We start from the raw sequence: 274,921 nt of genomic DNA, 5'->3' as shown, positions 1-274,921 counted from the left end.
TTTTATTTTTATTTATATGTTTATCTATTTTTTGGAGGGGGGGGGGGTGTCGGTGAACAGGGGAGGGTTTAGGGAGGAGAGCTTAACAAGAATAGCTTCTCCTGGGGCTATGTTCATAATGTGGTGAGCATACATGAGAATGCTCAACAAAACACAAACCAAATTTGCTCCTAGCTGAGTATGGGAGTAGGAATGTGGCTGTTCATCAGGGGTGTACTTTCTGTCATTGTACCGATATCTGTTGGGCACAGGTACACTTTGTCTAATAATGGCACACTACAGATTGGGCATGGTTCACATTTTTGTCTTATTTCAAATTTGCCCTATGTCTCCCCATCTCCAAACTTCTCTGTGATCCCTGAAGTAACCTGTCACACGATACACTTGTGTGTGCAACCAGCCTATTGATAACCATGTGGTAGAAGTGAGTGATATGTGTACAGAAATTATTGAAGCTGAGTGCAGTAGTACATATATGTGTAACAACCCAGACATCCAGTGTTTTGATAACTGTAGATAAGAGGATTTTAGCCCTTAGAATGAAAAAAAATTATTGTTTTGTGCAGTATTTGATTTATGATTTGAATCAATGGTCAACTTTGTATGTTCCATATGCATCTAGCATGGAATGGCCAAGGCCTGACACATACTAGTAGTTCCGCTAAGATGTATTACGGTGATTTTCACATTGGTGTAATTGCTCAAAGAAAGTTCATTCATTGACGGCTCTTTTTATTGTCGATGCTGTCAAATAATGAACTACTCTTGTGCAAGACCACAAAGGAAAATTACCTCAGAAATACCCGTGGAATCTGCTTATTTGGTCCATTATATTTTTGAAGTACTACATATTGGTTGACAAGCTTTTGCTGCGCAAATGATGATGTATGATAGTGTTGCAAAGTTAAAAACTTCTAAGCATCTATTTTTGAATGAAGTATTGACCAGTCCAGGTCTTTGTATTTGATTAGATTTGATATAGAGTGCTTACACCCTTCCAGAAATGTCGTCAGCGTAGTTGCTACAGTGCTCGGTCAATGCCTGCCGAGAGATGGTGTGAAGTTATAAGTGACTCCAAATGGCATGTGAGGGCGCTTTATTTGAATGACAGCCTTCCTCATTGTTCGGGGCAATTATAATCAAGCCGGCACTGCATAAACAGGCATCAAGCAAACTCAACATAGAGTAGAAAGCTGAGGGGAAAAAAAAACTTTTTTTTTTCTTCATTTATGTTCCAAAAGCAGAAAGTACTACTTGAGTTCAAATGTTTTGCTTGTAGAATTTTTACAGCATCAAGCTGTTTAACATGGTCATGCAAGCTACTTTGTCATAATTGAATTTTTATTTTCTTTTGAAGGTGACGGAGGTTAGCTGGATCTAATCTCCCCGTCTTCTGTAGCAACCAAGAAGTGTTGATAAGAGGTTTATGTTGAAGCTGATGATGATGATGATGTTGATGTTGATGGTGATTACAATGATGTAAATATGCATGTACAAAGTTCAGAATCATTTTGATCCAAACTTCATATTTTTAAACAGAGTTGTATGAATTTTCTGTTTTTGAGGTTCGTTTGCGACTGGCACTTTTGCCTTCTTTTCCGTCATTCACTCGATATGTATTTTTGATGAAAAATATCTATATCTATAACTATATGATTATATCAATATATTCCTCTATGAGTTGTAAATGACATTATTGTGCTGAGGTGGTCAAACATTGATGATCACATTAGATGTTGTATTTTATAGTGTCACAAGGTGAATTTTGTATTTGTACAGTTTTTTGAAGCCATGTTGAAAGTGTTTGTAATACTAGCGTGTAGATGAAGAGAAGAAAAGTGAAAGTAAATGTTTCCCTTCGAACGTCCACACTTGGTATTCGGCATGAATCAGGCAACCCCTTATTGAGGTATGTGTTGGTGCAGGCTTGAATCATGTGGTAGCCCTGGCCTCAATTGAGTATGTGGCCTTTGAGTGTCCTGTAGGCAAGTTTGAAGACAAGTTAAAGCCAATGCCGCAATTCACTGCTTTTTGGGAATGCAGCTTACCTCTCCCCTCCCCCCCCCCCCACCATCTTAACTCTTTGTGTGTCCACAGTATAAACCCCTATATGCAGCATTATTTTGAGACTGCAGCGCATGAGCGTTTATGGAAACCATTCAGTTTTTTCAAAGCCATATAACTTTTTATAAAAGCATTTATGCTGGAAATGCAGTGCAGCAAAGGTGTGGAGAAAATTGCAAGCTTTACTGTGGTATGAATATTATGACAAAGCTATGGCTGTGACGCTTTCAGTATGCAGGGGCATATTGCGGTTGTGCATTTGAGCAAAAGATGCGAACTTGACAAGTCCTCGGCCAAGTTGGGTGTGCAAATGTGGCACATAAAGAGTTAATCACAATTTTTTTCATTCATGCCAAAGTTTTGTTAATTTTCCCATATAGTTCTGCAAGGGGCATCATTAGACGTTTTCACATCAGCCCGATGTTTTGAAATAGCGCGCTATTTTCTGACTTGGGAAATTAACCTGATCACGAAATAGCTTGCTATTTGATAATGTGAATACAAATTAGCACGCTAATTTTATCGCTCTGATCGAGAAAATTTGTCGAGTCCAACTCGGGAAATTTCCGAAATAGCTGGATAATTTGCGAACTAGCACGCTATTTGATAATGTGAAATCGCCTCAAGAAATTAGCGCGATGCATCCCATGATGCCTAGCGTGTGTGACCCGAAAGCGCGTGCTCTACTGGTATACCGACACTGTTTGTGCATGCTCAGCTGTCGAATTAGCTTGAAAAAATTTCGGGCTAATTCTCTTCGGGCTGATGTGAATAGGAAATGAAATAGCGTGCTAATTTGCGATTGCAAAAAATATCTCGAGCTTGGATTTTTATCGGGCTGATGTGAAAACGCCTATTGACTGTTTGATACTGACTCTGAGCAAGTAAGAATTACTGATTTGGTTTCAGATAATTACCATCAATAACATGTCCTAAATAATGACACTTTTTGATGTGGTGAGCCACTGGCTTTCTTACTTGGGCAAACATTTTACCCATTCAACTGTGATATTGTTTGTCGCTGAGGTCAGTATATGAACTGCAAACACACACAATCAGTGGATTGAGTGTATCCTTGATGAATGGGTGACAATCCAAATTTGATGAATTTAAGATTGAAATTAGGAAAGAATTTAATGTATGTCATCAATTCATTTATTAGCCCAGTACTCTTTTTTTTTTTTTTAAATCATGTAGCAAATATTTGGGAAAGAGATGAGACATAATAGCATGAATACCCCAATGCAAGGGGTAGTCAACGTATCATAGTTGAGAAAGGATAAAGAATATCTTTATTTGTTCTAACTTGTACAAACAAGTTTTCCATCTCTTGGTAGCAAAGATTGATATGAGTCACCTTGGCTCAAAGGTCAAGGGAAGGGTCGAAATGCACTGAACGCATCGTCCATCTTTGGAGTTCACCGCATTGGTATTACATTACATCTTCTGAACACATCCGGCGATGGGAGGGAAAATTTATTTGATCTAACCTTGTGTAGTTTTGTTGATTATTGCAGAGTATCCTACACATAATTATATGCATTTTCCCCATATTGAGAGGCTTGAATTTGTCTTTTTTTTTGGATAATGATGAACTGTAGAGTCAAAACCCTTAAGCCGTCCATTAGACTGACTAGTATAGTCATCTGTCTAAACTTCTTTTTGACTCTTAAAAGTGCTAAAAATCATCATTAGACATATTTTGCTGTATATTGGTTGTAAAAAAAAATCACAGTAGCAACACTACATTATTAAGATGTTTCCCATTAAATGAATGGGCCAACAACAGATGGTTCCCTTGCATTTGCAGTAGGACTCGATTTTCTAAACACGCTCCTCAATCAATTGTGCGCACAATGTGAAAAAGGAGACAAAAACATTTAGAGAAAATGTTCCAATTACAGCTCATTTTGCCATTCACTTCACATACTGATAATCTTTGAACAGTTTTATAGTCAATTTTGTAATACCAAAAATATATTTGTTCATCTGTATATGCATCGAAGTGCTACCATCCATGTTATACAATCATCCAATTTTGAACACCTGTTTGGTTGGTGAGTTTCTTATGAAGAGTTTTTTAAAGGGACATCACACATACAGACTCAACTCGGTGATTCTTTCATGTTCATGTTTGATAGCCATGTCAATTTTAGAAAGAAATGACCATCAAAAGATGGGTTTTTTCACATTTGGTTGGCCATGGCTACCACCTCTGTACAAACTTAATTGAACTTGTCACACTGATAGACCTTTTATACAATAATTGGAGATCATACCTAGTCAATATTAGTATTGGTCAAGTAAATGATAACACAGTTTTGTCATCAAGATGGAATATACACACACCAGAAAGAAGCTGTTTTACATCACATTTGCTACATGTTGTTTTTAGTAAATCTAAGGTTTGAAGCTATTTTGGTATCATGTATTGAACACACAAATGTATATATGGTCAATTGTGGAAAATACACATACAGTGTATATTTAAAAAGAAAAACAAGTGCAGTTGAATGCATTCAAGAAATGCATGTGATTGTGAATTCAAATGAGATATTTTGTAATGTTTTGAAGAAAAAAAAAATGACATTTTCCCCCATTTTAAGGGGTGTATGTTACAGTAGCCAGAGTTAAGAGAGGAAGGAGAGTTTTATTGTGTAAGATGGTGATTGTCCAGTCGTCCAAGTTGGCTCAGGTGGTTCAGGAGAGGTCATGAGGGACATGCATGATACACCAAGACCGAGTTGGCTAAAGGAGATGACCACTCTCCATCAAATGTACATACTGGTCAGTGTTGTACCACACAAACCAGCAACATGGGTTGTGATTGTGATGCCCTGTGAATGTTTTCCGTTTCCACTGTGAAATCTTATTGTCTTCTGTTTGAATTTTAGTGATCTGTAGGCAACGATGCCAACTGTCGTCCACCTGTCGAGTGACTTTAGTCCCACACATTGTTCTCCGTGTTCTGCTGCCTACTTGTTTCAAGCCGGTTTCCACTTCTGCACATCTTGGAAAGGGGCATTTGTGATCATGGCAATGCACAAGAGTCAGCTAAAAAGTTTTGGAGGAGTGTGGTGTCGGTCGAGTTTATCCATTTTTGAAGGCAGAACATTCATCCACTGTCACTCATGAGCTAGTTCCCTACATCTAAACGGTGATTCAGCTGGTATATGTATACCACTTTTATTGTGATCTCATCTCCAATTAAATGTTAGTTCCCCTAAGTTAAGTGACCAGAATGTAACACATTGATACCAGTTGCTACTTGTGGGCAAAGAAGTTTTGCCAATACCGGTAGATAGGAACATCATCTTGACAAGATTCTAGACGGGCATCATAACAAGTACCTGGTACATTTCATCCTATCCCTCATCACGGAAACAATAAGATTGTCTGTTCAGAAATTTAATATTCTTATATTGATTGTCATTGCCAGGTGATTTTAGAAAAGAAATTGGAGAGTATGCTCCTAACTGAAATGGGCTTACTTGTTCTGATATTGATTGAAAAGTCCAAAAGATGCTGTAGTTCTAATTACCAAACTCTCCTGGCCATTCCTACCAGCTGTTGTTACAATGATTACGTAATCATGATCGTCATATCGGCAGGCTGTGTGGGCGTGTAACGAATTGGTCATTGAAGATATGGCAAGGCATGCGTCTGAATAAACCTGCAGTCAGACATTCCATCCATGGAGCACACAAATCCATGGTGTGCTAATGACAGACATGTTGAATCTACTTGTATTCTCAATTAATGCCACTTTCCTGTGATATCCAATGAAAGTTGTGGTGTGGGAACGCCGGTCAAGCATGAAGCTCAAGTGTGACACTGTTCCCATTCCATGGTCCATCATAAAAGATGGACACCAAGCTGTCACAAGGGACCAGATATGTCTTAAAGGGGGAAATCAATGTAAATTGCATGACCCAACCCCAATTCTGAGAATTTTCCTGCTTGTATCTCTATTCCAAACTTTAGTGACGGCTGCCCAGAGCTGACTGCAATTCAGCACTCGTTGACCTCTGGTGACCTTTCGCTTTATTTCCAAGAATCCATTACCTCCCAGAACTAGTCCCTACCAATTGATTTTCAAGAGGCCAACGACTACTCATTTGTCATACTTAACGTGGGAGGAAAGGGATGAGCTTTTCTTTTTTCTTGCAAGCCTTTCTAGTTCTCAATAGAGTTTGCCCAAAGGCGACATTGATGCCGGAATAGCAGGTGTGAAACTAAAGCTCAGACTCCTGTGTTTTTGTCTGTAAATGTTGAATGAAGTCTTGTGTTGTTCACTCAAGTGCTGAAGGCGAGCACCAGTCTTATTCAGAGAGAGGCAAATGGCAGACATGAACAAAATGTTGATTCCCATTCATGAGGTGCCAGACGCATGCTTTGAAGCAAAGGAAAGCCCTTTCAGATTGTTGTGGAGAACACATGCGCGATAATGAAGAACAAGGTTGTACTGGTGGGCCAAATTGAACACCTTTTAGAAAGTCCAAACTGCTGCAATTAGCCAGATGGCAGAATTCGGTGGTGTGAGACATACAATGCTTGTAGATCTGCATGCATTGGTCAGGTATGCATTATCTGTTTTATGAATTTAGTCTCGTGGTATTCTGACTACACAAGTTATCTTTTTATTCAAAGCCACAAGTCTGCTGTCCACATGCCAATGTATTAACTACTTGTAAGACTTAGTGCCCCCATTGCCCAGTCCCCCCCCCCCCCACACACACACACCTTTTTCTTATATGACAAGTCAGTTGCCATTACTTTCAAAGTTTTCTGTAGCTGTCGCCAGAAAAGCAAGTACCACCAAATCACACCAAATACTCTGGCCAAAGATGTGTAAAACAGTTTCCAAGCGGCATTAAAGTGTTTCCATATTTTGAAGCATGCAGGTATGACAGTTAAAAATGGGTTTGAAAAGTTGACTTTTTTCCCGTCCTTACAGGTCCATCACCTTTTCTGTTATTTATCCCTTGGGGCCCCGGAAACTTGTGATAAATTTTGTATTCTGAAATTACTTTGAAGCCATCCAAAGAGACAGGTACAGAGCTGTTGAGCGAGTGATGTTTGGCATTATGAAGCCAGTGTAATTAGCTCCCGAGTACCGTACTGTGAACTGAATGTTATTCGTTCTTTAAAATTTGTATTCCATCCGCACAAGGAGGTTTTCAGTCAGTGATAATGTGAAGACAGTGACAATGCACCACTCTGGGTTTGTCGTCAGGAATCAGGATGGCATACACAAGAGCTGGCGTTGCAGTCCCTGGATCAAGTGGCGATAGTGGAATATCTGTGCAGTGGACAATTGGTGGCGCTGTGAATATGTGCACTTTATCCGTCCTCAAAGAGTGTGATGTATGTATAGAAAGAGCTGGGTGTTGTTATCTTTTGATTGGTGTTTTTATGCAAGCGATTCGCTTGGCATCGTGCCCAGTCTGTCCAAGTCTCTGTGGTTGTGAATTTACACTTTTAAAACCTTTAATACTTTTTTTTTCTGTTCTTCTCAAGATTCATCCAAATATAGCACAAGACTGAAGTTGTCATAAGTAGAGCTGTCGGTGTATGTAAATGTGAGGTTGATAGTTCAAATTGCACATTTACAACCGAGGCACAAAAAAGTTATGTTGTACTATGTTCAATATGTGACTCTTAATGATGATTGTACTTAAGTTCTTGTTTCATAGGAGTTGATGTTGCAATCTTATTTATTTCCTGTGCAGTTGTTCAGTTGTGTAATTCAATGGATCTTTTTCTTGTTTTGTTGCATTCAGCAATGTGTGAACTCCCCACTTGTGTACTTACGTGACCATAACTCTTATTTGGCCGAACCAAAAGTGAAACAAAGCTTGAAGTCATCGTGACAAGTACTCGGAAGAATGAAGAGAGACACAAACCACATTCATTGCATGTGACCGTTCATAATGCACTGTGCTTCATGGCATGAAAGGTGTTTTCTTTTTAATTGAGACTGGAGTAAAAGTGGAGCCATGTTTGGACTGTGTACCAACACTTAATACATCTTGTCCTCTTGTCCTGTTTTCTGTCTTATGAGTTTGCTTTGGGTGAATGAGTGATCTACATTTGATGCCCTTCAGAGGATACTGTGTGTGAAAGTAACAGACTTGTATGTGTTTGTGTGTATGTGTGTGTGTGTCTGTCTGTCTGTGTCTGTGTTTCTGAGCATGTTTGGAGATGGGCCTACAACCAATACAGGAAATACCTATGGGAGTGTTTTGCATCAATCAAAATGAGTCTACACACTTTTGGAACCTAATCACTGCGCAATCAAGGAAACTTCTTCGGTGGGAAACAAATAGCATGTAAAGATTTGCACACTCATTCAAAAGGCAAGGGCTGTAGCTTTACTTACACCAACAATCATACTTAACAGAGATAAGTAATGTTTTTAACTTAATTTGTCACTTGAGTTTGATGGTTAGCTCAAGAGGATACTCGCATTTCATGAAGATACACACATAAGGGGGGGGGGGGATGGCTCAAACACCCAACATTTCCTTCAACACAAACAATTACCATCCATTAATTCATACAAAGTGTGATGCACATCCTCCAGTTCACATCAAGCATTTCCAGTTTTCCTGTTATGCCTAGAGTGATATGCCACAGCATGTTCAGGTCAACTTTATATGAGTGAAACCAAAAAGATGGTTAAAGTTTTATTGAAATCATACCAAAAGTAGGAAATTTAAGAAATATTATGATTTCTCATGAAACAGAAATATTGAGTGATGCCTCATATGCAAATGCAATCAACCTTGCCGAAGTCAAATCTATTTGGACTGAAGAAATAGCTTTGACGCGGAGAAAATTTGACTTATGAGGGATTAAAATCAACAGAATATAAAGAGGACTTGAAAAGACCTTTGACTTAGGCGATTATTCAACTTAAGTGAGGACAACTTAAGCAAGGTAGACTGTATGACGAGCCCATGATATCAACAAATCGCAACACTCCTATTGGTTGGTACATTAAATGGTTTGATCAAAGTCCACCTCAAAGTCATCATTACATTGTTATTACAGCTCTGTGGTGATTTAATGGAGGATATGTAGATATTACACAAGATATCTCCAGTTTGCCTGGATTACCACATAAAAACAGTTCTCAAAAGGGCTCAAAATTCATCTTTCACAATATTGAATGTGCTTGCAATACATCGAAAGGGTCCACCAAGAAACTTGCCTCGCTGACCTGTTTTGCCATGATGATGAGTTGCTTTGGAGTATTTTGAAATCAAAAGCGTAGAACAATAACGATTGTAGTTCACAACTTTTATTCCACAAGGACCCTCCCTGTTCAGCAATGCCAAAGCAATCATATTTCCCAACAAGCTTCATGCAATTCACTCTAGCGTGGGAGATCGAAGAGTACCCCTGTTCCCTGATTTGTCAATAATCAGTAATTCATTACAAAAAATTGCGTAGCAACCACAATCAGGTGTGCTCTTGGACTGTCATACCTCCAGTGAATCTTTGAGGTTAATATTTCACATTTTCATCATTACCCAACTGAAATTGTGTTATTACAGTGCTATTCCAAACATTGCTTATGAATATGTGTATATTTTAGAGCAAAAAATAACAGTTCTGTAAGCATATGAGAACTAAGTTTTCACTTTAAGCAACAGACTCATTCCTTGGACTGGCACATTCCCATCAATTCTTCTTGTTTGGCAGTAAGTTGTATTTGTCCATGGCAAGCATGAAAGTTAGTTTGTGGCACCTTGGTTAGAATTCTTTCTTTTCTAATTCTATTTCATTTTGAAAATGGATGTTTCACCAAAGATTTCTGTGTAGGTAGAAACAATGATACCACACGTGGATGTGACTAATAACACTGCTCTGTGCAGCTGTGATGAACATTACATAACTTTTACATTCTATGTCCAATTCCAATGAAAATTCTGTCATTCCATGTGTTAAGATTTCCCTCTGTGATCATCAGTCAACATGACCAAAGAGTAGAGTTTCACATTCGTATCTCAGACACAGCCACATCTCCAAAATACAATTATGGACATACTGAAATGAGCTGCTTAACCCATTGTGCGCATTGAGTTCTGATTGGCTCAGAAAACCCATAGTGTTGTATACATGGTCCAATGTCCCTGGCACTAAAAGAGTTAATACATATTGATTAGAGTAGGCCTAACCTTGGACAAGGAGTAGTTTTGTTTCAAGATCTTAGACACCATCATCTTCATGACATGAGTAAGGAGAATGGATATTTTGAGGTTGGCAGCTAAATTCATGTGTCTTTACACTGACGGCCACACACTATTCATACAATATTGTAGCTTTTATGCACTCCCATTCCTATCCATATGCTCATGAATACTTATCAGCCGGTCAGAGTGATAACCAACACTGACGGCAAATGGCAACCTCAAAATGAGTTGCAAACTTCAGCAAGCCAATTACTAAAGTCTGGTGGATATGTTTGCACCTATTACAATCCTAAATTATATATATTTTTTGATGAAACTGTCACAATTCATATTAATACTATCCAATGGCACTGTTAAACATGTCCTACAGTATCCATAATTTGGGTAGCACAGTGGATCCCCATTTTCAAAGAGTACATTTATTCAAGTCCTCAGTTCACCATGTGAGTGCATATTGTGCCAAAATTGATCACGCCGACATGCTGTGTTGAGCGGCAATTTCACAAAATCTTCCTATGCACCATCATGTCATGTTACACATTATACTTGCAATAATCATACAATTATCTTCATACCCAGTTTAATGTGTACATGAACCTGTTCCTTTCTTTGGGCCGACTAACAATGGCAGAAAAAAAGAAACCTTATGTAGGTTAATGATCAATAGGGTATCTCTCATATCAAAGAAAGAAAGAAAAAAAACACCTGCTCACATAATTCTAGCCCTATCTGTAATCTGCAGCCTAGCCATAATCTTGATCCTAACCTGGCAAATTATCAGGGTGCCATCCAACCAAAGATACCAGTATCCTACCCATCGTATCTTTGTGTAGAGTTACATCGCCTTAGCATTTTCCACTGCACACTATCAACTCGTGATATCAACTACATTTCAACTTCGAAGAGAAAATCCAATTTTCGCTGATCATTTTACCTCTCTGCTGGTGTAGCTTTCCAGTCTTTAAAACCCTAATTGAGTTGTGCGATCTTATAAGCTACTTATCCATAATACTGCTCAGAATTTGTGCACTATGACTGATTACAAAAATACATGTCAAAACAAAAATAAACCATAGCTTTATAATGTGGTATGTTCTGCATTTCACTTCAAAGGGGGAAATCTATCCTGGATTTCAATGCAAGCAACAAACTAAACTTAGCCCCATTTTACAAAATTGTCTCATTGTGATTGTGAAAGCAATAAAATATTTTAATTTAGTCTTTAGATGCCACAATCATTTCACCAGATGAAGAGACAGCAATCTACTGTATACGCTATAATTTTCGCGTACATAAATTTTCACGAATTGCCGCTCTCACACATTTTCACGAGTGGTTAAATTCGCGATTGGGGGACCAGAGAAAATATGAAGTGGCAAGGAAAGTGTGAATTTTCAACTAACTAGCAAATAAGAATGATACTAGTTATACACTGCGTGAAAAAAAAACTTACTAAACTCTGCCAACTTGTATCACTACTAGTAAGTTTGTAATAGAATTCAACATTAATTTTTGAAGTGGTTAAGTCCATCGCGCTAGATTTCTGACGAGTGGTCCCCTTGCGATAATGGATTGGCTCTCTACAGTATTCGTAAGTAGACATGGACGTATGTACGTAAACAAGCTTAGCCAGTATGGTCTGTTCGGTAAGCCATGACATGGTATACTAGTACTGAAATGTTCGTATCATCAAGGCAAGGGATTCATTTTGGAAGGTGATATTTTCGCGTGTTGTTAATTTCACGAATAGCTCCCGACTCGCGAAATTCGCGAAAATAAAACCCTCGCGAAATATATAGCGTATACAGTAAATGATCTAAACACAAGTCTGAAGAAATTCTTATCAGTGTCATTTTACAGAATTTTGTCATATTTTGCCTCAAATGGGTGAAATGGTTGCTAGCTATGATTGGAAGTCGCAGACTATGCACTAAGTTTTCATTAGCATTATTTCAGACTGTGTACAGGTTACATTAACATATTTTTAGAGGCAGGCCATTTCAGACTTTGTGCTGGCTTACAGCAGCATGAAGGAAGACCATTTAAGACTGTTTACCAGCCAGGTCACATCACCATAAAACAAGATTGATTGTATGTTACTCTCTTCTTGCATCAGGTTCATCTTGGTCAGCAGAAATTGGGTGATTGAGAATAAAAATAGATCCATCCAATATGAGATGACATTATGGGGGTCTGTAAGGAACATTTCATCTGTATGGTTTCACTTCCTCTGCATGTCCTATTGTTTGAACTGTAAGGATACAGCCGAGTCAAGAGGGATGGATCAAATGATCCTGCTATTTGGCTGTTTTGTTGCTTCTTCAGTCTGTGTGGTATCTCCATTGGCAGAGTCTTCGTCGTAAAGTTTCCGGATATGCCTTTTTAGCGTCCCAATGTTTGTCTTGTAGTGGGCAGATATGGCAATCATGGGCAGGGATGTTGCCTCGTGGAACTTGGTAAGGTTGGCCTCCGCGACGTCGAGGTCCAGCTTGTTGCCAACGATGGCGTGCGGCCTGCGTGAGAGTCCCGTCTGGTACTGCTCCAGCTCAAACTGCAGGTCTGACAGCTGGGTCCAGGGCTCGGCCACGGACAGGTCTATGACGTAGAGAAGGCAGCGGCAGCGCTCAATGTGCCGCAGGAAGGAGTGACCCAAGCCGCGGTTCTCATGGGCACCACGTATCAAGCCTGGTATATCGGCCACTGGGAAGAACACAGCAGTGGACCAAAACAAAAAGTGAGAAAGAAAACAAAAAAATTACTCGTGTCCATTTCCTGCAATTACAGTGAAACGAGGAATGTTCGCATGCATTTTAATTTCGCGAATTTCGCAAGCGCCAAGATTCGTGAAATTAAAATGCACGAGAAAGTTCTCGTCTACACTATATGCATTGAACGCCAGTGGCAATTCGCAAAAATTTCATGCCACGAATATATCATGTTTTACAATTATACCGTGTGTTTCTCTTATCAAAACAAGGAATATCGCACAGTCACATTCCCATCTTACCAATGATAAAGTTGAAAGCATCTATCATGCGCATCATGTTCAGAATGACAGCATCCGATCAATGGGTGGACAAAAATAACAATAAAAAAATGAATTACCACTTTCAGAAGTCAATAGTTCACACAGCTCAATATCACCACTCTTTATCAATTGTCTTTAATTTTTCAAATTGCAGTATGATCCCAGCAAACCAAAATTTACATGATCCTGTTGTTCTCTCTCAAGCTTGAAATGTGCAAACTTCTGAGGGTATATGGTACACAGTTCCTTAGTGATGCTGGCGGTCAGAGTTTATCAACCAAGTCTTCAAGCATCTGGGCAATGTAAACAAACAAACCTTGATCTGAGCTGATCAGTGCTTGGAAGAGAATTTCATATTGTACCACATTTCCTCAAACATGTGTGATCCTCATTCAAAGTAGAAGAAAAGATGGGCAACAGGTCATAGCTCTAAACTTTCTGGTTACAAGTTGACACACCTGCGACTTGTTCCATGTCGTCATAGATGACCATTCCTACGTGGGGGTTGAGGGTGGTGAAAGGATAGGCCGCTACGGCAGGTCTAGCCCTAGACAGCGCCCTCAACAGGGTAGACTTGCCAGCATTGGGGAAGCCAATCTGCATTACAAAAAGGTTTTGATGCAGGTGAAAAGAATGATTCAAAGCTATTTATAAATCTACTGTGACTTCACAAAGAAAAGAGCATTTCTTTACGCAAGATTGACAAAAGAATGATATGCGAAATAAACTTAAATTTCTCAAGCAGCAGATTACCCAGAAGGTAAGATCCAGGGATAGATATTCTATATGAAACTATGGTGTTCTCTGATTAAATACATGTAGCAGAATTACAAGACAATTGCAAGCATGTATAAAGCTAAGACAATAGGTACATTAATGTATCATATGCCATGTTTTCCCATATGCTGTTACACAGAGCTTGACATAGGTGAATGCTTGGTGGCTGAGGGCTACTAAAAATTGATGTTGGGCCACCAAATTTCCAAATAGGTCATCCTTTGTTGGCCCGATCAGGCACAAAGGTTCAAAATGGATTGTTATGGGTCTGTTTATTTTGGGCCATTTTATTTCCTTTTCAGTCCACTAAAATTTAAGATTTAAAGATAAAAAAGACAGAAAAAAAAGATGATGATGATGATGATGATGATGAAGTCTTGTATAGCGCCGGTATCCGCCAAGTCAGGCGCTCATGGCACTTGCTCCAAAATAAATACATAATTCAGCTTAAATTTCATGGGTGCACCGCTTGTGATATGACTTATGATATGTGATATGAGATGTCGAATCCTGTGTTACATATCACAATTTTTATCACATGACTGTGACATTTTGTGTTTATTCATGAATAAATTATTAGTTTTCTCAAATTTTCATACACGTAACTTATTTCCTCTGTTTTGGAATTCACATATATCTAAAGCATGCGCATAGGAGGATATAATGCAGAGAACTACTGCAGAAGCGATTCAACAATCAACAATCACATTAATGCCATTCACATTTTGGAACACTTAGAGACACAATTTTCAATAACTCACATTTGTTTGATCCAAGCATTCACTTATAGTAGATGATGTGAGAGCTCATTACTTGATCATCACAGAAAAACATCTATCATTCAAATGCATCAATATCTGGCCTATTTATTGGGAAAATCTTGCAGTCTCTTGTCTCAAATTTTCCTCCCAAACTCACCAGTCCCACGTGTGCCATTGTCCTAAGCTCCAAGCTCAGAATTCTCTCTGCACCCTGGGTACCACGAGTGGCCATCATTGGTGTCTGGTTCCGGGCGCTGACAAAGGACCGGTTACCCCGTCCTCCTACCCCACCAGTGGCTGCTGCAAACTTGAACAAACAAATCAGTAGAAAAAGATGAGATTATATTGTACATCTTAAAACCCCATCCGATTTGCTTCAGTGGTCAAAGAGAAATGAGGATTTTTGTCGAGCATGTCAGGTATCCCTTCCCTCCAAGTTCGGTCCATTGTGTTTACACATTAATATGCAGTTTCAAGAGCATCCAAGTGGTAGACTTGGAAGAAACAGACCTATGACATGCTTTACAACAGTCCATATTTCTCTGTGACCACTTAACCAAATTGAATAGGGTTTCCTGCAAAATATAGCTAAGATGTTATATTTTGAGGCCCTGAAATAGCATTCAGACAGTTTAATCATATTGGAAGTCATAAAAGCAAAAATCTGATTGTAATTTTTTTGGGGACATACTGTAGACTCTTTGTATCAGAGAATGCTTTATACTGAACACATTCATACAAGCAATCAATATTTCCTCAATTGAAAATGAGATGACATGACCACAAGAATAACGTAAATATGAAACAAATGTAAAGAATATGATACTGCAATTTTCACTGACTAATCAAGTAAAGGTATTGTCCAAACAAATATGTCAGATAGTATTTCTTTTACTACTCTGTCAGAGAGAATGAAACTTAATAATTCTCTTGGTATCAATAACCAAAGGGGGCAAAGGATATTGCTTTAATTTGGGGAGGTGGTATGATATGCCTCCTATACCATACTGCCGGATGTAAGGGTCAAACATTTATCTGCTGACACAAACTTACCTGACTTTTATCCATCTCCAAATCTTGTATGATCACACCCTCCTCCTTGAACAAGGTTCCCAATGGAACCTGACGAAGAAGCAAACAGCACATTAAAGGAAAGAGAGTTCAATATGATTAATGAATTATGACATCATCAATAAATTGTAATCAAACAAATTACACCAAATAAGCAACTTTCATTACAGATCAAATACTTTTATATAGACTCTAAGTTTACAAAACAATTACATGTATCCCTCAATCATAAAAGAAACTTTTATATAAAGTGTATGAAGAGCTTATCTCAAAACAAATATTATTTCCAAACCACTCCTGGCTTAAGACAGTTGATGAAGAGTTTTGCATATGCCATAAAAATTTTTATGAGAATAATATTTTGGGCATTGGGACTTGTGAGGCAATTTTGCAAGTGGTTTGATTCCCAATCGAGAAACATATTGGTGTGGGAGGTATTAATATTATGTGTTGTTGATTTTGCAAATATAGGTTGACTCACAAATTCCTCAAAAATAAAGACACAACAAAATAAACCACATGTACAATATTACACTGTGACTGTGATTGATTAAATAGATCTTTTCTCTGTTTTCTAGTCCCTCCCTATGCTTAAGTAAAACTTAAAGAAACAAAAGACAAAGAACTATGATTTTGTTATACATCCTAAAACAAACTCATACCATAGTGATATTATAAGGTAATTATTTGTAACAAGATCATGAAATACATGCATGTATCACACACACACAGGGACTTAGCCTTGTTACCTTGACAACGGTGTGCTTGCCATTTTTACCATGGCACTCCTGTCCCTGCCCCTTACCCCCTGCCTCACCCCGGTAGAGTGGTAGCACCCTCTCCAAGGATTTCACTCTACTGTCCCCTGGCAAGAATCAAGATCAGATAGAGTGAGATATCAGTATCATCAAAGTATAGCTCAGCTCTGTAAAGGTCATGATTATTGCTTGACAAGGGAAACAGGGGTTACAGCTGTGATAAATCTAGCAAAAGTTATCTTACCCATCAAATAGTGACAGTGATAATGGTAGCATAATCCTAATCGCTGACCACTTCAACTGTGGTATAAAGGCAGTAGGTGGTCATATGCATTTCATTGTTGGTGATAGGGAAAACATTGACACTAAAGACAGACCTCTGCATGGGTAGACAACTTATAACTATTTTTTTTTCAAGAACCATTACCCTTTAGAGAGTAAGATGCTTGTCATTATGTGCCAAAGATCAATTCAACGACTGAACAAATAAACTTTGTACAATACAATCAGAACTGTTAAAAATGAACCTCTAATACCAACAATTTTGAATGTCCAATGGCACCAAAAGGTGCATGGGGTTTCATGACTAAAAAAAAAAAAAATTTCAAGCTTACAGCATAACCAAAATCAGTAATTTTTGTTCATATTACACATACACACTCTTTGTTAAAATTCATGCCACTGTGAATCCTAAAATCTGCCTAAAGCTTGTATGGGGACCAAACCATCATCTGTGCTTGCTCAAGATCATCAGCAGGACATCCCAAATAAATCAAAACAGCTTTAAGTGGTGAACACCCGGCAGCAAGCACGTGTCACATATACTCCTATTATGGAACTTGTGTCCTTTAAGTTATATTTCCTCTCAGCAGGAGCGAGGGCAACAACAATGACTGACAAAATAATGTCAATTGCCCAATTGAGCTAGTCGGGAACAAGGTTAAAGACCGGTATTTGGGGTATTCATGGGCAGCCTGATTCATTCGCTGCCCAACGGGGTATATTTGAAAACCCCTGAATTGCACCAGTCACCACAATTGTGCATCGATAACAGTCAACTCCAGTTGAGATTCTTTGGTTGCGTGTGTAACTTGAACACAGAGATCAGTAATAAAGCTGTACACAGTTTGTTACAGGGATTCTCAAATATATCTGAGCTGGGCCAGCCTCCCCACTCCACAGTAACCCTATGCTTACCAGGTCTTTGACTTTGAGCACTAGATACCAGTGAGCCCTCCCAAAACTCATCTCGACAGGTCTCTTACCCTCAAATATGACGTGGCCCCCGTTTCCACCATCCCCGCCGTCAGGCCCACCAAACTCCTTACGAGGCTCTCGTCGCAGGGAGATGCACCCATCACCCCCATCGCCCCCGACGACACGCACCCGCCTCCAGTCTACAAAGTGCTTGGACTGCAACAATGAAGATCAAAGGTACCAGTATATTATAACATGCATGTAGACATGTATCACAGGGTAAACACATTTCTCATGTGAATACTTCATTTCAATGTCAAATAGTATCTACGCCTGTGAATGACACGGTTCAAGATTACAAAAGGTCCCCATGCAATATATGTCAAAAGCATAAAAACAAACTGGAGTTGGTATCCCCATTGTCAAAACTTTGCACATACATTTTTGAATTTGAAGTGCCTTCTCAATAATGTCACTTTCAATTGGGACAAAGCTATTGGAGATGTACATTATATGGAAATTTACTGTAAGCTGATTATATAATATGAACAAATCATTCATTCCAAGCCTCCCAAGAAATCATTGTTCAGGTTATGATCCTATCCCACAAGCAATTGAGATCTTTGTGCTTACAGGGATCGTATAGTTTTGGTTAAGACCTAAGTTCAGGTTTCTCTCATTTGTGTGTGTGTGTGTGTGTGTGTGTGTGTGTGTGTGTGTGTGTGTGTGTGTGTGTGTGTGTGTGTGTGTGTGAGATGATGAGAAACCCCATATAAAAGATGAAAGAGCATGTAATTCCAAGAGGAATTAAATGTGAATTAGACAAAACATGGTTTTGAAATGGCTAAGCTATCCAGAAAGGGCGATACAAATAAAAGATGGGAAGAACCTTTTATTATGATCACTCTGTTTTACTTTGTTTTTGGATGTTTCAGCCATTCCAAAACTGATTTCCATCAAATAAACTTTCAAATCCTCTTGGAATGGTATGTTCTATACTATTTCGTAAGTGGTTTCTTGGTATCTCACAAAAAGTTAAAAGCCCAGTCCTCATCTCCACCAATACTATATACCATCCCTTTTTAAACAGAAATAATATAAGTACAATTTTTCAAGAATTTGTCAGCTGCCCAGTAGAAGGGGCCAACCAAGTTTACAGCGTGCAAGCCTTAGGGTCCTACCATAGCAAGTTTTAGAGCATGCAAGCCTTAGAGCCATTCTGCCGGGCAGGCAACAAATTACCCTCTGAGATTCAACACACTGCATAGCTCTACCCCAAGTTGTATCTGTAATAAATCATCAGGGAATAACAAGACATTGTTAATTTATCCAGTTAAGAAATAGACATACCTTGGTACCTAGATGAATTATATATCAAATAAGTAAAAAAGCTGTTCTTAAAGTGTAGTATTCTGGTAATTGTCTTGGCAGCTCTTACTAGATTTTTCTCACTCAGGCGTCTTTTCATCTTTGATGGCTTTGAAGACATCATCCTTGTGATGTTCAGGAGTTTAGCTGAGCACTGGCGTAGCTGAAGACGTAGACAGGCCTGGAGACTCAGTTCCATGTTTGCAGCTAAGGATTCTATTACCTGGAAAGAAATGTTATTAAAAAGATTTAGGTATGAGTGAAATAGAGGTGACAGTAGCATTGCCCCAGAGTGGCTTATTTCATAGCAACAATAGAACAATTTAAAAGACATGTTTACCAATAATGAATGCAGCAAAATTAGCAGAACACATCAGTGAAGCTTCAAGGAAAATCGGACAATTCTTTCAATGTTAGATATGAATGTTTATAGTTTCAATGCTGCCACTGTTTGATGAGAAGACTACAACAGCTTGTGATGTCACCTGCATAGAACAATATAAAGAAAATATAAGGAAAGTTCAACATATTTTCACTTTTCTCCCATGATAAAGGTCAGGAGTCCTTGACTTGCCTCTTTCAGAAGGCAAGGGAAATGATATTACCCTTAACACACGTCAGTAACAAGTCGAGGGAGTGTGTAGGATCCTACAGGAAAAAAAAGACATTTTGTGGAATTCTCTTTATATTTTCCCTTTATTGTTCTACACATGTGACATCATACACTGTAGTAGTGTTATCTAGCAGTGACTGCGCAGAAACTTTTGAATGGATCGTCTGATTTTCCTCAAACGTTCACTGATGTGTTCTGCTGATATTGCCGCATTCACTCACTCCACAAATATACCATTTGAAGAGAACTTGTCCTTTAAAAGCTCCACTGAGCAGCATTTCATCATTAGAGATTTTTTACAACTTGAGACATCATCCTACGGTGTACTGCCTCCTAATATTGCATACCTTAATTCTTTCCTTTTTGTGCAGTAGTCGATCAGTTTATCCTCAAAACACACAACATTAGAGATTGAAAGGATAAAACACCACTAAAGTGACCACTTTGACTTTGTTGATTTAGCATTAGCAATCTCTATTTTCTGACAACTCAACATGGCCTTGCATGATAATACATAGAAGCCTATACAATCACTCTAAAAATGTCCTATCTAATCTAGCCTGGAGTAGACTGGTTAACCCGTTCCTTACGAGAACCTGGTTTACCAGGTTCCCGTTGGAGCAACTGATATACGGGAACCTGGTTTACCAGGTTCCCAAAATGAAGACAAGGGTGCCTGCTTCAGTGGCCTAAATTCATGTTTCTTTGTGTTAAAATGCTCAGAAAAGTGGGTTTGATAAAAAGATCAGAGTTTATTCTATCAGGATTTGTTCTCCTGCTGTTTAAAAAAAAAAGAATTTTACAGTATTATGTACCTTTTCCTGATTTAGTTTTTTTGCTTGTTCTGCTGTAAACTCGTACGAACATGTACATAATGATCAACGCTGAGATCAGTTAGAAATGCGGGTTCGCTGACCCCAGTCACCTCATTCAGGTACCTGGTTTTGTGTAGAACAAAAGATTCTGAGAGCTCATCAGCGCACGCTCTATTCATACCTCGCACCCGATCGATATTTCCATTGTTCACGGGCACATGTAGTTGACCGTAAAAAGGGGGACACAATGAACCGCTTGACTGCCTTCACACAGCTGGATTACCAACCAGTGTGCCTCTCTGTCGACGGGCGAAAAGAATCTCGTTTGGGGGCATTAAAGGCACTCAGAGAATTGCGGAAGGAACGGGTTAAGAGATTCTAAGTGGTTACAATTCACATTCTAATAAATAGTCTACATGTGCCAGATACAAGCAGTCAAGTCTCTTCCCACCTCCCTGCTGGTCTCATACACTGTATTACTGATTCATATTAGTAGAGAGCATATCACAGACACGCGTATATGGATGGTCGATGACGATGGATACATGGACACGTATGGCCACACAAAAGAATCTGTTCACAGTGCAGTGCCAATAAATGTGGAAATGTTTATCCACATACAATAATTTGGATTCTTGTTTGTCCAATTGTTAGAAGTGTTACCTTTTGTTCATATAGCAAGCAAGCACAAGTTTTGCAGTTGAAACAAGCAAGATAATGAACCAGTAGAAGAAGGAGGAGAAGGAGAAGGAGAAGAAGAAGAAAAAGAAGAAGAAGAAGAGGGCAAAGGATGATTTTGAACACCTTGACCTTGAATTAGTACTCTCCCAAAAGCGAAGACGCTGTCCTGGAGAGAACACATCACATCCACCCTCACGACTTCCTCACAAAGTGGCCAATACTAAACGATAGCCCCATAGGAAACACTAATGTTTCACCACACTCACTCTTGGATCTTACTGCAACTCTGATATCTCCCTCCCTCCGACTGGAGAAACCACTGCACTGTTTCATAATCTATAATATCTCTGCTCTGTAGCTAGAGCTGAGCTGAGCTGAGCTGAGCTTTCTTCTTGACATCTAATTTGATAATTTACATAACAAACATACAGATTTACAATTGTGTAACCATCGTTGTATTCCTGTGACTGTGTCTACTATTCGTAAAAAAAAAACAAAACAAAACAAAGAAAAATTCACCTTTTAGTCTTTAGAATGCTCTGTAACTTTGGCAATTCTGACTGGAGGAATTCAAGCAAAGAAGTTATAACATACATCAATTTAAGTGCATGGGACCACACAGCTCATTCATTGGACAAATTACTAGACTAGTCGATAGTCACCATGCACCATCGCACCAAGCTGACAATCTTCTTAGAGTCCTTGGTGTCATTTGTAAAGTCGCAAAGAACCAAATAATTATCGACAACCAGCAATCAGCAGCAGCCTACCAGAGTATAATTTCTTAGTCCGTTTAGCTTGTTGGTCCGGTCGCCGTATGTGCACAGAAGAGAATGAGTGTACGGTACTCAGTACGGTACTCTCCAGCTCAGTGGATTGCACGGCCACGGCCCCGGGATCGGCGGGCTATGTTGGTCGTGGGGTTCCGTTATATTTCCATTCATTCCGTGTAGTCGCGTGGCATGCGCATGGCCGTGATGGAGCAACGAACATATTTTTATGAACGAGTTGGAGATAAAAGCTCTTTGGTTGGAGATGACCAACACAGATGACTTATATATTGATAGAAATAATGCATGTACTCTCAACTTTGATTTAAAAGGTGATCAAAAGTAATCAAAAAAGGAAGTTTCCGATCAAAATGATATACAAGCAGACGACAAGCAGACACTCGTGAACGAAGCGCTATCATATAACAAACTGTGCAAAGCAGTAGCGGATCCAGAGTGGGCGCACCGGGCGCCCCCCTTTTTTTTTCGTTAAAAAATATATCATCATATATTTTATGACTGTCCTCTAGTTTATCGAATATGGAACAAGGTAGGAAATAAACTAAAATTTTCTCAGTTTATTAATATAAATTGGCTGGATGTTTTGCTCGGATTCAGGGAAAATATCAAACTCAGTGCCTTGTTGAATCATGTGTTAATTCTTGATTTATACTAATCGTAAAATTGGAAGAGTTCCAACCTGTGAAGAAATATGTAGGGCAATCGCCACCTCAAAACAGTCTGAATATGAAAAAGCAACATTAAAGGATAAATTGACATTACATTCGATTACGCGAAATGGGAAAATTATACTTCATGAAGTACCGGGTTTAACTATTGCATCTTGTTAAGATATATCTTTTGTATTTACCTCAGTCAATCTATTTAGAATGATTTGAATACCCTGTGGTTTCAGCTTTGCCCGCTCCACTTGTTTATTTTCTCGGATCCTCATATCATTAAAACTTAATCAAATATTATCTGGCTATGAATCTCCACTTGTATAAGACCCAGAGAGATATTAGTCATTATGATGTTCATAACTGGTGAATAGAATACATTTTAATTTGAAAGTCCATCACCTCTCACGTTTTCTTGTATTTGTTTTAGACAAAATCTTTATTCAGACTGGTGACTGAATCATGTCAAATGCGTACAATTTATGTACGTTTTATCTATACTACTTTGCACACAACATTTTGTTGTCCTTTAAACAGTGTATTATAGTTATATTTTGTGTCATTACAATGTAACAATTTCATTTGATTGGTCTGAATAAAGGCAAAAAAAGCGTCAAAAAAAGTCAAAAACAAAAGAAATAAAAAGAAAAAATGAAATAAAAACCGGAAGTGGCACCAGAAATATTTGTCCCCTGCCCCCCCCCTTTACAGAATTCCTGGATCCGCCCCTGTATAGGGAGCAAAACAATGTTGAGTGATGGCTATAAAGTTGTGATCTTTACATACTTTTGTCTGGAAGTTTCTGAGCATTGCACGTGCCAACCTCTCCAAACAAAAAACCTGATAAATGAAGCGATGTTACAGTTGTTGGCTATTTTCGGGGACTTTAGTCGATCGAAAGTGGTTTGGCCTTTAAGCTCCAGGAGGGGATGCTGAAAAATATTACGATCGATGCATAAGCAAGCATATAGTCTCAGTAACAGCTAGGTTTAAAAAAAAAAAATCATGAAAGAAAACATTTTGCTGAAATAATTTTTTGTCTTAATACATATACCGTTGCACTATCTTTGTATCACTATCACACACCAGATAAAGAAAAAAAAAGAACCCAATTATTCTGATAAATATAAAATACAATATTTCATTTCATTTTATTTTGTCTATTAGGTTTCCACACAATTCATAGTGTTGTGTTTACAACATCCATCAATGACAACGTACTCTCTAAAAAAAAAAATCGAGTGAAAATATTCACTCCTAAAAGAGTGAATACAAAAAAGAGTGAATTTAGAGTGAAATTGGAGTGAACTTTGAGTGAAAACGTTCATTTTCACTCGTTTTAGAGTGACCTCAGGGATCACTCCAAAATCTTCGAGTGATCCCTGAGGTCACTCCAAAATGAGTGAAAATGAACATTTTCACTCAAAATTCACTCCAATTTCACTCTAAATTCACTCTTTTTTGTATTCACTCTTTTAAGAGTGAATATTTTCACTCGATTATTTTTTAGAGAGTAAAGTGACGCATAATATATAAGTTATAAGTTCAGTATATACAAAAAGCATTTACATAGCACAAAATCAATTGAAATTTATTCTCAAGAATATTACATTAAACAATCATGACGGATAAATAAAATTGTGTGTGGAGGGAACCTACATATAAGCAGATGTTTGTAGGAGTATGGGTTCCCCGAAAGAAAATCAACACAGACCGTTACACTCTCACACTCACTCTGCAACAATTAAGGAGCAGATAATGAGAATGAGAAAGAGGAAGAGGAGAAATCATCAACTAGACCGTCATAAAACATAGAGACAGCTTAAATGACGGTACCTGCGGCTGCCAAAGGAAAGAATAATGAAAGAAAAGAATCAAATATAAATATGGATAAGATGAATAAATCAATTGGTACTGTCACAGCAATTTGAGGATAGAATTCCATGCGAAGGATGGTGACAACTTCTCATCAGCGACTTTCTCTTTTCTTAAGAAAATCGAATTTCAATAATGGAACATATCAAACTCAGCTTTTAGTGTTCAACATTAATTGTTTCCCATGGTCAAAGGGAACACCTTTTTCTCTCTCTCCCTCCCCCTCTCTCCTTTCCGCAGCGAGTCTCCCACTCTTTTTTCTCCCTTCCCCCCCCCCTCTCTCTCTCTCCTTTATTCCGTTCCAGCCAAGAAATGTTCAGAATTTAAATGTTTGAAAATAATAATTAAAAAGGAAACAGAAGTTCGTTTTGTCTTATACCGTGTGTATATTGACATATAGGAAAAACGGTGATGCTCGTTATACTAAGTGTGATACGTGTCATGTATTTCCAGTTTGTCAAGGGCAAACAGCCCCCCCCCCCCAAGAAAAAAAAAATATATATATATATATATATAATATAGCTGTTCCAACTACAAATATAAATTTGTTGCAGTTAAAGTGTAATATTCAGATTGTATTTATCCTGAATAGGCTTAAAATGGTTCGAATCACTTCCTGATAAACTTGCTTAGATGAATTACTTACAAGATGATAACCTTATCAAGTTAAAAGACAAACGACTAATAGATTTCTTCATTACTTTCAAAATCGGAGGTAAAGTAACTGCATGAATGACAATTTCCATATGTCTGTGTATAGTCATGGGGAGAGTCAGTGCTCCATGGTATAGCTGCATGCTGCGACAGTATGGCGCTTCTTTGCCGATGGGTAAGTTTCACGACAATTGAACTAATGAAAAGTACACGGGTAATGTCACACAATATACCATCCTTAAAGTTTGTGCAATACAATACAGTGTATATAAAATATATTGTCCAAGTTTGACAGAGCCTATTAAAAGTCTCAGTAGGGATGAGAAACAAATTGTATGTTTTTGTTTTCATATAGAGTTGTTTTGTTCATTTGTGTGTTTGTTTGTTTGTTTGGTTGGTTTTTTTGCATGGACTATACTATGACTACTGCTCTCACAACTCGTTAGTATTATTTCCCGAACAATTTTGAGACTCAAAACGCACATAAGTAATGTTCCTGAGATATATCACTGATTGGCCCGGCTTAAAGTACATAAATTATTACAGTATGGGCCTGTCAGTAGGCCCCAAAGTGAGTGTTATTAATGGTTTTGTTCAGTTATTTTCCCCGGATCAAAAAGTTATAACCTTGATGTCTTGATGGCGTAACATTAATTTCATTCTTCCCCCCAGGCCACCGTATCCTGGTCTTAATCTTGAGTCACGCCATAAATGATAATGATACAAGGCCAAATAGACAGAAAACACTTCTGTCCGGAGAAGTTTTATAACTTTTTTAACTTTTACTATAGCTGTTCTCCGTCGGAGGGACTCCGTGAAGCTAGATGTATAGTCTCCGCAGCCACTGTACTTTGTATATCTCCGACGATCCCATATAGGCCTTTCACAGACTGATCTCTCGGTCAAATACAATGCTTACTCATATTGATAAACCATTTGTAATGATATGTTTTGATTGTCTTTGATCTGATAAGTTGAACTACGGGAATGAGTCTTCTGTTTTATGCCAAAAAATGATAAATAAATAAATAAATAAATAAATAAATAAATAAATAAATATGAAGATGATACATGTAAGCCTATATTGTTGTGATATCTCATCAATGAAAACAGGGAGGTGTGACCACCTCCCTGATGAAAACATACAGAAAATCTTGCCATATATTATGCCTGTGAACATCAACATGTGGACCCTGGTCGCATCTTTCCATCTCTGGTGTGTCATCATTTCTGCTGATCCTCCGTTGATCCCTCTCTCCACCCCCCCCCCCCACCCCCAATTCTTGTTGAATATGTTGGCAGTTCTCCAAAGGCTGCTGTAAATAGCAAGAAATTTGCTAGAGTTTCCACGAGTAAATTTCATTGGCGATTCGAAGGCTTGGACAAAAATGTCTGATTATTAACCCCTAACCTGAAACTTGATCTCAATTCATGTATCGGTGGTGCATGTGCATCCAACTAGCTTGGTCTGCTGTAGGGGTGCTGCCTTCCGATCGTTGATAGGTAGAGGTTGTGTCACTGTCTTACAGCTACAATTCTACCAATTCGTTTTAGTATTCTGACCGGCAAGCCAATTGTACGGCCCAAGCATGAAACTTCCTCTCAATGTGTAGTGTAGGCCTGTGACACATCAAATTTATCACTAATATCAGCTGATTAAAACTGCCCTTTGGAGCGATGCAACGACTGCATCACCGATCAGCAGCCAGAATTTATATGCGGAGTTTATATTTTTCGCTGCACCTCCCTCTTTTCATCGCTGGTGATATGCCCGGCATTCAAATCTGTGAGGAGCACTCATACGTGGCTATGCCACGTATCCATATCTTGCAGTATTCTGCGGCTTCACCTCACATGCTAGATGCATTGGGTAGGATATACAGTAGCAGCGAAACATGTGTAAACTCGTTCTCTTGAAGCACTGACGCTAGGGGAGGCCTGGCGACTGCAAATCAGTAACCCCAAAATCTGTCCAAATCTTCCGATATCGGGGGTTTAGCACCTTAAAACACCAAGATGAGGATTCTTTCAAGATTTATCCTTTTGCTCTTGCTTGTTTTGCCCTCTACTCTGATGCTGACAACCAATGGTAAGGAATACTTTTTATGAATGGAAACGAATTTCATTTGGTCGAACCGATCCATATTGCGATCCCCGTGTGTGTTGAAAGCTTTGTTTTGAGCCTCAGTGATTGGAAACTTTATGCACTTAGAACCTACATTGTGGAACCCTAAATTATGTTTTTTCAATAAATTTCACTCGTTTTCCTTTTTGCAAATTCTACTGTATGTTTGCCCATAGTCATATGTGACAAATGACAATGGCAGTGCTTGATGTGTTTCTTTGTGATAACTGCTTTTCGGCCTTCCGGAAGAGAAGACTTCAAAATCACAAATGTCTGTAATTTATATGAGTGTAACGTTAACAGTTATAATTCTAAGTAAGGTTACAGTGTCAGTGGAATGTCCAAATCGTAGTTGTAGCTGTTAGCTGTTGTAAGGAGATAGACGTGTGAATGTACTGTAATGCTGATGGACAGCAAGCAGCAAGCTTTGTAGCTAGTATCTGTGAAGACTGAAAAAAACTCAGATCAAAATTTTGCATTTTGAATGTCTGAAGATGTCGGTCCGGGAAACCCGCTCACGCACTACGGTTTGGCTTCCATAGGCCATGTAAAGCAAGTGGCCCAATGTTTGCATAAATAGCGTGCATGATCCGAATGCTTGCGCTGCGACCATCGTTTGGCCCCCTTTATGCACTTGTCAATGTAATGACTCACCCCACTACCCCCGGACATGGGTGCGTCATTTCCTCGTTTGGTCCGTCAAATTTGTGACCCAGGTGTTCGTCATTTTACCAGCTATGTCCGTCAAATTGTTGACCGAGGGGTGCGTCAAAATCCCATCAATGTCGGTCAAAATTTTGACCGAGGGGTGCGTCATGGTACGTCACTTGGCTATGGAAAATAACACGCATTATTTTGAACCGAGGGGTGCGTCATGGTACGTTACTTGGCTATGGAAAACTGCACGCATTTTTGCACGCTACCGGTCCTGGATACACGTACCGCGAGTGAAATTACAGTGAGCGCTTTCCCGCGGGTGAAAATCAAAGTCGGGAAGCGTTTTGGAATAAGAGGAAAAAATGCTTGCCAGAATCTGGCAAGCAAAGAATTTAAAAGCCACCCTTTCTCCTTACATTTTCCCTCCAACAAACCCATGAAATCATGCATACTCAATCTCAAACCAGGGACTGTTCAGCGATGTAACAACTTAGTTCAATCTTTCCTGTCGAAACGGCAGCAGAAGAACTGCCTGCCGCATGCTATTTTCTGCTCGCGGGATAGCCCGACCAGCTGGCCAGACGCGCGCGCGCGCGACGCTGTTAGCTGTGCGAATAAGATCTCTACGTACCGCGACTAGGCTGTAGTTACGCAGTACTCGAGCGGGAATATGAATGCCGTGGCGTGGTACTACCTGCGCTGCAGCAGTATGCATCCACCGCACTAGCAATGGCCGCGCACAGACAGCGCATTCTGCACACATGGGAACATGTGATTGTCATGTATGGATTGCATGAACAGAATACATACTACTGTTCGGAATATCGTAGCAGCAGCGTGATGTACGGTGAATGACAGTGCGGTGCTTACATGGTAAGGGAAACTTGCCGAAACTTTTACAAATTATGTGTACGAACCAAAAGAAAATGAAATTGCTTGAATAAAACGTATGCAAAAATCGTTTCAGTATTTACGGGGGTGCGTCAAATGTACCGAGGATGTCCGTCACAAAAGTGACCGAGGTGTGCGTCACTTTCAACGTGTTGTCCGTCAAAAAAGTGACTGTGGTGTTCGTCACTTGCAGCGTTATGTCCGTCAAAAAAGTGACTGTGGTGTCCGTCAAAAACCCCATGTGGTCAGTCAAAAAATGATCATGACGCACCCATGTCCGGGGGTAGTGGGGTGCGTCATTACATTGACAAGTGCATTACTCATTGTTCGGCCTCATATGTCCGCGCATCAACATGCGCGACGTACCGCGCCGTGCGCTCGCCCTGCGCTCGCCCTGCCAATGTGAATGTATTAGTGCGTGTACTACGCACGGGCGAAACTGTATACGTACTGTAGTACATCGCACTACGAGAGCGCGGTACTATCCATGTACTCGTACTCGCACGCTGTGTGAGAGATTCAACACATTCACAACATGTTGCGATCGAACACTGGTGATACAGCAAATTCTGGCACGGGTGGCATGCAAAATATAAATATCGCGTAAACGCTCAAGTTATCTCAGAAACGGCTGCAATCATGGCTGTAAGTGTACTTGCAGTATAGATTCAATGCAGATAAACGAACTAGTAACTTCAAAACTTGGAATGAAACGAGTCTATATGTGTTGCTATGCAATTTTACTTACCTGTTACTTACCCATTGAACTTCTTGTGCGAGTTGACCCGGGAGGGTTCGATAATGATTTCGGGGGTCCGGCGATGTGGTCCACTGTTGTGCTCTTCGGAACACGTGTGGAGATACATGTAGTTGCATAGTTCGAATTTCGCACTTGATATGCACCATTTTTTATTCATGAATTTCAGTGAATTTTTATTTGTAAGAGTGGTTGATTCATGGAACCCTGGCGAATCAAGGGCCACTTGCTTTACACAGTTTAAGCAGTGCGTCAGTCAACACAGCGCAAGCGCAGCTCCCCGACATGCATAATTCATGTCGCCCCGAACCCACTGAGAATCCCTACCGCTCCACCACTCAACTCCAGATTGCGTACAGAATATCGTTATCTCAACTATCGGCTGTGCGATCGCAGCAATGAGAGAGCTAAAAATATCTTGGCCTGGTCTCTCTCGGGCTCTCTCCGCTCCGCGATGCGCTTGCCAGGTCTTACCTCATTGCTGACTGGCTGAGCCACGACTGCATTGGCCATGTGTATTGTGAGCACTGTGTCTCGCTTGCTGCATCGCTAGTATGCGCAGCGTGTGTGGTCACTGCATGCTATCCCGCTCTCGTAACCCGTTAGTATGTACCCTAACAGCCTCGCAGTGCACCGCAGAAGTATCGGGTAGGTCGCTCACTGCGGTAATTTAACATTTTCAACATTGACCTATGCACTTCAAACATCCTCGCACATACATTGCACACACTCTCACACGGTAAAAGTAGTATCAAAACACAGATAAAACGCTCGATAATTCATCAAAAATACCACGAGGATGAAAAAAATTTGCATGTATGATCAAAACTACTCCTTTGATGACATATTCTACTGGAAAATTCCATAATATAGGGTGAAATTATACGGAAAATCTATGTCGTTTTCCAATAAGCCACGGAGGTGTACATGGTATCAACATAAAGCTTATGAATGGAAGAAAGCGATGATGTTATTTTCAGAAGGCATTGTGGGAGAGCAAGCCGACCAATGAGGGAAAACCTTTCATAGTTGAAAGTGATAGCAAACCGATTATCAACCGATATTAGCTTGCCATCGTCTGCTATGGTAGGGATCAACGGCATGGTGCGTGCAGTGCGCTGAGCGAGACATGACGTCATCGCTCGTGAACGGTGGGAGTGCAAACCGTAGTGCACAGTGCATTGGGGCTGAATTCATGAGTACAACAGGAAAGCCGCCATACAACTGAAGTATTAGTACAGTGCACGCAGTGGTGGGGCCTATTTACAACTGAAGTGTGCCACCTTTCCTTTTTTGCACACAGTCGAATTTTGGCACAGGAAGTTGAAACTTGTGGTATTGATACGCTATGTGACTTCCTGTAATAACCCATCTGGATGAATGAAAAGTGGATGAATGTCAGAACTTTATTGAAAGGGTAGTACTTTCCTTAGAAATTAGGAATTAACAGTAAGATTAAAAGTACTATACATGTGTATCTGTTACACAAAATATTGAAGTATAATGAATTATTTCCACAGGAAAGAAAATATGAACAGATTACTCAGATCTAATTTATTAACACCTAATGTGAGATATTACAGTAAACAACATTTGCAGAATACAATGTAATATGATTGGGAAATAACTGATGTAAGTGATCATAAGGTATCTTTGTCAATTGTGGTTTCAGTGAAGTAGTTACTTCATAACATCACAAATCCTCATGCATGTGTCTCCCTTTGACTTAGTGCACATCTTGACTTTGTCCTTTTTACCTGCAGGTGGTTTTGCAGTAGCAGCCAAAGAACAGAGGGAAGCTCGCGACACATTGGAGGACATCTTGGACGGCGAAGAGATTGAAGATGAAGAGGAGGAGGAAGATGGACAGGTAATAACCATGCTAACTCAGTTCTTCATCAAAATCAAGCTTTAGATTGGGCTGCTGCATACAGGAAGTGTTTAAGCCTTTGGGGACATTTTCTTATATTTGCAAGATCCTGATTGTAATGACTAATCAATATATACATGGAACTACTCGACAATGAAATTCCTTTGAAATAACAAACCTTGTGTTCTATGATGTGAAGCTGGAAGGCATTTGGTCTGAACTTCTTCTGCCTCAGTCACCATGAAAGAGTGGCAGGGAGCTCTCTCACCATGCAGCGGGGCACAGCTGGGTGTTGAGAGATCACACTCACTGTGCCCTTTGCTGTGGGAGCAGCTTCCATCCATGTGCTTCTATCACCAGACAACAATGGACCATTGCGGCTTTGCCCTCTGAAAGCCAGCTGTGGTGGAGTTTTTCCATCGTGGCTGGTATTTTGGTAGGACAGTCTGATGTATCCAGTCTGGTGATGGGCCCTTTCGTGCTTGGCTGGCCAGAAGAAGTGTGATTTCATCTTACCAGAGGCTGAGAACAATATTTACTAGCATTTAATTTATTTCAGTTTAGAGAAACTCCAGAGTTTGATTTTGTCCTTTCTGTATGTAGCAAGTGGTGTATAAAATAGAGGTTCATAAGTACTATCCATTTAGAAGAAGATGATGAGCAGTAATAAATTTTGATTTGAAAGGATGGGTTAGCTATACTCAGCCTAAATATGTCATCCCTGTAGACATTGGTTGTTATGAAAGAGGATCTTCTTGTACTGGCCAAGGCTGCAGCCTGCAGTTCAAGCAGAACCTCAGAAGCAAATGCCTGAGGACATAGTATCACGTAGTGAGTGTTCATACAGATATACTGTAAAAGTGGATATTTTCGTGCGACCAATTTTTCGCGCTTGGGCGGGTGAGAAGAGTTGTGTGTGTTTTTAATTCCGCGGAATCAAGACACCAAGTACAGGAACATATGGCAAACAAAAATATTTGTGTGCTGTTATTTTTGTACTAGTTTCTGGTTGCGCGAAAGGCGTGAAAATTTCCACTTTTACAGTACACAGGACAGCTGATAACACATATGTGACTGAAGAAACAGTTGAGACAATCTACATGCTTGCTTACCTGGGTGAAGTAACTAAAACTTACTGTTCGGCAAATGTTGTGTAATAGCCACTTGCCTGTTAATAGTATAGAGCCCCTGCCCAAAGACCAGTATTGGCAGATGAGAACGATATCTTTAGTAATGTCCTGCCTGTTGTAATGGTACATTTGTAGGTCCAGTGTGTATGTAAACGTAGTTGCCCTTTCTCACTGTTACAAGTCATAGACTTCTGTGAATATTTCTTTTATTTAAATGTGCCATTACTTGTTTTATACAATTAATTGTGCTTGAATTAACATTGAAAGGAGGCAAACACAGCTTGTGTGTTGGTATTTACACAGTTGTAGAAATGAGGACTGTCATTTGCAGCTAGCTCATTGTTTATTCGGTCAATTCAGTGAATACTACTAGGCACTGGCTACAATGTTTGCAATCTAGAAATCATATACCAACTGCTGAATACAGATACCAAGGTATCATTTCTGTTGACATTTGTATTAAGTCCTGCCATTTACACTGCCGTGTTTGTAAACCTGATCCAACAGGTAGAGACGGAGGAGGAGGTGGAGGAAGAAGAGCCGACAGCAGTGGAGGCGGGAGAAGAGGAAGGAGAAGAGGAAGAGGAAGAAGAGGAACCCCCACTCAAACCATCTCCAGATGCTGACACCACCCTGCTCTTCACAAAGAACTCAGAGAAAGGTAAAACTGCTAACAAATCATCCTACCCGTGTATCTGCAGAAGTATGCTTTGAGTAGGATAATCTTTCCATCTCCTTCTCTTGGAACTTATCTTTGGGATGAGAGGGTGACCGACTTAGCAATGTACTAGACAAAAGACCACATAATCTAAAAACCCCCAAATTTCCATGACTCTGCATCATACCAAATGCATAGTGTGTACTTGCTGACTATATGTTACTGTGTAATTCTGTAAAGTGCATATGATCGGCAATTTATTGGTAGAATTTGTATAATTTGTGGTACAGGCTTTGGTTGGAGGATAGGAAGAAATTAACCACATGACTATTAAAGGGGCATTCCGGACGATTTTCATAATTTCACATCATGTAGTGCATAAATAAACAACTCCGTGTATAGATTCCTGGAATTTATTGTGGTCCTCGATCAGAGAAACCAATAAATTGAAAATTTTAAACAAATTACACTGAACAGTGTTGATGACATCAGAGCCTCATATATTTCAGAAATGTAGCAGGGTAATTCCATTACAATACCGCTTGCTCAACGAGTTCACCTGTGAAAAATCTATGCATGCCTTCTTCTTTTGTTCTGCTTCCTTGAGCCCCAACTCACACATTCTTATGGTGAGGCTGCCATGTCATCATCCTTGTTCATTGCGATTCGTTATAGATTTTGAAAACATTCTCATTCCTCATGCCAATCACTATAAATTCTGAAACTCTGTACTCAGTTTAACTAGTTTATAGTTGTTCAAGTGTAAAAATCTGAAAATCATCCGGAGGTCCCCTTTAAATGATCCTTCTGAAAAAGCTGGACTTGTATATTGCAGATATGATGTTATGGATGAGACGACAGCCACAGTATTTCATATTAGATGTGTAGTACTTCAATCAAGCGCTTGTAGCCGAATTATTTTCTTGTGTACTTGCCCAAGCACTTGCGATTTTTGTAGTGACAAAATATTCCTTGGTCAAGAACGGTTGGTATAGTCTACACCCTGGATACTGAATAGGAGGCAGAGAAAAGCCATGTTATATTCAGGTTACTGTTTGTTAGTTGTTAGATGAACTCTTTCAATATCTGTTGTTCCCCCTGCCAGAAATCCCTGTCACCATCCCCCTCCAGGTTCTGGTTGGCTTCACCAACAACGGCCAGCTTGACTTCACTGTTGACAGTCTTCATGCATCCCTGCGCTACCCACAGGATTTCAGCTTCTACATCTACAATGTAAGTGCTCGAGGTGCAGTACTGTAAAAGTGGTTATTTTCGTGCGACTAATTTTTCGCGCTTGTCCGGGTAAGAGGAGTTCGCACGTTTTTATTTCCGCGGAATCAAGACACCAAGCACAGGTACATATTGCAAGCAAAAACATTCGCGCGCTTTTATTTTCGCGCTAGTGTCTGGTTGCGCGAAATGCGCAAAAATTTCAACACCGCGAAAATTTCCACTTTTACAGTAGTTGGGTGGTATCATTGGAGTAAGGAGGGAGTCTCAGGCTCTTGATGTGACAAACTGTCAAGTGTTTGTCTCGCCTATGCAACAGAAGCGAGACATAAGAAATATTTTTGACCATTGCGATACAAGAAACACACAAGTATCTCCCTGATTGCTTAGTGGAATCTCCTGAGTTGGATTTGTGAATGTTGGTATTTCAGTGTTTTCATTTCTGTTGAATGTTTTGAATCAACTGATCTTCATGTAATGAACATTTCGTGAATATTATGCCTCTTGTAATACAAATGTGCTGTATATTCATATTGTTTATAAGGTGGAATATATTGTAACCATGATTTTGTGTGTGTGTGTGCATTTCACGTGATATGAAACTAGTGTGAAGCTTGAATCTTTTGTTTGTTATATGTAATATTGTTATATTGATTCTGCAAAATTTGAAACAGGCAAAATTCATCTTACCAGGCTGAGTGCAAAGAAATGCTCTTACAAAAATTTTCACTTTTAAATTCATTTTTCTCCTGAAAAGAGATGATTTTTGTCATTCCGTCATTGTCATTATGAAATTATCTTAAAAGTCCCTAGTTCCAAATATATTGGGTCTATAGTATTTTCTCTGTTAAGAGATAGGTGAATTCTTAAACCATACTTCATATTTCTTGACAGTTCACCGTGAGGGAGTTCAGTACTGTAGTGGAACCCAACAAGGAAGCAACGTTTGAGTATGCGTTCCAGGTCGGAGAGGTCTTTGCCGCACGTCAGTTTGGTCTGGTTATTGAGCTTGCATATAAAGATTCGGTAAGTCGTGTGTTCACTATGAGTTTTGATACCTTTGCACTTTGGCAGGCTGGCAGCATGGATTAGTGGATCCAAAGCTACAAGCACTGTGGTATAGGGGATGAGGCTCGTAAACAGGATGTCCTGAAGTCAAATTCTATCTGGTGCACACTTCCTTAAACACAATGATTTACCCATGCCGTTCCTCTTGACCCTGGTATATATGAATGGGTAACTTCCAGTGACAAGACTTAGTTTGGAACAGCACAGTGCTATAACCGAGGAGGCTATTATAGAATTGGTCCTGAGAATCCTGCGGTCTCATTAGCTGAGAGCTCTATGTTGATTTTCTATTGCCCGCACGCTGAGTCACTGTGGTAAACATGTTATCGCGCACTTGTAGCAAAGGTTTGCGCACTAGGCAAGCATTCACGCACTCGGCACAAGACGCTTGTTGGCTAAAAATCATGCATCCAGTAAATACTGGATGCATGGTTTTGAAGTTCTGGATGCATGAATTTTGGGCTCTCGTCTATGGCAAGCCAAAAAGAAATGCATCCAGTAAATTTGCCATCGGGTAATATGATGAAAAAATAGATTTTTGGCCAGAAAATTACCCATTCTGTAACACAGGTGACGCACATGTCTTTTTATGCGTCGGTCAGAATGGTGTGCATGTGGTAACTAAGGAATTTAGCCTAAACCCACTCGGCTTCACCTTGTGGGTTAAGCATTCCATAGTTACCTTACGCACATGATTTATATACTCTCAGGGCAAAAAAAAAACCATGTTATATTTCATTGCTGGTGTTGCAACATTGACAAAATGCAGTGTTGAATAAAGATGTTTTTTTCTGTGTTTAGCATATGTCAAGGAGGCAAAATATTGTCCAGTGTCCATACTGTATTCGCCCCTTGTAGAGTTCAAAAAGGGAAAAAAAATGCAACTTGAAACCTGCCTGGTTTGTGGCCACATTAACTCCATTAAGTTAACCAGACTTAGCCTTAGAATCAAACCATCTCGCATATACCTGCTGGTGTGTAGGCAAAAACTTTTGATGATGTGTCTTCTTCAAGAATCAAACTTCCCAATCAATTCAGGTCTTATAGGCAATTGTAATGCCAGAGGTAAATGTTCAAATGAGATTCTCCTACCCGATAACTTGTGTCAAGTGTGAACGGAGTTTGATCTATACAATAGATGCCAATGAAAAAGAATGATTACCAAGGTAGTAACAGTGGACTCCCATTGTAACGCAGTGTAGGTCAGTTGTATCACAAAATATCCTACTATGTACAATTTTTGCAATAAAGCCTAAGATTTAAGGAGATATCACTATTTTTCTTAATGAACCATAATTGTATACGGTTTAGTTTAGAAACATTTTTATTATAACTGTTGTTCACATTTTGTATATTTAACAAAACTTAACATATATAGTATACTGGTTCAAATTTTTACATTGGTTGTTTCTATCTCTAACTCACATTTTAAGACTATTTTGAAGCAGTAATGCTAGGTTTTTGTTTCATGTGCAAATGGTAAATTATGCCTTTAAATCCCTGAGCTGCATCCACTTGCAATGATGACCACTCACTTGCCGCTCTGAAATGCTTTCAAGCATTTGTGGACACGAAGTGATTTCCTGGTTTTCTCTGAGCATATTGGATACACAGTCTGTCATGTGAAAATTGAATAACTAGCAAGTGCTTGTAATATAAGCTGTTGTCATCTCTGGGCCCTGTTTTATCTAAAGATATAATCAATTATAAATTCCCTTACCACACAGGCTGTCATAGACTTATGATAAAAATCAACTATATAATCAATTATTACTCTTCACTTGTAGAGTGCAAAAAGGAAAAAAGTACAACTTGAAACCTGCCTGGTTTGTGGCCACTTGTAAAACTCCATTAAGTTAACCAGACTTAGTCTTAGAATCAAACCATCTCGCATATACCTGCTGGTGTGTAGGCAAAGACTTTTGATGATGTGTCTTCTTCAAGAATCAAACTTCCCAATCAATTCAGGTCTTTTAGAAGGTCTTAGGTGTATCTCCACCCTGGAGGAGGTATCTCTCTGCATGTTTTAGTGTTCAAATATATTTTGATGTATTTCTGTGTGTGCCTGCATGATATGTCATATGAAAAGGTCTCCCAATTAACACTGCTTTGACTACCATCTTGATATACTTTTTTGCATTTAATACCATCAGGCTGCCAATTGTAATGCCAGAGGTAAATGTTCAAATGAGATTCTCCTACCCGATAACTTGTGTCAAGGATGAACAGAGTTTGATCTGTAGAATAGATGCCATTGAAAAAGAACGATTACCAAGGCACTAACAGTGGACTCCCATTGTAACGCAGTCCTCAAGACCGGCAGTTTTCATTCGTTATATCAAAATTTTGTTGTAACCGAACAAATAAACAATAAAATACATAGAGTGGATAATGTTGCAGCCTGAATTTTAACTTTGTTGTAACTGGAATTTTGGTATAACCGTGTTTGTTATTTAACAAGAGTGCACTGTAGTAATCCTACCTAATAATATTTGTTTCTCTCTCGCTCTTTATATCTCATCACAGGAAGGAAACCTCTTCTCAGATGCAGTGTACAACGACACAGTTTCACTTGTTGAATTGGATGAAGGCCTTGACACAGAAACGTGAGTGCTCTCTGTTTAATCTACTGCTACAGATCCATTGTTACAATATATGCCTCTGAATTGTTGCCCTGTCAGAAATATAAATACTTCAGATGAACTCTGTGTACGATTGCAATGCAACTTTCTCTGCCCTATAACAACAACAACAACAACAACAACAACAGAAAAGGCAGTATTTGATGTGATGTGGTACGATGTGATGTATAAGCCATCACAGATAACTCCTATTTATATGTTTTCCTCTGCTGTCCCTAGTTTGTTGTAATTGCTGGAATGTTAACCCCAGCATATTTCTCTAACATTTTATCCCTCTTCTTGGGGTTACTTCGTATTTTCTTTACTCTTCCAGTTAAATTAAATGATTGCTTTTGCCGTGGGTGAATCAACATATCACCTATGGAATCGACAAGTTAGAGACTTTGCTGTTGAACTGACATTCTTGGAAGGTTCATAGCTAGAATTTCATGCAGTTTTGCTGGTGTTAAAATTTTGGGGAAATAAACAGCAAAAAAACAAGCAATCATTTAATACTTAACCACAGCATCTGTGGAATGAAAATCTGTGGATGTATCCATCTCGAATAAATCTATTGGGCTATTAAATCCCAGAGTTGCATCCACTTGCAATGATGACCACTCACTTGCCGCTCTGAAATGCTTTCAAGCATTTGTGGACACGAAGTGATTTCCTGGTTTTCTCTGAGCATATTGGATACACAGTCTGTGATGTGAAAATTGAATAACTAGCAGTGTTTGTTATATAAGCTTTTGTCAGCTCTGGGCCCTGTTTTATCAAAAAAATATAATCATTTATAAATTCCCTTACCACACAGGCTGCCATAGACTTATGATAGAAATCAACTATATAATCAATTATAACTCTTCATAAAACAGGGCCCTCATGTATCACTTCTATAATTCTAATCCGTTGAGGACAAGTCCCGAGAATACTTGGGCAGGTGTCTATGGGAAATGCCTGTTGTAGCAAAATCAAAGTGTCCTCAACGGGTTAATATGTCATTGCACCTCACTTAGCCAAAAGCTTTAGAGTCATTTGTAGATGACTAGTCATCCATTCATATTTGTACTGTGTTGATATTAGTTTTACAATGTGATGCCACCTAATGTTGTGTTCATGGATTAAGTCATAAACATTGTGTTATTTCTTATCGTATGAAAGTGATGTTTGTCCTTGAAATGAGCCCACTTCTGTAAAAGTAATTGAAGATGATTTCTTTATTTTGTTATTTGAATAATCAAACCCCATTTTCTGTCTTTCTTCAGATTTTTCCTGTATGTGTTCCTGGCAGCCCTGGCAGTACTAGTCATTGTTATCATTCAACAAGTTATGGCATCTTTTGGAGTAAGTAACTTGAAAACATGCATAATACTTGTGTTGGCTAAGTGAGAGTGGTTCTGTCTCTTTCATATCGCACACATTCTGTGTGTCACAAGAGGCATGATGTAATGAAACAAATACTTAACCTAGTTCAGATAAGTCAATTGTTACTTTTTTATGAGAAAATTCTGTGGTTCCAAGCAGCTTGTTATATGAGGTTGGCCTGCACTAAACAGCTATTGCAGGAAGGTAAAAGTATCTTTTTCCACAAAAAAAATACACCTTTTCAGCCCCGTGGATACTGCAATGCCTGTTGGCATCCCTGCTTGTGGGTTTGTGTGTATAGAATACCTACAACAGCCCCTTTCATCAACCTTTCTTATGAAGAACCAGTGTTTGAACTGTTCTGCTTTATCATCAGTTATCTGAGATCCAGCACCATACCAATACTTGACTCCCTTATGGCCATGTATGATAAGCTGGAGGTCAGTAACACTTTGCAGGGGTGGTAATGACAGGGTGGAATCATGTCGAGAAGCATTCCAATCCTCCACTTTCTGACCCCTACTGTAAACATGGAAATATTCACAATGTGGAAATTTCACATTTTTCCTGCAACCTGAAACTAGTGCGGAAATAAAAGCATGAAAATGTTTTGCTTTTTTCATGTTTCGATTCCACAGAATCAAAAACTTGCAAAATTCTAACATGGCCAAGTGCGAAAAATTACCCTTGTATAAAAATTGTGCTTGACCGAAATGTAAAAAGCATTACCAGATCATGATCCCCCTCCGCAAAGCAGTTGCCATAAATAGTCATCAGAAGATACATTTTGTCGGAGTATTGTGTTCCAATCTCATTGTAGTTTTGGGGAGGAAACTTGATGTTGGGGGCCTGATCCAACTGATTGATGACTGTACTTTATAGATTTAGTTCCATTTTAGGAAAGGATCGGCATAACTGTTACAGTGAAATGTGTGAAAAACTCATTGAAGAGTAGTTGTATTAAAACTTTACCCCACTTTTGTGTTGTGGTATGTATGCTTCGAGATTATAGAGAAATTTAAAGGAAAATTTACTGATTTTTGTTTGATACAATATTTGTTTCCTTTGATGTAATTTGTTTGCCTATGGATGAGAATTGAATTTCAATTTGAATTTCTCTTTAATCGTTACCTTCTTCAAATCTCAAAATTGCTCTCAAGTGCCATGATTGTAGCAGTTTTATTATGCCACAGTCTATTTGAATTTAGTTAATGCAAGCACAAGTGCAAGGGGCGCTTGCTAAACAGAGACACGTTGTGATATGATATCATCCTATCTTTTCTTTCTTTGCAGAAGAAAAAGAAACCATCAAAACAAGTTGTGGAGACTGGCACACAAAATCACACAGATGTAGACTATGACTGGATTCCAAAAGAGAATATTCAAGCAGCAAGTGAGTAATATGTTGAAACACTTACTACACTCTTGGTTGTATTCATAGGAAAGGAGAAGATGCAAGGACATTTTTTTTCTTTCTTTCTTTCTTTTTGTGAGGCAATAGATATCATGCAAGACTTCTGCTGTTATTGTGATTACCATTATACTTGATGAACAAGAATGAACACATATGTCTTTCTTGTGGTAATTTTATTTGGTAGAGAACTCAAATTTCTGAATTGATTTAGATATCTAGTTGATTAGTGTTTTTTTTTTCCTGCTCTGTTGAAAGCATATCACCCCATCATGACAAGTAGCTCTTCTTTGTCTGCTTCTTCATTGATATCTTTTCTGAAGTATTTTTTGACTTCCTTTTTGACTATTTTGACTCCTTGACTTCGATTTATCATGCCAGAATCAGTCAGTACAAGAGGAACTCGTACAAAAGAAAGTCATATGCTGCAAATTATGATATGATGAGATATACTGCTGCATATCTATCATATGTTATATCATTGGCATGTTTAATATTGTAAAGCCATAGGTAGATGTGATATAACTTTTATTAACTTGAAATTGAAAAGAAGTGGTCCACTGTGAGTGTTTTATGATAATGAACATACAAGCTTCCAGGTGTGGAGGAAATGCGTGTTCATGTTTTGTCTTGATCTTGTCATTCACAGAAAAGACGCCCTCACCGCGGAGATCACCAAGGCGACGCACAAAGAGAGCGACGGGATCGGGGGATGACTAGAAGCAACAGACTTTTTTCAAATTCTAGATAGTACCCTTTATTCAAAACAAATTGGTTTAAAGTAGAAGAAAAACAGAGCTTACACAACCTCATAGAAACACAATTTTTGGCATTCCAACTGAGCAATCAACTAAGAGCTAGTCTGATGCAACTAACAATATTATTAATAAATGAGTTTTCTGTAAAAATTTGAAATGAAATTATCTTTCTTCTGTTTGTATGTTTATCCATGTGTCCTGTCATGAAAATTGTGTGTGCGTGGGTTATAGGAAGCCTGTCCATTATCGTTTAAGTGTTATGAGGGTAGATTTTTTTCCTTTGTTTTCTCATCCTTTCTCCTTTTTCCCCTATTTCATTCTTCTGTCAAGTTTGGCAGATTTATCAAGACGTTTGGTCACAGATTTACTGTATTTTTGGAAAATATGTACGATAAGAGATTGCTTATGCTTGAAGATTTTTTCATTTTGGAAAAAAAAATATGAAGAAAAGTTGTACGTATTTGTTGAGATTTTAAGTTAATGCTATAAATTTGAATGTGCTTGTGGAGCATCTATGGAGATTTCATACCATCTGGTGAGGGTCATTTTTCGCATAATTTGTGAATTCAGAAGTTCTCATATTATGGCCGTCTCACCGATGATATGACTTGTGATATTGGACATTGGATGAATTCAGTGACTTTGAGGAGTGCAAGCCTGAATGCTAAATTTAGGAACATGTACAAACTCTTGTGCATTTGATGGAAATTTATTGGAAGGAAATTACAGACTGTCACTAATGGACAATAACTGAAGACTGCTATATGCCTTGAAATTTTGTATGAATGATTTCTGTTCAAAATGCACATGTGTCAAGTCATTTCAGCAATATGTAAAATAAATTTGATAAGTATGTGCATTAGATAGATAGGACTATGGTGGTGGTGGGAATGTTTCGTTTTCTTCTCATTCTACTATTTTTTTTTTTCTTGCATGTAATGTGGGAGCTCTATCCAATTCACATTTCTTCTACTAGTATTTCCTCTATATATGTGTGTGTGTACTTGTGAGTTTGTTGGAATTTCAAAGTTTGCATATTGAATCAAATTCACTTTTCATTTGAAACTTGAATACCCCACACAGTGACACATATGGATGCACGCCTCCTGTTATTAGATTTGTTTGTTTATTTCGGTATTCATTCCACGTTTGTTCTCTTATGTAGACTCCAATACTGTTTAAGGGCACATGCTGTAGTGTGGAAAGAAGACATTATCTTGCCTGGGTGCAAAAAAAGAAAAAGAAAAAGAGAAGAAGATGAAAATGTACATGTGCATTGCATTTTGTATAACAATGTGATCATTTGAGAAGAACTTGCTACACTCTTATTTTTGCCCCTCAATTTTGAGACTAGATGTGGTCTCAGAAAATGTAAATATGCCATTTTATACAGAGTAGATGAGATATACCTGGTTACCCCCACGTGTAGTGTTGAGCAGTGAAAGGCAAATTTTACTAAAGTTCTTTGTAGAATACATGTTCTAGATTGGAATTCTCATTTGAGCTGGTAAGATTAGAGGAAGGTTAGTGCTCATGCAAAGGGAAAAAGTCTGCCAACGGGAAAAATAATAATGATAATAATATGAACACTTATAATGCGCCGGTATCCATCATGAATAGATGCTCATGGCGCAAGAAAGAGAGGCAGAAAGAAAATACTAGTGAAAAAGAGGTATGAGAAAAGGAATAAAGGAAATGTTTACAAAAAGCTTGTCTAAAGGAAAAGGAAAAGGAAAAGGATATGTGATGTGAATGGATCTAAGGGAACAAGACACATGCTATAACTAACATTTATTCTTGGTAACTACACCAATGATTTCCTTGAAGCTACTGATAGAAAGTTTGATGTATGCCTTGTTATTGAGCTTTCAGGTTGTTATTTCCTCCTTTCTTTTGAAGCTTGGGTGGAATACAGGTTTTATTGATTGATGCTGCAAGAATGGTGTCAATGTATATTGAGGCATCCTGTTTATATCTGTTCGGTTGTCGCGGCAGGTGAAACGAACATCTTGCTCACATTGCGTACCTGTATTTACTGATCTGTGTGATGCCTCAGTGTGATGTCTGACCTGCGTAATGTGGTTGATGCAATCTAAAGAGTGTACCAGGTAAGCAGTCTTCCCTGGCTGCAAAGTGAACAAGTGTGCTTGACCAACTGAGCAAGTGTATAAACAGACACTGATTACTGGCCTTGCACACAACATGGCAGTTTCAAGGAAAGACCCATGCCATAATAAGTAGGTAGGAATCAATTGCTCATTATGTTGGCGCTCTGTTCTAAGTGGCTAATATGAAATTGCACTCGGTTGAGTAGGGAAGAGATTGCTTGGCTAGGGTTGATGTGCCGTGACCCGGGTCTGGAGTATGTTCTGTCGGCGCAGAAATCTTCCCTGCTGTAGCAGTAAGAAATTGCTGGCCAGTCTTTCTCTTGTGGCGGTAGGACTGAGGTCTTTAAAGAGGCATTCCAAGGTGCTGGAATGGTAGCAATGCTGATGGAATGCATGCAGTCACTTGTCGAAAGAAGTATGAAGTGGGACTTGTTCCACAGGCAAAATTTCTTCACATACTATGTGTCGGGCGCAGATGTATGTGGTAATGGTATACCCACATTTAAGCCAGTGTTTGGGGAAGACATATAAACCAACTATGCATGCTGTGCTGTACCTGATGTGATTTGTGCAATTGGTAGCCTGATATATATGCATATATGCATCATACTGACTTTTTTTGTGTGTATTTAGGCTGCCTAGGCTGGCAGCTAGAATCACGCCTACAGGCATTAAGTTGTCTGAAAACAAAAACAGGGCTGCTCTTTCCTCAGAAATAAAGAATACATGTGATTGGTGTTGGTATCCCTCACTCTGCAAGTGTGTGCAACTTTCAGCTGTTTTAATGGATTAATGTAGCCATTGCCTGTCTTACAGAAGGCCACAGCAAATGGCACATGGAAAAGATTTTGTAATATTCGAAATGTATATTGGCATATTGATGTAAGTGACATATCTGGCATGAAATGGGATACATTGTACTTATTAAGGATGCAAGCACTGTACACAATCTGCTTGGTCACCACTTTATGTTTTTATGTATTGATTAATAGCAATTTGTGCCTGTACAGCAAGCTTGAAAAGTTCCTTTCAAATTGGGCAAAAGAAACAAGGAAACAGTTGCTTTTGTTTGATTACATACGTTCACATGTGGTTGACCTTTGCCACTGACTTTGCACCTGGTTTAGGCTCTTAACCACCAAAATTGTGCAGAAATGCATGTCATATGTAACCACTGTACATGTAGTATCTAGCTTTCATACCAACATTAAACCTTGGGTGTATGAAACTTTGGTCTAAGGAGGATTCAGAACATGGCGTTCTTCCCCAAATGGACGTCTGTACTTTGGATGAATAACTTCACTGTAAAAGAGACAGTATTACAGCTTATTGTGCTTTGAAGAGATCATCACTTTTCTTTTAGCCACTTCAGTAATTTGTCACATGGACGGTTGAATGCGAACACACGCATACAACAAATACAAGAGCATGTCTGGTGCTGCAGGAGCATTTGACTGAAAGATCGGTCTGTATCTGGTCGTCGGGTATATGTTCCGCGGAGACTGCGTCTGGCTTCACGGAATCCCCTCCTATACATTTGACTGAAAGATCGGTCTGTATGTAGTCGTCAGGGATATGTTCCGCGGAGACTGCGTCTGGCTTCACGGAATCCCCTCCTATGTCTACGAAGGAGAGCGATAACGTCAAAAAAGTAAAGATAAAAGACTCCTATGGACAGATGGATCTTTCTGTCTACAGTAGCATAAACTTGTTAAGTCTACTATGAGGCACACCAATAATGCACAATACCACTTTGAGTATTCACATTAGAAATGTTACATACATCTGTACTGGGAATTCAATGATCTACATCTGTTTTACATATTGGATGCTGGAATGACCTACAATTTTGTACAAGCATATTTGTCTTTGCCAACTTTAAAACAGTGAATAATTATTACCGATCAAACTCACTAAGTTGTTAACATGGGCTTACCAGTGATGCGAACTGTAGACATTCAGTGTATAGGTGTAGTTACAATAGTTTTTATAATGATCACTTGTAGTCTCCACACTCATGGCTACACTGGTAGGTTTGTTATCTTCTAAAAAATTATATAAATATAAAAAAACTTAAAAAGTTACACATCTCTGTGTCTTATTTTGTTGCTGTCAGTCGTGTTAATTGAACTGTGTAGGAGAGTTGAAAATGCACACAAACAGTGAGCACTTTTGACATTACCTTGTCCTTTACGTCAAGAATCCACAGCCTCGTGATACTCAGTCAACTCAGTATGAGCCCACTTGTGAGATAGCAAAATTGGCTTTAACTTGAGCAATATGCAACTTAAATGATGTATTTTTCTTCATATTCCTGGTCTTAAAAAACAAGCAAGTAGGAAAATACTTTGATGTAGCCAGAAGCTTGTCTACATGACATCTACATGGTATGAGTTGATTCTGCCACTTTGCTAATACACAGCACTGCCTGTAACTGATTTGCCAAATAGTCTTGCTCCCAAGTTATCCCGATAAAGTGGGGATGACTGTACGGATAAAGTCTGCCCCCTTTTTTTTGCTACACAGTCGGCCATTATCAACTTATCCATCATCTCTACAAACTCATCACCCCTGCCATTGTCCTCAACTCCATTGCCTAAACTCACAAAGGTGGTTTAAATCAAAACCATAGTTTATTAGTCCATAGACTAAAACAAGCTCGAAATGCTTATGCATGTACTGGTACCATACACATTAACTACATGTATACACAACCCTGTTACTGTACGGAAGCCGTGCTGCGTACGGCATCTGGTCGAGCTACGTGCACATGTGCACATCAGGAGTATTGTGTATTGGATGTCTATTGGGCTATGCAATGTGTCATGCACATTATGTTGACTAAAACAACAATATGACTAGAAGCATACATGCTCCTCCCAAAGAAATGCAGTCTTCATAAATTGAGGGGTGAATTCCAAGTTCAAAGTATGAAACATGTTTCTGTCATATTAATGTGACTAACAAAAGACATGGCGAGGGAACATGCAAGTTATGCTGAGTCGAGGGGAAGGTGCATTCCAATGTCTTTTGTTAAACATTTCAGCACTTTAGCAATGATTGACAGATGATGTCATCTCAAGAATATGAATATTGATTGGTTTGGAAGGATTTTCTGTGGGCGTTCCCAAGTAATCTGAAGAAAAATAAAGGAAAAAATCGTTAAAAATATACGGAACGTTTCTAGATATTCGTTTCATCACAAAAGTGATGTTGAGGGCATCATAAATCAACACAAATCAACATGCATTTGGATTTTAGGGCCCCTTTAAAGACATCTGAGTACTTCACTGTATTGGTAAGTCGAACATGCAGAAAATCCACAGCTTACTCCCCTACTCCTGATAGATTGAACATATGCAGAGTTGACTGTATGCTAATTGTGTTTGTGTGAGAGAGGGAAGGTTGAGAAAAATGTGTGTTAAAGAACGGGTTCATTGGTGTGTACTGTGACATCTGCTTATCATAATAACAATTGTATGGGCATTGTGTCCCTGTGTACACAGATGTCATTTCAGGGCCATAATGATTGTGACCTTGGCACTCTAGCATAATACGTCATTAGACTAGAATGTGTTGCGCTCCCCAGCGTATGCTCAAGGTAATAACTTGATGATGTGGTTGGAAGACTGCAATGACCTTCACTTAGACTGACCTTGAGTATTGTGTGTGGTTGTAGATGTGCCTGTATGGCCATTTGCCAAGTTCTTATTACTGTCAAATGTCGTAGTCAAACATTGTACTCTTCTGTTTGCACAGGTATAAACATCTATATCTGTTTATAGAGTGATATCCACAGTTCATGGGTTGTTGTTTTTTTCCTGAATTTAAACCCTTCTGTGCAAACCAGAACTTGTGTTGGTTTTCTTTGGACTGTGGATGCTGTGGAAGAGAAGGTATCAATTTCTTTATTTTAGACACAAGGACTCTAGAAATCATTTGTTTTCTTGCTTATCTCGTGACCCGGTGGCAGACAAAGGTATCAAGTGATTGTAAATAGAGGATCATCCTTATATGCAGCTGTATAGCAAACTGGGTTTTTTGATACCAGTAATTCTTTTCCCTTATCGCTGATCGTCCCCGGAGAGGTGTCCCACTAACCCAGCGAGGCAGTCGGTGAGCAAGGTTTGTATTACTGCTTATCCAAATATGACCGCTTTCTGAGAAGTATGTCTCGTGAAGGCATTTTGAAGCAATCGAATGGCCATGCAGCTAACTACAGCTCACCGAATAAAGATTGTGATATCCCTGTAGTAGTGGCAAGAATGTTTTCGATTGGTAATTTCGGTGAGCATGTTACACGTTGTACAAAAGTTCTCACAATCAGACATAACAAAAAACTGACACAGGGCGTCAGAATAGGAGAGCTGGACCCCCACCACCACCACCATCTTTGCACAAAATTGTCCAGCTTATTTAAAGGGCCATGAAACCCAGTTACATGTGGATTAAGTGAATGCAGCAATGTTAGTAGAACATATCGGCAAAAGTTTGAAAAAAAAACAAACAAACCTGAAAATCCTTTTAATTTTTAGTGTTGGTGCAGCCATGGTAGATGAGAGGACATGTACTACAGTTTTAGATGTCATGTATGAAGAATGATGTAATGAAAATAAAGAATTTAATGAAATTTAATTTTCTTTTTACATGAAAAGTACACATTCCCTTGACCTGTTACTGACATATGCTAAGGGTATATCATTCCCCCAGCTTTTTGAAAGAGGCAATATGTCATTTTCTTTCATTATGCTAAAAGAGCAAAAATATTTTGAGTCTTCTTCATATATTCCCTACCTTTGTCATTCTTCATACTGTTGTAGTCTTCTCATCCAACGATGGCTGCATCTAAACTTCCAAAATTAATAACTTCGGAACATAATTTCCCCAAAAGTTCACTGATGGTTCTCATATTGCTGCATTCACTCAATTGACACATATTTGGGTTTCACTCTACCCTCTCTAGTTTACCTTTGGGAGCAGTGATTTAAAAATTTTTCAAGATATCACTTTTGATGCACATGTGTAGATCTGTTGTATCACAAAACATCCTACCACATAAAATTTTTGCAATAAAGCTTGAAATATAAGGAGATATCAGTATTTTTCCTCAATAAACCATAACTGTAGATGGTTTGCATAGTCTGGAAACATTTTTATTATAACTATTGTTCATATTTTGTGTATTTAACAATACTTAACAAGGATCACATGGATTCAATTTTTTTACAGTGGTCGTTTTTATTCCTAACTCACATTTTAGAAATATTTTAAAGTACTAAAGCTGGGTTTTTGTTTCATCACATCTGCAAATGGTAAATTATACCTTTAAGGTCACAGACATGCTGTACAACATGGCACCATGATTTTCTTTTCTTTCTTTTTTTCTAAATGTGTGTGTGTGTGTTCAAGTTGCTATTTGTTTCTGATTCTCTACATGGGGATGGTCATGTTGATTTGATGAGAGAGTGTGAGTCTAATGTTTGTGGGTGGATGGGTGGGTATATACACACGCAACAAGTTCTGCATGGCTGACGCACAATATGTATGAACACAGAAGAGGCCACCCATAAGAATTTTTTCGAGAGGACGGATACATGGGCAAGAGTGTACTGCACTCGTGCACACACATACCGGTGATTGTTTCATTGGTGGCACATCAGCAATAACTTTGTTACGAGTACGTCCGACCTGCATACGTTGACAACACCCCTTTTACAGGATGGACTTACCCGCATCAAATGGCTATCGAAACTAATAAGTGATTTGATTGGGCAAAGCTACGTTGACAACATTAGTTCGGCAACAGCCATTGGCTATTGATGACGCAATAGACCTCGGTTGCCCACCTCCGAAAGATTCTCGATTTTCAGAAGGGGATTGTTTTTGTTTGCCCTTTGCGCTGCAGGGTTAGGAAGGGCTCAGTGTGTCGAGTGAATTTGTTGTGAATGAACGTCGAGGGAGAATCATGGCAGAAGTCGCAAATGTCTCGGAACAAAATCCCCAAGATGCAGCATTGTCTGCTCCAGGGGTATCTACAGAATGTGACGAACCGGTGAAGAAGAGGCCAAGATTAGAAAAACCAGTGGAACAAGACGATGAGAATTTAGAGGACAGGCTGAATGAGATCCTGTGTTGCACCGTCTGCTTGGATCTGCCCACATTCTCTATATATCAGGTATGTCGTGATCGTGCGATATGCCGTCTCCCCTGAAAAAAAAAAGCAAAGGTGGTCGAATGTAATTTGAGTTTTCCCCTCTGTATCCATTCCTTTGCATTTCTATAAAAAATATTTGTTTGTTATTGTGGTACCCAGTCTTGCACGCAGAATGAGACACGGATGTATATTGAAATGGCCAGTATTATTCAACTAGAATACGAGTAAAGAATGTTGCTGAGTAGATTTTGCCAGGCAGGTCAGGTAGGCGTGCCCAAGGCGAGCTAAGCTCGGATCGTCCCGTGCATTTAGGTCAAACTGTGTTCAGGGACGTCTTCCGCAGCTAAACATGGGAAACGACTGGTGACGCAATAGTTTGTTTACATCGATGAGGAATACTGTAGTACGCCCGTATAGTGAATGCGTGTGTGAGCATGCTTCAGTCAACACGATTGACTCTATGCGATCTGTGTGACGTGGCCTGGCGATAGAAATCGGCTTGCCCGGGCCAGCTGGCAGGCTAGAAGGGTGTGACCAATTATTTTTCATTGGTCCATATGCGGTGTAGCTTACAACTAGAGCTAGGTTAACACAGGGATCGAGATAGGGTCTTTACCAGGGAGAGAGATATAGATGCCACCTCCCTGTCTTTACAAATGTGTCTAAATAGACATAGGCCTCTAACACTACTTGATCTAGACCCTATACTAGCCTTTATTACTTGTAGAACCTTGATAGATATCTACTTGTAGAACCTACATTTTATGATGTTTTGTTTTGTTTGCTTTTTCTTTTAATATGTACCGTATTTAGAAAAAACAAACGAAACATTAACATTAGTATTTAAATTGGTAAACTGTAATTTACCGGCTGCCGGTTAACTGTCGAATTGCCCTGTTTACCTGGAGTCATTTCACCAGTAGTTTACTGGTGAATGCGGGACCTATGTTGAGCTTGGCTAAGCGCCTTTCAATTGTAAAAAGTGATTATAAATGTACTAGACCTATTGTTTTAGTAATGATAGTTTACAAAAGATTCCATAAAAATTAATTTTTCATGAAAATTACACATTCCATCAACTTCATACTGACATATGTTAAGGGTAGTAATTATATTCCCCCTGCTTTCTGAAAACGGTTAGTCAAGTGCTCTTTCATTGTCATTGATATGCTAGAATTAGAAAAGTGAATTTTTGTGTTTTTCCCTTTATATTTTCTTTATATTGTTGTCCACACACGTGATGCCATAACCCCTAGTAGTCTCCTCATCCAGCGGTTCCAACACCAAAACTTTAAAAATTCATAACTTTTGCATCGATTGTCCAAATTTCCTCAAACTTTCACTGATGTGTTCAACTAATGTTGCTGCTTTCACACAATCCACATTCTCTGTGGGTTTTGGTTTCCTTTAATTCTCTTTATATACAGCAAGGCAAAGGGTGGACATGGGATAAATATTCCTGTATTGTAACTAAGGAGTAGGGTTTTAAATATGCCTAAACATTGGCCCAAAACATTTTACATTGCTTCATGATTACTTTTGTGCATATTTTTTATACTGCCAGGAAGTTTTGAAGAACACTTGATTTACAAAAGATACTTCATCATTTAATTGTCATAATTACACACACACACACACACAATGCAATCTAACGTTGCATTTGCTTGTTTGTTTTGTGAATAAGTGTTTCTGTCTGCTGGTTGTTCGCTGATCTCAAGATAAATGAACAAAAAAGAAATGAGCCATGTAAATTATGAAAAATTTGCTAACCAAACATGTTTGAAAAATGTGAAAGAATGTAACTAAAATAAAGAAGAAAACATTTATCGGGGGGGGGGGGGGGAACAAAGGTAAGAGTGATAATGAGACAGAGAGAAATGTGTACTGTGTGTATGTCTGTACATAATTGTACATATGTGTGTTTTGATGTGTGATGAGGAAACACTTGCCAAGAATAAAGTGTTTACCGGGTATTTCTTTTTTTTTCTTTCAAGCATTTGAATTATCATAGACATTGAAAAATCTGTCATGCATGCTAATCTCCTTACACAGATGTTTACACATGTGAGCGCGTACTATAAAAGACATACTTTTGATTTAAATCTATGTACCAGATTCCAGTATGATGGGTCAGATGCATAGGGATATCTGGAAACACTTACAGTGAAACAAGCAAAAAACATGTTGAGTTTAAACCTCTTTGCTTACTGCACCAAGATACCAAAGATAATAGGCATGCCTATATGATTTTCAGTATCCATGGTAACAACAGGAAGATGACTGTACATGGTGATCATGGTAACAGAAGAGGTCATTCTTCCTCGATCAAAAGTGTTTCTTCAGCTCATCATCATGTAGTAAAATACATGTAATTAATGATAACACATTTCCCTTAAGCCAGGAGATAATAGAAAATCTTACAGTCTTGCCATCTGAGTAGCACTGGGATTTCATGTCAACATTTGTAATATAGAGCTCTATATATTTCCTTCAGTAGTTGTATTCAGTATTTAAGTTACAGTGATGATGACTGTCACGTATGCATTATAATCAAAATGAAAAACAAAATTTAGATTTACACTGCTACTTATTTAAAAAACAGCCATAATGGCTGTGCACCTGGGGTAATTTCCCGTGATATCATCTGTTGTGAAATGGGACCCAGTCAGAAGTGATCAAATTTGCATTTAGCACTCCCTTTTGGTAATATATTCTTCATCGCAGCAATTATGGTAAATGTATAGGGTGGATATATGCTTGCCTGATACATATTATATTTTGTATCTGGAAAGCATTTAATTGCTCATCATGTCAAAAAACAATGATCAGTAGTGTATTAGATTTCTTCATTTTAGGCCTAGCTATATGGATCCAACAGCTACAAGTATCTTAAACCAAACATGATGGTCTGAATTCACCCAGGTAGTTTAATCTATGAGTTAGAGGTTTTCCATAGAATACAAGAAAACCTGGAATAAGCACATGTCTTGAATCTAGGCAATTCATGTCTTGCACATATATGCACATGTCAGCACACGTTCAACATTGGGTGTCTGTTGCCTTAGGTGATGTGTCATGGGTATTTGCACGATGAAATGAGTGTGATCCATGGACCAGACTGACATTGCTACTGTGAATTTCAGCCATACACACACACGTACATGCACACTATCATTGTTGTGTACCGGTATTAAATGTTTATTAAATTAATTTCAGCTCTTACTCTTACATTTCTTGTGTCAATATATGTGAAAGACATTGAAGGTTACGGGTAAAAGGTTTTCTGTTATTTTGTATTTGAGGGCATGACACATTCCATCAGGAATGCCAGTTTTCCGGCAATAGCCGGAATTCCGGCTTTTTCATATTTTGGTGTCCAATTTCCGGCTTCGTGATATTATTTCCGTCTGTGTGGGAAAGCCGGAAAACACGAGAAAGAAAGAAAGAAAGAAAGAAAGAAAGAAAAAGAAAAAATATGATCATCTAAACTTACGGGACATTCACTTTCACGATTTCCGTAGTATGTTTCGCATATACTTGGGCATGAGAATATCACAAAACGACTGTCATGCAAAACTAGCGTGATGTTGCTGCTGCTAGCTGGGACATGCAACATGTGTGATGATAGCGATCGAACAGTGTGTGGTGTTTCTATGCGATGTACTCTGTATACTACATATGTGCGGTCGCGGTGCATGAATCATACTGCGCTCTCGCTATAGCTACAGCGCTGAGACGGTGTGGTGAGTCGATTGAGTCAGCTGAACGAAGCAAAACTACAGATTTTACGGCACTAGGACTTCTTTATTTTTGCTACAAATTCCTTTTTTTTTCTAGAATACGACCACATTATTGTCTGGAAAGCGTTATACCAGCACGTGCGATCACGTTCGAACAACGTGTGGTGTTTCTAGGCGATGTACTATATATGCGGTGCATGGATCATGCTGCACTCTCGCTATATCTACCGCGCTGAGAGAGTATGGTGAGTCGATCGAGTCAGCTGAACGAAGCAAAACTACGGAGTTTACGGCACTAGGACTTCTTTATTTTTGCTACAAATTAATTTCTCTGGATTAGATTTGAGGGAAGAAGAGCCCTCAGAAATGCTCAGATTGCACCAGAGAGCATCTAAGAACCCCAGAGCTTCCAGGGCCCTTGACCGGGCCCTGGACCCCGGCCGAAGGGACTTCACGCTTCGCGCTCGTGATGTGCGCTTCGCGCACATCAATTTCGTTCACAAAAAAAATTTCCGGCCCAAGAGCAATTTGCCACTGGCATCCCTGATTCCATGCATTCCACAGAGCTGATACAAAAGAACTGAAAGAATGCAGTACTTTAAAGGGACTGTACAGTACTGGTTGAGGTGTGGATTCATGTTTTGAACATTCCTAAGTCAGATAATGAGAAACATCTTTTATGAAATATGAAACAGCATGTAATTTTAAGAAGGATTCAACGTTTATGTGATAAAAATTGGTTTTGAAATGTCTGAAATATTCAAAAAAGTGATAATAATAAAAGGCGACAGGCCACACCTTTTATTAGGATCTCTTTGTTTCTCCTTGTTTTTGGATATCTCTGCCATTTTGAAACCGATTTTTGTCAAGTAAGCTTTTGATACCCCTGAGAATTGCATGCTCTTTGACATCTCATATGGTTTCTGAATATCTCGCAAAACGTTAAAAGCTAACTCCTCGCCTCGACCAGAAGTGTACACACCCTTTAAACATAGATGTGATGTCTGCTACCATCAATTATATTCAATTCAATTCAATTCAATTCAATTCAATTTGTTTAATTCATCTCAATCATCATAAAAACAAATACATTGTTTACCATCAATTATATAAGAAACATGAGTCCACTGATTCTCTTTGAAGCTGTTTCGGGATCAGTGATATAGTGTGTGTTGGTGTGTGTGTGTGTGTGCGCGCGCCTGTGTGTGTGCGCATGCATAGACATGGTAACAATCAGCAATAAGAGCCATGTTTCCAAATATAAAAAACACCCCAGGGGCTAGCTGTCTGGCATGATCAGATTGCACTTTACCAGGGACCTATATCCTCATGGGATGGATAGTAGTGGTCTGTATTGAAATGCTCTGTGTACATGTTAATACCATCGTGAGAAAAAAAAAATCATAATGTAGACAAGCTAGTGCAATTTATGAACAGACTTTGGTTATTTGATTATACTATGTAAGCCGCATGAAAAGTCAATTGATGGTAGACAAGTACATCTATGTGATTAGGGTAGTAATCTCATGACTAGGCCTACATGATCTTTATTGTCAGAAAAGCAAGTCTCAATATATTTGCACCATGTTCAAATTCACTTCATATAGTAAAGTAAGAATACAGTCCAACAAACAGAATACGAAATTTCATTAAATCAGACATACAATGTAGAATTTTAAATTTCCGGTTATGAATTTTGTCTATAACCCACTTATATCCTTTTTCTTCCAAGGAATCCATATTCTTTCCTACTTTTATCCTAATCATTCAACATTGATCCAAAAGTTGTCAAAATTGCGCAGTTTTCAAAATCTTCAACAGAAAATATGTTTCCAATTAAGATGCAGCAGGTACTGCGTAATTAATCGAATTCATGAAATTCTAATTACGCAGTACCTGCTGCGTGCTATCGGGATTAAAACCAACACTTGCTGTTGGGTGGGAGCTCGCTGGCCTAGTGGAGATGATGCTTGTCTAAAGATCAGGAGGTCACAGGTTCGAATCCTGCTCAAGTACGTACGCCCATGATTTCTTTTATCATGGCTACTACCAAAACACTGATCAATTCAGTGCATATTTACGTCAATGTAGGACAATTTGTCAATCAGTTGTGTAATGTGAACAATAGTTATAATAAAAATGTTTCTAGACTAAGCCATGTACAGTTATGGTCTATTGGGAAAAAATAGTGATATCTCCTTACATTTTAGGCTTTATTGCAAAATGTTTACATGGTAGAATGTTTTTGTGATACAACTGGGGGGCGTTTCATCAACGAGTTCATTGGAGGTTTTCACCGACATATTTGCTATCAGCCAATTAGACGCAAGGATTTCAGTAGCTTTTAACAGTTGTCAGTGTAAATCACGGACAAAAAGTTTCATGAAACGGTCCCCTGATCTCCACATATTCATCAAATGTGATACCACGAACATTTTTTAAATCACGGCTCCCAGTGGTAAACTATACCGTAACTGGTTTGTTTCCCTTTCGCTTACTTGTCCACAGTGCAACAATGGTCACCTGATGTGTGCGGGATGCTTCACTCACCTCTTGGCAGACTCCCGCCTCAAGGACGAACAGCCGACATGTCCCAACTGCCGCTGCGAGATCAGTAAGAATCTCTGCAGCCGAAACCTGGCTGTGGAGAAGGCTGTCAGCGAGCTCCCAGCGGCCTGCCGCTTCTGTGCGCGCAAGCTTCCGCGCTACCTACTGGACCAGCACGAACGGGAGGGATGTCCGGAAAGGTAACGCAAGTAAGGTGGTGAAGGCGTAGGGAGTAAGTAACACAACCCCCACGTAGGGAACGTAGGTCGCGGTAGCCGGGGGTTTAGCTAAGCAGGCGTAGTTGTAAGACAGTATAGGGTTGTAGGCTAGGGCTTTTTTTGTCAGGCGTATGAATGTATCCTCAGTTTTATTCAATGTGGTGTTGTTTCAATTGCTCACGCAGCTCTTTCTTCGGGATCCAACTACTGTCCTATCTACTACCAAGTGGCAGTACATGTCATCCACATGTTTATCGTGCCCCTGCTGAAAACGTATGCAAGGTTTGGTAACGGGTGAGTATGGTGTACTTACTGTACACTCCCCATTCTGGAGACACAGTACCTATCACCCTGCACTCTATGCCAATACTAAGAGCCCTACACCAAGATATCTCACACAACTGATTATTCTCTAAAATAAGCTCAAAACCTACATAAATCAAAGTACAGGAGCAAATTTGTGAAGATGACGTTCATTGCATAAAATACTAATTATATTCATGATTTCATTGGCTGTAGAATTTCATAAATAACTTTTTTCTAATGATTGTTGATGTAAACAGTTAAGCAAGTAATACAGCATGCTACATCTTGTCATTCACTGTGACATTATAAATTCATTGATCTGCAATTCCTTTTTCTTTCCTAAATTTGTTATGATAGTGATTTCAAAGATAGGCAAGATGACTTATTTAAAAAAATGTTTTTAACAACATTTAAACAGACAAATTTCATATGTTCATTTCAGGAAGTTATCTAAATTCCTAATCTGAAAAAAAAAATGTCCTGAGAAATTGAAATTTGGTTTAAATTTGTAGGAAAAAAAGGAGGTGCTATGATATTGACATTTCTTCTGCTACCAATCTCTCTTTGTTTGTGAAAAATAGTGATGCCTTTGCATACCATCAAAAAATGAAGCTTGGCTCAACAAAATTGTGATCCAAAGTGAAATACCACTTTCTGATTACTGATGACTAAAAGAGATGCAGGTGTTTGATGAATTTATTCCCTAAAGGAATATAGTTATAGTTTTGATTGAAATGGGGCTTCAGGTTTCCAACTTTCTTGTGAGATTATGAGAAATCTCTTATGAAATATTAAAAAAGCACACAATGCTGAGGAAATTCAAAGTTTATTTGATGAAAATCGGTTTTGAAATGGCATAGATATATACATTCCCTCCCCCCCCCCCCCCAAAAAAAAGAGAGTAAATTAAAGTGGGCCTAATTAAGGTGGCACTCATCTTTTATTAGGCCCTCTTTGTTTCTGGATATCTCAGCCATTTCAAACCCAATTTTCATCAAATAAATTTTGAATTCCTTCTTTGAATTCCTCTTAGTATTATATGCTCTTTCATATCTCTTAAGAGGTTTCTTATCTCACAACAAAGTTTTGAAACCTGAAGCCCCATCTCATCCAAAATTATTACATCCCTTTAAAGCGACCGACCAGCTGTGTCTGGTGTACTAAATTTGTAAACTGAGGACATTAATAGGATGGTAAAATGAGAATCATCCATCTTTCCTGTCAGAATATTTTTTTAGCACCACCAATATGCTAAATCCATGAGACAGTTGTTGAATTTAGGATACTGGAGCAAGCTCAGTGATATTGTAAAAGAGATAAGAGAGAAAAATCACTCCTGAAAGAATTTTTGAAGCCTGGCATAGTGAATGACTAGAGTGTAGTAAGTTTGTAAGGCAGTCTTGGATATCTGGTGTGATTTTCTTTTTGTTCCGAGAAGCAAATCTTCTGTATTTTCCACGTTGTTATTCCTTCAAAGAAATTTTACAAACATGTCATGCCGCCATTAAGATATGGTGTGCCTCTCTCTGTGATAACATTGCTCAAACTTCAAGTGTTACCTTTTTAATGCATTTTTCTACAAATTTGTCACTTTGACACATTATTCACAAAGACGACAAAAACTTATTTTATTCATATATCCTAGTATTTTTCTTTATTTTCTGTTAATTTGGAAATACTTTATTCCAGAGGGTGAATAAAACAAAAACATAACCAAATGCACACATATTGAAAGCACTTTATGGTCAGTAGCAATCACAAAGCTTGACAGTATAGTGCAAAAAAAGTGAATGCCAACCAAAACTAAAAGGCTGTGGATCCAAACCCTCGCAGCTATTCAGTCATAGACGAATTGCATCACCTGAAAATCTTGTGACCTTCCAATGAACCACAAATTCTCCTGTCAGCTACCCGGAGTTCAGAAAAGAATTACAAGGCATTGAGGTGGATTATCATTGGAGTCATATAGCCCTCAGATCAAACCTCTTTTTATTGATTTTCATATTAAGGATATTCGAAGGAAAGCTTTCTACCTCTGAAATCTTTTGCCCATTAACTGTGCAAAAAGTGCTTTCAAAATGTTTGCAATGTCAATATTGAACAAAATAAATCTAAATCAAGTTTATGTTCCTACTCTCTTCATTCCTATCTCAAGAAATATCCAGATTTTATATCAGACTACTTGAATTGACCCCCCCCCCCAAAAAAAAAGAACAACTCCCTCGTAAAAAATACAAAAGAACATTCTTTCTTCAAAATAATAGAGTTGTCCCTATGAGCATAGTGTGAATGAAGATATGAGAGTGGAAATTCTAAATTAAATCTTCGTCCCAATATGGATATATACAGACAGAAGTGCTACCTACATTACATTATCACACTGAGTGTAGAGGCTAAGCGAACAGTATAGGAAAAGTGTGCGGGTTGCATGGGCGCTGTGTTTCCATGGGAACCAGTCTCTTCCTCTGTTGCAGACTAAAATTAAAGTGAGCGTCATCGCATGCTTCCTGTCTCATTTTTTTTTTTTTTTTTTTGAATGCGCTGTAGCTGGATTTGGACCATGTACTTCCAAGCTTCAATACGGACTGCTGCTCTGCATTGATTTTATTGGAGATTATTGTTTTTTTATTCTTTAATGCAGAAGTCTGTTCTGTTTTTTGTCTACAGTCTTTTGTGACCACAGCTACACAGAGTCGACACCACATACCTATTTGTTTGGGAATATCAATTTATGATGCACTTGCATTGTGAAATCACATTTGCATACTCTTTGTGTTGAGGGCCGTGGTCACTCTAAATTATGATGATCATAAAGTAAAGAAAAATTAGAATATTTGATGAGTTATTCTTTCAATTTTTTCACATGACTAATTATCACCCAACCAAAATGTGTAATGCATACTAAGAATCAATGACCCAAATTTATGAAGGTGGTACAATTAAACCATGGTTTAAACCATTGACAATTTGTGTGGAGCACCAAGTGTCGCATGGCCTATTTCGTTACGAAATGACATTTCGTAACGAAATAGGCCATGCGACACTCTGCGCTCCATACAAATTGTCCATGGTTTAAAGGGATGGTACAGTATTGGTGGAGATGAGAATTGGGCTTTTAACTTTTTGCGAGATACCAAGAAAACACTTATGAGATAGTACAGAGCATACCATTTTAAGAGGACGTAAAAGTTTATTTGATGAAAATCGGGTTTGGAATGACTGAAACATCCAAAAACAACGTAAAACAAAGAAATTGTAATAAAGTGTGGGTCCCACACTTTATTAGAATCGCTCTGTTTTGGATATCTCAGCCATTTCAAAACCAATTTTCATCAAATAAATGTTGAATTCCTCATGGAATTACTTGCTCTTTCATATTTCATAAGAGGTTTCTCGTTATCTCACCAAAAAAATGTTGGAAACTTGAAATTAGGTCCCAACCAAAACTATACGATCCCTTTAAACCATGGTTTCAATTATACAACCTTCGTGAATTCGGGCCAATGAGTCCACGTGTACAACCCAAGACAACCCAAGCTTTGGATCATGTATGAAATAAAAAATTTATATTTTTAAAGTCTGTTGACGTTTAGTATGCATGATCAAAAAATCTAACTTTTCAAAAATGAGCATTATATGTGATGAACATTTCAAATCTGTTGTCTTAATTTTGATGTAAACTTCATAATGCTCTGTCATTCTGGTGTAATGAATAGCAGCATAGATACATTTTGTGTCCCAAAGCCTCATGGTACCCCTACACAAAGAGTTATTGCTTCAAATGCCACAACCAATGTCGGAATGCAGGTGATTGCAATACAATTTAAAATCTACTTTTACCATATGACTCCATCGCTGGAGCTAATTAATGATATGGCAGCCCTGTCCGCGTTTCAATACGTTATGGATGGCTACCTGTAAAAGGTCAGTGCTGCATATACTGCAGTAATTAAGTGCCTGTGAGCTTCCCGAACAAATGGGTGTATGTGGAACCCGAGCAGTCTGCAGACTGTATGTGTCTGTGTGTGTGTATGTGTGTAGTTTGTGTCTGTGTTTTTGTATCTATCTGGTACAGACTGGCAGAGAGAATGAAGCTGATCTACTACAGATAGACACAGACACAGACACACATACAAACAGACACACGCACACACATATTTCATAATAGCTATTCATTTACAATCGTCTAGCAATGAACATCAGAGAGATTGTCCACAAAAAAAAGAGAAACAAACAAACAAACCTGCAGCACACATAATGACACAGATCATGCTGTATGACACACCAGTGTTTTAGGAAACTAAAGCAATCCTGTCACTACAGGTTTGTACTGGAGTGCCTCTTCCGCTGAGTTCTGACAGAAGCGCGACTTGAAGTTTGGGAAAGAAAAGCCTTTCTTACAGATGCTGCTTATGACAAATCAAGGGGAAGGTTAATGGAGCTGATTGTGATGCAAGGTTGCTTTTTATTTCAGAAGGATTTCTCCTCCCCAATTTCATTGCAAGAAGGCAACACAGCTTTTAAAATGCCCTTCATACATTAGATGTGCCCCACAGTCCCAATATGTTCCCCCACAGTCCCAATATGTTGTCCCTATTTTCATGATTAGAGTTTACAGCTTGCCCATCGACATACCCTCATTATGAGCAAATACACACCAAATGTGATTTGCACATGAGACCTCAGTCACCCTCCAAGCCTGACAATTCATGTCACATGACAAAGTCGAATATCTTGACATCAATTAACCCATCTGCTGCGATTGAAGCTATAAAGATGGTGAGGAAATGTCAGCAGGACCTGTTTAGCTAGCTCTTGAAATACACAAGAGCACATATCCAGATACTCAGCAGCTCAGGTCACATAATTTGTCATTCGACCTTATTGTCTGCTGTACCGGGCGGCGCGAGCAAGGCGGTTCCAAGCGGGGGCGTTTGAGAAATAGATGACAGCGGTGCCCAGAGCTCGAGGACAGGAAATGACCTTGAGTGATTCCGCCCAGTGTGTCTCTATACAACACACAACTTCCCTATATACCAGCATTTATCAGCATAGAACACAGATTTTGTAGGCATACAGTCAGTTGAGATGTGCAATCCTTTATAATTAATTTTTTACTTGTTGATATTTATTTTTTTTTTGACTTGTTACTCATGCAAATATACTTTCAAATGGACAGTCAAATAAACAGGAACAATTGACACAGTCTTCATTTGTAAGAATTTGTATTAGCGATATGTTAGTAAACTTTGAGAGGATTGTTTCATTTATCAAGAAAGATACATTCTAGATTAAACTCAAGGAGAATAATTTGATGGCCTGTGAAATGGCCTTGTGTTTGCTGTGCCTTAGCATAGACTTGTGATGATATTATTTGATAATATAATAAAATGTTACATTGTCATTGTGATTTGTAACGATACAGGTTATAATCTGAGTGTTTTGCTTCTAAACTCATCAAATTTACACAGGATGTAGAATAAAACAACAAAACGAGACAGAAAACATGTGAATTCTTGTCAGTTGTTCATGTTTGTCAAAAAAGAAGAAAAAAAGGGAGTATTACAGCTGTTGTTTGGATTTGTCTACATGTCAGATGGCAGTGAAATGCCCTATGTGATCTATATGTTGACAACATTGACCATGCCATATAATGGATTACTTACATAGCCGATTCACTTGTACTACAGGGCAAAAGTATGCTTGAAGGCAACCGGCTTTATCCACACTTACGCCCCTTTTTCTGGCAATTACTCGACACTCTATACCCTCTACAGCAGACCCAGTGAAGTTCGACAGACCTCGTACCCAATCTCAATCACTTTGCCCTTTTGACCTGATTCCTGTTACATCATAATTGATCATATCAAGGGAAACACTTGGGCGGGTAGCTATCTGGAGTATTGTAGTATTTAGCAGACTTGGGATCAGTCATGCGAAGGGGGTGAATGTTTTTCAGGGGAAGCCAGACAGGAAACGAAGGATGTGGGACTGTACGTGGGGTACTTCGATCCACTGTAAGGGTACTCTAGATCTGGCCTGGCTGATGATTAATAGTGAACTGGGATGGTATTCTCAACTGTAGTTCGTTTATCAGAACTGGCCGTAATGGGCAACTGAAGATATGGGATAAAACTTCTAGAGATGTGACCCTCCAGTAAAGACTCAATGCCAGTCACATTAATAGGCCTATATACAGCAGTGGAGGATCCAGGCATGAGGGCGCACCGAGCGCACCACCCCCCCCCCCCTTTGTTTTTTGTCTTAAAAAGAAGAAAAAAAAAGACAACATGGGGGTGCACCCTCCTTTATCTTTGTAAAGGGGCCTCCCCTTTACGGATCAAATTCCTGGATTCGCTCCTGCTACAGTGCACTCCCATTATAACAAACATGGTTATAACGAAATTGCCGTTACAACAAAGTAAAAAATCAGGCCGCAACATTATCCGCTCTCTGACTGTTTTTATTGTTTGTTTAGTTATAAAGAAATTTCACTATGAAGACAGAAAACTGCCAGTCCCAAGGACTGTTATAATGGGAGTCCACTGTATCATTCAAGTGGGAACTCATAAGCACACAAATCAAATGACAATTTTCGGTTTTGCTGCTCTTCGATTTCATGATCATATCTTTTGAAAGTCATTTCAGTGCACTTTGAAAGAGAAGGGCTGTTTTATGAAGTAAGGGATAAAATGCCTCCACAATCATCCATAATTGCCTTTAAAGGACAAGTTAAAGGGACTGTACAGTACTGGCTAAGGTGGGGATTCATGTTTTAAACATTCCTAAGTGAGATAATGAAAAGCCTCTTATGAAATATGAAAGAGCATAATTTTAAGAAGGATTCAACGTTTATTTGATGAAAGTTGGTTTTCAAATGGCTGAGATATCCCAAAAAGTGCTAATAATAAAAGGCGACATGCCACAACTTTATTAGGATCTCTTTGTTTCACCTTGTTTTTGGATATCTCAGCCATTTCAAAACCGATTTTCATCGAATAAACACTTTTGATACCCCTTAGAACTGCATGCTCTTTGACATCTCATATAGAGTGATTTCTAAATATCTCTCAAAACGTTGAAAGCTAAATCCTCACCTCGACCAGAACTGTACACACCCTTTAACCTTCATATACATGTGGATTGAGTGAAGGCAACAATATTAGTAGAACACATCAGTGAAAGTTTGGGGAAAATCCAACAATCCGTTCAAAAGTTATGAATTTTTAATGTATCTGTGCAATCACTGCTGGAGGAGAAGACTACTACAGTGTATGATGTCACATGCATACAACAGTATAAGGAATAAATAAAAATAGAATTTCACAAAACTTGACTTTTTGAATAAAGTGCACATTTCTTCAACATGGTACTGACGTATGTTAGGGGTAATATTATTTCCCCTGACTTCTGAAAGAGAGAAGTCGAGTGTTCTTTTATCATGTGAGAAAAGTGAGAATATCTTGAATTTTCTTTATACTTTCTTTATATAGTTCTACTCATATGACATCACAAGCTATAGTAGTCTTCCCATCCAGCCGTGACTGAGCAGAAACTTCAAAAATTCATAACTTTTGAACAGATTGTCCGATTTTCCTCAAACTCTCATTGATGTGTTCTACTAATATTGCTGCATTCACTCAACCCACATGTCTATGAAGGTGAACTTGTCCTTTGCACTTCACATCATTATAACCGGGGGGGGGGGGGGGGGGGGGGGGGGGGGGGGGGGGGGGGGGGGGGGGGGGGGGGGGTTAGAGCATATGCTGGGCAAGTGGTAGACATTCTGAAGATGATTTGTAATTGTAGGGATCTACACATTCAAGGATGCATCCAGTTCTTATGACCACATCAACCTCTGCTACAACAATTGGACACTGCATTAAACCACCAATACTAGTAGGACCTACCACCGATATAGTTGCAGACTTTGATATTACTTTAGGTTTACCACATAAAGTCACTTTTTACTCTGATGCAGTACTGTACGAGCTGAAATTTTCGCGAATTGCTACATGGAGGACATTTTCGCGTGTTGTTAATGTCGCGGTTGCGAGGGTCTAACTGAACTTAGCTATTCGCGCATTGTTATTTTCGCGTGTTGTTATTTTGGCGGTTCAAAGGCGATTCGCGAAATTCGCGAAAATAAAAGCAGTGGGAAAATTTCAGCTCGTACAGTATACTGTCATGAACTGCCAGACCTGTATGAAAACTTTTACACTACTGCTACTACTGCTACTACTGCTTCTACATCTACCTGGTATTTCAAGTAGTTGTAGATCAGATGCAGTGGTGGATCCAGGATCCAGGAATTCCGTGAAAGGGGGGGGGGGGGCAAGACTTCCGGGTTTAATAAACTGACACGCGAATAAACAAAAAGGGTCCGGTGCAGTATTTTCCCACTTGTGTGTTTCATCGACTGACAAGCAAATGAAAAAAAATGAATTCAGCGCAACTTTCTGCCTTTCTATCTTTAAAAAATCAAAGGGGGTGCACACACCCCCTTTGAGGTTGTTTTTTCTCATTTCTTTTATTTAGAAAAAAAGAGAGGAAAAAAAAAGGGGGCATGCACCCAGTTCACCCCACTGGATCCACCACTGTGCTAGTAGTAATAATGACTAGTGACAAAAGGAATTATTTATTGTAGAAGTTTTACTGCCACTGCTGTGGCAACAATAACGACATCTACTGCCATTACTACTGCTATACTACAATTACTACATCTACTACTACTACTACTGCTGCAATTACTACAACTACCACTACTTCTACCTTCTACTACATACAGTAATAATGTACCACTATACTGCTATTACTACTGTTGGGACTGTACTATATCCATTACTGTTTCTACTACTACTTTTAGTACTATTACAAATGCTGTGACCTCTGTTATTCCTACTGTGACTTCTGACTTTTCCAGCTGATTTTTGGTCTCGACTGCAAAACATGAAACCATACAGTGTGGTTCTCTTTCTTTTGCTTTTATACACTGTACCTTCAAAGGTAAGTCACTCACATCTGCTTTAGTATCTTTATTTTGTATGTTTCATATGAGTACTGTTCATTGTCAATGTTGTCAAATTTACTTGTCTAATTGATTTTCTCCTTCCTACTTTCTCTCTTTATTTCCCCCATTTCTCGCACCTCTCTCTCTCTTCACTTTGTTGCCACGGTAAACAATGTACATTATAACCACTGACGTTATGGCTAAGCAGGATCACACGTTGTAAGTACTACCAGATCGGCTGCTCATGGCAAGGGCCACAGCACGAGCTCGACGACCACGAAGCGAACTGCACCCATCCCAGTAAGATGGGGGGTGAGGTCCTGGAGTCCATCAAGCAGAGAGAGGCGGGGCTGGAAGAGGACACCAAAGTACTCCGCAACATCATCAAGCTCCTCTCGTACGAGAAGATCAACTTCAATGGTGAGTCTCATTTGTGCTGAGCACAGGGGCGGATCCAGGAATTCCGTAAAGGGGAGGGGGGGAGCGCAAAAAATATTTCTTGTACCACTTCCGAGTTTAATCAGCTGACAAGCAAAAAAAAGGGGGGGGGGGCTCCCGTGCCATTTCTCGTGCCACCTCTGGGTTTCATCAGCTGACAAGCAAAAGAAAAAAAGGCTTCAGGGCAATTTTCAGATGATACTTCAGGTTCAGGCCGGTGCAGACAGATCAGGTCTGTTGTCATCAGTTGTGATATGCCATGTCAATAACTTCTTGTATGGCAAATCAATGCTGGGTTAATACAGTGCACTGACCATTTACAAGTCTGTACAGATATATACCACAAGATGTCGTCACCTTTCAGTCTTTGTCTGTCTGAATGTGGGTCAACAAAATAGATGTTTACAGAATGTGATGTTTACAAAATGTAAAGATATGATAAGGTTTAATTTCCAAATTAATTTCTTTGCCGTGTGATGATGAATTCATCTTTAAAGTTTGTTTCTTTTTCTTTTTCTTTTAGCAGCAATTGAATCTCAGTGGCATGCATGCATTGACCTTATATTTTAGTCCTATCTGGTACATGTCCTTTTGTGAATAATTTGAACCATTCAATTAGAATAACCAGACAGTCAGCATGTAAACAGTATAATCTTGTCATAGATACCTGCAACAGCTCTGCATTGGTAGCATATTAATTTCATTTCTCCCATCTCTTCTCTCTGGTTTTTCCTGACCACCCACAGACCTACAGCTGAGGCCATACCGCACGGACGACTTCATCACCAAGCTGTACTACGAGACCAGCCGCTTCACGGCCTTCAACCAGCAGTGGGTGGTCAAGGCGCGGGTCAACGACGACGAGCGCAACCCATCCCACACCCTGGAGCGACACATCGCCTTCCAGCTGGTCCTCAAGAGCCGTATCACCAGCAACCTCAGCATGCAGTTCATGATGCTCAATGGCCCTTTCAGTGATGCTAAGGTAGGCGTAGTATGGCACTTCACATCACTGAAAAAAATCACAAAACAAGATGAAACTAACGCAGCAGGGATGAGTACAAAGACAAAAGGCACCAAGACTTGCTACTCTCATACAAGATATTTGCACATGACTAGTTGACATTAATGCTGCTCTCACAGAGAGAGTAAATGGTGCAAACTATGCGAGTTAGTAAAGTGTGGTCTAAATGTTTTCTACTTGTTAGTCTAGTGTATAGCTAGTAACATGGCTACAATGCTGCTTGTGGTAATATTTCATTTCAGTTTTAGGACTTCATGATGCAAGGAAAAAAAATCCATGTAAAGTCAGTTATACACTATAAAAGTGAACAAATGAAATTAACCGAAGTTATATTGAAACAAAAATACTAGTATTTAGCTTATTAAAGACAGGCAACAGCTGGTAACAAGAAAAACAGCGCCTGTTTTCTATGTGTGTATATTGGAACCAGTGCATGCTGTAAAAACCTTTCAAAACTGCTGTGATGCACTTGAAATAGTTTGCAGCATAGAAGAAGGAGAAAAAAAAATGCAGCAACTGTGTAGACAAACAACCATGAAATCTGCCAAACAACCATACCCACCCTGGCATTTGACAAATAGTTTCATCAACAAGGCACAGGTGTTTGCCTGCATTTTTGTGTATGTTTATCTATAAGGGGTGATCGACCTTTTGCAGTGGAAAGTGCTTTGACATTGAAATGGTCTGGGGTGGAATCGGATGGGGTGTGGTAGGATATGGGATGGGGCTGGATGGGGAGAAATTATGTGTGCACAGTGATAAGCATTTTAAGAACTAAGAAATCAACATGTGTAGGACATAGGGGATGACATGGATTTATGAAGGATAGAAATATGTAAAATCATGCATTTGATAATACGCCATCCATACTGAATTGTTTATGAACTTGAATCTATATCAAAAAGCAAAGTGCTGTCCTCCGACTACATCAAGTTTAGATAGAAAAGTGTATCACTTCCCTGCCGTGTGGTATAATGTTCCAAAACATTATTCAAGAGTTTACCAGAGCCTAGTATTTATTTTTACTGAGAAAAGGCAACCAATGAAAATGTAAAATACGACCCCAAATATACACATGCAGTGTAGAAATGATAGTTTGAATGGTAATTACATCAAGTCTTATTTTGCATAGCCACTTTCCATCAAGTTCATGATTTTTTTTTCCTTGCCTCTTGTGATGTAAAAGACAGTTCTCATTAGTAAATTGTGTATTATTTGCACATCTCCATACATTCACTACAGGTTGAGCCACGAGTCTACCGCTTTGAGTTCACTCCCGAGAAGACGGAGAGTCCCTACAATAAAATCCCGCTCATCGACTCGGCTGAGTGCAACAAAATCCTGGCCTCCAAGACTATCAACATTAGACTCATCATGTTCCAGATTCCCAAATGAGAGTAGCGCTGGCGGAGATTCTCTTCAAGTTATCTTCAGTAGGACCAGGACCAATGCTTGAGAGACGGACACACACGCACACACACACACACACACAAATTATACAACAAATATTGCCCTGTGGAGCAGCCCAGCATAGTTCTCTCATCAAACACTGGCAAGTCAGTAGAGAATCTATTATCAGACCAATGTATACCAGTGTAAAATGCTTCCAGTCTGATGTTACCAGTTCATCCGACATCACCGGGTAAAACCAAGTTTGCTGAGTTCACCACACCCATCATATATCTGTAAGGCTTTTTCCAGGAATTGTTACCTTCGTGGTCCAGGATTTTTCACCCCCGAGATCCCATCAGCTCACCTCGTAGTTTTGAATGCAAGAACTAAATTGCTCCTTTTCCACGATGTATGCAGTCAGTGTAACATGTTAACTACTGTAACATATGAAATTGTATACTTATATAGTGTGTAAATAAATATATGAAATGTAATTAGACTTGGAGCTGTATTTTATTAAGAAAAAAATGTGTATTTTTTAACAAGGAAGTAATACACATTTTTTATATGTGAACTCAGGCGCAAATATTTGTAGCAAGCAAGTTGTAGTAATTCTTTTTATTTTTTTCATCATTATTGCATTCTTGTCCACCTTTTGAGAGAGGCTCGAATGTTTTCCACAAATTGTGTGCTGCTCAAGAAAGGAAGTTCAGATTAGGGGAATGTCAGCTCTGCGGCTTGGGGTTCTTGCTCCTGAACTTGACGGGAAAGGATACCCCTTGTCAGTGTGAAAGAGTGTGGGATAGTCTGTATTAGTGGGGAAGGCAACTCAAATCTTCCGTGGGTGTGTGTTCATGCCAAAGTTCTCTAGGGATCCTTGAATACCACATATTGTTTTGTGGGTACAGTCAGTACAGTTATTGGGAGCTTCTGTCTCTCCTTTATTGTAATGAGCAAGAAGACATGAAAAGAACATAAGTTTAAACGAGATATTAATCACTCCTAGATTGAACCGGGGACAGTCTGATAATTGATGAGGAATTGAGGAATTTTCCCTCGCCTTCCTCATGCCCATACACATGTCGTTATTTCTATGACAAAATTATTTTCTCTGTAGCTAGCTGCTATGTTTTGTTACTCCAATATTGTGAGTCTGTAAGGCAAAGATTGTTTGAAGGCTTATATTCATGATCATACTTTTTTTTCTGAGGCAAATAAACACACACACACACACACACCAAAGAATGACTCTTGACAGCCAAGTACTTTGAGCTTCAAATGGCAATAGTGGACTAAACATAGCTTTATGATAACAACTCGATAAGTATATCGCACTCTCTTCATTTTCAACTTCTTAAATCATGGTGCCAGTGTAAACGGTGTAGTGTAATATACAGGAGAGGCATGGAACATTAAAATAGAATCAGCAGAAATGAAAGATACTCTTTCACTTTCCCCTGCTATGCGAAAAAATATTCAAACTATAATTTGTCACATTAAATGCGGTCTTGTAATGACACGTAGGGGGAGCGTTGAAAGTTTCAAAGAGAGGGCTTCTAAGATCTTACCTTGAAGTTTTGAAAGACGTGGTCGAGAGCATTGCCATGAATAAATGTTTTGTTTTGCCTGAACCAAGATGTACAGTATTGTGCTTACGTTTTCTGTAGGCAGCATTCTTGTGGACTATATTTAGTATGAAGGCAAGAAGAGAGTGCTACGTAACTGATAAGTCAGTGGGGTCATTGAACTTTGACTTCGGTTCTTTGAGTTCCTCAATGATGTCTTCTTTTCTACCTACACTTAGGTGTACCTTGATGATTAACGGCCAGTGCTTTAATTGTGTGACGTTCATATTGTACAATTAATCTATTAAAAAGAATTAAATTATTTATTCACAAGAGTTTAATGTGTGATGCAGTAGAGAGGAAAAGAAGCCTGGAGATGAAGTCTAAATGCAAATGTTCAGAATGCTCAGAATGACTGAGTATGTGAGTGCATCATACAGCAGTGTGTTAGAAGTATTGTACATGTTTGAAAAATGGCAGGATATTTCAGATGGATCTAAAAGCACCAGGAGGGAAACCTTTAACAGTGAGATGAAAAGAGTATACTCTTATCTTCCTGGATAATATATAATATATTATGTTTCAGCATTTAATTTCTCCTTTGACTATAAACAGCATTGAGTTTATGATCATGTGGGGATCCTTTACTTGTTAAGCACAAATAAATGTATTTATGAAGATGTAACTTATTGAAACATGCTATAATGGCATGTGAACGGTCATTAGTGAAGTAGCAATATATTTTATTTCTTCCTTCTTGAAATCAGGCTATATAGTTAAGGATGCTTTACATGCCTAATTCAGGTTGCTTCCAGAATTGTTTTTAGTCCTTTTTCTAACTACTGCAGGTGATGGTAATTAGTGTGAGTGGTTTAATATCAATATCACTACACCATTATGATACTTACATGATACATACATGAAGCGCTGTATGTGGGGCTAAATAGATAGGTTTTATGCATAGTCAGTGTGTCTATTGATGTAGAGCAAAAGCAATAGAAATATTATTCATTTATTTAGGTTTCCAGTGCTACAAGGATTCTCAAGAATTATAATTCACCAACAAGATGATAGTGTTGAGACAAAATCAGTATATTTCTTGGTCAAAAAATGAGGTAATGCATTAACAGATTATATCATAATGTTTTATAAACGTATATCATGTTCACTTGCCTGTGGAGAGATCAGAAAAGTGCAGTTTTCTGTCATTTTTTAGTAGCAGATGGGAACTAACTACCAGTGGTCCCATGAGTGCAAGAGCTCCATACAAGAGCATGGCATAGTATAAGGTGGAAAATATTTAATGATATCAAAGGGTGTTTCTATGCTGACACCCAGGAGTGTCAGCATTCTTTTCTCTCTCTTCGTTTCTTTAAAACAACAACGACAAAGGGGTATGAGTTATCGGAGGTGTCTTGTATGTGCACTGTAAAAGGCAATCATCTGATGTAATTGTTTGGAGTTCAGCAGGTTTGCCAAAGCTATGACAAAAAAACCAAGCTGAAGAGATTAAGGAGAGAGACTTACGTTGTTTATTGAAGAAAGAATTGTCTGAGTGGAAATCAGGAATACAAGAGTGATTCCCAAATTAAGTGGTTGTAACACTACTATGATTTATCAAATAGCACAGAACCCAGTGGGGCAAACTGTGAATTAGATATGGTTAGTGAAATGGTTGAAATCAGTGTCTAAATGCTCGGGGGGTGGGGGGGGGGGGGATTTGTAGAAGAGCACGTTGATCACCATTCCACTATGGCGGCGTATCTTCTTGTAAAATGGTGTTTTACATCGTCAAACAACAAATTTGTAAACTAATGCACATGGCTTGTGACATTACACCTATATGTCTTAGAGACAGCCAGTTTAAAAAAAAAAAAAAGATCAATCTTCGCTTTCCCTATGATTAGGATACCTGTACTTGTATCACTAATAATATGTCTCTTTTTCACACTGATCATCACAAAGTATGATTAGAAGTTTGCAAACTGAAAGATCTCACAAATGCAGCATTTCTTTAAACCTCATGTTGATCTTGTCTTTGTTTTTGTTATAAAAAAACAAAAACGAACAGATTCTGCCAGTGACATGGCTGATATATCAACAGGTATTTGTGGAATAGATTCCACTCCAGTATAAATGAAGCTATTCTAAACTGGTGTTTCTCTGACATACAGCCACATGAAGACATGTGCATAAGACCGTGTGTACTAGCAGGCTTGTGTTAATACAGAATAGTACTCCCCCTGTATTGGTTATGTATGGTTTGTTGTAGTCCCATATGCTCCTTGTATACATTGTGTCCTACTCAAATGATGTAGCAGTGGTCGTGTGCTCTCACTTGTATTGTTTGTTGCAATGTGGTTTGTAAGTTTAATGACATTTCTGAGAACAAGAGTCTTCAACTCCAATTTAAAGCTCATGTACATGTACATTGATTTTAGACAGGGTCAAAGAGTGTTACTCAGGCTGGACAAAGTGTCAAATTCAAGTGCAAGAAAATGGCTAGGACTGAGACTAACACCTCAATGGTGTCACCGTGGCTAACATGGACACTGCCTTTTTTTTCTGCAGTGCTTGGCGTGCTACATGCATGGTTTTCTTTTCCATTAAAGCATCAATTCACATTGAGAATGGAAGACATGATCAGTGAAACAAAGTGAACCAAATGATTCTTAGTGTTTTCAAGAATATCAATCAGTCATTGGTGTTAAACCAGATGAATTTCAAGATAAAATTTGATCTGTAGCTATGCTTACAGATTAATACACTTTAAAATATCAAAATGTGAAAAACACAATCTTTACATGCCAGGTAAGGCCTAGATGCCACCATAAACTCAAAAGGTCAAACAAGTAAGCAAAGCACAAGGAAAAAATCAAAAGGTTTTTTTATGACAAGATATTAATACTATGTGAACTTTAACAAAGAAAAATCTTGCCAATGTCTCTTGTGGGTAGCATCTATGATTGCAGTTTTATGGACCATGGCTCAAATGGTGTGCAAAATATGTGTCTTTTCATTCTAGTTTGATGTCGGTGTTTTACTTTATTGTTTTGATGTCACATGCTTTGCAATATGCACAGAACTGTATTCTTTCCCTGCACTCTATACATGACAGAAGTGAAATTTTTACCCTAAGATATAATTATGCCAAGTTTATGAATTATAGTTTTTGCTTTGCTATAAAAGATATATGTTGATGACTTTTAGTTGTGGTAATTAGTCTCATATTGCAAAGGTTTGGTGTGGGTTTTTTGAAGTAGAGTATATTAACAAGTACCAGTACTGCATTCAGTCCACTGCAGTGATGAATTATTATGATAAGTTTCCTTTAGTGTACAAACCAAAACAAACACAGAAAAGAGATGCAGGGTTTTCAATTCTTAGCCAATTTTGTCCCAAGTTTTCATGTGTACCACCTGGGTTCATACTGTGCGTGCCAAATCACAAAACATACAGAGAAACTGTTTACAACTTACTTTAACCAGAAAAGAACTATTACCCCACCCCACCCTTATCAACCGACCAGGTGAATGACACAGTCATATTTTCTTGATGTACTCAAGTTATGTGGTAGAACTGCTCATAAGAAATTTTTGGCAATTACAATATTGGTTTCCTGTCCAAATTGCATCAGTATGTCATGTTCTCTTTTTTTTTTCTTTTTTTTTTTGCCTCTTCCTGGCTTTTATTCATGGACACATGAATATAATACATATACCGATGAATATATATATATGTGTATATGTACCTGACTGTGAATTTCTTTTTTGTTGTTGATAAATACTGTGCTGTGGATATCTGAACTAGAGAGAGAGAGCGAGAAAGGGGAGAGGAGAGATCACAATGATATCTGAACAGAAATAACAATTAAGCAAAGAATTCTTATGTATATGTATATATATATACATATATATATATATATATATATATATATATATATATATATCTTTCTCTCTTTATATATATATATATATATCTTTTTCATTATGTATATATATATGTATTATATATGTATATGCATATATATATATATATATATATATATATATATATATATATATATAAACCCTGAAAAAGACACGTGACACATTTAAAATTTAGTGCAACCATTATATACACACCCACACACAAACACACACACACACACACACACACGCACGCACGCACACACACATATATATTATATATATATATATATATATATATAATATATATATATATATATATATATATATATATATATATATATATATGGAGAAGATGTGTGACGTCGAAAATTTGTTGCAACGATGAAGATGTTAGATGCTGATAGTGCATTACAATCTCTTCTACATACACAAAAACTGTATATGAAATATACAAACACATAATATACAGGTGACCTCACATAAATCAACCCTGCAATAATCAACAGACTTGCATTTGTTGACTTGATAAAGAAGATCAGCTATTTCTCAACTTGTGACAAGATAATTTCTGTGTAAATAGACACTTTAATAGAAATGGAATAAATCAAATTGGTTATTTCAACTTGTACAAGTTAAAAAAAAAATTATGTATATATAATATGATGTAGATGTAAATTGAGTATTTAATGATAGGGACATGTAACTTAGGAGTTAGCTGTCAAATGATTAGCAATAGCTGTTTGAAAGTGACGAGTCAGAACAGTGTGTGTAAAGATTGATGTATATGAACAGATTTGACTTGATTCTCCATTTTTGCTTGATGTAATTCATTCAGTTACAGGCTATTAAAGGGATGGTACAGTATTGGTGGAGATGAGAATTGGGTTTTTAACTTTTTGCGAGATACCAAGAAAACACTTATGATATAGTACAGAGCATACCATTTTAAGAGGAATTCAAAATTTATTTGATGAAAATCGCATTTGGTATGACTGAAACATCCAAAAACAAAGTAAAACAAAGCGATCGTAATAAAGTGTGGGTCCCACACTTTATTAGAATCGCTCTATTTTGGATATCTCAGCCATTTCAAAACCAATTTTCATCAAATAAACATTGAATTCCTCAAAGAATTATGTGCTCTTTCATATTTCATAAGGGGTTTCTCATTATTTCACCAAAAAATGTTAGAAACCTGAAATTAGGTCTCAACCAAAACTGTACGATCCCTTTAAGATCAAAGTTTAGTTACATGCAGAAAGACTTGAACCCCCCCCCCCCCCCACCCACACACACACACACAAACTAAAATCATCCTGCAATCCCTGCATGGATGACAAAGGTTACTGCAGGGTAAACAGTAAGTTTGATTTCATTTCCCTTGAAACATTTTCTCCCAATTTCATATCCAGTGGCGGATCCAGAGGGGGAATGCACCGGGCGCGCCCAATCTTTATTTTTTGTTAAAACAAAAGAAATTAAAAAAAGGAAATGGGGGGGGGGGGGTGCACTCACCACCACCCCCACCCCCCATTTCCTTCTTTTCATTTTGTAAAGGCGCCTCCCCTTTATGGAATTCCTGGATCCGCCCCTGATATCAGTGATACTAGTACATGTATGTCACAATAATCTGAAACCAGAACATGAGCATAGAATTTGATAGCCTACTTATCCCTATTATGGGGAATATGGGATGGAAAGAAAAAAGGATGAATAAAGTGGAAGTTCTAGTAAATATTGAAAGTGGCTTTGTGAATCATAACTGGCAAGCAGTGTTATTCAGTATCTACTTATTCTAAACTAGAGCACTTTCATCAAGGTTGTCTGTAAGCCTTCGTACTTACAGTTGCCATGGCTACAGTATCATGGTCATGGTTTTGACAATGATAATTCAATTATCTCGTTAATGGAGGCGGATAGATCCCGTACGTGTTTATGTTCATGGCATTTTGCTGTGGTTACAAAGCTAGGAGGTCAGAAGCATGTGTGTGTGTGTGTGTGGGTGGGTGTGTATGCATGTATATAACAGATTAATTAATTCTATCTGTGTTTATAATTTCATTCATATTAAGATGGGGGAGGAAGTATAAGAGCTTTAGGTGGTTTGAAGTATATACACACCTAAATAGGGAGAGGAAAAGGTTCCAAATTAAATCATGAACAAAATATATATAGACATTTAAGTGAATTGAAGTATTGATAGATTGTAAGATATGCTAAATTGATAAGCACAAGGTTGTAAAAATATAAATATTAAATGGATAGACAAAAGGATAAAAGAAGAGATGAATATATAGATGGAAGGATTCAACAATAGAATGCACATTGACAGCAAAGTGTGTACACAACTTTGGTAAATAGATATATATAAAGGCGCCCACAGAAATGTAATGATTTGATAGAAATGGAAATATAAACAAAGCTGAAACTTGAACGAATAGATACATAGAATACATAACTACAGGAGATAGTCAAATAAGAAATGGGACAAATGTTTAGACATATACACGTGTACGTAGATAGTCACTGACTCCAGTGAAGAAGCAAATAGCTTTCTTTTCCAGTGAAGAAGAAAGTAGATGAAGTTCTGTGCATGATCCAAAGGAGATTAGCACTGAATCTCCCGATTTCCTGCTCAATCAAAGAATAGTATGCATGGGATTAGCGCAAACTGAGATCTCTTTTAACGCCGGATGAATTCTGTGCTGTATTAAAGGATGTCCATAATCCTTAAGGTCAAATGTTTTTGACTCGAAAAAGTCAGATTAATCCATTGATCTAAGTTTTCTTATTTACCAAAAAAAAAAAAAAAAAACTAATCAAATAGAATAAAATTAAATAAACAAAACAAAGAAAAAACATTTCCAGTCAAGGAGATCAAACAATATCTTGAAGCATTTCACAGGTTACACACATTTTACTTTGCCTAAGCAGCATGAACTTTTCCATTTTGTGATTATTATGAATTACCCTATCATAAAGACAAAAGAAGCCAGTATGGAAGCTTGTTATGGACAGGCAGGTGAGTGGACAAGTGATGACCGCTTCTTTCTGGCCACATCCACACCACTCAGTTTTTTTCTCCCAGGCACCAGGTTGTCATCTGTCCAGAAAAGGTTTCGTGAGATCGAGCACAACTTAATTTCCGCCTCGTGATGCCCACTTCCTGTTTGCAATTGTCTGATATTCAAAAACAAAAGTGAATGAGAGTAGAGGCTTGACAGTTTTGAACTCATCCCAAATGCCCTCTTTCCTTAATTCTATGGGTTTTGTTGTTTTTGTTGGATCTGTGCGGTCAAACAGCTTTAATCTGATTTAGCACACTGTTGCACTGTTACAGGTTTTGTTATTACAACCTTGAGCATTGCATCACGTTTGGATAGATTTTGTCATGAAAAACAGAAAAGGGAGAAAGAAAGAAAATAAGTATGGAAGCACTGATCTGTGGAATAGAGACCAAATACATTCCCATGCAAGACAGTCATGATGATAGTTTGCCATACAGGGTCTACCGAGTTACTGTATATTCCCCACATTTTAAAGGCAGTGGCAACAGCTTGTGATATCATGTGTTCATTGCACACACTCAGTAGGTTAAGTACACTTTGATAGCATTGAAATCAGCAGTGTGAACACACTGCAAGTTGACAAATAAATCAAAACCTTTTGGCGACATTGACCATCTGCTCAGGTGGACATGTCATCCATCACTGGCCAATTCCCGATGACTGACCAGATATCACTGCTCAAGACACATACTTGTGACACTAATTGTCATGCATTACAAGATAACACATTGAATACCCTATATTCCATTAAATAGGCAGTAATAATATTAACAGGACACAGTTTTTAATAACAATCAGTAATGATTGCAGATTTCCTCATTCATTGTTCTCCTAGCTATTACTTAGACTCTTTTGTTATACTGATCTCAACATCCGTGAGTTGGCTTACAAATTTTAGATAAGATCTTATCCAAAGATAACATTTGGTAATGAAATCTTGCACGTCAAATTTCAGTTACGACTATACCTCTACACCTAACAAGTCTTAAATACCCAATGAAGGTGGTCAGAAAAAAAAATGCATTTAATTATTTTTTCCTTGCATGCCTTGGGCATTTTCCGATTGCCTTGACACAAAACTGGTTATTTCCTACAAAGATATGGCCTTGCAATAAGTAACCAATTGTAGTTTTCAGTTCACATAGTGCTGTGTAAGCAAAATCCAGCTTTTCGATTTCATTTTTCTGGTTAGTATGTGACTCGGGTATCGTACAGTGCACTCCCGTTATAATGAACACAGTAATAAAGAAATTCCTGCTAAAACAAAGTAAATATTCAGGCCCCAAATTGTAATCTATATATCCTTATAAATGTAATTAGTTTGGATATAACAAAATTTTAATATAACAGAAGAAAAATGCCAATCTGAGGACTTCACTATTACTGTTATGGAGTCAACTGTACCCTAACTTCTTTGGTTACCAAAATTTCCTCTTGTTACCATAATTTTCCTATTTTGCTGAATGAACTTGTTACGGGGAATTCTGGGAAGAGACTGCACAGGACAACCAGGACCTTGGAAAATCAGATGCTTGCAATTTTGAGTGATTCTGGCTGAAGCGAGATATGTTGACTGTTTTCAAACATTTTGTCATCAGGAAATACCACACATTAGACATACACTGTAATTGCTCAGATATACTGTTTGGGGAAAAAAAAACAAAAACATTCAAATATCATGGCAAGTACCAGTACCTCTTGGGGGAAAAAAAAATCATTACAGTTGAAGAAAACAGATCCTGGATGTAATGAAGTCCTCTGAACCCACTTTCAAATATGCTCAACCCTTTATCAGTAATTAAAGAACACATCAGTGAGAGTTTGAGGAAAATCCGACAATCCGTTCAAAAGTTATGAATTTTTGAAGTTTCTGCTCAGTCATGGCTGGATGAGAAGACTACTATACTGCCCTACTTTGGCAAAAGGAAGCAAGTGACATACCATTCAAATTTGAGTTGTTGATGTTTTCATAATTCGCGTAATGAGCTCTTCTTCCTGGCCAAATTTCATGCAGAAACACTCATCTTACTAAAGAGATATGTTAGATAAGACATCATGATAGTCCATTGACGTCAGTGTAAATGACAGACACATTTTGCTCTTTTATGAGAAATGTCACTGTTGTCACTTGCTTCCTTTTGCCAAAGTAGGGCAGTATAGCTTGTGATGTCACATGAGTACAACAGTATAAAGAAAGTATAAAGAAAGTTCACCTTATTTTCACTTTTCTCGCATAACAAAAGAACACTCGACTTCTCTCTTTCAGAAGGGGAATAATATTATCCTTGACATACATCAATGACAAGTCCAAGAAATGTGCACTTTATTCAAGAAGTTAAATTTTGTGAAATTCTCTTTTTATTTTCCTTACATGGTTGTACGCATGTGACATCACACACTGTAGTAGTCTTCTCATCCAGCAGTAATTGTGCAGATACTTTAAAAATTCATAACTTTTGAGCGGATTGTCGGATTTTCCTCAAACTTTCACTGATGTGCTCTACTAATATTGTTGCATTCACTCAATCCACATGTACATGAAGGTGAACTTGTCCTTCAATGACAATGCTTTCATAAGCATTTGTTTATCAATTTACAAAGAAGTGTAAAAACCTGTCCAAGTAATCTTTTCGTCTTTTTTTATGTTGTGCAATGGAGTTTGCAGATTTTTTTTTTAAGAACCTACTTGGTGAATAAACATAAGATTCACATAAGGATTAAGAAGGTGTGGTGAGTACAAAGAGGATTAACACTCCAAGTTTTGTTCCTGCTATTTTAGACATCCATCACCCAGCAGAATACCTGGATGTTGACTCACAATAGTCACCCCTATCCAACTTCATACATTTCACCATATGTCACACTCTGTGTATGTGTGTCTGTGTGTGTTCGGATGTGTGTTTGTATGCATGTAAGAGAGTGTAAGAGCATGTGGTAAATAGAACTTAAAAGGGAATGAAACCCAAATATACATGTGGATTGGGTGACTGCAGCAATTAGAACACATCAGTGAAAGTTTGAGGAAAATCAGACCATCAGTTCAAAAGTTATGAACTTTCTTTCAAAATGTTGGTGCCACTATTGCTGGATGAGAAGACTACAGCATTTTGTGATGTCAGGAAAACATTAATGTAAAGAAAATATAAAAAGAATTCCACAAAATTTCACATTTCATGAAAAACATAAATTCTAGCGACTTGTTGCTGACATAATATGTCAAGGGTAATATTATTCCTCCTGCTTCCTGAAAGAGGTACATCAAGTGATTTTTTACTATGCTAGAAAAGCGAAAATGTGTTGAATTTTCTTCAAACAAACATTTTCATGTCTTTTTCCATATGTGATGTCACAAAATGTTGTAGTCTTCTTATTCAGCCATGGTGGCATCGAAACTTTACAAATTTGTAACTTTTCAACAAATTGTCCAATTTTCCTCAAACTTTCACTGATGTATTCTACTGACATCGCTGCATTCACTCAATCCACATGTATACCAGTACAATGTATTTGGATTTCATTTGTACCACAATTAGTATTAGACATGACATATTGTATCTAATTGGGCTGAAATCTTGTCACTACGGCAATATCATTCCAAATTACACCATGCACAGAAGGAACATGTTACACATGATTTCAATGAGGTATGCATAATCACTCAATTGTTGCATTCTTTATTCATAATTATACATTTACAGGTACTCTTCCCGACACAACCACATGATTTTATATCATACAATATACACTCAGGACACTGTGATTTGATCACTATACACTCTGGTGCAACATTCCTAGTACAGAATAGCAATATTTTCAGTTAGTATCCGCACAACCCATGAATACATGATGTAAATAAGAAAATATTATGAAATTCCTAAATTTTCATACAAAAAAAAACCACACACACACAAAAATGAAATATGGAAATACACAGGCAAATGTAACTACACTTATCTGTTAGAAATTGAGGTACTGTCACCAGTAAAAGATATAAAACTTCATCATTCTTTTATCAAGTATGTATCATGATTGGCTGAATAATTTCATTCTCGTCTCATCTCATCCAACATGGTACAATCTGATCATATTTTGATAATTACAACACAAAAATACAATCAATGGTCAATTCTTTTTAGGGTTGTACCTCAACTTTGGTTTCAAGTGTTTCTTTTTGACAAATTCTAGCCTCCAGTCTGGAATGTGAAAAACAATTTCAAAAAATGACAAAGAAGAAGTATTTCAATTGCAATGGATGGAAATCATCATGGAATTATTATAATCATACTTTGTAATCATTAGAAAGTAAACATTTTCATTTCAGCCAATTTTGCTTTCCTCTCAGCAGGACAGACAATCCTACATTTTTTTTTTAGTTAACACCATTCCAAAGGTTAACATGGAAAGAAGCCCATGGACTGCCTACAGCTGCAAAGTCTGGGTGGCACTCCTTCACGGCGTACACATAGCAGAATTCACACAATCGGCAGATTTCTCACAAAAAGAGACTGTCATACACAGACTATGACTTCTATTCACCAACGATGGCAAAAAGCACAAGGCTTTATGCTTTGCTGCTGAGCAGTTACCAAAACAAGTTGCTTTTTTTTTCATAGCATAAGTTGCTCATAACTGAGTATAAAGGTGGAATTTAGCTATACTACCATACCTCTGAACTTTCTCGTTTTTTTTTTACATCTTACACATTATACAGTACAAGTGACTTATGCACAGTTGGCTTAGAATGTAAATTTGAAGCTGTAATAATGCTTACGATTGAGAGATTATAACCTGTCTATCAACGAAGAATAAGTGACATAAATGGATAAACCTATTAAGTGCATTGCTCTACCTGCATGTAGGTATTAATTCACTATCCTAAGTTGTGCCCAGTAATTTCTACCAACTTGTGCTAACAAGAACACCATGAAGAAATCTTTTCACATGGCACATTAATCAATGTGATCAAAGACAAAACAGGGAATACAAGTTAGCATGGTACTTGTCCACATCCATTCACGGAGAGAATTATAAATTCATTGAGCTATTCGATTGGTCGACTGCTCATCACATGACATGCAGTTGAAAGTACCATTACACGCTGTCCCCATTGAGGCATGCAATAATTATTTTGTTTGAGGAAAATTGAATAGTGCACGGCCTACTTCACCAATTTACATTGACCCCCTGTTCTACTCATGATCAACTCATAGTTTTTGCATTATTACACGCCTAGTGAAAGATGAGGTGCACTATTTAACTCTGCTTCGCCTCGTTAAAAAGAGCACCTCTATCTTTCACCTCATCCAAAATCTTGTACAATCGCACTCGTGACCAGTGTATTTGATTATTATCATACATTAGGTACTGACGCACTAAAAGAACAGATAGAAATAACAAGTACAAAAACTGCTTGTAAAAAATCTGAGTGTGAAATCCACCAATAAGCTTTTCAGTTCACCAGTTCAAAAACTTAAGCGCTCAAGGATAAACCTCTACATTCCGATTATACAGTTTGCCATAAATAAACCTAAGATTTTACTTTGAGATTGTGTTCAACTCTTACAACATACCGGCGAGCACTTGCATTACCCTGCTTTCATCACTAGAGGGCAGCAAACAGCTACCAATGCACAACTGCACTAGCACCACCTCTGAACAGAACAGCAATTTTCTCCTGCACCAATGTATTTCTTTGTTCCTGTGGACAATTTGAAAATAAACTGTAAAATATAATTAATAAATGTTTTACGTAAGTCATACAGTATTTGCCCGATTCATCTTTTGCAAGAGTAGATTTCCTACACTCCTGGGAAAAATCTGTATACATGACTGTATATTCTTCAGAACAAAAAAGCAAAGTCTTCATAATTTACTAATCACAGTGAACCTCCACTAATACTTCAAAAATCTACTGAGAGTATGTGGTACTGATCCATATCAATTCAGCTTGGTATCAGTATTAATATGCCAATATCATCAGGTCTGTTAATGCTGGTAAGATTGATATCGATCCCACAATGATGTCCAAGGAATTTTTGATCTTTTTTAACTTGCAGATTAGTTAAGAGTATGTACTTCACTGCAACATACTTCTTATCCAAAATTGATGAAACCCTGTATATTTAAGGAAAAAAAAACATGGTCTTTGGCAATTAAGAAAGACTACTGTAAAAGTGGAAATTTTCGCGGTGTTGAAATTTTCGCGCATTTCGCGCAACCAGAAGCTAGCGCGAAAGTAAAAGCACGCAAATATTTTTGCATGCCATGTGTTCCTGTAGTCGATGTCTTGATTCCTCGGAATTAAAAATACGCGAAACTCTTCTTGCCCCGCCGAACTCGAAAAATTAGTCGCGCGAAAATATCCACTTTTACAGTACACAGTTTACTTCAATTACATACATGCACACTGATCTGCATCATCAGTTACAATAAAAATACATCATTGTACATGTAACTTTCATCTGGTTTAAGACTAATTTTCCATGATAATGCATAGAAGACAAAATATGATGAGCTTTTTGCTATGCTTCAGAGTACTAGAGTTTAAGATATATATAAATAGCAAACAGATGATTATGAAAATAATACATCATGCACACAAACAAAAGTAAGTATTGTCTTCATAAACATTTCCGATATAAAGTTGCTACTGTTGGCACAATTTCAGACAAAGCAAATATTCCTAGGAAATTGTCTTACAAACACTTTAATCAAATACATGTGTATCACTTTTGCCACACAATTGGAATACATGAACAAATCATTCATATCACTCTATTGATTATTCTTACATCATTAATAAACCCTATATAACAAGAAACATACCCTTTGAAAAAAAAAGAGTAACCACTCTATAGAAGAGTTTGTATATATACTGTAAACTTTGTGTAAATTGACATGCACAGGACTGGAGAAAATCTGTTGACTTTCGCAACAGTCACCCAACATGGAAGTCACCAAAATTACAAAAGAAAAGACAGACATTTCAGCACTCTTCACCATGTCAACTTACAAAATCATGTCAAATTATGCTATGTCAATTTATGCAAGGTTTACTGTACAATGTATAGGTTTTGCATGGGGATCAAATGAGCTTAAACTCTTCACATACAATGCGACTTGAGTGCACTAAACTTTGCTACAGCATACACTCTATGGTTGAGTGATAAGCCATCAATTACACAGACTGAGGCGATTACAGTCGGGGATGTATTTGGAGGATTATGGAAAAATCTGTCAGGTTGTAGAAATCAAACCAAACCTAACTCAAGATGGACCAACAGCTCATTTTACCATCAGTCAGCACACTAGGATAGGTCATTATTAACCCGTTGAGGACAGGCTGATTTTGCTACAACACTCATTTCCCATAGACACCTGCATGAGTATACTCGGGACTCATCCTCATTGGGTTAAACAGTGAGAACTGATATCAAATCAGTTGTGTTGACAACATACATCTTATTTACATGATCTGTGGCTAAAGAGATTTTGGTCATCACCGATGGTTTGAAGCATTGTTTGGAGTGTCATCAGAGCAGGCTAAGTTTTAGAAAGAGGTTATGAGTTGCTTCAACTAGGAAGTGGTACTAAAACAGTTGATCTGATGGAACCAAGAATCAAAAATCAAAAATCAAGCTATGAAACAAGTAGGGTGGGATCAATTTGCTTCAACTGCTTTTGCTTTTTGTTGTTTGTTTTTATTTGACGATACAAAGTCTGCTGAACTCATCAAACTGAACACAACTTATGGCAAGACTTTGTTTCAACTATTTTTCTGATAATGATATGGTGTATCTCAGCTTATTTAGATCAATCATAGATTGTAAAATAGTATAATGCCACAAGGTGCACAATGTCTTCCTTGAATTTTGTAAGGACCGAACATCTTAAGTTATGGTAATCTAGTCACTCTGAATTCCATAATAACATAATGCAGCACAACAACTAAATGTTCAACCATCTTGTTTTCAATCCCTATGTAAACTTGTCATTTCAGGAAACATAACTAAGTAGGCACATCTTCTTACATTTTGGAATAACTCTTTGCAGAATGCATGTAAGAATTCTTACTAATGACATCTATATGAAGGCACCACTGGCATGACAAAAGTATTGCAAAATTCACATACTCTGTAAATATGCTCACCGTTGTAACTGTGGACGTAATGAATACATAATGTCTGATTAAATACCAGTATTGGGACAATTTTCACGAGGTCTTCTCCTTCTCGATGGGGGGTTCAAAGTGGAATGCCCGCATTAGAACGACTCCTCCAAAGGCAAGCAGGTAGTGAAACCAGTCAATCTTCCTGATTCCAAAAAGTTCGCCCGATGTTCCCACTGCACCAGCCATCATATAAATCATCGCTCCCAGCATACCAAACGGATTCCGTTGTATAAGACTGTAAAGTCCAACTGACAAGATAGCTGAGGAACTGATTATTGTCGTAATTCCAGAATCTACGACGTTAGGGATCTCCATGGAGAACTTGACGATGACGTAGGCCACAGCGAGACCGACATGGCCCGTGGCAAGGAGTCGGGCGTCGTACTTGCGGTAGAAGCCACCTGCCATCAGGGCCAGTCCAACAGTCCCCGCCAACCAGCTCATGGAGGCGTGGCACTGGACGATATGTTCACTCGGATTGGCCGAGCTGTAGCGCACTGTACCAAAGCCAGCCGCCACTGACATGATGAGAAATCCAAATGCCCCAATCGTGTTGACAGGCAGAATGGAGACTGCCGTCCCAAATGACGTCAGTGAGAGGATGAAATCAGAAACAGCAGTGCTCAATTCCATCTTGTAAAGTTGGATTCACGATGACAGCTTCCTCAGAAAAAAATCTGCGACCAAGGAAAGAAAGCTGATTTATTAATGAATGCAATTGTTGATGATAAAATGGACACACCTGATTAGATTTGTTTGGAGAATCATAATTCCTACACACACACACACACACACACACACACACACACATACAAAAAAGTGGCTCAAATAAAACAGTAAATAATTTTTCTTTACTTATTTCATTACATTTTTTCTTCTGCATATTCTTTCATTTGCTTTGGCATTTATCAAACCACCAATAATTCTACCATAATGCTGTCCAAAATTTTACCACTGACTACATGTAGGAACCTATGCTTTTACCGGTAATTGGTATGTGGTTGAATATTGGCACGGGAGGTCAATCCTTGGTGCAGGTTGTTTACATCCTCAAACTTGCCAAACGGTTATTCAGACAACAAGGCCAGACCCCGGTACTCCTTTACTTTAAAGAAGAAAACTGCACCAAGATTCAACCGCCCATACCAAAATTTGACTAAACACAAAAGCATAGGTTTTACATGAAGCAGGCTGTTGTACTTTGGAAGGCGTTATAACTTACGCTGTACACGATGTTATTTTTGCGTACAGATATTTTTGCGAATGAGGATGTCAAAGACATTTTTGTGAGATGTTGTTTTCGCAAATACACAGAGACCTTCATAAGCGCACTATTACCAAGATAGCGCATGGTGACATTTTTGCGTGTTGTTAAATTCGCGGTCCAACTGTGATTTGCAAATTTGCGAAAATTAAACCCTCGTGAAAATAACAGCTTAGTATAACGTTACAGCGGTTGAATTATGGGCGGCTTTGCTTTAAGAACCCCTTACTCATTTATTTCACTTGTCCAACAAGTGACAGTGCGTTTTAATCATCCAAAACAAGTTAGCAAGTGAGTTTGTAGCCCGTCCTTTCTAGAATACTAAGCGACAGCAAATACAATGCCAGCATTTAATTGCAACTGGCAATAAAGCATAAATTAGTCAAGCTGCATTTCTCGCTTTTTTGAAACACAACTTCACAAGCAAGGTAAATTTACATTGAAATGTAACATACAGGACTTGAAACGCTACTGACAAAGTCTTTGTCAGTAGCGGTTCAAATCCTGTATGTCACGTAGAAGAATGCATTCAAATGCCACACATGCACGATTCGCTGCTACGCTCGCTGGTTTTAGCGTGACGTCATTTTTCATTCATGAATTGGGAGCTACACCGAAGCTGCATCATCATTGGCTCTTTACCCCCATCATTTACATATTTTCCCACAACATCATAACATATGTGTGCGACGATTTCCAGTGCTATCGACTGAACACCAAATTCGGCATTTTTACATCAAGTTTTCGACTTTTGGCAAAATATTTTCCTCCTTCGGTGTAACCATATATTCAGCAAAGCTATCATTGTGTTTGAGATATCATAAGTCATATTTTTACATGATTTTAACGTATGAATTTGTGAAGTAGTTCGATGTGTTCGTTCGTGTGTGTGTGTATCAATACATGCGATTTGTATGGTAGCGACATGTACGGGTGTAAAGCGACACACATAAGAAGCTCAACACCACAATGCAAATTGGTCGCCATATTGTGTGGTTTGTGTAGCGTTACGTGTACTCAGGAGCTCTTCAGTCACGCTCGCCGTCAACAAGACGGCCGACAGCAAGCATGTGTGTTCTTCTTCTTCCAGTCTGGTACAGTCCGCCTCTGGCGTATTATCGTACCTTGTGCTTGTCAAGTGCTGGGTGTACAGTGTGCAGGTAAAAATCCTCTACAAAAATTTCTATGTGCAGCTAAAAAACAAGATGAGAGCTCATCGGAGCTTTACAAGTTGCACCTCCTTCTTGAAGCTCTCCAAGGAGGTGCAGCTAATGGTGGAAGGTGGTAGGGAATTCCACAGACGAATAGCATCTGGATAGAACGTGGACTGAAACAAGTGAGTTCTGGCAAATGGAACTTGAAGCTTATATGGGTTTCCGCGTGTTGACGGTCCTGCAACTGGTATGAAGTAGGTGACTGGAAGATCTACCAGACCATTAAGAATGCTATACATCATGTAGACTCTTTGCTGTGCTCTCCTTTCTTGAAGAGTGCCCCACTGTAGTTTATTGAGCATGGCAGTAACACTACTTTCTCTGTGGTAGTCACCTAGGACGAAACGTGCACATCGGCGTTGCACCATCTCCAGTTTCCTGATGTTCTCTTGTGAGGATGGGTCCCAGACTGCCGAGGCATATTCCAACACAGGGCGAACTAGGGTCTTGTATAGTAATGCCTTTGTCTTTGGTGGGCAGGCTCTCACATTTCTCTGCAAGAAGCCCCGTATTGAGTTGGCTTTCTTGGTGGTGGCATTTACATGGTGATTCCATTTCATGTTGTTTTGGATGTTAACCCCCAAGTACTTTGCAGTTTCCGAGACTTGTAGACGGTCTCCATGAATGAAGTATGGAAAGGAGGTTCTGGATGATGCTCTTTTATTGGAGACATGCATGACCTGGCACTTTTGCGGGTGAAGTTGCATTAGCCAGTCTGCCTCCCATTCTTGAATTGCCTCTAAATCCTTTTGCAAGCAATCCGCGTCCTCCTTACTTGCCACCTTCCTGTACAAGATGCAGTCATCAGCAAATAATCTTACCGTTGACCCAGATGATATACAATCAGGAAGATCATTGATGTACAGTAGGAAGAGGAGGGGTCCAATGACACTCCCTTGCGGGACGCCTGATGGCACAGAAGAGGTATGGGATGTGCATCCATCTAGCACTACCCTTTGTGATCGGCCAGTAAGGAATTCCTTAATCCAGTTGTGGGTGTTACCCCGGATTCCATAGAACTGGATCTTGTGTAGGAGTCTTCCATGCGGGACCATGTCAAAAGCCTTCGAGAGATCTAACAGGATCACGTCTATCTGGTTCCTTGAATCAATGCCACTGGAGAGGTCATGAATGGTGAGAAGCAGCTGAGATGTGCAAGATCGCCTCTTCCGGAAACCATGTTGAGTTTCAGAAAGAATCTGGTGGCTGTCAAGGTGATCTAAAATACTGCTGCAGACAATGTGTTCCAAAGTTTTGCAGACAATAGAGGTAAGTGACACTGGTCGGTAATTGACTGCTTTGCACCTCTCACCCTTTTTGAATATTGGAACGACATCAGCTTTCTTCCAGTCCTCAGGAACGTCTCCCTGAGTTAGAGATGCCTGGAATAACAAACACAAAACCGGTGTTACTTCCGAAGATAGCTCCTTCAGCAGTTGAGCAGGGAGTCTGTCTGGTCCAGTAGCCTTATGTATCTGGAGGGTAGAAAGTAGCTTGAAGACACCGGCTTGAGATATCTGAATGTTGTTCATGTCTGGAAATGGACTTGGTCCCTTGTCTTTCATGGTTGACAAATCCTCATCATTGTTGAACACTGATGTGAATTGTTGATTGAGAATGTTGGCCCTCTTGGTGCTATCTGAGTGTATCTTCCCTTGGATGTCTTTCAGAGAAGCTACTCCAGCGCTGTCATTCCTTTTACTATTGACAAAACTCCAAAATCTTTTAGGGTTTGCAGAGGAGTCAGGACTTATAATGTTACTGATGTACTCATTGTAAGCCTGTCTGCAAACAGCACGGGACGATTTCTTGATTTCCCGGTATTTGCAGAAGTCCTGCTGTCTGCCAGTTGCTTTAGCACGATTGAAAGCCTTCTGTTTTCTTCTAGACAAACGTTTAACTGCTCTCGTAACCCAGGGCTGCCCAAATCGACCAGATGTTGTTTTTGCAGGTACATGGGTATCCAACATGTTCAGCAGGCTGGTCTTGAAAGAAATCCACATCTCACGTACTGAGCTCTGTTCACAATATTTGCTCAGGAAATCTTGCTGAAACTGTCGGCAGTCCCTTTTCATGTCAGAAAGATTGGCCTTTTTCCACAGGTATATCTTCCTCTTCAGTGGCTTGCATCGTTTTGCAGATACGTCAGAATCAATGCTGACAATGTCATGATCTCCAAGTCCTGGTAGCAGAGTGCATTTGTTGATAAAGAGTGCATTTGTTGATAAGAGAGTGCATTTGTTGATAAAACGTTGCAACGCATTGTGTACACCACACCGATCCATGGAGTAGTGAATCTCGCACACCACGCAGTGCGGTGAAGCGGACGGCCGGCGATCAGCTAATCAGCGGCATGGCTATCTGTTCGTGGCTTTCTATGGGAATTTTTCTACAATCTACATGTAAATTTATGTTATTGTTACATTTCAATGAAAACTGGTTGATGATACCGACCCCGTACCGTGCAAGCACGAATCCTACTTATTCCAGAAATTAAACTGAATTGAATTGAATAAATATGAATGCAGGGAATACGACTTAAAAGTTAGGCCTTGACCCTAGGACCTAGGTCTACATTAGTGTACATCGTTTTCGGGATAACATGTCATTGGCATTGCATTGGCATTGCATTGTCTTGTGCCTGTGGCTTAACATAACGGAAATATCAACACATGGGACCGTTGTGAGCATGCACCTTTGCTTCGCTAGTCAAATATCATAAAGGACAAAATAGTGAACACGGAAAAAGTTTAGAGGTGCACACTGTGAAAGCAATGTCCTCTAGTATGTCTAATTCTCTGTCTCTGGTAGACATTTCCAAATCATATTCGACATAATATGAAATATGGAAGTCGAATCTAATGACTCACCTACCAAACCACCGTTTCCGCCTAGGAGCGCATAGTGCATGAATCGTCGATAGAGGGCGTGCACCATTGTCAAAAGCAGAAGGCTCTGGTCAAAAGAAGTTTGTACTCGGCACTTAGATGTAAAATCCACCCCGAACCCACCGGTGTATAATACTGTATACTGATCAGATTTGGTAGGTCCTACTTTGTTTAGCATTTTCAGCATTATTGGCATCTCTCGCGGTAAAAATAGCTACAATCTAATAGATGAAATGCATGATATGGAAGGTTGAATACAGGAGTCGTAACTAAAGAAAATTTGTTATCCTAAACGAATTCCATTGAAACGTTATGATTTTTAAAAAAACTAATATTGTGCCTCCATCATCGCATAAGAAAATGGCAAAATTTTGAAACGTCATGGTATGGAAAAGAATGAAAAAGGAGAAAATTCCCCATTATTAAAGTAAAGATTAAACATTACCTTACTTATCTGATCTCATAACCATCCGTCACCCATCCCGGTACACCCTCCGCTCCTCACAAGGTATCACATTGAATCACCCAACTTCCAAGATGCTGGCCTCACTTGGTGATAAAGCATTTTCATCTGCTGCTCCCAAACTGTGGAATCAACTGCCCAAAACTCTCCGCAGCCAGCAATCTCTCGTCACCTTCAAAAAACATCTAAAAACCCACTTGTTCCGTTAATATCAATAATCCACTGGTAAAGCGCATTTGAACATTGTATGTTTATGGAAAATGCGCTATAAATGTATTATTATTATTATTACCTCTAGATATCTGTTTCCTATTGAACTGAATATGATTAGGGCCTCTGCAGAGACTCCAACTCCCCCGCTTCCCGATGGGAGATCTCCCTCCGAAAGCCCATTTTTGCAAAATCTCCCGTTCTCCCGCTTAAGATTTAATTTCTCCCGCCCTTGCCCTGTCCTCCCGTTGGAAAGGATTTTTTACTTATTGCCATCATTAATATGTTCACGAAAAATAAGCCTTACACTGCAAAAAGTCCGGTGTTAAATAGTGAACACCGAGCTGGTGTTAAATTTTCGGTGTTCATTTATGGTGTTAAATTAACACCTCCGGGTGTCATTTCCAAAATGTAAACTGTTTTTTGAAGAGTTTCTTAGTAACTGCACTTCTTGTTGATTTTTAATTTAAACAAGACGATCAAGAATTTTACATCAAAATACTAAATTTTTGAAAAAATGTGAAAATAAATTTACACCAAAGTAACACCAGCTGGTGTGGTCTCTTATTGAAGCCGGACGGGTGTTAAACCATTGATATTAACACCAAAAAATATAAAATCAACACCATGTGGTGTCATTTTTGAATTAACACCAGTACAGTGTCAAAATAACACCAGGTACAGTGTCAAATTAACACCACGAAGTGTCAGGTGAACACTTTTCAACACCATCACAGTGCATTTTTAACACCTGTGGGTGTGGTCCTTTATTGAAGTTTGATCGGTGTTAGATTTAACACCCGTGGTGTTAAATCTAACACCGATGTTTTTACAGTGTAGATAGCACGAGAGAGCATCTAGAACATTATTAGAGCTTCCAGGGTCCCTAGGCGGGCTCTGGACCCGGCCGCAAGGAACTTCGAACTTCGCGCACACAACTTGGAGTCTCCCGTTTGCAAGGGGTTTCAGGAGTGAGAATCTCCAGATCAGAAGGTGCTTGGGGTTGGAGTCTCTGCCGATGTTGAATTTCTTCTACATATTTTCTTTATATCGTTTTCTAGGCATGATGTTGGAAAGTGGGTTACCCATAAATATAAAGTAATATTGTCCACTTTTCCTCAAACTTTGATTCAGTCACTCAATCTACATTATTTCACTTCCCTTTGATTTTAAGTTATAGTTTTGTTGAATCCATATCCTGAAACAAGCAAATCGCATTTTCCATCCTCAGAGCAGAAATTTGTAAGTTTTGAGAAACTATCGATTTGCTCACATAGGCCCCACAGCTTTTTTGACGTTTCATATAATTATTTTCAACGTCGAGCATTCCGTCCAAGTTTAAAGTGTAGTGATACCTAGCAAAACTCCAGTGGTCTGCCAATGCTCTGTTCTAGCTTTCATCCATACTCATGCAAATGCTCGTGTACTATTACTCAACTCAGTCAGAATATTTTGAAATTGTAGTGGATTCGTCGTTACAATAAAAGCATAGGCTATCATTAACATACCATCATAGAGGATCATACACACTTTTACTCGAGAAGACGCCTTTGAAATTATGATATATTATGACTTAAGTACAATTAAGAAACTGGAATTATGTACAGAGCAGAGGGGCACTTCTATTTCTTTTTTTTTTAATGACTAATAGTCAAAATGTGTGAGTGGATCAACGAGGATGAGCTGGCATGGTCTGTAATATCATTTTATAAAAGGATTGGTATCCAAATTGGCTGGACAGGAGGTTCGTCATTCTAAACGTTCGGAATAATAAACCTTTTGATTTTCGGATTAACTAACATTTTGAATAACGAACATCACCCAACCGAACAAGGCCACAATACGTTATGTCAGGCAAACCACAGACAATATGCTCTCCGGAATGCTCTCATTGCAGTGATTATCGGAATAACCTTTGCAACCGTTTCAGAGCTGTACACATTGTAATTTGAATTTGAATACTATACCCTTGTTACTTGAATTACCGCAGTTGCTATCAATGTAAACAGGTCCGTATAGTTCAGAAGCATCGATACAATGGCTGCATTTCTATTATTGCTGTGGCATAATAAGCATGGCTCACTGATTATAATTCAACACAAAGTTATAATCGATATTTCTCCTGAAAACCTGTAACGACCTATTCAATAGTTCCTATAAGTACCATGCACATTTCAATGTATATTTATATACTTGAAATCAGCCTGTATGATATGCATTAATTTCTATTGCTATATCCATGCCATGTGCAGTGAAGCCTCGAGCAAGCTCTTTGGTATAGTATTAAGAACAAGTTCTCTTATAGTGAAGTATAACACAAAATGTTGAATGAACTATTGTATTCTTTGTCCATGCGTACTTGCTTCATTAAGTTATGATAATACAATTTCGGATACTGATTGAGATAATGATATATAGAGTTTGGCTGGAAACATGATTATTATGTCATCGATAAGAGAAAAATGTATCAAAAATACCCTCAAAGGTCACGGAGATAATACAAACGTTGACGGACATCACGGTTTAATAACAAAATATGCAAAATAAACTACTGTACAAAATCCAGTAAAATCCAGTATACCAACTATAGATCCTATATAAGTTGCAGAATACCATCTATGTCACACTTGAAATAGCAACAAACAGATAAGAAAAGCAAAGACAGCGGAGATGACTGTGTTCAAAGGAAAAATGATATCTGACTAGAAATAAGGTATGTTGTGGCTGTTTGTGCGGTTTTTTTGCGTGTGAATTTACTCTATAGGAATCAAAACGTAATCTTCATGTCATTGTGGATGGGTTCGTCTTCCAACTTCCAAAACGAATGACCGAATCATTTAGATTTCTTCTTAGCAGACAGAAAATTATTGAATGCGTTGAACATTATTATTCTCGATATGGCGTTCGTTCTTGGAATGATTTTGAAAGGGGAGGGTTGGTAACTAAACAATCTCTTTTGGAGTTTAGATCTTTTGCACAGGGCTAATTTTGCAGTCTTCACAGGACCAGTGTTTTCATAAATAATTTTCATAATCCTGTTCTTTGTGCAACTATTTGTATAACGGATATTACGGAGTTTTATTCAAATTCATGAAATTCTTCCGTCGAGATGCATGTTTTCATTGCAACCGACTGCCAAATCGCCCTACATCGACGTGAATATTTACATCGATGTAGGGCGATTTGGCAGTCGGTTGCAATGACAGAGTTTGCCTTGTCATGTTTATAAGTGATTATTATTGTGAGCATTCAAGTTGGATGACGCAATGGTTTATATAAATAATCCTACCGTTTTTTCTATAAAATGTTGATTATTCCAAAGATTCATTATTTATAATCTTAAAATGAAAAAGTTTCGTTATTCCGAAGGTTCGTTAAAAGTCCTGTTTCCTTTGGGAGCAGTGATTTAAAAAAAAAGTGTTAAAGACATTATACACAATAAATGCATATGTGTAGGTCAGTTGTATTCCAAAACACCCTACCATATACATTATATTTTCGCAAAAAACCCAAATTTAAAGGAAATATCATTATTTTTCTTAATAAACCATATCTATTGAAGGTTTAGTCTGGAAACATTTTTTATCATACTATTGTTCACATTTTGTAATTATTTCAACAACACTTAACATCGGCCTGGTTCAACGGGGGATTGGTTGTTTCTATCCCTAACTCACATTTTAGAACTATTTTGAAGCACTAATGCTGGATTTTTGTTTTATCTGCAAATGGTAAATTATGCCTCTTATCTAAAAACAAAATGAGACTGGCAATTCCTAAGGTTCGTTTTTATACAGTACGCACTTCTTTTTTCAGTTTCGGATTAACGAACCTTCGGAATGACGAAGTTTTGTATTTCATTGTCGAATTAACGCATAACATTTCGTCGACGACCATCCGAACCGTCGTATATGTCAAAATTCGGTAAATTTTTCGAATTTCAGATTTTGCCGTTTTAAGACAGCCCAGCACACACTCTTTCTACTCACAAAATTTTGAAACCGGATTTTGTGTTTTTAACAGAGAAATTTGATATACGTCATTTTGCCTGAACGCGAATTGGCTGAAGGCGTTCATCCGAACCGACGTATCGCTATACGTCGGTTCGGGTGGCCGCGAAACTTCGAGTCGCGTTCAGAGAAGGTGTCGTATCGCCGGGGTCAGCCAGAACTGGCAAAAGCAGACGATGGAGCGTCAACCGGACCCTCCCCAGGACCGGTGAGTTTTATAATGAGTAGCCATGAAATCATGCAATTTCAAGTAAAATGAACAGACCCAAGCAAGTTCTATCCGTAAAATTGTCACTTGTCAAGATAGATACGCAGATTGTCGTGGGTTTTCCAAAATATTTCGTCGTGTTGTTAGGTGTAGTCCTGTGTATAGATAAATATGTGGGTACAAAGGGATAATCTAGTGGCAGTAGTCTAGGCCTAGAGTTTTAAAAATCATAGGCCCTTTTGATAGTCTAGAAAACAACGTTCACAATGATCTCGTTGAGTCGGCTTTATGTGCTTATGGTCCATATATGGACCTCATACGTAGTGGGTGTGGGCAATGCCAAACTGTTAACACTTCAGGTGAGTTGTTTGGGAATTACCACAAAAAGTACGAGTCTAACATAACAAGTAACGTAGTCACAGCCAACAATTCAGAGCCGCTAATCGCTGGTTCATCATTGAGTGTAGGGCCCTAGAGTTCTGATGATAGGTTCTACTTACTTACATATCTATGGCCGATTGAGCCCCAAGCTTGCAAACACACACAAAGAAAAACACCCAAATCTGAGTGTAATGTATCTCATGTGAATTTGCCAATGTAAGCCAAGGATCTAGTGCGTGGTAGGGCCTATACTGGCTATAGTAAAATTAAAATGAATGATTTTACCAACGTCTGTAAATTTATCTGATACTAGGATTCCTAGGACTCTAGGAGTAGGATTAAATTATGCTGGCCCATAAATACATGTGTGTTATTCAGAGATCTAGCCAACTGCAAATGCTTTGTACGGTACCGGTACTGAGTATGAATTTTTATTGCATGCATTTTTATGTCGCTGTGAGTGCCAAGTCTCCATAATATTGAAATCACTGCAATGAAGGCTTTAGTGTGTTAACAGACCAGAGGGCAGTACTTGAGTTAGCCCCTCCTGTGATATCTAATAGTAATACGCTGATACATGTTCCACTACAATTAAAATATATAAATTGAGGTCTAAATGCAATGTTCCAATTGTCAGATCTAGCCTAGCTAGGCTATAGGTGCCCACACATTCTAGAGAGTAGTTTTGCAGTACCATAAGCACAGGGAATCTTCGCCCTCTATCCGTTTATAATATGAGTTGAATTGTGCTTTTGTATATTTATGATCAATGTAAAAATAGACCACTAGATAGGCTTGAGGTAAAACATTTCTGCTAAAATTAAAAATATTTTTTTTTGATACACTTGTAGTGAATGTTTTTGTTTTTGTTTGTTACAGCTCTTTGTCCTCAGGGAAACCAACAGATGTTGAAGTCCTTTGGGACAAAGATGGTACAAGGAATACCGTAGCTGTTGATCAGCTGAAATTCAGGAAGGGCATGCTTCCCACGACTTGGAGTTCGTGTGTCGATGCGATGGCACAGGAAACTGTGGAAAGGCACAGTTACTGCTGTGTATGGGGGAGAGAATTCTGAAAGCAGTAGCGATGATGGAAACACAAGCACCGCAGACAGCAGTGACGAAGATGATACTTCTGATTATGATGATGATGACAACATTTACCTGGCGAAATTAAGTAAGATTGTGCGCACACAAATGAATACATACTTGTAGTAAAAAGTATGGACAGTATACAGTGTGTGTGTTTATTCAATGCCTCTAATAACTTCATAACTGTGCTGCAATGTTAGAAGTAGCTTACTCCATACTGTATGAATGCATTTAAGTAGTGCCTGCTATTAGGTTTTCATGGTGTCAACTCACATACAGCACAACCTGGTATACCATGTTTTCAAAATAAAGACATGAGCGTGTACTTGTGTAGCCTTAATTCATGTTTATTTGTGTTATGCCTACAAAAAAAAAATTGATGAACAGATCAGACCTTCTATCAGTATCTTTTCTTTTTCTGTGTCACATCTGCTTGTATTTTGTGTTAGTTACTTTTTCCAATTTCATAATGCCCTTGTTTTGCTCAAAACTGAAGATTTATGTGTGTAGCCAGCAAGGCTTAGTTTAAAAAAATGTTGACTTGCTGACCCCATTCGGATGCCCTATACGTAACAAAAGAGTTTGTAAGCCTATCAGCAAATGCTATTTTTGTGCCTCACTTCCAATGATGTTTTTGTATTCTTCATAAGCACATGCAATTGACTGTGGAAAGAGGATGCATGTACCGCTTGACTGCTTTTGCATTTAATGCAGATCACCAGTATGTTCGATCTCTGCTGATGGGCAAAAATAAAAACTCTTGTTTGTGGACATTTACATAGGGCTGTCTGAAAAATGTGGTATTAACAGGTTAATCTTGATAAAATAAATAAATTCAACTTTAAAAAAAATATGATAGTAACAGTGAAAAATATATGCACTATGTATATTTTGTTTTCCTCATTTACAGTTGGCATAAAAAAGGACATCAGCTGCATTCCAGAGATACCAATGCTAGTATTGAACAGTGAAGGAGCACCGTTAGATCCATTCCAGCAGAATGTCAGCTCTGACCAACTTCTCACTGGTGAGTGTTTGTAAAGCCTTAATCTTGTTCAGAAACCCAAGCAGATATGGTTCAATCAATCTTGTTGGAATATCAATTAGTAATCCGGATTAAATTATGCTATTGCTGTCATATAATAGCAAATAAAAAGAATGACATCAACTATACACAAGCAAAGAATGTAGCATCCTGGCTACCATGTACCAGTATTTTTTGCAGTTGTCAGGGGTGGGTCAAGGAATTCTGTAAAATGGGGGGGGGGGGGGGGGGGGGACCACACACACATCCTCCAGTTTTTCTCTGTTTATTTTTTGTTTTAAAAAAGGGCATCTTAAACCCCACGTGTCCCTGCGTGGATCCACCATGGGTTGTAATCTGGATGACAGAGAAATGATAAAGTCCATCTTTCAATAAATATGATTTTTTTTTTAAAATACAATATTTATGCACCATGTGTATTTTCTTTTTCTTTTTGTTTCTTCATTTCCAGTTGGCATCACCAAGGACATGGACTGCATTCACGAGATACCAATACCAGAATTGAACAACGAAGCACCAACAGATCATCCCAGCAAAATGTCAGCTCTGACCAACTTCTCACTGTTGGGAAACCCAACCAGATATAGCTGCATTAATCTTGTTGGAATATCCATTAGTAATTAAGATTAAATGATGCTATTGCTGTCTTATACAGTTTAATAGCAATTAAAAAGGATGACATAAACTACACACAAGCAAAGCGTGTAGTATCCTGGCTATGATGTACCAGTGTTTTTTGCAGTTGTCAGGGGTGGGTCCAGGAATTCTGTGAAGTTGGGGGGGGGGGACCACACGCATGTCCTCCAGTGTTTCTGTTCATTTCCTTTGTTTAAAAAAAAAGACCAAAATAAAGGGTATCTTACACCTGATGTGCCCCACATGAATCAACCACTGGTTGCAATCTGGATGACATGTTATCCTTCTTGTCATAGCAAATGGCTAACACACAACTGGAGAATGTAGCTTGTCTGCCAATTGTACCTGGACCTTCCAAGCAGAGTGATAATTAATCTATGAACAATTCTCAAATGAGGATGCATGTGCCGTTTGACTACTTTCACATTAATGCAGATCACCAGTCTGTTCGATCTCTGCTGATGGGCAAAAAAACCCCTCTTGTTTGTGGACATTTAAATAGGGCTTTCTGAAAATTGTGGTATTAAAAGGTTAATCTTAATATTAAAAAAAAATAAATAAATTCAATCTTTAAAACAAAATCTGATAGAAACAATAAAATAAACATAGGCTATGTATATTTTGTTTTCCTCATTTACAGTTGGCATCAAAAAAGACATCAGCTGCCTTCCTGAGATACCAATGCTGGTATTGAACAATGAAGGAGCACCGTCAGATTCACCCCAGCAAAATGTCACCTCTGACCAACTTCTCACTGGTGAGTGTTAGTACCGCCTTAACCTTGTTGGAAAACCCCACCAGATATTGCTGAATCAATCTTGTTGGAATATCAATTAGTAATCCGGATTAAATGATGCTATTGTTGCCATATAATAGCAAATAAAAAGAATAACATCAACTATACACAAGCATAGAATGTAGCATCCTGGCTACCATGTACCAGTATTTTTTGCAGTTGTCAGGGGTGGATCCAGGAATTCTGCAAATTGGGGGGGGGGGGGGGGGGGGACCACACGCACGTCCTCCAGTATTTCTCTGTTAATTTTTTTGTTAAAAAAAAAAGGGCATCTTAAACCCCATGTGTCCCCGCATGGATCCACCATAGATTGTAATCTGGATGACAAAGAAATGATAAAGTCAATCTTTCAATAAATATGATTTTTAAAAATGTAATATTTATGCACCATGTGTATTTTCTTTTTCTTTTTGTTTCCTTCATTTCCAGTTGGCATCACCAAGGACATGGACTGCATTCATGAGATACCAATACCAGAACTGAACAACGAAGCACCATCAGATCCATCCCAGCAAAATGTCAGCCCCTACCAACTTCTCACTGGTGAGTGTTTGTAAACCTTAATCTTGTTGGGAAATCCAACCAGATATTGCTGCATTAATCTTGTTGGAATATCCATTAGTAATTAAGATTAAATGATGCTATTGCTGTCTTATACACTTTAATAGCAATTAAAAAGGATGACATAAACTACACACAAGCAAAGAATGTAGCATCCCGGCTACCATGTACCAGTGTTTTTTGCAGTTGTCAGGGGTGGGTCCAGGAATTCTGTGAAAGTTGGGGGGGGGGGACCACACGCATGTCCTCCAGTTTTTCTGTTTATTTCTTTTGTTAAAAAAGACAAAAATAAAGGGTATCTTACACCTGATGTGCCCCACATGAATTAACCACTGGTTGCAATCTGGATGACATGTTATCCTTCTTGTCATATTGTAGCAAATGGCTAACACACAACTGGAGAATGTAGCTTGTCTGCCAATTGTACCTGGACCTTCCAAGCAGAGTAATAATCTATGAGCAATTTTCAAATGAGGATGCATGTACCGTTTGACTGCTTTTGCATTGATGCAGATCAACAATCTGTCCAATCTCTGCTCGGCAAAAAAAAACAAACCTCTTGTTTGTGGACATTTACAAAGGGCTACCTGAAAATTGTGCTATTAAAAGGTTAATCTTAGTAAAAGAAATTATAAAGTCAATCTTTCAATAAATATGATGGAAACAAATAAAATGTTTGTGCACCATGTTTATTTGTTTTTCTTTTTGTTTCTTCATTTCCAGTTGGCATCACCAAGGACATGGACTGCATTCAAGAGATACCAATGCTAGCATTGAACAATGAAGCACTGTCAGATCCATCCCGCAGAATGTCATCTCTGACCAACTTCTCACTGGTGAGTGTTTGTAAAGCACTTAATCTAATCGGGAAACCCAACCAGATATTGCTGACTCAATCTTGTTGGAATAACCATGTAAATCCGCAATAAATGATGCTTTTGCTGTCATATGATGACAAATAAGAAGGATGATATCAACTATACACGAGCATAGAATGTAGCATCCTGGCTAAAATGTACCATTATTTTTTTTTTTTTTTTTTTTTTTTGCAGTTGTCAGGGGTGGGTCCAGGAATTCTGTAAAGTGTGTGTGTGTGTATGGGGGGGGGGGGGGGGACGACATGCACGTCCTCCAGTTTTTTCTGTTGATTTTTTGTTTAAAAAACAAAAACAATAAGGGCATCTTACACCCCATATGTCCACGCATGGATCCACCATGAGTTGTAAGCTGGATGACATCTTGTCCTTTCAAAGAAATTATAAATTCAGTCTTTGAATAAATATGATAAAACAAATGTAATATTTATGCACCATGTGTATCTTGTTTTCCTTTTTGTTTTCTTCATTTCCAGTTGGCATCACCAAGAACATGGACTGCATTCAAGAGATACCAATACACACTTTGTACCAGAATTGAACAATGAAGCACCATCAGATCCATCCCAGCAAAATGTCAGCTCTGACCAACTTCTCACCAATTATTGCTTGCCTATGGTGCCTACAGTTGTTTGTGCATGCAAAAGCAATTTAGTCTATGTATTCAAATTTTTGATAATTTATCACTCCGCACTATCTCCCCACCACAATTCGCCATGTTATGATTTGTCTATTCTATAGCTATTAAATATTCTATGATATCATGAAAGCTTTGATATTTCTTTAACAATAATTGTCATATTTTTTCATGTGAAAGATGTACATGTAACAGCTTTATTCCTCCTTCCAAATGTGATTTGATTTCTGTAGGACCGTTGCGTAGATATTACTGTTATATCGAAATGAAAGTACAATCACCAACATGCACGTAATAACAACTCAAATCATACAATGTCCTTTTTTTTAGCCCTAAGACCTGAGTTATTAGAGATTCACTAATATTAGGAGGAAGTTGGCCTTCTGCTTTAAGCCATTTCCATCTGATGAATGTTTCAGAATGTTTTTCAATATAAACTGTATTGTGTACAATTTTTTCATGTTAAAAACGGTTTAACAATTGATTTAGATCACTATCTCTTTAACCAAAGACATTTTGATTTGTACATTTAAAAATCTTGAGGAAATGTAACCATTGTATTAAAGGACATGTTCATTATCAATGAATTTAAATCAATATTCATTTTACCACAGACATCTTGATCATTCTGTAAATTCAAAAATTTTTAATGAAATTTTACCATTGTAGTTAAGGACATGTTCATTCCTTTTCTTTTCTTTTTGGACGTGAGATATGGATTGATTTTGAAATAGATATTGCTGCATTTTAATGCAGCCTTGTCTCAAGACTCACTTTCTTCGTTTTGTTTTGTTTTTCTCTTCTATGTACTGTGATCTCATATCGTGAGGAAATCATAATATCATGCACACTAAAATGTCAGCATATATAATTGGAACTGAAATGATATTCATAGTACTACATGTACTTGAATATCATTTAAGTCTGTAGGGGTCTGCAGGACAATACACCTTTTATTATTTGTGTGAACAAGTACAATCCATGTTTGTGTGTGTGGATGTTTCTGCGTAGAAAATTAATTTGCATCTGTTTCAGAGTCCTGAACGTATATAAAACAATAATGTGAGACAGTCGTGTGGCTAAGTAAATTTTTTGCTGGTTATTTCTGATGAGCAAGCTGATAATTGAGTTTTACCCAACTGAATGATCATGAATTATGTCTGCCATGCATGTGAGCTGTAAAAGAAAATCTTTATTCATGGGTTAAAATGTACAGTATTCATCATGGCAGCTTAGAAAGAATGAAAGTTAGGTCATTACAGTCATGATTGCGGCATGAATTATCACAAAGAATAGCAAGGCTTTGATGTGTGATTTTGGCTTTTGTTTACAGTATTGGAGAGTGGGAGAGAGGGTTAAAGCGTTGCAAGGGAAAGAGAAGAGGTGGAGGAGAGCAGTGAGAAGATGAAATGAGAGGAAAAAGAAGAGGCATGATGCAATGTAAAAGCAATAATTTCATAGGCCCCACCTCTTTCACAATACATGTATAACCACTTTTTGCGTGATACAAATTAGATACAAACTGATCAAAGATAATGTGTCCTAAACATGGAGTGGGTTTTTTGATTGTTTGTTTGTTTGTCTATCTGTTTGTTTGTTTTTACATCAAAGGAACTCTCGTCTGACGCCTGAAGCGTAATTCATGTCAAATAACAAAACAAAACAAAACAAACAAACAAAAAATCTGCAGAGGAACCTCCCCCTCCCCTACCAGTGTTTCATCATGCATGCCAAAACTAGACCTTGGACGTATTTGTACTACATCTTATGAAATTATGACACAGAATAGTTGCATTCACACAAAAATATTGCACGAAATCACTCGTTTTACAGATAAATACCACGTAACCATGCATATCGCATAGACGCGCGTGTTATAAGAATAGGATACGTCGGTTCGGAGATCGCACTTTCGGTACGCGCGTTCAGCAAACTGACGTATCACCCCGATACGTCAGTTCGGATGACCGCGCGTACTGAGAGTGCGATCTCCGAACCGTCGTATACCTGTTTTTCGACTCTTCCTGTGCGGATGCCTTTCTTTTTGTGAACGTAGCATTAGTTTTATTCATACATGATTTTAAATACATATATTATACGAATCGTCTGGAATTTGCCTTTCTTTTCATATAAAAAGATCGGGAATAAAAGCAAGAAATTTCTTTACACTAGACTTCAAAGGACCCCCAAACTTCAAACGCGTTTTTCTCGAAAACGTGTTCTCGCACACCGCTGACAGATACGACGGTTCGGATGGTCGCCGACGATTTATCGCACTGTTTACGGACCAACGAATTTTCGGGACTCCTTTGGAATATTCGATCCTATGCACCACAACATTCGGAGTACAGAACCCTTTTTCAGATTCAAATTAACGGATATCTATAGGTTTAGGAAATTAAAGTGTTTCAAAATAACGATCCTTTTCATTTTCGGATTAACAAACTTCGATTTCCGTTCGGCATAATAGTGAACGTCGCACCCTGGTGTAATTTTCGCGATACAAGAGCACTTATTGCAGAGACGATTAAGTCTTTTTTTTTTCTTAATTTTTTTTCTTCACTTTTGTTGTGGAGCACGAAGATTTACTTTCATGTTTATCCCCGTCGAAATTGCAGATTGGAATTACACTATTCCGGTTCATAGAAACCATGATAATACTAATAATCATTTCCGACCATCTCATAAAGTAGAAAGCTCAGGTCCTGGTGAGACCCTTAAAGGTCCAGTTTACCTTTGGGAGCAGTGATTTTAAAAATGTTCAAGATATCTTGATGCATACTGTATAGGTCTGTTGTATCACAAAACGACCTGATTTTTGCAATAAAGCCTAAAATATAAGGAGATATCAGTATTTTTCTCAATAAACCGTAACTTTATATAGACGGTTTAATCTGAAAGGACTCTTATTATAACTATTGTTCACATACATTTTTTGTATTTAACAATACTTAACATTGATTAAACGGATTCAGTTTTTTACAGTGTTTGTTTCTATCCTTAACTCGCATTTTAGAACTAGTTTAAAGCACTATAATGCTGGGTTTTTGTTTCATCTGCAAATGGTAAACTATGCCTTTAATATAAATTGTTGCTTAAACGATATTATAGGCTGTCAAGCAGCTTAAGGTGGGTTTTTGATTCGCACTGCAATTATAGCATTGAAATCAATTAAATCAGTATAGGCCTCAGTACTTGATATCGCACTGAGATGTGTCAAACTGTAGTGAGACCTTAAATTTGATTAGCGAAATAGAGTCTTGAGAAAGAGAGAAAGACATGAGGGGGGGGGGAAGAAAATAATCGGCTATATGCACCAACTAATCTAAAGGAATGGTATTATAGTTTTGTTTGAGGTGAGCCTATACATTCACCATAATTAGACTTTTTGCGAGATACTTATGTAAGTTACTTTATGAAATACAAAAAAGCATACTCTCTAAAAAAAATCGAGTGAAAATATTCACTCCTAAAAGAGTGAATTTAGAGTGAAATTGGAGTGAATTTTGAGTGAAAATGTCCATTTTCACTCGTTTTAGAGTGACCTCAGGGATCACTCCAAAATTTTCGAGTGATCCCTGAGGTTACTCCAAAATGAGTGAAGATGTTCATTTTCACTCAAAATTCACTCCAATTTCACTCTAAATGCACTCTTTTTTATATTCACTCTTTTAAGAGTGAATATTTTCACTCGATTCTTTTTAGAGAGTACAATCCTAAGAGGAAAAGTTCATTTGATGAAAATAGATTTTGAAATGGCTGAGACATCCGATAAAAATATGAAAACAAAATGATCCTAGTAAAAAATGGTTCCCAACTATGTTATTATAGAATCGCTTTGTTTTACTCGGCCATTTCTAAACCAGTTTTCATCAAATAAACTTTGAAGTCCTCACACAATTATATGCTCTTTCATATTTCATGAGAAGTTTCTCATTATCTTTAAAAAATCATCATCAAAAAATGTTTGGAAACCTCAAGCCCCATCTCATCCTATTTACTGTACCCATCCTTTAACCTTTGTGTGCCATGTCTATAGGTTTATATGTGAAATATGTGCATATTAGATGCCTGCGAATGCTTCAAAAATAGAGGCAGCGATATCCTAAATATTTTCCAACAATTAGTTTGAAGATTTTCCCATACCTCTTCATTCCTTACAACCCTAATTGCCTTGCTATATTACACATACAAAGTAAAACGAGCAAACAGTGTAAACACCTAACTCAAACCCATAATTATAAACTTTTTACGCTGGTACGAAGGTCTCTGTATGACTCTTGTCGTGTCGTATCGTGCCGGATTCGCGAGATTCATTGATTCACTCTTTGCTACTGTGTGACCACGTCCGCCCGGCGGCGCCCACAGATCGTGTGGTGTCGCAACGTTTGGACGAGAAGATCGCTGGATCACGTGGTGAGCAGCCCGTTATGCTTCAGAAACCAGTGCGATCATTTTCCGATCCGTTGTATGTTTGGTGCGGGGTGCGGCGACACCACCCACATCTCTTCAGGGTGTACGTACACCGTGCGTGTGGATCGTACCGCGCAAACTTGCTGCGTACACCATACGTGCATGCAGCGACAGTGTATCAGACGCGACCGACCGATCGCTCTCGCTGATTCGTGCGTCGTACAGCTGCATGCTGAGAAGATGGTATACAATATAGGCCCTACATGAAGAAAGTATCCACCCATCATAAATGACCCTTAGTTGAGAATAAGCGCCGTTTGTTGCCTCCCACTCTATGTTTCTTGTCACTTGAATGCATGAGATCAGAGTGCCGATCAACGGATTTGTTGTTGTAAAGGTAGGAGGGGCGCGACCTCAACCAACGATACAATACGAGCTGGCTTCTGCTTCGTGCGTGCTACGTACCTCGGCTCTGATCATTAGGCTGACTTGGACCGCGACCGTGCTCCACAGCGGGACGCGGGACCCCGTGACTGCCTAGTGGGCTGCGCAGGGGCGAGGAACATGGTGCTTTCCGGTGTCCCATGCTTACACCGCTCCGGCCTCAAATTATCTTAGCAGAACAATTCGACTACTCTGTGACATTTGTCCAATGATGTCGTGACCAAATGCCACTGGATTTAGTTTATAGAGTGTAGAATCGAATGGTGCATATTTCATTCACTAGCCGAAGAAAGGAGAAGTCATGGCGAGTTTGGTGAAAGTATCTGCGACTGTGTTCCTGTTCAAGTTGTTGTTGGGACTTACTTTGCTATTTGGTGAGTTTCGCACATCTTCACGACGAGCTCAATACCGATATCACACTATGCTTACTAAACTAACTTTCAAAACTAACGAAAGAAAGAAATATTTCTAATTCTGTCATATCTTTGTACATGCCTTGTAGTAGTCTACCAATCCTTCTAGCATTTAAAGGAAAGTTTTTTTTTTTTTTTTTTTTTTTTTTTTTTTTTTTTTTTTTTTTTCAGCAACCAAGTTGAAGTACCGGTACTGTGTCTGATTTGAACAGCCTTCCTCAAAAAGTATTGATTCTATCTCCCGGACTCCAGTGATTTGTTTCAAGTAAAGTTGGATGATCACCGCTGGTGGCCCGACAGCTTTGGCCTTCCCTTGTCAAATGTCCAAACCCCCTCTATCTGCTCTGCGCATGTCTTTAACAGTGAATGAATAACCCATATAAAATGTAACCCAGCTGAAGAATAGACTTAGAATCACAGGATCTACCTCTCCTTGTAGTGCTTGAATCCAGATGATGGTGATGATGGTGATGATGATGATGAAGTGAAGAACAGTAGTCTCGTGTTACAGCGCTCATAATTGTCTTCCTCTCTTTCGCTCTCTCTACCGTGCTAGTTGTATGTGGCAGGTTCGTGTCAAGTGGTGCAATTAAATGCAATGCAGAGCTACCACTTAACCAGGTACTGGACAATTTGATTATCTATCAATGGCCTGAATATAGGCCTAGGTTTATTTTATTTTTTTCTATGCTAGCTTCTGTAGCTGTAGGGGAAAAAAAGTGAAGTTATGTTTATATATAGTCTATATTCTGGGCCTGCTGACCCATATTTGATTTGATCAAGGCGCTTCAAGCAGAAACTCCTTGATTTGATTGACACACTACAGACTACAGTAAACAACAACTACCATAGGAGTAGCAGTACAGCATGTACTCGAGATTACTACAATGGCCTTGGTGTGAAAGACGAGGTGGTTTACTAAAATTAATATCATTGCATTAACACTGCAAGGATTTCCTCTCATCTGTCATTTGATACGATACAGATTAATGATCGGTATACATAATGCATTACAAGGACAGTAAAATGTGAGTTAGACCAATCTACTTTTGAGTGCTTTATGAATTATGTAGACCATAATGTGATATGTGAAATGGATGCTACTAATGGAAATGCTACAATCGTTAAACTTTATCTTGGCCGTGATTGAAATGCAAGAAGAGCACAAATCCACGAGATGCTACAAAGTATAGGGCTTTTTACACTTGTGTTTCTTAACCCTGGACTTTCTCTGACCCAGGACTATCGTTAGTCCCGTACCAATTTTTTCAGCTTTTTACACTGGTCAATTAGTCCCGTACTATCTCTTGTCCGGGGCTAAGGAGAAAACTGACCTTTTTACACTTGTATTTCTTAGCCCCGGACTTTCCAAACCACATGAATATTCATAATTACGCTGTGTACTGTACACGTACACGCACGCACTGGCAGCACTTGATTACCTCGTTTCTGATTGGTCAGTGAGGGTCGGACTTCGTCTCCGTCGCTTAGCCCAGGATTATTTTTTCGTTCTGTTTACACTCACTTGCTTGGCACTGCAATTGTGGTGCTAAGGCTGCTATTTTGCAGGGCCAGATAGTACCGGACTATCGGTGGGGCTAGCCCACTTTGGCAAAAACGAGTGTAAACAGAAAGTGGGCTAAGGCCCCCCCCCCCCCCCCCCCCCTTTAGCCCCACCGTTGGTACGGGACTAAGCAAAAATTTACAAGTGTAAAAAGCCCTCAGGTCTTCCTTCAGGAAGAAATTAGAAAGGAGAGAGTGTCATATGAGTGTGTGAATGTGTGAATATCATGTGTTTTGGATGTTGGTGTAGTTTGGAGCCACTGAAATTGATTTCAAGTTTTCCAAGTAGTATTAAAGCAAGAAAATCAATTATCTTGAATTTCATCTTTGAAGTGATTTATAATTGTAACATTCTACAGTTGCATTGTCAAAAGGTCTGCCCACAAGGTCATAGGCCTAATTCTTTGCCATGCGGCATTATTTTATTTTTATTTATTTATTTATTTATTGTTTTTTTTTAGTCTTATTTGTTTAATTTCACTGAAAGTTTCAGTGCTCCACTCCTTGTGTTAAATACCACTTTTACCCCAAAACATTCACTTTAAGAATAAAGTATTCTCTTTAGGTCTGGTAACCTGATTATCAACTCACCAGGCAAGACTTTGTACATAGAATGTTCAGTGATACTGAAATTGATGCTCGGTCCTATGAATGCTGATGGGCTGTGGATCATGGAACATCACAACTTTGTCATGCCGACACCGCGTCATCACTGAGGCACAAAATGCAGCATTGCATGGGTTGACATCAATCCACTGTTATGCATGATACTTGATAAGATTATCCCCTGTCACATTTCAGTGGTCTCTGTACTGGGATGTTGAGTGGTGACAGGTCAAGTGTCATGAAGAATTGCCATGAGTTGGTGTATGAAATTTAGATTTATTAAAGCAAAATTTAAAAAAAAAATATGCATGGATGCTATTGAAAACTGAGTTCTGTATGAGACTTAAATACTGTAGGAGCCTGCTGGAAGATGCATGGTTCTCAGGGCTGGCAGAGCAGCCTTGGTGATAGAATCAATTCCTGTAGCATTTACAGCATTTATAGGGGAAGATGGTTCCGAATTCCCCCTGTTCTTAGAAAGAATGAGAATTTGTGTGTTCTGTTGAAGAGAAAGTGTACCTCAAATACGCTGTAATTATGACCATGTCTATTCATATACCAGGTAGTTGAATCAACTGTAAGTTCATGTATGGGATGAGGAAATATATGAAGTCCTTTATATCCTGCTACACATTTTGTAACTCCAAAATGAATGAGATACATAGATTGTAAAAGATTATAGAGTACTGTATACAATGTAAGTAGTGCAATATAGATAAGTTATGATTTGTGTGATTGCTATATAGGTAAAAGAAACCTGTGAAATGTCTGTATTCTCATTTGATATACTATGTACATGTACATGTAGACATACAGTAACAACACCTTTCATTTTTAGATCTGCTTATATTGATTTCCCCAAATCTCTTCTAGTGTGAAACAATATGGATTGTGAGTATACAAGTGTAGTAATATATGGACTTTTCTGGACATTAAAATCAGTGCAAATACTTGATCGATTTTCAAAAAAATTAAATTATTAAATTATTAATGAAATAGTGATGATCGCTATTGGGTTGCCTTTTTGAGGCATTTAAGAAGGATGATTTGGGAAATGGTGCATATATTCTGAAAATACATGTAGCTCCATTCTTTGGGGTAGCATCGATGGATAATGTTCTTTGTTCACGCTCTGACTGTATCATATTCCGTAGTGTCCTAAATTGAGTGTCAGCTGTTGGCACAACATCATTTCCAGTACGCTGCACGTGCATCAATTTAGTGATGATGCATTAGATGGTATAGGAAACCCAGGGCACTCTGCGTGGTGCATTATTGATGGGCCGTGCAGGGGCTGCCCTCACTCAGTGCTTGGCTGCACAATACCATGATGAGGTTTGCGGGCAATCACTACATGTGACTGATTGACTAGTCTGCAGTTCCAGACCTGCTTCTTACTCATGTTTGCTGTGCACAGTGTATGGTGATTTATAAGTGTAATTATGTTGCTACAATCATACATGAATGAAATTTACTAATGTTTGCAATTGTATACAAGTGATCTTCATGAATATGATTTAGTATTTGCATAGAGGTATCTATTTACAATATCTGTGATATTTTGAAATATTTTTCTATCAATCTTCATGCATACATGTTTGAGTGTATGTTGTTAAAAGATAGATTCATGAAAACTTTGGAGCAAGGTACATTGTATTTCTCTGTTACTTTATGTTGTTTGGGCTCTTTAGGCCACAGTGGTATTGCCCTATGATGTTTACCAATGTCATAATTTAGACTAGAAGTTTTAATACTGTGTACCATGTTGTAAGAGCTTGTGGTATTTCTGACTGATTCAGATGATCGAACTGAAGGTCTTGAAACGCAACTTTGGTACCTCCCCCCTTAAGTGTCTGCGGGCAGTGCATTTACATCAGAGACATTCTTCATGTGTCAAGATATGATATCCCTGTCATTTCTGTAGTAACAATATTCTACTTGACTTCACTAGAGCCTACGTACTTATACAGGCCCGGCGATAACGGTGTAATTAACTCTGCGAAAAGGGGCATAAGCTTTTGAATTCGTAACAGCCATCGAAGCACTGTGCGGAGCGAAGGACAAAAAATCTCGAAAGTTCACCTCCTTATATCTCCCTTATTTTACCACCAAATCCCTTGAAACTTCACACATACATTGTATATCTTATGAACATGTTATCCTTCATATGATTTTGGGGCGAAAATGCTGTTCGTATCTTTCAAGATACATTTATGTGTATTTTTCTGTTTGAGTCGACCATGGGAAAGGGTTACGATTATTTCCCAACACAAGTCTGCTCCTATGTGCATTTGATTAGTTAACATATTGCTAGTCTGTATTCACCAGACTCACTACCTACGAAGTTTCGTGTTTGCACAATTAGTAATTAGGTGAAAATCAGAGCAAAAAGACAACCAAATTTAAGAGAAAATACTAGACATGCGCAACTACATATGTAGATCATCCTCCTGCGCATGCATTCTCTACCTGTCAGAGCGCACTTACATATATTGTAGCCAATCAGTGGTGTCAGGTTCGGCGCGCGGTGACAGGGTTCGGTTTCAGTCCACATGGTGGTGAGTGGGTGAGAGACGAACCCTGCAATGTGCGTCAACTGTTTCATGCAGCACAAAAACTGATACATGGGACTGTGTAACACTTTACGTAACTCCATACGTTATGGATTTTACATGGGTCACAAATGACAGTGATCTTGATTTTTTCCCCGACATACAGTTGTAACCATGCGACAAATATTACAGTTATATTTGAAACACAGTTTTATGGACATATTACCACAAGTCATACCGAAGTTTCATTTTTGGCCAATGAAGAAAAATGTGAGAAAATAAACATTTTTAGACCAAATTTTCTTTTATGCAAGCTAAGTTTCTATGTTAATTTCACAGGTTTGTCTTCAATCAAACTCAAAATAACTAACATTGCAAGTTAGAGAACAGTTTCTCTTTCAATTTACTGCATAGATTGTATCATTTGATGGCTTCTGAGGCGAGATGTCATGATTGTCCTGCAACACTTCTCCAGTGGTTTCGTATTTAAACACATTGTTTACTTTATGCAAATCAGGCAGCGAGGTCAAAAGCTTTTGGCGAGTTAATTGCACCATATCGCCAAGCCTGTATAAAGGAAACCAAGTTACTGACGGACAGTGTCCAGACACCTTAGGCTGTCATTGTGAAGTCTTATCAAAGTGATGATAGCTAACATTTTTAATTTGTTGTTATTTGTGTAGTCATAATTATTATCATCATAATTGTAATATTATCAAAATTATATTTCACCATTATTAGGAGGCAAAATTAGTATTTTCCGAAAAGCTAACTAACTTGTCAGTGAGTACCAAAATGCAGATTGTACACCCATACGCTATGTGTTTACATGTACACACAGAGATACCAGTACTGTGGTGCCACATACCACGTAGAAATGTACATGTACAACATGGCTCTCTTTGATTTTAAACAGTAAGCTATTAAAGGCTATGAATAATGGTCCATTCTTCTTTTTCTTCCTGTTTGTGTACATGTTATGTTTCATTCTTATACATGGACTTGCATTATTTGCAAGAACATCTGAATTGGCCAATTAAACACAGAAGGCATGCTTTAATTTGGTGTACAAGGAATATGAATAAATTTGTTTGTAAAAAAAGCGATGCTGAGAACAAGTAAATTCACTCTTGTTCAATGTTTTTATCAAGTCAATAAAAAAACATATCCAAGTGCTAGCTATACTCTGTGAGCTTGGGATGTACACACTTTTGTAATTATACAATACCTGCCAGTTACCCTTTGAGCCTTTCTCAAAATTAGAATACAATTGCTGTAGATCAGAAACTTGGTGGTAGCTGTCTCATTAAACTCTAGGAAGATGTATTCCAGATGGAGATTAGCTTTCGTGTTGAGTGAAACCATCAGATCAATTTGCTTTTGAAATTAATATCAATTTATAAACAATAATGTTAATATCACATGGCTGTGTGGAGTTGCAGAGGAGTGGTTGGTGGTGAGCAAGTCACATTGCTTGCATGAATTTCCTCTTTCTGTCACTTCTGCTTTAAATTTGGGATTTTCTGGAAAGAGACATAAATTTACACTCTGATTCTTCTCCAAAGATTTGCCAACAACAGTATGTAAAATCATGGAAGATGACAGAGCAACCATCGTTCATGTTAATGTTTGAAAATAAGTTTCTCTCTTTTTATCTTTTTTTTTTTTTTTTGGGGGGGGGGGACAAAAAATATACCAAAGTACATGTAGGTGAGACAAGAAATGCTGTAATCCTGTGACTGAAATGATTATGTGATTCTTGAAATAGCCCGAGAGTGAGTCATTAGTCCATTCGTCTAACAGTCAGGGGATCTTCATTTTTATGTAATTTTTCCAGGTTTGCTCAAAATTTCTCAAGCCTGCTATTTTTGTGTCACTGTCACAATGCAAAAGTTTTAATTATCTTCATCAGGTGAATTTGTAGCTAACAGAGTTGAGTACCCAAATTTTAGAAAAACAACTAAACATTTTGATTGTAACAGTGATTGATTCTAACAGAAGAGTGTAACCTGTCTGCACATACAACATAGGCCTACATGTACTTTATGCTCAATTACTGTACTCAATTTTCTCTCTCACTTTTTTTTTCTGCGTTGTTCTGTCGTTTTTCTGTGATCTCCACATGCACGCAAAAAGAAAAAAATTATACATTGTGCTGATGAGCGTATCCCCCATGGCTTTGTCAGTGGACTCCGTCGAACACACACAGATGGCTGCACATGGACGCACAAAGCTCGATCAGCGTTGTGATTTGTTTTGTCCTCATAAAAGCTGTGCCAGGAGCCGTGCCGTGTATAGCTGATCTTTGCATCACTCGTGTTACCTGTGTGTGATTTGACAATATCCATGCTTTTAAAGCATGCTGGAAAAGATACTTAATAGTAGTACGACCTACAATCTTCTTTCATTTCCAGGGTTCCACTATCTCACAGCTAATTTGCGATGACATGTAGATATGTTATACCACCAAATGCATACATCTAGGAATCTATTTATTTTCTTTTGGCAGTCTGAACACAGACTTTCCGCAAAGCAAACATGAGTGATGATGTGTACATGTAGGTTGACGCAAACTACTTGTACCCATTTCAAGTTGTTACATATCAGAGCCATCCTGAATGAATTCTTGTGCCAAAACCCAGCACAGTGTGTATGTGTGTGTGTGTGTGTGTGGGGGGGGGGGGGTGTTTACTGTAATGCTCTTATTCAGAGTATGAACTGCTTTTTACCATTGGTGGCTGGTACCTTAGACTAATTTCAGCTTGCTGCCATAGACTTTTGGACTACCAGTGCTATTGCAGTGTACTTTCATTTTCACACATCTATTATTTGGGCTATTACTCATGGTCATTCTGTAATATTGGTCCTGTATTCAGAAATAATGTAAGTCCATTAGGATCATGAAATAAAGGAATTTTGAAATGTATCACTTTGGCTGATAACCAGTCACATGCTGGGAAAACACCCATAATTCAGTTGATTGAGTGCATATGTTTGTTACACTGCAAATTTGCTCAGCCGTAATGGAGGCCAGGTACAATGTAGTGAGGCTATAGACTGTCACCTGTTTATTCCATGACAAAAGACCTTTTTTTTAATCAATTGAATCACTTATATCTGGAAATTAACTACCACTTTGTTCTTGTGAGTGGCTTTCTACCTGATTGCATTGGTGAATAAATTAGCAGAGCAAATGAAACTGATATCGATGGAAGGCCAATCACTCGATGAAAGCATGGCGCATCCCTGAAGTGATTTGTTTGGAATGTATGAAAACAGGGAGAAAGAGAATGAGGAAAAAAGGGGAGATAGAAAGGGAGAGAGGGATAGAAAAGAGTATACATTGTAACTGAAATGTGTATACTAGTATATATGATATGTTTGCTTTTTCTCATTCAGCACGTTATTTTCCCATATTGTTAATGGTACGTTCTTAATTAATAATGGACAGTTGTGCTTTTAGAGTTGAATGCATCAGTCACAAAGACTATTACAAGGTGACTCTTGAGTGATGTGTAGTGCATATTTTAGCTGGTAGTGGCATTATAAAATAGAATAGTGCGGGCAAAGATAAGATTGTCTTTGAAGCTAACATGGCACCAGAGTTGATTATCTGCAACAAAAGATGACAGCACCACTTACTGAAAATTTTTGTGACAAAATACACATCCGATCATGATGATTAGTGTATTAAAGGAACATAGGTAGGCCTACAGTCTATATGTCACAATTTTTTAGCTTTAATCAAAAAAGTGTGCATTTTCTTCACAACTGTTATTGCAACATTTTCTCCATTTATACTGTACATGTACATTGAACAAGAATTTACCAGGTTCACAATGTGAAGAGACTTCACTCAATCAAACGATGTATTCTGTGCCAAGGGGTATGGCTTCCCGAAGTGGAGTTCTGGTAGCCAAGGGCAACCAAAGAAAAAAAAAAATCAAACAACGACAAAACAACAGCAGCAGCAATAACAACAACTACAACAACAACAACATCCATGGTATATTTATTTTTTTCTCTTTCGTCTTGAAATCAAATTTCTTCTGACAAAGTGCAAATAAAAATAGAAAAGACTCTATTTCAAGGATGAATATTTGGAGGTTGGTCTGATTGGGTACTTTGAATTTTATCCTAAAGCTCCATTTGTATCCCACAGACTTCATTGTTAACTCTCAGACAAGATGGGAAGTGTATGTAATATAACCTTACGTTATTCAGCTGTTGGAACCAAAAAATGCATACACAATGTATGTTACAAGCCAGGTGTAATTTGCAAACACACTGCACTTGCTTGTTAGATTATGGCTGCGTTCATGCGAAACTAGAATTGCGTTTCTAAACACGTTTAGTCGCTAAACGTGTTTAGTTGCGTTGCGTTCATGCGATTTTTCCATTTAAACGCGTTTCAAAACGCCGATCTGAAACGCGGAAAAAAGGGCGTTTTGAATCATGATTCTGCCAGAATCACGATTGCAGAAACCGCATGAACGCAACCGTGATTTCAATCATGATTCTATGACGTCATTGTGCGCTGTGCGCATGCGTGTCTCATGGGGTATCCCACAGCTTCTAGTTCTGTTTGCGCGCTTGTGTAAGTCTTATGAATCGTGTGTTTTGGTACCATACTTGCACTTGTTTGTTTATATCAACGCCATACACCGATTCTATGCTAGTATCTAACGTTAACTGTTTAATATAATAATACATGTAATTACTCTCCGATTGAGTTGATAAAAGTAATGACTGCAGCGCTGTGTCTACCAAGGGAAACAATTGGAGAGACAAAGAATTAGGATTATTCCTCGATCTGTTCCTCGATCTGGGGTGCAGAGCCTGACTGGCACAGCTTATCGGAAAGTATTCACCGAAATAAAAACGTAAAGGCCTGAATAAGGAGGTCTGGCTGGCTCGAGTTGCAGAGACGTAGACAAGGTCAAACTGCGCAGTGCGTTGCGCAATGGCAAAGGATGAGCTGAGCCAGAATCAGCATTGCGAAAGCCCGCATGAACGCTCTTCCGCTGAGATCGTGATTTGAAACGCCGTTTTGAATCATGATTCATGTTTGTGATTCTGGCTACGAAATTCGCATGAACGCGGCCTATGTCTCACTTGTGTTTATGTGTGTGTGTGTGGGGGGGGGGGGGGGGGGCAGTTAAGATTTGGTTTGAGGCTACCAAAATATGAGAGTTTTTTTTTTCTATTCTTTACTTGTACCAACCACAAGGTGGAAATTCTTGACACTAGTAGTGCATGTCACCTTCGTAGGATTATACCACATTAAAGTGTGTCACCTTTGTGGTTTCATATGAAATGTAGATGACAGTGTTCTTGTTGAGTTTTTCTTCATGAATTCATAAATTGCTGAGTCTGTTTTTATCAAAGTGATAGAAAAATATAGGTGATTTAACTCAGAAGTTGAAAAACTTAATTATTTTTTTTTTGCTTCTCAACTGAGGACTAACATAATATGAAGTCAACACTATGTAGAGATCTTTGCATTATCAATACATAAACAGGTGGTTATATTGCTTGAAGGTTTTTCTTTAGCAATTTGATTAAATGCACTTTGATAGGTCTATGGATTTGAATTCATACTATAGAGCTATTTCCACTTGTCTTCAACTGAGACCAATAAGCAGTTGTTGTTGTTATTTAAATTTTTAAGGGGCGTGTCATTCAGCTGTGAATATTTGCACCTAAAACCTACTAAAAATTTTATACTAATATCTTGTTTTCATTTTAAGAAAACAAATTCAAATTAATAAGGGAGAAAAAACATGCTGCATTATTGCCACAATTTTGGAGATTCTGAACAGACATCATCACCCATCTTGGACCGTTTTTTACATTTTCTGGCCAGCCTGGTTCAGTATCAGTGAACAGGCTTCTCAGCTTGTGCATGCGAGTGCAAGCCTAGGTCACTCCAATACCGGTCAAGACTGTGAGTGATAGTCTGTCAATCTGATCGAGTGTCTCCTTTTCCGATTGAATCACAGATGAATGTGGTCATTAGTCTTGTTGCCAGGTGATTGTAATTTAATGTGAAAGTAACAGTATGATTAACCATTATACGCCCCATTAAAAGAGTGTAGTGAAACTAATGTTTACATCATAATCGGCTGTGTATTTGGAGCTACATTGTAACTGGGTATTTCCCCCTTTGAAATGAAGAAATACTATGTATAAACACAGGAGATTTAGTGATACTGTAAAAGTGGAAAAGTTCCTGTATTTCACAAGATATGAAACTAGCATAAATATGAAAGCACATTTTCTTTTCTTTTTTTGCTTTTTTATTTTTATACGTAATATTATCTATCTTTGATCTTGAGGTACATGTGTCATTAAGGTGTATCATATAATTGAGTGTCATATTATTTGTAGTTTTCTTCATGTTTGCTAGTCTTGTAGTATGAGTGACTTTGCTGTCCACAAGCAGACCAATGCCTTTTAACCCACCAAGTAGTACTGTAAAACGAGGAATGTTCGCGTGCATTTTAATTTCGCGAATTTTGCGAGCGCCAAGATTCGTGAAATAAAAATGCACGCGAAAGTTCTTGTCTACACTATATGCATTGAATGCCAGTGGCAGTTTGCGAAAATTTCATGCCACAAAAAAGGCCGTCGGCTCCAATTCGCGAAAAATTCATGCCGCGAATATATCATGTTTTACACTAGTATGTGCTGCCAAAGTCATTAACTGCTGTAGCAGCAGCAGCCAGTGGTGAGGTCTTTGAAGTGCTCCCTCACTTGAGGTGACCATCAGCAAAATCAAAAACATGTGAAATTTATCTTTAATACCTGGCTGAGAGCCAAACCTCATTGTGCAAAAATTTCAGCTTTTACAATACTGCGTTCGTTATGCTCTCATGTTCTTCTTATGTGTTGTTGTTCCATAAGTTGTGAAATACTGTAATAAAACCCGAAATGTTCGCGTGCATTTTAATTTTGGGAATTATGCGAGAGTCATGATTCACAAAATTAAAATGCACACGGTAATTCTTGTCTATATTATATGTTACCTGCTACAACAAAAAGGTCCTAAAGTCGCGCACGGTCGAAGCCGTGAAAATCGAGTTTGAAGTCAGAGCATTAAAATTGGTCTAAACGTACGATTTTCTGATTTTGATATATTATTGGAGTCTAACATGTCTCCTTTCATCTGTCAAAATTTTGAAGCAAAATGGTCGAAGGAAAGATTAAAAAATAGCGTTTTTCTGAGCCATGTTTTTTGGCATTTTAACGAAGCAGAAACTGGTTCGAAAATTTAGATTGAGCGCCACAGATAGGTTCCGCCCCTAACAACGACCAGAGTGATTTCATTGGTCACTTTGCTGCTTGCTGCTAACCGAAGCGTGAAGCTCGCACACTGCCCAGTCGACTGGTGCGTGCGGGCGGGGTGCGCTATGCTCAGCCGCTTCTCACATCCTGGTCACTGATTGGTTGGTGAGGAGACCGCCGACGCTGATGTGCTTGAATGAACTCTTTGGGGGTTGCTAGGGCTTACCTTCTATTGTCCAGAGGTGAAAACTGACTTGCGTGTCCCTTGATCGCGATTGCGTCGAAAGGAAGACTTTTGGGCGCTTTTCTCGAAACAGTGATTTTCCAGACGTCTCGACATGCTCTCTTTTAAACATTGATATCTCCGCAGCCGATTATTTTTATAAAATGTGTTATATATACATTTAAAGCAGAAAGATGAGGGGATTATATCATGCAATTTTCAAATAATCGACCTCGCCCGACTTCAGGATCATTTTGTTGTAGCGGGTCACATATGAATTGAATGCCAGTGGCTGTTCACAAAAAATTTCATTCCGCAACAAAAAAGACTCCCATTCGAAAAAAAAAAAAAATGTCACACTGCCAACATTTCTTGCTTGACAGTACAAATGCTTGTTATTGTATCTGGGTCTGAGATTGAGACTATACTCCATTGAGGATCTCCTCCAATCTTCAAGTCAGGTACTTTAAAAGCCAATATTTGATGTCACACTTCTTTTCTCTCTCCCTTCATCTCTTCCACAGTGAGTATTGTCCGCATCAATCTGGTGTCAGGGATTTACCTGCTATGCCTCCTTGCCTTGCCTCTCATCCGAAGCCCTTCACATGAGATTCATCTCAGAGGTTTGTCAACCATCTTTTATGCCTTCAGACATCTGCAAAATATGATTCATAAATGATTCAGCACGCCGTACCCCGGGATGCTGTTGTAACCCGGGGTACGGTGTTGTGTAGCGCCATCTTGTGTCCACTATCATACAGTTGTGCAATGTTGTCATGGCGACTATTTTCTCATCATCAGTGCCCGGCATAAATCGGCATAGCGATTACGATCCCAATGCCAATTATGTTGCATAATCAAAAACAAGGAAACAATTTTGCGCATATAACCCAGGGTACAACGCTGAAAAGAATTATTCAACAAAATGGCGAATTTTCATTTGGTACTCCAATGTACCAAATATTGCATCAAATATCAAAAATATATGGGAAATTTTGGTTCTTCAGGGCTTTCATTCAATTAATCTTGTTGATTTGGTTAGTACGTTTTTATGTAAATACAGTCTACTTGTACCTTGCCTGAGTCGAATCTATTTAGACTGAAGAATATCTTTGACTTACAGAAACTTTGACTTATGAGGAATTAAAATCAATAGAATAAAGAGAAGAGGACTTGAAAAGACCTTCAACTTAGGCAATTATTTGACTTATGAGCAAGGTCGATTGTATAGCACACTTGTGTATTTGTATATGGTACACCAAAGAATAATTCTACTGAATAATTACAATACCAGTTCATGTATTTTTTAGTATAATTTACACATATTATAATGTATATATCACTTTGCCCCATTGTGTAAGTATTTATATTTTTTTTTTGTTTTCAGTGTAGTTTTGTTTTGTTTGTTTTTTAATTAAGGTATATTCATTTGATGAAAAATACAGAAATCAAATCAAATCGGATCAAATCATAACTTTAGTTATATGCCACTGGTTGATATAAGTCTGTGTTCCAACTCCAGTTTACAAGAGAGCAAAGGAAGAACCCATCACTACCATCCTGTGGTTTGTTGTTGTAGTTGTAGTTGTTATTGTTGTTGTTGTTTTTCTTTTCTTTTTTTTTTGGGGGGGGGGGGGGCTATGAATGATGGTTGCCAGAATTTGACCACATGGAGGCATTTGCCATAACTGCACCTCTCTTGGTTTCCACAGGAGCAGCGGGGCGGTATATGAAGGCACTGGTGGTACTTAGTGCTCTAGGTTGTCTCTCACAGATTGTCTACCAGATAGCGCAGGCAGGACTAGGCACTTACGACGACAAAGATCCTTCTTACTGTGAGTATTAAAAGTTGTCTGCTGAAAAGTAATGGGCCATCTGTAGAAATGAACTTCCGATTCTCAACTGGTGAAGGGAGATTTAATTCAAGGATATTCTGTTTGAATGGTATGTGCAATATTTGTGTGCATGTATAAGTGTGTATGTGGTTTGTGTGTGTGTGTGTGTGTGTGTGTGTGTGTGTGTGTGTGTGCATGTATGTGTTTAGTGTAAGTAGTCTCATCAAAAGTTAGTGACCAAAAGGCAAAAGGGCATTCCTACTTTAAACTCTTTACTGTAGTAATGACCTTCCGGTTCTAAACTGCTGAAGAAAGATCTAGGGACAACATTCTATTCAAAATTTGTGCGCAGTGTTTGTGTGTGTGGAAGTGTGTGTGTGTGTGAGTGTTTGTGATTATTTGTATACCAGTATTTTTACAGGAAAGCTATAAGAAAGTGCAGTGAAATGTCGGCTGCCGCTGGATTACAAACATTCTAATTTTAGACAGCAAGAGAACAAGATCTGCATTTCTACACAGGTGCAATATGTGTGTGTGTGTGTGTGCACGCACTTACCCATGGTGGAAAATGAGGACATACACATAATCTTTACATTTAAGCCGAGGACACCCAGCGAACCGGGGACGTCTTCGGTTTGCAGACCATACCAGACGGTCTGCTTTTGCATTAAGGGGTACATGTTTATAGGTCCTCGATTAGCATTACTGTAATAAGTCCTTGGTTGTATGGTAATATATGAATGAGTCCTCGGTTAACCAGATTCCTACTTACACACAGGTCCTCGGTTATGTGGTAAAATTCTTGTGGGTAAAACATGCCCTCGATTTCCACCATAGACGCGTATTTACTGTATTTGCATGCGTGTGTGTGTGTGTGTGTGTGTGTGTTACATTCTTTTCTCAGTCATCGTGTAATGAGCATGATACTATGCTGATTAGTAAGATTATAAACTTGATTTTTTTTACCCATCTTCCAACCAGGTAACTATACAGACACACTATGGCTGCAACTTGGTTTTCAGAGGTAAAATTTCTTTTGTAGAAATTATTTTTCTTACTTTATCAATATCCAAAAGTATTACAATATCATGTACATTCCAAGAAGGCATCAGCACAGTTCTCTTTCTGTTTTCATTCTGTATAGTCAAAACAGAAATATTTACAAAGATGGTAGTACGCATATATTTGAAATCTGACTCAGTAATAACCCACAAAGTTAAATGAAAACTTAGACTGTAGGCACTTTTGAAAACACTAACGTGTATACCTGTGAAATGAGGGCCGCAGTCTGTTTCCTATTTTATAATTATACCTTCTTCTTTTTTTGCTACTGTAGGTTGTACAGTATAAGCTGTTATTTTCGCGTACAGATATTTTCACGAATGACCTGGTCTCGGACGCTTTCGCGAGTTGTTTTCGCAAATTGAAATCGCGGCTATCGTGCGTCTACTACATTACCCTAGTGCATAGCGACATTTTCACATGTTGTTAAATTCGCGGTTCAAAAGTGATTCGAGAAATTCACGAAAATTAAACCCTCGCGAAAATAACAGCTGATACAGTATGCTTTAGGTTTTGAAACTCAATTAATGTGACTTTAATTGTCACACAAGAGCAGTTTCACTATGCAGTGATAAATAGTGCGCTCAGTCCTAAAATTTCAATTCTGTGGTTTATTAACGTGGATGAGTTAGCATTTAAGTTGCAATGAAATCACTATGTATTTGAATTGTGTCCTTTGCATTGCTTTGTAAATTGTATTACATTCTAAACATTGTAGAATTATGGAATTATGGAATAGTCTGCCTGATAAAATTAAAGATGCTGAAACAATTGATTCATTTAGAAGAATGTTGAAAACATATTTATTTTTGCAATGATAAGGCTTATGGCTATCAGTGTTTCTCAGTGTCAGCTTGTCCCATTTTAACCTTACTTCCTTTACTTGTATTGTTTCATTCTTAAAGTGCATGGAGACTTCTCCCTGAATGTGATATGCGCTATACAAGCACAGTTTATTATTATTATTATTATCATTATTATAGATTTAGACACTTAAATAGCTGCTAATTCCCACTTCATTGTCAGATTTGATTTGTACTCTCACTGTTCAAGCATGAAGCATCTCTATAATGATTTGTATTTATAAAAGCTGTTTCTTTTAATATTTTCCGTATGAAAAAGGTTTTACATTCTAAGTTCCCTTGTCACACATAACTTTCACCTGCAGACTGGACGACCTCAACGCACTCAACGTGGCCAGGCTGGTTGCCCCCGATGTCATCCTCCTTGTCGTATCCCTGCTGGTCCTCGTCATGTGCAATTACATCTTGGTCCCGCCTCGGACTGAAGATACCGACCCCGCCCAAGATGACCGGGAGGAGAGTGGTAGGCTGACGCCCGTCATGGAGCGTCGACCCCGACGGACGTCCGTGGTCGTCGACGGCCTGCTGTCGTGCAACGTCATGCTCTTCTGCGCCCTGGCTGGGATCGTTGTGCCGTCGGCGCTGTCCTCCGTCTACTTCGTCGGGTTCCTGGTCGTGGTGACATGGTGGTCGTTTTACCAGACGTGGGGGCGTGTCTTCAAGTGGATTGAGGTGGTGTGGCTGATATACAGCGGATGCCACGTTGTGGTCCTCTACCTTGCCCAGTTCCAGTTCTTTCAGGAGGCCATGCCAGTGGAGCCGGATAAAAAATCTGGGTATGGAATACTTTATGAACTATATTCCATTTCATTTCATTTTCATTTTATTTATTTTATTTCATTTTATTTCCAATAAAATGTATTAAAGAGCAAAAGGCATAAGTTCATTTGAAGAGCATATGATTTGCATTTGAAGACAACATGTTTGAAGGCAGTGCATTTGAAGCAATGCATTGGAAGGGCGAAGGCCTGGGTCACACACAATACTGAGTTCCTTCAAGGAACACATATAGTACTGAGTTCTTTCATCAGGTCATCTCTTGTGCCTTAGCATTCTACCCTTAATCATCACCTTGCTTGTCTAGACAGTGATGCAAACCATTGCACTGCATTTGGAATGTTTATCATCATTTGCTCTTATAGTCAAAGTCAAGGTAATTATTTCCTTGCATGAGAGGCATGTGCACATATTATGCCTGTGAGAGTAGTAATGTATGGTAAGTGGCTGGAGTTGCTGGATCGAGATTTGAACCTATGACCATCTCTTCCTGTTCTCACTGACAACCACTGCGCCACAGTTTATACAACTGTGTGGTTTTGTTGAAGTCCCAATAAACACAAATGAGACAGGATTCAGATAAGAGATTGAACAGTGGAAATACCATCCTAATACCACTGAGGAGGTTAAACTTTGGTTCAGGGGATGATGGGATAATAAAGGTCTTCTTTATCCAAGGTAGTCTCTTCAGTGTTGCCACTGCTCTACCAGAGGGCCCTGCCATTATTATTACCATAGCATTGCCAGGTACCCATTAATACGCCTGGGTGGAGAGGGACACGGTGGGTAAAAACTTCTTGTCCAAGGACGTAAGCACTGGGCAAGAATCAAACTTGGGTCTTCCGATTTAGGGTCGGGAGTATTGTCTACTATGCCACAGCTCCCCAGTGCCACAGCTCCCTAGTGCCACAGCACCCCAGTGTTGGGTTTTAAAAATTGTGCTTGTTTACGGTTAGCAATTGTTATGTGATTTAACTTTTCTAAACCTTCCCCATTTCTGCCCCCATATGTTTTACCCTTCACCAGACTCCCACTGACAGCCTTCATTGGTCTCACTCCCATCGTGGACTCGCTCCGCTGCAACGTCGGAGGAGACCCGAGGGAGTTGTTCTTCTACTCCAAGGCCCCCTGGCCGATCTTCGTCAATCCTGCCATCCTCATTCTCTTCTACTGGTTTCTGGGCCATGAGGTTTACAGGTGGCTCGCAGGACCCGTAAGTCTGTGCTTCACTTTTCATTCGTGCTTGTCTATCCGTATACATGATCTATGGTGCTATTTTAATTTCTTAAGCAGAAAAACGATGACAGCAACTGGACAACTTGACATGTTTATCTATGTGTATGTTTCTGTGTATGTGTGTTTTCAATTAGCTGTCAGTAGATTTAGGTCTAATATACAGTATGCTGTGCATGTTGTGTTTTTACTTCTTGTCTCTCTTCAGATTGCAATGAAATTCCTATCTAATTATACTGCCATGCTGTGCTCTAATACCAGAATGTGTTTAACTGCTGCAAAATTTCAAAGTCTAAAACTGATCCCTTCACCTTTCTTTCTTTCTTTGATTTTCTTTTTTTTTAATGACGATGGGCATGAAACATCTGTTCATTCAAAGGAAAATAAAAATGAACAGATGCAACTACCAAAAGGCTGAATTTATAAGTTATTAGAATGTTGTGTGGACAGAGTATTAAATGGTTTAACCCTTTCTGTACCAGGGACTTAGGACAGTGTGTACAACACTATGGGGTTTTCTGTGTCAATCAGCACTCAAATCACACAATGGGTTAAATATAACAAAGAAGAAGAGAAGGCAGACACACCTTAGGGGGCATCTGTAATTAAGAATGAACTTTAACTAACTTTACTCTCTCTTTTAAGTATTCCAAAAAGTTTTATCAAGTTATCTATTATACCATCCCTACATGGGTTTCAATATCTTTGAATATTTGAATTGAATGTTTGATTTTTACACTTTGTAAATATCCATAGTTATACTGATTACATAGCATACAGATTCACACTTCCACATGTTATAAAGCTGTGCAACAAATACATTAGAATGCAGGTATCTTTTCAGTGTGTTTGGACTTGTCAGGATATGTGATGAAAACATTGATGATTATTATGATACACAGCTGTAATCCAACACTTGCAGTTAGCCATTTGTTGAAATTAGTCAGGACGAATAAGAATGCATATAAGAGACTATCATTCTGTGTGCAATCAGTCCTTTATGTTTCAATGACTTATTAATTCATTTTGCATATATTCAATGGGTTATGATATAAGATTGAGAATCTTTTAACATGGTACGAGTTGAAAATCTTCAGTATAATCAGTAGTTTTAACACAAATGCTGTATGCATATGAATGCATACTTCTACTCTAAAGATATTCCTGTAGTCCTAAACTCGTCATTTTGCTCTGCAATACCAGCATGCTCTTTTTGTCCTTGCCTTAAAATGGCAAGGTAAATGATGCGCTAAAGTAACTTTAACAATTCCATTTTCATGGTGTAAAAAATGTGTGTTTTGCATGAGATCTACTGACAAATTGAAAAGAATGCCTGTAGTTATTCGGTAAAAAAAAAAGTAGTAAATCATTGTGGTATGTACTGTTTGATGCGCTGCCCACATAGTAAGTAGTGCCTTTTTCAGAAAACTGTATGATAGTATGTAGAACCTGTGACTAATGCAAGAAAACAATCAAATTTCATCATTTCTGCTTCTTTTGGTATACAGAGACTTCAGGTATGTATGTTGACCACCCCCATCCCCCCCCCCCCCCCCCAAAAAAAAAAAAAAATGCATATCTCAGACTGTCCTGCATTTTCAGACAAAACATGCTAGTGTAGTGTTTGTGTGTAGTCACTCACCAAAGCATGCTTAATAAAATATGCATATATATGTGTAACAATATGCTGAGCATCAGTACATGTGAAGGGTAAAATAACCTGTACCCTTAATACTTACTTGCATACCACTATACCCTGCACATGTGTGCATTTTGTTCATGTACCAGTTTGCAAGACATTGATTACCCTTCTCTTATATGTATCTTTTGCCTCTATTCTTTCTAATTTGTAACCCATCAAGTCCCCCCAAAACCACATTTTTGTGTTTTGGTGATATATCTTTATATCATCATTTATTTCTATCCACTGTAGCGCACAATCAAAATGTTCTGCCATTTAAACCCGTTGTCATTCACATATACCAAGGTAATTGTTTATCATGGTTGCTTTCCAAGACTCTTGATTGTTAAATGCATCAATTGAAGTAGGCAACACATTTTAGAAGATTTAATGCATCTTTTCTCTCTCAAACTGGCAAATTTGTGTGAACTTTTTCCTGAATTTTGGCAAGTTCAATGAATTTGACAAGTTTTGTCAAATATTTCTTTCTCTGCAAACAATATGAAGTGAAATACAGACTTATTATGCATATTTAATGTTGACAAAATGAAGTAGTATCCTGTGATGGTTTGATGGGTAAAGTAATACAAATCACTCTTACATTCTATGCATTGCATACTTTCTTCATGTACAAATATTAACATTAACATATCTAAAAATGTACTTTGGATGACCTATGAATAATATTAGAAGAGAATACATTTTTTTTTGATGGTCCTGAAGCACAGAAAGTCACAAAATTTGTTGCAGCACAAGATTGCAGGAAACATGAAATATTTTTGGAATTCATCAATGCCAGTGAAGAGATGAAGTTATCAGGTGTACAACAAAAAAGTGTATGCTGCTTTTTTCATTTCCATTGGAAAAATTCTCATGGACCAGCTCCAGAGCTTTGATAGCATCTGCCATTTTTATGCCTCCGCCACGTAGTGGTGCCGGAGGCATTATGTTTTCGGGTTGTCCGTCCGTCCGTACGTACGTCCGTACGTACGTCCGTACGTACGTCCGTACGTCCGTACGTTCGTCCGCTTTCGTTTACGCGATAACTTGAGTAATATTTACTGGAATTTTACCAAACTTGGTCCAAGTATGAAGTATGATGGGGCAATGATTTGATTAGATTTTAGGTGAAATCGGCAAAAGGTCAAAGGTCAAAGGTCAAGGTCATATCATGAAATTTATCCGTTTACGCGATAACTCAAGACTGTATGGAGCAAATTTCACCAAACTTTGTGGGAGGATGATGTGTGATGGGACAATTACTTGATTAGTTTTTCAGTGAAATCGGACAGAGGTCAAAGGTCAAAGATCAAGGTCAAATCCTAAAATTTATCTGTTTACGTGATAACTCAAAACTGGACGAAGCAGCTTTCACCAAACTTGGTCCAAGGATGATGTATGATGGGACAATTAGTTGAGTAGATTTTAGTGACATTGACAAGAGGTCAAAGGTCAAAAGGTCAAGGTCAAATGCTAAAAATGTTGCTATTTCCCCCATATCTATGCAATGCCCGCAGTTATTTTCTTGAAACTTAGTGTAGACATGTAGTACTGCATAAAGATTCTCCAGAGAGTTTCATGTCATAAGGTCAAAGGTCAAAAGGTCAAAGGTTAGGTGAAAATGTTGCAATATCACATTTCTCACAAATGGTTCAATGTATCTTCATGGAACTTGGTACATATGCATGTACTGACTGGCAGGGATTATCTAGGGAATTTAGGGGTCATGGGTCAATAGTCGGGGTCAAAGGTCAAGGTCAACTCCTCAAAATGTTACTATTTCCCTCATTCACTAGTATATGCAATAATTGCATTATTAGTTTTAAAATTTAATATATGTACATGTATTACTTAATGGAGATTCTCGTGGAAGTTTCCAGCCAGAAGGTTAAAGGTCAAAGGTTAAGGGTCAAAGGTTAGGTTTGAATGAAAAAAAAAGATATATTTTGTACTGTACACTCTTTCTTCATACCTTGAAAATTATACTCAATGCATAAACTTAAAGGTCGGTCAGAAGTCAAGTAAAAATTTTCAATTCCCGAAATATGTGTACCTGTACTCTTTAATAGACAATTATAGCAAACCCAGTTCGTGGAAAGTGAACATTCAAGATATTTCTGATAAACCTGTTATTTCGATATTTTGCCAGTTATGTGAAACTGTCATCACACATTGTGAAGACATTGTACCATACACCTATTGGGAGAATCATGCATTATGGTGGAGGCATCAGTCGCCGTAGCGACATTTCTAGTTTTTTTTTTACCTCAGCAATATTAGATCAGTGCATAATTTTAGAGATTAACTTTGAGGCATACTCTGTTGGCTGCAAACATAGATACTCTTCAGCCAAAGGCTGAGAGGTCATTTGCAGATTGTGTAGGTGGTGGGAGTTGTCACTTGACTGCTTGTACATAATTCACCAAAGATATCAATGCTGTAATTGTGACTAACAGTCATTTTCACTATTCATTAGGTGTTAAAGATGCCTAGTTTTCATATTGTATTAATTAGTTTCAGTCATGTTTAATATTTATAATATAAATGCAAACATCTGCCCTTTAAACAGATGGAGTGTTAGAGAGAAAGTGTGATGGTGCAAACATAGAGAAACTGATCAGAAACATTTATGATTTGAATGAAAATTGAGCAAAGCTAATAGGATTCCATTGGTATTTTTTTTTAACAGAGAGAAAAAAAAAAGGTGGGAGATATTAGAACAAATATGATAGTAGCTAAATTGCGCATGGTAGGATCTAGCTCCTCTTTGATGTAATTTGTTTATGGAGGAAATATTGAAACTGAAGGTGGAAAAATGGGAGATCAAACATCAGATGCATTTTAAACACTTTCCATCCAGTTGTTTTTAAACCAGTCATTTGTCAGTCAAATGATCCAACACGTATCCATAGGTTTCAGTCTTTCTTAATCTTCAATGAATCATTGTTAACATCCAACACCAAAGCTAGCAATCATTATGCTGTGTTTGGAAAGTGCAGTACCACCTGTCTGTATGAACCTATTAGAACAATCCCTGTGTTGCCATGGTATTCCATCATTTTGCTGCCCAATCCTCATCAGAAATTGTGATTTTCCTCGTCAACAATGAGTGTCTATCATCAACATGGACCGTGACAGTTTCATGCCTTCCAAGATCTCCACTGCATGTCTTTGTATTTGTTTTTTTTTTATTGAGGCAAAGTCTATTGAGTTACTGCACATCTCAGTACATCCACTAAAATCAGTTGATAATTTTTTACTTCATGTATGACATAAGTCATATAGATGTGAAATTAGAATAATCAATAACAACTCTGTTCTAAGATATTGCAAGGCATATACTCGCTATGTCTTGACACTGTGTCTTGATCAGCAAAGAAACTGATACATTTTTAATTGAAAAATTAAAATATCAAGATATTATAGGTTTGGAGAGAGTATGGGAGTTTTAAACCACAGCTAACATCTTTTTTTAGCAATACCAGACATAGTGTTCCTTTAAGGTTTAAAGTGGAGACTCAAATATGGTAATGTTTGAACATGAGCTTCATATATGGCTGGGTGTATGTGGAACACACCACATAGCACTCACCATTAACATCAGCAGATCATATTTCATTCTTGAAATCACATTGTGGCTGATCCAGGCCCAGATCAGTTTGACAGGAATGTCTGTTTGTTACTTGCATGTGCCATCAAACAGTGTCATATCAATCCCAAGCCACATGGTTGTGTCCACATCATCTGTGCTGCTGTGAATGTAAAACGACTTACTGTAAACGTCAATATTTTCGCGCGATTAATTTTTCGCGCTGAGCGGCTCGAAAACGTATTCGCGGGTTCTTAAATTCGCGCTCCGCAGCAGGTTACTTTACTGTAGTACACATTCACTGCTTTCATCCAAAGCCTCTGCTACATAGCGTGCTATGCCAGCGTACGACAAGCGACGTAGCGAGCGGCTCGACTGCGAGTACAAGCACTCAAATACGTAGTACAGCTGTGACTCTAGTACCGTAGTCACGGGGGACTGTAGCATCGATGCGTGCGGTGCACACATGCATGCTACAGTACACAGCAATCTAGGGTATCGTCTCTTCGCACAGTACTAGTAGCGTAAACATGCCTGTACATTGTACTACGTACAAATTGTAGCAGTATCATCGATGAAGCGCACATCAGTAATTCATCCCGTTCAAAATGTGCGTAGAAAATTGTGAAGATATATTTGCGCGTTTTTGAATTCGCGCTAGCCGAGCGTAGCGCGAAATCCGCGAAAATTAATGTACCGCGAAAATTTCCACGTTTACAGTAACTGACATTTGTTGAGGTTGTTGATGTAAGACCTCATATTTCATTCCCCTGTCTGCGTACATGAACCATCCCGTCTTCGCCGTTCAGTGTCTTGTACAGACACAAGTGATGCATAGGCCTATCAATGTAATTATACAAAATTGTGAGGGCTGACAATTTCTGTCCCATGCTCTCCGTCTTCTGCTGTTACATTCCATTAACCCTGTCTCTGCCAGGGAGGTCTGACCATGTGTACAACACTGTTGTTTTCTCTGCTGACTGGCACTCGAAGCATACCGACAGTTAGAAGCTACATTGTATGTGGAGTATGTTAACACGTAATAGATCCTTGTGCTATGTACCCCACATTTATGTGAGGAAATCTTATATGTGCTTTCTTTGTAAATGCTGGTATGTTAATGTAATGGGATGTATGACAGTAATTCTCGGTCATGTTCTACTGCAAAGTCACTTGACTGTCGGTCGTCCTACATTTTACAAGCTCAGAGTGATTTACAGATGCATTAATCAACAGTATTAGGCAAGACATACAGCTATCAATGTGGAGAATTTTTACCATTTTTTACCATTTTGTTTGTTTCTTTGTCTTATAATATCAAATGAGAAAGAAGTCCTTGGTTGTTTAAAAAAAAACACCAGCTACTGTGATTCCATGAAACAAGTTATTCCAATATAAGACAACATGAATGGTTGATATGTGCCCATTCAAAAATCAGTTGATGTATTCGACAAACTGTCCTTATCAGATGAATGAAAGTCAAATTGACAACTTGTGCCGCTTTGAATCATGATTTCTTTTTCTTCTTTGATGGAAATATATAAACTATTGAATTCAGTAATTAAGGACTCTAGAAGATAGAGGAAAAAAAATAAAGAAAAAGGAAGGAGAGAGTGTAGGGGGAGAACCACCTAGAAAGGAGAAATGCTTTCAAAACATTTCATTTGTTGTTGTTTTTGTAATTTGCAGAACAAACAAGTGGATTTAATCATTTAGTTTTATCTCATGTTTTCATGATGATGGATGTATGTCAGTTGTTGGCTTTATTATTATTCTTTGTGGCCCCTTTTTCATTCCACTGTGGAAAGTGAAATTCATTGCAATGTTACAAGGATTCCCCTGGCTGGATATTCAATTTTGTGTGACTTTGCAATAATGTATATGCTTTCAATTCATTATAGTCAATATTGGAGTTAAGACTTTACCACTTCGCAAAAGGCAAGAAGGGGGTAAGTACCAATGCTACCCATTGCTGTGGTGTGAAATGGCCTGCCTGAAAAGAAAATCCACGCAGTGCTGCTGTACAGTCTTCCACAGTATCACTGTTTTAACGATAACACCCCAGACTACACAATGAAAGCTGTTGTAGCCGTGAAGAACACCTCCTATTAATATGCATGGTCACTTGTGTACTGTGGAGTTGAAATTCAAATTGCAAGGTTCTTGGAAATACAGTACTTTATGATTTTTTTTTTTAAATCAATATTTACCATGCTCACAACATGCTACAGATGTTACCAATTCTAAGTTCATACCTTCTTCTTATTTTGTTCACAATCAAATTAAACATCTTTGTTCTCATTCTGAAAACTGTGCTGAAGGGAAAGAAATTGTCGTTTTGATTGAAAAAAAAAGCTATTAGCCCAATCTTTAACCATCAGATGAAGTCAGTTAAGGATCATCTGTGCCAGAAAAAAACAAGCAAATGTCATTACGCCTACCCAAATGCCATGTACTATTTATGTTTTATCACGACATGCAGACCTATCGTTAAATCACATTATGTAATTCAGTTATGTAATCCAGCTTCTGTTCATAAATAAAAGTCAGCTTCTCTCATGTGAAGTAGATTGCCAAGCATCCACAGCCTTGATTTGAAATGATCATTAGCGCATTTCAATATCCTTGTCAGTTTTTATTTTAGTCTGTGATGCTTAAAGATACACTTTGTATCTTAGTTCTCATGATCTCGTGCTTGGCTGCTCATCAATACAAACGGTTGGAAGTTTGTTCTAAAGACTAAATTATGTTGTGGAGAGTTGAAAAAGAAGAAACAGATCAGCTCAAGTCTTTAAACAAGCACAAGGCTATGTGTTTTCCCCCAATAATATCATGCTGTAACAGGGCAAATAGATTTATTGTATTCTATCAAGTATGATTTTAAAAAAAAATTATTGTTTGAACCAGTTATCTCATATTTACTCTCGTTGCAAAATTGCAAAATTCTAATGCTTTTAAAAAAAAAATTACAAGCAGATGGGTACGATATTTAGACATTTGTTGCAGTATTATTTACCTAGAATTGGACAAAGTCCTACAAAACGGGAGTAAACCTCATTTAAATAGAACATGGAGAGAAGTTTTATTCAGAGTGGAAGTTAAGAAAATGTCAACTTTTTATAGACCAATTTGATTTTGTCAAAGTAAAAAAAGAACTTGTATTGAGCTATATTCATATTTTTATCAGAACAAACAAGAAATGGCAGTATGTTATGAAGGTAAAGGCAGGAACAAGAAAGCTTGCAACAAGCAAACCATTTGCTTTTTTTTTTTGCACCACTTTCACATGAATATTTTTCATAACCAAGATTTGAAAACACTGGTGATAACCTGTCCCACATTTACAAATGTCAATTGCCATAATTAGATCCTATCAATTTGATTTATTTGTGTTATTTAGCAGTCAAAAGATAACATAGAAATCTTATCAAAGTAAAAAAAAAAAAATTCTATTATTTTTTTTTTTTTTAAATATCTAAATCATTCCATGTAATCTAATTCCAGTAATGAGAGCAAGTCTTCTCAAATTGGAAATTATCATTGCCCTCCAAGATGCATGCGGCATAAGAATATCTCCTGGTTGATATTCATTTTTAACCTCCCTGATTTAAAGAGTAGTAGTACTGGCAGCCCTGAGTACAGTGTAGCTGTTTCCCAACCACTAACCTTTTCACTACCAGAACTGTGCAAACAGGATCGAGTTTGTGTAAATTTATATCCTTATCAGGTGATATATGCCCACTCCCACTAGCGCCTAACATTGCATGTGTAAACCTTGTCGTGCCAAGTCTCAGTTTAGTGCCAGAAGGTTTTTGCTTACCAGTACTTTGCACTGCATCAACGACCTTCTGCTACTAAAGAGCGGTTCCATTTGTGTTTGTTCTTTGTGGCATTCTAACATGATATGATTAGAAGCAATACAGGAATATGAATCTGACTGGACTTAGAACCTAGTGAATGCTGAACTCATTCAGGATTCAGAGTACTGTGTAGGAGTAATTTGTGTACTTTTTCTACCCGCCATATTTCCCATTTAGTTTTCAGGAATGAAGTACTAAGTCCTTATGGATTTGATGATCAATGAAGTGAAAGCGTCTCTGTGTGTGTGTTTTTTTTTAAATTTATGTTTAAAGTGCTGATGCATTAAAGTTGCATTTTCATTTCTAGCAAATTTCATGCCATTCAAGTACAAGTGAAGCAGATGAAAATTGCAATTAGGCTTGTGTGTATCGTAGCATTACATTTAGTTGTATTTATGATACAGAGACTCCAACTCTCCCGTTTTCGACGGGAGATCTCCCGCCGAAAACCCATTTTTGCAAAATCTCCCGTTCTCCCGCTTGAGATTTAATTTCTCCCGCCCTGGCTCTTTGTCTCCCGTTGGAAAGGATTTCTTACTTATTTCTATCGTATGTTGAAAAAATAAGCCTTAGATAGCACCAAAGAGCATCTAGAACCCTAGGAACTTCGCACACATCAAGTTGGAGTCTCCCGTTTGCTAGGGGTTTCAGGCGGGAGAATCTCCAGATCAGAAGGTGCTTTGGGTTGGAGTCTCTGATGATATCATGCGATTTAATGCTGCTTTGTATTCATAATGCTAATGTAACAATACAATGTGGATGCATGTGATCTTACAAGAAATCCTCAAGTGCATTGACAATGAATGCAAGCACAGGTTACACTAGTAAGCCTTACTTGTGTGTGAGAGTACTAATATCCAGCAATATTCCACCATTTGATGCAACACATTATTCACTCTGCCTTCACACTTAGTCATCAAGAACTTTTTGCAAATTTGTTTTGTTGTCATCAGTATGAGAGTATATTTCAATGTGTATTTCCTTGAATAGTATAGACAGTTTTCGGGTTCTTGTTCTCGGCATGGTTGTGCACATCATTTTGCCACATGTCGATTTGCATACAGACTTCAGCACAGCACCTTGGAATCCCAGAATAGAGGATTCCTCTTCCGGGGCTTTGGTGCAACCATTATAAGCTAAATAATGATATATAAGCATACAAGACCTTCTTTGATGAATCAGCACCATAGAGCTACGTCAGAAAGAAAGGAAAGCTGTATAAATCCAGCTCTGTAGTACAATTGCTCAGACACGCTCTGCACGATTTCTCCAGTTTCCTTAGTCTACTCCATAAATGCCACCTGACAAGATTTGCACAAGTCAGAAAAAAACAAACACATTGTGCTCCACCCCCATTTTGCATCACGCCTGTAGTTCATGAGCCAGACTGGTTTTGACTAGGGCTGTTTTCACAAGTACCGAGAGTTAGTGATTTGAATCACGATTCTAATGATGCATGACTAGAATCGTGATTCAAATGATGCATTTTGGCCGTGTGTATGCAAACTGGAATCGTATTTCCAATCATAATTCAAATGACAGTCTGCAGATGTTTTCCAATTACATATCAGTGGCGGATCCAGGGAGGACCGCCCCGGGCGCACACCCCCCCCCCCCTTTATTTTTTTGTTGAAACAAAAAGAAAAAGAAAAAAAAAAGGGGGAGGGGTGCGTGCGCCCTCCCTTTAATTTTGTAAATGTGCCCCCTCTTTACAGAATTCCTGGATCCGCCCCTGCATATGATTCTTTAGAATTATGGATCAAAACAGTTGTGTGTGCAGTTTGACCTCCAGTTGTGTTTTGGGGCTGGAGCTTATCGTGACCTTTCATCAACTTCTGCAGAAAAACCGCAATCCTCAAACGCTCGCACTGCAGTACAGTCAAAGCACGTGCTACTTACTGCTCAAGAGAGATTGATGAGAACTTGCCAAGAAGCCAAACCTCCTCTCCTCACCCTGATATTCAAAGTAACAGAATCCGCAAAGCCTTTCTCGTTCGCGTGTACGGACAATAATTCTAATCGTAATCGTAACTCAGCATTGCAGTTACGTTTCTCGACCAGTGTAAAAACAGCCAGAGTGTTCTGTATTTGCTGTACAGTCTGCCAAGCCTATTTCAAGCACGAGTTACCATGACCTACATGTCTGGTAGACTGGAGATAACATCAGAAATCACCTGACTCTCACATCAGCAGCGAGTTAGCAATAAAATCTTAAAGTGACAGGTTTTAAAAGCTCTCAGATAATTCATGTTTTGAAATCTTTGTCTGCCATCAAAACTGAATCTTTCATAAATGTCAGAAATGGATGTGAAGATCACCTTATATACACTGTAAAAGTAAAAACATTGATAGCATGCATGAATGGGGTGAAGACATTATAAAATGATGCCTTACTTAAAATAGAACACACATATATAGAGATATTAGGTATATAAATAGCACATTTTGTAGCATTTTCAAATATAAAATGAAATATAATAGTAATATACGTAATGGAGATTAGGACTGAAGACAGAGGACTAATGATACGATCAACTTTGTCATGATTCAGACTGAATTCTGTGAACTATGAAGTTTTGATGCAATAGCAACTTTTGCAGTCAAAAATACCAGTCTTTCCATTCTAATAAACTTTATATTTAGTATAAGTCATCATCTGATCTCCAATTATTTTATTCAATACTAATATGAAAGTGATATTGAAATGGACAAGTGCCCCATGCCCACAGTCTTACTGACCCCTCTGAACACTGCATGGAGGAATGTTCTTGTAAAAGCATTCTGACTCATTAGTTTTCAGACCATCATGTAGTCAATGTCTGGTCTCATTTATTGGGTATCAATATCAACGACAGCTGGAGATTGGCAGATCATGTGAAGATCAAACTGGGATGAAAATGAAACCGAAGATGCCACATACCTTACATGCCTGGACTGTTCACCTACAAACATACATGTACATCCTGTCAAGGTGATACTTTGTCACAACTCTTCCGCCCAACCGCCTTGTTCAGTGTCGGCACATAACATAACTCCAATTAATTGCCAGTCAAATACAACAAATTTGAATACTAATTGATGCTACTTTGCTAGTAAATATCATTATTGCATACATTATTGGGTGACTGAAGCATTTGGGGCTAAAGGGGAAAGAAAATGAATCACACAATATATTTCCTTGTGGTACGTTTAAAGTGATGTTTTTAAAGTGAGTACATTTTCCAAGTGTAGTAACAAAAACTTTGTTATAACAGAAACATCAGCCATAAGTGTGTATTCACATTTAAATTGATGTTGTAATAAATATTACTGTAATTTACATGGTACCATTCTCATTTGTGAAATACCAGGTACATTTGTATTCTCGAAGGCGTTGTGCATGCATACCGATTTGTACATGTATCTCCATTGGGGAGAGAAACAAAGTGTGTCGGGTCACCTGAGAAATAGACTGCTATATGATCAATGGTATTTATGACATGATTTACACTCAAATCTTGCATGCATTTTTAGTGCAAAGTTTGAAATACAAGCCTAAATACCACTGTTTTTTGTGATGTATTATATGGTGAATTTGTGTTCACATTATGAAATACGGCGGTATATTACTGATAATGTTATTGCACCTACATGTACAGTGTACTATAGAAAGGAGTAGGTGTTCTCATTACTTGTGTATGATTGCAAGAATCTTCAAGCTTGTGATATACTGTGTGCAAAGTGATACAATGTGTGTTCACATTCTGAAGAAATCATACTTATACTGACTCTGCATAAGTTCTCATAGATAACCAAATTCATTGTTTTGATCACCTACCTTGGGAGATTAGCTTCCTTAGATATTAACACATCTAAATGACAATGATGCATTATTTAGTTTCTTTGTATGTCTGATTAATCAAAGTGTGAATTGAATACATACATGTGAATCCAGAAAACATGTCAAGGTCACCAAATTTGCAAAATAAAAGAGTTCAGCTCAAGCGTGCTCTTTTGAATTAATAAGATTGCCATTATGGCGTGGCATGCAGCTGAGGGCTATCCCATCATGCATATCGTTTCCTGCTGAAAGGAACATCCTGACCCAGTGGGAGATCAGTTGATAATGTTTTAAGGTCATGGAAAGTGCATCTCCAGGTAACTTCATCACATCTAATGTAATTTCTTGAGTTGAGTAGAATTGTCTTCTAAGTTTTTCTTTGAAAAGCTGTATCTTTTGCATTAGATGCGTAAATCCCACACAATGCTTCATTTTGCATCCATTTTAGGCATGACATATTTAAGTTCTCTTTGCCAGGGGATTATGTGTGTCTGTAAAGAAAAACTAGTAATGAAAATCATTGTTCTCTTTCATGTCATCTCCCTGTATACTGCAGAACATACTGCCAGCAACATTTGAAAAGCATTTTGTACATTACATTTTCAAAAGCAACGCTGATTTTGTTTTTATACTTAGTGCCATGGTTGAATTGGCAGGCTGACAATTTTTTTTTTTTTTTTTGAGGGATGATATTCATTACCCCATATAAGATTATTCTTGTGACTCTTTAAACAACTATCTTGATACAAATGATGTATACAAAAATACTGCTCGCTTATGAGTATGTGGATTAAAAAATTAGAGTCAGTTTATGTCTCCTCTATTTTATCCCTGAAGAGATAAAATCATTTTTTCCCTGTTAATCTCCCAAGCTTTATTGCAAACCGTTGAGATATATTTTTCACTGTCCTTACGCAAATCTTATATGTTACCAAGAGAACACCCTGACATGTATTTCGTGGCATACTGAAAATAATTTTTTGTCCCCTTTTGTGGCTTGGTCGATTATAAGAATTTTCATACTTTCATATAATTTGTTTAATATGCATGCTTGGAGATTTCATTGTGTCAAGAAAGTTTCATGGAAATCACTGAAAGACTACATAAGCAAGAGCTTCCATCGCTGTGCGTGTCTTATGGATTTGGCTTGTTAGCTGACGTATCTGTGGCTGATTGAACTTGATGCTTGTAAAGTGGAGATAATGGAGCTGAGATGTAGGGACGAGGAATGACAACATTCTAGAAATGCCACTGGCACTCTGAACAATCTCAGATTGAATGCTTCTCCCAGCCAGACAGCTGCAGGAGATCAACAACAACAACAACAACAAGAAGCAAACTGAGAAACCCAAAGAGTCATGTGACTAGAATGATCATTGCACCAGCTGGTTCTGGTATCACACATCTGCAGATTTGTGTTCCAGATTTGTATACATTTGAGATGTCTCGTCTGGCCAATTCATTTGAATGCACCTAATACCTGAAAGAGTCTTCAACCCGTTGAGGACGAGTCCCGAGTATACTCAGGCAGATGTCAATGGGAAATGCGTGTTGTAGCAAAATCAAACTGTCCTCAACGGGTTAAAGAGACACATTTATTTTCTATCACTTCCTTTTGCAAAGGCACGTTGACAAAGTTGATACATATTGTATTTTGTTTAAGCCAGTCCCTTTTGAGCTTATTTCAACAATTTATTTATTTATTTCTTATTATTATTAATTTTTTTTTCTTTTTTTTTGCATGCAAAATAATTCTCTTGTGGAAGTAACTTGTCAGTGAATCACAGTTTGGGAATATAAAATTGGGGCTAACTTCAATGAAACTCTCCGTGATATTAAAGTATTGGGGTGATAGATATGAAATGGCCAGGTTATACCAGATGATTTGACAGAAATATATTACTGCGTGGTTACCGGTACATTTACCTGGCGGTTCTAGTAGCAGATCTGTGTAATTTTGTTGAATTTTGCATCAACGGTCAGCAATGTCCAGTTCATATAAAGGCAATAAATCATTCATGATATTTTTTTTCTTACAACAAAAACATTTCATTACAAATATTCACTATGCTGTTTACATTCAAAGTGTACACCGTATGTAATATATAAAGAACACAATCCACCACCCTGTTTTGTGAAGATAGATGATTTTGTTACTGTTTTTGCCAGACTGTAACCCATTAACACTGACTACCATTACGGCTTATATGAGATATCTGCCCCCATCCCTGTGTGTTTCCATCACATAGCAGGTGTCTTTTGGAAAAGATTGATATACAGAGGTGCAGTGAAACACTCACCCTTCAATCAAGTTCAATCAAATAATGAAGATTCTCTCCTGTCCCTTCTCCCAGCAGGTTGACTTTTGATTACAGATTCAGTTCTAAAGCATAAGATACAGTAAAAACTCAGTCATGCATCAGGAGCCTGTGCTGAAGTAATTAAGCTGTGGACCAAATGAAGGTTATACTCTTAGGGAGTCCAGTGAAAGCGTGATTGAAGGGCCCATTCACACACGCCCCAAATGAAAGGTTTTTACAAATAACTGTGAATGGACACAAGAAAATCACTAACTACCGCCATTTGCATCGTGATACAAAAATGAATGGATCTTCATTTTTCTCTGACACCCTGCAATGATTTTTCTTTTGCAGTTTGTGTGAACAAGACATTAAAAACAAAAATTGATTAAAAAGAAATGATCACATATGATGCAACACGCCATACTAGGTCTGAGCGCTTGTCATGTAGAAATGAGTTGGTCTGACCATGGACCCTACTGAGATGAGGTTTCCCAGGGTCATGCTCTGGTAATTGTTCAGGCATGCACAATTCCGAGATATAAAGTTATTGGCATACAGGCGAATTAGTGTTTTGGCCATGTGTGAGTGGCAGCAATAAAATTCATTAACTTCACAATGGAATGGAAAAACAGATACTACACTGCAGTAATTCATGTGTGAATGGACGTTGTGTGTTTATTAACGATGAGAGTTTTGATCATATGACTAGTGTAGCTGTAAGTCCACTCTTTGCAGGTAGTAATGTCCACTCAACTGTAATGGAGCACTGGCCTTAAATTTTGGCGTTAGCAGTGATGTGACAGATGTGTGTCTCTGCCAAAGAAGAGAGTTATACCCCTTTCACATTTAAAGGGATGATATAGTTTTGGTTGAGATGGAGCTTCAAGTTTCCAACTCTTTTTGTGAGACAATGAGAAACCTGTTATGGAATATGAAAGAGTATATAATTCTAAGAGGAATTCAACATTTATTTAATGAAAATTGGTTTTGAAATAGCTTAGATATCCAATACAAATCAATCTTAATAAAAGGTAGGACCCACATGTAAAGATTGCTTTGTTTTACCTGTTTTGGATATTTCAGCCATATCTAAACAGATTTTCAACAAATAAACTTTGAAATCCTCTGAGATTATATGAAGAGTGTGTTCGCAAAAACCGATAAGTCCATTTTTGAAGTACGGTACATGTCATAAAGTACAAAATAATACCTTTTAAATGATATATTGGTCACTACATATTAACGGTACATTTTTGAAGTTATTGTCAAATCTTATTATTCTCCTTATTTTTCTTGACCTTTGATCGCAAATATCTCCATTTGGTAGATATGGACTTATCGGTTTTTGAGAACAAACTCTTCATATGCTTTTTAACATTTCATACATGGCTTCTATATATCTCGCAAAAAGTTAAAGGCTGGATCCTCATCTCAACCAAAAATATATACCATTTCATTTGAGATGTTCTCTCTGGCAGGAAATTCTACAGCAATATGTGATACCATAGAAATAAAAGAAAGAATTTCACAAATCTTCCATTTTTGGAGTGTACCCTTATGTATTCCCTTGATCTGTTACTGAGCAAGTATTTCTATGCCTCATGCATTGTTGTACGTCTATGACATCATAATTGGTGGTGTATAAAGCCTCTGCAGTAAATTTTGCTAAATTACAGTTTGTCTGTGAAATTCTTTGTGATAGAAGTAATAGTGCAAATCAAGTCTGAGTGCATGTGAAATATGTATCTGAATGTCTATCAGACCATGGCTTGTCAATTACTATATACATTGGCAGAACAGTTATTTTGCAGGGTAGCGAAAAAGCAAGCCTAGCTCTAATGACTATGCATGGGGCTCTTTCCAATAATAGGCCCGTGCACACACAGCGAAAATTGAAATTACAATCGCGATCCAAATTTAGATTTTTTTTTTTTTGACTGTTCATACACAAGGAAAAATCGTACTTTGCAGCAAGGAAGGAACGATCAGTGCCCAAATTGCGCATGCGCGAAACGTGCATGACCGAAGACTGACCCCGCGGTCCCAATAATGTTGACGTTCATACGCTACGAACGATGGGATTAAAAATACCGATTTCCGAATCTCGATCGCGCTCACACACACGACGCTCGGCAAAATAATTGCGATTATTCTGAAAAATTGCACTAATAGTGCGAGTTGGATCGTGATTAGGATCGTGAAAATTAGTGAAATTTTTCTGTCCCCACGGAAAAAATTTCAAAATTTTGATCGCGATAAGAAAATCGATTTTTAAATCTCACTTTTTCCCTTGTGTGTGAACGGGCCTATTATATGCAGAGTTTATCCATCGGTCAACTTGTTTCACTGAATCTGACACTGGAATGGAAATGCATGTATCGTTATTGCTAGGCAACATATGGCTGCTAGCTATTCCACTCCTTTTATCAATGAATGGAAAAGCAGCTGCTCTTTAAGCTGCATTACAAGGCCCATTCCCACATAAAGAATTCATAATTTTTGCATTGTGTTGCAAAATCGATGTTTGAAAACCATTAATTTTGGTGTGTGTGAACACTGTTATGAATTTGGAGTACCTCATAACAGTATGTGGCATTTTTATTTGTTTTTTTTTTCAATAGATACAATACAAAAAGAGAATGTATCAAGTATTATACGAACTTATGGGCATTGATATAAAGCCAGTACTTTGACAAGTGTGAGTATGTGTCATAACTGAAAAATAATGGCACCTGTAACTTTTTTTCCTAGTAAGGTATACCCATGAACATTTAGATGGTTGGGAGCATATTGTTTCCTATAGGTTACATAATTTTGTGTTCTTGCTGTAATCTAGATTTTGGAGTAGATGAAAAGTTCCTGTATCAGCCATACCCAGATTTAGATACTTTGATAAGTAATGGCTCGTTGGTAAAGCCACACTATGGCTTTAACAGAACACTGCACCATCTGGTATATGTCACTCCAGGTTAAGGGCAAAGATGTACACTTGTCTGATCAGACGGCAAACAGCAGGACTGAAATTTGCCAATAAATGTTTGCCCCGACAGTTTCTGCGCAATTTTTTTTTTCTTCCCTTGTTCACTGTACTCTAGTCTACAGCTGTTTGCTGTACTTTTGATGCTTGTAGAGGTATATACCTTTTTTTTTTAAATTCTATGGTGGAATGATTTAGAACTGGAACCTTTAAAAAAAAGCTTTCCATTCCCATCAAGTTGATTTTACTCGTTGAAGCTCTCCACACTATATGTAAAATAATACAATTTATGATGTTATGGGACTGAAAACTCACGAATAGCACTTGTCTGCCACGTGTCAGTGAATATGTGCATCAATGTGTACACTCGTCGGTTACAGTCGACTCCAGTTGGGATTTTTCAGCTGTGTGTGTACTTACACCAGAAATCAGTGATAAAGCTATACAACTTGTTACAGGGATGTTCGAATATAACTAATCCAGGCAAGCCCTCCCACTCTATGTTGTCCCACACTCAAGGTCTTTAACCCATTGAGGACTAGTCCTGAGTATACTTAGCAGGTGCCTATGGGAAATGCTTGTTATAGCAAAAACCAACTTCTCCTCAACGGGTTAAGACAGAGTATTTCTGCTTTTCTCTGAGGTTATCACCATTGAGGCACAGCCTACCAGTGAGATCAAAAAGGGAACAAGTTTGTTTGATGCCAGTAATGTCGTAGATTTTGATGATCAGTTAAGTTGCCCTTCTTTCTTCTTAATTATGCGCCTGAAATATAATGACAGTTGCTGGCGGTTACGCAATCACCTCTCAAATATTTTGCGTCGTGCCACGTGGTAAAAAGATGCAGGCATATCACCAGTAGCTGATAGGCTGGTGCTACTCCAGTGATGAACGGCTATCCCCTTGTCATGGGCTCACTAAAAAGCCAATTTTAGTTGAGTCCCCTCATAATAGTTATGTTCAGACTACAGGCCCCAACCTCGAGGTTAGGAAACCTCGAGGTTAAGCTCTTGCCCCCTAACTACGAAGTGCGTCCACATGACGAATCTTAACCTCGAGGTTACGAAACCTCAAGGTTAAATTCCTGCCCCCTTGAGTGCGTTGATTTTTGTGTCCACACGGTGCCTAACTACGAGTGGGGACCCCCCGCGGCTCGTGGTTAGAGCGCTAACCATAAGATTTCTCGTGGCTCTTAACATCGAGCAAACCTCGAGGTTAGCTAACTACGAGTGCGTCTTCACAGTCCCTAAGTACAAGCTCTAACCTCGAGGTTAAGGCTTGTCGTCTGAACGTAACTAATAATTTGCAAGTGACTGAAATTAGTTTCCTGCCAACATCTCAACTTAATCATTGAATGCTTGTTGTGTAGGCAATAATAACAACAATTATAATAGCAATAACAGCACTGCAGTGCCCGAGGTTAAACATGTGCTCATGACCAACTAACATATTATACCAGTATTCCCTTTTAATGAAGCGATTTGTACAGACCTATAGGTTTATTGGTCCGTCATACAGTGATGAGTTTGAGACATATTTTTGTAAAAGAGAAGAGATGTACATATCTCCAAACCTATTCTGGGGCTTTAGCTTTCAGCATTCCAGGGTAGAAAACTGTTCATTGTTGTTTGCCGATGGGATGTTTGTTGATATGACTTAGGGATCAAAAATATGTGACTGAAATCAACGTATACTACCCTTATGTGAGGTCACAATGCAGAAAGGTGCAGTCTGGTATGGCATTGTAGTCGGCCTGCTTTTTTGTAGTCACAGGGTAGTATTCATTGCATGGGGTAAGAGTCAGCAGCATTTCATCAAACAAACCCTGTATCAATAAAGTCTTTTGAGTGGGTGTTTAGACACACTTTTTTTTTATAACCACAGCAGCAATTCAATTTAATGAGATTCCTCTGTCAATATGTGTGATATTGTAGCCTCTTGCAGCGTGCTTTACATTGTGGACATTTAAAGAATTATGCATTGTCACCATGGGGAAGATTTAGATGGAAAGTAGCTACTGGGATTAGCTGGGAGTTCAGTGATCATGAGAGAAAAAAAAAAATCTTATATAGCTTGCATAAACAGACGAAATGTTGCTGAAAGAACATTTGCCCATATCAATATATGTTAATGCTCTATTTTTACCATTGCAATGAGAGGCATCAGTCAGCAAATTTCTGCAAACTTTGCAAATTTGATGACACCTGACTATTATTTGTAAATGTCATATTTTAGTATGGGGCATCACCTGAACCATTGTTCTACATTATAGTGTGAACATTTTAGATGAATGTCAAACACAATTACAAGTGCAGTCTCAAATTTGGTGCAAATTGTGGCTCACTGGCAACAGTTCTAGCCCATTTAGCATATTATATCCCATTTAACATATGGGTCATTCCATGAAGTTGGGTACACAATGGGCAGTACTGTTCATCATGTTATGTATCTGTTTTCAGAGGTCCCAACAAAAGTTATTTTAATCTAATATCCACATTGTCTGATTAATGAGGAGTGATAGAATATATTATCAAAAGGGCATAGTTGAGACTTTATGAAAATCCCGTTTTTTGATGATTAAAAATGTTATTTTTTTGTAATTTTTGTGTTTCTTTTGTGACATCAAAACATTGTTTGTGTTGTTTGAATATTACATAAATACAATTTACAGTAAAGAAAAATGAGTTGTGTATTTATTCACATTATTAACTCTCATAGTCGGCACTAATAGACAATTCCCCAATGAAGAGGTTTTTCTTGGAAAATTACCTCTTATGGGATCATGTTACTATCGTAACATTTCGTGTCCGCGAAATGGTAATGAGGATTAAATATTTGCGAGTGGAAAACTGCAGAAATACGAGAGAAACATGGCAAGAAATGTCTTATATATGTTAGTTGTCAATGGATCTTTAAAACTGTGAAAAGAAACAATCGCGTTTGACTGCTTTTGGAAAATACGGAGGAATAAGGTGCTTGTATATTTTCTTCGTGTCCGTGGAAAAAGTTACGATGGGAACAATTCTCCACGATCCATTCGGCAAATGACGTACGCTCACGAGTTGACGACACATTGCCCGGGTTTCCGGATGATGCGACTTGAATGTGACGAGTGCGATCGGCTTGCAGACGACCGGTTAGAACAGCTCAAGCCGCTTTTGTGTTTCGTGGGCAGCTGTTACGATGGAAACGACGTGTCGCTTTTGACAAGGTAGGCTAGCTATCTTTCTCATGTTCTGACATGATCGTATCGTACTTATATTACACTTTATGATCGATATTTCGTAGATTATACCCACAGTTAACGAAATTGTGTGGGCAGAGCCTCGAAGAATATTTCATTAAAAAAAAAACCACAATCGGCGCGAGTAAAGTAATTCGTAATGATATTGCATCTTTAGTCCCACTCGTGTCTTTTTATGTAAGTAAATACATGTAGTTGATTACACATGGAAGTCTGGTGGTAAACGACGACATCAGCGCCCTTTAGTAGTATCGAGTCTAGACTAGTATGACCAAGGAGGTACTACGCTTGCCTAGTACCTCCTTGGTATGACCTCTTGCTGTAGTATAAGACTTCCTTATTGAGTTATCACCACATAAACCAAACGTAATTTATTGGTGAGATAGTTTGCTGAGAACAAGGTTCCACAAGGACAGGCGCATGCAGAAGAACGTCGCACGCTATTCTCGACGATATTTCCGTATGGGATGACCTCATCGAGAGTGTGACAACACGATGTCAATATGCAGGATTTATAGCACATTCTGAGCTAAATTTTAGGTCATTTAGAAAATAAAATATTTCACTAAGGAGGCTGACAATCGCTAGTTTACCGAAACTAGGGGCCCTCAACCATACAAGTTACTACTAATATGACACTAGTCTCTGTCTATCTTACAAACGGCAAAATTTGCACATGAAGTTTACTTCGCTAGTGTTTCTAAGTTTAAAAATGACCATTTAATCGCAGAGGGCACCCTTCAAAATACAATTCAAATAATGCCATTAATATACAACCCGATATAAATTTGAGGTACAGTGGAAACTCGATATAAAGATCACTGTTCTACTGTTCTTTATAACAAGATTCCCCTGTATTAAAAAATGTAGTGTTCATATTTACCTAGAAGGTTGCCAGAATATATATTGTAATCTGCAAATCATATTTGAACTACATTTCAGTTTTAATTTTATTTTAATTTTAATGTTGTCTTTTCCCCCCTACAGCCCCCCCCCCCCCTCCTTCCAACTTATGATTACTTCAAGTTCAGGCTGGTTAAACACCGATAGACATGGCTAAGAAAAAGCCTTTCCATCTTCGGTTGCGATGTAGTATTGATTCGGAGGCCCGGAAGCCCTCAAAAAAACAGTCAACAGTAAAGTTAGTAAACAGTAATGAAGCTGCTTCCCGAACAACAAAGTGGCGACATAAGTTGAAGGCCAACAACCCACAAGAATACACAAAATTGTTGAAAAAAGCTGCGGAATATAACAAGTTACAGAGGATCGAAATGTCCCTAGCGGAGTCCACCTTAAAGAAGAGAAATATCTCCACTGAAGAGAAGGAAAAGTCTGAAAAGTTCCTAGAACAAAAGAAGCGGTGTAATGCGACTGCAGCTCTGCGAATGAGGAAAATGAGAGCAAAGAAAAAGGAGGAGCAACTACGGCTTCAATCAAACAAAATGAAACAAACACCTAGCACCAGAGCTCAAGACAAAAGGCAAAAAGAAAAATTACAAGCACAGGCAAGAAAGAAGCGAGAGAGACGAGCAGCAATGTCAAAAGAAGAACATGAGCAATACAACGCAATGCGACGAGAGAAATACAAGCAGAAAAAAGAAAAAGAAAAGCTTATGTGGATTGAATCGCAGAAGCTCAAGGCTCGAGAAGCAGAGCTAAAGAAAGAAGAGGAACGTTTGAAAGAAATTGCAGAGGCATTCGATCAGAAACATGCGGAGTTGGAAGTCACTCGCAAGAAACTCTCATCTGCAGGATGTGACGTGAGAAGTTCTTCGGCTAGAAGAAAAAGTTTGGAGAGAGTAAGGGCAGTTATGCCACAAGACCGAGAAAAGTGTGTTTCTACGATGATAGATCTATTTCAGAAGTCCTCTCCAAAAAAGCGTGCAGCACTGAAGAAGAGAGGAATGCACACTGGCCTTGAGGATGCCCATCATGAAGTCCAAAATCTCCTGACATCAAGCATTAGTGAGGAAATGGGCAGACTAAAGAGGAGCAAGAAGAAGAAAGACCTAGAAAAAAGAAGGAGTATTGCTGCATCACTAAAGATCTTGAGCAAGTACCGACTTCAGAAAAAAGGATCGGCTCTCTTGCAGATGGGCCGCAAGATCATCTCCTCGGCAAGCAAGAAGAAGCAAATGCACGACAAGAGAAAGCTGTCCCCAGAGGTAGCAAGCGCAGTCATCTCGTTCTACGAAGAATCAGCCATCGACCTGCCTGATAAGAAAATGGTATCCATGAAGACCATGAAAAATATTCGATATCTTCAACAGTCAGTGGCGGCTTTGTTCTTGAAGTTCAAATCACAGAATCCAGACATGAAAGTAGGTGCAAAAACATTCTACAGCCTCCGGCCACATCATGTAAAGCTCCAAGGATCAATCAAATTCAGGGCATGTTTGTGCGAATACTGCACAAATATTGAGTTGAAGGCAACAGCAATTAATAATTTAGCACACAGTTACGGAATGAAGTCCTTCTTTGATGGCGTTCACTCAGTGAATCGCGTCACAATGTGTCCCAAGTCTGAAGGAGCGAAGACGTACATGCGACATTGCTCCGAGAGGAAATGCAAAGAATGTGGTCCCAAATTGTTGAGATCTTACCTGAGACCGCTGGTGGAAAAACACGGCCCTAAGCATATGACATGGAAGAAATGGATTCGGGTCAGAGTGGACGAGAATGGGAAGACGATCACCAAGCAACAGATTGTCACCAACGACGGGACAGTATCTCAATGTCTGGAGGAACTTGAAGGGGAGACGGTCACTATCAGTAAGCATCTGCATAGTGCGTCTTGGCAATCTCAGCAGTTTGCTACACTTACCAAGGACATGCCAAACAACTGGGTCGTCATGGTCTTGGACTTTGCAGAGAACTTTGTATGCAAGTACCAAGACGAAATACAAAGCGCACATTGGTATCACACAAACGTCACAATCCACCCTATTGTTTGCTATCACAGATGTCCAACATGTGATGAGACAATGCAGGAGTCACTCGTCTTCATAACAGGCGATAATCGACATACATATCATGCAGTGCACCAGTTCATGTCACAGGCAGTACAGCATCTCCGGCAAAACATGGAAATTGACAAGATCATCAGATTTACAGATCAATGTGCAGCCCAATACAAAAGTAGAGGACCATTCAAGGACATTGCTCTTGCACAGCAACATTACCAAGTTCCAGTAGAGCATCACTATTTTGGTGCCAGACATGGGAAAGGTCCGAGCGATGGGGAAACGGCTGTTGTGAAACGACAAGCTTCATTAGCTATTAGTTCTGGGCGTAAAGTAATGAACAATGCAAAAGATGTATATGAGTTCTGCCAAGATGAATTGACAATACAACCAAGCCAAGCCGAATGTCTCCACTTTCAACGGAAAGTGTTCTTCGTAGAGGAAATGAATCACAACAGAGATCACAAGGACGTCCAGACCATCAAGGGCACCAGGCAACTGCACTGTGTAAAGGGTGAAAGCAGTGGACGGCTGTGGACAAGGAACCTGTCTTGTTTCTGTAAAGGCTGTGTTCTCGGGAATCAGCAGTGTGACAGCAGAGGGACTGTAGATGACTGGAAAAGTGAAAAGCTGTTTGCTGCTACGATTGAGACATCTCATGGTAAGAACTAAATTAACCTTAATATTTACCTAGAAGGTTGCCAATATATATATTCATTTAGTATTATTGACTAATGCTAGTTATTTGTGATCCAAGCAGAAAGTTTTCAAACAGACCCATCTTATTCATTGGTTGTTTTAAAGTCAGTGGTTAATATTGTGGGTCGATTTAAAAAATTGTACAACTGCGATGTCTAAGCAGTGTAACAATGTTCAAGTGGATGAATAAACGGCCAAGAATATAAAAGTTTTGAAAATCCTGCCTTCACTATCCAGATTTCTATGAATAAAGAATGAACCATTTCAGTAACAGTTTATTCAACACTATAGCCAATGGGGAAATTTGAGCATCGTAAAACAGTCATTGCAAATTTACATTTTTGCAGTAGTATTTAAATTATCATTTTCACAGCAATTTTTGCAGGGCTTCATTTCTACACTATATCAGATTTACTAGTAGCACGTGGGACCATGTAGCTCAGATTTTTTTCAACTGGATTCATTGTTAACCAATGCCTTTAACATATATTTCTGTAAGTCCAGGGTTTTCGAAAGATGTTCTTAAACTTATAACTCATGAATTGCTGCTGCACATTACACCATTGTCTTGCCATACGCTGCCACGATGACCAAATGTTGTTCTATACTACAGAGTTAAATATGTGCGCACTATCTGTACATATTTTTCTTTGGATAGACCAATGTTTTTGTTCGTTACAGAGTGGTACAACAGCAAAATTGTGTAAGTGTGAGGTGTTCTTTACAGATACAGGTGATACTGAAGACCCGTCTTCCATGACTGTTGCAGATGATGACTTGGATGCTGACGGCCCGTCTTCCATGACTGATGCAGATGATTACTGGGAAAGCGAATCCTCCCCTTCCTCTTCACCTGTGAAACAACTGCATGTTACCGGTTTGTACAAATCAGTAATATCGCTGTTTATGTTTTCTTCAACCCTTTTTTATATTAGGGAGTTAATTTTGGCGATATGAAAAACAGTTTATTTGTCCCTCAGATGAAACATTTAAGGTAGCCAATGCCTTTTGCAGAGCCCACAAAATGCCCCAATCATTGTTTGAAACCAAAGATATTAGTATTTGGGCAATATCTGTGAAATTTCGAAATCAAAAGTTGTGTAGAATTCAAAAGATAACAGTTGTAGTGTAGTCGGCATTCAAGCAACAACAGTGCATTTACCGTTCGGGGACTGTAATATAATACTTAAAATCCAAATAATAATGTCAGTAGGTATACGAATGTCATAGTAAAGAATTCACTTATTTCTTTTTGCTGTATTTTTAGTGATAAAATATACCATGAACATGATCAATCGATCAAACAGGTCTGTAAAAGGTAGACTAAGTCTAGAATAAATGTAAGGCCTTATAATAAATATACCAAAATAATTTGAATCATAGTTTTCAACTTAACTCCATAAATAAAGTTGCACAGAGGTTTCATAATATTGTCTGCTTGAATACTGTAGTGTTCCCACTAATTCTGACAAATTTCATGCAAAAGTCATTGTCTACCATTAAGGTCTTTTTTATGTATAATCTTCAACTTTCACAGATAACGTGGTCATAGGTGTTCCAACTTCCCACCCGCCTTCTACGTCTGACAGACAGCTTCCCGTTGAAGTCCCAACTTCTAACTTGCTGTCTACTGGTACTGAGCTTCATGTTGAAGACCAAACCTCTCACTCGTCAACGTGTGACACACAGCTTCACATGGAACTCCCTACTTCTCACTCGCCATCTACTGCTGGCACTCGGGTTCATGTTACAGGTTTGTAAAAATTATTTTTTACATCTCAACTTTCAAAGTTCAATTCAAGATTCAAATAATTTACTATCATGCACTGAAGCATAGAAATCATTTCAAATTTTCTGATATACAAAGGAAAAAAATGGCAAGTGGTATAATGTTAACAAATGTACTTAAGATTTTACTTGTTCTAATCATTGAAATTGGTCCCTGCACATGTATTGATGTTCTTGGCAATTTAGGTTTTAACAATCATAGCGCACATGGATTGGAACCCCACCAGCATGAACCCAAACACATGCGCACACACACACATTTATACATACCTCACAAATGAACACACACCTGCAAATGTCCCCATTTTTAACGCTTAAGTCCACCCACACCAAAATACTGATGTGCACTTAAACACCTCAGTGACCTCACCCACTGCAATGCGTATGTATCCACGTGCACTTACAGCATGGAGTCAGCATGAACACACACGTGGGACACATGCTCACCTGCACCCAATTCCAGTCCCAAAATGTCTGTGTTATTTATGTTTAAAGTTAATATACCCAATTGCACATGCAATATATTATGTACATGTGAAGGGATATTTTTTTCCCAACAAGTTAATCACACCTCCACTTTATGCATATTTAGGGAGGCTGTTACAAGATTTATGGAGAGACATACCAGTTCAATTCTGTTCAAATGAGTTTTTCTGTGGATCAAAATTCTCTTTCAGAATAACTATGTCTGAATGCAGGAGGATGTATGTCTTCTTTCATATTAAAGATCACTGGAGATCCTTTTACTGATTATGTTACGTGCAGTACTGGTTATCTGAGAATTGTCTATTGGTGACAGTTTTCTTCTATTTTGCAAAAGCATTGTTACTTTATAATTTTAGATATTTTATCTTTATTCATATATACAGCTTATCACCAAACTCAGGACCTTCAAACTGGGGATTTTGTTGCCGTTGTATATGGTAAGACGTGGTGGGTCGGAGAAGTCCTGGAGCTGAAAGGAGAAGATGCACATATCAACTTCTTACTCAATAAGGGTGATAACAAGTACTCTTGGCCAGACAAACCGGAGCAAGACTGGATTCGGAGAACTGGGATCTTTGCCATCTTCCCCTCTCCACCAATTCCTGTGTCCTCAAGACATCTTGGATTTGAAGAAAACACTTTTCGTTCACTGGCAACTAGAATCGACACATTCATCAATCTTGAAGAATAGGATTAGTAGGACAGGATGCTGCATTTTAGAACAGGAACATGTATATGTGAATTAAAACAGCCTCAGGACAGCTTTGGCATTCTTCAAATTTTCTAAAATGTTTTATTGGAAGAGTATATGTAAGGAATAAAATACAATGTTTAATGGTGAAAATTCACCTTCCGTATCTCATTCCATTGTATGTTTGCCTTTTTTCATTCTTCCCATGAAAGATATTTAAATTAGCAAATGCCGAAGCTGTTTCGATCCTTTTATGTTATGAGGCACTACTGGCCAGGATCTCCTGCACATCATTCAGTGTAGAGTCTTAGTGCTGTAGTATTCGGTTATTTTAAAACCCAGTTAACCTACTTCAAAAATATGGTTGTGTTTCGGTCATATAATGTACAAATTTTTATACAGGTTGTACATATTCCTTCATTATTTTGCAGGTAATATTTATAGTGATAATTTTACTCGTAATTCTATTTGTAATAATATTTTCAGAACATAATGAGAATCAAAACAGTTATCCAAACCCAAACCATTTTGACCAAAGACGGTTTGGTTACTGCTTTGTTAACCTTTTTACTACAGCACTAGTGTAGACGTGCAGGACTGCGCTGCAGTCATCAGCTGAGGAGCTAGTAGCATGTGGCCTCAACTAGAACAAAATGCAAATGAAAGTATGGGTTATTTGGAATTTTTCATGTGAAAAATGAAGTTTGAATTCTGAATCAAAACATTGATTGAAAAACAAACACACATGCTCATATAAAAAACTGTTGACAACTCATGAGAAACAGGAAAATCTTAAATCAACAAGATATTGTTATAATTCATGGTTTAGGAACTTAATTTTTAATTCATTTAATAGAATTGATATTTGTATGCTAATCAGAAATCAAGTTTTTATGTGACATTACTTTAATACTAAATAGAATGACACAAGTTAACAATACAGGGGAACCGAGAACAAGATTCTTAAATTTCTTGGGACCATCAAAGTTAGATTGCTGTATTGAAACCTTGATAGTATCAGGGCTATTATACATAAGTATTATGAGTATAGGGAACTTCATTATAGTGAGGTCCTTAAGACCATATAAATTAGTGTGTTATATTGTAAATATGTTCTACTAGTAACACAAAAGAATACAAAGAAGTGGGACAAGAAAGATTACATTGTAGTAGTGGAGTTCGTCAGATCAGTGTTCTACTGTTCTTTATAACAAGATTCCCCTGTATTAAAAAATGTAGTGTTCATCACAACGGTGATGGCAAAGAAATTCAAAGTTAGAATTCCTGTAATAACTTCAAAACTTGAACAAAAGCAAAATGCAGGCACTATGTGACTAAAATTAAAAGTATTGTAATAAAATAGTATCAATATAATGTACATGCAAGAATATGGATGTAAATATAAAAGTCACTGTAACTTGAAAACGCATTGATAAACCAATACAAGAACTGGAGTGCCAAAAATATTAGTAAGGTAACATGCAAGAAAATGTGAATATGAGTTGTAACAAAATCTGAAGATATTGGGAATTTCATTTTGAATTAATGAATAAAATTATAATTCTGTCGTTCAATATGTCATTGTGATAGGCATGCACATTAAATTTGAGCCTACCCAGACTACATGCATCAAGTTTTCTGTAATCTGTACATTGTGTAGGAGGAAAGATAATCTTTCAAAGAAGGGTAAACGATTGTAATTAATTAAAATTATCCATGTGATTGCTTATTTTTGTTCAATTAAAAGCTGTTCTTGAAGAAAATCAAACAAAAATAATGAGATACATGCATTATTTGAGTAAAACTAGCAATTTGATGTTTCACGTGTAACAGGACGCCGGTATCTTGGTGTCTTTGTTACATGTGAAACCACCAAATAAACTTTGGGACAAATACATTATAATCATAAGAATAAAATTCTTATATATATCTTTATATAATTATTCTCAGTCATTACTTGAAATTTAAAAATGTTGAAAGTCTGATAAATCGAAAGACAAATTTATTGTTTCACATGTAACAGGACACCAGAATCTTTGTGTAATTGTTACATGTGAAACCTTAAAATGAAGTTTGGGCAAATAGTCATTTTGTATATGTGTCCGCATCTTTACTCTCCGATCTTATTTAAACATTAACCTGTCCTCTTATGCTTCACTCTATTTCCTTTATTATTCATGCTACATTTAAAAGAATATTAACAAATAGGACACTATTTTAGTGTTTCACATGTAACAGGACACCGGTATCTTGGTGTCTTTGTTACATGTGAAACCACCAAATAAACTTTGGGACAAATACATTATAATTATAAGAATAAAATTCTTATATATATCTTTATATAATTATTCTCAGTCATTACTTGAAATTTAAAAATGTTGAAAGTCTTATAAATCGAGAGACAAATTTATTGTTTCACATGTAACAGGACACCATAATCTCTGTGTAATTGTTACCTGTGAAACCTTAAAATGAAGTTTGGGCAAATAGTCATTTTCTGTATGTCCGCATCTTTACTCTCCGATCTTATTTAAACATCAACCTGTCCTCTTATGCTTCACTCTATTTCCTTTATTATTCATGCTACATTTAAAAGAATATTAACAAATAGGACACTATTTTAGTGTTTCACATGTAACAGGACACCAGAAAATCTGTGTAATTGTTACATGTGAAACCGTAAATGAAGTTTTGGGCAAAGTAGTCATTTTTGTATGTCATTTTGCATATTTATTTTCTGATCTTATAAACATTAGCATGTCCCCCTATGGCTCACCATATTTCCTCTATTATTCATGCTTCATTTCAAAGAATATTAACAAAAAGGACTATGTTTCAGTGTTTCACATGTAACAGGACACCGGAATCTTTGTGTAATCGTTACATGTGAAACCTCAAACAAGGTTTTGGGAAAATAGAGTCTTTTTGTATTTGTTAACCTTTTCACTTTCTGATCTTATTTAGGCATTAGCATGTCCTCTTATACTTCACCCTGTTTCCAGTATTAGTTGTGCAGCATTTCAAAGATATATTTACATTAAGATTGAATTTCAAAATTGACCCCTTAAACTGTCTGCAGACCTTTCTAATAAGAAAATGTTGTAGGATTTTTAAAATTTTTAACTTTCGATTGGTATTTTTTGCTGTTGCTGGTGTGGAAAGAGGCACAACATACTTTCCAAATATTTCTTGATTTATAAATATCTTGTGGCAAACTAAGAGAAAAAGCAGATTTTCTTCAGATCAAATTGGAAGGTTGGTGTCCCTGTTACATGTGAAACAAGTGGGCGTTATCTTGAATGTGTGATGATGTGTAGTGGCTATGCTGCAAGATTCAAACTTCTAATAGTTTGTTTGATATACTCCATGTATCTATGTTTCTTGAGATGACAATAACTAAGCTCTGCATTAGTTTTGAAATTTTGAGCCTCATGTCACACTTTGTGTACCCAACTTCATGGAATGACCCATATATGTCATTAGTGTCAATGGGAACTGCATGTGTCAAACTCAAATGCATTTTATTATGGTATAGAATGCTATTAATGCCTGTGAAATAGATGTTAACTTTGCGATCATATTTGCTAGAGTTTTATTTCACTTTCATCCTTATTATGCTAACAGCATGTCATATAATTTCACACAGTTTCCAGCATCATGCTGTGAGAGCCGTTTGATTTTATGTTGTAATCCATCATTAATCCTAATCATCCAACTATAGGCACACGAGACTAAAAGTCTAATCTTTTCATGCTTGAAGGATTTAACAGGCATTTGTACCACAGTGCTCTTTTAGTAAATGCACATGTTGTGTTCAACGCATCTAAGTGCAAAAAGTTTAAATACTTCACCCATGTACAGGTGAGTAGGCAATGTGTGTTGTAGTTGCATGCAGTAGGTTTATCATACAGCCTGAAATAAAAAACAAGACAGTAAAACAAAAACAAATTTTAACAGAATGAAATTTTCACTGTAGAGTGAGGTTTATTATGTGCGTTTTAGATGAAATGTATCGATCAGTATATTTGGTCGCCTTACTTCTGCACTGGTATCACATTATGCAAATGTGTGAAAATGCCCACCACAAAATATTCCACATTTATGTTATCTGTGATACAGATGTTCGGTTGAAATTACTGTTGTTTTGTGGCATTGAATACAATTGCAACATTTTAAAACCGCGACGTCATAATCATGTAAGTACAAATAATTTCTTCTTAAAGTTGTATAATGAATTGTGTGTGCCAGAGAGAATGTGGACTTCTGCCAAAGAGTAAATTTTGATGAAAATAAATATAATCCTCCAAAAAGTTATTTTTTAACAATTACTTTTCCATCAAAAAGACATTTTCATCATAGGAGCTGACATCTACACATGCCACTACCGAGTGTCCTTGCATAGTACCATCTGCAGATTCAACGGTTGTTAATGGAACTCTCCTTCTAGAGATGTTTTTGTTGCCGACGCTTTCTCTGCCCTCGGCCTCCTTTATGCTGTCTGCTGCATAATAAGGCAGGAAAATCTGCAAAATCCAGTCTCCACCCCCAGATATGACCTCCAGTACCAATGTCGCTGCCCCTGCCATTGTCCGAAGCGGACAAAGAGTTTGAAACCTTTAAGATGCAGTCTAACAGTATCAAATCAATGCACACACATATTCTCTGCTCAAGCTGTTTGCGATCATTTTATTTTCAACTACAAGAGTCATCCATATATGCCACATATGGGTTTAAGAATCAATGCAGCAAACCACTGCTATGTTACTGTATTATTATGATTATATTATGTTAAGAAGTAAGTGTGCAGGTGTACATATCTTAGGTTATATTTGAAATGAGAATTCTGCAAATACAGCAACAGTGAATGTAAGATCCACACCACCGCATAAAAATCTGTAGGAATGAAGGTGAAAATCCTAAATAGGGTACTGTAAAACATGATATATTCGCGGCGTGAATTTTTCGCGAATTGGAGCCGACGGCCTTTTTTGCGGCGTGAAATTTTCGGGAACTGCCACTGGCATTCAATGCATATAGTGTAGACAAGAACTTTCGCGTGCATTTTAATTTCACGAATCTTGGCGCTCGCGAAATTCGCGAAATTAAAATGCACGGGAAAATTCCTCGTTTTACAGTATTTTATAGACAATTTTAAGTGAATTTGATTCTTCCAGCAGTAATGCAGACAGTTTTTATTAATGCGAGGTGAAAGTTCAACTCTAATGACTATGTACACAGACTGTTTTCTCAACTATAAAATTTGCACTAGCTGTTTGCCCAAATGCGTGAAGGTTGGAACATACTACAAATATCTCGAGTCTTTACCATTATAACTCCCTTATTGAAGGGAACACTAACAATGTATGTACAGAATGTCAATTGCAATATCATTGATAGTAGTATTGCTTTATACGTCATGTCATCCTACCAGTTATGGTCTTTTAGCTTTGATATTTTCATACACTTACACATAATGTATCTCTCTCTATCTTTCCATCTATCTATTTATGTATGTCTATATATAATGTATGTTAATTATTGTATCAATCTCTCCTTACATTTACGTATAGATGTATCTCATCTGCAGATTGACCTATGGTATATCTGTGTGTGTGTATTATAGTTTCTTTTTTAAGCCACCAAAATTTCAGATTCGAAGATTTTAGTGGTCCATATGGGCCACCAGAGAGAAAAAAAAAATTGTGTAGAGCCCTATTACTGTAAAAGTGGATATTTTCGCGCGACTAATTTTTGCTTGGCCGGGTAAGAAGAGTTTCGCGTGTTTTTAATTCCGTGGAATCAAGACATCATGCATAGGAACATATGGCAAGCAAAAATATTCGCGTGCTTTAATTTTCGTGCTAGTTTCTGGTTGCGCGACATGCGCGAAAATTTCAACACCGCGAAAATTTCCGCTTTTACAGTAACCCATTGAAGACTAGTCCTGGGTATGTACTCAAGCAGGTGTCTATAGGAAATGTGTGCTAAAGCAAAATCAGCAGATCCTCAAAGGGTTAAGAAGGAAGCCCTCTGTTCTTGGCCTTTTTTTTCAATGCTATCAAGGTTTTGCTACAGGAAATTGCAAGTGGCATCAAAATACAGGTCAAAATGTACTGCAGACTGCTTTAAAGGGTATGTACAGTTCTGGTTGAGGTGAGGATAATTAGCTTTTAACATTTTGCGAGATATTCAGAAACCACTCTATGAGATGTCAAAGAGCATGCAAATCAATTAAAGGGGTATCAAAAGTTTTATTTGATGAAAATTGGTTTTGAAATGATGAGATATCCAAAAACAAGGTGAAACAGAGATCCTGATAAAAGGCGTGGCCTGTTGCCTTTTATTATTATCACTTTTTTGGATATCTCAGCCATTTGAAAACCAATTTTCATCAAATAAATGTTGAATCCTTCTTAAAATTACATGCTCTTTCATATTTCATAAGAGTATCTCACTTAGGAATGTTATAAGCCTGAATCCCCACCTCAACCAGTACTGTACAGTCCCTCTAACATTTAGCAGTGAGAAACCTGAAGGTTTATGCCAAATTAACAAGTCTTATCCACTGTATCAAGACACTTTATCTCAGAGTTGTGTTTATCACCATAAGCTGTAGTATTTGTTCTGCATAATACATCAGATTCCATCTTAAGTAACAAAAGTCTCATTCACTTTTTACTCCCCCCCCCCCCCCTTTCATCAGCATAATTCCAATAAGAGCTAATACTGATGCCAAGGATCACGAGCCTTAAAAGTGCAGTCACCTTTCCTGGGGATTTCCTGAGATGTTTTGTTATGGAATGTCTCAATTTGTAGGACTTCCCAAGTATAGAACTCCTGAATATTTGTGCATCTTTTCTTCCAATAAGGTGGTTAAAGGGACTGTACAGTACTGGTTGAGTTGGGGATTCATGTTTTGAACATTCCTAAGTGAGATACATAATGAGAAACCTCTTATGAAATATGAAAGAGCATATACCCCTTAGAATTGCATGCTCTTTGACATCTCATAGAGTGGTTTCTGAATATCTCGCAAAACGTTAAAAGCTAAATCCTCACCTTTTGACCAGAACTGTACACACCCTTCAACACCCCAAATGTCATGTACAAGGGTGTAATCTGGGCATGTTACCTAAAAGACCAACTCAACAGTACAGTAAACCAATGATCTGTGATTTGGTGTGCTGTATCTTTAATAGAAGGACTTGTTCTTTCCTTTTTGTAAAATATGAAAGTTTTTCAGCAAACTGAAAGCCCAGCTTTACGCATCATTCTGGCCAGTAACGTAAAGGGAGAATGAAATCAAAGTTAAATCACAGATAAAAGTAAACTTAATAAAAAAAGAATTATCAAATTAAATCATTATTCTCATAATCATCATTATTATCATCTTCATTGTTTTGTTTGTAATGAAAGGGTCCTCACTAATGTTAATTATGTTCGTCAGCAAAAAAAGTCTATTTTTTTTTGCCCATCTGAAAAGCTACAAATGTGTGTTTGCTTCCATACAATATATCCAGCTGATGGCAATGCACATGAAATCAGTACAAATATGAAAGCGTGTGGATCATATCCATATCAGTGTATTTATCATCACCTAAAATTCATCCACAATTTATGGAGACAGACTTATTTTCTACATATAATCTTATTTCAAATATATAATTTTTTTTTTCATGTCTTGTTTTTATGCATCCTCATAGATCATGTGTGCAATCAATGTCTCGTGCAAAAAGAACTTTGTGCAGCTTTCAATGTATGTTTTCACTAAACTTGCATATTGCTCTTACTTTGCCAATTTGGTGGGATTGAAGCTTAGCTCAAGCTGTATTGATAAAGTACAAAGCTGTGTTTGTTTGCTTGAGTATACAATCAGTTTGAGTATGCATTTGTCTTGTTATACATCGATGTCCCTGTGAAATACACTTTATGTTTGCTTATGTTCTTTTCCTCAACAGGAATATGTTGAATTTGTCAGACACAAGAAAAAAGGCAGAAAGCCCAGAGATGGTGAAAAACAGGTATATTTTCTTTTTGATTTATTCAACTTCATTTCCCTGGGTTATGGTGCTCTGCATATATTATCCATCGCGTTTCCATTAGTTCACCTCAAGTGAGAATTAAAAGTGTCACTGCTATTATTCATAACTGTTATATTGATCACCATGCGTCTTCCTCTCTTTTGTCAATATTAGGATGAAATTTGCTTCTGTGAAAATCATTTCAGATGATCAATTTTGAAAACATTTAAAAGTGGTGTGGAAATCAGTGCACATGCTGCTTTCAATATCTCATCCTTAGAGGTTGCTGAAGGCATCATGTTTTAGGGTATCCATCCATCTGCCCATTTGTCTGTCCAAACATCTTGTTTTACTGTAAGTTAAGCAAAAACACGTGGCAGATTTTTGTGCCTGGATCAGGAATGCTGCATAATTATGATGTACGTATTCTGATTATATTCTGGGCCAAATCCAACAAGGTTCGTGGTCACCTACCCGTAGCCAAAAGTGACATTTTCTGTGGTAATTTCATTAACTACGAATTTCTGACGATAGTATCATTATGTAGGAAGTGTAGAAATGAGTACCGATGGAAGATAGCAAAATTGTGAAACACTTTATACAATTTTACTTACCATATATACTACTACACTCGCAAACAGATCGAGAAATTTGTCGGGGGTGAGGGAAATATTCCTAGTTGAGGTGGGAAGTTGCGGGAGAAGTTTTATGAGAAGTTTCGTGGGAAGTGTGCGGTCACACTAGTAAAACTTTGAGATCTTAAAGATTGCAAACTTAATCTTCTTGATCTTTTGCCAGTCTGACCACCCCTATAGACTGGTTGGGCACATTGCTTGCTTCACTTTCCTTTGTATTTATCATAGTGAAAGTTGACTGCCTCCTCTGATATGATAGGAGTCAGGTAAGGTATTCTCGGAGCAGTTTTGGAAACAAAGCAGTATTTGAAGGAGAAACTTGTTAAAGTTTGCCCCGGATTTTTTCCAAATGTTAGCACTATACATTCTACATCATGTAGACTAGCCAAGTGAAGAGATTATAAAGAGAAACAACATAGAATTACTGCAGACAATGTATCACATTAAGAAAGAAAAGGAGGGAAAAATGAACAAGGACTGTGTCATAACCATTTTGTCATCATTAAAGGACAAGTTCACCTTTATAAACATAAGGATTGAGAGAATGTAGCAATATTAGTAGAACACGTCATTGAAAGTTTGAGGAAAATCAGACAATCCGTTCAAAAGTTATGAATTTTTAAAATTTTTGTGCAGCAACCGCTGGATGAGAAGACTACTGCAGTGTATGAATAACTTGCGTACAACAATATAACGAAAATATAAAGAGAATTTCACAAAATTCCATCTTTTGAAAAAAGTACACATTCCCCTAACTCGTTACCGACAAATGTTATGGGCAATATTATTCCCCCTGCCTTTAGAAAGAGGCAAGTCAAGAGCTCTCTTATTATGCGAAAAAAGTGAAAATATGTTGAATTTTCTTTTACATTTTCTTTATACTGTTGTACGGATATGACTCACAAGCTGTAGTAGTCTCCTCATCCAGCGGTTCCAACACAAAAATTTTAAAAATTCATAACTTTTGCATCGATTGTCCAATTTTCCTCAAACTTTCACTGATGTGTTCTACTAATATTGTTGCATTCTCTCAATCCTTATGTTTATGAAGGTGAACTTGTCCTTTAAAGATAATCTCAGCAAAAAATATCCATGAAACTTCAGTAGTAAAAATACATCAAGACCATGTTAATTTTACAAGATGCTTCCTTGCATTTGATTATGGGAACCCCCCCCCCCCTGCACAACTTTATTTTTTTTTTCTTGTACTTTCTCTAGATGGTACATTGGCTTTGATACTATCAGTTACATTTATCAAAGTATCCATCTCTATTTACAGGCATGACAAGCTTCACAAACAAAAGTTCACCGATTTATTTATTCCACCACCTTGATATCATATCCTAGCATTTTACCTGCTTATATATACTCAGCAAATCCCTTTCCCTTTAATCTGTAGCTGCTTGTCACATCAGAATTCAGCGGTTCGTTTAAATCCAAACCAGAATTAGGTAGATTAGTTCACAAGCGTAGACATTTCCCGTATAATCAGACATGTGGGTGTTCATGCAATGACAAACAGCCTGTGCTTATACTGTGCATTTAATCTGAAGTCCCCCCCCCCCTTTACATTATTGTTGTTAATATTTTTGTGAAGTGGATGTTATGAACCACAGGTTGCAAATTAAGATGGGTGGTGCTGCATAGACAACAGACGCTCTGTATCTTCATCCCCTTAATGAGAGGTTGCGCTCTGTTGGAGTTCAGTCAAAAACAATTTGATATTAATGTTTAGCTCTATACCCAGTGGTTCACTGTAGCTTAGAGATAATCAATTCATTTACTTTCTGTTCAGATTTTGGTTGTGTATCCTAGCGTGTCAGTTGTTCTGAGAACAAATTGAGAGAGAGAAAAAAGAAAGAAAGAAGAGAAAACACAAAAGGTTGGGTTCAGAATGGTAGAAATGTTTGACTATTGACTCCAGACCTGTATTTTCATTTTGAAAGTTTGCCTATGTCAGATTTAAGTTTACTTTTAGGCCTGTTTATGTTATAAGCCTGTTTGAAGTCAGTGATTGTAATCCACATCAGCCTCTTACTTGAACAAAATCATTGTAAGAACTCTGGTTTTGTTTAGAAATATGGTATGTGTATTTGGCTAAAACCACCACAGAAATATCAAATTTTTTAAAATTAGACTGATGGTACATCCTTTCAGAATCTTCATTTGAGTCTTAGATTTGGGAGACAGATTACGATTCTATGACACCTGTGAATACTTCTGTATCCAAAGTGACAAACATGTTTTGACTTTATAGGATAATGTAATGACTGTAAGGGTGTAGTGTGGTAAAGTATGCAAAGTACTTGTTTGTTTATTTGAGTAACTTCATTGTGAAATTTGGTTATTTAAAAACCTTGTCTTCACATGCATATAGTAGTATGTCTTTACCAAACCATTGTAAAATTGAAGGCAAAATGTTGAAGTTCAAGAATGCTTTCCTCAAATCAAACAAGAGGGTAATGAGTCACGTATGAATTTTTGTATTTACAAAATCCTGCTACAGTGCTAAATCTTCACAATGAACATTTGTCAATGGTGACAGCAGCAATAATTGTGTTTGTATGTAAAGAAAGCAAAATATGAACAGGTTCTGGTCTTATTCTAATTAACCATACAATGTAAGTCATTCAATAGTCAGATTAGAATTAGAAAGATTAAACTTTGAAAGGATCTGTTCACAAGAGAATGAATTTGATGTGGTCACAGTGCTCCTTTTGGCAAACTTTGAAATGCTTTTATGATACGAATGCTCTTCTCTCTCAGACCAAAGAACCAAAAACTCATTGAATCATTAGCTCATCTGTTGGAAAGGGACAGTGATTGTTTTATTAGGTTTACACCAATATTGAATGAGCTTTCTTCTGATATGTCCATTTTTTACATTTTTATCATTCCCTCATAAAAAAAAAGAAGCACATGGCAATGTCTTCACACATTTATATTTGGTGTTTCTTGTTTTTCAATATAAGATCTTTATATGCTTAAACATATTAAATGAATAATTAAAAATCTTAGATCAGTGCAATGTAGTTTTTATACCGCACCTGATCAGAAGGTCCAAGCCCATGAAATACTACTGTTTCTTTCGTCTGTCCTCTCCTCATTTTTCTTTCCTTCCCATAATTCCATGTTGCCGTTCATAAATTTCACAGAAGACGGAGCAGGTGCGTGTGACAACTCCTTCAGATTAGAACAGATTGTTGCCTTCACCCTCCCATCCCATAAACCTTGTGCCTATTGGTCATGCTGCCGTCACATTTTGTGCATGAAATTTTCGTCTGTCATGCTTTTACTTTGATTTCAGCAGCTTACATCGCCTTAAAATACATGATTGTTCTTTTCTTCCAGGAGCTATTACTTGTACCATGTTTGCTTTTTCACTGTCTATGAAAATTACTGCACTCTATGAGTTTGTTAACTTCATGAACTTTATCTCATTTGTAGTCTCCTCGAGACAGGAGTTTTGTGTTGATATACAAAGTCATGCTTCACATGTATGGGTTACATTATTTGTGACTTTGCTCTTACTTGTATAAAAGTCATTGAATGTTGCAATGATATGGCTTGAGGCTTCTTCATTTCCACAGATAGGAGTTCAGTGATAGACATACACACATATTGATTCTCCACTTTTGCCTTTCATTGTAAAGCTTCAAATCACACTCTTTTGCCATTTTTTTTTTTGCCAATTACTGTCATTTCATCTCCATTTTTCCAGCACAGATCAGTAAAATTGACCTTCACATGTTCACAACTTAATTCAAAATCCAGCTCTTCTTTTTCTTTACATGAAAATTTGTTATTATTATGATAATTTTTAGTATTTATGGGCAAGTTATCGAGACTACCCACAGAATTCTGTTCTTTCCATAAATCCCATTCTAATTCTTCATACACAAAACACCCATGAGCCATGGTTAAAAAAAAAAAGAAGAAGATACAGCCTTAAAATGTATCAGGTATCAGATCGTATTTGTTGGTATCATAGGAGCTATCACCCTTCATAGAGTTTGCATTGGTATGGTACTGGTATATAATTGTTCAGTGGGTCTGGAACTGAGACTATACTGAACTCTTAATGATTCTGTAAATCACACAGATTTGCATGTACATTAATTTTGAGTTTTATTATTGTTAGTTTGAATTGTTTACATGATAGGTTGAAATACAAAAAGCCCTTAACGTACTTGATTTCTTGATGTTTATCAGGTCCATATTTTAGCTCAAAGTGATGAACCTATTATATTCACTTGTCCTTAATCAATTATACATGGCATTTGCTATTGAGCAAAAGGATGTAGAAAATATTATCGTCTATGGTAATCATTTAATTGATAAATGGTTTTAAAGTACACATTCTTCAAGCTTCTTTGATTCTTTGATTCATGTCAGGCTTGTAGGGATGATGATAATCTAGATGTTCAGTTTTCGATGTAGGATTTATGCTTGGAAAGTTCTACCTTTCTCACGAACAGTGATGGAAAATATTGCCGTAATGCAGGTTCCAAAGATCATTTGTAGACAAAACTGCATCCTTCAGAAATTTGTACACATATTTAAAGGGTATGAAAAAGAATACTGGCGTGGTAAGAGTTTTGACATTGCATAAGCTGTGTCGTCATGATGCATTGAGAATATTCAGCTGACCAACGCTAACTTGCAGATGAAAAGACAAAACAAACTTTCTTTTTATTGCACTATCTACATTAACACTCTCTCACATTTTCCTCAAGATTCACTGTCATTTTGAAGTTGCCTTTGAGTGCTTGATGTATAATCTTGATTGTTTGTAGAAGATATCTGTCTCTGATGTGTCATGTTTGCATGAATAACAACAATAACAAGCTGAAGGCGCTACCTAAACTTTTGCTATTAACTTTCCATTCCTTTTTGAAGTTTATGTCACTGCAACATTATTTGATTGTATGTATGTGTTTTGTTGTGAAGGACTTTGCTTCAAGTCTGCTTCTGTGTCTTATGCTTATTCCAACACTTTTTATTCTGCTTTCATGTAGTTATTATAAGCTTATTCTTCTCTGCTTGGTCTCTGCTGTTTTGCTTTTATTTACCCTAATGTCAGAAATCCTGATTTTTCGTTCAAAGTTTGTATGTGCATGAATTAGGGAAAATAACATACAAATTGTATTCTTCATTGCTGATTTGTTGTGGCAATGAAATATTCAATAGTCACTCTTTCTGTATATTCAGTGTTTTTGTGTCTGATAGTTCTCTTTTATGTTGGTTAATTTATTTTGTGTTTGTATAATTATGTGCTCTTATTTATCCTCAAATTGCCAGTTGTTTACAGTCTTTCAGCAACTAAAAATATTTAAATTGTGTACAATGCATAGGTGCTTTCTATTTCTTATGTTCTTTTTCTCTGCATGAATTATTGTGAACTGATCTGCTTGCTTTTTTGAGAAGATCAGCAATTGCTTTTTTTGTTTGTTTTCTCTTATATCCCCATAGCATGAATGAACCAAACTTTTGAGTATTATTCTTCTTCAGGATATGAACAGCATGACCTGAATATTGCATCATTTTGAGCAATTTTGTTTATTTGTGTATTTATTTGTTTGTCTATTTGCTGATTTTTTTTGCTAGTGTATGATCTCTTTATAGAGGTTACAATGTATCATCTCTGTGTAGCTATGTCTGAATCTTGAAATGGCTTCTTGTTGAATTTGTAGAGTTTATTACAACAGTAGCAAACCAGATAGTGTATTTGTGGACAAATTGTGAGTTGAGAGAGGTTGAAACCAAGTTTGTTTCCTTCGCCCCACAGCATCTGGTGTCCGAGGCCGGTCCGTCGTACCACACAATGGACGACCCATCCCAAGAGCAGCAGCCTGTGGAGTCCGCCCCGCTGACCACTACAGATGGAGGGGAGTCGGCCTTGACCAGTGGGGACGAGGAGGGGCGGAGAGAGGGGGTCAAAATGAGCCCCTTCACCACGTTTATTATCTTCCTCACCAAACAGAGCTACATCGCCGGTCTCATCCTCATGATGGTATCCTCAAATACTCTCATCACAAAACAAACAATTGTCATCCTGTCAAACTTGTGGCAGTGGTCGTCTCACTGCAGTGACCACCTGCCTTAAAAGCATAATTTACCACTTGCATATGAAGCAAAAACCCAGCATTAGTGCTTTAAAATAGTTCTAAAATATGAGTTAGGGATAGAAACAATCACTGTAAAAATTAGAATCTGTATAGTCGATGTTCAATATTGTTAATACACAAAATGTGAACAATAGTTATAATAAAAATTTTTCCTGACCAAACCTTCCACAGTTATAGTTTATTGATAAAAATACTGATATCTCCTCATATTTTAGGCTTTATTGCGAAAATTCCATATATGGTAGAATGTTTTGTGATACAACAGACCTACACATATGCATCAAATGTGATATCTTGAATATATTTTTTTAAATCACTGCTCCCAAAGGTAAGTAGGACTTTTAAGCCGCCACGCATCACGAGGTGACACCTCCTCCAGTGGCCCCTGCTGCCCCTGTTGTTAGTGGCCACCTCCTTTAGTGGCCTCTGTTGTAGCATCCCCCTCATTAAGTGGCCCCTTCTAGTAGAGGCCTCTTCAATTAGTAGCCCATGCTGTCAATTCCTATAAAACGTCTCAACGCAATCTCACTCCCAAAATAGAACAGCATGCATTGAATTTCTCTGCTTACAATACATGGTTAGAGTGTTTGACTTTGATGATGATAACCATGGGGGGGGGGGAATGTAATGACCTAGTATCAGTAGATAAAGGTCAATTAAAAGTTTGATTATTAAAAAAGTAAAAGCAGAAAACAAAAGTTGAATTATTACTGCATGACTTGAAATAAGAAAAACTCAAGAATAGACCAGTTTACAAGTTTGATGAAAGACTTGGTTTGGGTCATGGATAGAATTTGTTTGTGTGTGTGTGTTTTGTTGTTGTTGTTGTTGTTATTGGTTGGTTTTTTTTGGGGGGGGGGAGGGTTTAACTTCCTTTGATGTAAGCTATAAATTTGAGTGCTTGGTCTATGTTGACCTAGTTTTATGTACACCCCAAAACTCACTCAAACATGCATGTACACACAACAGCACCCAGAGACTCGCTTGCCTTACCTCTACAGGAAAGCAATTTTCGATTTTCTTCTTGCTGGTCTTCAGACACCTGACTAAAACAAGAAAACAAAAGAAGAAAATTAATCATTGTTCATCAAGGTATGTGTCATACCTACCAGTTATACAGACTTTACTCCCGTGGGGTAGTGGGATTATATCATCACCAAACTGCACCTGGGTGTGGTCTCTTCTTTAACCCTCCCCAAAACCAAACTTTCCTCCCCCGTCTCCAGGCATGGAGCATCGTGTACCTCAGCTGGCTCACCTTCGTGCTCCTCCTCTGGGCCATCCTGATTTGGATCATCCCCATCAGCTCCACCCGCAGCCGCTGCCTCTACACCTCGCCCCTCCTAGTGATCTACGCCGAGCTCATCATCATTGGCACCTTCGTCTACAACATGAATACCAACCTACCGGTAGAAGCGGGCGGAGTCAACCTGAGGGAGGTTGGATTCATCCAGTATGAAAACCCCTTCATCCCGCTCCTGGCGCAGGTGAGTTTTCGTCGGCTGGTCCTGCCCATACTGTCAAAGTGTGCATTCAGCCCTTAATAGTTTCCAAAGCATGCCAGAATTTGCCTTGAGGGGTGATTGAACCAAGCCAGGAACTGTCCCTTCCATGGTGGACCACCTCATGCTTGAACTACATATATGCATCTATGCAAATTAGGAAGTGATGATGATATCACCTCATGGTATGAACTTATATCGTGATTGAATTTTTTGTACATGAAACAGAGTACTGTGAAGGTGGATATATTCGTGCGACTAATTTTTCGCACTTGGCCAGGTAAGAAGAGTTTCGTGTGTTTTTAATTCCACAGTCCCCAGACATCAACTACTGGAACATGTGGCAAGCAAAAATATTTGTGTGCTTTTATTTTTGCGTTTCTTTCAGGTCGCGCGAAATGTGCGAAAATATCAACACCGTGAAAATTTCCACTTGTACGGTATATGTTGTATCTTTCACATCAAATCATTGTAGTCTTGTAATAACCTAGCAACAATGAGTTTTAGGGTATATGAAAGTTTATAGTGCTTTTCCAGTTATTTTGACTCACCTTTCTGCCCTCTTACTACAGTTGGCCTTTACCGTCATGTTCTGGCTCACGTTGCGCCAGTTTATGCGAGAGAAACGACTTCGTAAGCACAACGTGGATGAGGGAATCGTCCTGCAGCCATTTGGGGTCATCTTCTCTGGCCCCAAGGATGAAGTGGCTGGTGAGTTGAGACTATACCTCCTTCCATCTTGCATTTCTGTCTCAGTGGATGCTAGTCTGTCCCTTTAACTCATCATTTGTGTCCTTGTGCAAACTTGCATATCATATTTGGATTGCAGTGGCAGTCTTTAGGTTATCTAGAAAGTAGATTCGTAGTTTTGTTGAGGATGACCAATCATGGTAGATTTAGCTCTCTGAAAGACCAGGTAGCATGGATGGTTTGATTGAATTGATTTTCATTCGCTGCCCACCGGGGTACATTTGAAAATTATGAATAGCACACGTCAGCCATGTGTCAGCAAATATGTGCATCAAAGGATGCGCTCATGGGTATTGGTCAACTCCAGTCAAGACTCTTCAGCAGTGTATGTACTTACATCAAGATCAGTGATAAAGCTGAACACAATTTGTTACGGGAATTCTCTAATATATCTTAGCCAGGCCCGCCTTGCCACTCCTTGGTATCCCCATGCTACCAAGTCTTTAGTGTGAAAAACTTGTCTGTGCAACATGCTAATGCTGTAAAATGCTTGATTTGGTATCAAAATTGTTACAGTATGAATATTGTTGCAGTAAGAAAGCAGGTATTTCAGAGTGATTCGTTGAAAACATTTTAGACTTGCCAGAGTAATTTTTCATAATAGAGTACACCCTTTGCTGGCTTCAAGATGTGATACATTCTGCTACCGTATAGCTTCCATTTCTCTTTGGATTACCATGTCCTTCACTGGTTTGTCTTTCACTGTCTGTCTATCTATCTGTCTGTATGTCCATCTGTCTGTCTGTCTGTCTGCCTATCTGTCTGTCTGTCTGTCTGTCTGTCTGTTTGTCAGTCTGTCTGTTTGTCTAGCTACCTGTCAGTCTGCCTCTGCCTGTGTGTGTGTTTATCTGCCTGTCTGTCTGTCTATCTCTCTATCCTCTCTTTCTTTTCTCTTTATGTTCTGATGCTCTGCTGTCATGCTTAAGTAGCTAGACATTGTAAAGCAATGGTCGATGTGTTGAATTTTGTTTGGCCACCTTTGACATGGCAATGTGATGTACAGCTGTATTAAGTGTGTAGTTATTCTCCCCTTGCTGACTGGGTTTGAATTAAAGATAATACAAAGTTTTGGTTGGTACCTCAAAAGTTTCCCTGAGTTTCCTTGTCTTAGTTTGTGTTTCAGGTTAAAGTACCTTTCATATAACTAACACTGTGAGACTTACTCGCCCCAAAGTGCTCTCATGTCTTTAGTAATCATGCAATAATGGTTTCGTACCAGAGCAGAGCGGTCTCCGAAAAATTCGAATGAGCAGCTAGTTTGACTCGATGCGGTACCGCGAGAATCAATATACACGTATTGTACGAAACCATTATTGCATGATTACTAAGACATGAGAGCACTTTGGGGCGAGTAAGTCTCACAGTTTTAGTTATATGAAAGGTACTTTAACCTGAAACACAAACTAAGACAAGGAAACTCAGGGAAACTTTTGAGGTACCAAAACTTTGTATTATCTTTAAGAGTGAATTTTCTGATTTCCTCACATGTCATTCCAATAGGGCATACAAAGAGCAATCAGAGTGTTAGTTTGAGTGTTGTTATGGTAGATTTCATATGTAATAATGACCTCACACCTTACTGATCTATTCCAATATCAAAGGGTAAAATTGCTCGGTTTGTGTATCTAGCTGGCCCCAAATTTGGCAACATTTGACCTACTAAAATGTTTTCAGTTGAGAATGGCTAACCATGCTTTCCTAATCAGAATGACTAATGTTGAATGGAATAAAACTTTAGAGTTTTGATAGCATGCTATTCCTAAGAATCGCTGGAATGCCACCAAACTTTCGGAGGGACCCACAGAAAGAAGGATTTGGAGATATGAAGTTTGATTGTTGTACTCATGCAGATCCACACATTCCCATGATTGATAATCTTTCTATATTTCTCTTCTTCGTAGTTTGTGTTTTCCTGATTGTGTTGCTGACTTTGAAGTCGATCAAAGAAAGGCATTGTGTTTTTTTTCTTCCAAATCTAGTTTGCTTTGCTTTGTCAGCTGAAAATATCTTCACAAAAGAAACATAGGATCAAGGGCAGCTATACAGTGGGGATATTAGTTCATGAGAATAAATTCTAACCGCCATACCAGCGATGAGCATGTGTAAGGGATCAGTACCTTAGCAAAACAACTAAAAGATTATGGAAAGTTATGTTGGGGACTAAGTACAATTTCTATGTGTAAAAGCATTCTGAATCCCCTGAATCCCATGTTTTCATTCCATTTTATCAGTCCACACAGTATAAGGAGAAAAGATGAATTGGTGGATTATGCAATAAGTCAGGTGCAATGCTGTATGTCAGTACATAAATTAGCTATTGTTGGGCATACTTGAAACACCCAGTCATGGTTGCAATAGGCATTAGCATAAAAAAAAGAGCACCCAAACTGAACAGGTCTATAAAGTGGAACAGTTTGAGTGAGGAGTTCACTGGCCATGGTACAGCAGTGTAGTGGTTCCATGACACAAGGGATAGTGTCATATGATTATTTTGTGCTCATATGATGTGGATTTTCCCCAATTTCCCTCGAATTCAGGAGAAGAAGATGAGCCAAATCTCTTTGGTGGGTTTTCTACTAGATATTTCTTTCCCTGAATGTATCATATCAAAGTCAATGCTTGCTTGCGGGATGCATCTAAGTTGATCAGGGTTTTGTGTCAAACTTACCCATATCAGAAGGAGTTCATTTCTCACTGTATACCATCCACCACCCCCTGTGGGTCATTTAAGAATGCTGCTGACACCTCATCTGTCACTCATGTAACTCTCTTTGGATTGCAACTGATGGCATTGGTTGCTTAAGTGTGTGTGATGTTGAATCAAGCAACTCATCAATTAATGCATTAATTGAAAAAATCCAAACAATAATGGTCATGCAGATTGATAGTTGAGTGATAAAGTGTATCTTGAGAAAAGAGAAAGTCTTTGCCATTCAAAAACAGAACCAAAAATGTAAAATGCTTGTTGACCATTTGTAAAGCTTGGTAAGAATGCTAGAATGTTTCTGTTTTTTGTCGTGTGGTAAATTTTGCTGTTTCTTCATAAAAAGTCATTCCCCTTGCTTTTCTTTGCCTGTTCAATTCATATGAGTATTTGTGTGTGTAATAATGTCAGTGAATAATGAAGTCATATCGTATCTGTGGTCCTATGTGTTGAATGAAACTTGCGAGTCATTGACAGTTAGGGCACTGACACTCTGCTCAGTCCACTATGCTTGCTGGGATTTAAAGGTAAAACATAGTTTTCATTTGCCTGCAGAAACTGTCAATATTTGCGCTAAAAATAGACACATCTGCAGAAGGATTGTGTAAAATAATGCTCTAATAACAAGTTTTCAGTTTGGAAACAATGAAAATGCAATATGTTAGCTAAAAAAGAAGTGTGCCAACAGTACTATTGCAATCTGAGAACCTATCCAATCATGATTGCTACGTAATTTTGAATGATTGATTTCTGTACGAGCTGAAATTTTCGCGGTGGTTTTATTTTCGCGAATTTCGCGAATCGCCTTCGAACCGGGAAAATAACAACACACGAAAATAACAACGCACGAATACTTAAGTTCAGTTAGACCCTCGCAACCGCGAAATTAACAACACGCGAAAATGTCCTCCAAGTAGCAATTCGCAAAAATATCTGTACGCGAAAATTTCAGCTCATACAGTATTCATAATTGATGAGTCAGGCCATAGCAGTGTCCATCAATCTTCACACAAGAGTGAATTACATGCAGCCTGTTGGGAAATACGATTGCTAGGGCTCGATCAGTCATAACGTAACATTCTACCTCCCCACTTCTGAACAGAGAGGGCTCTTCAGGAATAAAAGTGGGGTACACCTACTTTTATCATTTACACTGTTGATCTTAAAATACCCCCAAACAACTCATTCTCCTGGTAAATCGCGTCAATCTAAAAGCAATTCATTGCACAGTTTGATTCTCATAACTTTCAATTCTTGCAAGCATTTGTTTGCATGGAAGGATATCATCAGAATTGTCCATGAAGCTATTGTCACTCAAATTAGCAATTCTGGACTTATAATTGCATCTTAATTCATCGTCATGTACTAATTTTACATCAGATTCATTTGCAACTTTTTAAAGGCAAAGAATTTTTTTTTACTGTGTTGATATGACATGAGATGATTGTAATCTGTCTTTCATTAGTTCATCAGCTCTCCATTCTCAGCAAAAATACACTTGTTAGTTGTAGATAGAAGAGGAGGATGAGTTCATGTTGTACTCGTTACCAGTTTAAAGAGATTTATGGCTTTATAATGTTCCAAAAAGACATAAAGGTATGTTGACTAACTGTACCTCAACGATTTATGATTAATGTGGAGGGGAGGAGGAAGCTATTGAAGCATATAATAAGAAATCTCAATTCCGTTACGTATGATGAATAATAAGTCAAGACTTTATGATGTTCCATCTGCCGTTGCATCCATGCAGCTTTTGAGCAAAACGGGAGGAATCCACCCCCTCGGAGCCACAGCGTTACCATGACGTTCATGGGCAGCAAGCTTCAAGGCATCCTGAGTAAGTACTGGATCCTCCTCTGTGGCCTCATGTTCCTCATCATCAGTCTCCAGGGGACGGTGGACATCTTCAAGGTCGTCTATATGCTCCTCTTTCTTCTCATCCTCAACATCTTCGTGGTAAGTTGGAGAAAAAAAAAATCATCTTCATCTTTGCTACAAGTTTTGTCTAAATGATATTGGAGAAACAGATAAAGTATTTGACAATATGCTAGCGGCAGATCATTTTTCCAACCTTCTGAAATCAATTTCAATAACATGAGTGACCTTGAGAAAATGTTAAACTTTACGATCCAATGAGAGAAAATAATTGTGTGTCTCTGTGTAAGCAGAGTGGACGGTATTCACAACCCTGGTGACCAGATACTTTGTACCCCTCTAAAAAGATGAAATAATTCTTACAACCTTTTAAAAAAATGTCCTTCTTTTATACAATCATATGAAAGATGCATTGTATGACAAAAAGCATTCATTGCATGTTTTATTTTGTAAATCCTTGACATCATATAATTATATAATATTGCAGCTTTATAAAAGTTGACAAGAAATTTTCAGTCAAGGTTTACGCACATCATCTCCGAGTCAAACCTACTAAAGATTCTTGTGACCAATCCTGGACTAAGTTCCTGTCAACTTTCATTTCCTACAGATTTGTGTAGAGGTGTGCCATTGTCGTCGAATGGTCACCGATTTAGTGAAGCAATTTGTTGGTTTACCCAAAATTGACCACTTTGTTCAAATATGTGGAGAGTCAAGGACTGCATTGGAGTTTGGTCTTATCTCTAATAAAACGTTATTTTGCTGATCATGTGACAGATTTCGTTCACCGTGTTCCGCTTCATCCTGAGGGTCTTTGGCTGGTTCGTGGTTCTCTACTCTATCGCAGTTCTCTGCATGATCTACACGTATCAGTTTGAGGACATCCGTAACCAGTGGAGGGATGGCACGCCCCTTACAGCAGAAGAGTAAGTGAAGAAGGAATTCTGAAAATTTGGATTTGGTCTCCTTGTTCATGTTCTTGTCTCTGTCTTTGATCTTTTTCTTGTTAAAGGGATTGTATAGTTTTGGTTGAGACCAAACTTCAGGTCTCTAACATTTTATGGTGAGATAATGAGAAACCTCTTATGAAATGTGAAAGAGCATGTGATTCTGAGAGGGATTCAATGTTTATTTGATGAAAATTGGTTTTAAAATGGCTGAGATATCCAAAACGAAGCAATCCTAATAAAAGGTGGGACCAACCTTTTATTAGAATCACTTTGCTTTACTTTGTCTTTTTGGATGTCTCAGCCATTCCAAAACCGCTTTTTCATCTAACAAACTTTGAATTCCTCTTAGGACGGTATGTTGTGAATTATTTCATAGTTGGTTTCTTGGTATGTTGCAAAAAGTTAAGAGCCCAATCTTCATCTCCACCAATACTATACCATCCCTTTAATGCTGATAGGAGAGGAATGCATGTCTTTAATCTAACTGGAAGACAAGTACATGGTTAATAAGTTGTTTTGGTTTATTAGGCTAGTAGATGCTCTGTCTCCAATTCAGTCCTAGTGAAACATCAAATGGAGAGCATTGCAATCTCAGAATGATGGGAAGCTTCCTTACTGTTTACTGTTTTGTTTTGTTTTGTTTTGTTTTGTTTTGTCATGTTTTGTTTTGTTTTGTTTTGTTTTGTGTGTTTTTTTTTGTAGTAATTTGGTGTTAAAGGGATGGTATAGTAGTGATTGAGGTGAGGATTCAGCTTTTAATGTTTTACGAGATGTTTAGAAACCGCTTTATAAAAATGTTCAAGAGCATACAATTCTAAGAAGAATTTCAAGTTTATTCGATGAAAATCACTTTTGAAATGACTGAGATATCCAAAAACAAGATAAAACAAAAAGTTCCTAATAAAAGTTATAGCTTTTTACATTTTATTAAAATGTTGTTTTGTTTTTTTTTGATATCTCAGACATTTCCAGACCAATTTTCATCAAATTAGCTGTGAATTCCTCTAACAATTAGATGTTCTTTCGTATTTCATAGTAAGAGGTTCATCATTATCTCGTAAATACACACAGAAGCACAGCACCATCTAAACCAATACTATACCATCCCTTTCAGATATGGTTTTTGTTTTGATTTGCTTCTTTAATAGATGAAAGATCATGGGACTGTAACCTTATGACACGCTGTTCTTTGGTTGTGATTTATTTTTCCCTTTCTTTCTCCCTCAGACTAAAGATCCTGGGGTTGCAGCATTATAACGACGTGTCCGAACTCCTGCTGGTCCTCCTCATCCCAACAGCCTTCATCATCCTGGTCATGATCCAGCTCTCCTACTTCCACAATCACTTCCTCGACATTAGTAAGATCTCCAACGAGGGCTACCGGTGAGAAATGATGCTACCTCAAATCCTCCCATCACTCAAGCATTGTCTTCTGATAAACCGTCTGTACAACAATGACCTGGATGCATTGAATATATGTGATGTTTTTCCTATTCTTGCTCCGTTTTACCCCACCTTTCCGTCTCCTATTCTAATGGTTGGGTATACATCACTTCCGGTATAGCTGGGGTGAAAACAAACAGCTTGCCTGTACAGTAAATGCGTAGTGCTGAGCATGGAGTGTGAATGCTGTGCATGTACATGCATGTGGTGTACAAATCTATGTGGTGATACAGACAACTGTTTCGGTATTCAGAATCCTCGATCTAACATTCTTTTAGCAATAACATTTCTTGTGGCTATCAGAAATGTTAAGATGGACCATACCTGACAGTTTTGTGGCATTTCCAGCCAATTATGGATAAAAAGTAGATAATTTCATGTAAAGAATATGCTGTAAAAAAAGGCTGCTGAAAACTGCTTATCCAATAGTGGCAAGCCGATGGAGTAAAATGAGGTCAAAAGGGGCCTGAGCTTTCCATCCCAGCAGAATGACCAAAAATAGTAATTTTGTTTCTGCTAGGATCGAATGCTCAGGTCCCTTTTAAAACATATTTTAATTGTGCACTGATCGTGGGTTTGTTTTCATTCCAGCTGCTGCTAATTACCCGGATATCCAACCATGAGAATTTTTTGGTCTGTTTTTTATTTTAGCAGCTTAGCAGTCACATGAAAAGAAATCCGTTCATACTCAAATTCAAAAATTTGACCCAAAATTTGACACATGGATGCTTGATGGGAGTAGGAGCTGCACTGGATGATTTTTACAAGGGGTGTTAGTGGAAGATGAAACACAATCTGTTTCTTTACCAAACACCTGTCAATTATAGATTTTTACTCCACAAAGGAGATATGGTTCTCTCACATTCATGCACATCTGAACCGATATCTGCATGTCAGAGGTTATCCTGGTTATACTTTTGTTATGTACGTCGTGTGTAAGGAGTTTTCCTCCCTGCCTGTCTTTTTTTTTTGTCTCTCACACTCTGTCTGTCTGTGTGTCTATTTATCTCTTCTTTTCTTTTCTTTCTCTTTTGCTGTTTCTACTTCTCTTTTCTATTTTGCTTCTCTTGCTTGTATCTACTCTCTCTCTCTTTCTGTCATATGTTTCTTACTTCTATTTTGCTTCTCTTGCTTGTATCTACTCTCTCTCTTTCTGTCATATGTTTCTTACTTCTATTTTGCTTCTCTTGCTTGTATCTACTCTCTCTCTCTTTCTGTCATATGTTTCTTACTTCTATTCTGCTTCTCTTGCTTGTATCTACTCTCTCTCTCTTTCTGTCATATGTTTCTTACTTCTATTTTGCTTCTCTTGCTTGTATCTACTCTCTCTCTTTCTGTCATATGTTTCTTACTTCTATTTTGCTTCTCTTGCTTGTATTTACTCTCTATCTCTTTCTGTCATATGTTTCTTACTTCTATTCTGCTTCTCTTGCTTGTATCTACTCTCTCTCTCTTTCTGTCATATGTTTCTTATTTCTATTTTGCTTCTCTTGCTTGTATCTACTCTCTCTCTTTCTGTCATATGTTTCTTATTTCTATTTTGCTTCTCTTGCTTGTATCTACTCTCTCTCTTTCTGTCATATGTTTCTTACTTCTGCCAGCCATGCTTCGTTTGTCTAGCTTGTCCATCTTGTATGTACCATCTCTCGTACTCTTCCTTTTTCTGATATGAATCTGCTGTCTATCTCTCAATTTCAATTTTTGTTTTATTTTTTTCATTTTATTTGCATCTATCATTATCATGATGATGATGATGATGATGATGATAATGATGATGATGACAAACAGCCTCTATATTGAGCCACTTGTCTGTAATGCCAAAGAACATTCAAAGGCTCCCGGCCCCCACAATATGTCACACATTATTCACAAAGTTGCTGGGAAAGGTAGGTCCATCTCAATGGTATGTCCCCCCAAAAAATTACAACAAGAACCTTTGTAATGATTACTTTAAAAATAGTGAATCAGTCCAAATACAATTTCAGGGTAAGAAACTATAACTTACTACCCACATCTTACAGAAAACCCCATCCAATTTGTTTCAGTGGTCAAAGAGAAATGAGGAATTTTGTAGAGCATGTCAGAAATCTCTTCCCTCCAAGTTCTGTCCATTGTGTTCACACACTATACAGTTCCAAGAGCATCTATTACACAAATGCTAAACTTGGAAGAATTGGACCCATGACATGTTTTACAACAATCCTCATATCTTTGTAACCACTTAACCAAATTAAATGGGGTTTTCTGCAAAATATAGCTAAGATGTTATATTTTGAGACCCTGAAGTAGCAATTAGACAGTTTAATCACATTGATAGTTTTCAATGCGAAAATCCGATTGTAAATTTTTTTCGGGACATACTGTATTTACTTTTTTCTCATGCCTATCATTCATCTTGATATCTACCAGTGCCAGTCATCTTGACAGGGCGGAGGAAGAGGAGACGGGTGGCGAGGAGGGGCAGGAGGAAGGGGCGGGGTCCAGAGAGGTCGCCAAGGTGATCATTGATGACACCGGTGAGGATTCATCCCTGCACGGCAGGAGCAGTGAGTACATTTTGTCGGAATGCAGTCAAGATACTCAAGATTCAGAATATTTCCAGGAGGGTTTTGTTTCTGCAAATTTCCCCCAAGTTAAAAAAAAAAAATTGCAAATTTAACAACCTGCTAAAATGCTGCCCTCTGTTAAAGTGAGTTTCACAAATGAGAGAGATGTACGTACTGTTACATGCAACATGGGCGAGCAGCAGCTGCACGCAGATGTGTAGCTTACTATGTGTACACGCAAGCAGTTTAATATTCATGCCCTCTACTGCAAATTTAACCACCCATGAAATTATCTCCCGATACGTGAAATATTATGCCCTAGTCCTTCTTTGACAACACATGTTTTGTTGTCTGTAGTCCTTATATGTGTCTGTTTACCCTTATATGTTTATCTATTTTTTTAATTACTTACGGTTTTTAATATCTTTGTATTTTTGTATTATTTTGGATTGAATCTTAATTTTCCTCTAAACTGTGCACCTAAAATTGTCTGTATTTAGTGCCTTATAAATGTGTTGTATTATTATTATTTATTTTATTCTATTCTATTTTATTTCATATCATTTTATTTTATTTTATTTTATTTTTTGTGTATGACAAAGATTCTTCTCAAGCCCTTTTGCCCCCATTGTACTCCACTGGCTCTCTACTGTTGGATAAGCAGTTTTGCTCAGCTTTTTAGTTAAAAATATTCTGCCTGTAAAATACTTGGCGTCTTCAATAAAGTCATGTGTTCAGGCATCTTCCATCTCAAATAAAGAGAACTGTGCCGTGGTGGTACCAAGGTATGCTGCATAGAGTGTTTCCACCTCCTGTTTTAAAGTGCGCCCTCTAAGGTTCCCTATTGGATTGCTTCGCTTATGTAAAGCATTGTTTGAGATTATTTGGCACCTGTATCATTTCTGATGATTTCATGAAACTATACTTTATGTAAACTGCTGTTATCGAACACAGATTTTGTTGGCACACTGGCCTAAGCTCAAATGACAAGCAGGTATCAATACACTTTGTTTGCCTGTGTTTTTCTTTGTGTCAAATTACAGTGGACTCTCAAAAATGTCTTTCGTGCAATGAGATGCAATACAATGTCTTCTTTTCATTGTAGAGGAAATTCATTCTAGTTTGGTATTTGATATTCCTATATACAGCTGTACTTTAGTCCTCCTGGGGGATATTATAGTCATCTGTTTTAAGATTATGTGAAGTGCATATCAACGTTCCTGATTTTAGATAAAATGTACTTCCTACAGGCAGTAAATATCACACCAAGGCGGAACAATGAATCGATTTTCGAAACATACTGAATAAGTGTATGGCAATAAGTAAGTCAGCAAGGACTTTGTGAAGGATGTAAGCATGTAATGTTGCAAAGTTAGTGGTAATTAATGGATTAACACTTTGTTTACAAACTTTCCATTACCAGGTGCAACACCCACGCCCACGTTCAAACAGCAGGTGGTGAAGGCATATCGCTACTTCAGCAAATTTGTGGAACCAGTTGAGATGTTTTTATGGCGACTGCTGGAGATCCACATGATGAAAATTGTCTTCTTTGCCATCATCCTGGTGGTCACCATGGAGGTGAGGTCCACTACTGTAAAAATTGAAAATTTGTGCTTTTTGGCAACATGAAGCTGGTTGGAAGTAAAAGGGTGCAAAGTTTTTGGTCGTTATGTGTAATGTTATTTCATATTTTGGAATTTATGGTAGGTATATTGCAGGGGTGTAACTGTTACGTTATTTGTAGTTTTCTTGCCAGTCCTGTAGCATGGATGAATATGCTGTTGTCATGCAAACCGGTTATCTTTAATTGTAGTATGTGTTGCCAAAACCCCCAGCCACGGTAGCAGCAGTGAGCTGTTTGAAGTACTTCCTCAACTTTTCACCAAATGGAAAACACACAAAATTCATCTTACACAGTCTAGCACAAAAAATATATTACTAGTGCAAAACTTTGCCTCCTTTCCTGGTATCACTTCATACATTCCTGCATGTTGCTTAGGACCAGTGTTTAATGCAATGTGTTGGAGGTGGGCAAGAGGGGGTTGTTATTTGGGTATGCCAATACTTGGAGGTGGAAATGGGGAACATTGCTTGAAATGTTGTCCCGAAGGAGGATATTTTTATCATGTATAAAGAAATGGTAGACGAAGGGAAGCAGCACATGATTAGATTTTGGCAGGCACTTTGAGAGCCTACTGCATGCACAAAGCGCAAAGACACTAAAGCTGGATATAGTCGTGCACAGGTACCTAACTAATTGTGTGCTTGTTGGCAGCGCTGTAAAAATGGCTAAAAAAACAGAAAGAAAAATAAATCTAAAGTCAAAGGTATGCAATGTTCTCAAAGGTCTTTGACTAACCCTTATCATATATTATGTGATGATTTCTGTTGCCAGGAAATATGATGCAATATTAGGTACCCTGTGGTACCAAATGTGTGTGATCATGCATGAGTGCGTAGATGATCAAGTGTGTGTTACATTATCGCCGTGCCGATTTATGCCGGCACTGATAATGAGAAAATAGTCACCATGACAACGTTACACAACTGTATGATAATGGAAACAAAATGGCGGTACACAATGCTGTACCCCAGAGCCTTCTATTACAGAGTTTGGCCAACTTTAAACACAGGCGCCATTTTGTGCCCACCAAAGAGGTTCTATATGTAATAGATTGCACGCTCGCATATAGAAGCGGGGCCAATTGAACGACCCGCTGCCATTAGCAAAGAAGTCGAGAAGTCGAGCATTCACGAAGGTACCACACTTTTCTGGTAGTCGACCTCTTTCGTGCGTGCTCGCCACTGTTCAATTGGCCCCGTTTTCATTTCTACGCACTGAATGATGAGCGCTTACTCTATTACATAATATTATAGAACCTCTCTGGTGGGCACACAATGGCGTCGGTAGATCGAAAAACTCATAACAGGGTTGGCCAAACTCTGTAATAGAAGGCTCTGCTGTACCCAAATCATAAAAAGAATATTTAACTGGAGGGTGTGAAAAGCTGATTTATCAGTCCTGTGTAATGTTGAATGGTGGGAAATGAACAAAGAAACAAACAGTTAATGCCTTTGTTGACCACGCCCTCTCATATCAGGTGACAGCGGTCAATGGGATCCTCCTCCTCCTCATCTTCCTCCCCATCGTCTTCGAGTCTCTCCACCGCCTGAGCTGCATCATCTCCCTGGTCTGGATCTCACTGGTGGTGGTCAGTAAGATGCTATTCCAGCTGGAGTTCAGTGTCTTGTTCTCCAACAGCACTCTGACCAAGGACTGTGATCAGGTGAGTTTGACCATTGATTTGACCACTGAGATGAATTTACCACTGAGATGAGTTTGACCACTAAGATGGGTCTGACCTCTGAGGTGAATTGTCCATGGTGATGGGTTGACCACTGAGGTGGATTGACCACAGAGGTGGGTAGAACATGAGTTTACTGAGATGGTTTAACCACTGACATGAATTAACTACTGACTTGGATTGACTACTGAGGTGGGTTGCTTACTGAGATGGGTTTGACCATTGAAGTGGGTTGACCACTAAGTTGGGTTGACCACTGAGATGAATTAACTGCTGAGGTGGATTGACTACTAAGGTGGGTTTGACCACTGAGATGGGTTGACCACTGAGGTGGGTAGAATACAGAGTTTAATTTGACCACTGACACTGGTTTGACTACTGAGGTGAGTTTACTGCTGAGGTGGGTTTGACCACTGAGGTGGTTTGACCACTGAGGTGGGTAGAACACTGATTTTGGTGTGACCACTAAGACTGGTTTAACCACTGAGGTGTGTATACTGCTAAGTTGGGTTTGACCACTGAGATGGGTTTACCACTGAGGTGGGTAGAACACTGAGTTTGGTTTGACCACTGAGATGACTTAACTGTTGAGATGGGTTGACTACTGACTTCGGTTAACTACTGCGATGGGTTGACTACTAAGTTGGGTTTGACCACTGAAATGAGATGACCAGTGTGATGGGTTTGACTACTGATGTGTGTGACCACTAAGATGCATTAGCCGCTGAGGTGGGTTGACTACTGGGGTGGGTTTGACCACTGAGACCACATTTCAAGAAATTATGACATTTTCTGAAGTTTGTGGTTTTGATTATTAGATCAGGGATGTGAGAGTTCAGAGTTTAATCTCATTTCAGAGTTTTTATTCTCCCAAACCCCACTTATCAGACTTTTTTTCTACCTTTTTTTTTTCAGATCAAATGCACTAATGCATTTTGCAGTTTAATGCACTTCATTAAAAAAAAAAAATAAGTTTCAGAATTTTTAAGACATTTTTCTGCAAGCCCTCTCTCACACCCTTGTTAGATGCATTATAGACAGGAGTGAAATTATTTATTTATGTGGGGCTGCACACTAACTCATTTTCCCTACTGATCTGAACCTGAAATTTACTGGTCCTGTACCTTCTTTTCTTTTCTTTTTTCTGACCAGTAAATTTAGCAAGCCCTCAAAAGTTGCTGGTCCGACAGTGTTTCTACTGGTCTGGGACCATCAGACCGGTGCCAGTGTTCAGCATTGAAAATTTTATGAGAAGTTCTTCATTTTTCATGTAACATTTATTGTCATTGCAAGACACATACTGCAAAGGAGCATTTTGAATAAAATTAGGTTTTCTTCAGACAGAACTAGTGATGACACAGTTATCTTTATCCTTTTTTTGCTATGGAAAAAATTTAGATTTCTTTGTTCTTAACAAGTCAGTGGAGTCTAATGCAGCTATTCTTATCCAGGGTCGGTTTAGAAAAACTGCGTTATGTTAATGTTTGCCATAAGAAACGAGACTCATTATTCTGAATTATTGATTTTTTTATTTTTATGCAACTGATTGACCAATTGCTCTTCATTGATATAATCAAAAACTGATTAATCAGTGTTAAGAGTAAAAATTACAGTAAGACATTAATGTAGGGCAATTTGGCTATCAGTTGCAATAACACATTAATTTGTACTACTTGTTGATGTAAGGTGGGTTAATCATGCCTGAGCACTTTGTCTGAAACAATGTATTCTTCAGATATGATTTTCTTGTGTTTTTGATACATGTTGCTATGTTATATTTGTGTTTTTTTTCTTTCACTTTGTGCTGATTAGAATGAGGACTTCCCCCCGATAGGAGATTTCAACATAACAAGCTGGTTTGGGTATGAGAAAGTTGACTACAGCTTCTACGTGTATGTGGAGGTGAGTTTAGATCCAGTCATCTAGGAAACTCTCTTCTTGCTGTCTTGAAATTATCTCTCATCTCATTGTAGATACATTTTAGTCAGAGAAAACAACCAGAGAGGCCTAATGTTCTTTTTAAAAAAAGAATCACAAACTACTTTGGATTAGAACATAATTGTGACCATGCTTTATTTGGAGAAGCTCTGAGATTTAGGATTCTGAAAGACTATTGGTGGTGTTAACCCATTGAGGACAGGCTGATTTTGCTGCAGCACGCATTTCTTATAGACACTGTCCCGAGTATGCTCCAGACTCGTCTTCAACGGGTTAAGCTGGTAATGAAATTGTAGCGCAGTTTTTAGTGGGAAGAACCTTCTTGATTTTACTGTAATTTTCTGTATATTCCTATAGCATAAACAGCATCTGTTTTGAAGAAATAATTGCCAATAATTAGTATTTGGTAATTGATTAATTGATATTTGCACCTCATTTGTGTACATTCTTCATTAGTGTTCAATTGAAAAATCAAATTGATTTAGGATTGAATTGAATTGAATTGAGTTAACTAGAGAAACAAATGTAACTACACAGATGCAAGAATTATGTATGGAATGAATGCAAAGTAACTCGACAGCCTGTCTCTTTGTGGTCGACCAGGGCTACGTAGCCATCATCGTCATGATCATCATCCAGAGCATCGTCGTGCTGCACCAGCGCCAGTACCGTCTCCAGCGCGGCCTCATCAAGCCCGTCTACTCCATTGTGTTTGACGACATCTCGCGGGAAATCGCCGACAAGGGAGTCTTTGAGTGCATACAGTATCTCTTCAATTACTGCTTCTACAAATTTGGCCTGGAGGTGTGACATTCTTATACTCACTATATCCTGAAATGTAAAGGCTGAATAATCCTCTAAAAATTTTAGCTGTTCATGATGTTGTCAGTGTACAATAGAAAATATAGTGGTTGTCTCTATTTGGGACTTTTGATGAATTCTTTACTCTGAAATATCATAGATACATGTTTTACATATTTGCAAGAATACTGATAGTTAGAAAGAGATGAAGATTTTTTCCTGACTTTCTCAAGAGCGATACAATATTACCCATTTCTGTGCTGGGGACCTTGGACAGTGTGTACAGTGCTGTCGGATTTTCTGTGCCGATTGGTACAAGGCATGCAAGTGCTTTAAGGACGACTAAGTACTATTTCAGATGCAAATTCTCATATATCAAGAAGTATCATGCTTTAGCTTAACATGAAATCATTCAAAGAGCATTCATTTCAGTATTTCACAATAAAAAGAGACACAAATGTTTTACTGTAAACTTTAATAAAAAGATTATTTGATTGCTATGTGATTTTGAGTAGAAAGAGAAGAGAAGTGAAAGGCAAATGTGTGTCATGGGGTATGATCATGCTAGACTTGTCCATCAGAAGTACTTTATGATCAATCTGTCGACACACAAACTTTTTGCTTGTTAGATTTGCTTCTCCACCACCATGATCGTGGCGGCGGTTCGACTGGACTTCATCGCGTTCCTCTACATCATACTGGCCCTGCCCTTCTTCTTCGTCCGGCGAAGGACCTGTGCCTCCCTGTGGCCCGTTTACACCCTGATACTGGCCATTCTCCTACCCATCACCTACGCCTTGGCCCTGGGCCTACCTCCCATGCTATGTATCAGTGAGTTACTCTAATTACTTCCTTTCTTTTTGAAGCAAAAAATGATGAGTAACAATGAAATGAAAGAAAGAAAAATAAGGATCGGAGGAAGTCTTGTCTAAAGTGTGGAATCTACTTATCTTCTATTCTATTTCAAAGGGCTCTTGTTTATATCTTTTTTAATACCCCATTTCAAATCTACAAGCGCCAAGGTTTGTAATTAAGAAGTTAATCTAACTGATAAGCAGATGATGACGTTATGCAAACATCTCCATGAGAAATTTTGTGTATGATATATGATTTGTTTCTGTGCTGATGGAATAGGTGGAAATGCTATTAAATGCAAAATGAAGGTAGAACTTTGCTCGAATGTTCGTGTAGTGCCTTTTCAGCAGACAGCTCAGGGTTTCGTGGCTTGAGGATGAAAAGTTTCCTCCACATACTCTGGATTCAGCTTTTCTTCATTTTTGTATACTTTGTAGTGATGCTGCCCCCTACTTACCAAGCTTTATAGGCTGCTGCATCAAATTTAGTGTATGTGCCTTACCTGCTATATTTTCTTACTGGATGGCATTTCAATTTATTTTGGAGGCGTACCAAGGGAACATTGTTTTTGGTGACAGCAACCCTTTGTGTTTTGACCGTGAGACCAATACTGTACAACCAGAAGCATTTATTCAAAAACTTTTTGCGCATTGATGTTGACGGCCTTTTTTTTTTTTTTTGTGGTATGACACTTTCACGAATCACCATTGGCATTCAATACTGTAAAACAAGGAATGTTCGCGTGAATTTTAATTTTGCGAATTTCGTGAGAGTCAAGAGTCATGAAATTAAAATGCACACGAAAGTTCTTGTCTACAACTCACGAAAATTTCATGCTGCTAAAAAGGCTCTTGCAAATCTTGACTCCTTGCAAAATACCTGAGAGTTTCGTGCCTGTGAAATTTGGGGGTTTTCTTCTAATGTTCAAGATGATCTTTTTCTCTCATAAAGTGTTATGCATGTGGGAGATTCATTTAAGTCAGGGAGATACGTTTATGATGTATGGCAACAAACATTTCTAGCTGTAGCATATTAATCAGCTTTGTGATTGTTGCTGTGCTGAATGAGCATTACATAGGGATGAAAATAAGACTTTTGGTGGCAGCTTGATAACATACTGTCTGTTTGTTTTATTTTTTATAGATTGTCATTCTATGTCCTTGTGTTTGAAACATTTCTCTTATCCTCCTACTTTTCAGGCTATCCATGGTACAATGTAAGCCAACTACCGATAGAGATTGTGGCATGGCTGTATCTACCCAACTACCAGTACCCCCTGGAGTCTTCTGTTATAGTTGGTGAGTTGCAAACCAAGAAACATATCATCATTAGGTTCCCCTACCTTTAAAGTGAATGGTTAACTCTATGAATGAGTAGATAATAGGAGCTCATGAAAAAAAAAGAAAAAAAGATTATGATGTTAGCTGCTGCAACCAAGCCATGCTGTCTTTTTTTCTTGAAGGTTTTCATTTTGTTATTTCCATTGTTGCTTCTAGTCAAAGTGAAATACGTCATAACAGTATATATTACAAAGGTTAAAGGTCAGTCTTGTCCCTCGAATTGCAGTAGCCGATGATGAGAGATGAATTAAAGGGCGTAAGCAGTAATAAAAACAAGATACAGCTTTGTGTAGTATGAAAGGAGTATAAGAGTAATTGCAGAGCTTTTCACACCAATATTAGTCAAAACAGTTCTGGTTACTTTGTTGTTGGCCCTAGCTGCATTCTAAAGCATGCTGAGGCTAACATGTATGCTGGAGCGAGTGGCCAATTCTGGGTTTAACCAACTGACCAGCATTTGTCAGGTTTGCATATAATCAGTCGTCTCTGGATTTTTTTTCTCCCTAGTTTAATGTAATAATAATAATAATAATAATAGTGGCTACTTGTATAGCGCACAGGTCCACTTTTCAGTGCTCATGGCGCTTCAAAAATGAAAAGATATTATATATACTATAATATATATATATATTATATAATGTACCGGTACTGAACAATTTAACATCAGTTGCATTTGTGTTGGAGAGGTAATGGATTGTTCAAAGCAAGAAATCCAGTTTCTCTAATCTTGCTTGAATTGTGTCTCTTCTTCTTTTCCTCTCACTATCCCTTGTAGCGGATTTCTTTCAGCTTTTGTTTGTCGCGCTTCAGTGGCACGTATTCCGCAATGAGTCCAACGGGGATGTCAAGACGAAAGGCGGCGACAACTACGAGGTGTCAGTGGATGTTGAGAAGGTTGAGGAGAACCCTGTACCAAATTTCACCTTCAACAAGTGAGTTAAACCTGTACTGGAGGGCCGGTCAAGGGGGGATCCTAACATGACCACTGCAGAAAGATGACCTTTGTATACAGAGTCTAGTGGCCATTTTATATTTGAGCTGCTGTGTAGATTTCTTCTCAAACTAGATTATTATTGCAGAAGCATTTAATATCGCATGCGAATACATAATGTATTTCTGGGTGAACATCATGCGCATAAAAAAATACTGTATATGTCATGTTTGTCTACAGTTTTATCAGCACATATTTCGCAAGTTGCATGATGTTCCTCAGATCAACAACTCTTCAAAATATGAAGAGTTTGTTCGCAAAAGCAATAAGTCCACTTTTGAAGATTTTGAAGTATGGTCTCTGTCATAAAGTACAAAATATTACCTTTTAAATGATATATTGGTCACTACATAAAAAGGTACATTTTTGAAGTCATGGTCAAAAGAAGAAAAAATATTCTTATCATTCTCTTTATTTTTCTTGACCTTTAATCGCAAATATCTCCATTTGGCAAATATGGACTTATCGGTTTTTGCGAACAAATTTTTCATATCCCCCCCCCCAAAAAAAAAAAAATAAATAAATAAAATTGAAAAATATATTTAGAATACATATTGTCTTCAAAATGGGTATTTGCTTATTAGTGAGTTCAGAAGCCTTGATAGTTATTAATATCAACATAGATATTTCATCTGTAGTGCTTTGTGATGTATGCAGCATGAATTATTACAAATATATGGAAACATGTATGATAACATTTACACTTACATTAGATATGTAGTAGTATTTGAAAATGTGGCATAAACCAGTCCTCGGAGATTATGAACATGTACTATCCATTGAAGTTTGACACTGACTTGAATTTCGATACTTTTTCTTTCTTCATATATTTCAGGTCATATCTGGATGTTGCGAAGGTAAGCTCTGTTTGTTGATTGCTTTGGATAATCTCTCCTTTCTGTAACAGATGCTATAATGAAATACTTTGCTCTAGTTATTGCCAGCTATAGTGAGATATGGATGAATTTCTGTGGCAGGCCTCTTTCTCAAAATGTTTGTACATTTGTAACTGACGAGGAATGGATTCACATCCCTTTATCACTGACAGTTTAAATGCTGTAATTTCAGTTCAGTATACTGAATAAATATCTGTGATTTCTCTATACTTTTTCTTCTTTTTGTTATGTCTCCTTCCTTTGCTTCTTCTTTTTCTTTTTTTTTGTGTGTTATATTTTCCTTTAGTATTTCTTCTTATTAAAAGTTATAACTTTCATAATTGTCATCTGATAATGATAATATCATCATTGATATTGACAGAACTTGATCTTCGGGTACATGTTCTACGTGACACTGGCCATCGTGTTCCTGTGTGCAACAACTCGCATCAGCATCCTTGGACTCTTCTATCTTGTCTTTGCCTTCTACTTTCTCTGGTTCGGACCAAAATTCCTCACTAAACCTACACCAGTGGTCATCAAAAGGTAATTACCCTCACCCTACACTAGTGGTCATCAAGAGGTACACACTACATCTACACCAATAGTCATCAAGAGGTAATTACACTAAATCTACACCAAAGTCATCAAGAGGTAATTACACTATATCTACACCGAAAGTCATCAAGAGGTAATTACACTAAATCTACACCAATAGTCATCAAGAGGTAATTACACTAAACCTACACAAATAATCATCAAGAGGTAGTTACACTAAACCTACACCAATAGTCATCAAGAGGTAATTACACTAAACCTACACCAATGGTCACCAAGAGGTAATTACACTAAACCTACACCAATAGTCATCAAGAGGTAATTACACTAAACCTAACCAATGGTCCTCTAAAGGTAATTACACCAAACAAACACCACTTGTCATCAAAAGGTAATTACACTAAACACACACCATTGGTCATCAAAAGGTAATTACACCAAACCCACACCATTGGTCATCAAAAGGTAATTACACCACACCTTCACCAACGGTCCTCTAAAGGTAATTACACCAAACCTACACCAGTGGTCATCAAAACGTAAAATACCCTCACCTCACACCAGTGGTCATTGAGAGGCCATTTCACTTCTTAATTTTTACATACAATACGTGTAAGATACACATGTAGGTGAGCTTTGTTTTTGTTCTCCCAGTTTTCAGAGCACCTGCAAAATTGCTTGAAGTTGAATTCAGTGTAAGAATTTCAAGAATAAGATTTTGCATCTGTGGCAGTTATTGCTACAATCAGGAGATTTTAGGGTAGTTGTATATCTTGTTCAGACATCTCTCGTTGTGTTTAGTTGTCTTGTTGACCTTTTCAGGTATATGGAAGGGTATAAGAAACATCCTGCTCACAGCTGGTAAAGAGATGGTGACATAAAATCATTACAAAAGAAAACTAAAGAAACCGTATTCTTCATATATTGCTCATGCCAATTTTCATGCATGTACAGTAGGACTCAACTGTACACCACATTGCCCGTCACCGCCACCACCATCAGAACTGACAGTATAAAGTGAAGGCTTGCCAGAATATCACATGTGATGGGTTATACACAGCTAATGTGGAATTCCTGCTCCACTTCAATCCCTGAGCATTGTGCTGTATCAACATGCATTAAAAACTACAACCGTATGACAGGAGTAGCTATTTTATATGAAGAAAATATGTATAATCACTGTAAACAAGATAATAAAGGAAAATTTTTGAAGATTTTCTCGAGTGCTGGACCATTTGTCTGAACCTGCCAAACTGTGATGCATCTCATTTTATATTTCTCCTCATCCCCTCAAGATGGAACCTGTTGCTAGGATACAACATCTTTGTCATCACCATGAAAGTGGCGCTACAGATTGTGGCATGTGGCTATGAAAGCGAACTAAGCTCATCCGGCAGCTGTTGGGTCATGCAGCTCTTTGGTGTCACCTGTCTGCAGAACTACAACTTTGATAGTGGTGAGAATTCTTCCCCATCTTTTTTTCCTTTATGAGAAACTCACACAATCAAAATTATGAATTTTGACAGTTTTGGTATAATCTACAATGTATGTGCCTTCACGGCTAGATAAGAAAAATATAACAATTCTTGATGTCACGGTAGGGCAACGATATGTGAAGAAAATTTACAGATACGAACACAAGCATTCCATTCCTACATTCACTGAACCAGCACATACTGGTACATTTGGGGTAAATTCTTCTTCAAAAGAAGACAAGTACAACTTTTACGATTGGAGAATTACTTCTGTGGTTATGTGTAAAATACGTTTCGCTATGATCTATTGTTCATCATCCTTTAGTTCAACAATCAGTTGAATCATTGGGGGGACGTGAGGAAGATTCAACAGTTATTCTCCAGGCCTGTTCTGTTGGCATTTATTTACAAACAGCGTCAATGCCTGTAATATCACCTGAATGTGGCACACTAAGGGTTCAAACAATTTACTGCCAATAAGCTGTAAGACCATTCAGCAGAAAGTTGGAATTCTTCGTCTTTACAAGAATTAGCTCATATCAGCCTTTCCATTGTTGGAGTTTGCCCTTCTGAGTTTGTGTCGCAGGTTTATCATTATGCAGCTGTGACCAATACTCTTTTACCTTTTGAATACTTGCTTTTCCTGACCTTGTACTTTTCCGTGGCCCAGGATTCTTGATAATCCCATACCACTTTGATTACCTTACACTCACCAATAAACCTCATACCAAGCACTTGTCCATGGCTCTGGCGAAATCTGACATGTGACCCAGAAGGACTTCTGGTGCTGTTTTATCAGACTTGACATCAAAGAAGGGCAAGATTGTCACATCCCAGTGTGAGTACGATTAACCTAACCTAAGGATTCTTTGGTTGGACCTCTTGTCTCGCATCTAGACCCGGTTGTAGAACCGTGCCAGCTACCAGCAGACCAAGCGCAGCTGACCTGGGACGTGACCTGTTTCTTCTTCATCGTCTTCCAGCGCCGCATCTTCACCAGTAACTACTTCCTCTACGTCGTCCTGGACTTGCAGGATGAGGAGAAATTGGCATCCAAGTGAGTCCCTGCTTTGACATGCCCCTCGGAAAGAGAGAAAGTTGTAATCCTTAAAGTGAAAATCAATTCCATCTCAGAATTTACTGTAGCAAGTAGAATAATGATAATGATAATGGTAACAATAATAATAATGATAATGATAATAATATCAGTGATGATGATAATAATAATGATAATTTATGATAATATGAAGATTCATAATGATAATGATAATAATATCAGTGATGATGATAATAATAATAATAGTTTATGATAATATGAAGATTCATAATGATAATAATAGACAACAATATTAGTATCATTATTACCATCATTATCACTATTGTTATCACCATTATCATTGCTGTTGTTGTCATTGTCAGTACTTTTGTTTTCATTGTTGCAGGGGAGCAGAACTGATTAATGAAATCCTGGCGACCAAAGTTCGAAACAAGCGTGTGGAGGAGAGGAACATTCTAGAAGGGGTCAAGAGAAAGTGAGTTGATGTACTTTGATGCAAACATTTGTCAGTCTACAACAGTGGTAAATGTTAGCATGGGCACTTAGAGAAATTTATATGTATTTGAACACATGTTTACAATATCATGGCAGTTAACTATACTGATGTGCGTTCATGTGCGCGTGTTAGCACTATTTATGATTTATAATTCCTGTCAACAAAACTTATTACTTCCCACTGGTAGTTGAGACTTCTTTTGCCGACTGTGGTAGAAAGTAACATCTGTATTAAATCTTGTCATCTCTCTTGTTAGGATGAAGCGAATCAAGGAGAAGCAAGCAAAACTCTTGAGCAAGAAAGAGGCGTGGCAACCAAAAACCCACGCTGAAGGTAAGTCTTGGTGTCTTGGTTTCTCTAAGCTAGGAGTCCGACCGCCTCAGCCCCTTTGGTTAGACTTCTGTAACATTTACTGCCATCATCTGAAGTTTACAACTAATTTCAAGTCTTACCGTTTACTAAACTATGGTGGAGTTAATGAGTCAATAATTTTGATGGTCAGTCTGTGACTTGCCAACCCACTAACAGTAGTGTGAAAATTGCAACTGACTGACATATTGCCCTACATCCACATACATGTAGATAAGTACCGAATTGATAAATGTTTAGTAGCAGCCATGATAAAAAAAATCATGGGCATACATACCCAGGCAGGATTTGAACCTACAACCTCGTGATCATTGGACAGGCGTCTTATCCACGAGACCACCAAGCATCTGCCCGACAGCAAGTGCTGGTTTTAATCCTTATAGTGCGCAGTGGGCACTGCGTAATTATTCATATCCATGAAATTATTTATGTCGATGAAGGGCAACTTGTCAATCAGTTGCAATACAAACGACTTGACGCAAGAATTTTATGACTTTGAATAGCATGAAACTTTTAGACATCCTTGGGTCGACAATCTTTTTTTTTTTCAATCTTGCATTTTCACCATCCACTATCTAGCCATTCACTTTGTTATAGCAACCAACACGTCACATTGAATGTACCATCCTCTGTACTGATATGTAGTCCTTCAAATATCACCCATAATCTTGTTAATCTGTCCTCCAGGAGTCCGGTTGCCCACTGCAACAATTTTGGGTCCAATTTATACACCGAGTCTGCATGAAGCCTCCTGTGTTTACATCTCATGCATTGTTACTAACTAGACTGTGGGCAATTAAAGAGAGATATATATAGAGAGAGGGAGAGATAAACGTATTCATCCTTTGAAAGAAAGATGGAGATAGAGATGGAGAGAGATGAAGAGCTAGATAGACTGATTTATCAGTAGATAGATAGAGAGAAAGAGATGAAAAGATTCATCAAGAAATATAGAAAGAGAGAGAGAACGAGGGATTGACAGAGGTTAAGAACTAGATAGAGTAATCTGTCAAATAATGAAGAAAGAGATGCAGGAAGAGATGGATAGATCCATCAAGAGATAGAGAGGGAGAGAGGGCTTAAAAGAGAGGTAGAGGTTAAGAGCTGTATAGACTGATCAATGGAGAGATACATGGAGAGAGAAATTGCAAGAGATGAATAAATCCATCAGCGAATAGTGAGAGATAGAAAGAGATGTGAAGATCTAGAACAGAGAGTTTGATAATTTAATAGATAAACAAACTAATCAATCGGTAGTTAGGTGGAGATAGAAAGAGCAAGGGATCGATGAATCAAGGGATAGAGAGAAAGAGATATGAAGGTCTAGACAGTGACCTTGATAGATAGATGGAGAGAGAAATTGCAAGAGATGAATAAATCCATCAGCGAATAGTGAGAGATAGAAAGAGATATGAAGATCTAGAACAGAGAGTTTGATAATTTAATAGATAAACAAACTAATCAATCAGTAGTTAGGTGGAGATACAAAGAGGAAGGGATCAATAAATCAAGGGATAGAGAGAAAGAGATATGAAGGTCTAGACAGTGACCTTGATAGATAGATAGATAGACAGATAGACAGATAGATAGATAGATAGATAGACAGATAGACAGATAGATAGATAGATAGACAGATAGACAGATAGACAGATAAACAAACTAATCCATCAATAGTTACATGGAGAAAGAAAGAGGAAGAGATGGATGAATCAATAAAAAAATGAAGAGGAAAAGAAATAAAGAGTTAATAGCTGGAGGGAGGGATTGTGAGAAACAGGGAGGTGACGAGAACAAGAGAAGCACTGCCTAAGGCAAATTGATGATTGTTTATGTGTGTATTATTTGTCATAATTACATTCCACTCCGACAGATATTCTGTTTTGATGATAATGTTAATAGCAAAGATTGACGGCTACACTGCGGAGCATTGAGATAAACATTATATCACTTCCCACTTTGATTGGTTGTCTGGTACTTCACCTGTGTGATCTGTACTTCCCTGTCATCTCCAAGACATGAGCCAGGTTCTCACGGAGGAGCAACGCTTATTTAGGTTGTATCCATGGCGACGAGGTCTCGATGGTAACATTGGTATGACCCAGCAAGAGATTTTATAAAGAGTGAAATGCCTGGGCTGCAAGAAGACTGCATCATCCTGCCGGAATCAAAGCATCATCCATTTGCAGTGCTGTTTTTATTTTTATTGTTTGTTTTTGTTTTGTCAATCTTGTGCTTGATTCTCCTAGTCTTATTTCCAGACTCTTCTATACCTACAAATTGGGAGATTGTGAGGCATGGAAATTCTGGGTAACTATTAAAGGGGAATTCAGGGGAATTCATTTTCACCTACTTTGTTCATTAGGACATCAGCATTTATTTTGTGGCTTTGTGTGTAGTAAAACAAGAGATGCGTACATGAATTGACTTTCTTTATCGCATTGAATCTGCAAAGTTTGGAAGAAAAAAATTACTAGAAGAACAAATTTTTCTTCCCCTTGTCAATGTGATTGTATGTCATCATGTAACCCCTGTAGGTTGAAAGAATTGTCCCTTTCTTTCACAGTAACCCAGAGTTTACCATGCCCTATTTCCCAAAGGAGTGATGATTTGAGTACTGATGTAATACTTAGTGTGTGTATGTGCTTAAAATGTGGCAATGAAGCTTGTATGGGGAAAGATTATTGAAACAGTGACTGATATATGCGTGCCGTTGATCTTGTCAGAAAAAGTAGTAGCCCATTTTTCTTCCCTCCCCCTCCCACTCCTCCACACTCCCAAAGATGCACAAAGTACCAGGCAATGTTAGCGTGGAAAATTGGCTTGCAGTGACGTCAAGATAATACTCCTTCTCATCTTTGCAGGGAGAAATTTAGGTGCTCCTCAACTTTTAATTATGTTCTCAAGAACTTCTAAAGGTATCCCCCTGTCATGAGTGTCATGAGTAAATAAGGAGCCCTGTTCTTTCCTACAAATCTCATCAAAGAATAACCAGTAATCAAACCACTTACAATACTTTCTGAATGAGTAAGGCCTGCAAGCTACAAGGGACCTTTTTATTCAGTCTGTTTGAAACCTTGCCCAGTGCTTTTCCACAAATTGGCTGCTACTTTTTAGACAAATTATTAGATGAAACCTTTTGGTTCATTCTGTTATATCTTCAAATGTGCCTTGACACTGGATTCTTCTCGTGTGTGTTGTCTCCAAATAAAAGCATGCACATCTATCATGATAAGCATCAGCATTTCACTGTCATCTGATGAAACTAATATTTCTTCTTGTTGTTTGTGTTTTATCTCTGTTATGCATACTCTCTTTGCAACATCTTCATGCAAACAGTAATTCAATGTGTATGTCATGTCTAAGTATACTAGTTTGATATCTGATTATTTGGTTCTTACTTGCTTCATATGTGATTATGTAATTCCAATGTGTTCCAATTAGAGATTGATAAATGCTTTAAAGGTCTTCCCTGAGTTTTTCTCCTGATTTTGTATGTGAAACACAGTCAATGTAGCACACAATTTAGATAAAACAAAGCAACAACCAAATAACAAGACCAACCATAAGAGAATGAGGTGTTTATCAAAGATTTTTCCTTGATTGTAAATAGAGTTCCATATGCTTCAATGAAGCATGAGTAAGATATAGAAAAGTTAGTAATACCTTGATAATGAAACTATTTGAAGGCTGGCTGTTGATCATATTCCTACTGTACCCCCTTTGGAAAACATAGAATACTGATAAACACAACCAACTTGCTGCAAACAACATCAACAAAACTTTTGACCCTGGCTCAAGTATTGGTTAGCATCTTAATCTACCTACCACCCCAAGTGACCTAATCTCCCCCCTCCCCCTCGCTCTTCCTGATATCCCTTGACAGCGATCCGGGCCACAGGAGGATACTACATGTTTGAAGACGTGGATGATGATGACCTGAGTGAGATTGAGGACATGGAGGCAGAAGGCATCATCAAGACGGGAGAACCGAGTCGGAAGAACCCACTCCAGGTAGGCAGGGTTAGGAGGATGGATCGATGCTCACTGGTTGTACCTCTATCCTCTCTCCTCATGTCTTGGAATGACCAAAACTAATGCTTGTTCATTTGTTTCTACTGCACATGAAATATACACACAAAACATTGTCCAATAAATGACATAAACTTTAGAGTTGGAGGCTCATAATTTTTCAGTAAAGTCACCTCAAAGCCTTGCTACAGGTGCAAGACATGACATACCCATGCCATTTGCAAGGCTTTTTGTTTTTGTCTTTTACTTGTATGGTAATTAAATTACCTTTAAGTTAGTTTAGTGGGGGCGCTGTGGCATAGTGGATAAGACTGCTGACTCTCGTTGAGAGGACCTGAGTTCGAATCCCGCCCAGTGCTCTGGTACCAGGTGTATAAATGGGTACCTGGCAACACTAGGGTAATGATAATGGCAGGGCCCTCTAGTAGAGCAGTGGCAACACTGAAGAAGCTACCCTGGGTAAATACGACATTGTTTTGTTATTATTATTATAAATGATATTATTTAGGTTACAGAATATGACATAATGAGGTAGAAATGGAGGAAGGCTTCATTAGATCATTTCTCTGTCACATTTTGTCCTCAGCTGATGCATCACAGCATCGTTGAAGACCCAAAGAGGGCGATAGAGATTGATGCGGAGCACCGCGCCTCTGAAGGAGAAGATGCCGAAGATGTGGATGCGGATGCAGGTACGCATGAGGGTGTGGTGTTGGTGTCCAGGGGAGTGGTGTTGCTGTCAAGGGGAGTGGTGTTGCTGTCAAGGGAAGTGGTGTTGGTGTCCAGGGTAGTGGTTTTGGTGTCAAGGGGAGTGGTGTTGGTATCAAGGGGAGTGGTGTTGGTGTCCAGGGGAGTGGTGTTGGTGTCAAGGGGAGTGGTGTTGGTGTCAATGGGAGTGGTGCTGGTGTCAATGGGAGTTGTGTTGGTATCAATGGGAGTGGTGTTGGTGTCAAGGGGAGTGGTGTTGGTGTCAAGGGGAGTGGTGTTGGTATCAATGGGAGTGGTGTTGGTGTCAATGGGAGTGGTGCTGGTGTCAATGGGAGTGGTGTTGGTATCAATGGGAGTGGTGTTGGTGTCAATGGGAGTGGTGTTGGTGTCAATGGGAGTGGTGTTGGTGTCAATGGGAGTGGTGTTGGTGTCAATGGGAGTGGTGTTGGTGTCAAGGGGAGTGGTGTTGGTGTCAAGGGGAGTGGTGTTGGTGTCAATGGGAGTGGTGTTGGTGTCAATGGGAGTGGTGCTGGTGTCAATGGGAGTGGTGTTGGTATCAATGGGAGTGGTGTTGGTGTCAATGGGAGTGGTGTTGGTGTCAATGGGAGTGGTGTTGGTGTCAATGGGAGTGGTGTTGGTGTCAATGGGAGTGGTGTTGGTGTCAATGGGAGTGGTGTTGGTGTCAATGGGAGTGGTGCTGGTGTCAATGGGAGTGGTGTTGGTATCAATGGGAGTGGTGTTGGTGTCAATGGGAGTGGTGTTGGTGTCAATGGGAGTGGTGTTGGTGTCAATGGGAGTGGTGTTGGTGTCAATGGGAGTGGTGTTGGTGTCAATGGGAGTGGTGTTGGTGTCAATGGGAGTGGTGTTGGTGTCAAGGGGAGTGGTGTTGGTGTCAAGGGGAGTGGTGTTGGTGTCAATGGGAGTGGTGTTGGTGTCAAGGGGTGTGGGCCCGGTATTAAGATCATTTTTATTCCCTCTATCCAGAGAAATTCCCAACTCTCCAGACAGCTTTTTATTCCCTTCTCATTATTCCTGCAGAGTAAACACCATTTCCTTACAGTCTTTCATTATTGTGTGAATTCCGGTGTGCTTGCTAGTGTACCTCTATTTTTTTTCCCAAAATGTATCACTGCCGAGGAATGTTGTTCCAGGCTATCAAGCAGGAGTAGTTGAAGAGACGGTCCACTCCATGTTTAAGCTGACGTTAAATAGAGTCAAGTGAAAAGTTTTATCAGTAAAGACAAAGTCTTCCTCTGCCCTGCACACAAATTTTCTATGAATTTCATATTAATAATATGACTAGAAAATAAAATGACTGTTCTATGGCCCATTTCCTAAAGCACTGCATATCAATGACAATATGCAACAAGTAATAATGATAACAATAGAAATACATTTATATAGCGCATTATCCATGTACAGTGTGGTTTCTATGGCAACAGCCAGATTACTGTCAATCAGCCAGACGACAGCCAAGCAGTGGTTTGCATTAAAAGTTGTCGTCATTATAGCAATTGCAAATTTTACAAAGCCCACCGTGTGAAACAAGTCGCTAGGAGCCACCGTGTTTCTTACTTATGTCCAAGTCTCTACCTTCCCAAAGTCTTGTTAATTCTTCCATCTTAAAAACAAAGAGAAAAATTTTTTAGAGCTTTTCTGACATCTTTATTCATGAGTTTGCTTGAAGCTTGAGTTATCTGTCGCATGAAATTAGACCACAAGTGAGCTGGTACAATGTGAATGAGTGTATAAACATGTCTGGAATGCTCATAGCATATCACAGCATGCCCTTCGCAGTTGATGTAATATACCATACACCCATACATCACAAAATCTGAAATTGGATCCAGTTTGCAACATTAATATAATAATGATTATCTAAAGTATATGTTACATACAAGAATGTTGATTAGAATATTTCTATTGGCTGAATCTACTCATTTTGTGTCCCCAAATACCTTTTGTCCTTGAGGGAATGAGAAACTGTATTCTTGTGATATGTGTCATCCCTGCAATTGTTCATATGAATTGTGATCCCAGGTTGATGCAAAATTATGTAGAATCCTGCTGCTTTCATTCTTTTTATTGTGACTTCTTGTCTGTTATCTGTTATGTTTTGGGTTTTTTTTCAGGAAGGGGGGGGGGTCGACTTCACTTCAAACAAAACTTTGTATTTCTTGTATGTAATGCATTTTTATCTCTTTTTCTGTATAAAACTACAAAACCTTCGGACAATTGATTTGAAATCAAATTGGCAGCATTCATTTCCCATGTTTGCGAACATCATTTAACTAGTGCATATTTCTGATCTGCATGAACTCACCCCGACTTCTGAGAATCAGACAAATATAAGATGTAAGATTCCTCCCCATCTTCCAGTCAAATATTCACAGATGTCCCAGAATTGTACTTCTGTCATGATATATCTCTGCTTTTGTACTTTCATACTTCTTCTGCTCATGAATTCACCAAACCTTAAAAATTTGCCCCACATTCCGTCATCTTTGAAAATGGTGAGTAATGGTGACATCACAAGTTCAAAGGTCATTTTCCCCTCTCTATGGTATATGAAAAAAGGGAAGAGGAGGAGATATTTATGGGATATAGGTCTTACTTGCATGTCTTACTTTCACTGACTAGCTAAAAATGCTCATCCTATAGACTGTATCAGTTCAACTAACTTCACATGTACACCTCTCATCTTTCCTGATGACCCCAAACATTGCATGCATTGGGTACATCTTCATTTGAATCACTGAAAGCATGCACAAATTTGATATTTGAATCGTTCCTGCAGTTCACATGTTGTCCATATATTCATGAGCAAGAATCTTTAGAATTGACATTTTTATTTTCACATGGTTGAGAACGTCATTGTAATCCAAAATGGAAGAAGCCTTTTGCCTGGGTATCGTCTGTTTGTGTGTAAAAAGTAGATAAACATAAACTCTATGCCCAGAATTACCAGCAAGCTCTTCAATTTCTTTCTTGACATATTGATATTGACAGTAATATTAATAATATGATATTGATAAAAGTCAAAATAAGATGAAGAAAAATTATCATGAAAATTATGATTATGACAGTAATAATAGTAATGGTTATTAGGATGAAAATAATAATCATAATTATCATAGTAATTATAACAATTATAATAATACTAGTAATAATGATTATGATAATTGTAATAATGATAATATTATTCCTTTACATTGATATATGTTGATAAAGTGTTTTTCATCATTATATGATACTGGAAGGCATATACACTGTATCATTCCCAGTACTTTAGAAATCAGACCATCACGTACAGTACTCTTCCTTCATTTCTTGGTGAACTTTCCTGCCAAGTTGAACACCACATCCTAAAACCAACCACCTTGATATTAAGCTATCTACAGTTGTACTTAATACCCATCTAACACTCCAAAATTCATGCTTCTCATGGGAAAAGTTCATAAAAGCATCCCATGTGTCAGTTACAATTAATCACAGTTTCATGTCAGATTAGATAGCCAGTTTTGAGACATTTTTGATGAAGAGGCTACTGTACACATCAATAATTTCGCACAATTAAATTTTAATGCTAAGCAGCTAAAAGAACATATTCGCTAATTCTGCAGTTCATGTTGCACACTTTGCGTAACATATATTTGTTTTTTTCTACTGACAATTTGTTTTGACATTTACATGCATGAAAATAGATGTACTTAATACGAACACTGTACTCGGACTGTTTATAGCTCAGTTGGTACAGCACCGGTCTAGCAATCTGGAGGTCTCGGGTTCAAATCCCTATGGAATCCCATTTTGTTTGCTCAATTTTTTATGTATAAGGAGGTGCATTATTGTAAAATCCTGACATTAATTTGGATGGCTGTCCACTCAGGGTTTCAGGGTTTTGTGGAATTTCTGCACTGCTTTCACTCTCTTTATAACATATAAAACAAAAACAGCAACGCAAAAGTAGAAATATGAAAACAATAGTAATAGTCAAGTATAACATTGAAAAGGCTAGGATATCAAAAGCATTGCATATGAATGTGCAAATAAAAATCTCACTCAGGAAAGAAGAACTAAGATGCTTGCCTGCATAATGAGGAGAAAGGTGGCCTACATTTTTAAAGGACCATTAGCCCTTGACATTAGAGTAAAGAAAAAAAATGCTGGCAGACAACAAAGAAGCTAATAGAGTTTTCACAATTTATTTTTTCATTGTAAAATGACAAAAGAACCAAAATCAGGTAAGTGAGAAGACTTAAAAGATGATTTGCACATGTAAATGTAGATATAGTCTCTATTGTGAGCTTCGTTATTCTTTCTTATCCGTTTGTATCTGTAGATATTGCTTCAGGTGCTGTGACACACTCTGTTCAAGTTGACTTTAATAAAGAGAGTAAGACGTTTCCTAATACGTAGGCAGACAGTGTTTTAATGAGTCACCAGGACAGCCAATTTTACTTCGTTATAACCGATACCTGATCGATAAACATACTTATCAAAAAGAAGAACTAAATGCAGTTATGGAAAATTGAGACTGCTGAATTCGCTTTATTGAGGGGGTTGCCTTTATCAGAAATAAGATTAGCTGGGATGAGAAGTCATGGACTTTAATATTTCATGATTTAAGCCTTCCTCTGCCATGCACACAAATCTTCAATGAATTTTCCCTTTAAAATGACTACATTTGACATTGTTTGCATTGAATAGTGATACCTGTTGCAACATGTGAAAACTAGTAAAGGGGATGATGTTATACAAGTAGCTCACAAATCTCTGATTGGTTTGTGCACACACACACACACACACACACACACAAATGAAAATCTGTTTTTTGATTGGTTACTAAGCAACTGCATCCCTTTCTTCCTGAGAGTCATCAATGTGAGTTTGTTGCAAGTCATCAGAAATTTCATCCAAAGGATGCAAATTTTTTGTCTTTTTGTTGTGTCAGAAAAGGAAATTCATTGACGGTTTTATGTGTAGGTGAATGAACATCTCTTGAGAAAATATAGCATCACCCCTCGTATTAAAGCCAATATTTGCTTGCTACAGATGACATTTTTATGTAGCAACAGGTGAATTTTAGAGTTGTAAGTTTTTAAGTTTTTAATTGAGTTTGATGAAATCTCAACCATTCTAGTATTCAGATTTTACTCTGCTTATTACAGCCAACTTAAACGTGTTGTTAAATTGCTCATAGAGTGTGATAATAGATAGTGTCCAGAGCTGTAGAGCATGTTACACTCTCACTTGTATGTTTTAGTTAAGGGTTATACTATCAGTATTTGATAAAACTGCTTCTTTTCAGTCACACTGTTGAAGTGATGATGCTCTTGTGAAAATAGATCTGAATTAAATTCCAAGTTATTGTGTGAAAATGACCTGAGACTATGTTACCGACAATAATCTAGCAGTGAAAGGCGGGTCCCTTACTGATGAACATACATTCCAGAGCCTTGAAATGACTGTATTTTTATGATTACACATAGAGTCAGGAAGATTGATATCCTTGTAAAGAGAGAAAAAATTAAAGGAAAAATTGTGACCTTTAGCTCACAGAAGGGGAAAAAAGATTCAATACGATTGCATTGTTAGAATGAAACCGTCCTATAATCTTCAAGGATACAAAGATTTAGACAAAAATCCTGACCTCAAGCCTTGGCAAGAATATTTTAGACTTTTTAAAAAGTTCTGTTATAGCCCTTTGTAGATTGTTTCAGGCCCTTATACATGTATATTCTGCAAAAGTGTCTTGTTAAGATACCCCCCAATTGTATGTTTACAAATTGAGAGACCAAAATTTCCTTTATAGCTGAAATTGACTGAAATTCCCTGCCTGTGATCGCTTGTAGCAAGTCATGTGTGTAACCACATCATCGTCTGTTAATGTCTTGTACACAGATTTCCTGCTTGAAAGCTATCCGCTTCATTGCCATACAGTCACATGGCTTTACAGAGCATGAACAGTGTGTTTTGATATTGTGTAGTCTTTGCAGTATTGCGTTCACACTTGCAGCACATCATGTTGAAAAGCCCCACACTGTGCACTACTGCAAACACATGATCACTTGCATGATCCCATGTGGTGTGAACCTAACCACTGACTATGGTGTGATAGTCGTAGAAATGCATCTTACTTTGTGGAGACTGAAATATTGGTAACGACCTCAGTCACTTGCTTTGTCATTAAAATCTTTGAAGGAATGTTCGTAACCTGAATCACCTTGTCCAATTAGTTGAACATTTGACAGTATCAATGATAGTGATGATTCATTCATTCATTTTTTCATTCTCATTTTTCTTCCAACAAAACATAACACAGAATAAATCAGGAATTTATATACATATATACATTAGAATGTGCGAAAGATAATGATAGTTAACAAATAGACATGTGCATAATAATTCTAGTTGTAGAAATAAAAATGATTAACAACAGCAACAGTAATACTGATGATGATGATAATAAAGATATTTCATAGTGATGAAGATGAAGATAAAAATCATGATAATGATTATGATGATGATGTTGATGATAATGACAAAAAATCATCATCACCATCATAATGATATTAATGATAAGCAACAATGCAATATACAAAGATGTCAGCTGTTACTTTCTTTTTTCCAAAATACTGCAGGTTTCATGGAAAAACTGTATTTTCCAAAATGTATTACTACTCGTATCTATTGCAGGAAAGGTGTATTTTCAGCCATTAGAATACTGCAATATTGTTTATAAAGTTGGCATCCCTGAACATATATAGCATAATATATTATATTTCACGTACCACATGAATCAAGCCCCACCCACAGTACACTCCATACACCCTGGAGGTAGCATCTAGTCAGGGTGCCGCTGTATGATGCACGCATTCTTCATTCAACCACGTTTGTACTCAACTTGTCGATATCTCCTGCCCCCCGCCCCCAATCTTTCATAATAGATGGAGTATAAGTTTAGTGGACACCTGTTTGTCCCTATCTGTCATTGGGGAGCTTTAGATTTTCACGACAAGGACGTTGAGAGGAAAAAAAACATGTTCTGAACATGCAACATGCGCAAAATCACTTTATCAGACGAGATCTATTTACAGTTCGCGTTGCCTGAGTTTTCACTACGCGTTCTGGGCTATTTCTACATCCGCTCAATTCACGACATAGGGAGCTATTTCATGCACCCATCATTTGGGGGCGCCATTTTATTTTCTATAGGTTACGTCTCCGCATGATCTAAGGCTACTTTTTTGCACGACGCAGGGAGAGAGGAGAACGTCCAATGCACTCGTCGTCTCAAACGTCCGTGCCTCAAATCTAAAGCTCCCTATTAACCTTCTCTGCACCACAAGCTCAAAAGTCATTGACATGCTATGTGTTTTACAGGTTGCCTGTGAATTGAAAGAGTTAAACAGTTTATCACTAATCTATTATAGTTTTGTGAATGTTTTGTTTGGTGTTTTGAGCCATGTTCCATTTTCTCAAAATCATGCCCTCTTTTGAAAGGCTTTTATTAAAACCATCATTTTTTTTATTTTGCAAAATCTTGAGTTAAAGTGTTGTATATTCTTTGTGTTTTCTCTTCCACAACTTTGCATGTATTTATCTCTGTTCGTAATGGGGAAACATTATTATTGTGAAAGATTAGAGCTCCTGTTCAAGACTTTAAGCCTTCAATGTCCATTCATTTTGGGATACGGGATTTGGGATTTACTGTCAGTTGTATCATTTGTAATGTTGAACAAAACTTAGGAAAAGAAGATAAGTACACTATAAACTGTTTTGTGACATTAAAAATACAATTCTTTATATGCTCCAGTAACAGAAATGTAGGTTTGTGTGCAATAAGGCCACATCCACACTTTACAACTCTTCATGGAAGCAGTGGTGAAGATTAGTCATCATTAATAAGCTGGCATTTACGTGTATCTGGAAGAGAGTCACAAATGATCATATGACATGGTAACAATTCAGGGCCCCGTTTTATCAAAAGATATAATCGATTATAAATTTCCTTACCACACAGGCTACCATAGACTTATAGAAATCAATTGTTTAATCAATTATAACTCTTAATAAAACAGGGCCCTGATTAGACATGTCATCATATTATTTAACCTTTTTTCCACTCTTTCCCTTTGTTTTCTCTTCACATGTTCATTTGTCACTTGTGTATCTATCTTATCCAACTATCTATCTATATATCTTTCTATAACTATATATCTATCTATCTCTATCTATATGTTTATCTACATATTATTGTCTATAGATATCTTTATCAACAGATAAGTATTTGTCAATTTATCTATTCATCAATTTATGTATCTAAATATATTTATGTATTTATCTATTTATTTGTCTCTCTTTATCTAATCATCTATCTACCTATCTATCTATCTTTCTTTCTTTCTGTCTATCTATCCATCTACCTATCTGTCTACCTGACTGTCTATCTATCTATTAATCCTCCTACGTACAGTTTCATACTCCACAGCTATTAGTGGAGAGGGGGCAGATGAACCAAAGGTGAAAGGTGAGAATCAAATTACTTGTGTCTTCAGGACATCCTCTTTTCTGTAACTTGAATTGAAACAATAGTTACATTCACACAATGTATGTAATCTTCAAAGTTTTAAACAAATTTTAATGATTAAGGGTAGCTAGTGGTTTTACACTACTATGTATGTCAACACAATACCTTATATAAAAGATTGAATTTTTTAGCAGAAGAGTCCCACTTGATGATTAAACCACAAAACGAGACGACATGCGTACATACAACACTAACGAACTGAGGGGGGGAATAGGTTTTTTCACAAAGATGTCACATTAACTTTCGAGTTTCTTGATTATCTTGTCCACATGATGCTAAACTACAAGTGGGGATCCGTGCAGCTCATGAAAAGAGTGTAAACCCTAAGATGTCTTGTTATTCTAATCACTGACTGATCTTTCAGATTACTTACTTTTGAGGGCTTCATGGGGCTAGATTATGAGCTAATATCAATCATTTATTAAAGATTGAAACTTCAAGTGAATCTTTAATTTTAAGAACATTGTGTGAACGTGACTATTGCAATTACAATCTAATTACAATATAACATTTATATATATCTCTTACAAACTATTAAGTTGTTTTACAAGGCTTTACATCATCTATAATGAAACTGATATATATGCATACACTCTATATCTATTCAATTTCTCTTTACATTATGTATACCCAAAACAAATTCAAATCTAAAACCAAGAACTTATCAACATTAATACAAATTAATACAATTAGAACTATTGAAGCATATATAGCATTATTTTCCACTCCAGTCTCTTCATCACAAGTCATCCTTTGGTATTAAAGGGCTGATATAGTATTGGTTGAGATGAGGATTCAACCTTTAACTTTTTGCGAGATATTTAAAAACCACTGTATGAAATGTTAAAGAGCATACAATTCTAAGAAGAATTTGAAGTTTACTTGTTGAAAATTGGGTCTGAAATGGCTGAGATATCCAAAAACAAAGTAAAACAAAGTGATCTAAAGAAAAGGTGGGCCCCACCGTTTTTTTAAGGATTGCTTTGTTCGGGATATCTTAGCCATTTCAAAACCAATTTTCATCAAATAAACTTTGAATTCCGTTTAGAAATATATGCTCTTTCATGTTTCATAATAAGTTTCTCATTTTGTAAAAAAAAATGAATCATCATCAAAAAATGTTGGAAACCTGAAGCACAGTCTCAACCAAAACTGTACCATCCCTTTGATAAATCACAGAATACCATCTGTAGGTGAAATTGTTATCATCACATTTTGATTAAAAGAAGCAAACAAGAATATTACTTGATGTACAACTGATTTCCATTTTGGGAGGGTTTATGAACTTGGCCTGCAGTTAAATTATTTTATCCTATCTGATAATCAACTTTAACAAGAGAGTTGCCTACACTGGTAAGATTAGATTTTTTTCGTGCTGGTCGATTTCAGTGAACTGCTCTTTATAATTTTGATAAGGAAGGTGAAGTGCATGTACACTAAATTTACACATGCATACATACATGCAAACATACATAATTATCCTTGTTATACATACAATGTACATGCATACATGCGCACATACACATAATGAAAATTAGTGGCCTGAACGTACTACCAGAAAAAAAATAGTAAGAAATTAGTGTCAAGGCCTGAAATGGCAAATCCATACATGATAAACATTCGGCTTTGCTTCCTTTCTACTGACTGCTCTCTCTCTTTCTCTCTCTCTCTCAAATCAAGATCCCAAGTCCTTGGAAGAGGCACAAGATGATGAGGACATGGTTGTCGAAGACGACATCGACATGGAAGAAGATGAGCCCACCAGCAGTAAGATCGATAATGTGTAGTTAGTGTTCCTCAGCAAAGCTGGGCATTGTTGCATGAGAATCAAGGTATGGATTGATAGAGAATTTGATACTCCTTATCAGAGAGACTCCAACCCCAAGCACCTCTTTGATAGGAGATTCCCCCTCCTGGACCTCTAGTAAACTGGAGACGAAGATGGGAGAGCATTGGCATGATATTATCTACACATGATGCAAATAATGAGTGCAAAGTGCGACGCTGGTTGTGGGGGGGTTCCAGGGCCTGTTTAGGGACTTTTCGATTGCTTGGACGTGGACGCCTTTCTCATACAAGAGCGGCACCAAATTGCCATGGTCCACTCATTACGTCTGCGGTGTTATCACCCATTTTGATTTTCAGTGCATGCCGTTCATCACATACTGCTATGACGTCATGACCCGTCCCCTCCAGTGGGTGGGCAATTGCCGCGCCAAGCGATGACGTCATTCACGTCCTCAATCTAGGGAGACGTGAAATTCTTGGAAGACATGTTCACGATTTTGGTGTTGGACGTGCTGGAGAAGCGTGAGCATGTGCTGTTCCTTAAAATGACATCATTACCTCGGACGAAGGCCGCGTTCAGGAGGTGAAATTGAAAAGTCCCTGTTAAGGGCCTTGCAAGCTCTCAGTATAAAGATACTCTCTGGTTCTATCTTATCCTTATTTGCATGAAATGACAAAACTTGAGTTGGGGAAAAAAAAGCTGCTGAAAACTGCTTATCCAATCAAGGTAAGACAGTGGAGTAGAATTTGAGTCCAAAGGGACCTGAGCTGTCGATCCCAGCAGAATCTTTGTCAAAGGCAGAGTGACAAATGGATCCAAAGTTTGGACCTGTTTTGACTCTAAACTTAATTTTGAAGGGAGAAAGCTAAATTTGAGCTTTGGAAAATACATCCTTGGCTGGAGACACACAGCCAAAGTGGGAGAAATTGAAACTCCAGCGGGAGATCAGGAGATTTCAGAAAATGGCCTCGAAGCAGAAGAGTTGGAGTCTCTGTTGTCAGCAGACAATATGTCCATATCCTAGCAAGGCAGAATTGTTGCTCTTTCCTATCTTATAGCCATGGCGTGGATTGTCAAGGAATATACTGTATGCGCCATATATTTAGGGAGTCTAAATTTTCGCAAATCGGGAATTCGCGAGTGGTTAAATTCGCGATCTTGGAGTACTGTACTGAACAGAGAAATGTATATGTGTTTGTCACATTCATATCGGGATCAGAGTCATTATTTTCGCGTGTCTTTAATTTCGCGAAGAATAATAATAATGATTATTACCTATACGAGGTATTTTTGCGAGGCAATTGCAGTTGGTATTTTGCAGGGTCGTGGAGGTCAGCAGTCAATATTCGTTGGTTTTTTGCTTCTTCCGGGTTTCGCCATTCACTTTACATGTAAACATTCCGATCGACCACGAAGAGAAAACATTCAAGGATGTCGCTGTGTATCGGTTACACGCGCCGCAGAAGAACGCCGATAAATCAACTCGTACAAGGTCGACCACTTCCAGCAGCACTACGCATCAAACAATGACTAGTCCATTTGTGCTCAATAACTGCACAGTGACCATCAGTCATAACAACTCTCCAAATTGAAACAGAAGCAAAAATAAAGTGTAAAAGCGTTCAGATGTTTGAAGTTTGCCTGTTACAACTACATATGTATCTTTGAAGTTGGAGTTGAATGATATACATTGATGAACAATTTTTCAATTATTCGACATGTTGGTGATAATCTACAGGTAGTCAAATGTGGCTTGATCTATATCATGGTGAATAGCCGTATTCACATATTTTCATAATTAACGTAGGGATAGTAATAATTATGATATTGACTGGCCTTGAGGGAGATACCAGATAAATATTCTTTCAGTTTGGGCAATATTTTCCGGTATCTCCCTCGAGGCCAGTCAATATTATATAACTATTCCATGTGTAGCGCACAGGCCCACCTTTGTGCTCATGGTGCTTCAAAAATGAAAAGATAGATATAAACATGCATATACACACATGTTCAAACATGTCAACAAAGAAGAAGATGGCACACGAAAAACAAACATATACCAAATAAAGAATGCAATATTGATCCGAACATTAATGACAGCAATTACAGTCCTCAGTGTGAGAGGAACAGATACTAACCACATAGCACCTGACTCCCGAAATTCGTGAAAATAAAAACCTCACAGAATATTCGGCATATTCAGTATAATTCCTCACCTCTTGAAGTTGGTTACCAAGCAACCTTTACTTTCCATCCTCTCATCGCTAGGTAAAATAAAGAGCACCCTCAAGCTGACCTGGCTGATCTTCATCCGAACCATCGACAGCATCATCGCCTTCCTGGATAACATCTCTGAGGAGTACCGCTATGTGGCCAAAGAACTTTCCAAGCTGACCTCAGAGGGCAAACGTCGAAGGGCACTAAGGGTAAGCAAAGTGTGAGCAAGTTCACAGTGGTCTCTCGATATAGCAAAGTCCTTGGGGACTGGCAATTTTCTTTCATTATATCGAAATTTCATTATAACTAAATAAATAAGCAATAAGAATACGGAGAATGGATAATTTTGCAGCCTGAATTTTTATTTCGTTGTAACAGGAATGTCATTATAACCGTGTTCTTTATAATGGGAGTGCACTGTACCGACATCCAAGGAGCGTAATTACATCAGTGGTGTCAGAAGATTTCATGTTTTCCAGAGGCAGAAGTTTGTTAGTATAGAGTATGTTCTTAGCAACCTCACATGGCCCAGTCTATGAACAACACTATTGTTGCTGTCAAACTACTGTTACATCTATTTCCAACTTAAGCCATTACAAAAGACTGTGACAGCATCGCTTAGGTACTCTATAGATAGGCAAAAGGTCATTAGTGTGGGTGAGTGTGGTATGGAATTTTAGAAGCAGAAGGATTTTATGATGGTGAAATGTTGGGTGGCTTTTCATAGGGAGACATACATGTAGGGATGGCATGTTGCAAGTGATGTATGACATTTTTACAAATAATGTATATTCGAAAATGCTTAACTGCTATGATACTTGTGCAAGTGGTTGGTAGATGTGAGAGGACATAGGTGAGGCCACATGTTCATTTATATGTTTTCTTGCGTGTGATGTTTTCCAATCATCAGAAGCAACGTCGAATGGCCGAGATGCAGGAAATGAAGTCAGGCTCTAGTGTGGAGATGCAGGACGAAACTCAAGAGGGCGCCACTGGAGAGAAGGAAGACACACTGGCCATTTCCACAGAGACTGAGAAGGCTCAGACGAGAGATTCAAAGTAAGTCGTTAGGTTGGGGGCAGATAAATATTGAGGTAGAGTTTTATCTATATGCCAGTCGGATATGGCATATCATGGCATGGAAAGTCTGGAAGACAAGACTAAATGATGATGTGTGTGACCCCGCCCCCTTATTCAGCACAGCATATTAAACAGGCTTGATGTGACCCCGCCCCCTTGTTCAGTGCAGCACATTAAACAGACTTGATTTGCATGCAAAAGCAGAAATATCTCTTGCCGTCTTTCTAGCTGCAAAAGACATAGATGCATGAGTGTAGTTTGTTGCCATCAATTTATTGAGCGCATGTTGCCACATCAGTTCTCATGGTTGTGGTACCCCACAGTCATTGCAAATTCCAGTTGCTGTAGTTGTTATATTGCATGTAGCAGGCTTGCTGTATGGGATCCAGTGGAGGTTGTAGATTTACCTTGCAACTGCAGCTTGCAACTTTTAACTTTAATTTTCCAGCAATGCACTGGATCTTTGGGGCACTCCTTATTGCTTTTGTGATGTTAAGACATGGATGCAGATTTGCTGGCATTACATTGTAGTTTGTAGATTTTGAAATAGTAGTGAGTACTTGCAGTAGTTTAGAGTGGTAGTGATACTGTAGTTGTGGTGTGTATGAAAATATGTTTGATCATTCCTAAATAATTTGAATTGCTTTGTTTTATTTGCAATGCATTGTCTGTGTACTTCCTGTTCACTGGTGCTATCGTTTGCGGACTCTCACCAAGGAATCTTGATGAATATTTTGAGCTTGGGACATAGCTTTGTCTCATTCTCGGAAGAATATTGTATTGCCATTTTTTTGTTTAATCCAGAATGTATACATTTCTGTCAGAAAGAATGCTGCATTATGCACTGTATAAACGTGAAGAGAATAATCTTAACATGTGATTAATATGTACATAAAGTGTATATCTATATATTAATGTCTTTCTTTATATTTAAGTTTATTCAATCAACCTGTTCCCAGTACCTTATAACATTTTATTAACTGTTTCTAGATAGAGCTAAATATTGGCCGAATTGTCATAGAAATGGGATATTATCCTTTCTGCAGTTATTCCTTCAGTTATTACATATTGATATATCTAATATGGACTGGTCTTTATTTGCACCGTTTATAGCAAAGATGAAATTCATGCATCTACAGCACTGTGCACATGAATTTATATATCACTCCCAGGATTTATATCATATATCTTTTAATGTATAATATAGTGTATAACATATATTTGAATATCTTTGGTGAATCTTATTTCTATGCACTACCATTTGTTTACTATTTGATTTTGCTATGTATTAAAAAAATGCTTACGAGACAAATACATGACATTGTACATTCCTTCATCCATTCCAAACATAAAGACATTTTATCAAATATCTATTATGAAAAGAAATCTCTGAAAAAAAGTGCTGCTTTGATGAAATAAGGTGGTGTTGAGGAATAGTTGCACCTTTAAGTAGCCAACATAGCCAAAGCCTAATTGACTAGAACTCTTGTTCTATTTACTGTATATCAATGAGTAACTTTGTGGTTGACTTGAATTCCAAACTAGCTTTGATATGAACCCATAAGGTACATAATGCAGTCATACTTGCTATATTCCCCATCTGTCTGTAAAGACCACCTGTCTGGAAAGATCACTTGTCCATAAAGACCACAAAATGTGTCTTCTGTTCAAGCATTTTCATAGTGAGTGAACCTGTCTGTAAATACCCCCTTCAAATATAGACCATTTTTCTACCTCCCTCTGGTATTTTTTTACAGACAGGTTTCACTGGACATAACTAATGTTTCAGAGAGCAGTTCATGCAAAGCAAAATTTTGCCCACCAGCCTCTTTAATTGATTGAGTTTTGATGAATATGACTCTGAGTTTGAAATGAATGAATGTATGTACACAGTTGTTGTATGTTGTCCTGTGTACTCTATCCCCTCCTCTACGTTATTATGATGGTATTTAACTCTGAATTTCTCGAAAAAGTATCAGGAAAATTGATAAAACAAAATTTGTTGACCAGGGGTGTAGTTTTATTTTGTTTTGTTTTGTTTTGTTTTGTTTTAGTAAGTGTCACTTTTGCTTTCAAAAGTTTTTTGTTGCTGCATGCCATATTTCCATTGCCGCCACTTTTCCGTTGCACTTGTCGCGGGCTTATCCCGCACCTCCCTCGCTGCCACACCCATCTCTGCCACCAATAACCCCACCCGCTTCACATTGCATGCCCAGGGTTACCATAGTGGTGCCGCCAACAGAGCACACTGTTCCTCAGAAGTCCTTCCCCAGGTGAGAGTTATGTAACTATGCTCTAGACAGAAAGAGAATGGGTTAAAAAGAAAGAGAAAATAAGTTAGATATGGTGGTTTGAATGAGTAATTATTGGATGTGAAGGTATATGCAGAAGAGATATTTATCGAAGTTACACTGATTTTCATGAGTGTTGTCCTTACACTCTGGAAGGCAGCATGAACTCTTAGTGTTTACAAACAAAAAGTTCATATAATTCTGTTGAAACAAAACAAACCGAAGAAAACCCCAGCAGAGTGAATATATAGAGAGAGGTAGACATTTCCGTAAGAGAAAAATGCATAATAACTTCAAAATTTCACACATTTTTTCTTAACATTGATATTGATCAGGAATCATGTATGCAAATCAGATGACATCATCTTACAAACTTCAGTTGACCTGTGCAAAAATCATTATAAATTTCCTATTTTGTATATAAAATAAAAAATAAAAATAAAAATGAATGTATAGATTTGTTGCCTGTAGTAAATATATATACTTTTAATGGGAAGGGTTGTATTAGGTTTTGAATTATTAAGCTAAACTATTCATACATTGATTTGTTGTTGTTGTTGTTTTTTTTGCAACAACTTGCAGAAGTGTGGATAAATGACATCAGCACTTATTCTACACCACTGATGTGGTTGTAAAACATGTGAAACTTTTTTCTTTTTTATAGTACTCATATATATCAATGTAAAAAAAAAAATGAACCTGTGTAACAGTTATCATCAGTTGCAGCTGTTGTCTCTAACTCTATTTGTTCATTGTGGGGACTGTAATCTTTAGTAATCCAGATATATGCGTATGTGGCATGTTAGTACAATTTACAATCATGAATATCCAATTATTTTCCTAGTCATATTCAATGATATATTTATGGTGTCTTGCTGGAAGCATTAATTTTGTGGCCCTATGTGTTTATCACTTGTTATATCATATACAAAAGTAATATAAATGTATAGAACTATTTAATCTAAAGATATAAATTTGAATAGTCATATGTGAGTAATACCTAGTCCATGATTTTATATTCAGTCAGATTTTCAATTATTTTGTTTATCCATGCATAGTGAAACCGTTGGTGTGGTTTTTCTCTTGTCACCAGTTAGAGAATTCTTTCAACAACAACAAAAAAAAATCATCATTTTAGCCTATTCTACATTATTCATACCTTCTCCCTGGTTTTGTTCTTTCTTGAACTGCTACAGCTATTCTTATGCTTTGGACTATTACATGAAGCGTTATATTATGTGGCAAAACAATCATTATTTGCCCTTAGGCTGCCCATGCAAACTGTGTATTTCCCGTTAATATGGCTACCATGGAAGACTTAAAGGACAAGTTCACCTTCACAAACATAAGGATTGAGAGAATGTAGTAATATTAGTAGAACACATCATGGAAAGTTTGAGGAAAATCGGACAATCCGTTCAAAAGTTATGAATTTTTGAAGTTTTTGTGCAGTAACCGCTGGATGAGAAGACTACTGCAGTGTATGAATAACTTAGACGTCACATGCGTACAACAATATAAGGAAAATATAAAGAGAATTTCACAAAATTTCATCTTTTGAAAAAAGTACACATTCCCCTGACTCATTACCGACATATGTTATGGGTAATATTATTCCCCCTGCCTTTAGAAAGAGGCAAGTCAAGAGCTCTTTTATTATGCGAAAAAAGTGAAAATATGTTGAATTTTCTTTACATTTTCTTTATACTGTTGTACGCATATAACTCACAAGCTGTAGTAGTCTCCTCATCCAGCGTTTCCAACACAAAAACTTCAAAAATTCATAACTTTTGCATCGATTGTCCAATTTTCCTCAAACTTTCACTGATGTGTTCTGCTAATATTGTTGCATTCTCTCAATCCTTATGTTTAAGAAGGTGAACTTGTCCTTTAATCTGAATGTATCAAGGCTAACATGAAAATATGCAAGCTGACCCACATTAACCCACTTAATTAACAAAGTTGAATTGAGAGTGACATTTAGACATTTTAGGCACCTGTTGCCTAGCCTAGAACCTGGGACACCAAGAGCAGAAAATGAAAATTGAAATCAAGTCAAGTCAAGTAAACTTAAACTTGCAAAGAGTGTAAGAATGCTATTCAACGTGGAAATATCATCAAGATGTCTAATAACTGTCTATAAAGTTGTGAAAGCTTGGTACCATGTGCTCAAGCTGCAATACATTTGAATTGATAGATGTCTTTCACCGAGTCCAAATTTGTTACACGCCCCATCTATCCAGCAATGATGATGCTGCCTCGATGACGGAGACCAGCACCAGTGAGCACTTCCAGCGCACAATGCCCCGCCCCTTCCGCCTGGTCTATGCCGCCCTCTACGCCCTGATCGCCCAGTCCCAGCTGGTCTGTTACTTCATGATCATCCTAAACCAGCTGCTGTCGGCTAGTATTCTATCCCTCCCTCTACCCCTCATGGTCTTCCTATGGGCCATGTTGTCGGTGCCACGCCCCACCAAACGCTTCTGGATCACAGTCATCTCGTACACAATGGTGAGCTTCTTGTTAGGCCCATTCTCAGTAGGAAATATCACAATATTATAATTGCAATGTTGGGGTTTTCTATACACACTGCAATAACCAACTGAACAAGTTATGGCACTAGAGAAAAACACTGAGACTTGCTGTGCGAATGTGCCATTGGCAGTGTGACCATTACGTGACATGTGTAAGATACTGACCCATATGAGTTTTCATTAAAACCACGAGGAGTGTGCTTCTGTCTGAAACTGATCATGATGTTTTGAAACTGTGTGCTAGCATTCTATTCTTATTCAGCCTGAGGGAAATACATCTCTCACATATTTGCTTGCACAATAACAATAACAACAAGTCTGACTTCTAGGGTTAAGCGTGAAGCCCTTTTATCTAGTAGCTATTCACTGCTTCGGAGTTTGGTAGCTTCAAACAGCAACTCAAGAGGGAATGTATCACAGTATTCCATTGTTTGTTTAACTGTAAAAGCCCTCAAAGTGATCAGAAGCTACCTCAGGCACCCTACAAGAATCAAATTCAAGATTAATTAATGTTTTGTTCTGAATTATGTTTTTGTTGTTTTGTTATATTTTCCCCTTGGTGAACTGCAAATTTTGTTTATATTTGCCATCGTCTTGGATCTAGCGTTGTTGACAGATACAGCTCCTTATTTGACTTTCTCCTCCTTTTAACTTCATCCGCCATCAACATACTGAGTGATTTTCTTCTCTTTTCTTCCCTCCCATCCAGGCTGTCGTTCTCCTCAAGTACCTCTTCCAGTTTCCCTTCACTCACGAGGCTAGGAACGTAGCCACACAGGACAAAATCGACGAGGCGTACATGGTCATAGGTATTGAGAAGAAAGCCAACTATGCAGCCCTGGACCTCTGCATCTTGCTGACGGTTTTCTTCCATCGATCCATTCTTATCGTGAGTTATACGAGTCCTGCACCTTGTTTTAGAATTCTATGAAATACTCTAATTCTGTTTCACCTGTCCGTTAGATGATAAGAGGTCTTGATCCTTGGACCATCTCACTGGATGCACAGGACACAGACCACTGAACCATGACACCGCTACCCTAATATCATGACTCTTGTGTTATTATCCTGTAGCACTCTGATATTCGCACCTTGGAAATGTTGTGCTAGAATTTTGACCCTGGTATTGTGACCTTGGTATCATCATCTTGAAATTGTGACTTTGGTAATAGCACCCCGGTATTGTGACCGTGGTAATAGGACCCTGGTATTGTGGTCCTGGTATTGTGACCCTGGTAAAAGGACCCCGGTAATAGGACCCTGGTATTGTGACCCTTGTAATAGGATCCTGGTATTGTGACCCCTGTAATGTAACACTTGAGTCATGACTCTGATATTTTGACATGGTATTGACAATGAATGTTACTTACTCCACAGAGACATGGTCTATGGCAGGAGTCCAGGGTGGTACCCAACCTGGACGAGCAAGGCGGGGAAGTGGCCGCGGTCCAAACCAGTACGGACATCAGCGTTGAAGATGTTGATGGAGATGAAACGGACAAGGGCAAGAAGAAAAAGAAGAAGAAGAAGAAGAAGCGTAAGAAGAAGGACACAGCCACAGGTGAACGAAGCAAAATATGTCCATTTGAAAAAGTGACTGTTATTCTTTTACATTTGTATGTCACCTTTGGTGTCATTCATGTCAGTAAATGCTGTAGGAATTATTGGCAAACAAGATTTTGGTTGTACTTGTCGACCATATATTTAGCAAGTCTATTCTGTTGTGATCAGGACTTCGCAACGAGTTAACGAGTGGTTGAAGTCACGATCGTGGAGTGCAGTAATGGATGGAGAAATGTATGCATGTATGTCACATTCCCTGTTGGTATCACAGTTAGTACTTTGGCAAACATTTCACAAATAAAGCCTTGCAAAATATATGGAGTATGCCCAATTTGAGTAAGCATTTTTTTCTCATTGTTCCAAAGCACTTGCTCTACCCTAATTTTCATTTGCCCTGTGCAATCGGGCAAGTGCTTATGTAGCAACTTGCAGTGATTGGAATACCCTAAATTTGCTATTCTGCACAAATCCACCCAGGCTGTATGAAGTGCGTAAATGTCATTATATGTGAGATTGACGAAAATTGCAGAGTTATGAATGATTTTGTAATCAATGCTTTAAAGATCACTTTATATCTAGTATGATATCTGTCTGAAATCTTTGAAGCTTTCTGTGGCTGTTTCAGTAAATATGTTCTTGCCATTTTAAGAACAGTAAAAACATGCTTGCTGAAATGTTGCGAGTAGACCCTTTTCAGGGCCACGTACATACCTGAGAAAGAATATGCGGTGTACCATTAGCTTTCTACCACTCAACTACATGTACCATCTGTCTCTGAGTGTATTCTAAATGTATGCAAATGTGACATTCAGACTCCTTCCAACCTTTCATTTTTGTTTAATCTCTCAATCTAGGAGCAGCAGAGAGTGGGGAGAAGCCTGAAGAGTTGCCGACATCAGAAGATGACCTTTTGACCAGCCAGGAGAATGAGCTGCAAAGGTCAATCAGGTCCATTACAAGCCACCTCTCGGAGCTGGAGGACAAGGAACCACCGTGAGTCTTCTTATCACTCATAACCTACTCCTTGGAATTTTAGATACGACCCAGATTGCACAAATTTGAAGAAAAAATAACTAGAGAAATAGCATGGGAATTTCAATAGATTAAAGTCATCTTACATCAGCAGACCCCATGTTACATATGAAATGACAGTGTTTAAGATGTTATTTTTATCTTTATTTTTTTTTGTATACATGCTGGATACTTGTTATGTACCGGTACTTCATAGAATATGCAGTGTGAGCAAGCTGAATATGTAACCATTCCTGTCACACAAGTGGTTCTGGATGACTAAGAATTCATCCAAGACACACATCATCACTCTCACAATCATTTTGTAATTAGTACTTTGTTGTAAATGCCAAAACAGGTGCTGAAATCTGATGGAATTCTGAACAATTGACATTTTTACATCACAGACTGAGGTAATTTTGACTTTTGTTTCCCCCATGGAATCATTATCAGTTCTTTTTATGCCAGCAGTTTTCAGCTACTAGTCTTATTTGCTCTTGCAAATGAGAGTACAGTCAAACCTATCAATAGCAACCACTGTCTATAGTGGCCACCTCCTGTATGCGACCACTGAACACAATTCCCCCCAAGAGAAAAGCCATGTTAATGACCCTGTCTATAGTGGCCACCTGTCTACCATCGCCACTTTTTTTCATCTCCCTTAGGCAGCTGCTGTAGGCAGATTTGACTGTATATAGATATAAATGTGTGTATATATGTGTAATTATATAAACACACTTACATACATGCATACATACACACTACAATATTCATGTATTTGTTCCCCCCCCCCCCCCCCCCCCCCCCCCCCCCCATTGACAGATGGTATCAGCCAGCCATCAACTTCTACCATAACATGCTGGATCCCATGTACAGTGCTGTGACAGACGTCTACGTTTTCATCTTTGGCGTCCAGTTCATCCTCTTCCTCATCATCCTTTTCTTCTCCTCATCCTTTGGGGTGGGTAGCTGATGGTATACTGCCTTTTTGCGTGGCCCTGTATATCGTCAGCTTAGAACCAGAAGGGCGCTAGCATGTTCCAAGATTTGAGTGCAAAAAGGAACTAAGCAATCAATTTCCATGAAATAAGAAGTTTCTTTGATCAACAGTGTGTAGATTTATACAAGCATTGTTCCAAAACATAGGGTAAACTAGTTTGTTAGTTTTAATTTTTGACATTTTACTGATAATGAGAATAGTTTAGAATTGACACCATAATGAAGAGTAGATTGAGCTCTACTACATGATACCTATAACTGTAATACCCCCCCCCCCCCAAAAAAAAAAAAAAAAAAAAAAAAAATGTGCTAAAGCTCCTCTGGTTCTCAGCCAACGATGTGTTTGTTGTGACTTCATGCACACGCAGACAGAATCTGTCAAAGGAAAGAACTTCTAGAATGTTGCTGAGCAAATATTGTTGCATCACTTGGAGTTTTGGCCACTGTTGTGTTCTCAAGATGCTGCTGTCTTAAAGGGCCTTGTCTGAATTTAGTCGGAACTTTACTGCAGCTTTCCTAACCAGCAAATTTGTTGTGCTGAAATCCATCACAAATATTACAAAACAAAGATATAAATAGTATTATTAGAAGGAAAGGTTAGTCAGGTATGTTTTTTTAGCTCACCTGAGCCAAAGGCTCAAGTGAGCTATTGCGATCGCCCTTCGTCCGGCGTCCGTCGTGCGTCGTGCGTCGTGCGTAAACTTTTTACATTTTCATCTTCTTCTTGAAAACCCCAAGACCGATTTTCATCAAACTTGGCAGGTAGCATCCCTAGGGGGTTAGGAACTCAATTTGTTAAAATGGGCACCATGCCCCACCCAGGGGGCCCCCAGGGGGGCCCAAACCCCCCAAAATTAAGGAATCTGTAAAAATCTTCTTCTCTAGAACCAGAAGTGATAGAGCTAAGTTAATACTATGAGTTAGTACATTGATGACTGTAGTTTCAAGTTTGTTCATGGCAGAATCAGGGGTGCCCCCCTTGGGACCCAGGGGAGGGGGGTGGGGAGGGGTTCTAATGGGGCCTATATTGTACATTTTCATCTTCTTCTTAAGAATCCCATGACCCATTTTCACCAAACTTGGCAGCTAGCATCCCTAGGGGGTTAGGAACCCAATTTGTTAAAATGGGCACCATGCCCCACCCAGGGGGCCCCAGGGGGCCCAAACCCCCCAAAATTAAGGAATCTGTAAAAATCTTCTTCTCTAGAACCAGAAGTGATAGAGCTAAGTTAATACTATGAGTTAGTACATTGATGACTGTAGTTTCAAGTTTGTTCATGGCAGAATCAGGGGTGCCCCCCTTGGGACCCAGGGGAGGGGGGTGGGGAGGGGTTCTAATGGGGCCTATATTGTACATTTTCATCTTCTTCTTAAGAATCCCGTGACCCATTTTCACCAAACTTGGCAGCTAGCATCCCTAGGGGGTTAGGAACCCAATTTGTTAAAATGGGCACCATGCCCCACCCAGGGGGCCCCAGGGGGCCCAAACCCCCCAAAATTAAGGAATCTGTAAAAATCTTCTTCTCTAGAACCATAAGTGATAGAGCTAAGTTAATACTATGAGTTTGTACATTAATGACTGTAGTTTCAAGTTTGTTCATGGCAGAATCAGGGGTGCCCCCCTTGGGACCCAGGGGAGGGGGGTGAGGAGGGATCCTAATGGGGCCTAAATTGTACATTTTTATCTTCTTGAGAACCCCATGACCCATTTTCACCAAACTTGGCAGGTAGCATCCCTAAGGGGTTAGGATCTCAATTTGTTAAAATGGGCACCATGCCCCACCCAGGGGGCCCCCGGGGGGCCCACACCCCCAAAATGAAGGAATCTTTTAAAATCTTCTCTAGTATCAGAAGTTATAGAGCTAAGATAATACTATGAGTGAGTACATTAATGACTGTAGTTTCAAGTTTGTTCATAGGAGATCCAGGGGTGCCCCTCGGGGAGGGGGGGGGGTGGTTGGGAAGGTCCAAATGGGGGCCTAAATTGTACATTTTCATCTTCTTCCTGAAAACCTCATGATGGATTTTCGTCAAACTTGGCAAGTAGCATCCCTAGGGGATCAGGATCACAATTTATCAAAATGAGCACCATGCCCCACCCAGAGGGCCCCAGGGGGCCCCAATCCCCCCAAATTAAGGAATCTTTAAAAAAATGGGACCTTATTGTACATTTTCATCTTCTACTTGAGAGTGCCTGGTCAAATTTTGGTAGAGCTGTGAATAATTTAGATTAGTGACTGCGTGAAAGGTGAACTTGCGATACTCAGGTGAGCGCTAGACCCGCGGGTCTCTTGTTTTTTGATATGTCACTTTGAGTGAAGACATGAAAAGGTTTTCTCGATATTGCAAGAATAAACTACAAAGGGTTAATTAAATTTTACTATGAAGTCACTACTGAGGATGTAGAAAATCTTGAATGGATCCAATTACCAACTAAGAACTAGAGAGATGTTAATGCTATGCAAAGTCTCCAGAGTGAACACTCTTTCTTCCTTATTTGAAAAGGTCATTTTTTTTCTTAGTTATCAAAGTACACCGTAGGTAGAGGATTGTTAAGCTTTATTGACTACATGTATGTCTCTTTCACTCCAGGAGGAGCAAGGATCAAGTGATGTTGCCCAGCTCATCTCCTCCAACACCATCCCCATCAGTTTCCTCATCCTCCTTCTCGTCATGTTCGTGCTCATCATCATCGACCGCGCCATCTACCTCTGCAAGGACGTCAGGGCCAAGTTCGTCTACCTGGTGACGTTGGTTATCGCTCTCCACATCTGGCTCTTTTTTGCACTGCCTTACTACAACAATAGGTGAGGGTGGAGACACCAGTATGTTGTGTGCTCAGTCGACGCTCAACTGCAGTTAGTAGCTGTTCGTATTTGCCTTCACTCTTAGTATGACATTGCACTACAGTTCGACCTCGATTATCTGGCCTCCTTTTATCCGGAAATCTCTATTATCCGGACGCATTCACGCAGTGAAGGACTTTTTCTTTCATCCAAAAATTTAGAAAAAAACAGTGACTTTAACATATTTTCATGGATCTATTTCACTAATTTCATAAGATGTGCATGATAGGTTTCTCAATATCTAATGAGGTAAAACATGTATGATTTTCACAGTAAGATATACTTTATTTTCATGAAGAAGGGACTACATTTTTGCACAGGCTAGCATAGATTACACCACCGTTGCGGGGTACGCTACCTGCCTAACTGCCAGAGCACTGGGACGGCAGCTTGGATGGCATCTATATACACTAACATTGTGTCTCCTATATCCGGCCAATTCGCTTATCTGGATGAGCGCCGGTCCCGACATGGCCGGATAATCGAGGTCGAACTGTATTTGAGCATATTGGTTTTGAAGAATAGAGTCAAATTAAGCAATTCAAAATAAAGATGTTTCATCCAACATGGGTTTAGGATAAGAAATGTGCTAGTGATTATTTAGCAAATGCACTATGAGACAAAAGACAGTAATTGCTTAATAGCCACCTAAAAGAGTGAATTGAAAGCACAGTTCTCAGTGCATTTTCAAATTTCTTCCACTTACGTAAACATGACACAAGTATATACAATCTGAAAATTTGGTGCTTTCCAAAGCTTTTCAATATTTGAATTGTCATCTTATATCATAACTGTTAATACAGTACCATCTGAGTGATTGAACCCTCCAGTAAGATACAAGTTTTTGTCTTTTTGTACCAATTAGATTTAAAGGGCTTTTCTACATGGAAATATTTTGTATAATATATCAGTATGTTGCCATTTATCTACCAGTATACAAATGCACTAATCTCTATGTGAAATAGTAATTTTGGTTACATCAGAGTTTTTTACTAGTATCTATAGTGGTTAAGCCTCTTACGTGTCAATAAAATCTTCTCTGCAGACTATTTGTCGACAACAACCCTGCCCAGGCCTGGTATTTCTTCCTCTGTATCTACTTTGGCTTGTCTGCGTACCAGATTACTTCTGGTTACCCAACGAGGATTCTGGGTAATTTCCTGTGCCGTAGATACAATCTCGTCAGCCTTGTGCTTTTCTATGGGTAAGTCACCTGTTACTGCGAGATTGTACAACCTTAGATCTGAATTTCAGCAGGTTTGACAGAAGAAATCCAATTTTGTTTGCTGTTTACAGGCAACCAAATGAGTTTTCTATATCTGAAAGTCCATGTTTTGGCAGTAACAGTTGCAGAGTGTACTTCAGATCAGATTATTGGAGTTGGAGAAAATATTAATACAGTTCATCGTCTAATCAAATGCATCATCTAATCGTCTAATTGGATGCATGGTAATAATTAAATGTAAAATAGGATTCCATACCACCAACCATGCTTTGAATATTTGGGACTTAAATTATACATTTATTTTACCTCAGCGATAGATTAAGAATTTATCTTCCCAATCAGTATTATTTCATTTTCCCCCTACTGACTGGGATATCCACTGTAGTTCAAATCATATTAGTTTATGAAATTGGTAGCATGTATGCATACATAGCATTTCTTTTTAACCCGTTGAGGATGGACTGATTTTGCTACAACATGCATTTCCCATAGACACGCGCCCAAGTATGCACGGGACGAGCCTTCAACGGGTTAAGTAAGCGAGGGTAACCCGATGAGTACAGGCAATTAAAATTTTGCAGCTTTTCCTGTCTGCAAGAGATATTCACGTTATGGTCTCTCTGCCCCACAAAAATGACCGGTATTACATTTGAAAATGTTTTCCCTGTTCCCATGAAAAAGGTGGCGCGTGATCCCGTTCCTGACGGAGCTGAGAACCTTGATGGACTGGATCTGGACGGACACCACACTCTCCCTCAGCCACTGGCTACAGGTGGAGGACATCTATGCCAACGTCTACCCCATCAAGTGCTTCCGCAACCGCGAGATAGTGAGTGATCCCATACTGCCAACTCACACGCACATCGTGCTGCATGAGTCCGGATTAACTTTGAGTTTCACATTGTGAGGCTTGAGTCCGGATTAATTTTGGTTGTTGCATTGTGCAGCTCAAGTCCAGATTAATTTTTGAGTGTCGACCACACCCAAAAAGCTGTTTTGAAATGTTAACCTTGATGTAAACCACGCCTGTAAAAGTAGTGTGAAGGTGGAACTAACCTGTAGACTGTACCCATATTACCCATATGTCTGATAGGAATGGGGCATTAGGATGTAAGCTGCTTCCCATGCAGTTGTGTGAAAGGGCCAAATGAAAGGCCATTATGGCCACACTGCTGGTAGAAGAGATTGGTTTAGGATAAGAGCAGACCTTTAGAACTGATGTTAAAGGTGAGGTGAGTAGCTTTTCTGGATGTGTACATAGTCTTTCATTAAAAACAAGAAGAGAGATCTTACAGGCATGAGTTGTGACTCTCTCACATGCAGAACCTTCTACTATCCTATCTGAAAACAGAGTCAGTCACCTGTTATAGAGAGGAGTGGCAGAGTGGTATACAACATTAACTCAGTGATATTAGCAGAACAAGTTTCAAAGATTCTGTCCCCTCTATCAAGTTATTCTGTTCCAGTGGATATAAGGATGTTCAGAGGAGTATTAAATAGGAGAAAGAAAGTGGTTAGTTGAAATAATGATGATGTTTGTTTCACTCTTTGCTTGTAATGTGTTCTTCTCCAGGCCTACCCGGTCCCAAGGGGAACCAAGACGCCACGCCTCATCAAGTACGGTGTCGGAGGCGTGGGGCTTCTGGTGCTCATCCTGATCATCTGGTTCCCTCTCATCCTCATCTCTCTCTCCAACACCACCAGCCTCCAGAACCCCATCACCACCGCCTCAGTGGAGATCAGCTTTGAAGGCTTTGAGGTGGGTGTGGCACCTTCCTCCTTCCTGTCTCTTCCCACTTTTTCCAATATAGAAGCCTTTGTTACATTTTACATCATAAACCTTCAGCTGTGCAGTGCACCTCGCCCTAGCAGAAACTAGAGCACACAATTTAGTGCGCGTATGAAAACCTAAAAAATGGGCAGCTTTAACTCTCAAGTTCATTGACCCTACCCGCCAAAATATCAAAAATTCTTCAAAAAATCCATAAAAATTTCGGGATCACTACCAAAATTTAATCATCTGTTCCTTGTGTCATTCTCAACCTTCCCGGCAAGTTTCATCCAAATCCATGCACAATTTTTTGAGTTATTTTGCACACAGACAAACAAACAAATAAACAAACTAACTAATTAACTTACTAACAAACAAACAAACCAACGGTTATGAAATCATAACCTCCTCCCTTGGCGGAGGTAATAAAAACGTAATTTCTGTATCCCTGTGCATTTGGAGAGCAATTTGTAACTTTGTATGACTTATTTTCTCCTCTTTCCCCCTTCCTTACAGCCCATCTTCAAGATGACTGCACTGTCCGAAGATATAACCCAAATTGACAATGAGCAGTACAACAAATTGATAGACAGGTTCAGTACAGACCTGGTAAGTTAGAGCTATGTATTGACATTAATAGTGTATGTTTAAAAAAAAGCAGTGTGGTGTGTTGATGTATTGAATCAGGGGCGGATCCAGGAATTCCATGAAGGGGGCGCAAAAAATATTTCGGGTTCCACTTTCAGGTTTAATCAGCTGACAAGCCCCCCCCCCCCCCCCCCCCCCCCCCCAAAAAAAAAAAAAAAAAAAAGAGTCCCGTTCCATTTCTGGTGCCACTTCCAAGTGTGTCATCAACCTTTCATCTTCTTTTCTTTTTATTTCTTTTGTTTGCAGAAAAATTAAGGGGAGGGCATGCACCTGGTGCACCCCCTTCTGGATCCACCACTGCTTGAAATCTTGACACTAAACACTTGTTTTAGAAGTATTGCTTTGTGTCTTAAACTGTATAGAGCACCTCAATGTACCAGTATACTGGTATAGATCCATGTATACGAAGATGATGTAATGGCTATTAGTTTATGCTCATCTTTGTCCTCTGAGTGCAGCTGTAAACAATAGTATGCAAATAGTGAATGGTCATGAGTGTGATGGTACAAGATTTTGCACGAGGTGAAAATAGAGGCACTCTATTCAATGAGGCGAAGCCGAGTTGAATAGCGCGCCTCATCTTTCACCGAGTGGGAAAACTTGTTCCATTGCACGAGTAAAGACCATACACTATTTGTTTTATACAATATCTCAAACATCAACAGATGTGGTCCACACAGATTCTTGAATTTAGCACAGAAATGGCAGCTACAGTCACAGTCACTGTGTATGTACGTACGTACACAAAGCCGATCAGTTGAAGTTGTTTACAAAAATGAGTGAGCCATGCGATGGAACGAAACCTTTGAATCAATCGTGAGTTTAACACAGGAGTCAGTGGAAATGGGTGATATCAGCCATGCTCTATCCTTTTTTGCTCACACAAAATTGCACGGCTGACAACCACAGCGTGCGATGGAACTTTTAACTAAATGTCACATGATGGGCAATCGACCAATCGTATAGCTACATTCTTTTTAGGTGTTGCATAATACATTTTGACTATTTATGCCTCCGCCACGAAGTGGTGCCGGAGGCATTATGTTTTCGGGTTGTCCGTCCATCCGTACATCCGTCCGTACGTACGTTTTTCCGCATTCGTTTACGCGATAACTTGAGTAATATTGACTGGAATTTTACCAAACTTGGTCCCAAGTATAAAGTATGATGGGGCAATTACTTAATTGGATTTTGGGTGAAATCGGCCAAAGGTCAAAGGTCAAGGTCAAATCATGAAATTGTTTCTGTTTACGCGATAACTCAAGACTGGATCAAGCAAATATCACCAAACTTTGTCCAAGGATGATGTATGGTGGGACAATTGCTTAATTAATTTTTGAGTGAAATCGGACAGAGGTCAAAGGTCAAGGTCAAATCCTGAAATTGTATCTGTTTATGCGATAACTCAAGACTGGACCAAGCAAATTTCACCAAATGTGGTCCAAGGATGATGTATGATGGGGCAATTAGTTAAGTAGATTTTAGTGACATTGGCAAGAGGACAAAGGTCAAAAGGTCAAGGTCAAATGCAAAAAATGTTGCTATTTCCCCCATATCCATGCAATGCCCGAAGGTATTGAAACTTAGTGTAGACATGTACAGCTGCATAAAGATTCTCCTGGGAGAGTTTCATGTCATAAGGTCAAAGGTCAAAGGTTAGGTGAAAATGTTACAATTTCACTTTTCTCGCAAATGGTTCAATGTATCTTCATGGAACGTGGTACATACGCATGTACTGACTGGCAGGGATTATCTAGGGAATTTAGACGTTATGGGTCAGTAGTCAAGGTCAACTCTTCAAAATTTTACTATTTCCCTCATTTACAAACTTATAAAAGGGTCGGTCAGAAGTCAAGTAAAAATCCTCAATTCCCCAAATACATATATATACCTGCACTCTTTAATAGACAATTATAGCAAACCTAGTTCAAGGAAAGTGAACATTCAAGATATTTCTGACAAACATGTCATTTCAATGTTTTGCCAGTTATGTGAAAATGTCATCACACATTGTGAAGACATTGTACTATACACCTATTGGGAGAATCATGCATTATGGCAGAGGCATCAGTCGCCATAGCGACATTTCTAGTTTCTTCATTAATCAATCTGATGAATAATGTACTTCATAACTCAAAAATGATATGTAGGAATAAGTAAAGTAAGACAATCCTACAAACTGTAAGATTTATTCTCAAAAGAAAATGTTCTCTTCAAGATATGGAATTAGATTTACTTTTCATCTATACATCTGTATCATTTTGAATGATAGTCGTATGATAATGTGATTTCAGTTAATTTTCCCAGATTTTGGGCAATTCATTTGAAATTCGGCATATGTGACTGCCATGATATGTGTGTGTGCAAATTTCATCCTTGTTCATGTCGAACATTGAGTTGTTATGGTAACAGTATACAAATTAATTGTTAGCTGAGTGTACTTTCCGGTGTTTGATGGGGCATTAATTACATTGAGTGATAGTTTTTGTTTTGGTTTGTACGCATGTGCTTCATTTTCATTTTTATGCTGACGACAATGATGACTATGTTTTAAGTGGTTAAAGGTTTAGGGATGGGGGTCGGGCGGAAATCCAGGAATCTCCTACATATATGTTGAAGTTGTATTTTTTTTCAGTTTTTGAGATTAATGTATGAATATATTTATAAATGAAGTCAATGGTTGGATGATTATATTGGAATTGTATTGTGTTTTTATGTTTTGATGTTGATATGGGCTGTGGTGTTAAGAGGTGGGGATCGGGGGTTGAGGGATAATTTTTTAATGACTGTTAAATGTTTCTTAGGGGCAGCATGTGTGGGTTCACATGCCTATGAGCAATAGTAAATGTATTTACTTTTGTGTGCCCTGACCCTCATGTAGATTCCATTCATATCATTTTCATTTTGTGTAACGTGTACAGTACAGTGTATCCTTTGTAATGTTCATTCTGGTTTTTGTTTCATGTTTGTAATGTTTATGATATGTATCCTATATTCTTTACCTGGTCGAATAAATAATAATAATAATGATAATGATGATAATGATAATAATAATAACAATAATAATGATAATAATGATAATAATAGTAATAATAATAATAATAATAATAATAATAATAATAATAATAATAATAATAATAATAATAATACTATTATTAGTGAATTAATTTTTTGTTGAGGAATATCACTAGTAGGTACTTGTGATATGAGAAGCAGTTTTAGTAGTTATATCAAGGTTTGATTGTTCTCTCAGAACTTGTCTCACCTGGTACTTTTATTCTCTCGTTCTCACGGGAACCCAGAATGCCAGGTCCTTCCTGTCCATCTACCGCCAAGAAGACATGATGGTGGTCCACATAAAGCGGGACTCTACGGGCACCTGGGACATCAGTCCCGCCAGCCGGAACGATCTCATCATGCGCCTACAGGAAGACCTGTCCCTGCAGATGTCCTTCAAGTACTCGTTCACCAGGTAAAAGTGACGACCAAGCACTCCTTTGGGAATCAAAGCAGTGGAAAGCTGAGAATATATTTCCCCAGATATGACATATTCATTCATTTATCTATTAATCTATGTATCTGCTTGTCTATCTATCCATCTCTTTATGTGCCCATCTATCTATCTTTCTTGCTATCTTTGTCTATGTCTATCTCTTTATCCACCCGTGTGATACCCAATGGTATATTCATTTATCTATCTATCTTATCTATTGGTCTATTTGTCTACCTGCATATCTATCTATCTGTCTGTCTATCTATCAATCTATCTATCTATCTACCTACCTATCTATCTATCTGTCTATCTATTTATCTATCCATCTATCCATCTATCCATCTATCCATCTATCTATCTATTTATCTTCAGTCTATCCATCTATCTATTTGTCTATCCCATATATCTCTCTATCTGTATAAACTATTTGTTTATCTATCCATGTGTTGCAAATGTCTTAAAAGATTGTTGTTATGCTTGTCTTGATAAAAAAAGTAGTGTATTGTGATAAATCATGTTTCTATTTTGCTTACAACCAAAAAAAATAGCTTCATCAGAACACAGAGTACTTTAAAACAAGGAATGTTAGCATGCATTTTAATTCGGCAAATTTCGCTAACATTCGCGAAATTAAATTGCATGCCCGAGTTCTTACCTACACAATACGCATTGGATGTCAGTGGCAGTTCGTAAATATGTCATGCCGCGAGAAAGTCCGTCAGCTCCAATTCGCGAAATTTTCATGCCGTGAATATATCATGTTTTACAGTAATTGAACACAAATTATCATTGAGAACAAAAGAGCGGACAAATTTCCTGTGTCTCAGAAACAAGTGTTCAAATGTGTAAAATCATAAACATTTGCACACTTAACACATTCTAGTGCATATTTACTAAATATATAATGTGAAAGATGGATGTATGCATGGACCAATAAACATAATATACTTCAAGGAAAAAGTTGGGAATACTCACCGATCACATTTGTGTTAGCCCTTCATCATCAGATCAAGTCTACACCCAATACTCAGTGTCAATGGGCAAGATTGAGTTTATTGCTGTAAATGTGAAATAATATGGATTTTTATTGTCTGTTCAATCATGAACAAAGAAATATGTTTTTCACTGGTACACAAGAAAAAATACATTATAGGAATAAACTCATACAAGCTTACATACAATGCACGTATATTTGTACATTAATATATGCATATATACATATAATTACCTCCGCCAAGGGATGAGGTAATGTTTTCATCTGTTTGGTTGTTTGTTTGTTTGTTTGTTTGTTTGTTTGTTTGTTTGTTTGTATGTCTGTGTGCAAAATAATTCAAAAAATTTTGCACGTATTTAGGTGAAACTTGCAGGAAATGACACAAAGTGAATGACACACAGGAGAATGACACAAGGAACAGATGATTAAATTTTGGTAGTGATCCACAAATTTTTATGGATTTTATGAAGAATTTTTTATATTTTGGCAGGTAGGGTCACTGAGCTTGGGAGTTCAAGCTGCGCATTTTGAGGTTTTTATATGCACACTAAAGTGTGTGCTCTAGTTTCTGTTAGGGCAAGGCGCACCACACAGCTGAAGGTTTATGACGTAACAAAGGCTTCTATATTGGGAAATCGGGTGATTTTTCAGCATGCATACTAGTACGTATGGGTGGAAATCACTGATCTCTGTGGAAGAGCAAGATCGTCAGTGGAAATGAAGTACATAGCTGCTTGGCGGAGGTCAGTGCTCTCAGCGTGCTTTTCTAGTTGCCACTGTTGTCATCATCATAATAATATTACAAACAAAGTGTATAAGCCTATCTGTATGGCCCAATTGCTTCATTCATCCTCTTCATGGCACCTGGCACACTGACATCTCTCCCTGGTTGCTAAAATGAAAGGTTTCAACCAGAAAATGGATTATTTTAAATTTTATGTGTTTGTATTCTTGACAGGATAACCAACAACACTCAGGTGACACCCACCATTGAAAACTCCTACGATGTGGCCCTGTCTGATTCGCCAGATATTACCGACAACCTCATCAAACAGCTGAATTTTGAGACTGATCAAGCAGGGTAAGTTTGGGTGATGGGAGAGGGGTAGGGAGGTATGGACTGCTGCCAGAAGAATCCTTCAAGTCATTCTGACATCGTTGCTGGTTTTTAAGAAGTGATGTATGCAAGATATTTTAGAGCATACTTCTCAGAGTTGTTATTGAGGGCACTTCTTCATGTATTTGTCGCTGATCATTACAACATTCCCTCTCCAGGTCATCAAGAGATAGAACGATTTTCACAAAAATCAAGACATTGCTTCCTCAAATTCGATACAAATGACATCTCGATGGCTTACTCATGATGCCGTGATATCTGACACCTTCCACCTTAATCACCATATCATGGTGTGTATATCAAGTATTCATAATTGCAATAGAGGATGTAGTATACAGTGTAATCAATGCCTAGTACAGTACTTCAGGCTTGAATCAGGAATGCAGCTGGTTATCTGTATGATTATCTTAATCACTTTTCCATTACCTTTATCTGTCCTTCAACATCCACTTCATTGCTCTTTTCATCTTTTCATCTTTGTGTGTGTGATATCTTGTTATATTTCTTCACCATTTTCCATGTCTTTACTTTCTTCTGTTGCCTCTTTTTCTTTGTGTACATCTTTGACCTTTCCCCCTCTCCTCTTCTTTACCCCACACCTTCTTTTTATGCCTCCACCACGAAGTTTTCGGGTTGTCCGTCCGTCCGTCCGCACGTACGTCCGTCCGCATTCGTTTACGCGATGTCTTGAGTAATATTGACTGGAATTTTACCAAACTTGGTCCAAGTATAAAGTATGATGGGGCAATTACTTGATTAGATTTTGGGTAAAATCGGCCGAAGGTCAAAGGTCAAGGTCAAATCATGAAATTGTATCCGTTTACGCAATAACTCGAGACTGGATCAAGCAAATTTCATCAAACTTTGTCTGAGGATGATGTATGATGGGACAATTACTTGATTAGTTTTTGAGTGAAATTGGACTGAGGTCAAAGGTCAAAGATCAAGGTCAAATCCTAAAATTTATCTGTTTACGTGATAACTCAAAACTGGATGAAGCAGCTTTCACCAAACTTGGTCCAAGGGTGATGTATGATGGGGAAATTAGTTGAGGAGATTTTAGTGACATTGGCAAGAGGTCAAAGGTCAAAAGGTCAAGGTCAAATGCTAAAAATGTTGCTATTTCCCCCATATCCATGCAATGCCCAAAGGTATTTTCTTGAAACTTAGTGTAGACATGTACTACTGCATAAAGATTCTCCAGAGAGAGTTTCATGTCGTAAGGTCAAAGGTCAAAAGGTCAAAGGTTAGGTGAAAATGTTACAATTTCACTTTTCTCGCAAATGGTTCAATGTATCTTCGTGGAAATTGGTACATACGCATGTACTGACAGGCAGAGATTATCTAGGGAATGTAGGGGTCATGGGTCAATAGTCAGGGGGTCAAAGGTCAAGGTCAACTCCTCAAAATTTTTCTATTTCCCTCATATACTAGCATATGCAATGCTTGCATTATTATTTTTAAAACTTGATATATACATGTATTACCTAATGGAGATTCTCGGGGAAATTTCCAGCCAGAAGGTCAAAGGTCGAAGATTAAGGGTCAAAGGCCAGGTTTAAATGCAAAAAAAAAAAATATATATATATATATATATATATATATATATATTTTATACTGTAATTACACTCTTTATTCATACCTTGAAAATTACTCAATGCATAAACTTATAAAAGGGTCGGTCAGAAGTCGAGTAAAAATCCTCAATTCCCCAGATATATGTACCTGCACTCTTAGACAATTATAGCAAACCTAGTTCAAGGAAAGTGAACATTCAAGATATTTCTGACAAACCTGTCATTTCACTATTTTGCCAGTCATGTGAAACTGTCATCGCACATCGTGAAGACATTGTACCATACACCTATTGGGAGAATCATGCATTATGGCGGAGGCATCAGTCGCCATAACGACATTTCTAGTTCTATATTTTTTCATCCTCCTCTAAATGTTTTGCTTTTAATCACTGTAACCCTGCCCTCCCTCCTGGTTCTCCGACAGGACTGTGCTTGGTCTGATTCCACTCTTCATCCAGGTTCCAGCTCTCACCAGTCCAGAACCGGCTGGCCCCCTCTTGCCTCGTGAGTATGACACACCACACCAATCTTTCTTACTGACCCTCAGCCTGCTATGTTCATTATGGACGCTTCTGGATTAGATGGGCGAGAATTGAAGAGGTGTTCTAAGAGTTAATTCTGGTGGTCATGAGACAACAGCTTTTATGCCTGAATATAATTTGGATGATTTTCATTAAGGAGGACGTTTCCCCAAATATGCTGGTGGATTGAGTGAATGCAGCAACATTTGTAGAAGACATCAGTGAAAGTTTGAGGAAAATTGAACAATATATTTACACATATTTCCCATACATACCTGCTCAATTATACTGGGAATTAGGTCTTCAACGGGTTAAATTTGCTATGTGCTATTAAGGTGTATTGTGGGAATAGCTAACCATGTACTGTTTTATGAGGGTACCCCAGTGTTCCAGCCTTTGTAAGCAAAAACATTATTTTTTTTTTCTAATTATGTTGTGTGGACTCTTGCAACCCCATGTTTTTTTTTTCAAATTTTCCACAGAAGTGTAATAATATGGTAGGAGAGGATATCGTCAGGTTTGATGGTGCTGCCCTCATTGGTCTGACTTGGACAGGATCAACTCATTTGATAGCTATGTTAGGAAAACGGTCGCTTATTCCTTGGCCAATTTAGTCCACACTTTCACTGATTCATCAAAAATTTGAAAACTGTGCTTAGTAGGATTGAAATTTAGATTGAAAGAATTAGTTTTAGTTCAAGTGGGCAGGATTGCATTCATGCTCACCCATGGCCTGGCCCGAGGCTAACATCCTCCACGTTTCAATTTTCTCCGGCAGAATCGTTGGACTATGGCAATGCCACCTTGCACCTGAGCAACGGGAGTGTCAGTAAGCTGTCAGGAGACGTAGAGTGGTGGGAAGCCAGTGGTGAGAATGACACAGACATCAGACTCCTGACATTCAACGAGAGAGTGGCATCGGAGCTTCTGGCACCCCTTTCCAGCTACGGGTAAGTTACACGCATTACTAACTGACATTTGCTAAAGACGCATAGACCGGGTAGTTACAGGGGCGCTGTTGGATGATAGTGCCAATCACTGTTAGCATTGATACGAAGATTGCCGAAGTTGAGCTGTCATCAAGAGTAAAGCGTGTAGGCGTTGCTAGGTAACGTTGCCTACGTTGTCTTCTCTGCCCATCACACAGTCTGTAGTAATGCCATGGTGCATGCATATGTGCTTCTTATTATGACATCACAAAAGAAGTTTGTTAAAGCTGTCATCCCCCCCAGCCGAATCATGAACCGAACTGTGATCAGACCACGTACTAGAGTGGATCGGACTTCTTCGGACTCATGGAAATGGGTTAAAGCGTAAGCGTAAGCTAAAGAGGAGTCGATAGCATAAGTCTCTGTTGGAAACTTGTGCCATGCGCCCGCATACACATTCAACTAAACCACCAAGTCTATGTGCCTTTAACCTATTGAAGATGAGCTGATTTTGCTACAACACATGTTTCCCATAGACACTAGCCTTTTGTCAAGGCCCTCTCGCTGTAATGGGCGAGCGAAGCGAGCCCAGCCGAGCACGACATCGCGAGGGCCTTTGGAGATCTGCTGCACACATTATTATTCATGACACGTGAACCAGACTGAATATTCATATTCTCGGGTTCCAGTCGACCAATGGAATGGCGCGCTCCCCAAATTCCTAGCCTTGATGTTGTCATGCTCGTTCGCATGCATCACTGACCACCCGTGGAGCATTCGCTGTATTCAAATCGGGCTCTGGCAGACAGACACGCTGTCTACTTTTGCTGCCGAAATCGGGGAGCAAAAGTCGGTAATTCAAGGGGCTAACAAAACGATGCGAAGCAGATCTTAAAAAGGCCCTCGCGCAACCCCACTCAGCTGGGCTCTCTTCACCATACAGCGAGAGGGCCTTGACAAAAGGCTACATAGACACTTGCCTGAGTATTCTTTGGACTAGTTAGTCCATGGGCCAGGCCAGATATTGGTACCATCTGAGGTGGCAAAACCTTTTTGGTGTCATTTTGTTTGTCGGGCATAGATATGCTTATCAAGCCATGATAGCATTTCCAAATGAGTAGCTTAGTCATAATAAATGAATTTTTAACCAATTTGGTCTCGTTGTTATATCCCTATACCTCTGAATCGAAACTAACCGCCATACAAAGAAGAGCACTGTCTTCTGTATGTTCCATAGAGCTGTAAAATGCAGCTCTATGGTATGTTCACAGGTGTTCTGTTGTAAACGCGGTGCGCTTAGTCTTTATTCAAGGCAGCGAAGGGAATATCCAAAGGTTATGATGTCCACAGCGCTTAGTCTTTATTTTAGACGGCTAAGGGAATATCCAAAGCGTATGATAAAGTGTATATCCTTTTATCTAAAAGCAACAACAACAAAAAAGCAATTCCTCGTGAATTTTACCGTATTTTTCAATTATTTGTCATTTTCCGGCGAAAACGCTATGGTGAAAACGCTAATACCACGCCAATGTCGCTTTATTTCCATCCAACAATATAAGATAATGCAAAAACAATGTACCGGTACACTACGATACATTATAATGAATAATATTGTAAATGAACAGAGTGATTTTTGTTTAAAACGGATGCATTTGTTGATAGGGTAGTATAAAAACAGTATAGATAATTCCTTTTATGAGGAACTTTAGATATGATAACGGTACATTGGTCTAGATAAAGACTAAGCGTGCCGCGTGACAGCTGTGGACATCATAACCCTTTGGATATTACCTTCGCTGCCTTGAATAAATACTAAGCGCACTGCGTTTACAACAGAACACCTGTGGACATACGGAAGACAGTGCTCTTCTTTGTATAGTTGTTAGTTTCGATTCAGATGTATAGGGATATAAAAACGAGACCAAATTGGTTAAAAATTCATTTATTATGACTAAGCTACTCATTTGGAAATGCTATCATAGCTTGATAAGCATATCTATGCCCGACAAACAAACTGACACCAAAAAGGTTGTGCCACCTCAGGTGGTACCAACAACCCATTTTTCGGGTTTTGGCCCATGGACTAAGTCTTCAATGGGTCAAAGGGGAATGAAACCCAGACATATGAGGATTGAGTGAATGCAGAAATACAAGTAGAACTCATCGGTTCAGTGTGAGGAAAATCAAATAATACTTTTAAATGTCATACATTTTTAAAGTTAAGTTCTGCTGTCGCTGGATAAGAAGACAGTAATAATTCCAGTCCTTATTGTCATAGACAAGGGAATGAAAAAAATGTAAAGACAATTCCACAAGTGATAATTTTTCAAAGAAAAACACACTTTCCTTCCACTTGTTATTAATATATATTGAGGATGATATCATTCTATGTGCCTTTGGAAAGAGGTAAGCCAAGTGCTCTTTTGTTATTCATGAAAAATGAAAATATGTTGAATTTTCTGTATATGTTCTTTCTGTTGGTTGTCCAACTGTGACATCACCATAAGTTGTAATCTTCTTATCCAGCAGTGGTAGTATCAAAACTTTAAAATTAAGTAACTTTTGAAGAGATTGCCAAATTTACCTTAAGCTTCACTGTTGTATTTCACTAATCTTTTTGCAGTAACTAAATCCATGTTCATGAGGATTTTATTTCCCTTTTAAGATATGTGATGGCAGAGAAAAGATATCTCCCGAGCGCTACAATACCATGCTTCTGGTAACAATACCTTCTCCTCCCTAAATATTCTCTTGCAATAAGTTTTAATTAGTCTGTTCTGTATGATATGATGTGACATTGAATTTCTCTCATCTCCTGTAGGATTATTGGTCTCTACGTCTCCCTGGTGTTGGTGATCGGCCGCTTCGTGCGCATGTACTTCAGCGGCGTCTCCTACCAGATCATGTTCAACGAGCTGCCCAACGTGGACCGCATCCTCAAGCTGTGCCTGGACATCTACCTGGTGCGGGAGAGCGGTGAGATGGAGCTAGAGGAAGACTTGACCGCTAAACTCATCTTCCTCTACCGCTCCCCAGAGACCATCATCAAGGTCACCAAGTGGAAGACAGACTAACGTGGGATGTCGGGCTGTCTGGTAATCCCCTCCAATCAGCGTTCTGTCATTCAGTGTCGTAAGCCAAACATTATGCTCCATTCTCACTCACTGATATAAGTCAAAGTTGTACATTCTTGAAATTCTAGCTATTTGACAATTTGAATGTTGTTTCAGGGCTTGGCTCTAACTTTTTTCTCTGATGGACCTTTCAGGCCATTAAAATAATTGAATTTGACATTTTTGGTGGCCCGAAATGAAAGCAAATGTAGCAAGCTCAGTGTTTCCAAGCCAGATTCAGGTGCTGTATAGTCCAACGCATTCACCATCATTGCATCAGAGTGGCTTACTACAGGTGAAATGTCACTTCATTGTGTGTCAGTGGTTAGTGTTAATTTAGTACATGGACTCACTAAATCTTCATGAGCCGTGATTTTGCCAAATGCTGCCAAATGTTTGTGGGTAGCAAAACTGGATAATCACAGTGTGAAAGATGAGTAATTGTTAGAGGTCTCCACAGCCCCTCTCACCAATGTTGAGACTCAGTCTCCTTTGACTACCCTCTGCATGCTTCTCCTTCATATTGCTAAAAATTGAGAAGGCCTTTGACCAAGGCTAGTATTCTTCATTCAAGACAAATTACCTGTAACACTTATTAACCCTACAAAGGATTTGTGCACTTGTCTATATGAAGGTTGGATCTGGAGGATACCATTATAATTTGAGAATTGAAAATGTATGTAAGCAGAGTCAAAAGCAATGAATGAAGAAAACTTTGCCAATTTTTATGTCTGTTTTCTTCAAGAGATAACTTCTATTTTTGACACTCCCTCTTTTTGAAATGTACAAATTGTTCATGTAGATTTTTGGAATAATTGAAGCAAACGTACAGTCCGTATATCTAATTGTCTCTGTACAATGCAATGAAAAATCTATTTATCTATCTTAAACCGTACTACTTGTGCATTTTAGTTGGTATGTGCTTAGTACCATGCCCGATAACAGAGTTAGTACTTTTATGATTCACATTAACCAACATCAAATTATTACAAAATATTGGTGATGAGGGTGCCTTTCCGTACAAAGTGTGTGGTTTTGAAGCAACGTAAGACAAGGAAAGCTATGTGCCTTCTCAAGTCTTGGTACATCGTGGAAAACTATTATATTCTGTATGTTTGTATACCGCAACACCATATCACTTTGCATGCAGTGGAAATAAAGACATTTACCAATGTCTGGAGGTTTTGGTAAATGTAAGCTCATTATTCTGTTTGATACATTAACTACAACTCTAACAGGGATCTGTACTTTACTGCAAAAAGACAAGTATTCCAATGATTAACCTGTTAGATCAGGGGGGTGTTTCATAAAGCTGTTCGCAAAGTTACGAACAACTTACGAGCGACTGGTGATCAGTTGCGATGTGCTATACTTACTAGAATTTCAATAATTCACCACAAGAACTGATCACCAGTCCCTCGTAAGTCGTTTGTAACTTTACGAACAACTTTATGAAACAGGGCCCTGGTACCACAAGATGTGTTTGGAACGAATTTATTCATGAATATCCAATGGAAAGATCCAAGAAAGTAGGCATCTTTACCACACCTCATTTCATTTTTTGATCCATTAACTGCATCAGTAACAGGGGATGTGTTGTTTACAGCACAAAGACAAGGGCATTCCACTAGTGACTACTGGTTAATAGGGGATGTGCTTTTAATAAAGATTCATTGGGAATATGCTGTGGAGAGCTCCAAGAAAGTAAGAGGTGTTTTGATAAAGACATGATAAGGTACAACGAAGTAATTTTGCTAAGTCTTGTGGGCACTGTGTGAATACAAATGTGGTCATGTGGTGTAATTGTTCCTCATATTAATGGCAAAGGTTTTAGAGTGTTAGCATTCTGGTAGTTTTGCATGGATTTGCTTTGTAGTGATTACCCTAAATGCTTTATGTAGATAATAGCATCAAAGTGTTTTCAATGCAGTTTTCTTTTTCAAGACTTGCACTGATCCCTCTTTCAGAAATGCTATTTCTGTTCTTGAGGATATATAAAAATGGAGGCTTTCTACAAGCTGAGGTACTGTGAATAGTACATAGTAGTTACATACAAAGTTTGTCAATCACGTAGTGGATATTATGTAGAATTAAGTGACTAATAAAGTACTTTTGATGTAAGGCGCTAATGCCAAATCACACGGGTTGCTGTTTATGTGGAGTGTATGTGAATACATGTATGTACATATAGGGAAAATGTACAGCTAAGTGTAGTCTTAATCTTGCATTCCAATTCTAAGTTTGTATGATTGTGCAGTTATTTCTTGTGATTTTTTTCTTGTGATTTGCTGTTGTTTGATCATGTCATGAAAAAAAAAAAGGAAGAATTGTAAACAATCTGACGGTAGGAATGTATTATTTGTAGGTTGGTGGGAGATGGGAGACATGAGGTAGAATTATGGCACTTTTTTGCAAGATGTTCACCATGAAAGACGGTAGTTTCTGTTTGTTGGGGAGGATTTGAAATGCAATCATATTGGGTTGATCAGGTAGGGATGGGTTACACAACTCTAGTGGTAACATTACCAATAGATTTAGAAAGGAAAATATGAAAAATTTGTAAGATTTGCTTGAAGTCAACTTGTCATGGAGGGTTAGGGGTAGATGCTGTATAGATGATAGTCATTTGTTATTGTTTGGTGATGTGATGTTTTGGTGATAATCTTTAGAGTTCAGTTTGCAGGATTTTAGTGTTGTGTAGTTGTCGTGGCCAGTTTTTGTTGTTGTACTTGTATATGTCTACTCCCATTTTGTGTATTGAATGTGCAATTTTTGTTGATTTCAATGTTATTACCCACAGTAGTTCTGCTGTGGTTGTTCGAATAAATGTTTGGTGATGCTGTAGTCCTTATAATGCTACAGGATTGCAATCATACAATTAAATGATATGATCGCAGCAAATTGTTCCTGATTTACATGAAAGTGGGCTGAAATGGAAACACATCGTATGTATGCGAAGGTTTGTTTCCGTGATCGTTGAGTAATACTGAAGTTTGTTCCCTCTTTCAGTTGTTAAATTGTGTGTATTTTTTTAATTACATTGTTGGTACAGCGATAGATTTCGACATGTCAAGAAATATAGTTTTGTGGAACATAGACAGATATGTAGTACTTCAGGAAAGCCATTGGTACTGAATATCAAGAAAGCAGCCAATTTTGATGGAATATCTTGCCACGCAAAACAAATTTCTCTCAAAAGTCATTCTATCAAGCTCATCTTAACATTCTTGTGCTGTGCTTAGTGGTGCAGGGTAGAGTCGGGTTCCCAGCACCAGGGAAGGTCATTGAGTAGAATCACAACGATTTGAGACATTAAGGACCAGGTGGGTTACATCTAATCACTTACATTTACCAGGTGGTTCTTCTGTTGGTACAAATCAAGAAGTGACTGTATCACTAGGACTGATGCAAAGTAAACATGTTGCAACCATTTCTTGATAAATTAGCCATTACCTAGTATCATATTAAAATGAAGTAATGATTGGTTTTTTTTTTTAATCATTTGTCTTTGATGTGGATGATATTTCTCTCTGCCAAAAGATAAATAGTAAAGAAGGTTAAACACTTCATAATTTTTTTCCAAGGAAGGTCTTTCAAATAGCAATTCGATGTTTTTGTTTTGTGCCATGTTGTAAAGGATTTCAATCTTCACATGAAATTCCAGCATTATACGTGTCTGTACACTCATCAGTGGATCAAGATTGAGTTGGCTTTCATTTCTTTTCCCACATGCTTTCGTGTGCAGCGTCGTCATGACTCCAAACTTGTGTCATTCAGATTTGTGCTCTCCTGGTTTTCATTTCCTACATAATCTTGTGGCATTAGGATACTATGTGAGGTGCTTTGTGATACAAATATTCCATCATGTGTACCATCTGTTGTGATACTAGCTTTTCAGAATCAGTGAGCATGGAGCCTCGTTCCCAAGGTATTGTGAATGTTGCAAACTCTACTGAAATATGTCATTTTTTCTTTCAAAGTTGTGTATCTTACCATCATTGTAACACTTTTCATTATACCAGATGGATTTCATTTTGATTTCTTCTTTTTAAAGCAAACTTTCTATGAGTCTCCCTTAGTAAGGGGTTAATTCAAATGGATAAGGTAACCAACTAAAGCCCTATTTATCACTTTATTTTAGAATTGATATCTTTTCATACTTAACATACTTCAGTTATAGTCTGTAAATTTGTGATATTGAACAGTGTCAATTTGTATGTCATTGGCCCTGCATTACTCGTAATTTGCGCATTATCATGTTGCTCACTAGTTTGATTGGTTCCCTTAGAAATAATGAAGTGAGTAAAAACCTACATGTGATATTAGCAAGGAATTGTCATAAGTGAGTCATGTTATACATGTACATGTTTCTTTAATGTGTATAGCACTTGTGATATTCATTGCATTCTGTGTGAAGAACTCCATATCTGTGTATAACTGCTCACCTTTTTATATTGCTTGTGATGATGATCAAGCATAAATGGCAAGATGCTATATGCCGATTGTTGAAGAAATAAAACGTTTTCCAATTCAAATGTCCTTCGCTCTCAGGACTCATATTGTGTTGGGTGAGTGAGAAATGAAATTAATTTTACACATAAACTGAAACCTGCAGAAGAAATGACCTGTAAGGCAAGAGTTTAATGAAGAGATACTTTAGAATTAATTTAAAACAAGCCTGTGCGACACGAAGGAAAATGCATGATAATTTTTTCAACTTTGTAGATAATCAGTTCGTGTGGATCAAACATACTCGGAATGCATTGTAATTTTGCAAATTTTTTGAGAGCAAAGATTCATAAAATTTCATGCCACAAAAATATCTTGCTTTACAGTAGAGATGGTTCTCATTCATGTGCAAGCATCATTTTAAATGGTGAATATGTTGAGTTTACATAAAGATGGTGGTGATGTTGATTGCTATGATGATATTGAAAATGATGGCAGTAAAGATTTGATGGTATTAATCATGAAGACAGAAGTGATGATGGTAATAGTGTTTATTTTGGTGATCACTATGCTTTTTGAGAGGACAATAAAAGTGTTGGTTTTAGTACAAATGTTTATGATGACTACTTGACAGAGATATAATGGGAATGGCCAGAGGTGCTTATGATGATCGAAATGATAGAATGATGGTGATGGAGATGATGGTGATGATGGTGATGGTGATGGTGATGATGGTGATGATGGTGATGATGATGATGGTGATGATGATGATGATGGTGATGATGGTGACGGTGATGATGGTGATGATGGTGATGATGATGGTGGTGGTGATGGTGGTGATGATGATGGCAGTGATGATGGCGATGATGATGATGGTGATGATGATGGTGATGGTGATGATGATGATGATGATTATGATGATAGATGATGGTAAGGAGATAATGATTACAAGAATTGTGACAAGGACGATGGTAATGTTTAGGTGAATAACATGGTGTTGACAGCTTAGCAACAACACTGAAATTGATAATTATGGGGTGGAAATACTGGGAGTCAAAGTGATGATATTACAGTGAAAGTGATTATGTCATAGTCGAAGTGATTTGGCTCAGTCAAGAGTGTATCTGCCTCCAGACCAAAGCACCTGAATTTGATTACCAGGTCTTAAGAGGCAAAACACTGACTCTGTCCTCAGGTAGGACATTAAAATAAGGTCCCGCGTGTGTGAGAGTGTTACAACTTATGTATATAAAAGCATCCCGCTCCATTCATTCATCAAAAGGAGCAGGGTGCATAACCCTGTGAAGTGGTCCTACCTCACATCAAACTTAACCCCATGGAAGACCAGCTAGTGCCGCTGAGTATGGGCCATCCACTAATTCCAGCCATCTTCTCTGATGGAAAAATGAAACAAACAAAGGGCAAACAAAATGGTAATGTGTTTAAAGCGATGCTGTTTCAGTTAGGGTGATGTTGATGAGATTTAGCGGTAGCCAAGATGATAGAATAGTCGTGATGATGATGACAAGGACGCCAAAAGGGTAGCTGTGTTATCAAAGTCCACAGTGATGATGGTGACGATGGCAACGGTGGAATGGCACGTCGATGACAATGCTGAAAACGACATGACATTAACCTTGATCACATTGGTAAAGGATCGAGAAGTTTGGCGTGGGTGGGGGAAATATCCTTAGTTCTGTTGGTAAGTTCCGTTCGCGATGGTAAAACATCGAGATCATGGCAAAAGATCGCGATCTTTTGCCAGTGTGACTGTGGTTATGGTGTGACCGCAAACGTCTCACAAAACTTCTCGCTCTTTAAAGATCGCGAAGACTTCGCGATCTGAAACTTCGCAATCTTTTGCCATTGTGACTGCGGCTAAAGATAGGGGCCTACGTAATAAAGGATGAGGGTTATGCAATGATGGCTGAAATGATGTTTCTTATTCACATGCTGACGATGAAAACTGTCAGTAGTGATGAGTGTGTTAATTGTCAAACATGACATCAGACAAACGCAATCAGACATGCACAATCAGACAGGCGCAATCAGACTAAACTGATTAAAATTAATCAACCCATAAGCACACTCGTCAAACTATGTGATGTCCACCCAGTAACATCATACAAAGAATACCAGTCACTCAAATGTGTACAAAAACAAAGAAGACTGCAGAAATATGATTTGGTTGACAATATTTAATGGCACAGTCACATTTGACTCGGGGAAAGTCTGCTCTCTTTGAAGGGAGTATTTAAAATATTTCAAATAAAAATTTCACATGAAAGATGATGAAAAAAACAACAACAACAAATATGCTGCGGCCACCTTTCCTCAAACGATTCGAACTCTAATTCAAGGAGATAGCTCTAGGGAAAGTTTGCATCGGATGTGCTGTTTGTCAATTGTCAAAGTAAATAAAAACTAAAAACAAACATGAATGCAATAATTTGCATTGAAAGTGAGGCAAGCAAACAGAGGTCAAACCTCAATATTATCTTCTTTTTTAAAGAATAAAATAACCCAATTTACTGTTGTCTAAAAAAATCTGCTTAATGAAAGGGAAATAATTCCCAAGGGACATACTACAACAATTTGTTGGGGTTTTTTTCATAGCATCTCTTTTCTTTAAAAGAAGCCAAAACCCAAAGGGAGATGTGGATTGAGTGAAAGCAGCAATATTAGTAGAACACATCAGTGAAAGTTTGAGGAAAATCGGAAAATTGATGCAAATGTTATGAATTTCTAAAGTTTTGATGTAGGAACCGCTGGATGTATGAAGAGACTAATACAGTGTACTAGAAGTTATGACGTCATGTGTGGACAACAATATAAAGAAAATATTTTTCATGAAAATTACTCATTCCATCAACTTGATACTGACGTACGTTACGGGTAGCAATTATTCCCCGTATTCTGAAAGCGGTTAGTCAAGTGCCATTTCATTATGCTAGAAAGTGATTTGAATGATCAATTGACAAAAATAAACACCTTGTTCGAGGATCATCTTCATCTTTATCCTCATCCTTTTGCGCTAGTGAAGATATGAAAAGTGATAAATCTACTTATTCAAGTGGCAAGTTAAAAAAAAAGAATTTCTGTGGATCCCTGATCATGTTATTAAAACAGAAGTTTCTTGGAAACGTCAATCCCAAATGCACCATCCCCTACTTGGTTGTGACCCAATGTGATTTGATGTGATCCTACTCCAAAGACCAGTCAGGAGTGGCAGTAACCATGGCAACCCATCCTGCTGGTTGCTAGGAATGGGTCTCTTGTTTAGAGATGGAGGAGCAGAGGTAACCAAGGCAGATCACATTGCATAGGATGCTTGCCGTTGCTATGGCCGTTGCTAGGAGTGTGGTTGGTAACTTGTACTCGTGAAGTAACTCCAAGGGGAACAGAGCTGGTTGCCTGCTAACCAGAAAGTTGGTGAGACAATGTCCAACTAGGAGAGATGAAACATGAGTGACAAATCGAGAAAAGTATTTTGATATAGGCCTACTTATATACTCAGCGAGAACAAAGATCCATGATATCATGAATAATCTTTTAACTGCAACGATGGTGAGAATTACAAGAATACAAGTCTTATATAACCCATCATACCTTTGGTTTGGTCTCTTCCTACTTTCAGATTAGAGATTGGAAGGTGAACAATGCAAGCGAAAGATGCTAGCGTTATTTGTTGCTTCTCCTGTCATGTATACATTCCATAACTCACACTGGCTCGTAGCCTCAGCCATCTATTTTAGTGTGTTTTCAGGTGAGGTTTGTTTGAGCAAACAGAACTACCAAGTCTCACGCATTCTGCGTGAGACTCAAGCATTTAGGGTCTGTCTCACGATCTCACGCATGGCACCCATTTTTCTCACGCATCTGGTGAAGTCTGCAATTTGGGCTAAAAATAAGGAGCATAGCTCAAAGGATTAAAGTGATAGTTGCAAATGAAGGTATATTTCCCTTTTGCCTTTCAAAATTAGTAAAAAATAGTCACTTAAGTATGCACCAGATCGCATCATTAAGAGCTAATAATTCAAAAAAGCTCCCTACCATGAGGGGACACCCCCCTCGTTCACTTGCGTATGCGCGCGAGCGCCGAGACGCCGAGTCATAAAAATCTCACTCATAAAAGTTTTTTGAACTTGGCATCTCTGAGCGAAATATATTAGAGTTAATAATCTTCATTTGCAAACCATCGAGATGTGTGAAACAAGAGTCTTAAAAGTATGACTCTTTAAGTTTCTGCCATAGATACAAGGTCATGATGAAACAGTGCCCGCAAAACATTGACCTTTGACCATATTAGCAATGGCACAGAAAGAAATGGAAGGGCAGGAGGTGTTTGTCATTTAATTCATTTTGTATGAAAAAAAGTCTCCAAAATTTTCACTTTCATTCAGAAGTCAGAAAAAAAAAATTGAAGACACACAGTGCATACATGAGCTTTAAAGTAAATCGTTAACTTTTAAGATCGACTTAAATTCTTTGTGAATCACTCTCTAGGCATCCTTTCACTTTTGAAAGCTCCGACGCGACGGTGGGTCGAGATAGGATGTAACACACATTATTATGATGCCATATACAGGCCTACTACTATCAAACGACTTTCAGTTCCATGACATTTGCTCCTATGACAATTGCTCCCATAAAATGTCTGCATGCTAAGCCAAGCATTAATTCTAACCACAAACATAACCCTAAATCCAATCCTAACCCTCACATTACACTAAACCTAAAACCCTACATCACAACCCTAACCATAACCCTTAGTCCTACTGAAGAAAATACGGCCGCAGCATATTGTCGCAGAAGCAAATGTCTTGTACGTCACCGGCGTAAACATAGATAAAGCGGCAATGAGGGTTACCATGGGTTAAACAAAAAGGAAAGTTGACAACAATAACAACAACAACAACAACAACAAAATTATCCTACCTCCGTGACAGTGCACTGGCGCAGTGTGGTTGCTGCAAGCGTACTGGTCACACGACGGCCCATACCAGTCGCCATAGCAACGACACTCACCTTGGACGCAATCTCCATGGTTACTGCAGTCCCTCGGGTTGCACCACGGCTCGTGCACACACACTATGGTGGACACTTTTCGCGGACACCTGTAGGTCGAATTCGTACTGGTATCGGAGGTGCAGAGAATAGATGGTGATAATTCTTATAGCAACGATGATGCTGACTGTAATTGTTATGACAATAATGACGATAAAATTGTCCTGTGAGGTATGTACGTAATTATAATTATCCAGAATGAAGCTTCAATACACGAAGGATGGACAAAATCTTAAAAGAGGGACTCGCAAGAAAGAGAGAAAAGGGGGCGGAGAGAGGGAGGTGAGCTATTGGCCTTTCATTGGTAAGCATGTATCAGTCATCTAAGTGTTTCAAATATTCAGGGGTATCTTGCTGCAGTTACTGCAAGCAAAAAAGAAAAATACAAAAAGGACAAAGAAATTATAGTTCTACGATAATGATTCGAGCAAATCATTTTTTGTATGTGGGTGTTATTGCTGGCGATTTTTTTTTTTCTAAAGAAAAAGACAAGAAACTGTATAGTGTTTTTTTTTCATCATGATTCCTCTCTATTTTAACATTTCAATGAAAATTGAATATAATTATTTCAAATGCAAATAACGTAATAGCACTACAAAATGCTGTCTAACTGGTTGAGTAAAATGTAAAAGTTTCTTATCCAATATCTTCTGTCCCCAATCATCTCTTGCTATATTTTCTGTGTGCTTCCAGTATTTTACCTTTTTTTTCTTCTGTAAGTCAATCGTATTGAGGGACCCAAATATCTACAAGCTCGTTGTCCTCTCTTTTACAATAACAAAGTGATTTTGAACAAATACTTTCACATAGATTACAGGCTCATTTTCTCTTCCATTTTGGATTTCATGTTCATACATTTTGTATCATTGATTTGTTGTAATCATGGTAGTTACAGATGTATCTGAAATTTCTATTGGTTGCAATGGAAAGACAATTTGAATCGGATTGGAATGAATTGAAATGAACTGAATTAATTAGATTAAATTGACTTGAATATGATTAAATTAAAGTGAATTAGATTAGATCAAATTAAATTAAATTAAATTAAATTGAATTAAATTAAATTGAATTGAATTAAACTGAATTGAATTGAATTGAACTGAACTAAATTAGCAAATGACATCCCTCATCACGTCGCACACGCGAAAGATTCTCTCTGGGGCGGAGGTTGTTAGTTGTCAAGGCAACCTACCAGAAATCGGATGGAATGTTGGCCATGGTGCCGTTGATAATGAGAGTGGTGGAACCTCCCCCATCCAGATTGATAGCATTCCTCACCCCCTGAGAGAGCAACCACTCCGCGAAGGCTACGAGGGAGGTTCTGATGGCCAAGAGAAGAAATTCGAAAGCCCATCTCATGGACATGAAAGATATATCTCTTCTTATCATTCTCTGGCGTTTTTTTTTTAAGTAAATCGTGTTTTTCTCCTTCCTCTCCTCTAATGTATCATCCCAAACATAACCACAATGTTTGTTACTTTGAAAGCCTGATTTCATTACGTGTTTCAATGCATTTTGGTATTATTCTACCCGGTGATTATGAAGAACAAGAATGAATAGTATCCACAATCAAAGTAGAGCGCGATATGCATTCATCTTCTTCGTTTTATGCCACCACTGACTGGGCTGCCCGGCTGTAGATTAAGCCAACCCACTGAACTGCTAACTTTTAGTATTCATAAGCACAGTTTGACGATTTTGATTTTGATGTCAGTTTTGATTGTGATATTGATTCCCCTGGTTTCTGACATACAGGCAACATCTTCTTGATAACATTATTAGTCAGTTGAAACATGGAGGTATACACCTCCATGGTTGAATTAAGTCGCAGTTCATGAGCGTTCTCTAAAGCTTACAATTCTATCGTGGATCGGAGTTTTATGTAAAAATAAATGTTCTGTTTATGATAATACGAAATACTAGTTTAAGAAAAGAGCCATAAATCAGAGGACATCATTGTCATGACTATTTCGCTGAACGAGGTCGACAAACTTTGGTAATCGATAATCGAGAAGAATAAATCAATTTCCCTCACCCTCTGACCATAGTCTGTCCGTCTGTCTGAGCGATGACCACGTGACCTTCCTCATCACTCCCGACGGCAACACGAGCTGACAGCGTGTCAAATATGCCTTCATAATCTGAGAATTCAACGATGATTGGATATGAATGAAGATACAGTTGTATTTTCCGCTTTTTCTCAGCTTTCATAACGTATACATTCCTCGTAAATGTAGCAACAGTCTTACATGCGATAAAAACGCAGTGCTGTGTCGAGTATCACACTACAGATATCACATCCGCATGACAGACATAACATATAATACAAAATTACCTTACTTTGAAAGGGGGTTAGCCAATTACATCGGTGAGGTTAGGCTGATAACAGTAATTGTTATGCTGACTGTAGCAAAGTTTAATGTATACATTAATGCACCCTTCCCATCCCTCAAAAGACCCCGGTTATGATATGAATAATGATTTAAAAAAATGACATGGTCTCTTTTTGCTTTTGAGTATGAGCTTGTATCCTTTGCAATAACTATTTTTCTCTATTTAGTGATCCTATATAGGTGTTTTAGTGAATCTTTGAAGAGGTTTGCACATGATTTCTTTTTGTGATGATCTGTGCGGACCTGGAAAACTTGACCACCACCACCAAAGACAGAAGATGAAGTGCGATGACGTCAAGGAGTGTGTGGTACCTCCATGATGACCTTCACTAACCTGGTCTCACGACCTCATCACAAGCTTTGCGACTCTCTTCAATGTACACCTCCCCGTCCCGTATTAACCATCCAACCCCTCCAACCAGCTGGATGAACGGGTTCTCCTCCTGCAGCACGTCCTCCTCAGTTAAATACCTGGTAGAAATTTGCATAGATGCACGACAAAGGTGGTTTTGATAGTGCGGGGATCTGATGATTTTGTCCAGAGGCGACAGACCTTGAATCAATACACTAAAACCGTTATTCGTCAAAGCCGCAGTTGAAAATTAACTCAACGAGATCAGTGTCAGAATGTTTCTGAAAATGCCAAAGGCTCTAAATTGATAAATAAGCCTTAAAAGAAGTGTTCACAAGTAGATTCTATTATGAAATATCGTCAATTTTAACTCTGAGATAAAGACTTATTGGGTTGGCAATATGATGATGTTGGTCATGTTTGTTATTCCGAAGGGTTGTTAATTCGAAAATGAAATAAAGTTCGTTATTCCAAAACCCACAACTTTCCTTAACTTGGATCTTCGCTAATCCGACATTAATTTTGTGGCATTATTCCGAAGGTTCGTTATGCCGAAGATTCGTTCATCCGGAAATAAAATAAGGTTCTTTATTTCGAAGGTTCGGGGTGGGGGTGTTAAGACCATTGAATTTACCTTAACCATCTAACACCGCCCCCTGGTCCGCAGCCCCCAACCCCATCCCCCTGAAAAAAACAAACAAACAAACAAACAAACAAACATTAAGGAATGATTCAAGAAGCTTCAGAGGTAAATGCTATCAGAAAAATATGTTAATAAGTAATATGTCATGAAGTACAAATTTGAAATAATCTGTTCTTAGGAACAATAAACTTGAAAAAAAAATCTCCCACTTACTAACTACCTTGCAAGAAGATCGTTGACATTTTGAGTCACTCTATGTATTTACCCGAAAACTAGTGTCCCATCTTCCCTGATACCAAAGTGAGCGTTGTGCAGTTCTCCGGAGGTCTTCACTTGTCTTCCGTTGCTAACCACGGCTCCATGGCAACCACCATCGCTGGTATCAAAGAAACCAGCATTAACTGCGAGAAGGCAATTCTCTTGTCGCGCGGATACCGCAACGGTGGTGAGGAGATGGCCCGCACAGCCGCCGGCGCCAGAAGGTTCCAGTACGGAGAAGGTCCGTGCTGGGTTGTTGATCCACGCGATGTGTCCGGGAACGCGTTGTCCCGCGGGAAAATCGTCGTAGAAAGACTTGAGCGATGCGATTGGGTACTGCACCCCTGGTGTTCCTCCACCATGTCCTTTCTGTGAGAGGTGCGTCATGTTGCCGTACCTAGGTGGTTGATGTTCGAGGATTCGCTCGTATGGAACGGGATAGCAGTGCATACCATTATGGTGACGCGTGACCGCTAAATCCTCAGATGGGAACCTGGACAAGAATTATAGGGTTTGGGTAGATAATTATCATCAAACTATGGGACATCCGTGTTCGGAGCATCATTTGCGTCTCAGGGTACAATCCGTAAATGCACATGTGGGTTGTGTGCCGGGGTGTGTGTCTGTATGTGTGATCCATCTCTAGTACATGTCCTTGTGTCTGTCCTGTCAATTAATGAATATAATATGGACGTCATTTTGCTTTCGGTAAAACCTTGTGACCGCCTATAACTGGAGACAGGTCTAGACCAATGAAACCCTCGTCACCACAATGTAATGAAAAATGGTTACTCCTTAGGCCGCTATACAAGAGCTGCTAGAACTGGTGCCGGTAACAGCATGGTCACGTGGAAGATGGAAAACGTTCACTTTCTTAATTCACTGCTGCGATTGCAGTTGTGGACGTAAAGTGAAAGACTGAGACCACTTAACGCCATTTTCTCTCGGATCAGAGATTAGGATGCGATTCATATTCTGAGCGGAAGCTGTGTAACGTTCGACTGGAGCTTTGGTAAAAGGAAATACATGATTCATAATAACTGTGAGGTCGCGAATCAAAGAAAAATGATAGAAAAAAATGAAGGAATTGAAAGTGCTGTCGAACAATGTCTACCAAATAAAATTAGAATTAAGATTTAGAATTATAAATGATTGACGTACAAAATAGTCATGACATGTGTTTTGTGTGTAATTGTTACCATTTCTGACGCAATTATGTCAGTGAATCAAACTTTTACTGCTGATTGAAATTAAAAGAAACGACTACGAACAGTATTATGAATATAGTAAAGGAAAAAGGAAACCGCCATTACAGGAATTCAAAGAAATTCCGTGTTTAGCAGTAGCCGATTCAATGTATTATTCTATTTTACAAGTGAGAATAGTTTGTCCCTATGTATACATGTTGAGTGTGCCAGCAGGTGCCAGCAGGTCGTTCGGTTTTCGCAGTTGACTGGCAACAGAAGGTTGGAAACTTTGTCAGAATTAGATATCTTTCGGACAGTTATTTCATTGCCTTAACGCGTGCAGGCGCTTCGTCCGCCAAGAGAAGCTCATAACTTTTCTTCTCCTCTTCTTCTTGTTCTTCTTCTAAAGAGATCTCTTCGTCCCCACACGGGGTCACTGTCCTTTAGAACGAGGCACACTCCAGACTCAGTCTAGACTCGTGCTTTGTGCTTTGCGCCGAATCCGTTTGAGTTCCATGCATGCGGGGGGGGGGGGGGGGGAGTCTGATTAAAGCACGGCACAATATCTGGGGATTCTAATCAGAGTACTCAAGTCATATTACCGCTTCTGAAGTGCAACAGGTTAGTTTTGATCGTTGACCGATCCTATACGATACTCTTCGGTTTTCTCTTTGGCCACTGATTTAAACAACAACTACGACAAACTTGATTCGGTTTCCGTGTTCTTTTCTTCAAAAAAATATTTTCACCTTTCATTTCGGAAATGGGTTGCAATTTCAATTCAATTCAATTCGTACATTTATTCAGTAATACAGGTTGCAGTGATATGATTATTCAAACACTGTTTGTTGTGTATTTAATGACAATTCAAGTGATAATTTCAAAGTAGAATGCCGGGTTCGACTCGCTCTATCCTTATCTGTTTATACCTAGATAAAATAATGTGACAAATGAGAGAAAATGCTATTTGAAGGATTTTTTACAACTCTATAGTCTTCAAGTGACTAAAGATAAATCTAAGATATTGCGCTGAGAACCATGGCAGTACCAGTATTTAACTTTTAAAAACGTTTTTGTTTTTCTGTCAAACAGTGGAAATCGTGAAGGTTCTATACATAGGAGTATTTTCCTTTCATTGAAGGAATGCAGTGACGGAGAATTGAGTGAAGTGTAAAAAAAAATGAATTGGTGGACTCAAAGACATTTGACCTTAATGAGGAATTAACAATGAATAATTGAAAGCGTATGTCTAGTCTGCAGTGTTGTATATACTTTATCTCGTACATACATTACAATTCAGTGAGGGTTTTATGACTCGTTAGATTAAATTGCTTTGAGTTTTTATGGAGAGGTAAGCACATCATAAATTCAAAGCACATCGTTTCAATATTATAAGCGAGGAGACCTGAAGATGATGAATTTTGGTTGATTTGTCAGAGCTTAAAGGTTTATTTGGGTTACAGACCTTTTTGAAACGTGTGAGATGAAATATATAGAGGCAATATTTTGATTTTGCTATGAAAAGCCTGGTGAGAGATCTATATTATTATGTTATACTTTTTAAGGCTTTTTGGAAGTTGCATTACCACAGTTTCATTTGAAGATTTATTGGTAGTTGAGACACAGATATTAGAAATTGTATATATGCGTGCAAGCATGATTCTTACAGTGGAAATGGAATAATATCTAACAATAAGTTCAATCTCCTTGAATTCAAATATACAATGAATGGGAATCTGTGCAAGAAAGATGTTTGTATAGGTAGTTGATAGGTTGGAGCGTAATGTATATATTGTGATAGTATAAAGGTGGATGGAAATTTCAATACGCATTTTTTAATTAGGTTTAAACAGAAATATATAAGATGTTATTATAAGGAAAATTCATCATAAGCTTTCTTTTGAGATATAAAAGATTTTACTGACAAAAAGAACAGCTTGTTAACAAAGAGAGTTGCCTGATTAATCTCATTACTTTTTATAATGATTTCAATTGAATTTGATTTATTCATGTCATAAAATCGTATTCAAAATGTTTAGGCCTACCGAGATGCGTACGTTAAGGGAGAAAATCATGCGAAAGCCTGGCGCTGGGAAGTGGGGATTTCCTTTCCAATACAATCTAAAATAAATGTTTTGAATCAACATATTTGATTATAATTCTGTTTAAAAAAAAAAAAACAAGTTGAAACAAATGCCGTGATTCAAAAATGAATCCTCTTCCCTGTCTTGGGGTGATAGCGTCTCAGAAGGCTAAGTTTATTCAACTCATGAGTTTATTGGCCTCATCAGTTTGTTTCTTCATTTCTTCGTGGAGCCAATACGTGAAATCTCAACATGTTTATACATAATATATCCTATATTATGATCAGCATTCTGAAACGCTATCACCCCAACCGGAAACGATGAAAACCCTATCTGCCCACAAAAGTGCAACTATGCTCCAAACCGGTGTTGGTACCCAACATAATCTTAAAACAATACTCACTTTCTCTCTCACACTCGCTGAACTTATCGAATAACTTACACATCGCTCGAACACACCACAGCAGAGCATATGAATCCAATGAAGACAGTCAGCGGGAAGCTTCGGCGGTAAGTTAGCCAGCAAATCGTGGTCTTGATGTCAGACACCCTGCGAGAGGAATTTCTATCCATGGCGCCACACCATTCATACTATAGTATAACGCTTAACTCTGTCTCTACACACAGACTCTGACCAGTAGCTTCAAAATACTTAGATCCACCGGCCATTTCGTTGCTGCTCGGTTCACTAACCATCAATATAGGTTGATTCGTTGGGCTTTTTTCCTCATATAAATTTGTTCTGCCTGGGTTGGCCGACCTTTCTCTCTTTTTTTATTCCTGGTCTGCTTTCACAGTGTCAAAGGGCGATCAACAGTATACCAAACCTGAGGTTAGGAGCCTTCATGCCCAATGAGTGAACATTTTTATTTTCAAGGTTCAATGCCGAGTAAATGGCACGGCCATCCTAGGCTGAATTTTCACTAACAACTTTATTGAAGCAATTATTTTATCTAGTAATGAACCTTTCGCAAATGAAAATTAGGGAGGGGCGAGTGCACCAGAGTATGAACGTGTATGACGAGAACGAAGAGGACCTTGAACCTTGAAGATAATTATAATCCCGATAGCAGCTTGTCTATGAAGCTAAACTTGGATGGGTGTGCGACAGTAGGTGACAGTGTTAGAAGTAAGAGTACGGGACAGTGAAAAAGTTGTATGTACAATAAAAAAGGTAATGGTGCAAATAAAATCCAGGGCTGGGTTTAGAGTAGCCTGAAGCCCACATGAGGCTGCATCCCTCTGATGACAGGTAGGGCGGCTTCCTGGAAAGTAGCAGTTGATGGTGCCTCGACTGCAACTTGAGAGGTAGGTGGTTCCAGATCCTGATTGTGCGGGGGTAGAAAAAGTTTGTAAGCGTCGATAGTTGCTGCAGGTATTTCATACTTCAGTAGGTGATCGTGTCTGATGAAATATTTAACTGGGGTTATGTACACTGGAAGTGGGATATTGACATGATGGTGGTGAATTTTGAAGAACATTGTGTATTGTGCAAGAAGTCTGCGGGTGTGTAAAGTGTCCCATCCCAGCCTTTTCACAAGATCTGAGGCAGAGGTATTTCTGCGATAGTCATGGTGGACAAATCTGGCTGCAGCTTTCTGCACTTTCTCCAAGCCTTCCACTGCTCCTGCAGAGTTGGGGTTCCATGCTTCTGAGCCATATTCTATATAGTTGAGGACGAATCAGTGCTTGGTAGACTTGACGCTTGATGTCTTTGGAGCATGGTGACAGTGTTCTGCGCAGAAGACCAAGGGTTGATTGGTTGATTGATTGATTTTATTTCCGCAAAATATAATATGTACATCACTTCTAATTGAATAATACAAAGAAATTATCACAAAAGTAGAAACTGCATGCGGCTGGATGGCCCTACACAGCTCCGCCCTAATGATATATAACACACTCGGTATATCGGAGATTAACATACAAACTTGTATCAAGGAAAACTGCACTACACAAAAATTAAAATAACATCCACTACTACACTGACTTCATTTATATAAACAACACTATTGCCATGATGGCAATAAGCCAAATCAATGAATTCAACAAAATAAACATCTACGCTTCAAAGAAAAAACTGGTACTGTAGACCCATGTCCTTGTACACAGGTGGCCCATTATGTGTTGGGATTTACCAACATAGTGTCGACATGTTTTCTTTTTGTGATACCAATCGTCGATCATATGACACGGCAAATCCCGAGGTACAACCGTAGATAATTCATATATTTGGGTAAAAGTTTTCAGAGACCAAAAATGTCAGATGACTTGATACCCTTATAAATGCGCGGATTAATCAGAAAGACTTTCCAAATTCAAGCTTCATTCTCACTGAAGAAATATCCCTTTTCCACAATAATTCAAAAACAAATAAGTAAACTAATGGCATTCTAATTTGCAATATTTTGTTGTTTTTGGTTTGTCTTTGACATCTATTGTCAATGGAAGAGCAGAGAAGGGGGGGGGGGCGCTGTCTCGTAGTAAGCAAAAATAAATCGCAAAACGAGTTATACGCTGAAATAGCCTGTTTGCATAACTATCTGAAAGTAAGAAGAGTTAAACCACACATCAGTGAAAATTTCGTTCTCATTAGAATGAAATAAGAAAGTATGTATATACTAGTATATGTATATATATATATATTTATTCATATATATATACATATGTATATATCCAAATGCATTTCTGGGATGTATTTAATCATTGCCTGATGACTGCCCCTAAATGGAGGTGGCATGAAACTCCGAGTAGCAATAAAATACGGATGAACCTGCTGTCAACCGAGTGAACTTGTTCCAATACTTCTACATATATATATATATTTATATATATATATATATATATATATATATATATACATATATATATATATATATATATATACATATATATATATATTTATATATATATATATATATATATATATATATATATACATATATATATATATATATATATACATATATATATATATATATATATAATTTGATATATTTAGTGTCACTTGGTTTATTGAACAAGGACATCAGTCAGAGGCTCATGCCATAATATTATGCAAATCAGATGCGGCGATACAGTCATAATTCCCATTGTAAGAACACTTAACCAAACATCTTCACTGAATTACTCCGATTTACATGACTTTAATGGACGGAAGAAATCATCATCCCTTCTATCAAATTGTTGTGCAACTTTAACAATTGATTAGTGATGGTGACCGTGTTAAATCGAAAGGTCCATACCATAGATGCCGAGTTGACAAAGTGATGGTTTTACATTAAGAGACGAATCCATGGGAGAATCACACGTCATCGACATTGTGTCACCTTGTACGTCCTATTTGGAAAAAGTATTTTGTGTGTAGGTAATTCCACTGTTTCACCATGGAGGTGGAAACTCTCTCTTGAACCTTCCTGGTTTCACGAAAATGATCTCCTCTTAATCTATGATTCATAATGCCGCTTTTTTCACTTCACTCTTCTTAAATACACGTCAATTCGATCACTAAGAGTGGTGTATTAAGGGTGTGAAAATGTGTTTCCCGGGTTAGAGGTGCGATTTAAAAAGGGGAAAAATCAATAGAATAAAATAAAATAAACAAAAAAATTATGCGCAGCGTGTAACATTTCTGGTGAATTGGCACATCAATGCCTGTGGCGCCTTCCTTTGTCGGGTTTAGTGACTAGCATTGAATAAAACCTCGAATATCAGCAAACTTGATAGATATTTCAACGCAGTCTTTGGGTATCAGTCTGTATGTGTTTTAATTTAGTGGTGGAAAAATACGACATGAAAATGAAATAGTATGTGCTTCACAAATGTCACACAAACACACACACACGCACACACACACACACAGACATACATATTCAAGAGCAAATGCATTTTTGTCTTGATTTGATTTGATTTGATTTATTCACAAAATGCATATACATACATTATTCACAAATATGCACATAGTTTGTACATATTACACATTTTGTCTGGATCGTCATAAGCTATGAAAAGCTTGACTGGGACGCCCAGTATGGATAACGTACACATATTATGTACATAAACATCATTAAAAAAATGAATTATGCGCGTTCAATTTGTTCATAGATAGGAAGATGAAAGAAAGAGAGAAAAAGACAGAAAAGTGAGAGGAAAAGATAAGGAGAGGGATACTCTACATCATGGTAGTTAAAAGTGTACAAGATTGACAATTCTGGTAACAACTAACATAGAAAGACTCGCTGCTATTATGTACGTAGTGTACGTATGACAAAATAAACCTGTGAACCTGGGGCAAGACAGCAGGCAAGAACCATGCAAATGGTATTGTTTAAACATATTTGCAAAGAAGGGTATTCTCTACTAGTCTTCTAAAAGTATGCTTTTGTCTTGTTTAGTTTATGAGGCTCGCCATAGAATAGTAAAACCTCGTCAATATACCTGTCTTTGTAGCTGGCTAGTCCCCTAATATATATATATATATATATATATATATATATATATATATATATACATACATAAATATACATACATTATATATATATATATATATATATATATATATATATATATATATATATTCACGACAATAGGTCATAAAAACTCCGTTAGAGACGTGAATTTGACGAATTTTCGCCCATAGGGCTTTGTCAAGTCAATACATTTGACATTTTATTTCGAAGCAGATATAATATTATTGCTGTCATTCATTCATATATATATATATATATATATATATATATACATATACATGTATATATATACAAAAGGGACATATTATATATCTATGTATAATATATTATTGCTGTTATTATAAATAAATTATGCCTATTAATACAGGCATAATCATATATCATAATATACCATCATATAATAATATATAATATTATATAATATGATAATATATCATATTATACCACTAATATATATTATTGCTGTTTTTCATTTAAATATATATATATATATATATATATATTATATGTATATATATATAAATAAATAAATATATATATATATATATATATATATATATATATATATATATATATGGGCCGTGACGCGAGAAAAGGGCCCTTAGCTCTGACGCGCACAAACGCCAGAAAACGGCGCGGAAGTTTGACAAAGCAATACGCGCAATCCAAAAGATTTCAGCTCGTTGTTCACCAGTCCTTTCCTTCACGTGGAGTGGGTCAGCTCGAATCAACCTTATCAACCCGTCCACAACGTCTTTTTCTACGGCGCCTGCAATATTTTGATTATCTATCTCAAGGTGAACATCAACATATTGGATCCCCAATGATGAAATGGTAAGAACATACCCTGAATTTGATTTAAATTCATGGAAAAATGTTTGAATTTCGTGCTCGGTCAGGCCTGTGCTCAGCGCAGACCCAATCTTTCAATTTTTTTTGTTGGGGATCTGCTGATGCTATCAAACGTTTCCGTAGTAGTAACGTGTTAAGCCTACATTTATGTCTGACGATGCGTAGATGTATGACATTGTTACATTTATCTTAACGCTCCTTTCATATAAAATGTCGAAATAAGCTACAGCCAGTGTTCACACTGTCCTTAGCAATCCTGTGTTTTAGCGGTGAGGATAATTGCTTTAGTTCAGGCAACAACGTAAACTGCATCATGCATGTGGTTCAGCTTTGTCTGACTTGTTCAAGTGTAACGTTAGGTTTCTGCACCCAAAGGCAAACAAGGTTGGGCCTACTTGAGATTGTGACATTTGTGTAATGTCATTGTAAGCAAGATAGTTCTACAACTAACGTTACATTTGTTCCTTGACAGTTATACTGCATAACTGAATTCTACATTGGTGAATCAAACTAGCATAGGTCTAGGTCTTAATACTTATTAAAGGACAAGTTCACCTTCATAAACATAAGGATTGAGAGAATGTAGCAATATTAGTAGAACACATCATTGAAAGTTTGAGGAAAATCGGACAATCCGTTCAAAAGTTATGAATTTTTGAAGTTTTTGTGCAGTAACCGCTGGATGAGAAGACTATTGCAGTGTGTGAATAACTTAGATGTCACATACGTACAACAATATAAGGAAAATATAAAGAGAATTTCACAAAATTTCATCTTTTGAAAAAAGTACACATTCTCCCGACTCGTTACCGACAAATGTTATGGCTAATATTATTCCCCCTGCCTTTAGAAAGAGGCAAGTCAAGTGCTCTATTATTATGCGAAAAAAGTGAAAATATGTTGAATTTTCTTTACATTTTCTTTATGCTGTTGTACGCATATGACTCACAAGCTGTAGTAGTCTCTTCATCCAGCGGTTCCAACACAAAAATTTTAAAAATTCATAACTTTTGCATCGATTGTCCAATTTTCCTCAAACTTTCACTGATGTGTTCTATTAATATCGTTGCATTCTCTCAATCCTTATGTTTATGAAGGTGAACTTGTCCTTTAATAGTCTTGATAATTGTTAGATAGGCCCTACCGGGTTGTTCTACATGTATCAACTTAAAATAAAAAAAAATCCGAAAAACAATAATGGGACTAGCGTACTAACCAGTTAGAACCTTAATGAGGCTGAAGTATCAAAGGGCAAGCCCAAAAGACAAAATCAGTTCTCTCATATTTTCCACAAAAGACTAGTCTAAGTGCTAAACTTTGGTTACAAAGACATCTCATCGACACACTATTAGAAGTATTTTCATTTATTACATTTATTATTCTGGTACTGTAGAATTAGGCCTATTCATAATAAGTGTTCATTGTCAACATATGTTTCAGAGTATTGTTATAGGAGTTTATGGGTAGGTACTCACTGTCTAAATGCCAAGGGGAGATTATTCTCCAGATTTCATGTAATGATTTAGTGACTGAAGGTTCGTTCACCTGTCATATCTCTAATCATTGGGCGTATTACCGGTATTCATTTCTTCTTTTTCTTTCCTTCCAATTGAAATAAATAATTGTTGTAATACATCACTGGGAGAACACAACAACAGTCCACAAAGTTGGCATCTATACCACTATTTTGATTTTAAAAATCCCACTGTACAGTCCACCTTTCAAACCCACATTAATCAGACTAAGCATTTGTTCTCATATTTCAGGGCAGAATAAAAACTTGGCTGTGCTAGTATTCCTGAACAAGCAGACAACCCTGGGCTGCACACAGAACTGGAACAGAACCGTCAGATGGAGAGGAGACGTACTTGGTGTCTGGTAGATAAAGGATTTGGCAGGAGCAAACAACTAATTGCAGGTTTGTATTGTGCTGTGCATCAGCTAATTGCATCAATAGTATCGAATGTTGAGTTTAGTAACAATCTTATGACTGTAAAGTAGAACTATAACTATAATTTGAATTTTAAAAAAAAGATAATTTATTATGACCTATCCTTTTCATTTACTATGAATACCTGGATCTATGAACCAAATCAGAAGACATAATCATACAGTCATAATGTTTTTTTGGTAATTGCATAATATGCTTTGTATTAAGATGCATCTTGCACTGGCTGAGGAGGTATATATAGAACTAATTCATTGAGTTTACATTTCAAATCTGATTTAATATGTTTTAATCATTCCATTTCTGTAACCTGCATGGTTCCTTTTCTTCTGCAATGACACTCTAGTATTGAGTATGACCTTAAACCTTCGAAGAAATAGAATAATATCAACATTCAAAATATTCATGATTTGCAGGTCTGACTGTGACAGCCTTGAGGAGTTTTCAACAGTTTCAAAAGTCGTGGACAAGTAATCTTCCTTCACGATTCTGGTGGTGTTGGCAATTGTAAGACTGGAAGGCGTACCTGTCCCGTTTACAGGGAGCTGTCTGAGATCAGAAAATTTTCGTACTTTCACTTCTACCATGTTCAGCCAGGAATTGTTTGTGTGAGGGAACACCTCTGGGATAATGAAAAAAAAAAAGAAAAACTATAATTGGGTTTACTCAAGACAGTTGGAGTGGTTCCTCAAAACAAGCATTTACCCATCCAGGCTGATATCTACTGGATCAACACTCGACAGAGCGCTATGAATATCTTCAAGCACATCAGACCTTTCCTCTTCCAAGATGTCACTTGCCCCCAGTCCGAGAGACTGAGGCCTCATGATAGAGCTATGAAGTGTCATCCTCAACTTATTGGCATACTTGTCCACTTTATGTTTCGTACTGTATTTCACTCTTAGAGCAGATACTGGTATTGCCCTTTGGTTTGGAAACTTGGATCATGGTTGACAATAATATGTTTTGCCCCATGCATGTATGCAGCATTTATATGCTGCACATTATCATAACCTACAAATGTACTCGAGTACAGCTGGTTTAGCTAAAAAAATTCCACCCTATACTGAATGTCGTTGGCAAGAAGGCAGGTGTGATTATCATGCCCTCAAGACACTGCTAGCTGTGGAAGACTATTAATACTCATGGCATATCAGTACTCTGCTATGAATTTACGGGTAACAATTTCAAATGCATCTTCAGATAACTTAACATTCTTAGGTTTTCTTCCAGTAGTTACCATATCCTTTATGTATTGTCTGTTGTTGACATGTGTTTATAAATGGCACAATGCAATTGCAAGTATTCATAGTTGACTTGTTCAAAAAAGTTATAAGCATAGAAGTTTCCTCTTCACTTCCACTGTTTTGCTATCTCAGCTTACCAATAATGTGCAAATGATATTGTGATTTAATCAGCTCATGTACTAGTAGACTGTGGTCGATATCAATTTGAAAGTCAGTCTTTTTAGTGAGCCCAAGAGAGAAAACTTGTACAGTATGTAGCTAGCCTCATCCTGAAGCAGTTGACATACATGTTTCTTCTTTTCTGTTTTTCTGTGTCTAATACCAGGGGGAAAAAAGGATACATATGATGACTTACTATTCTTCACATGTAGCTGAGCTTGGGCTGATATTAATGTAACGTGATTACTGTAATTTCATCAGGGTATGGGAAGCATGGACCCCAACAGAAATCTCACTTAAAACTTTCCACTTGAGAATCACTGGATCTTTTTCGTGAGTACAACTGTAGATGTTACTCTTTCTTCCGGGGTATGGCAACATGACATAATTAAGAGTTATATGATTTTTTTTTTCATTTTTCAGGGAACAGACGTTAAAATTACCTCAGTTTTCATATAGCAATGGGAACAATTTGATTTGATTTGATTTGATTTATTTCTGCTTAATTCCGTTACATCAGATATGAGTATGTACATGTCATTTACAGTCATTTGAATATGACAAACAGTATATCGACACATAGTTTTTAGTACAATTATACAAGACAATTAGGGTAGACAGTTGAATTCCATTACTTTATCTATTGAATTTTACTTGTAGACTACTTCATTCTGTATCTGCTTTTGGTGGAAGTTGCATCCATCTTTCTGGAGTTCCAATCCATGTAGATTGTTCAGTGTGGAGGCATTCTCTTTTTTCTTTCTTCCGTTCTTTCCATCTGTTCTGTCACGTCGTGTCCCTTATTTGCAAATAAGTATTTCATAATATTTTTCTTTGAGTGGTTCACAATACACAAGCTTGCTTTTTAGTGGACCTCTCAATTCTTTTTTTTTCTCAATTGAAACATAACTGTATTTTTTTTGCCAGTATGCACACATATCTTTATCTGTATCATTTATCCCCTGCGAAGTCGAATGTATACGTTTAAGATATAGTTCCTGATTTATTTTGTGTTGTGTTTTGTTGGAAAAAGAAGAATGAAGAAAAAGGAATTGAATTATCTACACTGCATCATGCATTGTCTTTGATGGAGTTGAGATCCATTAAGTGGTATGAGAAGAGATTAAAATGTTGCAAGTGCAAGAACTCTTTACTTCAACAAATTCCATAAGAAACATGTGCCTACAATTCTATATGTATTCTTTTTCATTTTCATTTTGATACTGTCTTGGAAGTATGTGTGAATATGTATGTTACAGTTTTGTTTGCATAGTGCATGTTGTGTACCGGTACTTCTTTGTACATATGTGTGTATGCGTGTGTGTTTTTGCACATGTAGGCCTATGTTGAATGAATGAATGTATAATTGGAGTACTCTTACCCCAGTGACATAATTCTAGTTTACTTTTGTAATGTAATTGTAAAAGAAGGGTTAAAATAGGCCATGATTAATTCCATCCTACATTGCAAGTATAAAATCCGCACATTTGCTATAACATCTAGATTGTATATTTTGCAAAAGCACATTACATCTTGTATGTGTAACAGTAACGGGATGTTCCGTTAAGCCTGCACAAACATGGCTGCATTCATTTTTAACCATGGCCCTGTTCGTAGCATTTCAGCTATATCACACACCCAGCCAAACACTCATGCATGCAACTTTTTAGAATATAAAGTTTGTTTATAGATCTTTTCACATGCAGAGCAACACAATAATGGCTTAATACATTCGAACACATTCAAACGTTATTTACATGTGTACAAACATGCAAGACAAACGACATGGTCCCTTATCCTCTTCCTGTCTCAGCACATACATACACTCAAACACAGACAGACAGACACATAAACATACAATATACATACGCACAAGTTCACACAGAAGTACACACATACATACACACACCCACTTTCACATGCTGGAGAACACAATGATGGCTTAACATACAATCCAACACAAGCAACTTGCATGACTGTATAGTTTACGTTAGACACTCACGACAAAAACATGGTCTGTTATCATCTTCCTGTCTCACTCACACGCAAGCCTACACACACTCAAACACAAACAGACAGACACATAATCTTCAATGTACATACATGTAAGTAACACACAAGTACACACACACGCACACATCCACTTCTCAATCGGATACACTTTGTTACCATATCCAACGACATGTTTCTCTATGCGTGTGTTATACTGAAAGCCCAAATTCGTTTAGAATTTGAAAAGCAACTCTTATTTTTGTGGTTGTCATGGCAACGATGATTTCATAAGAATACTTAATTTTTACATTATATCGTCCACGACAAGATTGGGGGGAAAGATTCCAACTTTGATGAATAATGGACCCAAACTGTGGGACTATGAGCTGTTAAAGGTGCACAGTACGTGTTCCCCGTCCATGACTTACGCGCGCGCATGCATAAACGCGTTAAAAAGTGGCAGGATTTGGGCAAAACATGCTTTTCTAAATTTCATAATTGGGGCACTTAGGAGTGGAATTTCAGAAAAAGGTTTGCATATTTAGATACATCAGAACTCGCTCTTCAATGTGGCGGTGAAAACTCAATTTCGGTATTTTACGGCCTAAGGGCCCTTTTCTCGCGTCACGGCCCATATATATATATATATATATATATATATATATATATATATATATATATTTATACATACACATAAAAGGGAAAATTTTGTCATTCCACGTAACATGTTATTCACCACTACGTATATGTCAGTCCAACGTAATGCATATTCACCCAAAATGCTGATTCTGGCATAAATTCTAACACATCCCTTGTTTGAAGCAATTTTGAGGCAAAGTTATCACTCATTATAGTTGTTCTCAAAGATAATTTTAGTGGGGGGGAGGTACTGGGGGGTAATCACACTGGAAATTGAAAATAACCCGACATTCCTGCAATGTACCCTTATGCCTTGGATCTCATTGAGTGACCCATTCATATTCAATCCTGACAATCTCCATCTTTACCTCTATCCTTTCTAAAAGGTCCTAAATCCACTTTCTATCAAATCTGACCTTTCGAAAGAAATGTATTTATTGTTAGTGATACCACCCAGTAAACTCCTCAGAGTATTGAAATTCTTGTGAGAAATGGAGAAATCAGACCATAAAAATGTGTTTTGTTCCAAAAGGTGCTAAATCCAGTGGGATCCAATCTGAAACCAGTGTTCATGCCTGATTGCACTTTGACCCCAGAGTAAGGCTATTCTGGTTGGATTTCCTAGCTGTGTAGCTATCTATAGATGACCCACGTGCTACTTAATTGATATAATAGTTGTGAAATGTTATATTTATACATATAAATTCTTTGGAGAGATGGAGAAATCAGGAGAAGAATGTGCACAGATGTATATAATCATTCCAGGTAAATTCACAAAGTCACAGAAACTAGTACAACATTTTCATGTTGTACATCATCTTGCTAAAATTTTTGTTTCAAAAGGTGCTAAATCCAGAAAAAACACAAAAATATTTTTTTAAAAATAGATTTAGGCAGATCAATATTTCTGAGACAGAAAATCCCATTACGGGATACTATCATGTGACCTAAAGTCATTGCATGAAAATGCCTGAAAGCATGTGAAATGAAAATCCTGGATTTCCTCCTTACCATCAAAAGTGGATGTACCACCTTTAGGAAAGGAAGTCTTAAAAAACAACAACCATCCTCTTGCCACTATGCCATGAAACCTTCCACTTCGTAATATGGCCACAAACAAGAGCTTGTATGAGAACAGTTGTATTTTGCAAAGATGGCTGCACGTGCAGTCCCCCATTTCTTTGTAATGTAGACCTATACAGTCAACCTTGCGTATAAAGTTGAATCTATTTGGACTGGAGAAATAGCTTTGGTTTAGAGAAAATTCAACTTATTATGGATCAAAATTAATGTATGAAGAGAAGTGAACTTGAAAAGACCTTCTACGTAGGCGATTATTTAAAGGGATCATACAGTTTTGGTTGAGACCTATTTCAGGTTTCTAACATTTTTTTGGTGAAATAATGAGAAACCTCTTATGAAATATGAAAGAGCATGTAATTCTATGATGAATTCAACGTTTATTTGACGAAAATTGGTTTTAAAATGGCTGAGATATCCATAAACAAGAGACCCGCGGGTCTAGCGCTCACCTGAGTATCGCAAGTTCACCTTTCACGCAGTCACTAATCTAAATTATTCACAGCTCTACCAAAATTTGACCAGGCATTCTGAAGTAGAAGATGAAAATGTACAATAAGGGCCCAAATTTTTAAAGATTCCTTAATTTGGGGAATTGGGGGCCCCCTGGGGCCCTCTGGGTGGGGCATGGTGCCCATTTTGATAAATTGAGATCCTGACCCCCTAAGGATGCTACCTGCCAAGTTTGACGAAAATCTATCATGAGGTTTTCAGGAAGAAGATGACAATGTACGATTCAGGCCCCCATTTGGACCTTCCTAACCAACCCCCCCCCCCCCCCCCCCACCCCTGCTCCCAAGAGGGGCACCCCTGGATCTCCTATGAACAAACTCGAAACTACAGTCATTAATGTACTCACTCATAGTATTATCTTAGCTGTATAACTTCTGATTCCAGAGAAAATTTTTAACAATTCCTTCATTTGGGGGGTTTGGGCCCCCCTGGGGGCCCCCTGGGTGGGACATGGTGCCCATTTTAACAAATTGAGATCCTAACCCCTTAGGGATGCTACCTGCCAAGTTTGGTGAAAATGGGTCATGGGGTTCTAAAAAAGAAGATAAAAATGTACAATTTAGGCCCCATTAGGACCCCTCCTCACCTCCCTCCCCTGGGTCCCAAGGGGGGCACCCCTGATTCTGCCATGAACAAACTTGAAACTGCAGTCATCAATGTACTAACTCATAGTATTAACTTAGCTCCATCACTTCTGGTTCTAGAGAAGAAGATTTTTAAAGATTCCTTAATTTTGGGGGATTTGGGCCCCCTGGGGGTCCCCTGGGGGCCCCCTGGGTGGGGCATGGTGCCCATTTTAACAAATTGAGTTCCTAACCCCCTAGGGATGCTACCTGCCAAGTTTGGTGAAAATGGGTCATGGGATTCTCAAGAAGAAGATGAAAATGTACAATTTAGGCCCCATTAGAACCCCTCCCCACCCCCCTCCCCTGGGTCCCAAGGGGGGCATCCCTGATTCTGCCATGAACAAACTTGAAACTACAGTCATCAATGAACTAACTCATAGTATTAACTTAGCTCTATCACTTCTGGTTCTAGAGAAGAAGATTTTTAAAGATTCCTTAATTTTGGGGGGTTTGGGCCCCCCTGGGGGCCCCCTGGGTGGGTCATGGTGCCCATTTTTACAAATTGAGTTCCTAACCCCCTAGGGATGCTACCTGCCAAGTTTGATGAAAATCGGTCTTGGGGTTTTCAAGAAGAAGATGAAAATGTAAAAAGTTTACGCACGACGCACGACGGACGACGGACGACGGACGACGGACGACGGACGACGGACGACGGACGAAGGGCGATCGCAATAGCTCACTTGAGCCTTTGGCTCAGGTGAGCTAAAAAAAGCGATTCTAATAAAGTGTGGGACCCACACTTTATTACGATCGCTTTGTTTTACTTTGTTTTTGGATGTTTCAGTCATTCCAAAACCCGATTTTCATCAAATAAACTTTGAATTCCCCTTAAATGGTATGCTCTGTACCATGTTTTCTTGGTATCTCGCAAAAAGTTAAAAGCCCAATTCTCATCTCCACCAATACTGTACCATTCCTTTAACTTATGCAAGGTTGACTTAGCCAAGGTTGACTGTATATGTATTTTCTTGCAAAATATATGTATGTGTATTTCATCTAAAATATGCAAATAAAAACACCAACAACACTGCACGAACCGTGTGTTCTCACCAGCACAAACTTCACAGGAACCAACACAGCAAAATATATTATAGACAGTAGTTTTTTACATTTATTTTGCAGAAAACTTTTTTTTATACACCCACATGATCACAAAGAAATATCTGGAATAGAAATTCATGATTGCAAATTGAGAATATTCCACAGAAGCCGTAATAAGATGTGAAATGGTAATAGCGTGTGACAAAGCAACATAACATGAAGTTTTGAAATCTACTCAACTATCTCTATCTACACAATTTCTTTATCTTCCTTGGTGGGCTAATACAAGAATATATATTTAAAAAAATAGCTACATACATCAGCGTGAGCGAAAACAAATAGAGAAGAGTGAGATAAAAAATGTTCATTAACCATGCTTCATATGTGTTTGGTAATCAGGCAAGCACTATTTGACCAATAACATTTTCTTCACTTTTAACAGTAAATATCATCACAAATGAAATTATCACTCGTCACAATGCATTTTGAGACATAGAAGGAAAAAAATTCAAAAGTCTGCAATAATCCAGTTTACTGATGAATTCATATTTAATGGACATTTTTCCTTCTTCCAAAACCTAAGAGCAAACTGTTCCAATTATCCAATCCAAAGAAGCCTCATTTCTACACGATACCTTCAACACTATAAAACTGAGTTTGCACTTAACATTTGTTGCCATATTAGGCACTATACACAGGCCAGTTTTCTATTTGTCTTGAACCGTTATTACAGATTATTATGAAAATTCGAATATGTATGTAGTCTTTTGGCAATCTTATCACACTCAATCTTAACAGTTCTCTGTACTGCATGAAATACTAGATGCTTTCTTGTTGTATCATTAGCAGGAAATTAACAGGTGCCACTCTTTAACTTTGTTTTCAAGAAACAAAAAAAAAAATGAAGAAATGATGCACATTTGATTAAATAGATGGAGAACACCACAAAAACTTTGCCGGATTGATAAAATATTCACCAAGACATCAGAGAGGGCATTCATTCAAGCTAGGTGAGCTTGGTATGATTTGCATTTATTCATTGAACGGCTCAAGAAAATTCTGTATCCTCATTGGTCGAGAGCAGTGCGTCAGTTTTTACTGGCAGCATGTTCAATATCAAATAATCATGTTGAATCACTGGTGAGAGATACTGTAACATGCTATCATGTACTTGTAGCAAAAGAGTTCGTACACTTGGCAAGCGTTTGCTCACTTAGCAAGAGATGGTTAGCCGTGCAGCCAGTAGTCTTTTGCAAAGGCAGCTCGCTGTAATTTCAGCACATGCACACGGAGAGCAATGGACTTTCACACACAGCCCGCGACCGGCAAGATACGATCGCAGTGTGCATGCAAGTCCACCACCCAAGGTATGGGAGTCCATTGCGAGCCGCCTTTGCAAAAGGCTATGCATCCAGTAACAAGTAGCAAGAATTTGCACACTTAGCAAGAAATTTGTGTACCAGCATGAGATTGCTTGCCATGCACCCAGTAATTACTGATACACGGTTTGCATCTATGGCAAGCCAAAAGAAAATGCACCCAGTAAATTTGCCAAGCATCGGTAATTACTAAAATGTATCTGAAACAAAAAAAAATCAAGCAATGGATATCTGGCAAAACTTTGTTCACCATTCTATAAAACAGATGATGTACTTGCCTTTACATGTTTCAGTAGGAAGCATACACATAGCAACTGTGGAATCTTGTCTCAACCCGATGAGGACCAGTCCCGAGGATACACGGGCAAGGGTTTATGGGAAATGCATGTTGTAGCAAAATCAGCCCGACCTCAACAGGTTAATCCAATTGGTTGCACCTTGCAGTTTAGACAATTCCATCATTACCTTATGTGCACACAATTCCTACAGAAGCACTCAGACCTGAGCATCATTTGTATATTGAGAGTAAATGATTCAAACAAATTGTCTTCAGCAAAAGCAGGGAAACAAGACACACACCAAGTCCCTATAGAGTACCGAAGTGTGGTGTCATATAGCTATTCATTGCCATGGAAACTGGTTCTAAACAACCTTTCATCACCCAAATATCCATGATTACAGTGGTTGCTAAACCATGTTCCTACCCAGTTCCAACCACTGCTAGAAGTCTTATGCAAGGGCAGTTTGTGTGGAACCAACACTTAGATTTAACAAAAGACTGTGACATAATCTCTGTAATACTCTATAGCCTGCAATGACGCACCACTTTTTAAGTTTTCTTTCATGGGTGGGGGTTAGTTACAGACAAAAATCAAAGTTCATAATAAAGATAGGAATTCATCACAAAAATCAAAGATTACACAATGATTAACCTGCTAGAGAACAGCTTCCACTCGTACTGAAGCAAAAAATCGCAGAAATTGCACCATAGAGAACCATACAGAGACAGCAAAAATGGTGATTTTCAAAAAAGCCCTTTTATCCCCTACTGGTAAAGTGGAGCTATACTAAGCACTCATTACTTTAGACTGCTTATTTTCATCACACTTGTTATCATTCTAATGCAATCATGCCAACTTTTTTGTTGTTGTTGAAAGAAATGGCAGAGGATATATGTGGCATTTGCTGATTTATATTGGGAAGCTCCTTATTTTGGCAAAAAACTTCACTCATGTATGCATGCTCAAAATTGCATTAGGTTGTAAGATCAAATAAATGAAGGGTAATAGAGTACCCAATTACAACGTAACTACTGTAAAAGTGGATATTTTTGCGCAAGTATTTTTTTTTCTTTTCTTTTTTTGCACTCGTTCAGACAAAAGAAATTTTGCATGTTTTTAATTCCATGGAATAAGGACATTAAGTACTGGAACATATGGCATGCAAAAAATCAGCATGCTTTTCCAAATTCATGATTCTTCTGTCGAGATGTTTTCATTGCAACTGATTGACAAATTGCCCTACATCGACGTAAATAAGCACTGAATTGATCAGTGTTTTAGTAGTAGCCATGATAAAAAATCATGGGCGTACATACTCGAGCAGGATTCGAACCTACGACCTCCTGATCACCGGACAGGCTTCATCTCCACTAGACCACCGAGCTTTCGCCCGACAGCAAGTGTTGGTTCTAATCCTTATAGCATGCAGCGGGTACTACTTTGTTATTCAAATTCATGATTCTTCCGTCGAGATGTTTTCATTGCAACTGATTGACAAATTGCTCTACATCGACGTAAATAAGCACTGAATTGATCAGTGTGTTGTGATCACTGATCAATTCAGTGCTTATTTACGTCGATGTAGGGCAATTTGTCAATCAGTTGCAATCAGCATGCTTTTATTTTTGCACTAGCTTCTGGTTGCGTGAAATTGGCTAAAATTTCCACACAGCGATTACTTTACAATGAATATACCATAGTCTATGGGGGCGCAGATGGGTAATATGAACTAAAGAGGGTAAATAATCATATAAAATCACCTAAATATTTCTGAAAAAACTAGGAAAATGAATAAGCAGTGGATGGAGTGAATCAACCTTTATATACTTTTGTCTGCAAGTTAAGAAATCAATAAATTGTCTGAAAAAAAAAACTGTATTTGCCTACAATTACAGCATAAGTCTGGCTTATATTAATCAAAAGTCAAGGTGTACAGTACATTTTAGCAGAACAAGTAACAAAATGTATCTACAAACATTCGTGAACATATTTTGAAATCTTTCCAACAGATATCTGGAAGCACATTTAAATACGATCAAAGCAAACAGATCTACAGCTAAAATGAAGTATAGAAAAGCATTCCAATTTAATCAAGCTGCACTGAATATACTGTATGCAAGCAAATATTTTCAATAATCTGAAGCAATAACATGATGGAGAAAATTAAAAAAGATGAATATGTTACTAGTGATAGACTACACTCTTGCATCTTGGGACTACGCCAGCTTGTATGAAATGCACTTTTTTAGAGTACAGTGGACTCCCGTTATAACGAAATCCCCGGGACGGGCATTTTTCTTTTGTTATATCGAAATTTCGTTATGACCGAACAAAGAAAAAATAAAGAAAATAGAATGGATAATATTGCAGCCTGAATTTTTATTTCGTTGTAACCGCAATATTGTTATAACTGTGTTCGTTATAGTGGGGGTGCACTGTAAACATATCTGAATTCTGTAGCATATAAAGCAAAAGTGATTGGGTAGATATTTTCATAAATTTTGACACATCCAATTTCAGCAAGAGAAGAGTATGAATAGAAGACTAGCATCACATAAATCTCTTGCTTAGAAACCGCACATAACATACTGTATGAACAATATATATGCAGGGTTTTAATTCCTATTTTTGCAAGTCAGGTGCCTTTCGCGAAGTTAAGAACACACAAAAGTAGTAGCTCTTACCCTGACATGAATGTGATATGCATGCATACATTTCTCTTTTCACTGCTGTACTCCAAGACTGCAAATTTAACCACTTGCGAAATTGATGGGAAATCCCAATTTGCATCAAATTAGACTTGCTAAATATATGGCGTATGCAGTATATCTTCAGTGCCATTGAGCTCACTCAGCCCAACGACCAACCAAATTACCCTGGCTTAGGAAAGAGTGAAACATAAATTCTCTTCAGGTCACGGACACACAAGTTTTAAATTTTCTTCCTGTACTCTTAGAAAGCAAACAATTTACTATATGATTCTACTACAAAAATATGTGGTTATAAAGAAAAATATGATAGTCAAAAAGAACATGCAATACAGACATTGGTGTCTTGGCAGTGTGTGAATATCTGTTCCAACAGATTTGGTTTGTTTTCCATCAATAAAATCTCACATCTATCAGAGTTCAGAAGCAATATTGATTTCTACACTCTCCAACTCATCTTGACTGGTATAAACATCATTGGTAGTTGAGAGACAAAATTCAATGCTTCTTAAAAGAAGGGATCATTTCATATTCAGAGAGATCAATTCATATGATATAAGGCTAAAAGTATACTGTCATATCAGAGCAAAACTGATCTATATACATATTGATATCTTCTCGTATTTTGGAAGTGAAGAATCACAGACAGTTGCTACTACAAACCAGTGACACTTTCAGTCAGGGGATGTTAATAAGTGACCAGCTGGTAAAGACTGGTTGCCATGGATA

At 38.1% G+C, this 274,921-nt stretch overlaps 8 protein-coding genes across 11 annotated transcripts; 5 read left to right on the top strand and 3 right to left on the bottom strand.

The window, feature by feature from the left end:
• Window positions 1-12,549: 12,549 nt before the first annotated feature.
• LOC139725789 (mitochondrial ribosome-associated GTPase 2-like) lies at window positions 12,550-19,424 on the bottom strand. The gene is made up of 7 exons (XM_071636873.1): window positions 19,296-19,424; window positions 17,926-18,073; window positions 16,652-16,767; window positions 15,885-15,953; window positions 14,989-15,138; window positions 13,752-13,890; window positions 12,550-12,965 (listed from the first exon to the last, which is right to left on the bottom strand). Exons 1-7 carry the CDS (start codon window positions 19,422-19,424, stop codon window positions 12,550-12,552), a joined length of 1,167 nt encoding a protein of 388 aa, XP_071492974.1.
• Window positions 19,425-27,203: 7,779 nt separating this feature from the next.
• LOC139727340 (translocon-associated protein subunit alpha-like) lies at window positions 27,204-45,452 on the top strand. The gene is made up of 9 exons (XM_071638304.1): window positions 27,204-27,402; window positions 31,507-31,613; window positions 33,251-33,404; window positions 34,507-34,634; window positions 35,526-35,657; window positions 38,226-38,305; window positions 39,589-39,667; window positions 40,982-41,081; window positions 41,749-45,452. Exons 1-9 carry the CDS (start codon window positions 27,330-27,332, stop codon window positions 41,817-41,819), a joined length of 924 nt encoding a protein of 307 aa, XP_071494405.1. The 5' UTR covers window positions 27,204-27,329; the 3' UTR covers window positions 41,820-45,452.
• A 4,449-nt stretch (window positions 45,453-49,901) lies between these two features.
• LOC139727331 (zinc finger TRAF-type-containing protein 1-A-like) lies at window positions 49,902-69,294 on the top strand. The gene is made up of 5 exons (XM_071638291.1): window positions 49,902-50,140; window positions 56,368-56,606; window positions 66,149-66,360; window positions 67,125-67,363; window positions 68,645-69,294. Exons 1-5 carry the CDS (start codon window positions 49,931-49,933, stop codon window positions 68,795-68,797), a joined length of 1,053 nt encoding a protein of 350 aa, XP_071494392.1. The 5' UTR covers window positions 49,902-49,930; the 3' UTR covers window positions 68,798-69,294.
• Window positions 69,295-84,823: 15,529 nt separating this feature from the next.
• Window positions 84,824-86,141, bottom strand: LOC139726583 (uncharacterized). The gene has a single exon (XM_071637573.1). The coding sequence runs from the start codon at window positions 86,139-86,141 to the stop codon at window positions 85,551-85,553; it is 591 nt and encodes a 196-aa protein (XP_071493674.1). The 3' UTR covers window positions 84,824-85,550.
• A 9,592-nt stretch (window positions 86,142-95,733) lies between these two features.
• Window positions 95,734-172,792, top strand: LOC139725767 (piezo-type mechanosensitive ion channel component 1-like). The gene is made up of 14 exons (XM_071636853.1): window positions 95,734-95,765; window positions 97,026-97,144; window positions 99,559-99,675; window positions 119,813-119,911; window positions 121,001-121,123; window positions 122,105-122,147; window positions 123,354-123,824; window positions 124,852-125,038; window positions 132,230-132,277; window positions 161,119-161,181; window positions 167,605-167,829; window positions 169,171-169,431; window positions 170,019-170,157; window positions 172,734-172,792. The coding sequence occupies exons 1-14, from the start codon at window positions 95,734-95,736 to the stop codon at window positions 172,790-172,792; spliced, it is 1,986 nt and encodes a 661-aa protein (XP_071492954.1).
• On the top strand, window positions 147,546-155,390 carry LOC139727322 (uncharacterized). The gene is made up of 4 exons (XM_071638280.1): window positions 147,546-150,157; window positions 150,923-151,072; window positions 151,733-151,948; window positions 152,853-155,390. Exons 1-4 carry the CDS (start codon window positions 147,586-147,588, stop codon window positions 153,158-153,160), a joined length of 3,246 nt encoding a protein of 1,081 aa, XP_071494381.1. The 5' UTR covers window positions 147,546-147,585; the 3' UTR covers window positions 153,161-155,390.
• A 1,612-nt stretch (window positions 172,793-174,404) lies between the features above and the next one.
• On the top strand, window positions 174,405-239,493 carry LOC139727292 (piezo-type mechanosensitive ion channel component 2-like). 4 transcript variants are annotated; one of them, XM_071638263.1, is made up of 39 exons: window positions 174,405-174,856; window positions 175,553-175,701; window positions 176,953-177,108; window positions 179,578-179,684; window positions 181,138-181,295; window positions 182,819-183,004; window positions 184,835-184,924; window positions 185,564-185,764; window positions 186,391-186,592; window positions 187,816-187,914; window positions 188,732-188,888; window positions 189,783-189,804; window positions 190,205-190,368; window positions 191,676-191,836; window positions 192,753-192,912; window positions 193,298-193,387; window positions 193,665-193,741; window positions 197,661-197,788; window positions 198,393-198,498; window positions 206,994-207,047; window positions 208,788-208,874; window positions 211,165-211,322; window positions 212,024-212,172; window positions 214,410-214,466; window positions 216,728-216,995; window positions 217,728-217,907; window positions 218,396-218,579; window positions 219,436-219,574; window positions 220,415-220,553; window positions 223,184-223,398; window positions 224,483-224,641; window positions 225,344-225,491; window positions 226,236-226,421; window positions 226,950-227,042; window positions 230,384-230,553; window positions 232,527-232,649; window positions 234,687-234,766; window positions 235,562-235,733; window positions 238,534-239,493. In XM_071638263.1, exons 1-39 carry the CDS (start codon window positions 174,701-174,703, stop codon window positions 238,784-238,786), a joined length of 5,583 nt encoding a protein of 1,860 aa, XP_071494364.1. In that variant the 5' UTR covers window positions 174,405-174,700; the 3' UTR covers window positions 238,787-239,493. The 4 variants fall into 4 exon arrangements, with proteins under 4 accessions (XP_071494364.1, XP_071494357.1, XP_071494350.1 ...); XM_071638256.1 differs by having other exon boundaries at window positions 179,578-179,714; window positions 207,009-207,047; XM_071638249.1 differs by having other exon boundaries at window positions 179,578-179,714.
• Window positions 239,494-246,534: 7,041 nt separating this feature from the next.
• Window positions 246,535-256,918, bottom strand: LOC139725756 (N-acetylglucosamine-1-phosphodiester alpha-N-acetylglucosaminidase-like). The gene is made up of 8 exons (XM_071636842.1): window positions 256,797-256,918; window positions 256,485-256,583; window positions 251,995-252,480; window positions 251,069-251,205; window positions 250,377-250,482; window positions 249,534-249,662; window positions 248,213-248,409; window positions 246,535-246,722 (listed from the first exon to the last, which is right to left on the bottom strand). The coding sequence occupies exons 1-8, from the start codon at window positions 256,916-256,918 to the stop codon at window positions 246,535-246,537; spliced, it is 1,464 nt and encodes a 487-aa protein (XP_071492943.1).
• Between the last annotated feature and the right edge of the window lie 18,003 nt (window positions 256,919-274,921).

Source organism: Diadema antillarum, unplaced genomic scaffold (assembly GCF_040938485.1).
Source record: "Diadema antillarum isolate AM-2024a unplaced genomic scaffold, OU_Dant_1.0 scf00000017, whole genome shotgun sequence".
NCBI lineage: Eukaryota > Metazoa > Echinodermata > Echinoidea > Diadematoida > Diadematidae > Diadema > Diadema antillarum.
This window is presented reverse-complemented; position numbering and strand designations above follow the sequence as displayed.

Coding starts and splice junctions, on each gene's coding strand:
- LOC139725789 (XM_071636873.1), bottom strand. CDS start 19,424: ATGGAACTGAGTCTCCAGGCCTGTCTACGTCTTCAGCTACGCCAGTGC. Junction 18,074..19,295: donor GCCTGAGTGAGAAAAATCTA/GTAAGAGCTGCC, acceptor TCATTGTTGCAG/TCCAAGCACTTTGTAGACTG. Junction 16,768..17,925: donor GGGCCACGTCATATTTGAGG/GTAAGAGACCTG, acceptor GATTCTTGCCAG/GGGACAGTAGAGTGAAATCC.
- LOC139727322 (XM_071638280.1), top strand. CDS start 147,586: ATGGCTAAGAAAAAGCCTTTCCATCTTCGGTTGCGATGTAGTATTGAT. Junction 150,158..150,922: donor TACGATTGAGACATCTCATG/GTAAGAACTAAA, acceptor TGTTCTTTACAG/ATACAGGTGATACTGAAGAC. Junction 151,073..151,732: donor GAAACAACTGCATGTTACCG/GTTTGTACAAAT, acceptor CAACTTTCACAG/ATAACGTGGTCATAGGTGTT.
- LOC139725767 (XM_071636853.1), top strand. CDS start 95,734: ATGGAGCGTCAACCGGACCCTCCCCAGGACCG. Junction 119,912..121,000: donor ACATGAGATTCATCTCAGAG/GTTTGTCAACCA, acceptor TGGTTTCCACAG/GAGCAGCGGGGCGGTATATG. Junction 161,182..167,604: donor CCAGAGATGGTGAAAAACAG/GTATATTTTCTT, acceptor TTCGCCCCACAG/CATCTGGTGTCCGAGGCCGG.
- LOC139727292 (XM_071638249.1), top strand. CDS start 174,701: ATGACGTTCATGGGCAGCAAGCTTCAAGGCATCCTGAGTAAGTACTGG. Junction 181,296..182,818: donor TCCTGGTGGTCACCATGGAG/GTGAGGTCCACT, acceptor CTCTCATATCAG/GTGACAGCGGTCAATGGGAT. Junction 193,388..193,664: donor CTAGAAGGGGTCAAGAGAAA/GTGAGTTGATGT, acceptor CTCTCTTGTTAG/GATGAAGCGAATCAAGGAGA.
- LOC139726583 (XM_071637573.1), bottom strand. CDS start 86,141: ATGGAATTGAGCACTGCTGTTTCTGATTTCATCCTCTCACTGACGTCA.
- LOC139725756 (XM_071636842.1), bottom strand. CDS start 256,918: ATGGCTCAGAAGCATGGAACCCCAACTCTGCAGGAGCAGTGGAAGGCT. Junction 256,584..256,796: donor ATACCTCTGCCTCAGATCTT/GTGAAAAGGCTG, acceptor CCGCACAATCAG/GATCTGGAACCACCTACCTC. Junction 248,410..249,533: donor AACATTCCATCCGATTTCTG/GTAGGTTGCCTT, acceptor CTCCGATACCAG/TACGAATTCGACCTACAGGT.
- LOC139727340 (XM_071638304.1), top strand. CDS start 27,330: ATGAGGATTCTTTCAAGATTTATCCTTTTGCTCTTGCTTGTTTTGCCC. Junction 33,405..34,506: donor CACAAAGAACTCAGAGAAAG/GTAAAACTGCTA, acceptor TCCCCCTGCCAG/AAATCCCTGTCACCATCCCC. Junction 34,635..35,525: donor TCAGCTTCTACATCTACAAT/GTAAGTGCTCGA, acceptor ATTTCTTGACAG/TTCACCGTGAGGGAGTTCAG.
- LOC139727331 (XM_071638291.1), top strand. CDS start 49,931: ATGGCAGAAGTCGCAAATGTCTCGGAACAAAATCCCCAAGATGCAGCA. Junction 50,141..56,367: donor CCACATTCTCTATATATCAG/GTATGTCGTGAT, acceptor ACTTGTCCACAG/TGCAACAATGGTCACCTGAT. Junction 67,364..68,644: donor GCCCTTTCAGTGATGCTAAG/GTAGGCGTAGTA, acceptor CATTCACTACAG/GTTGAGCCACGAGTCTACCG.